Below are 226,746 nucleotides of genomic sequence, written 5' to 3'. Positions count from 1 at the left end.
GGGTAGGATAGATAGATGAGTGAGAGAGTGTCACGCCCTGACCTTAGAGATCCTTATTATTCTCTATGTTTGGTTAGGTCAGGGTGTGACTCGGGTAGGAAATTCTATGTCTTCTGTTTCTTTGTTTTTGGCCGAGTGTGGTTCCCAATAAGAGGCAGCTGTCTATCGTTGTCTCTGATTGGGGATCATACTTAGGCAGCCCTTTTCCCCACCATTAGGTTGTGGGATCTTGTTTTCTGTTTAGTGTCTTAGCCTGACAGAACTGTGCGCTTTCGTTTGAGTGTTTTTGAATAAAATAATCATGAACACTTTCCACGCTGCACCATCCAACCTGGAACTGAGTGAAAAATGTTTAGTCTGAAGCTATATTTTATTTCCAAAAGCCAAGAAGAAAAATACATTGCATTACTTTATAAGGACTGAATGCTAAATTAAGGCTGCCAAGCTTGATACAACTTCAATTAGCACTGACGTGAGAGGTGTCAAATACCTTTAGCCCAACAATGGCAGGAGAGTCGCACAGTCTACTCCAAACAAGGGGTGGAAACTCAGGACACTAGACAACAAGGACTCTGAGTCAGCTAATATAAATCTATATAAGTCTGGAACAGTATTGGTTCAGGGCAACCCCAGTTTCAGCTGACTTTCACCTAATCAAAGAATTAGCCCAGCAGGAGAAGCTCTCCCTTGAGAAAGACACCCCCACCCCAAGCGGGTCAGACCAGACCTCTTCATTATATAACCCTGCTGACAAGCAACCCCAAGTGGAAAGTCAATCTCCCAGCACAGAGTACTACCCCCTCATTGAAATGAAGGATACATTTACCCAGCTGGAGGTAAGTCAGGTGGAGCTGGAACAGCAGGTGATTACACTCCAGTCAGCACAGACCGTGACAACAGTCCAGCACAATAACACCCCCTTAACCAGTCCCGGAAAGCTGGAGGTGGAGAGAGACATATCTGGACTGTGGTGAGACAACTACAACAATATAAAAAGCAAGAGCAGGAGAAGAACAGAGCACTAGAGGAGAAGATCAGACTGTCGGAGGAGAGAGTGAGGAAATACATGCATTTTCATACAGAGCTAAAAAATAAAAAAACGGAGGGGAACACAAAACAGAGACAGACGTGGAGAAAACAATCACAGACAGCACCAGTAGCTAGTTCAAATGTTTGTCGCAAATTTGGGAAATCCCCTTTCCACAGATGGAAAGATTGCCCAGCAAAGGATGCTGAATGCAGGAAATGTCACAGGGGAGGACACTTTTCAGCTGTCTGTCGATTAAAGCAAATGCATGAGGTTTCAGAGGAGGTACAGCAGGACAGCATCTTGCTGGGAGAAGTAAAGGGAAACAATACTGGCTGGCATTCAGACATTAAACTCAATGGGGAGATTGTGTCATTTAAACTAGACACTGGGGCAGCAGTGACAGCTATCCCAACTAGGCTGTATAGCTATAGCAGAGATGGCCCTTTGCTCTCTACAAACAAAAAACTGTACGGGCCCAGTAATAAAATTTTACCAGTGGTAGGGCACTTGGTGATCAAACTGGAGAGTAAAGACAAAAGTGCCATCCAGCCTGTCTTTGTCATTGACTCTCTAGCCAGACCGTTGCTGGGACTGCCAGCAATTGAAGCATTGATACTCATTGAGAGAGTGAGCGAACTGGAGGACCCAGGTGAGGTTTTCAAAAAGAAATTCCCAAAAGTGTTTTCTGGTCTAGGAAGGATAGAAGGTGACTACAAAATCCGCCTGAAAGAGGATGCTGTCCCCTGTGCCCTTACCACCCCCCGCCGGGTGCCTATCCCTTTATTGGCCAGAGTAAAGGAAGAGTTGGGGAGGATGGAAGAAATTGGGGCGGTGTCTAAAATAGAGAGTCCCACAGACTGGTGTGCAGGGATGGTGGTGGTCCCAAAAGCCAATGGGGAAATAAGGATCTGTGTGGACATGACTAAATTTAATGAGGCACTCTGCAGAGAGAGACACATCTTACCATCAGTGGAGCAGTCACTGGCTCAGTTGGATGGCTCACAAGTCTTCACAAAGCTGGATGCCCGCTCAGGTTTCTGGCAGATACCGCTGTCATCAGAGAGTAGGGCACTCACAACGTTTATAACACCGTTTGGCCGGTACTGTTTTAACGTTTTGCCATTTGGAATTGCTTCCGGTCCTGAGCATTTCCAAAGACGCATGTCCCAGCTGTTGGAGGGGCTGAGTGGCGTCATAGTCCACGCGGACGATGTGCTCGTGTGCGGAAGGGACAGAGCAGATGTAAGGCTCACAGCTCACAGCAGTTCTGACCCGACTCCAGGAGACTGGCCTGACACTCAATGAAAAATGCACTTTTGCACAATCAGAAGTCTTGTTCTTGGGACACAAAATCAGTGCAGCTGGAATAGAGCCGGACCCAGAGAAGATCAGCGCCATCACAGATATGCCCAGACCCCAGAATGTGGCTGAAGTCAGGACCTTCTTAGGCATGGCCACATATGTGGGTAAGTTCCTCCCACAGTTCTCAGTTACAACCAAACCTCTGAGAGACTTACTAGCCAAAGAGAATGACTGGTCATGGGGTCACATGCAACAGGTAGCGGTTGACAAAATCAAAGGAGATCTGGCCTCACAGAGAGTGCTGGCCCAGTACCGTCCCCACGCTAAGACAAAAGTATCAGCAGATGCATCATCCTTTGGGCTAGGGGCGGTCCTCACACAGATGCAGGACAACATGGAGTGGCGTCCAATAGCATACATCTCCCGAAGCTTATCCGACACAGAGCAAAGATATGCTCAAGTGGAGAAGGAGGCGTTGGCTATCACATGGGCATGTGAAAGGCTCAGCCAATACCTTATTGGCCTGCAGTTTACAGCAGAGACTGACCACAAACCACTGTTGGCTCTGTTAGGGACAAAAGCACTGGACGACTTGCCTCCCAGAGTTCTGCGCTTCCGCCTCAGATTACTGAGGTTCACCTACAAGATGGTGTATGTGCCAGGGAAGGCACTGATCACAGCAGATGCACTCTCCAGGGCCCCAATTAAACGTCCATTATCAGAGGAGGAGCAATGTCTAGAGGGTGAGGTACAGGTGTCAATTAATGCAATAAGGGACAGTCTACCTGAATCTCAGACCAAACTGCAGCAGATTGCAGAGGAGCAACAACGAGACCACATCTGCCAACAGATAGTTCAGCAGTGCAAAAAGGGATGGCCCAGGCAGGAGGAACTGCCTCAGCTGCTGAAGCCCTATTGGGTGCACCAAAGTGACTTCCACTGTAATGGAGACCTTCTCATGAAAGGACTATGGATAGTTATCCCAGAGACTCTACAACCAGAAATGCTAGACAGAGTGCATGATGGACACATGGGGATAACCAAATGCAGACTGAGGGCTCAACAGTCAGTGTGGTGGCTTGGTCTGAGTACTCAGATTGCCAAGCTAGTGGCCCAGTGTGAGGTCTGTACAAAATGTCAACCTTGTCATCCGGAGCTAATGATGGCAACGGAGCTGCCAAAACGGCCATGGCAAACGGTAGGGGCGGATATGTTCTATTGGGAAAATGACACTTATCTGCTAGTGGTAGATTACTACTCAAGATACATTGAAATAGCAAAGACACCCATAACCACATCAGCTGGTGTTATCAATGGATTAAAGTCTATTTTTTCCAGGCAAGGGGTCGCTGAGGTCCTGGTTACAGATAACGCTCCCCAGTTCTCTGCGAGCTCCTTTTCTGCTTTTGCCGCAGAATATGACTTCATACATGTGACCAGTAGCCCCTACCATGCACAGAGTAATGGTGAGGCAGAGAGAGCTGTGAAAACAGTCAATGGACTGCTGAAAAAGAACAAGGATCCATTCAGGGCTCTGTTAGCTTACAGAGTTACACCACTGCATCATGGGCCGTCGCCTGCCGAGCTCCTGATGGGCAGGAGGCTGCGTTCCCCATTGCCTGTCTCGCCGGCTCAGCTCAAACCCAGATGGCCTTACAGAAAGGCCTTCGCTGAGAGGGACAAACGTCTGAAACAAACGCAAACTGGAGACTTTAATCAGAGACACCGTGCTAAGGAGAGGCCAGAGCTGACCGAAGGTCAACGCGTTTTGATTACAAGCTCAAAGACACCAGCAATAGTGCTGAGGAAAGCGGATGCCCCACGCTCCTATGTGGTGGACACAGGCTCAGAAGAGGTACGAAGGAACAAAACACACCTCAGAGCTCTTCCAGATCTACCAGCCACACAGACCGAGGCCAGAAAATGCACAAAAGGAGAGTGAAGGAGAGAGAATGCTCACAGAGCCACAAGCACGCCCAAAAAGGGATGTGAAGCCACCAGAGTGGCTGAAAGACTATGTTACGTGAAGAGATAACATACTGCTGAGGAACATACCCAGCAAAAAGAGACTGTACCTAAGTTAATGTTCATACTGTGTGATTTAATGCTTTCATACTGTTTCAGGATGGGAAGTAGCATGTTAGAGAATAATACTGGTTTCCAAATTGCATTTCAGTTATGCTTCAGTGGTTATGCATGTTGAGTTCTTGTTCATGGGAGAGGGGAAGATGTAGTAGGATGTCCCTTGGGGGCATCCGTACCTATGTAGGACATGCAAGGGTTAGGTTAATAAACAGGCTGGAGCTAGAACCTCGTGGTCGCGCATCTTTATTTTAGTTCATACTACAGTGGCCACCCCCGCAGAGAAGCCAGCTGAACAGCCCACCTCAGCTCCTGACAAAAGTCTCAACACCACAGCAGAACAGTCCACACCAGACCCTGACCATAGCGTCGACATCACAGCAGAACAGACAAACGAAGAACCCCAAGCCCAGGGGATCTCACCCCTGTCAGCCGCCCTCCTGACAACCCCCCCCACACACACACCCACTGAGGACATACACATAGCACAGATTGTACTCCTTATGGACTCAAATGGGAAATATATACAAGAGAAAAACTTTTTCCCAAACGCAGTGTGTCTAAACTCTGGTGTCCAAACACCTAGCGCGCCCTACACCTTCTGTCTGAGGACCAACTAGGTTCACAAGGTCACATAATACACACAGGCACAAATGACCTGAGAACACAGCAGGAAAGGGTGGCCACAGCACTGAAGGGAGTGATTGAAAAAGCTTATTCTACTTTCCCCAATGCAAAAGTGGTTATCTCCACCCTGCTACCATACAGTGGGTAAACGCAAGTATTTCCCATGACTGTGCCTCAAAACCAAATGTTTTCCTGGCCCACCACTCCATCCTGGACTTGAACAGCCTCTATGACCAGGTCCACCTATACAAGGCAGCAGTGCCTACCTTCACCCGGACTCTAAAGGACATCGCTCTCAAACGCAGTCCCAACACTTCACACAGGCGCAACAGATCAATAGACACCCCGCCCAGACCAGCGAGACACTCTCCCAGACCTGCGGGACCCCTCCCCCTGGACCTACACATAGAGGACCCACGCCGAGAGGACCTACATCCAGACAACAACACCACCAGCCACATACACACCCCCACCCCAACCAATCAACACCCCCTCAAGTCAACCCATTTAGGCCCCCTCAGATCAGACCTATGCCCCTCCCCGGCAAAGAGGGCCTCAACATGGAAGTCACACACAGTTGAAGTCGGAAGTTTACCTACACTGTAGCCAAATACATTTAAACTCAGTTTTTCACAATTCCTGACATTTAATCCTAGTAAAATTTCTCTGTTTTAGGTCAGTTAGGATCACCACTTATTTTAAGAATGTGAAATGTCAGAATAATAGTAGATAATTATTTATTTCAGCTTTTTTTTCTTTCATGACATTCCCAGTGGATCAGAAGTTTACATACACTCAATTAGTATTTGGTAGCATTGCCTTTAAATTGGTTAACTTGGGTCAAACGTTTCGGGTGGCCTTCTACAAGCTTCCCACAATAAGCTTGGCCCATTCCTTCTGACAGAGCTGGTGTAACTGAGTCAGGTTTGTAGGTCTCCTTGGTCGCACACGCTTTTTCAGTTCTGCCCACAAATGTTCTATAGGATTGAGGTCAGTGCTTTGTGATGGCCACTCCAATACCTTGACGTTGTTGTCCTTAAGCCATCGTGCCACAACTTTGGAAGTATTCTTGGGGTCATTGTCCATTTGGAAGACCCATTAGCGACCAAGCTTTAACTTCTTGACTGATGTCTTGAAATGTTGCTTCAATATAGCAACATAATTGTCTGTCCTCATGAAGCCATCTATTTTGTGAAGTGCACCAGTCCCTCCTGCAGCAAAGCACCCCCACAACATGATGCTGCCACCCCCGTGCTTCATGGTTGGGATGGTGTTCTTCGGCTTGCAAGCGTCCCCCTTTTTCTTCCAAACACAATGATGGTCATTATTGCCAAACAGTTCTATTTTTGTTTCATCAGACCAGAGGACATTTCTCCAAAAAGGACAATCTTTGTCCCCATGTGCAGTTGCAAACCGTAGTCTGGCTTTTTAATGACTGTTTTGGAGCAGTGGCTTCTTCCTTGCTGAGCGGCCTTTCAGGTTATGTCGATACAGGACTCGTTTTACTGTGGATATAGATACTTTTGTACCTGTTCCCTCCAGCATCTTCACAAGGTAATTTGCTGTTGTTCTGGGATTGATTTGCACTTTGCACCAAAGAACGTTCATCTCTAGGAGACAGAACTGAGCGGTTTGACGGCTGCGTGGTCCCATGGTGTTTATACTTGCGTACTATTGTTTGTACAGATGAATGTGGTATCTTCAGGTGTTTGGAAATTGCTCCCAAGGATGAACCAGACTTGTGGAGGTCTACAATATTTTTTCTGAGGTCTTGGTTGATTTCTTTTGATTTTCTCATGATGTCACGCAAAGAGGCACTGAGTTTGAAGGTTGGCCTTGAAATACATCCACAGGTAAACCTCCAATTGACTCAAATGATGTCAATTAGCCTATCAGAAGCTTCTAAAGCCATTACATAATTTTCTGGAACTTTCCAAACTGTTTAAAGTCACAGTCAACTTAGTGCATGTAAACTTTTGACCACTGGAATTGTGATACAGTGAATTATAAGTGAAATAATCTCTCTGTAAACAATTGTTGGGAAAATTACTTGTGTCATGAACAAAGTAGATGTCCTAACTGACTTGCCAAAACTATAGTTTGTTAACAAGAAATTTGTGGAGTGGTTTAAAAACAAGATTTAAGAAGAGAGGGAGAAGAGTCCCCACAGTGCACCAGAACATACCCCACAGCGCACCAGAACAGCAACACAATTAGACCCAGAACAATAGCCAAGGACCTTGTGAAGATGCTGGAAGAAACAGGTAGAGTCCTGTATCGACAAAGCCTGAAAGACCCAACCAAGTAATGAGAAAACCAAAAGATATTACTTAGACACTTTGGAAAGAATTAACAAAAAAAACAGAGGGAACTAGAATGCTACTTGGCCCTAAACAGAGAGTACACAGTGGCAGAATAACTGACCACTGTGACTGACCCAAACTTAAGGAAAGCTTTGACTATGTACAGACTCAGTGAGCATAGCCTTGCTATTGAGAAAGGCCACAGTGTGCACACTGCCCACAAAATGAGGTGGAAACTGAGCTGCACTTCCTACCCAATGTATGACCATATTAGAGACACATATTTCCCTCAGATTACACAGATCCACAAAGAATTTGAAAACAAACCTGATTTGGATACACTTCCATATCTACTGGGTGAAATACCACAGTGTGCCATCACAGCAGCAAGATTTGTGACCTGTTGCCACAAGGTCAACCAGTGAAAAACAAACACCATTGTAAATACAACCCATATTTATGTTTATTTATTTTCTCTTTTGTACTTTAACCATTTGTACGTCGTTACACTGTATATATACATAATATGACAGTTGTAATGTCTTCTTTTGGAACTTCTGTGAGTGTAATGTTTACTGTAAAAAAATAAAATAATTCTCCACTTTTGTATATTATCTACTTCACTTGCTTTGGCAATGTTAATATATGTTTCCCATGCCAATAAAGCCCCTTGAATTAAATTCAGAGACGTTATTGACTGTGCTTGTAATCATGATGCATGTTTTAGTATAGGAAATAGGAGAGAAAATATAAATATGACTTATTATGGGTTTAGTGGAGTATGCAGCTCATGTCATTTCGTATTTAAAGTAAAAACAGTCCTCAATATTTTCCATCAGAAAATATATATTGATTTCAGGATTCACAAACTATCAGAAAAGGCTAAATCTGGGCTATTTCCTGCTATTCAATGGTATTTTCAGTTGATGATATTGTTGTGACCTTTGTACAGCTAGCGACCTTGTCCAGATGTTTAGACCTCTTGGTGTAAAGGTTAAGGGGTTGGGCTGACAGCAGAAGTGGCCGGAGCTATCCCTGAACTTGTACATTGGTGTCGGAAGTGGGATGGCACCCTGGTGAGGCGAGTCTGTCCCAAAGGTATGGGAGCGAGTGTCTCAAGAGTGTGGAACGCACTCTCCGAAGCAAGCAAATAAAGTAGCGACCTTGGTACAAAACCTCATCAAGAGGGTAAGACCTCTTGGGTTAGCTGACAGCCACAGGAACATTTAACATATTGTATTGCAATTGTGCTACTATTTGTGCTGTGGCTACTTGGCAGGATTAAACTATGAGGAAAAAAGGAACTCCATTCCATTGTAACCCGATTCTTTATCCTTCAATTCCTATAAACCCTCCAGAAGAGGTGACTGATAAGTCTAGAAATTATGGATACACAACCTTAGATTTTGGTTTAGGAAAAGGTAACACATTCCTAATTTCTCCTTCCTCATAACAATCAATGGGTATACCATTAAATAAAATAACATTTTGTTTGTCACATGCGACAAATACAACAGGTGTAGTAGACCTTACCTTGAAATGCTTACTTACAAGCCCTTAACCAACAATGCAGTTTTAAGAAAATAAAAGTTAAGAAAATTTTTACTAAATAAAGTAAAGTAAAAAAAGAATAATTTAAATGAAATCTGCATTGACCCTTTTTGAACAAACTGTTTAAAAAAAAAATCATTACATACACTGCTGCTGCTGTTTATTATCTATCCCTTTGCCTAGTTATACACTGAGTGTACTAAACATTATGAACACCTGCTCTTTCCATGACATAGACTGACCGAGTGAGCTGAATATTAGGAAGGTATTCTTAATGTTTTATACACATCTACCTCAAATCTACCTCAATTACCTTGTACCCCTGCTCATCAACTCAACTCGGTACTGGTACCCCATGTATATAGCCAAGTTATTGTTACTCATTGCGTATTTGTTATTAATTGTATTATTACTTGTACATTATTTCTCTATTTTCTCTCTCTTTACATTGTTGTGAAGGGCCCGTAAGCATTTCACTGTTAGTCTAAACTTGTTGTTTACCAAGCATGTGACAAATAATATTTGATTTGAAATCAGCAGGAAATCTGTCAGATCAATCAAGTCCATTCTTGCAGAGATTGCAGGATAGTTGGGCAGGGATGCACTACCTCTGCTAAGGGAAACTGATATATCCTATAGCCTATTATGTCCATTTGACAAAGGCAACTCAATACCACAAGCTGAGAATATTCCTTTTGTTATACCCTGTTGTTCAGTGGACATTGGTGGCCACTAGATGGCCATCTATCTCTATCATCAACTAGTTGCTCAACAACATGATCTAATTGATGCACAGGAGCAGGTGAGTTTCCTTCTGTAACATATTTATTTTTATGTATCTTATTGAACCAGGAAAGTTGCATCAAGATTGACATCTCTTTAAGTGAACCCTTGTCAAGAAAAGCAGCATATACATACACAATATATTTAAAGTCCTCAGATTGTACTCCATTCTGTACATCGTAGAATGTGACCAATAATGACCTCACTTAAAGATATGACTACCTATCTCATTATTGAGATTTGAGTTAAGAGAAAATGATTATTTGATGGTTGAGCTGAGGGTGAGAAAGGTTTCCATTGAGACAGCACACATCTTTGATGTTTATGTTTGTTGGGGTGTGTAAAAAACATTGAGAGACACACTAACTGCCAGAGCGCCGGCGACACACACACACACACACACACACACACTTTCCTTTTTCAATGATTAAAATTACAATACCTATTCAAACTCTGCTCTTTCAGAGTATTCCTTCCCATGTGTTTTGTTTACCTTATATTTATGCTGTGACGATCACAACTACAATTTGGTAGACGGGTTCTGAACAACATTCCTACATACTGTAGAGAAGGCTTGTTTAATAAATGTATTGATCTGTTTTAGAGGGAGGTAATGTATCTGCAATGGGGTGTAGTTTCTAATTAGGTTTTACCTCTGGCAATGAGTTATTGGATGGGGTGAAACACAAAACCTAAAGACCCAGACATCAATGTGGTTTTACCATGGCTCAAAGCCATCTCATCACTAAAACAACAGTATCACAATTTGTTTAGGACCCCAGTAGGTTTGCTAAGATATTAGTAATTCATTATTCATTAAAAAAAAGGTTTTCAGTTGCAGATCTGTATGCTGTTTTCCTTTAAAAAAAATGTAAACCCCCCTGGTTGCCTTAAAGTCTATGGGCATCTAGTTAACAGCAAATAGGACAAAACAAACAATACCCAGCGTTGAGCGAGTGGTCCAATTCATTAACAGCTTCACTAATAGCTCTATGAATAACAAACACACTATCCTCTCCTCTCCAAGGAACCCATACACACGGTATCAGGAGCTCAGTATGGGCTGCATGTGTTCAGCTGAAATATAAATTATAGTATATTCAGTCTATGCACTTCTCACTGCCTCAGTCTATTTATTATCAAAGAACAAATTTACATTACTGAGAGGGAGGGAGAGAAGGGGGGGGGGGGTGTAGAAGGTAGATGATGGCATGCATTTATGAATTCATGAAAAGTGAGAATCATGCTTTCCCATTTTGTGTGGGGTAAAAATGTGACATGCAGAGCAATCTGTCCAGAAAGAAGTCGACACCTTCTGACAGACCATGTTTAATGTATACCCAACCCACTACACCACTGGTGCAACAACGGTGTCTTTGCGGCTTTACACAAACATAACTCGAGGATACCACACCCATTTCAATCAAATCAACCAATCACATTTATTTATAAAGCCATTTTTACATCAGCAGATGTCACAAAGTGCTGTATAGAAACCCAGCCTAAACCCCCAAACAGCAAGCAATGAAGATGTAGAAGCACGGTGGCAAAATTATAAAAGTATATGGCCGGGACAAGGTAGCACGTCAGGTGAACAGGTCAGGGTTCCATAGCAGCAGGCAGAACAGTTGACACGAGCAGCAGCACGACCAGGTGGATCGGTGACAGCCAGGAGTCACCAGGCCAGGTACTCCTGAGGCATGGTCCTAGGGCTAAGGTCCTCTGGGAGGGGAGGGAGAGAATTAGAGGGAGAATACTTAAATTCACACAGGACACCAGATAAGACAGGATAATTACACCAGATATAACAGTCTGACCCTAGCCCCCCAGCACATAGACTATTGCAGCATAGATACTGGAGGCTGAGACGGGGGGGGTCGGGTGACACTGTTCAACAATACCCCTGGACAGGGCCAACCAGGCAGGATATAACCCCACCAACTTTGCCAATGCATAGCCCCCACACCACTAGAGGGCTATCAACAGACCACCAACTTACTACCCTGAGACAAGGCTGAGTATATCCCACAAAGTTCTCCTCGTCAGTACGAGCCCGAGGGGGCACAAAACCCAGACAGGAAGATCATGTCAGTGACTCAACCCACTCAAGTGATGCACCTCTCCTAGGGATGGCATGGAAGAGCACTAGTAAGCCAGTGACTCAGCCCCCGTAATAGGGTCAGAGGCAGAGAATCCCAGTGGAGAGAGGGAAGCCAGTCAGGCAGAGAAAGCAAGGGTGGTTCGTTGCTCCAGTGCCTTGCCGTTCACCTTCGCACCCTTGGTCCAGACTACACGTAATCATAAGACCTACTGAAGAGATGATCTTCAGTAAAGAATTAAAGATTGAGACCGAGTCTGAGTATCTCACATGGATAGGTAGACATTCTATAAAAATGGAGCTCTATAGGAGCAAGCCCTGCCACCAGCTGCTCGCTTAGAAATTCTAGGGACAATAATGAGGCCTGCATCTTGTGACCGTAGAGTGCATGTTGGTATGTACAATAGGACCAAATCAGAAAGATAGGTTGGAGCAAGCCCATTTAATACTTTGTAGGTTTGTAGTAAAACCTTGAAATCAGCCCTAGCCTTAACAGGAACAGAGGCTAGCACTGGAGTAATATGATCAAATTTGATTCTAGCAGCCTAACTGAAGTTTATTTAGTGCTTTATCTGGGTAGCCAGAGAGTATAGCATTTCAAGCAGTCTAATATAGAAGTAACAAAAGAAGAAGTAACATTGATTAGCTTTTTTGCCTCATTTTTTGAAAAAAGTTTCACATTTTTGCAACGTTACGTAGATGGAAAAATGCTGTCCATTAAAAATTCTTGATATGTTCGTCAAAAGAGAGATCAGGGTCCAGAGTAACCCAGAGGTACTTCAGTTTTATTTGCGACAACTGTACAACCATCAAGATTAATTGTCAGATCCAACAGCAGATCTCTTTGTTTCTTGGGACCTACAACTTTTGTCCCAGTTTAAAAGTAAAATGTTTGCCGCCATCCACTTCCTTATGTCTGAAACACAGGCTTCCAGGGTAGACAATTTTGGGGCTTCACCATGTTTCATCGAAATGTACAGTTCTGTGTCGTCCCCATAGCAGTGAAAGTTGACATTGTGTTTCCGAATTACATCACCAAGAGGTAGAATATACAGTGGGGAGAACAAGTATTTGATACACTGCCGATTTTGCAGGTTTTCCTACTTACAAAGCATGTAGAGGTCTACACAGCATCATAGGTACACTTCAACTGTGAGAGACAGAATCTAAAACAAAAATCCAGAAAATCACATTGTATGATTTTTAAGTAATTAATTTGCATTTTATTGCATGACATAAGTATTTGATACATCAGAAAAGCAGAACTTAATATTTGGTACAGAACTTAATATTTGGTACATTTGTTTGCAATTACAGAGATCATACGTTTCCTGTAGTTCTTGACCAGGTTTGCACCCACTGCAGCAGGGATTTTGGCCCCCTCCTCCATACAGACCTTCTCCAGATCCTTCAGGTTTTGGGGCTGTCCCTGGGCATTACGGACTTTCAGCTCCCTCCAAAGATTTTCTATTGGGTTCAGGTCTGGAGACTGGCTAGGCCACTCCAGGATCTTGAGAGGCTTCTTACGGAGCCACTCCTTAGTTGCCGTGGCTGTGTGTTTCGGGTCGTTGTCATGCTGGAAGACCCAGCCACGACCCATCTTCAATGTTCTTACTGAGAGAAGGAGGTTCTTGGCCAAGATCTCACAATACATGGCCCCATTCATCCTCCCCTCAATACGGTGCAGTCGTCCTGTCTCCTTTGCAGAAAAGCATCCCCAAAGAATGATGTTTCCACCTCCATGCTTCACATTTGGGATGGTGTTCTTGGGGTTGTACTCATCCTTCTTCTTCCTCCAAACACGGCGAGTGGAGTTTAGACCAAAAAGCTCTATTTTTGTCTCATCAGACCACATGACCTTCTCCCATCCCTCCTCTGGATCATCCAGATGGTCATTGGCAAACTTCAGACAGGCCTGGACATACGCTGGCTTGAGCAGGGGGACCTTGCTTGCGCTGCAGGATTTTAATCCATGACGGCGTAATGTGTTACTAATGGTTTTCTTTGAGACTGTGGTCCCAGCTCTCTTCAGGTCATTGATCAGGTCCTGCCGTGTAGTTCTGGGCTGATCCCTCACCTTCCTCATGATCATTGATGCCCCACGAGGTGAGATCTTGCATGGAGCCCCAGACCGAGGGTGATTGACCGTCATCTTGAACTTCTTCCATTTTCTAATAATTGCGCCAACAGTTGTTGCCTTCTCACCAAGCTGCTTGCCTATTGTCCTGTAGCCCATCCCAGCCTTGTGCAGGTCTACAATTTTATCCCTGATGTCCTTACACCCTCTCTGGTCTTGGCCATTGTGGAGAGGTTGGAGTCTGTTTGATTGAGTGTGTGGACAGGTGTCTTTTATACAGGTAACGAGTTCAAACAGGTGCAGTAAATACAGGTAATGAGTGGAGAACAGGAGGGCTTCTTAAAGAAAAACTAACCGTGCCGGAATTCTTACTGGTTGATAGGTGATCAAATACTTATGTCATGCAATAAAATGCAAATTAATTACTTAAAAATCATACAATGTGATTTTCTGGATTTTTGTTTTAGATTCCGTCTCTCACAGTTGAAGTGTACCTATGATAAAAATGACAGACCTTTACATGCTTTGTAAGTAGGAAAACCTGCAAAATCGGCAGTGTATCAAATACTTGTTCTCCCCACTGTATAGTGAAAACTATAGTGGTCCTAAAAAGGAACCTTGAGGAACACCGAAAGTTACCATTGATTTGTTAGAGGACAAACCATTCACCTACTCTGCATCTCACAAAGACACGGCGGTAGGAACCAAAAATCTCAAATTTGGACTCATCAGACCAAAGGACAGATTTCCACAGGTCTAATGTCCATTGCTCGTGTTTCTTGGCCCAAGCAAGTCTCTTCTTCTTATTGGTGTCCTTTAGTAGTGGTTTCTTTGCAGAATTTCGGCCATGAAGGCCTGACTCACGCAGTCTCCTCGGTAAAGCTGATGTTGAGATATGTCTGTTACTTGAACTCTGTGAAGCATTTATTTGGGCTGCAATTTCTGAGGCTGGTAACTCTAATGAACCTATCCTCTAACTCTGGGTCTTCCTTTCCTGTGGCGGTTCTCATGAGAGCCAGTTTCATGATAGCACCTGATGGTTTTTGTGAATGCACTTGAAGAAACTTTCAATGTTCTTGAAATGTTGTCTTGAAGTAATAATGGACTGTCTTTCTATTTGCTTATTTGAGCTGTTCTTGCCATAATATGGACTTGGTCTTTTACCAAATAGGGCTATCTTCTGTATACCACCTCTACCTACTGATTGGCTCAAACACATTAAGAAGGAAATAAATTCCACAAATGAACTTTTAACAAGGCACACCTGTTAATTGAAATGCATTCTGGTTGACTACCTCATGAAGCTGGTTGAGAGAATGCCAAGAGTGTGCAAAGCTGTCATCAAGGCAAAGGGTGGCTTCTTTGAAGAATCTCAAATATTAAATATATTTTAATTTCCTTAACACTTTTTTGGTTACTACATGATTCCATGTGTGTTATTTCATAGTTTTGATGTCTTCACTATCTTCACTACAATGTAGAAAAAAGTAAAAAATAAAGAAAAACCCTTGAATGAGTTGGTGTATCCAAACTTTTGACTGGTATTGTACATTACCCGCCAATATCCTCTGCATTACCACATGAATGATCTCAGTTTAAACATTTAGGCTGTGGTTTCTATATTCAAGTTGTTCTTTGGAAAAGTGACATCAACGACAGTAACTATAGGAACTGTGCTCTAATCTGCATTTTAAATGGAAGAGGTTTGAAAAAGATGCCCACTCTTCCAACCTTGGCAAAGGTCACCTCCAGCACTGAAGTGGGACTATGGCTGTCAAAGTACATAGACAGCTTGGCCAAACCACTCATCCATCACGAGCAACCATGTCTACTTTGCACACCCAGATAACAGGGGAATTAAGAACAAGTCCAGAGATCAATACATTATTTAAGAGGCAGCATGCAGATTGGTGATAAAAATGTATGAGTGTCCTCCACCCCTCCCCATCCCCCCACCTCTCTCTCTCATTCTCTATCTCACTCTCTCTTACCCATCTCTCTTTCTGCCCCTCTCCCCCCTCTCTCTTTTCTTCCTCTCTCTTTCTCCCTCTCCCGGTCTCTCGAGTTCTCTCACACACACTTCTGTGTGCACATGGTGATTGCTTACAAAATTCACTAAAATGTAAAATCCCCCCCAGGCCTGAGAGATGCACCGTTCCCATCTATTATTGACGCAGACCTTGACAAGTCTTCCATGAAAGAGCAGAGGAAGGAAGAAGATCTCATCCCAGGCCCCTGTCAGCGGGGTCACGCTGTTTTATTTCAGGTGACAGGCCCTGTGATTCAATAAAAACGTATTGATGGTGAGCTACTATCCCATCCACATCTCTGCTCTGACCCCCAACACACACGAAGACACGCACGCAGACACGCACCCAGACACACGCACGCAGACACGCACACAGACACGCGTACGCAGACACGCACGCAGACAAGCACGCAGACAAGCACACAGACACGCACGCAGACACGCACGCACACAGACACGCTCACAGACACGCACACCTTTAAAATATAGCAATATTGTATAACAGTGCAGACAATTTTACAAGGTTTTAATTCCTCTGTTTGCTGGTCCATTCCCGATACTTTTCTTTGAGTATCGCTTCAGTCTGTATGACCTTTGACTGTGTACCCTTGAGGAAATGCAGTCTATCCTGGAACAAGAAGAACACATCCCTCATTACTGTAGTCTGCAGGAAGGACATGCAGCGACAGTCTCTCTGTGACCTTGGCCAAGCACACAGCAGTGGCCACGGTCCTAAACAGGCTTTTCTCCCAAGGTAAAGGAAAAGACAAAAGACAGTCTGCTTAAAGAGTGATTACATGGGATTTGATAGGGGAAGCTGTGCGGGTCCTTTCAGCGATGCAGGAGAAAGATGGAAGCAGTTGGACAGGGCCAGGGGAGTAACACATCTGCAATACATGGCGTTTAGACCAAGCCATGTGGAGCAGGACAGAGGCGTGGTGCTTAAAGCCACCTCTTTAACTTTCTGGCTCCTGATAAATAGAGGATAATGAAGACCTTGGAGAAGTGGCACCTCCAAGATCCATTATTTATCCATGTCCATATTACAAGCATAATGTACCGCTACACAAAGAACCATCTTACATCACACATCATTAAGATTGGTGCACTGGTAGAGCAGACTTATTTTAAGAGTGCTCGATGAGACAGGATCTGATGAGAGGTGAGGGATGTCTCTACAGTTGAGTAGGATGATGGAGACACTGATGCAATAAGGAATAAAGGAGCAATTTAGAGGCTGAAAAGCCATGGGTTTCTGTTGCTTGGTCAATTCTCTCAACAGTAGTTACTAAAACATAATCATAAATTAGTATACTACTTGGGACAACATACTTATGAAAGAACAGAGATATTTGAAGTGTATGCTACTTGCAGTAATGCCCAGGCTGACAAAGTGTGCATAGTCATAGTCATGGAATTCTATGAATTGGACACAATTTACTATTTTGGAAACCTTATTTTGAGTTTTATTATTATTATTATTATTATATATTATTTATTTTTTTACTCAAAGGATTATTTCCAGAGAAATGCTCAGGAATATTTCACAATATAATTGAAAATGTCCCAAACTACCTTTGGCGGTTTATAGCAGGAGTACTGATGGAAAAAAATATACAGTATTTGTATGATGTATCTTTAAAGAAAAACAGCTTGAAAGATATTCAAATAGATTTCCCATCAAAAGGAATTTCTAATATCCCTCCCTCATTGGAATGCATGGTATAGTGCGCTCTATTTTCTTTCTGCTTACATATTTAGTGGGAATATGACAGCTAGCATATCGTTCCCAAAGTAACGAGGAAAGCCAGGATAAATATTCACACATTAATAAAAGAATGATGAAGCATTTTCTTCTAAATGAATTTAGATGCAGTATGTTCTAACATAAACTAAAATAAACTGGGTGGTATCTGATTACAGAAATTAGCAGTGTTGACATTTCTTTCATCGCTGTAGTGTAAGTGGTTTCTTACCTCAAGGTATGAATTGGTAATGATTCAAAGTTATATACTTTTTTTGTAAGATTAAATTATTTTAAAGTAGTGCTTAATGAGGGGCATTAATCGAAGGCATTACATCTCAGTGCTAGAGGCTTCACTACTTTGATTTGATTTGATTTATTTCACCTTTATTTAACCAGGTAAGCTAGTTGAGAACAAGTTCTCATTTACAACTGCGACCTGGCCAAGATAAAGCAAAGCAGTGCGACACAAACAACAACTCAGACCCTGGTTCGATTTCAGGCTGTATCACAACCGGCCGTGATTGTGAGTCCCACAACTGGCCTAGCGCACAACTGGCCTAGCGTCGTCCGGGTTTGGGTTTGGCCAGGGTAAGTTGTCATTGTAAATAAGAATTTGTTCTTAACGGACTTGCCTAGATAAATAATGGTTAAATATATATATATTTTTAAATGATGCTCAAACCTTCAGGACATCAAAACTTCCTTGACAAATAGTATTCCACATTCCATGGTTATCTTGCTCCTCTTTGAATAGAGGTCAATTCACTTCCTTTGTGAACAAGCACATACATTAGGTTAGTATTCTGGTCATGCACTTCCCCCACTCTAAGTAGGGGCCTTCAAACAGCAGAGAAATCTAAAATCAAACGCATTGAGGAATCATTTAAGAATGGCCCCTGGAGTGATCTGCTCATCTCTAATGAAGGTTAGACTTTCATGCAAATTAAAGAAGCAATGCTCGTGTTAGAGAAGCTAGATCAGAAATAAATCTACACGTTTCCAGCTGAGTTCAAATTGTAGAATGCAACAGTGTAAAAGTGCACGTTTGTAATTGGTTGCCCATCTGTTGTATGGTAATTAGCTACCTCTTATTACTAACCCTCTGTGTATAATGACAGTATATACTGTAGTAAAATGAGAGTAATACAACAATGTTGAATGATAATTAACTGCTACATCCAAAAAAGGTGTGATCATGTGATTGTGCTTTACATTAGATTTGTTTCAGAAACAGAAAGCATTCGTTGATTGAAATTGTGTCTGTATTCCAAATTCAATAGCAAATAAAAAATGAATACTGCATATTACATCCCGGTATACAAGGTTTTATGAACAAACTTAATGTAATAATCGGTAGTCACCTCTTACTTGACGATATATGTCATCATTTTAATTTGCTTATAAATTAAACATTGCAATTTCTTGGTGAACATGCTCTCTTAGAAGTTGACACGAATCAAAGAGAAATCAAATCTCTGGTCTGTCACTGAGAAAAAAGATAATCCAACGAAAAAGTTATAGATTTTGATAATGAGCCTCAAATAAACATTAAATGCATTCTTTTTGAGTGAAGGTCATATGTGATCGTGCTCAACTAATACGATTTCATAAAGTATAATTATTTAATTCCATGAACTCTATCAGACCATTTAGCACTCCATCATATCCTTTCCATTAGGATGAGAGGGGGCAGAGTAGGGTAAAGCAGGGCTGCCATGCCCATTGAAGCTGTATACATTGGGTGCATGTTATCTTTGGAGTAGTACATTTGGATGAGAGGGGGCAGAGTAGGGTAAAGCAGGGCTGCCATGCCCATTGAAGCTGTATACATTGGGTGCATGTTATCTTTGGAGTAGTACATTTGGATGAGAGGGGGCAGAGTAGGGTAAAGCAGGGCTGCCATGCCCATTGAAGCTGTATACATTGGGTGCATGTTATCTTTGGAGTAGTACATTTGGATGAGAGGGGGCAGAGTAGGGTAAAGCAGGGCTGCCATGCCCATTGAAGCTGTATACATTGGGTGCATGTTATCTTTGGAGTAGTACATTAGGATGAGAGGGGGCAGAGTAGGGTAAAGCAGGGCTGCCATGCCCATTGAAGCTGTATACATTGGGTGCATGTTATCTTTGGAGTAGTACATTTGGATGAGAGGGGGCAGAGTAGGGTAAAGCAGGGCTGCCATGCCCATTGAAGCTGTATACATTGGGTGCATGTTATCTTTGGAGTAGTACATTTGGATGAGAGGGGGCAGAGTAGGGTAAAGCAGGGCTGCCATGCCCATTGAAGCTGTATACATTGGGTGCATGTTATCTTTGGAGTAGTACATTAGGATGAGAGGGGGCAGAGTAGGGTAAAGCAGGGCTGCCATGCCCATTGAAGCTGTATACATTGGGTGCATGTTATCTTTGGAGTAGTACATTTGGATGAGAGGGGGCAGAGTAGGGTAAAGCAGGGCTGCCATGCCCATTGAAGCTGTATACATTGGGTGCATGTTATCTTTGGAGTAGTACATTAGGATGAGAGGGGGCAGAGTAGGGTAAAGCAGGGCTGCCATGCCCATTGAAGCTGTATACATTGGGTGCATGTTATCTTTGGAGTAGTACATTTGGATGAGAGGGGGCAGAGTAGGGTAAAGCAGGGCTGCCATGCCCATTGAAGCTGTATACATTGGGTGCATGTTATCTTTGGAGTAGTACATTTGGATGAGAGGGGGCAGAGTAGGGTAAAGCAGGGCTGCCATGCCCATTGAAGCTGTATACATTGGGTGCATGTTATCTTTGGAGTAGTACATTTGGATGAGAGGGGGCAGAGTAGGGTAAAGCAGGGCTGCCATGCCCATTGAAGCTGTATACATTGGGTGCATGTTATCTTTGGAGTAGTACATTAGGATGAGAGGGGGCAGAGTAGGGTAAAGCAGGGCTGCCATGCCCATTGAAGCTGTATACATTGGGTGCATGTTATCTTTGGAGTAGTACATTAGGATGAGAGGGGGCAGAGTAGGGTAAAGCAGGGCTGCCATGCCCATTGAAGCTGTATACATTGGGTGCATGTTATCTTTGGAGTAGTACATTAGGATGAGAGGGGGCAGAGTAGGGTAAAGCAGGGCTGCCATGCCCATTGAAGCTGTATACATTGGGTGCATGTTATCTTTGGAGTAGTACATTTGGATGAGAGGGGGCAGAGTAGGGTAAAGCAGGGCTGCCATGCCCATTGAAGCTGTATACATTGGGTGCATGTTATCTTTGGAGTAGTACATTAGGATGAGAGGGGGCAGAGTAGGGTAAAGCAGGGCTGCCATGCCCATTGAAGCTGTATACATTGGGTGCATGTTATCTTTGGAGTAGTACATTTGGATGAGAGGGGGCAGAGTAGGGTAAAGCAGGGCTGCCATGCCCATTGAAGCTGTATACATTGGGTGCATGTTATCTTTGGAGTAGTACATTAGGATGAGAGGGGGCAGAGTAGGGTAAAGCAGGGCTGCCATGCCCATTGAAGCTGTATACATTGGGTGCATGTTATCTTTGGAGTAGTACATTAGGATGAGAGGGGGCAGAGTAGGGTAAAGCAGGGCTGCCATGCCCATTGAAGCTGTATACATTGGGTGCATGTTATCTTTGGAGTAGTACATTTGGATGAGAGGGGGCAGAGTAGGGTAAAGCAGGGCTGCCATGCCCATTGAAGCTGTATACATTGGGTGCATGTTATCTTTGGAGTAGTACATTTGGATGAGAGGGGGCAGAGTAGGGTAAAGCAGGGCTGCCATGCCCATTGAAGCTGTATACATTGGGTGCATGTTATCTTTGGAGTAGTACATTTGGATGAGAGGGGGCAGAGTAGGGTAAAGCAGGGCTGCCATGCCCATTGAAGCTGTATACATTGGGTGCATGTTATCTTTGGAGTAGTACATTTGGATGAGAGGGGGCAGAGTAGGGTAAAGCAGGGCTGCCATGCCCATTGAAGCTGTATACATTGGGTGCATGTTATCTTTGGAGTAGTACATTTGGATGAGAGGGGGCAGAGTAGGGTAAAGCAGGGCTGCCATGCCCATTGAAGCTGTATACATTGGGTGCATGTTATCTTTGGAGTAGTACATTTGCAAAAAATTCTAAAAAGCTGTTTTTACTTCATCATTATGTGGTACTATGTGTAGATTGAGGAGAAAAAATATAGATTTGATAAATTTTAGAATACATTTTAGAATAAGGTTGTAACGTAACAAAATGTGGAAAAAATGGAGGGGTCTGAATACTTTCCGAATGCACTGTATATGCAAACAATATATATATATATATTTTAGACTTTCAGTGTGCAAGTGGATACATTTGATAAAGCCTCGGCCCTCAGTTTCAAAAGACATCATGCCCCTGTGACAAGTCTATGTGCTATGGCGTAGGCATTGCATCTGTGGATCTCATCCCCAATCCACACAGATCTGATCTGAGAGTTTATATGTGGCAAGTTTAATGTGAGCTGATCTCCATCTTTTCTGCATGAATGTCTTTGTGTAGAAGAACAGGCTGACTCGACAGACGTTCTCTGCATGTGTTTGAAGAGTCTAACACCCCCCCGAGCCCTGCGAGATACAGATGGTCATAGGGATACAGATTAGTCCGGAATGTGGATTGAGCGGCCCTCTCTCCACAGCTATGATTTAATCCAACAGTGTTACACGATTTCCATTTAAAAAGACAAAGGACGTGTGCGGTATAGTTGCCTGGCAGCCAGCGCTGGTTCTTCCTCTGCTGTTTTTATTTAGGATCTTTCTCCAAGATTAATTCCTTGCCTTCCTTTTCCTGCCTGCCAGTTCAGGGATTAAAGTAAAACATTTTAACAAAGCTGTGCTTTCTTGGAGCAGGCCGCGCTGTGGAAAAGATTGAGTAACACCGTTCCTCTGAGAGTTTTAAGAAAGGACTAATGTATTGCCCCCAAACTATCAGCGCATGTCTGAGAGTAATGTGCTTGGCAAACCCAAAAGCACTTGAGAATAAATTTTTAATGCCACTGTCTACAGTATATCCCTTGATTTTGCAACATGTAATTTAGTGCCATGGTCAATTTTACCACATGGAAAGTGGTCAATAAAACCTGCTTGAAACCCTCAAATAATTTGTTAGTATCATGTATCTCGGATTATTTGATCAATTCAACTGTCTATAGTAAAACAAATGATTTACTTTGTTGGAATTGGAAAATTAAAACCTCAAAACCCTTTGAAGGAACAAAAATATAGGCTCGAAGTTGGAGGGTGGGTGACTGGGAGGTTTTGAACCTGGGTCCAGTTTCTCACGGCACTGCTAGCTTCCCAGGCTACAGCCGGCTGCAGCAAGCATTGATTGGCTGATAAAGCACAAATGTATTAGCCGGCCCTCATTAGCATCCTGTTAGCGATGACCTATACCTACTGAGCCCTACCACGATCTGACGGCAATGGATTAACAAGCAGCACAATTCTGCCAGGGACAGAAAATCAGTTAACACTTGTCAGAGAGCCCAACATCAATACAATTCACATCATTAACCCCCTACGGACCCCACAGTAGCACTTTCAAGATGCAACTCGGATACAAACATCTATTTTAATATTTACATTTAATTAAATATCAATCAGTCTTCTGACCTCAGTGATTTGCTAATCTCCAATCTAGATTTCAAGGTGTGTTTACCACTGGGGGCTGTAGCTGCCCTGACTGTGCTGCCTTTAATGCTCTGCCAGGCTATTGATACTGTAGCTGAATCCCCTTTAGTGGCTTCAACCAGCCAGGAAATGCTTGTTCCCAGAAGGAAGAGAATGGGGGGAATATATTGCACATTGATTATAGTACTTTTTCTATGCTATTCTAGTTTCCTTGTTTTGTTTAGTAGGAACAAGGGACAACAAATAGTATTCAATTATCACAATAGGGCCCGATTTCCAGTCCTCCAAATCTGTAAACCTATGTGTTTTTGCCGTAGTTTACTGAACTGATAGGGACTAATTTAAACACAATTATCAATGAATTAGAAGACTGCCGCCCGGTGCCCACTGAACGCTTCTAGGAATTACGCATTCTTTGAAGCAAATTCAATTCTGTCAAATATCACACTAAAGCACCATTTCCAAATAAAGAAACTGACATTAGAATGCTGTAATTCAGCATTATGAAAAGTTCAAGCACTTATTCATAACTGTACATTTGCATAGATATATAAAACTGACAGCATTGAAGGAACAATGCCCTGGAGATGATATTTGATTGGATGACTATAATGAATATTTTAATACGTGGGGTTCATCAGGGCAGTACATCTCTCACTGTGTCTTGCAACCTTATTCTGTGATTAGCCTGTCTAATCATGTCGTTGTGCTTTTCTTTTCTCTCGCCCAGCGCTACAACTTCATCATAGGCATTAACATTTACACAGAATAACGTTTAAGAACTTCATCATAAAACTATATACTGCATGTCTACCATTACAAACTCGTAATGGTGAGTTCCAACTACTGGATAATGTACCAACGGTATCAATGTTATGGCATGTACATTAGTGAATGTCATTTCATCTGTTTAGCCGCTCAGTAATAATTCCCACTGTTTTCCAGGGAATCCTGGATTCCATAGAATCAATAAAAACACACAATCACATACAAGTGAATGTGATTGTAAGACCACCTGCGGCCAACTGCTGGGCTAGATTTGCCACAGCAGAACTACTGTTGAGGAGCAAATCCTTCCCCTTTCTCCCTAATACTGTGCATCTTGTACTTGACTTTGGTTTCTCTCTATGAAAGTTTCACCATCTGTTATGGAATGGGATACAATTCTATTTCTGTCCAGGAGCCAGTAGAGCATCTGATTCAGAGAGCTTTCAGGGCTGGTGTATCACTAGCTTGGTGCCTGACTACTCCTCAGCCAAGAGCCCCCCCCCCCCCCCTCCCAACTGTCATTGAGTACAGTAGCATGCACACAATGTGATAATTGTGAATAGTCATATTAAAATAGTTAGATTTTAACATTTACATGCTTTGCAAGAAGAATGATTTCCCTAATAATCCTGTTTACATGGACATCTGAAATCAGGCTTCCTGATGAAAACATTCTACCTCAGTGACCACTTTATATTTGGGAAGCCTATTTGATTGAGTTTGGACATACAGTGCCTTCAGAAAGTATTCATACCCCTTGACTTATTCCACATTTTGTTGTGTTACAGCCTGAATTCAAAATAGATTAAGCAAAAATAAATATATCATTTACATAAGTATTCACACCCGAGTCAATACATCTTGGAATCACCTTTGGCAGCGATTACAGCTGTGAGTCTTTCTGGATAAGTCTCTAAGATCTTTGCACACCTGAATTGTACAATATTCGCACATTATTCTTTAAAAAATTCTTCAATCTCTGTCAAGTTGGTTGATGATCATTGCTATACTGCCATTATCAAGTGTTGCCATATATTTTCAAGACAATTTATGTCAGAACTGTAACTAGACCACTCAGGAAAATTCAATGTTGTCTTGGTAAGCAACTCCAGTGTATATTTGGCCTTGCGTTTTAGGTTATTGTCTTGCTAAAAGGTGAATTTGTCTCCCAGTGTCTGTTGGAAAGCAGACGGAGCCAGGTTCTCCTCTAGTATTGTGCCTGTGCTTAAATTCTATTCCATTTATTTTTATTCTAAAAAACTCCCTAGGCTTTGCCGATGACAAGCATACCCATAACACGATACAGCCACCGCCATGCTTGAAAATATGAAGCATGATACTCAGAGATGTGTTGTGTTTGCCCCAAAAATAAGACTTATTTGCTACATTTTTTGCAGATTTACTTTAGTGCCTTACTGCAAACAGGATGCATGTTGTGGAGTATTTTTTGTACAGTCTTCCTTCTTTTCACTCTGTAATTTAGATTAGTATTGTGGAGTAACTACAAAGTTCTTGATCCACCCCCAGCTTTCTCCTATCACAGCCTTTCAACTCAGCAACTGTTTTAAAATCACCATTGGCCTGATTGTAAAATCCCTGAGCGGCTTCCTTCCTCTCCTATTGCAACTGAGGTAGGAAGTTCGCCTGTATCTTTGTAGTGACTGGGTGTATTGATACATCATCAAAAGTGTAATGAATAACTTCCCCATGCCCAAAGGGATATTCAAATGTCTGCTTTAAAAAAATAGGTGCCCTTCATTGCGAAGCATTGTAAAACCTCCCTGGTCTTTGTGGTTGAATTAGTGTTTGAAATTCACTGCTCGACTGAGGGACCTTGCAAATATTTGTATGTGTGGGGTACAGAGATGAGGTAGTCATTCAAAAATCATGTTAAACACTCTAATTGCATACAGAGTGAGTCCATGCAACTTGTGACTTGTTCAGCACATTTTTACTCATTAACTTTTTTAGGCTTGCCATAACAAAGAGGTTGAATATTTGACTCAAGACATTTCAGCTTTTCATTTTTAAACATTTCTAAAAACATAATTCCACTTTGACATTATGGGGTATTGAGTGTTGGCCAATGACACAACATTTCAATTGAACCCATTTTAAATTCAGTCTGTAACACTACAAAATGTGGAAAAAGTCAAGGGGTGTGAATAGGGTTGCACATTTTGGGAAATATTCAGAGGTGGAAACTTTCCGTGGGAATTAACGGGACTATCTGGGAATTAACAGAAATATATGCAAATATGCAAATAATATTAAATCCATTTAAATGTAGATGTGTAGATGTTGTTTTAATTGGATATATTTACCATATCATATGGAGACAGAAACATAAACCTTTTACGTTATCATAAGTAGACATCATTGCAAATTACTAAATCCTTCCAATAGAAATTTTAAAAAACAATTTAGTTATGAATTGAACTTTAATTAAATGAGTTGACTCTTCACATGGGATGATTTAACTGAACAACAAAAGAAAGGGAATATTGAATGATCCCCAATGATCCATCGCATCTCCCAGAAAGGTTTTCAACATACATCTGTAAAATGATAGTCTAGAAACTAAAGTCTTGGTTGTCTTCTTCTCAGGCTACCATGTCTTCTCCCTGGACCTCCTCAAAGTCCACCTCTTGAACATCAGACTCTGAGGACTCATCTTCACTGTCACTTTCCAACCTTGTTGAGGATGGCTCATTGTCAAGCTCAAAAAGCCTCAAATTTGTCAACCCTTGTATTGGTCAGCCTGTTGCGTGCTTTGTTGTGCGTGTTCCTTACAAGGACCAGTTGCGCTCTGAGGCGGCTGATGTTGGTGGGATTTGGAGGATGATGGCGGCAACAGGGGAAAGAGCCTCAGATCCACAAAGTCCCTTCCACCAGGTGGGCGATGGGATATGTTGGCATGACTGCCATATTGCATCTCCATCCCAAAGCACTGTCTTGGAAGTGTACTTCACCAGACTGCCAAGAACCTTGCCCTCATCCAGGCCAAGGTGGCGAGACACGGTAGTGATGACACTATAGGCCTTGTTGATCTCTGCACCAGACAGGATGATCTTGCCAGCAAACCTGGGATCCAACATGTACGCTGTTTTTCAGAACTGCAGTTTCCTCTGCTTGGAGCAACAGTGAAGTGGGCAGGGCAGTACGGATTTCTTCTCTTACATCTGCAAGCAGAGTCTGAACATCAGTCAGAATGGCATTGTCTCCCTCAATCCGTGCAATGGCTACTACTATAGGTTTCCGGAGTTTCAGGCTGCTTACCACTCTCTCCCAAAATACATCATACAGGAGGATCCTCTTGATGGGGCTGTCCATATTGGCAGACTGTGATATGGCCATTTCTTGGAGAGACTCCTTCCCCTCCAGGAGACTGTCAAACATGATGACAACACCACCCCAATGGGTGTTGCTGGGCAGCTTCAATGTGGTGCTCTTATTCTTCTCACTTTGCTTGGTGAGGTAGATTGCTGCTATAACTTGATGACCCTTCACATACCTAAACATTTCCTTAGCTCTCTTGTAGTGTATCAATTGTTTTCAGTGCCATGATGTCCTTGAGGAGCAGCTTCAATGCATGAGCAGCACAGCCAATGGGTGTGAAGTGAGGGTAGGACTCCTCCACTTTAGACCAAGCAGCCTTCATGTTCGCAGCATTGTCTGTCACCATATCTTGGCCAGGTCGCAGTTGCAAATGATAACTTTTTCTCAACTAGCCTACCTGGTTAAATAAAGGTGAAATAAATAAATAAATCGTATGCCTCTCCCTAATAAAAACCAGTGCAAATACCTTCTGTGGTCCAAGGTCATTGATGACTGCCTTCAGCTCATCTGCAATATAGAGACCGGTGTGTCTGTTGTCCCTTGAGTCTGTGCTCTTGTAGAATACTGATTGAGGGGTGGAGATGATGTAGTTAGTTATTCTTTGCCCATAAACATTTGACCACCCATCAGAGATGATTGCAATACAGTCTTTCTCTATAAATTGTCTTGACCTTCACTTCACTTGAACCGTATCTACATGTACATACTACCTCAATAAGCCTGACTAACCAGTGTCTGTATGTAGCCTCGCTACTGCATACAGCCTCACTACTGTTTTTCGCTGTCTTTCTACTGTTGTTTTTATTTCTTTACTTACCTATTGTTCACCTAATACCTTTTTTTTGCACTATTGGTTAGAGCCTGTAAGTAAGCATTTCACTGTAAGGTGTATTCAGCGCATGTGACAAATAACCTTTGATTTGATTTGAACTCAATTGAACTCTGCATCCAGCAAATGAGTAGATAAATCATGTCTGGTTGGAGAGGTGTATGCTGGGCGAAGAACATTCAGAAATCTCTTCCAATACACATTGCCTGTGAGCATCAGAGGTGAACCAGTTGCATACACAGCTCGAGCAAGACATTCATCAGCACTTCTCTGACTACGTTCCTGCATTGAGTCAAAAAAACTTCTTATTCCATGAGGACCATGAGTTGTTGCTATCGATAAGGATTCATCATTTTCACCTCGAATAGAAGTAGAGGGACTTTTGTCAGAGGTTGGTTGTTGTCAGCGCTGAGGGAACTTTATGCACTTGGCCAGATGATTCTGCATCTTTGTTGCATTCTTCACATGTGATTTGGCACAGTATTTACAAATGTACACAGCTTTTCCTTCTACATTAGCTGCAGTGAAATGCCTCCACACGTCAGATAGTGCACGTGACATTGTCCTGTAAAGACTAGAAAAAAATGAGTAAAAGAAAAACTACAATTCCATGTACAGACAAATAGATAAGCAGTTAGATTAACCTTTCTGATCTCCCCATCCCGGATCCGGGTTCGTGAATACAGACTCAAGCTCATTACCATAACGCAACGTTAACTATTCATGAAAATCGCAAATGAAATGAAATAAATATGCTAGCTCTCAAGCTTAGCCTTTTGTTAACAACACTGTCATCTCAGATTTTCAAAATATGCTTCTCAACCATTGCAAAACAAGCATTTGTGTAACAGTATTGATGGCTAACGTAGCATTTAGCATTAGCATTCAGCTGGCAACATTTACACAAAAAAACAGAAAAGCATTCAAAAAAATCATTTACCTTTGAAGAACTTCAGATGTTTTCAATGAGGAGACTCTCAGATAGCAAATGTTCAGTTTTTCCTGAAAGATTATTTGTTTAGGACAAATCGCTCCGTTTTCTGCGTCACGTTTAGCTATGAAAAAAACCCTGTATCCAGGATTGTGTAAATCTATCAGCAAGCTCATTAGCATAACACAACGTTAACTATTTATGAAAATCGCAAATGAAATGAAATAAATATGCCATCTCTCAAGCTTAGCCTTTTGTAAACAACACTGTCATCTCAGATTTTCAAAATATGCTTCTCAACCATAGGAAAACAATCATTTGTGTAAAAGTAGCTAGCTAGAGTTAGCATTTCGCGTTAGCATTTAGCGTTAGCATTAGCGTTAGCATCCAGCACGCAACATTAACAAAAACATAAAAGCCTTCAAATAAAATCATTTACCTTTGAAGAACTTCTGATGTTTTCAATGAGGATACTCTCAGTTAGATAGCAGATGCTCAGTTTTTCCAAAAAGATTCCTTGTGTATTAGAAATAGCTCCGTTTTATACATCACATTTGGCTACCAAAACAAATCCATAAATTCAGTCCTCAAAACGCAAACTTTTTTCCAAATTAACTCCATAATATCGACTGAAAACATGGCAAACGTTGTTTAGAATCAATCCTCAAGGTGTTTTTCACATATCTCTTCATTGATACATCGTTCTTGGACACATGCTTTCTCTCCTGAATCCCAGGAGAAAATGCCCGCACCTGAAGATTACGCACAAATTTAGACAAAGGACACCGGGCGGACCTCTGGAAAATGTAGTCTCTTATGGCCAATCTTCCAATGATATGCCTACAAATACGTCACAATGCTGCTAAGACCTTGGGCGAACGACAGAAAGTGTAGGCTCATTCCTTGCGCAATCACAGCCATATAAGGAGAGAATGGAAAACAGAGCTTCAGAAATTCTGCTAATTCCTGGGTGATGCATCATCTTGGTTTCGCCTGTAGAATGAGTTCTGGGGCACTTACAGACAAAATCTTTGCAGATTCTGAAACTTCAGAGTGTTTTCTTTCCAAAACTGTCAAGATATGCATAGTCGAGCATCTTTTCGTGACAAAATATCGCGCTTAAAACGGGAACGTTTTTTATCCAAAAATGAAATAGCGCCCCTAGAGCTCTAAGAGGTTAAACAACTCCTTTGTAAGATAAATGTTTTAAAATGAAATGTATGGAAATAATTAACACTCCTCAGTTAGCAAGCTCAAGCAAGCTAAAACCCACAACGGTAGCAAAAACTAACTAGCAGAAATTGTTAACAAGTTAGAAATGATTTAAACACACTTTGCTGGAGGCTACTATTTACTAGTTAACAAAAAATCATGTTCGTCATATAAAATATATTCACCCCACCCAGTATTGTAATCAAAACTTACCAGAAAGCACGTAGTTCTTGGCTCAGACAGTGTAGTAATGTGGGCTCAATAGCATCTCATTAGTGTGCAAAATCTTGAGAATCAGCTGTACATGTGATGGAAGAATGCGCTGTGCATGCAGAGGATTGCAAATCCATTGAATTAGGGATAGTTTAACCAAGATATGCCACCAGACTTAGAATTGCCTTATGTGTAATTCCACAAAAAAAGGTTCACTGTTATAAGCTAACTTTTTTGATGAATTTAAGCAAAATTACCCAAATTCCCGGGCTTAAATTCCCATGGAAAATTTCCAGTATGATTCCGGAAATTTACCGGAAAGTTTCCGACCCTTTTGCAAACCTAGGTGTGAATACTTTCTGAAGGCACTGTATAAAGTTTGTATGTGAAAACCATTCGTAATTTTTTTCCAAACTCCAAACTTGAACTGCTGGTACATGTTATAAAATAATCCAAGATGGCATAGCAGTCAGACGTCTTTTGTCCCAGTCTTGTCGTGTCCCTTGTATATATCTTTAAAAAAACATTTTCTAAAGTATTATTCACCTCGTATTCGGAATCCCCCAACAGAAGCTAGCCAGCTCACTAGCTACTAATCAATTAACCACTGCTAGCGGTCATCAGCTAATCTTTAGCTCGGAAAGCTCTCGCCAGTTTGTACAACGCGACTCAAACCAGAGCATACCGGACATATTTTCTCTCCATATCCCCGGATTCCTACCGCAAGCTCTGGACATTTACACCTGGATCTTCACAGCTAGCTAGCTCGCTTCTATCTGAGTGCTGGCTAATGTCTATCCCGGAGCAAGCACCAATTAGCCTGGAGCTAGCCCATGCTAGGCCCTTTCTCCCGGCTAGCTAAAGAGGCCCATCAGCCACTCCTTGTCTACAATACCCGGACCCCTTCTACTGCCGGTACGGAACCCCGCCGGTACGGAACCCCGCCGATCCTTCACGACTGGACTACGACGTAATCTGCTCGAGGGGGTCCTCAACTGGCTTCTACATCGCGACCAACCCTGAATGCTCATCCGATCACCGCGTCCCGCTAGCTACTATTGGTCTAGAGCATATTGGACTGTTAGCTGTATAGATCCATCGGACAATTTCTTGGGCCACTATACCTATTTTGCCAATTGGACTTGGACCCCTCTACTACTCGGAACCCTACTAATCCATCACGACAGGTCTAACAACGTCACCGCACGCGGAGACCAAAACAGACTTTCCTCTGTTGAGACGTCCCTATAAGGCCCTTCTGCTAGCCCCGGTCTGCTAGCTTGTTAGCCCCGGCCTGCTAGCTGCCTGAATCACCGTGTCTCCAGCCAGCCAGACCACTCACTGGACCCCTATTGATCACCAGGCAACGTATGCCTCTCCCTAATATCAATATGCCTTGTCCATTACTGTCCTGGTTAGTGATTATTGTCTTATCTCACTGTAGAGCCTCTAGCCCTGCTCAATATGCCTTAACCTACAATTTAATTCCACCTCCCACATATGCGGTGACATCACCTGGTTTAAACGTCTCTAGAGACAATATCTCTCTCATCATTACTCAATGCCTAGGTTTACCTCCAATGTACTCACATCCTACCATACCTCTGTCTGTACATTATGCCTTGAATCTATTCTCTCACGCCCAGAAACCTGCTCCTTTTATTCTCTGCTCTGAACGCACTAAACGACCAGTCCTGATAGCCTAAAGCCATACCCTCATCCTACTCCTCTTCTGTTCCTCTGGTGATGTAGAGGTTAATCCAGGCCCTGCAGTGCCTAGCTCCTCCCCTACTCCCCAGGCACTCTCACTTTTTGACTTCTGTAACCGTAAAAGCCTTGGTTTCTTGCATGTTAACATTAGAAGCCTCCTCCCTAAGTTTGTTTTATTCACTGCTTTAGCACACTCTGCCAACCCGGATGTCCTAGCCGTGTCTGAATCCTGGCTTAGGAAGTCCACCAAAAACCCTGAAATTTCCATCCCTAACTATAACATTTTCCGACAAGATAGAACTGCCAAAGGGGGCGGTGTTGCAATCTATTGCAGAGATAGCCTGCAGAGTTCTGTCTTACTATCCAGGTCTGTGTCCAAACAATTTGAACTTCTACTTTTAAAAATCCATCTATTCAGAAACAAGTCTCTCACTGTTGCTGCTTGCTATAGACCTCCCTACCAACCTCTGCCCCAAGCTGTGCCCTGGACACCACATGTGAATTGATTGCCCCTCATCTATCTTCAGAGCTTGTGCTGCTAGGTGACCTAAGCTGTGACATGCTTAACACCCCGGCCATCCTACAATCTAAGCTTGATGCCCTCAATCTCACACAAATTATCAATGAACCCACCAGGTACAACCCCAAATCCGTAAACACGGGCACCCTCATAGATATTCCTAACCAACTTGCCCTCCAAATACACCTCTGCTGTTTTCAACCAAGATCTCAGCGATCACTGCCTCTTTGCCTGCATCCGTAATGGGTCTGCGGTCAATCGACCACCCCTCATCACTGTCAAACTCTCCCTAAAACACTTCAGCAAGCAGGCCTTTCTAATCGACCTGGCCCAGGTACCCTGGAAGGATACTGGCCCAGCTATCCTGGACATCCTGTAAGTAGAGGATGCCTGGTTATTCTTTAAAAGTGCATTCCTCACCATCTTAAAGAAGCATGCCCCATTCCAAAAATGTAGAACCAGGAACAGGTATAGCCCTTGGTTCTCTCCAGACCTGACTGCCCTTGACCAGCACAAAAACATCCTGTGGCGTTCTGCATTAGCAACTTTTCCGGGAAGTTAGGAACAAATATACACAGGCAGTTAGGAAAGCTAAGGCTAGCTTTTTCAAGCAGAAATTTGCATCCTGTAGCACAAACTCAAAAAAATTCTGGGACACTATAAAGTCCATGGAGAATAAGAGTACTTCCTCCCAGCTGCCCACTGCACTGAGGCTAGGAAACACTGTTACCACTGATAAATCCATTATAATTGAGAATTTCAATAAGCATTTTCTACGAATAGCCATGCTTTCCATCAGGCTACCCCTACCCCGGTCAACAGCCCTGCGATCCCCACAGTAACTCGCCCGAACCTCCCCAACTTCTCCTTCACCCAAATCCAGATAGCTGATCTGAAACAGCTGCAAAATCTGGTCCCTTACAAATCAGCCGGGCTAGACAATCTGGACCCTCTCTTTCTAAAATTATCTGCCGAAATTGCTGCAAATCCTATTACTAGCCTGTTCAACCTCTCTTTCATAACGTCTGAGATTCCCAAAGATTGGAAAGCTGCCGCGGTCATCCCCCTCTTCAAAGGGGGAGACACTCTAGACCCAAACTGCTACAGACCTAGATCTATTCTACCCTGCCTTTCTAAGGTCTTCGAAAGCCAAGTTAACAAACAGATCTCTGACCATTTCGAATCACACCGTACCTTCTCCGCTATGCAATCTGGTTTCAGAGCTGGTCATGGGTGCACCTCATCCACGCTCAAGGTCCTAAACGATATCATAACCGCCAACGATAAGAGAAATAACTGTACAGCCGTATTCATCGACCTGGCCAAGGCTTTCGACTCCATCAATCACAACATTCTTATTGGCAGACTCAACATCCTTGGCTTCTCAAATGACTGCCTCGCCTGGTTCACTAACTACTTCTCTGATAGAGTTCAGTGTGTCAAATCGGAGGTCCTGTTGTTCGGACCTGTGGCAGTCTCCATGGGGGGTGCCACAGGGTTTAATTATTGGGCCGACTCTCTTCCCTGTATACATCAATGATGTTACTCTTGCTGATGGTGATTCTTTTAACCAACCTCTATGCAGACGACACCATTCTGTATACCTCTGGCCCTTCTTTGGACACTGTGTTAACTAACCTCCAGATGAGCTTCAATGCCATACAACTCCCCTTCCGTGGCCTCCAACTGCTCTTAAATGCAAGTAAAATTAAATGCATGCTTTTCAACCGATCGCTGCCCGCACCTGCCCGCCCGTCCAGCATCACTACTCTGGATGGTTCTGACGTAGAATATGTGGACAACTACAAATACCTAGGTGTCTGGTTAGACTGTAAACTCTCCTTCCAGACTCACATTAAACATCTCCAATCCAAAATTAAATCTAGAATCGGCTTCCTATTTCGCAACAAAGCATCCTTCACTCATGCTGCCAAACGTACTCTCGTAAAACTGACCATCCGACCGATCCTCGACTTCGGCGATGTCATTTACAAAATAGCCTCCAACACTCTACTCAACAAATTGGATGCAGTCTGTCACAGTGCCATCCGTTTTGTCGACCTGTACACTCTCTTTGGCTGGCCCTCGCTTCATACTCATCGCCAAACCCACTGGCCCCAGGTCATCTACAAGTCTCTGCTAGGTAAAGCCCTGCCTTGTCTCAGCTCACTGGTCACCATAGCAGCACCCACCCGTAGCACGCGCTCCAGCAGGTATATCTTACTGGTCACCCCCAAAGCAATTTTTTTCTTTGGCTGCCTCTCCTTCCAGTTTTCTGCTGCCAATCACTGGAATGAACTGCAAAAATCACTGAAGCTGGAGACTCTTACCTCCCTCACTAGCTTTAAGCACCAACTGTCAGAGCAGCACACAGATCACTGCACCTGTACATCTGTAAAATAGCCCATCCAATCTACCTCATCCCCATACTGTATTTATTTATTTATCTTGCTCCTTTGAACCCCAGTATCTCTACTTGCACATTCATCTTCTGCACATTCTACCATTCCAGTGTTTAATTGCTATATTGTAATTACTTCGCCACCATGGCCTATTTATTGCCTTACCTCTCTTATCCTACCTCATTTTTTTCCTACTGTATTATTGATTGTATGCTTGTTTATTCCATGTGTAACTCTGTGTTGTTGTATGTGTCAAACTGCTTTGCTTTATCTTGGCCAGGTCGCAGTTGCAAATGAGAACTTGTTCTCAACTAGCCTACCTGGTTAAATAAAGTTAAAATAAAAAAATAAAATGTGCAGATCAAATACATCGCTGGAACTCTGATTAAGCTGTTTACATGTCTAATAATTCAAAAAAAAAATCTGAAAACCAGGTGTTTTAATCAGCGTATGCTTACTTCGATTACTACCTTATGCTGAAGATAAGCAGAGTAAGGTGTTGACATGACCAACATACTCCCATAATCAGTTTAATATCAAATTATTAGAAAGCATGTAAACATACGGAGGACCAATGATATGTACTACTTGCTTAGGTTCCTCACTTTGTTGCATCATCATTTTAAATGCCATTCAAATGTGTCACTGTATTTTTCTATTCAAACATGCAGATATGCAATCATTACTGTGGTGTGGTTTGGACAGGTTCACAGTTAATGACCTTTCCATGACCAGAGAGAAGGCAGGACTCACGTGGTGGAGTGCTGCTGATAACACAGTGCTAGTTTGAGATCTGGTGGTGGAGCCAAAGAACAGATGGGAGTTGGATGTGGCCTCCACTGCTGAGGCCGACCCCGGTGTACGCACCTCCTACATACGCCTAGGGCTGTGTGAATGGAGCCTGTCCAGGCTTCTCCTGGCATCGAGAGGAACTCATCACCATCTGCCTCTCGGGACAACGACTGACCTCCCTTACACAGACCTCCTTCCACCTCCCCTCTACTCGGTAATGCAGGCAGAATGGGAGTCCATGGTAAAAGAAGAAAAAAAAACACCTCCACTGTAATTAAGAAATGTCAGGGTGTCTGTTCAATAGGTTTTTGACAACCTTTGACATAGACTTAGCCACTCTTATTATGCTGTCAGTTTCCATTTTCATGACGAGGGGAAACTTGATAAAACAAGGAGGGAACACGTCTTGTCTTTGTAATAATGTCAACATTTTCTAACATAACACACATTATAGTGTGTATTTGGATAGTGAATCCTGTGAGGATAATTGAGTAGTCTTAACTACCAGTGTGTGCACTGAAAAGTGTGCTGAAAAAAGGCTTACGGCGCAGGGCACAGTTGGCTTTGTAGATACCAGTCATTCAGCAGCGTTGCTAGCTACACACCTTACACCCTGCTCTCTTGGTCTTCTTTCACACCTGAGGGGAGAGGAACACCAGCACTCATTATCAATCATAAGCAGTGTTGGGGAGCAATAATTAGGCATTCCAAGGGAGAATGTGTGTGAGGTGGGGTGAGGAGGGGGGCTGGGAGAGGGTGGGTATTTAGTCAGCCACCAATTGTGCAAGTTCTCCCACTTAAAAATATGAGAGAGGCCTGTAATTTTCATCATAGGTACATTTAAACTATGACAGACAAAATGAGAAAAGAAATCCAGAAAATCATATTGTAGGATTTTTAATGAATTTATTTGCAAATTTTGGTGGAAAATAAGTATTTGGTCAATAACAAAAGTTTATCTCAATACTTTGTTATATACCCTTTGTTGGCAATGACAGAGGTCAAACGTTTTCTGTAAGTCTTCACACACTGTTGCTGGTATTTTGGCCCATTCCTCCATGCAGATCTCCTCTAGAGCAGTGATGTTTTGGGGCTGTTGCTGGGCAACACGGATCTAACATCTAGTGGAAAGTCCAACTCCATATTAATAGCCATGATTTTGGAACGAGATGTTCGACGAGCAGGTGTCCACATACTTTAGGTCATGTAGTGTACATCGTTAGTTGTTAAGTTATTTAGCTAGTGAATTTTAGCCATATAATCATAGACATTGCGCAAGTAAAAACACCTCAAAACAAGAACTAAATAAACTACATTAAACTAGCAGGAATTGGCAGAGACGTTTGGATGCTCCTTCTTATTGTTCTATTAAAGGGAAACTTCACCGCTAGACACTATTTGGGGTGTTCTTCCAGTCTCCCTACATAATTCTGATTGATGATCGGGTGTTTCGGACATAATTATGCACTAAAGCTGTGTTATTTTATTTTTGCGCAGGGAGAGTTCAATCAATGACGTCATTGGTTGATTGAGCCTGCTGTCTGATATAAAATTAATGGAGTCATGTTTTGTAGCAATTGTTGTGGCCTTTGTGTTTTTGGCCGATTGCCCCCTCACGCTAGCAGAGAGTAGATATGGTTGTCCTTGTTCAATAGAGACACTGGACGTGTCTCATGGAAGTTCCCATAATTAGCTAAAATGGCTGCTTCTGAGGATTCCTCTTAGCAAGAAGAGCTGGATGACACCATTTAAAAAATACACTGCTCAAAAAAATAAAGGGAACACTAAAATAACACATCCTAGATCTGAATGAATGAAATATTCTTATTAAATACTTTTTTCTTTACATAGTTGAATGTGCTGACAACAAAATCACACAAAAATGATCAATAGAACACTCACACTCAAAATTAAAGTGGAAAACCACACTACAGGCTGATCCAACTTTGATGTAATGTCCTTAAAACAAGTCAAAATGAGGCTCAGTAGTGTGTGTGGCCTCCACGTGCCTGTATGACCTCCCTACAACGCCTAGGCATGCTCCTGATGAGGTGGCGGATGGTCTCCTGAGGGATCTCCTCCCAGACCTGGACTAAAGCATCCGCCAACTCCTGGACAGTCTGTGGTGCAGTCTGTTGGTGGATGGAGCGAGACATGATGTCCCAGATGCTGCTCAATTGGATTCAGGTCTGGGGAACGGGCGGGCCAGTCCATAGCATCAATGCCTTCCTCTTGCAGGAACTGCTGACACACTCCAGCCATATGAGGTTTAGCATTGTCTTGCATTAGGAGGAATCCAGGGCCAACCACACCAGCATATGGTCTCACAAGGGGTCTGAGGATCTCCTCTCGGGTACCTAATGGCAGTCCGGCTACCTCTGGCGAGCATATGGAGGGCTGTGCAGCCCCCCAAAGAAATGCCACCCCACACCATGACTGACCCACCGCCAAACCGGTCATGCTGGAGGATGTTGCAGGCAGCCGAACGTTCTCCACGGCGTCTCCATACTGTCACATCTGTCATATGTGCTCATTGTGAACCTGCTTTCATCTGTGAAGAGCACAGGGCGCCAGTGGCGAATTTGCCAATCTTGGTGTTCTCTGGCAAATGCCGAATGTCCTGCACGGTGTTGGGCTGTAAGCACAAACCCCAACCGGTGGACGTCGGGCCCTCATACCACCCTCATGGAGTCTGTTTCTGACCGTTTGAGCAGACACATGCACATTTGTGGCCTGCTGGAGGTCATTTTGTAGGGCTCTGGCAGTGCTCCTCCTGCTCCTCCTTGCACAAAGGCGGAGGTAGCGGTCCTGCTGCTGGGTTGTTGCCCTCCTACGGCCTCCTCCACGTCTCCTGACGTACTGGCCTGTCTCCTGGTAGCGCCTCCATGTTCTGGACACTACGCTGACAGACACAGCCAACCTTCTTGCCACATCTCACATTGATGTGCCATCCTGGATGAGCTGCACTACCTGAGCCACTTGTGTGGGTTGTAGACTCCGTCTCATGCTACCACTAGAGTGAAAGCACCGCCAGCATTCAAAAGTGACCAAAACATCAGCCAGGAAGCATTGGAACTGAGAAGTGGTCTGTGGTCCCCACCTGCAAGAACCACTACTTTATTGGGGGTGTCTTGCTAAATGCCTATAATTTCCACCTGTTGTCTATTCCATTTGCACAACAGGATGTGAAATGTATTGTCAATCAGTGTTGCTTCCTAAGTGGACAGTTTGATTTCACAGAAGTGTGATCGACTTGGAGTTACATTGAGTTGTTTAAGTGTTCCCTTTATTTTTTTGAGCAGTGTATATATTTTACACAGGAACATACAGCCATATTTATTTGAACCGTAATACACTGAAGAGGAGTTGAAACCGGACAGACAAAACAGATGGACAGACACACGGTCCTGTCCTATGGAGGAGACGGCACTAACAGTATGCTGTTATCACCATCATCATTATTCCTTTTATGCTTCATCTGAATAGCTCTTTCGATTTTTATTTTATTTTTATTTTACCTTTATTTAACCAGGCAAGTCAGTTAAGAACAAATTCTTATTTACAATGACGGCCTAGGAACAGTGGGTTAACTGCCTGTTCAGGGGCAGAACGACAGATTTGTACCTTGTCAGCTCGGGGGTTTGAACTCGCAACCTTCCGGTTACTAGTCCAACGCTCTAACCACTAGGCTACCCTGCCGCCCCAAGCGATGGCGGAATCTACATCGTAACATAAACAAAATCAATAATTCAGAGCTGGAAAGCCAGAAAGCGACATGTACAGAGGTGACAAAGTACAATGTCCGTACTGTATTGGGGAGGTTACGAAACAATGGCCCATTCTACTTTCACTCTTCATGCAATCTCAACCCCTCACATAAACTCAGTTTTTTCAAAACTGTGCAACAAAGTTTTTAGTTTGGAGAGTGTTGTGTGCTGTCTCTTTGTGACTTAAAATACCTTTAGTTCAGTATTTCAGTTTTGCATGTGGTGTAAAACATTTACACTACATTTGACTGTGAACTGTACGCTCTTTGAGAATGTGCCAAGGATCCTTGATAACTGCTGTTCACAGTCACAAAGAGCCCCATGAATGATGAAATGCATGCGTAATGTCTAATCTGAAAATTGATGAACAACATTGAAGACTAGAGATATTCAAAATGTGTTGTGAATTGACAAGACCCTTTCCTCCACCCTCCAGAAGATTGAGATAAGATGACAGACGGCTACAATTAAAACAATTCTGTACTTTATTTAGACAATGGTTATAAAAAAAAGACTATTTTGAAAATGTACAAAAAGGCAGGCGCCTAATTCTACAGATGTAGGATCTTCATTTGAGCCAGTTTGGTACAGCAAGAAAATAATCCTGCAGCAACAGGAAACTGAAATTATTATGTGGATTATAATTTATGGACATTTTATGTAGGGGTTGATACATTTTTTTGTAAGGGAAAATCAAGTCAAACTACTAAATGGAAATTACAAACTTTTAAAACCTCAAATAGACTACAAGTTAAACATTTCCTGCATTGCAGGAAAGTTCTCCTACAATAGGGTGATAAAATTAAGATATTACATCTGTACAGAATTAGCAATTCCCTTCGCTTGCCATCTAAATACATAAGGGTCATGACCTACTTTTTGAAGTTGACTTTTTAACAACCACCTCACAAAAAATACTTTTCCCTCCACATATCCAGCATAGATCAAGAAATATTAAACCCAGCTCTTGTATAAAAGTGACCAATTACAACACAATGTTAAAAAACGGCACAAGATTTGGGGCATGAATATGTTCGCTCAGCCTTTGATGCAAAACAACTTTTTCTTTTGTTATTTGGAGAGTTGTGTGGAACAGAAAAAAAGGTTCCCGCACAACCAGGGGACTGGAGTAGGAGCAATGAACAATTCTCTATAAGGCAAACATTTGGTCAGCTGTGTGAGATTAGGTTAAAGGTAGACTCATTAATATGACATCATCATACACAGTGGGGGAGAGGGGGACTTACAGACCTAAACAACATTCATGTCATGTTAATGATGGAAGAGTCAACGGTGGCAGTCTTGGCATTTTAATTTGGATGTTGACGTCTGTAAACTGGAATTCCCCCTACGTACTGGAGCCCTCTCTTCATCCCAGTCGGCTACCTGATGCCTATTCAACCAGGAAGTGGACTACCAGGCATGATAGTCTATATATCCCGGGGTTGTTGCTCTACATAGAGAGGTTGAAGAGAAGGTGAAGTCTTGCCATGCTCTCGTCTTATGATGAGATGAGCTGTCAGAGCAGTTTCCAATGGAACCTGTCCCCACCATTTCCTCATTGCCTGCACGTGTCGTGGAAGGCCTCCAGGGTACGAAAGTCTCTCCAGGTCGGGGGAAGTCCCTCTTGCAGAAACTTTCCACAGCGCTGACAAGGGGTCTGGAACAGCTTGATGTAGCTTCTTAGCCAGGTCTGCCGAGGAGAGCAAAAAGGGACATTCAGGCTGGTGGACAGTGATATATTTGTCAGGAGGATTCACCAATAGACTGATTCTAGTAAAACATGACATTTTTTATCAAAACTCAATGATGGCCACTACAATGAGCATATGTGCTGACAATGGCGAGAGAGACCCAATGTGGGGGCCTGCGGTTGATCCACCTAGGGGGGTGAAATGGAGCCTCTCCTCCTGCTTGGGCTCCCCCTGCTTTCTCTCCCAGCCAGTCAGTGGGCTCCAGCCAGCCACACCTCCTTCTCAGTCACACACCTGGCAGAACACATTCACCGGCACCATCAATCTAGAGGATTAAAGCCCTGCTCCAAGATTCATCACCAGCCAGGGTAATGTTCACCACTGTCACTGGGAAGCGTGAGAAAAGACCCATTACAACAATCTCAGGTTAGCTCTGCAACCAGAAGGCTACATACAGTTATGTGTAAGGAGAGAGAAATGTCTCTGCAAGCCTATGGAATAGCAACTGAGAAACAGGTGCAGAAAAGCCATATTTGTTTGACTGTTTTAGTAGCTATTTAAGACGGGACTTAGGCCAACTGTTCCCTTCAACAGGATTGATTGCAGACATACAGTACCTTCAGAAAGTACTCACACCTTTTACTTTTAGATCAGAGGACAGGACCGCCGAATGCTGAAGCGCGTAAAAATCGCCTGTCTTCGGTTGCAACACTCACTACCGAGTTCCAAACTGCCTCTGGAAGCAACATCAGCACAATAACTTTGTACATTTAGCTTCCTATCATGACCATCTATTTCTATGAATCTGTACATTTAGCTTCCTATCATGACCATCTATTTCTATGAATCTGTACATTTAGTTTCCTATCATGACCATCTATTTTATTTCAAACATTTTTTTGCCCCTTTTTTCTCCCAATTTCGTGGTATCCAATTGGTAGTTACAGTCTTGTCCCATCGTTGCAACTCCCGTACAGAACTCGGGAGAGGCGAAGGTCGAGAGCCGTGCATCTTCCGAAACACAACCCAACCAAGCCACACTGATTCTGGACACAACGCCCGCTTCACCCGGATGCCAGCCGCACCAATGTGTCGGAGGAAACACTGTACACCTGGCGTCGTGTCAGCCTGCATTACGCCCGGCCCGCCACAGGAGTCCCTAGTGCGCGATGGGACAAGAACATCCCTGCCAGCCAAACTCTCCCCTAACTCGGACGACGTTGGGCCAATTGTGAGCAGTCCCATGGGTCTCCCGGTTGTGGCCGGCTGCGACAGAGCCTGGAGTCTTGCCCATCTTTTCTATCTGAATATTTACATATATTGAGAAATAATCACATACTTAAATGTAATATTGTATTTCACGGTTCTTAGGTCCTACTCTAGCACATCAGAGGTATCCTGCAAGTGTTGAAGTGATCTGTTTTAAACAGATTTGTTTGTAAAGTTTGTGCTAGCAATGAGTAAGTGATTGACAAATCACTACAAGACAAACATGGAATCAATAAGTAAACAACTAAACCATATAAATACTATTTATAGTGCCTTGAAACGTCTCATTCATTCTAAGATTGTCTTCAAACGTATTGAGACAGTCTATAGATGCACCTTAAAGATGTCTTGACTTTTTAAGATGTCTTAAGACGTTTCAAAACATGGTGATGTCTGGGTATGTAGTGATCATGTCTTTCTGGACAGTGTCAAGCTGTAAATGAGGACAGGTCAGTAAAGGAGGTGCCCCGCTGTTGGCCCTGAAGCCGAGCCGTTGAGCTGACCGTTTGAAACCCCTCCCTAAAGGACGGCGGTGCTACCCAGCCCCCACACCCTGGCCAGGTCAGATCAAAATAGTATCTCATTGATTTTCAGCACCGGAGAGGAGCGGCTAATCAATCTCCCTCACTTCAGCACTAAGAGCATGGATCTACAGAGTGGACAGTCGGGCTATTTAAAGACTAAAACATCAAAACACTAATATATAACCCCGTCCTGCACTCCGGGAAGCCAGGAGTAAGAACATCCGATGGTACCTGATACATCACACAATAACAATGACAAGTATTTTCTATGCTTCCTGAGGTACCTCCTCTATTGGACTCTATGTGGTGACTGGCTACTAGCGTCAGTGAGAGATGGAAGCTTTGTCTGACTCAACCAGTAGTTATTCAGTAATAGCCTGACAATTTTCAACCCCCTCCTCACCTTATAAAAAATTAGTCTCTGAGCTTTAAATCAAATGAGGTACTGTTACAGTACTGTGTGATAAGATGCCTGGACTGACTAGCAATGGAAGTGCAATCCATCGGCTATGTGTACATGGTGAAGATATGGGACAAAAGACAGAGTGGATTATCAAGTAAAGGAGCTCAGACACAGGGTGGGAGAGGGTTATGTAGAGCGTTTGCTTTGTGAATGTGCTCACCATGAAGGACCGTACCACCACGTCGGGCATTTGTGGAAGTTGGTAGTGCAGCAGAGCAGTGGTGGCATGATCCGTAACCTTAAGAGAGAAAACGGGGCTTGTAAAAACCCATGAACATTTGAGAACATTCCAGGTGTCTCTGCTAAACCTGAAACAATAAAATAATATTAAGCCTGCCAGTTCATGTTCAATTCTATATGGTTTTATGAGCAAGCATTACATAGCATAATCAATTCAAGCGGTCAAGTAAAAACAAGATATTTTCAAAGACAGAGTACTTATTACTCAACTTTTAAAATAACTAAAAGAGTTCTGGTAGACTACTGCATGGTTGTCATTGGAGCAATACTAATCATAGCGTATACTGTATCCATCTCTCACTCCTACACATTCACTTGGCAGTGACTGGGTTTTTTATTCTTAATACTTTGATCAAAATCAAATATTCATCCCACATGCAATTATCTGCGGGCCATCTATTACGTAACTAAGTTCTTCTGTCGATATAGCTAGTATTGTTTTATTCTGTGTCCAGTCAATATGTCCATTGCTATTACATTTTTACCATCTGGCAAAGCATGAGGGACACGGCTATTAGCAGCACATGGCAGGCATATAGTACACTAAATGCACAGGGAAAACATATCAAAGCAGAAGGGGGGCTTTCTCCTCAAAGAAGATGTAAGGATATGACTGGGCGGTTAACAAAGAGGCTTTGGTGACAAGTCAGACCGTGGCAGTGCAGTGACAGATGGGAGGGGAAGCTGAGAGGTGCCATCCTCCCTTTCTCTCGCCTTCCTCACGGTCTGTTTGACTTAGCATTAGGATGAGATCAAGAAATAAACATACTGTGCTTTGAACAGCCAGGGGGCACAAGTGACAATGCTCTATGAAAAACACAATTGGGGGCTCTCTTTCTATTAATGCTGGCTCCATCCCAGTCGTTGGTGTGTGTGGCTTTCTGGCTGCCCATATGCTGCCATGGCGATGACTCCGCCTGATGAGATTTGGTGAGGGAGGATGAGAGGGAAGTGAGGACGACTCATAACCCCCATATGCTCGCCAGAAATGAGTTTGAAATTAAATCAGACCGGAAACAGAGTACATTTTGGTATGACAGGGCTTGACAAGTGGGAGAGAACACCCAGCAACAGCTGGCCCAATGGGAGAGAGACAGAGGGTTCCACAGAGGGTTGTGCATTGTATCTCCGTTTGGAGTAAACATAGAGATAGGGTCTCACCTTCTGAAATACCTGATAGTTTGACTTTGACCAGATATCCAGCTGAGGAGAGAAAATGATATTATTCTCATATCTATGTAATCAATCGTACATTTTCAAATCCACACACATCATTTTCTTCAGTTGTATACGATACAAATCACAGCAAGTGTTAATTTTGAGAATTTAGAACAATGAGATTGGAGTACACGTGTCGTCATCATCAAGACTGACCTCCCCCAAATTCAATTATGGACTTCGAAGCCAGTTCCACTGCATTTTTTCAATGTTCCCCTCTAATCAGGGACTGATTTAGACCTGGGACACCAGGTGTGTGCCATTCATTATCAGGTAGAACAGAAAAGTTGTAAATGAGAACTTGTTCCCAACTGGCCTACCTGGTTAAATAAAGAAATTTAAATAAATAAATAAATAAATAAATATAAAAAAAATTAAATACCTCGGGACTACACCATCAACATTCACTTAAGTCTATAATCTTTGTAATACCATTCATTAACATTGTATTGATAATTTGATCAGGTCTATATTTTAAATTCAAATGGCTCCTCTCTTCTGGATCCCCTGCTGTCCTGTGACTTGCATGGTCCTTCAGTGAACTGGGAGAGAAGGGCAGGAGATTGTGCGAAGGTCGTCCAAACATTTTCAAAGGCGATAACAAATCAAAACACTACCCTGAAACTAATATCAAACAGGCCTGGTGTCAGCATTTATTAGAGAAATCGGATTCAATCCCCCTCTGTCCCTTTACCCACTACCGACACACAGAGACCCTTTGAAGGGAAAATAATACAGGATCACAAATTACCCAAGAGATGCCTTCGATAGTCTTTGAAGCCCTCCTTTGATAGTGCAGTTTTCCTTCTCCTTTTCTCTCTCTCTCTGTATGCTAGAAGGTTCAGCTTGCTGCTCCTGCTGCTTCTTACCGTATGATAATTAGTGGAGAAAACGGCAGAAATAGGGATGTTGGAGCCTGAGGGGCGGGGGTGTGAGACATCCTAAACAAAACCCTGGCTGCTGTTGTGTCTGTCTAACTCATCCTAGGTGGAGCTTTGGGAATGTCTGGACTTCAAAACATTTTCCATGGAGCACATTATCTCTATAAAGTACCCTGGGAAGTTGTGGCAGTTACATATACACTACCGTTCAAAAGTTTGGGATCACTTAGAAATGTCCTTGTTTTGATCAGAAATACAGTGTAGACATTGTTAATGTTGTAAATGACTATTGTAGCTGGAATATCTATGGAATATCTACAGATGCCCATAATCAGCAACCATCACTTCTGCGTTCCAATGGCACGTTGTGTTAGCTAATCCAAGTTTTTAATTTTAAAAGGCTAATTGATCATTATAAAAGTATTTTGTGATTATGTTACCACAGCTGAAAACTGTTGTACTGATTAAAGAATCAATAAAACTGGCCTTCTTTAGACTAGTTGTGTATCTGGAGCATCAGCTTTTTTTGGTTCGATTTTACGGCTCAAAATGACCAGAAACAATGGACTTTCTTCCTAAACTCATCAGACAATTCTTGTTCTGAGAAATGAAGGCTATTCCATGTGAGAAATTGTCAAGATCTGGTACATTGCTGTGTACTACTGCTGTGTAAACTGGCTCTAACCACAATAGAAAGAGGAGTGGGAGGCCCCGGTGCACAACTGAGCAATAGGACAAGTACATTAGAGTGTCTAGTTTGAGAAACAGACACCCCACTAGAAGGCCAGCATCCCGGAGTCGAATCTTCACTGTTGACGTTGAGACTGGTGTTGTGCGGGTACTATTTAATGAAGCTGCCAGTTGAGGACTAGAAAATATTAATATTCATGAAATCACAAGTGCAACATAGGAATACACAGCTTAGCCTTTTGTTAATCCACCTGTCGTCTCAGATTTTGAAATTATGCTTTACAGCGAAAGCAATACAAGCGTTTGTGTAAGTTTATCGATTGCTCGACAAAACAATAAGTACACCTAGCATCAGGTAACTTGGTCACGAAAATCAGAAAAGCAATCAAATTAATCGATTACTTTTGATGATCTTCGGATGTTTTCACTCACGAGACTCCCAGTTAGACAACAAATGTTCCTTTTGTTCCATAAAGATATTTTTTATATCCAAATACCTCAGGTATTACCAGTAATCCACCGGAAAGAGCGGTCACGACAACGCAGACAAAAATTCCAAATTATATCCATAATGTCAACAGAAACATGTAAAAAGTTTTTTATAATCAATCCTCAGGGTGTTTTTCAAATATCTATTCGATAATATATCAACCGGGACAGTTGGCTTTTCACTAGGACTGGGAGTAACAATGGTCGCCTCTATCTTTTGCGCACAAATCACTCTGAGAGCCCCCACCTGTCCACTTACGCAATGTGGTCGTTCACGCTCATTCTTCAAAATAAAAGCCTGAAACTATGTCTAAAGGCTGTTGACACCTTAGGGAAGCCATAGAAAGAGGAATCTGGTTGATATCCCTTTCAATGAGCAATAGGGATGCATAGGAACACAGGGGTTTCAAAATAAGAGTCACTTCCTGATTGGATTTTTCTCAGGCTTTTGCCTGCAATATCAGTTCTGTTATACTCACAGACAATATTTTTACAGTTTTGGAACCTTTAGAGTGTTTTCTATCCTAATCTGTCAATTATATGCATATTCTAGCATCTGGTCCTGAGAAATAGGCCGTTTACTTTGGGAACGTTATTTTTCCAAACATAGAAATAGTGCCCCCTAGCTCCAAGAGGATAACAATGTCTACACTGTATTTCTGATCAATTTAGTGTTATTTTAATGGACAAAAAATGTGCTTTTCTTTCAAAAACAAGGACATTTCTAAGTGACCCTACATTTTTGAACGGTAGTGTATGTGAGAGCTCGATTTAAAACACTAAATCCATGTATGTGCTTGTGTGTGCGCACACATACACACACACACACACAGTTGAGTACATCAGACAGCATTGTTCTGGCAGGAGGTTCAGAAGTCTACCATTCATTGGCATAATTAATGGTGATCAAGGTTCTCTGTGGCTTTGATGGCCTCCTAATATTGATGTCAGTTCAAAGAGTCCTCACTCTCTGGCTGAGTGAGGGCGAAACACCAACACAGAGCCACATTCAAAATTAATTAGGGATTAATGTTGAATCTGATAGAGTGGAAATCGTAGAGGAAAGCCAATGTCACATATCCTTTACAAGTTTTTCATGTGAGTGTGCAAGAGAGGAAGTGGTCACCTAAATTATTCAGCCGTGCCAACAGAAAACTGACAATGAGGAATGGAGGTCCAGACCCTGGATTGCATCGTCTTACGTTAGCAGCTGGAGACCATCAACCCCCTTGTATAAAAGGCTATATGAGGTCCCTTTGAATACATAGCCCAGAGGGATCCTTCATTGTAGCCAGTACAGTCTCAAGAAGACTGAAGTAGAGGTCTTCACAGGTCCAATAGACCAGAAACTCTGAGATCTGACCCAGGACCAGAGTGGTTCCTAAATTCAGACTTCTGTCTTGGATCTGGGTCGAGTCTGATACACTACATGACCAAACGTATGTGGATCTCGACAAAGGTACTTCTGTATGGACCTCGCTTTGTGCACGGGGACATTGTCATGCTGAAACAGGAAAGGGCCTTCCCCAAACTGTTGCCACAAAGTTGGAAGCACAGAATTGTCTAGAATGTCATTGTATGTTGTAGCGTTAAGATTTCCCTTCACTGGGACTAATGGACCTAGCCTGAACCATGAAAAACAGCCCCAACCCCATTGTTCTTCCTCCACCAAACTTTACAGTTCGGGGAAGTAGCGTTCTCCTGGCATCTGCCAAACCCAGACCCGTCCGTCAGACAGCCAGATGGCGGAGCACAAATCATCACTCAAGAGAAAGCTCTTCATTTAGGCCATTCTACTGCCAATGTTTGTCCATGGAGATTGCATGGCTGTGTGCTCGATTTTATACACCTGTCAGCAACGGGGGTGGCTGAAATAGCCGAATCCCCTAATTTGAAGGTGTGCCCACATACTTTTGTATATTGGCCACAGGTCTCGGGTATGTGCAATTAAAATTGATTTACTGACTGGACCCAGCCTCTTAATTTAATGTGTGAGGTGATGACAATTGTGTGAACTTGCTTTCTATGTCAGCCAATAGCAACTCAATAAAACGTAAAGCTTATGTCCAGCTGAAACTGGTTCTGGCCACTCGCCTCACACGTGTCTGCGGCTGTTGATTGCAAAGATGGAGGACATTTTTAATGAAGTAAAAGGAAAGCTAGAGGAGAAAGTGTATAGTGAAAATAAACCGACAAGGGGAAAATCTGTGAGTGAACAAAGACGAGAAGGTTGGCGTGGCAAAATGGACTGTATGCAACTCGCTATTCAGGTTTGATGCAATTTTCTAACTTTTATTTATTTATTTTAATTTGGTTTCTCATCATTATTATTATTGGCCTATTTAAGAATCTAAGCCAGTTCTTTAAATATGCTCAAAGTGTTTTTGTTTTTGCTGCGACATTTTTGTTGGCTAAATTAAGTTCCATCTGTCTTTTTAATTTAAGATTAAAAGTAAGCCTGTTGTAAAATAAATAACTTATTGCAGTCATTTGTTGGGTAGGCCATCACTGAAGGCGGCAGTTATGTCGAAACATTGGTAAATACCCAATAAATTACTGGGAGTTTATATATGGAGAGTGCGACTCTATTTTGATAGTTTATAGTTTATTTTCCGTTAGTCAGCACCGCCACACAAACTCATTTTTCTGGATGTTCGCCAGTTCATGTTTTTAAGGCCTGCGGTAGGAACCCACCTTTGTTGGTAATTGCTGCAATATAGGCCTAAGCCTGTTAACTTTTGTGAAGGTTTAAACCAGTTTTTTAAATATGCAACAAATGTTTTGTTTCATTCTGTTGAGATATTTTCTTTGGCCAAATTGAGTTCCAACTCTAATGTTGTGTTGCCGGTAGGCTACTCGCACTCACACTAAAACCATGAAAAGGAGGTGCTTTAAAACTTTATTTAATGATGCAATAACCTGTTTGTATTTTCCGTATAAACAAAGATGCCTTACTTTTGATATTACCCTATATTACCCTAATACAGTTAAGAATCCTTCGTCAAGGTCTGGTGTGGTATGGCTATATATATATTTATTTTTTTTGTTTTTTATTCAAGCATTATTTAACAAGGCAAGTCAGTTAAGAACAAATTCTTATTTACAATGACGGCCTACTGGGGAACAGTGGGTTAACTGCCTTGTTCAGGGGCATAAAATATTTCTACCTTGTCAGCTCGGTGATTCGATCGAGGCAACCTTTCGGTTACTGACCCAACGTTCTAACCACTAGGTTACCTGCTGCCTATGAAGGCAGTGCACACCGGCACTCCAACTGGCTCCAACAGTTTAACTTGAGGAAGAATGTTTAAGGCCTACCAGAGTTACTCCTTTAATCTAACAATATTATGTTTATCTTTCCCAAAAATATTCTGATAAAAATGTGACAAATTAGCTTTATGTAGGCCTATCTGTATAGCAGTAGTAGCCTATCAGACAAGGATAAAGAATGCAAGTTGGTGTTGGGAACATGGCGCTGGCATATCTCGGTCTCTCTAGGGCTAGGACCAAACTTCTTTTAAAAAGATTTAGAAGAATATCATACAGTGGACTCCTAGGCCTATATGAATGCAATGTCTTGATGCATTTAGCGCAAACATTTCTGACAGCTGAACCGGGAGGTGGTCAATTATGGTTTTAAGAAAGTAAACACCATAAAACAATAGGCTATAAAGTTTTGAATATCCTACACATATAAACACAATAGTTTTTTAAATAATTTGTTATAGTTTACATACATGTAGGTTGGAGTCATTAAAACTTGTTTTTCAACCACTCCACAAATGTATTGTTAACAAATTATAGTTTTGGCAAGTAGGTTAGGACATCTACTTTGTGCCATGACAAGTCATTTTTCCAACAATTGTTTACAGACAGATTATTTCACTTATAATTCGCCGTATCACAATTCTAGTGGGTCATAAGTTTACATACACTAAGTTGACTGTGCCTTTAAACAGCTTGGAAAATTCCATAAAATGATGGCATGGCTTTAGAAGCTCCTGAAATGCTAATTGACATCATTTGATGGCGCTAGCAGGTTTCTCTCTCTCTTTTTCTACTCTCGGAAGTGAATGGGTCTCTCTAATCCGAACCGGCACAGGTCTGTTTTTCCACAGGCCTTTTTGGAACAAGTCTAACTGTCCTCGAGTACATTCAGAACGGGTCTCTCTTAAAAAAGTTTTTTTTAATGGACTTTCATTTTTTTATTTTACATATATATATATATATATATATTTTTACATTTGAGTTATTTAGCAGACACTCTTATTCAGAGTGACTTAAAGGAGCATTTAGGGTTACGTGCCCTTGCTCAAGGGCACATCGACAGGTTTTTTACCTAGTTGGCTCCGGGATGCATATTGGGTCATGTGGGAAAGCCACGGATCCATTACAGAATGGATCAACCTTTTTGGGACCCGTGAAGACCTTGCAACTGAAGTCTCCTGGGATGTGAACAGATAATATGCCTAGTATGACGTCTCTTGACCTGAGTGTAAAAGTAATACCTTTTGTAATGTAATACCTTATGTGAAGTAATACCGTATGCATATTTTTTCAATGGAGAGAGGGTCGCACCTCGCCATCTCATGCAGTACAACCCAATCCAGCTGTTTGGGCACTAACCTCCCTTTTAACCCTGAACACAATACCTTGCCATCCTCGGAATACACATTCTCGCTGAATCCCCTCACGATGGTCCGGTCTATGAACAAGCTTCTCATCACCACGATGGCTTTCAGCACCTTCCCCAACGTCACCTAAAGGAAGAGACAGCAGAGATGAAAAGACAACGACAAATGAAGCCTTGTTCAATCCTCTCCTAACCAACTGCCATGTCAAAGAAATGTGCATAGACTTCTTCCCCTTGTCTCTCCCCTTGAGGCGAAGGTTAACCTACAGTGCTCTCCACTGGATGGCCCAATAGGCTTATTGTACTTTCCCGTGAATTAACCTTGGAAAAGAGCAGACACCTCTTTTCATCTGACACACGCTTGACATACATAATTACTGAGTTGCAAAGTGTGCCCTGTTAGATATTGACCTTGATCTTTCAAGGCTGAGTAAAGCTTACAAAGGGCTTTGACTATCTCTGTGTAAGAGCAGGGGATAAGAAAGAAACAGCCGAAATGTACCTCTTTAGGTACCAGAGAGAGAGGGAGGGAGAGAGAGAGGGAAAGATGGAGAAAAAGGGAGAGAGAAAGAGAGAGGAGGGAGAGAAAGGGTTAGAGGGGGAGCATGATAAGAGGGAGAAAAAACCTTGCTTCATTTGTCAAAGCTGTTCCAACAGCAGCAGCGTCCCTAGAACAAAATAGCGGTGCTTATCGGCTGCTCTACCCAGTCAGAATTATTCCTCCAAGTCAGCGATCCGGCTCAGCTGGTGAATGGGAGGGAAGACCGTCCCAGACTGACAGGGAGAGCACAATATTTGGGAGGGCTTTCAGGACTCCACTCAAACATGAGAAAGAGGGGGTGACTGAGAAAACCTTTGTTTAAACAAGCCAGTTGGATTCAATGGCAGACTTAGCAGAACAACTTTGCATGTACTGAGCAACAGTTCAGGCAAAGTTGTTTCAAAAGAAAAGAAAGATGTTTCAAAAGATGTTGCATGTTACAAAATATACTAAGTAGGCCTACACATTTTGAAATTCATGTTTCAATAAATTAAAGACCTAAAGAGGCAGTCTTTTTTACGAATGTTACCAGCCATTTACCTCGACATTAGGCTGGCTATATCTACAAAAAAACTATTTTCATTAATATGGTGTTCACAACTAAATTGTCTTCATCAGGCTTCCTTCCCCAAGCTGAGAACATTGTGTTGACATTGTTTGAGTCTGTGAAAGCCTTATGGTAGGCTTACATGGTAACATGTTAATTACACAGTAATAAGCTAACCAATTAAATAATTAAACCGTTTCACGGGTACAATTTAGTACCAGTTACAGTAGTTACCAATTGTGTTGAATTCTAACATATCAATTTGTTGCCAGATAATTTCCTGTTAATATCATACAAACATTGTGGAAGCAGTACCGTAAAATGAAGTGCCCCCAAGACATCTGCAATGGTCATTTCAGATGGCTCATTAAATCGGTTCTTATTAAATATTCGACCAGTTGGATGTTTTTCTAGCTCTAAATAAAATGGAAACTGATCAGTGTTTCAGTTCAGTGGATTAGTAAGCTCTAAGCTATGAGAGAAAATGGTCATCTTACTGTGCTCGGTATTTGAATTTGTGCAGTGAGGAAAACACTTCAAAAGCATTTGACTTGATGTATTGTTCTGCACACCAAAATAAAAAACAAAAGGATACGTATTAAGTCCGGTGACAGAGAATCTAACAACCCTCCATGCATAAATGAATAAATGCATTAATGGAGAAAATATCACCATTGAAAATCATTTGTTTCTCCACAGAAGACGGCCTGTTAGAAGGCCTAAGAGGCTTCTGTAAAAGGCTGGTCACTTCCACAGCTCTTGTAACCAGCTAATTGGAGAGGTGATCAGCAAACAAATTTCAAGGAGCGCCTGAACCCATCGAGTGCACTTACAGTGTAGAAAGGAGAGAAACGTACTCCTGTTAAGTGTTAGCACAGATTAGTAAAAGACAGTGATGGTTCCAAAACAGTTCAAGGCTAACTAGGTAAATGCAGTATTTATGCAGTATGATGAGAGGAGGAAAGTCTTGCTGCATGGCCAGTCAAAGTAGGATAAACTGTAGATCAACCCAGAACCACTACTCAGAGAAGTACACACACGTCTCTCAAAAAGTCCTTCAGAGAGATGACAAACCAAAATACATTTTGAAACAATTGAATACTGCAGACCTGGAAGGCCCCTTTAAGTTCAACGTAGGAGCGTGGACTAGAAAATCCTCTAACGTGATTAAACATGTCTAGAAAACGCAGGAGCATCCATTCATATTTCATGAGGGTTCCTCAGCAACACACATTTTCCAGTCTTTAGCGGTTGGGCTGTGTCAGGGCGGCTCTAAGGCTGTCAAACCTCTCCGGCGGCCTGCTCGCTACTTGCCAAGACAGGTGCTCAAAGGGAGAATACATTACTGACGACAGGCCTTTTATAAAGGCAGGGCCCTGGCTCTCTGCTCTGCTTTACCCTGGCCAGGACCAGGACATGAGGCTCAAGTACACATTGACCGAATGACTGAGTACTGACTTCTCCCATGTCTGACAAACAGTCACCAACCTCACTTCAGCTACAGCAAATCCAAATCCTCCATTTTAAGAGCCTTTCTGTGGTTTTAGTAGCCTTTTCAGTATTTATTAATTATTCTGCAAGAAAGTTTGTAATGGACAACAAATCAATCATCATCATTACATGGACAATTCACACCGAATCAAAGTTGTCAGAAGTTTATGTACCTCACAAGTCAATATGGAGTCCCTGGCATGCTTCTACACCTGCATTGCCTGCTGTTTGGGGTTTGAGGCTGGGTTTCTGTACAGCACTTTGAGATATCAGCCGATGTAAGAAGGGCTTTATAAATACATTTGATTTGATATACAGTGCATTCAAAAAGTATTCAGACTCCTTCCCCTTTTCCACATTTTGTTATGTTAAAGCCTTATTCTAAAATGGATTAAATTACCTTTTCCCCCCTCATCTATCCACACACAATAACCAATAATGACAAAGCAAAAACAGGTTTAGACATTTTTGCAAATATATTTAAAATAAATAACAGAAATACCTTATTTACATACAGTACTAGTCAAAAGTTTGGACACCTACTCATTCCAGGTTTTTTTTTCTTCTCTTTTTTCTACAATAGTGAAGACATCAAAACTATGAAATAACACATACATCATGTAGTAAACAGAAAATAGTGTTAAACAATTTCAAGAACAATAAAACATTCTTCAAGTGCAGTTGCAAAAACCATCAAGCGCTATGGTGAAAATGGCTCTCATGAGGACCGCCACAAGAAAGGAAAACCCAGAGTTGTCTCTGCTGCAGACAATAATGTTATTAGCTGCAGACGATAATGTTATTAGAGTTAACTGCACTTCAGAGAGCAGCCCAAATAAAATGTTTCAAAGAGTTCAAGTAACAGACACATCAACATCAACTGATCAGAGGAGACCTTCATGGTCTGTTAGCTGCAAAGAAACCACTACTAAAGGACACCAATAATAAGAAGAGACTTGCTTGGGCCAAGAAACACAAGCAATGGATATTAGAATGGTGGAAATCTGTCCATTGGTCTGATGAGTCCAAATTTGAGATTTTTGGTTCCAGCAGCCATGTCTTTGTGAGATGCAGAGTAGGTGAACGGATCATCTCCGCATGCGTGGTTCCCACCGTGAAGCATGGAGGTGGTGGTGTGGGGGTGCATTGCTGGTGACACTTTCAGTGATTTATTTAGAATTTAAGGCACACTTAACCAGCATTGCTACCACAGTATTCCGCAGCGATACCCCATCCGGTCTAGTTTGCGCTTAGTGGGACTATCATTTGTTTTTCAACAGGACAATGACCCAACACACCTCCAGGTGTGTAAGGGCGATATGACCAAGAAGAAGAGTGATGGAGTGCTGCATCAGATGACCTGGCCTCCACAATCACCCAACCTCAACCCAATTGAGATGGTTTGGGATGAGTTGGACCGCAGAGTGAAGGAAAAGCAGCCAACAAGTGCTCAGAATATGTGGGAAATCCTTCAAGACTGTTGGAAAAGCATTCTAGGTGAAGCTGGTTGAGAGAATACATGTGCAAAGAATGCATGTGCAAAGCAAGAGTGCGCAAAGCTGTCATCAAGGCAGAGAGTGACTACTTTGAAGAATCTCAAATATAAAATATATTTGGATTTGTTTAACACTTTTGGTTACTACATGATTCCATATGTTATTTCATAGTTTTGATGTCTTCACCACTTCTCTACAATGTAGAAAATAGTAAAAATAAAAAACTCTTGAATGAGTAGGTGTGTCCAAACTATTGACTGGTACTGTACATAAAGTCCCACAGTTGATGCATGTCAGAGCAAAAACCAAGCCATGAGGTCGAAGGAATTGTCTCAGTAAAAGCCACATGACAGCCCACTTGGAGTTTGCCAACAGGCACCTCAAGGACTATCAGACCACGAGAAACAAGATTCTCTGGTCTGATGAAACCAAGATTGAACTCTTTGGCCTGAATGTCAAGCATCACGTCAGGAGGAAATCTGGCACCATCACTACAGTGAAGCATGATCTCCAATCCAAAATCAAATCTAGAATCAGCTTTCTATTTCGCAACAAAGCCTCCTTCACTCATGCCGCCAAACTTACCCTAGTAAAACTGACTATCCTACCGTTCCTCGAATTCGGCGATGTCATCTACAAAATAGCCTCCAATACTCTACTCAGCAAATTGGATGTAGTCTATCCCAGTGGCATCCGTTTTGTTACCAAAGCGCCTTATACCACCCACCACTGCGACCTGTATGCTCTAGTCGGCTGGCCCTCGCTACATATTCGTTGCCAGATCCACTGGCTCCAGGTCATTTAGAAGTCTATGCTAGGTAATGCTCCACCTTATCTCAGCTCACTGGTCACAATAACAACACCCACCCGTAGCACGCGCTCCAGCAGGTACAGTGGGGCAAAAAAGTATTTAGTCAGCCACCAATTGTGCAAGTTGTCCGACTTAAAAAGATGAGAGAGGCCTGTAATTTTCATCACAGGTACACTTCAACTATGACAGACAAAATGAGAAAAAAAATCCAGAAAATCACATTGTAGGATTTTTAATTTAATTTGCAAATTATGGTGGAAAATAAGTATTTGGTCAATAACAAAAGTTTCTCAATACTTTGTTATATACCCTTTGTCAAATGTTTTCTGTAAGTCTTCACAAGGTTTTAACACACTGTTGCTGGTATTTTGGCCCATTCCTCCATGCAGATCTCCTCTAGAGCAGTGATGCTTTGGGGCTGTTGCAGGGCAACACAGACTTTCAACTCCCTCCAAAGATTTTCCATGGGGTTGAGATCTGGAGACTGGCTAGGCCACTCCAGGACCTTGAAATGCTTCTTACGAAGCCGCTCCTTCGTTGCCCGGGCGGTGTGTTTGGGATCATTGTCATGCTGAAAGACCCAGCCACGTTTCATCTTCAATGCCCTTGCTGATGGAAGGAGGTTTTCACTCAAAATCTCACGATACATGGCCCCATTCATTCTTTCCTTTACACAGATCAGTCGTCCTGGTCCCTTTGCAGAAAAACAGCCCCAAAGCATGATGTTTCCACCCCCATGCTTCACAGTAGGTATGGTGTTCTTTGGATGCAACTCAGCATTCTTTGTCCTCCAAACACGACGTGTTGAGTTTTTACCAAAAAGTTATATTTTGGTTTCATCTGACCATATGACATTCTCCCAATCTTCTTCTGGATCATCCAAATGCTCTCTAACAAACTTCAGACGGGCCTGGACATGTACTGGCTTAAGCAGGGGGACACGTCTGGCACTGCAGGATTTGAGTCCCTGGCGGCGTAGTATGTTACTGATGGTAGGCTTTGTTACTTCGGTCCCAGCTCTCTGCAGGTCATTCACTAGGTCCCCCCGTGTGGTTCTGGGATTTTTGCTCACCGTTCTTGTGATCATTTTGACCCCACGGGTGAGATCTTGCGTGGAGCCCCAGATCGAGGGGGATGGTCAGTGGTCTTGTATGTCTTCCATTTCCTAATAATTGCTCCCACAGTTGATTTCTTCAAACCAAGCTGCTTACCTATTGCAGATTCAGTCTTCCCAGCCTGGTGCAGGTCTACAATTTTGTTTCTGGTGTCCTTTGACAGCTCTTTGGTCTTGGCCATAGTGGAGTTTGTAGTGTGACTGTTTGAGGTTGTGGACAGGTGTCTTTTATACTGATAACAAGTTCAAACAGGTGCCATTAATACAGGTAACGAGTGGAGGACAGAGGAGCCTCTTAAAGAAGAAGTTACAGGTCTGTGAGAGCCAGAAATCTTGCTTGTTTGTAGGTGACCAAATACTTATTTTCCACCATAATTTGCAAATAAATTCATTAAAAATCCTACAATGTGATTTTCTCAATTTTTTTTCTAATTTTGTCTGTCATAGTTGAAGTGTACCTATGATGAAAATTACAGGCCTCTCTCATCTTTTTAAGTGGGAGACATAGCACAATTGGTGGCTGACTAAATACTTTTTTGCCCCACTGTATATCTCACTGGTCATCCCCAAAACCAACACCTCCTTTGGCCGCTTTTCCTTCCAGTTCTCTGCTGCCAGTGACTGGAATGAATTGCAAAAATCGCTGAAGCTGGAGACTTACATTTCCCTAACTAACTTTAAACATCAGCTATCTGAGCAGCTAACCGATTGCTCCAGCTGTACATAGTCCATCTGTAAATAGCCCACCCAATCAACCTACCTCATCCCCATACTGTTTTTATTTACTTTTCTGCTCTTTTGCACACCAGTATCACTACTTACACACCATCATCTGCTCATCATCATCTGCTCATCTATCACTCCAGTGTTAATCTGCTAAATTGTAATTACTTTGCTACTATGGCCTATTTATTGCCTAACCTCATGTCATTTGCACACACTGTATATAGACTTTTTCCCCCCTATTGTGTCATTGACTGTACGCTTGTTTATCCCATGTGTATCTCTGTGTTGTTTGTGTCGCACTGCTTTGCTTTATCTTGGCCAGGTCGCAGTTGTAAATGAGAACTTGTTCTCAACTAGCCTACCTGGTTAAAAAAATGTGAAAATAATAATAATAAAATGATGGCGGCAGCATCATGCTGTGGGAATGTTTTTCAGAGGCAGGGACTGGGAGACTAGTCAGGATCGCGGACAAAGTACAGTGAGATCCTTGATGAAAACCTGCTCCAGAGCGCTCAGGACCTCGGACTGTGGCAAAAGTTCACCTTCCAACAGGAGAACGACCCCAAGCACACAGCCAAGACAATGCAGGAGTGGCTTCGGGACAAGTCTCTGAATGTCCTTGAATGGCCCAGCCAGAGCCCGCACTTTAACCTGATCGAAATTCCCTGCAGAGACCTGAAAACAGCTGTGCAGCGACGTTCCCCATCTAACCTGACAAAGATTGAGAGGATCTTCAGAGAATAATGTATACTCCCAAAATACAGGTGTGCTTGTAGCGTCATACCCAAGAAAGGGAAAGGGGGATACCTAGTCAGTTGTACAACTGAATGCCTTATGCATTTTTTTCCTTAACCTTTAACTACGCAAGTCAGTTAAGAACAAATTCTTATTTTCAACGATGGCCTAGTAACAGTGGGTTAACTGCTTTGTTCAGGGGCAGAACGACAGATTTGTACCTTGTCAGCTCGGGGATTCGATCTTGCAACTTACTATTCCAACGCTCTAACCACTAGGCTACCTGCCGCCCCATTTACCCCAACACCAAGACTCGAGGCTGTAATCACTGCCAAACGTGCTTCAACAAAGTACTGAGTAAAGGGTCTGAATACTTAAGCAAATGTGATATTTCCGTTTTTTTTTATTTTATACATTTGCAAAGTTGAAAAAACATTTTTGCTTTGTCATTATAGGGTATTGTGCGTAGATTGGTGAGGTGAAAAATATTAAATCAATTTTAGAATAAGGCTGTAACATAACAAAATGAGGAAAAGGTCAAGCTGTCTGAATACTTTCTGTGTGCACTGGAGATTGTACCGGTACTGTAAACAATTGGATTCCTCTCGGTTTTCTTTTCCAAGGCGGATTGACATCAACTATATTTAAATAAAGTACTAGGCTAAGTACTAGGCTACTTACGTTATATAATATATTAAAGTAATAAAGTAATCTTTCATTTGAGACCTGCAGATTTCTCCAGTCTCAAAGGAATATAACGGTATCAATAGAACATGTGGCTTGGAATGTAGACCCGGGCTCTACTTAAGACAATTTGTCATTCCTAAAAGCCTCAGTTGATACATTTGTGGGAGCAGATTGTGAATCACCTTGTTATAGTCCATGATGCCTTCTCTCTGTGGAGGTCCAAACAGAGTGAGTGTGTGGAGCTCCAAAGTACTACATAACCTACACGAACGAGGCGCTAAAATACAAACATCAACTAATGGCTCCGTCTATCCAAAAAAATGGGACAGACGAAAGCCTAGCAGTGCGCTCACACACAGACGCACAGGTGCACGTACGCTTACATGAGGAATTGATCTGGGTCTCCTTCCTGAACAAATGTTGACGGGAATATGTCCAACATAATCTAACTACAATAAGCACAAGCATAGAGTCTAAGACTTCTCTCTACACTCAGGTACTCTCTACTTAATATTTTCTGAATGTTTCAAAATGTGTTTGAAATGACTGACACACTACTATTACATATTATACAAATGAGACTAGCAGACTCCCTACCTAGGCAGCTATACTTCCTACGTTTACAAAGTGCTCTCCTGACACCAAGAATAAAAGTATGACTCAGTGGGCAGAACAGAGCTCCACTTTGGACCCCGATGAGCTGGCCTAGTGTGGTTAATTAGGAAAAGGAAAAGTGCATTTCTGTCCGTGGCTGCAGCATAGGCTCACAGATGGTGGGCCGTTTTATTTAGCGAGAGAGTGGGCAGCAGATCGCATACTGTAGAGAGCAGAGCACACAACAAATTGGAGACACGATTAAAAAAAGTAACAGTTTCCAAGCAACAAGTGGGTCTGGATGTGACTGACGTCCTCCATGGTCCCGAGAGGAAAAAAATAAATCTGACAAGTTGAGATGGAGAACAGAACAAGATAGTGAGAGAAAGAGGGAAGTCAGCCTCGCAATAAAATGCACTGCCATTTTCACATCATATAGCCTATTCACAGCAAACATGTCAAAGACACGTAGAGGCTCATAATTTAACATCCCAAACTATTAGCCCACTGATATGTCACCATAAGGAATGATGTCAAGTTTTTTGAGTTTGTGTGGCTCTGTGCAACAAATGGTAGAAAATACAATAACCTTTCCTCTTGACAGTTAATCATTTGGTCTGAAGAAAAAGTCAATTAAATCCAACAATGCTGCTGTGTGACACAAGGGGGAGTGAATTGCTGACAGTGAATCTGTTTCTTCTTTGAACTGGTTTTAAAAAAACAGTGGGAGGGATCACTGATTTATTTCATCACCAAAACAGGACTTATTTGCCCACTTGGCTGCCAGTCAGTCTGCTACCTGATCCTGCTTGTTGAGGGTTTGGTGAGGCTGGCTATATCTTTTGATGACGGCCATGTTTGTTGGTCTCCCTGTCCTGACCTCAGCGCCTGGAGGGTCTCTCCACCTCAGAATTAAGCCAGTCAGAGGATATCAGGTCAATATTCCACACATGGAGCGCTGCCTGCCTGCCTGCCCGCCCAGCTCCCCTTGGCCCAGGTGTTCACACCTTGATGTGGGATTTTTTATTTTTTTTATTTTTTAGATCGATACCCCAACAAGGTCACTTTAAAATTAAATGAATGACCCTCATGTACAGCACACCCCTGCTCCTCTCAAATGTTTCAAAAGAAGCAACAAACAACTAGGATCATCAAACATAACTATCAAGATGCAGTATTCATACCCCTGAGCCAATACAGGTTAGAATCACCTTTGGTAGCAATTACAGCTGTGAGTATTTCTGGGTAAGTCTAAAGAGATTTGCACCTCAATTGTTGGTCATTACTAGACTTTTTCAAATCTTGCCATAGATTTTCAAGCCGATTTAAGTCAAAACTTTAACTAGGCCACTCAGGACCATTCAATGGCATCTTGGTAAGCAGCTCCAGCATATATTTCGCCTTGTGTTTTACATTATTGTCCTGCTGAAAGGTGAATTTGTCTCCCAGTGTCTGTTGGAAAGCAGACTGAATCAGGTTTCCCTTTAAGATTGTGCATGTGCTTAGCTCTATTCCGTTTCTTTTCATCCTAAAAAACTCCCTAGTCCTTGCTGATGACAAGCATTCCCATAACATGATGCAGCCACCACCATTCTTGAAAATATGAAGTGGTACTCAGTGATGTGTTGTGTTGGTTTTGCCCAAAACATAATACTTTGCATTCAAAGTAGCCACATTCTTTGCAGTTTTCCGTTAGTGTCTTATTTCAAACAATATGCATGTTTTGGAACATCATTCAAAAAGTACTCGCACCCAAAAGCATGAAAAAGGAATTACCCAAGGAGGCCGCAATGGAAAAAAAAAATAGAATTAATTGAATCCATGCTCAAAATATTTAAAAAAGTGAAAATGCAAGGTGCTAAACAAAATGAAATAGGAACGGAGCACACGTTTCGGCCTTATGCCTACGACAGTGCTGTACAAAGAAATGTTTCGCCTACTTGAGTACTTCATATCTATTGCTTCTGATATTATATAGCCCAGACTGTTGTCTCTTTCCAGTTTTATGTGACATTTGAATGGTCAATTTTTGATACTCTTCTATATATCCCTTGTTAATATGCATTGACTTCCGATTCGCCAGTCTCTAATCAACTATCTGCCTGCGCCTGTTACGCACAGCAGGTGTGTCTTAAGTACTTGTGTTGTTAATTTGTTTCTACAGCACAGATGAAGACATAAGGCCGAAACGTATGCTCTGTTCCCTTTTCATTTTATTCAGCACCTTGCACTTTCACTTTATGTATTATTTCGAGCATGGATTTAACTAATGACATTATTTTTTACATCATCTCGGACTCCTTGGGTTATTCCTTTTCATGGTTTTGAGTGCGAGTACTTTTTGAACTCTACAGATATTTTCTCCTCCACGTACCGGCCACCTTTCATTCTAACCTAAGTGCAAACCCTCATACTGGCTATCTAAATACTATTATAGTCCATGCAACTTATGGGACTTGTTAAGCACATTTTTACTCCTAAAGTTATTTAGGCTTGTCATAAAGGGGTTGAATACTTATTGACTCAAGACATTTCAGCTTTTAATTGCTTATTAATGGGATAGGGGGCAGCATTTTCACTTTTGGATGAATAGCGTGCCCAGAGTGAACTGCCTCCTACTCTGTCCCACATGCTAATATATGCATATTATTATTAGTATTGGATAGAAAACACTCTGAAGTTTCTAAAACTGTTTGAATGATGTCTGAGTATAACATAACTCCTATGGCAGGCGAAAACCTGAGAAAAATCCAACCAGGAAGAGACATCTGAGTTTTGTAGTTTTTCAAAGATTGGCCTACCGAGTACACATTGAGATATGGATGAGGTTGCACTTCCTAGGGCTTCTTAGAATTCAACCGTCTTTTGACCGTCTACTATAAAGGAGGGGCTCATGAGACCTCTGAGTCAGTGGTCTGGCAGAGAGCCTTGGCCTCATGACGCACGGTACCGACAGAGTTACCTCGCGTTCCAGTGCTCTTTCTGAAGACAAAGGAATTCTCCGGTTGGAACATTATTGATGTTTTATGTTAAAAACATACATCGTTTGACATGTTTCTAAAGGACTGTAACGGAACTTTGAGTTTTTGTCTGGATGAAATGCTCGCGCCTCATGAAGATGGATTACTGGGCTGAACACGCTAATAACAAGTGGCTATTTGGACATAAATTATGGAACAAATCAGTCATTGTCGAACTGGGATTCCTGGGAGTGCCTTCTGATGAAGAACATCAAAGGTTAGGGGATTGTTATGGTGTTGTTTCTAACTTTGTTGATTCCAAAATGGCGGCTATTCCTCTGGCTGTTTTGGGCTCTGAGCGCCGTTCTCAGATTATGCTTTTTTGAAATCTGACACACTGTTGCATTAAGGAGAAGTCTATATTTAATTCTGTGAATAACACTAGTTTCTTTTATCAATATTTATTATTAGTATTTCTGCAAAATCACCAGATGTTTTGGAATCAAAACATTACTGCACGTAAGGCGCCAATGTAAACTGAGATTTTTGGATATAAATATGCACATTATCAAACAAAACATACATCTATTGTGTAACATGATGTCCTATGAGTGTCATCTGATGAAAATCAAAGGTTAGTAATTAATTTTAGCTATATTTCTGCTTTTTGTGACTCCTATCTTTGGCTGGAATCTTTTTCAGACTTGGCGGCGATCTAACATAATCATATGTTGTGCTTTAGCTGTAAAGCATTTTTGAAATCGGACACGATGGGTAGATTAACAAGATGTTTATCTTTAATTTGCTGTATTGGACTTGTTAATGTGTGAAAGTTACATATTTCCCCAAAATATTTTTGAATTGAACTGCCTTTTCAGAGGAATGTTGTTGAGGTTAAAGGTTAATTTGTAAAGATAAACATGAGTCCACTTTAACACTATGGGGTACTGAGTGTTAGGGCTGACCACATTTAGTCAATTGTTTTGTTGATGGTCGACCAACAGCCTAAGGTTTTTTTTAGTTGAGAAGTGGCACATTTATTTAAAGGAATTATGGCACTTGAGACACCTGTCTGATTCATGCCTGTCAGTGGACTAATCCATTGGTAGGCTGAGGGGAGGGCACACCAGTATCACCAGTAGTACATTTACCGTTGTTTCCCATCATTTCTAATCTACAATGTTTGTTTTGTTAAGGTAATTATGTTAATGCATTCAATATATTAATGTTACAGTTTTAAAGTTGTCATTGTAGGAGTGGACACGTTTGCAGAGCGCACAACCTAGACTACACTTGTCAGAAAAACGTGTAATTTCTTTCCTATTCCATTTACGAATTGTACATTTATTAATTGTCTTCTGTTCGGAGCGCTCCTGTCAATCTTGAGTAAGGACACGCACTTTAGTATGCATATAGAAGTAGTACTAGTCTACCTGGCCTGCGTGCAAATGTAGCCCTATAAAATGTGCCCATTTGGGTATCTGATACTATTTCTGATTGTCTTAACTCATCATCATTGTGGAGCTTCTCAAAGTAATTTTTTTCTTTACCTCAAACAGCAAGTAAACAAAGTCTGTTTTTACATCCATTGAGAATGACAATAGTTCCTCAATGTAATCTTTACAGCTCTCTCGCTTTCGATTACTACAGCATGAAAGTGGAAAAAATGTCAAGCTCTGATCTGGTGGAAACTTCATAAAATAGGCCTACCTTCTTATCCCTTGCGTAAACAGCCTACAGCAGTGACTTTCTGTCTGGAGCTCACTGGCACAGGAAACTGAGGGCCCAGAATATTTTATACAATGTTGTAAGTTTGCTAGCACAAGCTTCACACCAGACCAAGTTAATACAATGTTTCAAGTTCCTTGCAGATTGGCCACGCATAGCCAATGTGATGATTAGGATATTTTAAAATCAGGATATTTTATACTTGCGGGCTGTAATGTTTTTATTTGTTGGCTTTATGTAGGCTATTGTTAAATATTGGCAATGGCAACAGAAGTTACTTTTAGATTTGTAGAATTTCCATCACGAAAAAAGACAGCAGTCAGAGTGCAGTATAATTGCATTATAACTACAGTTAAAGTACAGCATAACTGCAGTATGCTGCAAATACTGCGCCTAAAATAACTGGCACGCAGGTCAGTAGAAATGGTACGATAACTTAGTAGAAATGGCACACCAAAAGGAAAACGTTGCCAACTGATGGTGTAGCCCATTACCCGCACCTTCTGGAGCTTAACGGCAGAATCTGTGAAGGCCAGCAGCAGCAAGCAAGGGGAAGAGGGTAGGGAACAGGATTTTTTCTTCTGGTTAGGCTATATTGATCTCTGGCTCCCCCTCTTTAGTAATTTGTGTCTTCATTTGTCGTCGCAGTGCTTAAAGCATCAAACAAGCTCAGTAGCCTACATGTAGTTGACTGTATTATAAAATGTCGACCAATTGATTGGGCGATGGAACAGACAACTCTCTGTCGACTAACATTTGTTGATGTTGTCGGGGACAGCCATATTGTGTGTAGGCGAGTGTCAGAAAATCTACATTTAATCAATTTCTAATTCAGGCTGTAACACAACAAAATGTGGAAAAGGTACTTTCTGAAGGTACTGCAACTAAGATATTCGGTGTAATATTTCTCAAGTGACAAAATGTCCAAGAAAACGAGTCGTCTATTGTTGAATGACAACACTATTGTAGAATCCCTACTGTTGACCAATTACTGACGAAGGGGCGTAGTCAAAAAATTGATGAATGAGCGAGAGAGAGAGAAAAGGGGGGCGAGAGAGAGAGAAAATGGGGGCGAGAGAGAGAGAAAATGGGGGCGAGAGAAGGGGAAAACGAAAGAAAGGGAGGATGGGGAGAGAGGAGAGAAAGAGAAAGGGAGAGAGCGAGTAACACAGCACAAGCAGGGCCTTTCATTTTCTATTACAGGTTACCAGACGAGACCCATGGTGGCCTGGTAGACTTTGTTCCTCTATGCTATTGATTTCCCTTAGCAGAACACACGCTTGCCAATTGTCAGTCATGTTCTACACTAAATTCCTTCAAGGACACGCGACACCAAAAGGCAAGATCTTCAGTTTTGTAAATCGTTAATTCGTACATTCTGGGCTTTTCGAAAGCTAACCTCTCTTTAAAAATCTGAATGTACAATGAAGTACATTATATTCTGATGGGGTGATGCAAAAATGATTGTCCATCCCTTAAAACCCACTTTAAGAGATGGACAAATTATTAACTTTAACAGTGGCCAAACACACACACACAGTGATTGTTACAAAACTAACAGTCCATTAACAAATCCACGAGCAAGAAACCGACATTTGGGTTGCTTGTATTTAAATGACTGTGTTCTTTCGAGCTCTGCTGTGACAGTGACGGTGATGGTGAGGTAATGAGGCCTGGGTGTACTATGGAGGACAGGGCTGGGAGTAGAACTGTATCTGGCTGGGCTGCTAGCCTGCCAACTGGGCCATCTGTGAGCCAGTGAACCCCTGTTGGTGGGGATGGAGCATGATTTATGTATACATTAGATGACTGAAAGGGGGCGCTGTTTTAAAGCAACCGCGACGCCATCTTGGCACTTCCACATAATTGTACAACAAATTATGGAAGCTTTTGAAATGCATTTATGTCTAGAATTGTTTTTGCAATGATCATTACAGACAATGCATACTATTAAATTATCTTGCACTAAACATTAAAAAGAAGAATAAATACAAAAATGTTCCTTAAAGTACACTTGTTTTAATCTTCTAATGTTACTGTCCCCACTACAACAAAAACCTCTTACATTTTGTGCTTTAATAATTTCATTGAATTCCATTCATTCCTATGGAGGACTGTTCCTACTGAGGAATGCCAATATGGCTGACTGGTGGCAGCATATTGGCAATCCAGGGTTTACAGTGGGGTAAAAAAGGATTTAGTCAGAAGATGAGAGAGGCCTGTAATTGTCATCATAGGTACACTTCAACTATGACAGACAAAATTAGAAGAAAAAAAATCCAGAAGATCACAGTGTAGGATTTTTAATGAATTTATTTGCAAATTCTGGTGGAAAATAAGTATTTGGTCAATAACAAAAGTTTCTCAATACTTTGTTATATACCCTTTGTTGGCAATGACAGAGGACAAACGTTTTCTGTAAGTCTTCACAAGGTTTTAACACACTGTTGCTGGAATTTTGGCCCATTCCTCCATGCAGATCTCCTCTGGAGCAGTGATGTTTTGGGGCTGTTGCTGGGCAACACAGACTTTCAACTCCCTCCAAAGATTTTCTATGAGGTTGAGATCTGGAGACTGGCTAGGCCACTCCAGGACCTTGAAATGCTTCTTACGAAGCCACTCCTTCGTTGCCCGGGCGGTGTGTTTGGGATCATTGTCATACTGAAAGACCCAGCCACGTTTCATCTTCAATGCCCAATGCCCTTGCTCAAAATTTCACGATACATGGCCCCATTCATTCTTTCCTTTACACGGATCAGTCGTCCTGGTCCCTTTGCAGAAAAACAGCCCCAAAGCATGATGTTTCCACCCCCATGCTTCACAGTAGGTATGGTGTTCTTTGGATGCAACTCAGCATTGAGTTACCACCAAAAAGTTATATTTTAGTTTCATCTGACCATATGACATTCTCCCAATCTTCTTCTGGATCATCCAAATGCTCTCTAGCAAACTTCAGACGGGCCTGGACATGTACTGGCTTAAGCAGGGGGACATGTCTGGCACTGCAGGATTTGAGTCCCTGGCGGCATAGTGTGTTACTGATGGTAGGCTTTGTTACTTCGGTCCCAGCTCTCTGCAGGTCATTCACTAGGTCCCCCCGTGTGGTTCTAGGATTTTTGCTCACCGTACTTGTGATCATTTTGACCCCACGGGGTGAGCCCCAGATCGAGGGAGATTATCAGTGGTCTTGTATGTCTTCCATTTCCTAATAATTGCTCCCACAATTGATTTCTTCAAACCAAGCTGCTTACCTATTGCAGATTCAGTCTTCCCAGCCTGGTGCAGGTCTACAATTTTGTTTCTGGTGTCCTTTGACAGCTCTTTGGTCTTGGCCATAGTGGAGTTTGGAGTGTGACTGTTTGAGGTTGTGGACAGGTGTCTTCTATACTGATAAGTTCAAACAGGTGCCATTAATACAGGTAACAAGTGGAGGACAGAGGAGCCTCTTAAAGAAGAAGTTACAGGTCTGTGAGAGCCAGAAATCTTGCTTGTTTGTAGGTGACCAAATACTTATTTTCCACCATAATTTGCAAATAAATTCATTAAAAATCCTACAATGTGATTTTCTGGATTTTTTTTCTCATTTTGTCTTTCATAGTTGAAGTGTACCGGTGATGAAAATTACAGGCCTCTCTCATCTTTTTAAGTGTGAGAACTTGCACAATCGGTGGCTGACTAAATACTTTTTTGCCCAACTGTATATACATCATTTGGATGGCGTATTTGTAATCTTCCCGTCTCTTTCTCTCCCGTCAGCCACTCTCTTTCTGCTTCTCTTACCCTCTCTATCCTCTAATTTCTGTCTTCGCACACCAAATGGATTAGAGTTGGACACAGTACTGGCGCATGAAGGGATCTTAGCATCATTGAGCAAAGACGCAGACAAATGGATGAAGCCACTGGTCAGCTAGATACAATGCTACACTGAACAAAAATATAACCGCAACATGCAACAACTTCAAAGATTTTACTGTTACTGTTCATATAAGGAAATCAGTCAATTTAAATAAATAAATTAGGCCCTAATCTATGGATTTCACACGACTGAGAATACAGGTATGCATCTGTTGGCCACAAAAACCTTTTAAAAAAATGTAGGGGCCAGTCAGTTTCTGGTGTGATCACCATTAGCCTCATGCAGCGTGACATCTCCATTGCGTAGTTGACCAGGCTGTTGATTGTGGCCTGTGGAATGTTGTCCCATTCCTCTTCAATGGCTGTGAGTGGTTGCTGGAAGTTGGTGGGAACTGAAACGCGCTGTCGTACACGCCAATCCAGAGCATCCCAAACCTGCTCAACGGCATATCTGGTGAGTATGCAGGCCATGGAAGAACTGCGACAGTTTCAGATTCCAGGAATTGTGTACAGATCCTGGAGACAGTGGGCTGCGCATTATCATGCTGAAACATAAGGTGATGGCAGTGAATGTATGGCATGTCAATGGGCCTCAGGATCTCTGTGCATTCAAATTGCCATAGCTTATGCCTGCCCATAACATAACCCCATCACACTGTTCACAACATTGACCTCAGCAAACTACTCGCCCAGACAACACCATGTCTGCCATCTGCCCGGTACAGCTGAAACCAGGATTCATCAGTGAAGAGCACACTTCTCCAGCATGCCAGTGAAGGTGAGCATTTTCCCACTGAAGATGGTTACAATGCTGAACTGCAGTTAGGTCAAGACCCTGGTGAGGACAACGGTCAAGCAGATGAGCTTCCCTGAGACGGTTTGACAGTTTGTGCAGAAATTATTTGGTTGGGCAAACCCACAGTTGCATCAACTGTCTGGGTGGCTGGTCTCAGACGATTCGGCAGGTGAAGAAGCCGGATGTGGAGGTCCTGGGCTGGCGTGGTTACACTTGGTCTAGGATTGTGAGGCCGGTTGGACGTACTGCCAAATTCTCTAAAACGACGTTGGAGGCAGTTTATAGTAGAAACATGAACATTAAATTATCTGGCAACAGCTCGTGGACATTCCTGCAGTTAGCATGCCAATTGCACACTCCTATAACATGTGACAAATCTATGGCATTGTGTTGTGTAACAAAACTGCACATTTTAGAGTGGCCTTTTATTGTCCCCAGCACAAGGTGCACCTGTGTGCTGATCATGCTGTTTACTAAGCTTCTTGATATGCCACACCTGTCAGGTGGATGGATTATCTTGGCAAAGGAGAAATGCTCACTAATGGATGTAAACTAACTTGTGCACAACATTTGAGCGAAATAAGCTGTTGTGCATATGGGACATGTCTGGGATCTATAATTTCAGGTCATGAAACATGGCACCAACTCTTTAAATGTTGTGTTTATATTTTTGTTCAGTGTATTTCACGGTAAACAAATTGACAGACTTTCAGCATGCTTATAGGGAAGGGCACTAAACATGTACGGCACTTACACAAATGACTGATGATTCGCTAAAAGAAATGGATAATAAGAAAATTGTGGGAGCTGTCTTGTTACACGTCAGTGTAGCTTTTGATATTATCGATCAAAATGTGCTGCTGGAAAAAAGTACTTCATGTGTTATGGTTAAATATTCCCTGCTATATCGTGGATGGAGAGTTACCTGTCCAACAGAACACAGAAGGGGTTCTTTAATGGAATCCTCTCCAACATAATCCAGGTAGAGTCATGCATTACCCAGGCCAGCTGTCTAGGCCCCTTACTTTTTTAAATGTTTACTTATGACCTGCCACTGGCACTGAGTAAAGCCTGTGTGTCTATGTATGCTGATGACTTAACACTATACACGTCAACCACAATAAGTAAAATCGCTGCAACACACTGTATTGTTGGATGCCCCGAAAACAACAGATGTAGACTTTCCAATGAAATAGTAACAATAAAAAAAAAGCCTATATACAAGGAGTACCAGTACCAGTACCGAGTCAATGTGCAGTGGTACGCGGTAGTTGAGGTAATTGAAGTAACACAGTATGTACATGTTGGTAGGGGTAAAAGTGTCTAGGCATATTTGCCACTTTCAATGCAAAATACCGAAACAAAATATTACATTGCGCACGACTCAGCCTGTACTCCACACAATATTCAAGTTTGAGCTCAGCAGACCTGAAATTTGCTCACTGTTGATATTTTTGAGGGAACATTGGCCACAAGGCTACTGTCTAAAACTGTAAGGGTATAGCCTCAGTGTTCACTGTAAATGCGCACCGGAAGTTACACAACATTTTCACACAAAAGACCTAAAATTTCCTGCATTTTTTGCAGTGTTACTTTAGTAAATGTGCTACAAACAGGATGCATCTTTTGGAATATGTTTATTCTGCACAGGCTCCCTTCTTTTCAGTCTGTCAATTAGGTTAGTCTTGTAGAATAACTACAATTTTGTTGATCCATCCTCAGTTCTCCTATCGCAGCCATTAAACGCTGTAAATATTTTAAAGTCGTCATTGGCCTCACTGAGAAATCCCTGAGCGTTTTCCTTCCTCTCCAGCAAATGAGTTAGAAAGGACGCTTGTATCTTTGTAGTGACTGGGTGTACTGATACACCATCCAAAGAGTCATTAATAACTTCATCATGCTCAAAGGGATATTCAAGGTCTTCTTTGTTTACATGTTTCAATCTCTATCAAAAGGTGCCCTTCTTTGCGAGGCATTGGAAAACCTCCCTGGTCTTTGTGGTTGAATCTGTGTTTGAAATTCACTGCTCAACTGAGGGACCTTACAGATAATTGTGTGTGTGTGGGGTACAGAGTTGAGGTAGTGATTAAAAAATTATGTTAAACACTATTATTGCACACTGAGTGAGTCCTTGCAACTTATTAAGCACATTTTTACTCTTGAATTTATTTAGGCTTGCCATAAATGGGGTTGAATACTTATTGACATTTCGGCTTGTCATTTTTTCTTAATTTCTGAAGGCACTGTAACTAATGCAAGAAAAAAAAGAAAAAAGAAAACTACACCTCATAAGGAAAACAGCGCGGACTGTGAAGACACGCTAACACACGCACTCTACACACACTTACATTGTAATATTGTTATATTACTGTATTATGGATTTGTATTGTAGATACAGATATGTTGTGGTAGAGTAGTGTGTAATAATGTGTTGTATTGTAGAGATGCTGTGGTTGAGTAGTGTGTAATAATGTGTTGTATTGTAGAGATGTTGTGGTAGAGTAGTAATAATATGTTGTATTGTAGAGATGCTGTGGTTGAGTAGTGTGTAATAATGTGTTGTATTGTAGAGATGCTGTGGTAGAGTAGTGTGTAATAATGTGTTGTATTGTAGATATGTTGTGGTAGAGTAGTAATAATGTGTTGTATTGTAGATATGTTGTGGTAGAGTAGTGTGTAATAATGTGTTGTATTGTAGATATGTTGTGGTAGAGTAGTGTGTTATAATGTGTTGTATTGTAGATATGTTGTGGTAGAGTAATGTGTAATAATGTGTTGTATTGAAGATATGTTGTGGTAGAGTAGTGTGTAATAATGTGTTGTATTGTAGATATGTTGTGGTAGAGTAGTGTGTTATAATGTGTTGTATTATAGATATGTTGTGGTAGAGTAGTGTGTTATAATGTGTTGTATTGTAGATATGTTGTGGTAGAGTAGTAATAATGTGTTGTATTGTAGATATGTTGTGGTAGAGTAGTGTGTAATAATGTGTTGTATTGTAGATATGTTGTGGTAGAGTAGTAATAATGTGTTGTATTGTAGAGCTGTTGTGGTAGAGTAGTGTGTAATAATGTGTTGTATTGTAGATATGTTGTGGTTGAGTAGTGTGTAATAATGTGTTGTATTGTAGATATGTTGTGGTAGAGTAGTGTGTAATAATGTGTTGTATTGTAGATATGTTGTGGTAGAGTAGTGTGTAATAATGTGTTGTATTGTAGATATGTTGTGGTAGAGTAGTGTGTAATAATGTGTTGTATTGTAGATATGTTGTGGTAGAGTAGTGTGTTATAATGTGTTGTATTATAGATATGTAGTGGTAGAGTAGTGTGTTATAATGTGTTGTATTGTAGATATGTTGTGGTTGAGTAGTGTGTAATAATGTGTTGTATTGTAGATATGTTGTGGTAGAGTAGTGTGTAATAATGTGTTGTATTGTAGATATGTAGTGGTAGAGTAGTGTGTTATAATGTGTTGTATTATAGATATGTTGTGGTAGAGTAGTGTGTAATAATGTGTTGTATTGTAGATATGTTGTGGTAGAGTAGTGTGTAATAATGTGTTGTATTGTAGAGATGCTGTGGTAGAGTAGTGTGTAATAATGTGTTGTATTGTAGATATGTTGTGGTAGAGTAATGTGTAATAATGTGTTGTATTGAAGATATGTTGTGGTAGAGTAGTGTGTAATAATGTGTTGTATTGTAGATATGTAGTGGTAGAGTAGTGTGTAATAATGTGTTGTATTGTAGATATGTTGTGGTAGAGTAATGTGTAATAATGTGTTGTATTGAAGATATGTTGTGGTAGAGTAGTGTGTAATAATGTGTTGTATTGTAGAGATGCTGTGGTAGAGTAGTGTGTAATAATGTGTTGTATTGTAGAGATGCTGTGGTTGATTATTGTGTTATAATGTGTTGTATTGAAGATATGTTGTGGTAGAGTAGTGTGTAATAATGTGTTGTATTGTAGAGATGCTGTGGTAGAGTAGTGTGTAATAATGTGTTGTATTGTAGATATGTTGTGGTAGAGTAGTGTGTAATAATGTGTTGTGTGATCTACTGTTTCATTTTGTATGCAATTGCATTAATCTTGTTTGGACCCCAGGAAGAGTAGCCTTGGCAACAGCTAATGGGGATCTGTAATAAAATACAAAAATACTTAAAGGGAAGGCCAAAGTGCTGAGTGCTGACGACCTGGCGGTCATGATTAAAATAGCAAGACTGACCAGAGTGCTATTCCTCACATCACTAAGTCAGGGGCACTGACTTTGTAGGGTCCTTTTTGTGGTAAGAGACGGTAAAGAACAGTAGCTGTGCCGTTCAGCAGTATGTATGCTGCTGTAGAGCAGAGCTCCACTACACATCCCAGGGAACCATGTTAATAATTACAGGTAGTATTAATATTTAACAGCTCAACTCTTCTTCGAATGCTTAAGCACATCATATAAATAAAACTCAGAGCAAAAGCAGAGCTGGGGAGAACCTAGTGTTGGTAGGAGGACTGAAGATGTTTCTCTATAATCTACCTCTTGCATGAACAGTGAGATGTGCAGTACCCTTTCAACTGCACATAATCATTAGTCAAGGAACTTAAGCAGTGTCCCTCTATCATGGATATCTTGTCACAGAATACACACACCATAATAGCTCCTTGGTTCTGTATTTTTGGACAGCAGTCATGGACAGGAAGCTGCACTCATCCTGGTATCCGATGAAGGAAAAAACTGAGGACAAGGTGCATAGCTTGCATGTTCTTTTGTGGATATTGCTGACACCATGCAAATATCATCTTGGTCAGCATTTTTATATATTTATATTGGGAGTGGCCTTCCAAACTTGAATAATTGGTCAGATGTTGAATGTGTGAGAAGCAGTTTTGGACCAGAGGAGTGTTGTATTCCCGGTGGTGAGGAGGAATCTTACCAGAAGTACTGCTGACGTCCCGTTGGGTCGGAAGAGTTCAATCGACATGTCTGGAAACATCCTGCCGATCCTAGATATCACGTCGTCCACATACCTGGAGGATGACAGAGTACATTTTTACCCTTAGAAAAAAATAGCAAATGTTTCAAACTACAAAACAGTGCCTTTGGAAAGTATTCAGACACCCTTGACTTTTTCTACATTTTGTTAGGTTACAGCCTTGTTCTAAAATTGATTAAATAAAACAATATATTCAACAATCTACACACGATACCCCATAATGACAAACTGAAAACAGGTTTTTATACATTTTTGCAAATGTATAAAAAAATAAACAGAAATAGCTTATTTATATGAGACTCGAAATTGAGCTCAGGTGCATCCTGTTTCCATTGATCATCCTTGAGATGTTTCTATAACTTGGAGTCCCCCTTTGGTAAATTCAATTGAATGGACATAACTTGGAAAGGCACACACCTGTCTACATAAGGTCCCACAGTTGACAGTGCATGTCAGAGCAAACCAAGCCATGAGGTCGAAGAAATTGTCCGTAGAGCTCCGAGACAGGATTCTGTCACAGTGGCTTCTTTCATTCTTAAATGGAAGAAGTTTGGAACCACCAAGACTCTTCCTAGTGCTGGCCGTCCGACCAAACTGAGCAATCCAGGGAGAAGGGACTCGGTCAGGGAGATGACCAAGAACCCGATGGTCACTCTGACAGAGCTCCTCTATGGAGATGGGAGAACATTCCAGAAGGACAACCTTCTCTGCAGCCCTCCACCAAATAGGCCTTTATGGTAGAGTGGCCAGACCGAAGCAAGTCCTCAGTAATGGCACATGACAGCCCGCTTGGAGTTTGCCAAAAGGCACCTAAAGACGATGTAATCACTGCTAAAGGTGCTTCAACAGAGTACTGAGTAAAGGGTCTGAATACTTATGTAAATGTGATGTCTGTTATTTTGTTTCATATAAACTATCACAAAAAAAAGTTATTGTTTTGTCGTCATGGGGTATTGTGTGTAGATGAACCTCAGGGTATGTGGGATGCTAGCATCCCAACTGGCCAACTACAAGTGAGATTGCAGAGCGCCAAATTCAAATACAGAAATACTCATTATAAAAATTCAGAATTTTTAATTATTTTACCTTAATTTAACTAGGCAAGGCAGTTAAGAACAAATTCTTATTTTCAATGACGGCCTAGGAACAGTGGGCAGGGGCAGAATGACAGATTTGTACCTTGTCAGCTCGGGGGTTGGAACTTGCAACCTTCCGGTTACTAGTCCAACGCTCTAACCACTAGGCTACCCTGCCGCCCCGGCAGGCCGCCCTGGTTTAAAGATGAACTTCTTGTGAATCCAACCACGGTGTCAGATTTTTTTAAATGCTTTACGGCGAAAGCATACCTTACGATTATTTGAGAACATAGCCCAGCAGACAAATCATTACAAACAGTAACCAGCCAAGTAGAAGAGTTACACAAGTCAGAAATAGAGATACAATGAATCCCTTACCTTTGATGATCTTCATATGGTTGCACTCAGAATACATTAATTTACTCAATAAATGTTCCTTTTGTTCGATAAAGTGTTTTTATATCCAAAAGCCTCAGTTTTGTTTGTGCGTTTTCTTCAGTAATCCACAGGTATTCAGAACCCTTCACTTTTTAAACATTGTTAGGTTACAGCCTTATTCTAAAATGTATGAAATTGTTTTATTCCTTGTTAATATAATGCGATTTACCCGCTTTTCTTTTGGGGTGGAGATAGAATAGATTGTGTGATGGGGGTGTGTCTACAGATATGCCTTGTTCTGACCTTGAGTTAATTCCCTAACAACTCCACTACCTTTACCCGAGATGAAACCCTGAATGAAGTAGAGCAAACCTGCTGGTTTCAAGTAAAAGTGGACAAAGTATATACTCTCTTTTTTCCGATAGAAATAACAGCATTCTCCATGCACTATAACTTACAACTTGATACGAGCTAGGTAAATGAGTAATCAGTTTGGATAAGGGAATTGTAAATATAAATGACCGTTGTTTTTGATCAATTCTACCTTATAATAGCTGGAGACAAATGTGAAACCAGTCATATGGCAGCAAACTGAAGCATATTAACATGACTTTTCCACAGTAAAGTTTATGAAATGCTGTGCCATTATGCAGAATTTAAATTGTAGAGCCTTTTAACTTGCAGGGAGGGGCAGTCTCGAATGTCTTATTTATCGGCCAACCCACCTCTTTTCTATCATGTTAAATATTAGCAACTATCAGTATCGACCCTCAGTAGGACTAATAACCACATACATTCAACTGTCAATTTACTGTTAGTTCCCTTCAGCTGGTTGTTGCTGAGGATCATTAGTAACTGAAAGATTAGTGGAATCTGTGTGGGTAGCTGGACAGGTAGGATGACTGACAGTGAAGGTGAACAGGTGGTCACGTGTCAGGTGACAGAGGAATGGATGAGACTGAGGCAGGAATTCCTTTAACCATAAAGTGGTATATTTACTGAGTAGTCTGTGCTGCATCACAAAGGAAACAAATAACATGTATCCAATCAAATTCATAATCAAAGATCAAATCAGATCATTCATTATTAACATAAGTTAGGGAGTTCAACAGTTCAGTTCATTAAGTCAATAGTAATCATCCGCGAGTCATTTAGGCTCGTAACTATTTATCATAAATCATGAAAGAATACAAACAGTGAATGGTTATACAATCTATAATCCCCATTATCAAAGTCAATCAGTTAGCAAACAATGACGTTTCTCATTTCACTGGCTTCATGTGTACATATAATTAATTAATTTCATATGAACCATATTGATTGCATAATTGGCCTATGAGGATCCGTAGGGCCGTGATCATTGACAATTCACATTACACAATATGTTTGAAGCTGCGCTCCAAGCCGCGCTCCGCTGTAATAACTATTAACAGTAACTGAATGGCCCACTCTCCCGATCGTCACAGATAATTCAGATGAAAGGTAACATAGTCGGTGGACTTACATGGATTCAGGGACGCACAGAACTTCTGGTTCAGATGGAGTTAAGGAAAGAAGCGAGATCAGAAGATGGCAATTTCCTCCTTTTATGGAGTTGAGATCTGTCGGACATTTCCACCTGACCTAATTAAAGCGCCCCTGGCCCAGCTGAGTAAATGGCAATGAATTAAAGGAGTATTCCACCAACTCCATGGGCCTTTTCTACAGCCACCCCAGAAATTTGTTAAATTCCACACTCCTCAAAAAAGGCTCATTGCTCCCCGTCCTCTGTCATCTCAGGGAGAGGAATTAGTCGGGCAAATGGCCGGATATATGTCCGGTTCTTCACCTGGATCTCCACTGATCTAACACGACCATCGGTCCCAGGCATGGTCTTAAATATACGGCCCACCGGCCAGGAGGCTCGAGGCAGCTGAGGGTCCACCATCATTACTACTTGGCCAGTTTCCAGGCTGGCCATTTCTCTCCTTGCTGTAGACTTGGTACAGTGCCTTGCGAAAGTATTTGGCCCCCTTGACCTTTTGCCACATTTCAGGCTTCAAACATAAAGATATAAAACTGTATTTTTTTGTGAAGAAACAACAACAAGTGGGACACAATCATGAAGTGGAACGACATTTATTGGATATTTCAAACTTTTTTAACAAATCAAAAACTGAAAAATTGGGCGTGCAAAATTATTCAGCCCCTTTACTTTCAGTGCAGCAAACTCTCCAGAAGTTCAGTGAGGATCTCTGAATGATCCAATGTTGACCTAAATGACTAATGATGATAAATACAATCCACCTGTGTGTAATCAAGTCTCCGTATAAATGCACCTGCACTGTGATAGTCCCAGAGGTCCGTTAAAAGCGCAGAGAGCATCATGAAGAACAAGGAACACACCAGGCAGGTCCGAGATACTGTTGTGAAGAAGTTTGAAGCTGTATTTGGATACAAAAATATTTCCCAAGCTTTAAACATCCCAAGGAGCACTGTGCAAGCGATAATATTGAAATGGAAGGATTATCAGACCACTGCAAATCTACCAAGACCTGGCCGTCCCTCTAAACTTTCAGCTCATACAAGGAGAAGACTGATCAGAGATGCAGCCAAGAGGCCCATGATCACTCTGGATGAACAGCAGAGATCTACAGCTGAGGTGGGAGACTCTGTCCATAGGACAACAATCAGTCGTATATTGCACAAATCTGGCCTTTATGGAAGAGTGGCAAGAAGAAAGACATTTCTTAAAGATATCCATAAAAAGTGTTGTTTAAAGTTTGCCACAAGCCACCTGGGAGACACACCAAACATGTGGAAGAAGGTGCTCTGGTCAGATGAAACCAAAATGTAACTTTTTGGCAACAATGCAAAACATTATGTTTGGCGTAAAAGCAACACAGCTCATCACCCTGAATACACCATCCCCACTGTCAAACATGGTGGTGGCAACATCATGGTTTGGGCCTGCTTTTCTTCAGCAGGGACAGGGAAGATGGTTAAAATTGATGGGAAGATGGATGGAGCCAAATACAGGACCATTCTGGAAGAAAACCTGATGGAGTCTGCAAAAGACCTGAGACTGGGACGGAGATTTGTCTTCCAACAAGACAATGATCCAAAACATAAAGCAAAATCTACAATGGAATGGTTCAAAAATAAACATATCCAGGTGTTAGAATGGCCAAGTCAAAGTCCAGACCTGAATCCAATCGAGAATCTGTGGAAAGAACTGAAAACTGCTGTTCACAAATGCTCTCCATCCAACCTCACTGAGCTCGAGCTGTTTTGCAAGGAGGAATGGGAAAAAATGTCAGACTCTCAATGTGCAAAACTGATAGAGACATACCCCAAGCGACTTACAGCTGTAATCGCAGCAAAAGGTGGCGCTACAAAGTATTAACTTAAGGGGGCTGAATAATTTTGCACGCCCAATTTTTCAGTTTTTGATTTATTAAAAAAAGTTTGAAATATCCAATAAATGTCGTTCCACTTCATGATTGTGTCCCACTTGTTGTTGATTCTTCACAAAAAAATACAGTTTTATATCTTTATGTTCAAAGCCTGAAATGTGGCAAAAGGTCGCAAAGTTCAAGGGGGCCGAATACTTTCGCAAGGCACTGTAGGTAATCCCGAATGAATCGGGCCCAAAAATGGTCAGCTAAGATTTGGATGTGTCGCCACCGGCGTCTGCCTACGAGGTTGGTATCAGAATACATGGCTTGAGGAAGTGACGCATCTCGGCGTCCCATCAAGAGCATATTCGGTGTAACCGGAACGGGGTCAGCGATGTCTGCAGAGAGATATCCCAAGGGTTTGGAGTTCAGAATCCCTTCCACCTCTATCAGGACGGTCCGCAAGACAGTTTCAGTGACAGTTTGATCCCCCAGGACGACTCGTAAGGCCGTCTTTACAGATTTGATCTCTCGCTCCCATGTTCCTCCAAAATGAGGAGCGCCCGGAGGGTTACATTTGAATGAAATTTGTTGGTCCATCAGCTGGTCCTGGAGGCTGGGTTCCATGGCTTGGAATGCTTCCTCCAACCTGGCTTCTCCTGCCTTGAAGTTCGTACCTCTGTCAGCCAGGATCTCGTGGGGTTTCCCCCGTCGGAAGATAAACCGCCGTAGGGCCATGAGGAAGGCTTCAGTATCCAAACTCTCCAGTAGGTCCAGGTGGACACATCTGGTTGTCAAACACTTGAATAGAATGCCCCAGCGCTTTTCCACATGACGACCTAACTTGATCATCAAGGGGCCAAAGCAATCTACTCCTGTTGACCAGAAGGGTGGTTTAAGGAGGCGCAAGCGAGCAGGGGGTAAATCTGCCATTTTGGGCACCGTAGCTCCGGTCCGCCATCTCTGACATTCTACGCAGGCGTATTGGTGTTGATAATATACACTACCGTTCAAAAGTTTGGGTCACTAAGAAATGTCCTTGTTTGTGAAAGAAAAACTATTTTTTTTGCCCATTAAAATAACATTGAATTGATCAGAAATACTGTGTAGACATTGTTAATGTTGTAAATGACTATTGTAGCTGGAAAGGGTATCATTTTTGTTATGGAATATCCACATAGGCGTACATGGAGAGGCCAATAATCAGCAAACATCACTCCTGTGTTCCAATGGCACGTTGTGTTAGCTAATCCAAGTTTATCATTTTAAAAGGCTAATTGATCATTAGAAAACCATTTTGCAATTATGTTAGCTCAGCTGAAAACTGCTTTGCTGATTAAAGAAGCAATAAAACTGGCCTTCCTTAGACTAGTTGAGTATCGGCATTTGTGGGTTTGATTACAGGCTCAAATGACCAGAAACAAAGACCTTTCTTCTGAAACTCGTCAGTCTATTCTTGTTCTGAGAAATGAAGGCAATTCCATGCGAGAAACTGTCAAGAAACTGAAGACCTCGTACAACGCTGTGTACTACACCCTTCACAGAACAGCACAAACTGGCCCTAACCAGAATAGAAAAGTGGGAGGCCCCGGTGCACAACTGAGCAAGAAGTCAAGTACATTAGAGTATCTAGTTTGAGAAACAGATGCCTCAAGTCCACAACTGGCAACTTCATTAAATAGTACCCGCAAAACACCCGTCTCAACGTCAACAGTGAAGATGCGACTCTGGGATGCTGGCTTTCTAGGCCCATCTTAATCCCATTTTAATCTTTCCCATCTTAATCATTTATTTTTATTGGCCAGTCTGAGATATGGCTTTTTCTTTGCCACTCTGCCTAGGCGGCCAGCATCCGGGAGTCGTCTCTTCATTGTTGACATTGAGACTGCTGTTTTGTGGGTATTATTTAATGAAGCTGCCAGGTGAGGACATGTGAGGCGTCTGTTTCTCAAACTAACACAACATGCCATTGGAACACAGGAGTGATGTTTGCTGATTATTGGCCTCTCTATGTACGCCTATGTAAATATTTCATTAAAAATCTGCCGTTTCCAGCTACAATAGTCATTTACAACATCAACAATGTCTACAATGTATTTCTGATCAATTTGATGTTATTTTAAATGGACCAACATTTTTTATTTTCTTTCAAAAACAGTGACCCCAAACTTTTGAACAGTAGTATATATTTTTTTTAAAAAGACATGTGGGCTAATTAAATTGTTATTTAGCGGAGCGCAGACCAAGCTGCAACAGTTTGATGGCACAATACTTGGCTGTGTTGTCACACAGTTCCATGGCTAGTGCAGGTAATAGACAAGGGTATAGCCTACTATTGTACACTATTCAACCTATTATAATTCTATGTACACTAATCTTCCAACATTACCACGGGTTGAAGAACTGAATGTTTTAAAAGGCTCTCCTAACTTGTTAAAATAAAAAATAAAATTCACAAATATTTTCCTAACCCTAAATAATCTACAAGATCAGAGTATTTTAAAATGTACCAATTGGTGCTGAAACAGAGACGAATATGCATATATTTAGATGGATTTCTTTCATTGATCCCTAATATTCTGAAACCATTCTCTCCATATATTCTACTGAGTCTGTGGACAAAATTCCAACTAAAAAAGAGACACAGTATTTAAAGGGATGACTTAAGAGAAATGTACTGAAAAGCCTATGGAATGAAAACTTCACGAGAAAATCTGTTGGCCAGTAAGTGGGAGTGTTTTCAGCAGTTGAATTACATTTATTTAGCGCGCACAAGGGAGCCATGCCTGCAAAGCCCGTTAAGCACCTGCACAAGGTAAGCCTGAATACCAACTTACTGAGAAGTGAGTAGGAAAGGCATGTGTAATAAAGGTGTAATATCCTAAGTTGGAATCAGGTCCTATGTGCATTGGGTTGAACAAAGGCAGTAGAGTTGCTTAAAAAAGATGCAGAACAATGTCAATTGGCAGCATTGTAGGGTGCAGTCTGCCAGACAGTTACAAGACAAGACTTGTTCTTACATCTAACTGCTTAATAATTCATCTACGGAGTGAAACTCATTTAACCAGAACACAACACATTTTCACTGACTTAAATCAGTATTGTAAATTAACATCTCCCTAGGCGTTGGATACTTGCCATTCTGGGCTAGGAGTTCCAAGTTCCACTTATAACTAAACCAAGTTATTTGAGCCTGACACCCCAAAAATTCCCCTGGTACATGTATGGTTCAACATTGAAAACTTCCGTACACCTTTTTAAAAAAAGAGGCCTGTTTTTCTTGCAAGTTTCTTCCAGTCTCCATGTAAAGTTGACTTCCCTAAAACGAAACCATGCACCATGGGGATACTCAATTAGCATAGCCCTAATTACTTGATATTGAGCTGCTCCCTAAATACAAAACGAGGATGGGTTTGAGAGAGTCAAATATTTACCTCTGTGTGTTGAAGTGGCTGCCATATCATCCTTTGTCCTAATGAGGGCTTGGAATTGCCAAGAACTATATTATCACAATACTTAGGTGCCAATACAATATGTATTTCAATTCTGCTGAAGAGAAACAAGAGAGAGCCAGGAGAAAACAAGTTTGAGATAAGTGCTCAAAAATGTTGGCACAACAAAAGATGGAGAACAAGCTATGGGATAAGAAATGCCAGTTTTGGCACAGGTACAACCGACTAACACTAGCTAATGTTTACTACCTAGCAAAAAAATAATATATATACACTACCAATCAAAAGTTTGGACACACCTACTTATTCAAGGGTTTTTCTTAAATTTTTACTATTTTCTACATTGTAGAATAATAGTGGAGACATCAAAACTATGAAATAACGCTTCCGTCCCTCTCCTCGTCCCAACCTGGGCTTGAACCAGGGACCTTCTGCACACATCAACAACTGACACCCACGAAGCATCGGTACCCATAACTCCACAAAGGCCGCGGCCCTTGCAGAGCAAGGGGAACCAATACTTCAAGGTCTCAGAGCGAGTCACATCACCGATCGAAACGCTATTAGCGCGCACCACCGCTAACTAGCTAGCCATTTCACATCGGTTACAACAGCTTTGCACAATCTTCAGAAACGTTGATCTCTGCCATGCCTGGTGTGCTCACAGCAAATGTGGCCCTGATGAGAGACAATAGTCTATAGATGGTTTGGAGGGTTAAAGATGAAAACACAATGGCGCAAAAACGTTCAGCTCGCTGTAGACTGACTAAATGTACTTTCATTTTCTTGTGGGGAGAGCACCCTTGTGCTCTGATTGGCTTCCCAATTTAAGCCTTCATCGACAGCCGAATATTGTTGAATTGGGAAAGTCAACCACCCCTTGCCACCAAGTCCTCCATGGTGCGGGCAGCAGGTGATTCTGGGACATCATCATGTAACCCTAACCTAATTCAAATGCTCCAAACAGGGAATTTAGGCCTAACTCTATGCAAATAGGACTTGACTAAAAGAAAACACATGAAGATTAGACTGTCTGTGTAGCAGCTAGTCTTTTTGAAGATACAGTATGAATGTAAGAACAAGTCTTGTCTTGTAACTGTCTGGCCACCGCCTGGCACCCTACAATGCTGCCAATTGACATTCTGCATCTTTATGAAGCAACTCTACTGCCTTTGTTCAACGCAATGCACATAGGGCCTGATTCCGACTTAGGATATTACACCTTTATTACACATGCCTTTCCTACTCACTTCTCAGTAAGTTGGTATTCAGACTTACCTTGTGCAGGTGCTTAACGGGCTTTGCAGGCATGGCTCCCTTGTGCGCGCTAAATAAATGTAATTCAACTGCTGAAAACACTCCCACTTACTGGCCAACAGATTTTCTCGTGAAGTTTTCATTCAATAGGCTTTTCAGTACATTTCTCTTAAGTCATCCCTTTAAATACTGTGTCTCTTTTTTAGTAGGAATTTTGTCCACAGACTCAGTAGAATATATGGAGAGAATGGTTTCAGAATATTAGGGATCAATGAAAGAAAATGGGAAGAACCATGCGATGGCCCAAACTTCATCGAGAAGACAAACCAAATGGAAATGATCACTCCAGTTACAATGTGATGTCACATTTAAGATCAATGTGAAAAAAAGCTTGTGTTTCAGAAATGTTCCTACTCTTGTTCTGTTACCGTGTTAATATGTGAGTGGACTTGTGTGTTTGTGTGATACTTGTGACAAGGCCAGACCTAAGAGAGCAGTGCAGTGGGGAAGGTGATGGGGTTGGCTCCCAATAGACCTGCTTAGCCTCTATGCTGATAGGAATAGACAAGTCCAAGGTGACAACTGCAATCTGAATTGATGTTCCAAGGACAAAGGTCTGTGTCCCAGGAGAGACAAAATTATCATCGTTGGCCAACAGACGACAACCCCACGACGAGTCCCACCAAAATGACATTGCACAGCTCACAGTACGCAGATGACCTTCCAGAAGCAGATGCAATATCACCATATTACTACACATTACAAACCATTAGGAACACCTTCCTACTATTGAGTTGCACCCCTTTTTGCCCTCAGAACAGCCTCAATTGGTTGGGGTGTGGACTCCACAAGATGTCAAAAGCGTTCCACAGGGATGCTGGCCCATGTTGCTGCCAATACTTCCCACTGGTGTGTTAAGTTGGCTGCATGTCCTTTGGGTGGTGAACCATTCTTGATACACAGGGAAACTGTTGAGCATGAAAAACCCAGCAGAATTACAGTTCTTGACACATTTCAAACCAGAGGGCCTGTCACCTACTACCATACCCCGTTCCAAGACACATTTTTTGTCTTGCCCATTCACTCTCAATGGCACACATACACAATCCATGTCTCAAGGCTTAAACATCCTTCTTTAACCTGTGTCCTCACCTTCATCTACACTGATTGAAGTGGTTTTAACAGGTGACATCAATAAGGTATCATAATTTTCACCCCTGGATTCACCTGGTCAGTCTATGTCACGGAAAGAGCAGGTGATCCTAATATTTTGTACACTCAGCGTGTAGTGGTACCCTTCCAGAGAAAAAATAGATCTGTATCAGTCAGTCAGGGGGGGGGGGGGGGCTAGCTAGCGGTCTAAGGGATGTTGGCTTATGCATGAGAGGAGTCAGTCAATATGTGCCAGTTTAGCTGATTACATTCAGCATGACTCCATTTAGAGGATTAACACATATGCATGACAGTGATCTGCCTCATTGATACAGTGATCTGACCGTTTGGTATTTTATTAGGATCCCCATTAGCTGTTGCGAAAGAAGCAGCTTCTCTTCTTGGCATCCACACAAAAAATTACATAATACAGAACATTAATAGACAATAACAGAACTAAATAAATTTTACAATGGCGCACATAGCTACATATCTAGACCCACTTCAGTTTGCATAGCACACCAACAGGTCCACAGACGATGCAATCACCACCACACTGCTCTATCCCATCTAGACAAGAGGAATGCCTATGTAAGAATGCTGTTCATTGACTACAGCTCAGCATTCGCCAACATAGTACCTTTCAAGCTCATCATTAAGCGGGCTGCCCCCAGGTGGGGAAGGTAGGAAACAACATCTCCACTTCGCTGATCCAATACACTGGGGCCCCACAAGGGTGCGTGCTCAGCCCTCTACTGTACACCCAAGACTGCGTGGCCATGCACACCTCCAACTCAATCATCAAGTTCGAAATGACACAACAGTAGTGGGCCTGATTACCAACAATGACGAGACAGCCTACAGGGAGGAAGTGAGGGCACTCGGAGTGTGGTGTCAGGAAAACAACCTCTCACTTTACGACAAAAAACAAAGGAGATGATCATGGACTTCAGGAAACAGCAGAGGGAGCACCCCCTTATCCACATCGACGGGACAGTAGTGGAGAAGGTGGAAAGTTTTAAAGTTCCTCGGCGTACACACCATGGACAAACTAAAGGACCAAATCACTAGCCATTTTAACAAATGGATTTAATAAAAAGGTATCACTAGTCACTTTAAATAATGCCTATTTAATAATGTTTACATATCCTACATTACTCATCTCATATGTATATACTGTATTTCATACCATCTATTGCATCTTGCCTATGCCGCACGGCCAACACTCATCCATATATTTATGTACATATTCTTATTCCATCTGTGTGTATAAGGTACAGTTGAAGTCGGATGTTTACATACACCTTAGCCAAATACATTTAAACTCCGTATTTATTTATTTTTTACAATATTTGACATTAATCCTAGTAAAAATTCCCTGTCTTAGGTCAGTTAGGATCACCACTTTATTTTAAGAACGTGAAATGTCAGAATAATATGAGAGAGACTGATTTATTTCAGCTTTTTTTTTTTTTTTTCATCACATTCCCAGTGGGTCAGAAGTTTACATACACTCAATTAGTTTTTGGTAGCATTGCCTTTAAATTGTTTAACTTGGGTCAAACGTTTCAGGTGGGTGAAACGTTTCGTTTTTTAATTTGTGGAGTGGTTGAAAAACTAGTTTTAATGACTCCAACCTAAGTGTATGTAAACTTCCGACTTCAACTGTAGTTGTTGTGAATTTGTTAGATATTACCGCACTGTCGGAACTAGAAGCACAAGCATTTCGCTACACTCACATTAACATCTGCTAACCATGCCTACGTGACAAACACAATTTGATCAATACATAAACACAAAATATCTAGGTCAAATAGGGGAGAGGCGTTGTGCCGTGAGGTGTTGCTTTATCTGTTTTTTAAAACCAGGTTTGCTGTTCAGGTATGACTATTTCGGCAAATTCAGCCAAATAGAATTTTGCCTCTTCGCTTCTCTCATATGCATCTGGAAACCCCCTTTCATACCAAAGCCACATCCCAGACAACGTCCTACCATGAGGCATGCTAGTTAGCAGTCAGATGTATTCTATTATTTGTTAATCTCTTCAGCATTCAGTCTTGACTCCTGCATGCCAAACTCTTCTTGTGACTTGTTGGACTAATAGGCTATTAGATTGTATAACCTGGTTTCTCCATACGTTGACCATGATTGTTTTCAAGGATTGGCTCACATGACATAGCAGATTCGATTTGAACCTTCACCCTGGCCAGTCTCTAATGGCCTGCCATTGATCTAATGTCCAACAGAAATGTGTCTGTTAAGGACTTGACTCCTTGGTAGCTAGTGTCTGCATAAACCCATTATTATATCACATCATTTTCACTACCATCAACATTTCTTTGGAATACTGTAATTACACAGTGCACTTTCTGGGGCATTTCTGTAGCTACATAGAGAAGAAAAATGCCGGAGGGTGGATGCAAAAAAAACTTAAAGGTTGTGCTGCATAATTCATGCGCTGGCTGCTCCTTTTAGAAACGGCAAATTCATCAGAACAATGACGTTTGACAGAGGAGCCGCTGGTTGGCTTCACCTTGACCCACTCTTCATCCACTCTCTTCCTGTGCTGTACGGAGCCATTAGACTTCCCCAAAGCTCAGTCACCCCAGCACAACGCAGGAATCGGACAGTGAGAAGCTGCTCAGGGAAGATGTACAGTGACAGCCGTGCCTTCACTGTTGCCCACTATTGATATTTCCTTTTACATCCAGAGTGCAGACACTTTACTGAGCAAAGACAGCCCTACCTCCCAAGCCAAAAACTGCTAAAGTGCCAGATGGGAAATATGGGGGGAAAATGTCACCCAAACCCAGTGAATCTGACATTTTGTGAGGATCTTTCTTTTGTTGACAAGGGGTGTGAGGGTGAACAGAAGAGAGCACCAGGTGCCATTTTCACACATTCTGCAAACCTGATCCACCAGAAAGCTGCATTGTAATAACATTATGAAAACCGAAGCCTATATCTATCAAAAGGCACATTGATGAAAAAAGGTGGGCGATTTCAAAGACCAGCGTACAAAGATGATTAAGGGTACAATGCCACACTGATCAAGGACTATCCATAAGAGCCCAACACACAATGGATTTCTGTTTTGTAGCAGCATTTCCAGCTGGGGACCACGCACTATGCCCGCGGGGGACCACTATTTTCGCTCTCCTTCAACCACTTTCATCTTCCACTGGGGACGTCGTCCCTCAGTCCCTCCAACCAGGCCTCCTGCATGCCCTTCCCCCACTCTCATCACTCTCCTATCAAAGCAAGAGGTCTAAGACAACAAAATAAGACAATGCACCATTTGTATTAGTCACATGATCCCTCTGGACTATGACAACTCTAAACAGAAAGACAAATAACTGGAGGGAGATCATTCATCTTGCAGTCATTCAGCCATTGCATTAGCAACTATCAGGGAAATGTTTAAGCAGGAAGAGGGGCTGTACTTACTGTGGCGGCAGAACCAGGGTACTGGGCTGGACTTTGGGTCTTCTCTTGGCAGATGCCCCCATTTGGTTAGCTGAGCGCTTCAATGACTGCTGGTTAAGAAGACTGGACGCCAAGCCAGCATGGTACTGCAACTGAATGGGGAGAAAAGAACAGAAAATAATAAAAACATGCCATGTTTTAATACAATAACTAGGCCTAACAGGAAACATGGGGCATTAGGGATTAAGACATATATGGCCAATGCTGAAATCCAAAATGCACCTTGCTTAAGCAACCCACAGAAACATTGGAACCATGTGGTAGGATATGTATCTACTGTGGTGAGAAGGACAAGACACTTCAGACGGTACTCTATTACAGGGTGGAGATCATCCTGAGCAGCTCTAAACCACATCACATCAAGCATACATAGTGAATACCCAAAAGCTGAGTTAGCCTGGGTCTGTTTTGTCACTAAACCTTGAGACACTTAAAATACAGCTCCAAGGCCAACGATATGACAGTAATGTGACAGGCGTCAGATTAAAGGCAATAAAAGGTAGAAATCTGACCTTGAGTTAAGTGACACATGACAAGTTGAAAGCGGTACTGTTATATATTATAATGTGTCCTCTGTTCTAGCCCGGAGCAGCCCACACAAAACCAGAAAATTCACAAGATAATATTGGCAGCAGAGTAGAGAAAAATAAGAAAAGAAGTGACTCATCATCAAGTTTAATTGAGACACTGTAGCCGACTGTTTTCCCAAAGCTAAAACCCAAGCCTGACAACAATCTGCTCACTTAAAAAGGAGAAATATTTGGTTTCGTAGCCCAACTATATCCTCCACTCCTGCCCACTCTGCCTCCCCCTCTCCTCCTGTTGTTGGTTTGGGAGCGACGAGTGGCAAGTAAAGCAGCTCTCACTTTGATGTAGAAGCGACAGAAGCCTATCGGCAGTGCCACTCCACGTCTGATGAAATGGCGTGAAAGAGATGGAAGCTATGCAGAACACACAGGTGTTAAAATCAGCGTCCATCCTACAGCCCAACGGCAGGTGTCAAATGTGACAGTAAAGCCTAAAGGGCCCAGCAATAAAAAATAAAAACAGGGTATGTACAGGCCTGATAAAGACATTACTAATTTGGTATGAATTTACAGGTATAATTAGCATAATGTTTAATAAGCATGTACACTGAATGTACAAAACATGAGGAGCACTTTCCTAATATTGAGTTGCACCCCCCTTTGCCCTCAGAACAGTCTCAATTCGTAGGGGCGTTCAACAGGGATTCTGGTCCATGTTGACTCATATGCTTCACACCAGTTGGCTGGTAGTGGATCTCTACTCCGAATAGCTTGTTCCATCTCATCCTACAGATGCTCAATTGGATTGAGATCTGGTGACTGGACAGGCCACTGCAGTAAGCGGAATTAACTGTCATATTCGTGGAACCATTCCCGGACAATCCTAGCCTTGTGGCATGGGGCATTATCCTGACGGAAAAAAATCTGATATCCTGTGGAATTTAAAGGTTGCAAGGGGCCCAATGTGTGTCAAGAAAAAACAACCCACAACATCACCACCAGCCTGCAATGTTGACACACGACAGGATGGATGCATGTGCTCATGGGGTTTTCTCCATACCCTAGTCCTCCCAAAAGCATGAAATAGCAGGAACTGGGATTAATCAGATTCTCCAAGGTCCAGTGTTTTCGTTCCTGAGCCCACTGCATCCGCAGTTTTTACATTTTTGTTGAAAGAAGTGGAACTCTGTCGTCGGCTGCCATACCCCATTCGTGTCAAGGTATAATGAGTTGTGCATTATTTTATGGGTCTTTGAGCACCAATGTTGTGCTGGACTGTCAGCTGACTAATTGTAGCCCATCTGTTGCTCTGCACAATTCGTGCCAGCCTCCTTTGTCCGCTTTCATCGATGACCCATTTTCGACCACAGCCCTGCCTTTGGCTGGATGCCCTCTGGGTGGTGGAGCATTCTGGATACACACGGGTAACTGTTGAGCGTGAAAAACCCAGCAGCATCGCAGTTCTTGACACACTCAAACAGGTGAGCCTGGCACCTACTACCATACCCCATTCAAAGGCAGACTTAAAAAAATTTGTCTTCACCCTCTGAATGGCATACATACACAATCCATGTCTCAATTGTCTCAAGGCTTAAAAATCCTTCTTAAACCGGTCTTCATCTACACTGACTGAAGTGGATTTAACAGGTGACATCAATAAGGGATCATAGCATTCACCTAGATTCACCTGGTCAGACAGTGTCATGGAAAGTGTTCATAATGTTTTTTTACACTCCGTGTATAATAAATGTTTTATTAGTCAACTTACACTGATCAAAAATATAAATTCAACATGTAAAAGTGTGGTCCCATATTTCATGAACTGAGATAAAGATCCCAAAAATGTTCCATTAACACAAAAAGCTTATTTCTCTCAAATTAAGCACAAAATTTGTTAACATCCCTGTTAGTGAGCATGTCATCTTTGGGAAGATAATTCATCCACCTGACAGGTGTGGCATATCAAGAAACTGAGTAAACAGCATGATCAGAACACAGGTGCAACTTGTGCTGGGGACAACGCAAGGCCATTAAAATGTGCAGTTTTGTCACACAACGCCACAGATGTCAATTTTTTAGGGAGCGTGCAATTGGCATGCTGACTGCAGGAATATCCACCAGAGCTGTTGCCAGGGAATTGAATGCTCATTTCTCTACCATAAGCTGCCTCGTTTTAGAGAATTTGGTAGTACGTCAAACCCGGCCTCACAACTCCAGACCACGTGACCTCGCCAGCCCAGGACCTCAACATCCGGCGTCTTCGGAGACCAGCCACCCGGACAGGCTGATGAAACTGTGGGTTTGCACAACTGAAGAATTTCAAACAAACTGTCAGAAACCGTCTCAGGGATGCTCATCTGCATGCTCATCGTCCTCACCAGGGTCTTGACATGACTGCCGTTGAGCATCGTAACCGACTTCATTGGGCAAATTCTCCCCTTCGATGGCCTCTGGCACGCTGGAGAACTATGCTCTTCACGGATGAATCCCGGTTTCAACTATACCCGGGCAGAAATCAGGCAATGTGTATGGCGTCGTGTGGCTGAGCTGTTTGCTGATGTCAATGTTGTGAACAGAGTGCCCCATGGTGAAAATCACATCGAAAACAATTGCATTTTATCAATGGCAATTTAAAGAGATACTGTGAGGAGATCCTGAGGCACATTGTCTTGCCATTCCTCCACCGCCATCACCTCATGTTTCAGCATGATAATACACGACCCTATGCCGCAAGGATCTATACACAATTCCTGGAAGCTGAACATGTCCCAGTTCTTCTATGGCCTGCATACTCACCAAGCATGTCACCCATTGAGCATGTTTGGGATGCTCTGGATCAACCTGTTTGACAGTATTTTCCCACCAATATCCAGCAAATCCACCATGTGAAGATGTGTCGCGCTGCATGAGGTAAAAATAGAGGTCACACTAGATACTGACTGGTTTTCTGAACCACAATTTTTTAAAGGTATCTGTGACCAATATATTCATATCTGAATTCCCTGTCATGTGAAATCCATAGATTAGGCCTAATGTTTTAATTTAAATTGACTAATTTCCTTATATCAACTGTAACTCAGTAAAACATTAGAAATTGTTGCATGTTGTGTATATTTTTGTTTAGTGTATAATGTTAAGGGTTTCTTTGCAGCAATTCTTCAACAGGTTGAAAATTACTGATATGATAAAGCCATGCTTCTGATCAGTTTTAATGTATCCTGTATCAAAATGCAGGAAGCCTATACCAGTATGTCACAAAGTATTACCACAACAGGAGACAACAGAAATAAAATCAACAAGTAGAGGACAACCTAGCACCATTCCTCAGGGTCTCCTGGCTGCAGTGCAAACAGGTAGCAGGTCTCATCTGGACTGATTCCGCCAGCTATCTTATGGTACATCACCTCACTTCTTTGTGGATTCGCCACAAGGCTCATCCACAGACAGAGCACTTAAATTGGGGCTCATATAATCCCACAGCTCATTAATTGCTATTCAAATATTCCTCCTCTTGAACTAATTAGCCAAGATGTGCGGCTATGGAGAGCCGTTTCAAATCAAATCAAGGCGAGAGGCAGACTACACAGCGCTCCCCTAGCTAAATTTAGCTGACCAAAGCAGCTGTGCTAACGGGGAATTATTTTAATTGACCAAGCCTCCTCTTCATGGCTAATGAGGCTACTTTGTTAGGCCTGGATTGTGAAGCAGCCCGATGCTGCAGGAGCCCAGTGAAGCTCAAACTGAATGCCAAACACCCTAAATCCAATGGATAGAAATAAACAAGCATAAAAGCTGCAGAGCAGATAATGTTGCTTTAGCCCAGGGCTGTTCAATTGCGGTCCTCGAGGGCCGAAACACTTCTGGTTTCTGTTTTGACATTTTTCTTTCAAATATGAAAACAAAACGCCCACTATGCAAAACATTCTCCAAGGTGATCAACATACTGCATGTCCTCCAAATTGTCAAATCTCTCAATTGTTTGTTTAACTTTATAATATACCATATCTAAAGGGATGTAACTAGATACTTATTTCCAATTGATACATTTCTCTGATATTGATCAGTAATATTTACATTTTCAAAAGACATAATCGTGAAGATGGATGAATATAAATTCCTAGACACAATGAAATGATACAAATATTATCCCAAAATAGTGTCAGTTTGACACAGGACCACAGAATATGTAATGCTTTTTGCATATCCAACAGATGTAATATGTCTGTGAACAAGTCCTATGAATTATGTTAAATTGCAGTAGTTTATGTCTTAGGTTGTAGGAACAAGTATGATGAGCATTTTCACATATCTGTGACCAATGGTTCTCCTCAATTTCTTCCTTTAGATCCTTTTCTCATTTTTTCCTTATAGGTTCTGAACTAGAGGTCGACCGATTAATCGGAATGGCCGATTAATTAGGGCCGATTTCAAGTTTTCATAACAATCGGAAATCGGTATTTTTGGGCGCCGATTTTCCGTAGTTTTTTTTTACACCTTTATTTAATCTTTATTTAACTAGGCAAGTCAGTTAAGAACACATTCTTATTTTCAATGACGGCCTAGGAATGGTGGGTTAACTGCCTTGTTCAAGGGCAGAAAGACAGATTTTCACCTTGCAAGATTGGATCCCCCGAGCTGACAACAGTTAACTAGTCCAACGCTCTAACGACCTGCCACTCTCTCATTGCACTCCACAAGGAGACTGACTGCCTGTTACGTGAATGCAGTAAGCCAGGGTAAGTTGCTAGCTAGCATTAAACTTCTTATAAAAAAAACAATTCATAATCACTAGTTAACTACACATGGTTGATGATATTACTAGATATTAGCTAGCGTGTACTGCGTTGCATATAATCTGACTGAGCATACAAGCATACAAGTATCTAAGTATCTGACTGAGCGGTGGTAGGCAGAAGCAGGCGTGTAAACATTCATTCAAACAGCACTTTCGTGCATTTTGCCAGCAGCTCTTTGTTGTGCGTCAAGCATTGCGCTGTTTATGACTTCAAGCCTATCAACTCCCGAGATAAGGCTGGTGTAACCGAAGTGAAATGGCTAGCTAGTTAGCGAGCACTAATAGCGTTTCAAACGTTCAAACGTTACACTGGCAATACTAAAGTGCCTATAAGAACATCCAATAGTCAAAGGTTAATTTAAAAAATATATATATATATTTTTTATATATAGAGGGAAATAGTATTAATAATTCCTATAATAACTACAACCACCAGCTTTCATACAGTGGGGCAAAAAAGTATTTAGTCAGCCACCAATTGTGCAAGTTCTCCCACTTAAAAAGAGAGAGGCTTGTAATGTTCATCATAGGTACACTTCAATTATGGCAGACAAAATGAGAAAAAAAAAATCCAGAAAACCATATTGTAGGATTTTTAATTAATGTATTTGCACATTTTGGTGGAAAATAAGTATTTGGTCAATAACAAAAGTTTCTCTCAATACTGTTATATACCCTTTGTTGGCAATGACAGAGGTCAAACGTTTTTTGTAAGTCTTCACAAGGTTTTCACACACTGTTGCTGGTATTTTGGCCCATTCCTCCATGTAGATCTCCTCTAGAGCAGTGATGTTTTGGGGCTGTTGCTGGGCAACACGGACTTTAAACTCCCTCCAAAGATTTTCTATGGAGTTGAGATCTGGAGACTGGCTAGGCCACTCCAGGACCTTGAAATGCTTTTTACGAAGCCACTCCTTCGTTGCCCGGGCGGTGTGTTTGGGATCATTGTCATGCTGAAAGACCCAGCCACGTTTCATCTTCAATGCCCTTGCTGATGGAAGGAGATTTTCACTCAAAATCTCACGATACATGGCCCCATTCATTCTTTCCTTTACACAGATCAGTCGTCCCTTTGCAGAAAAACAGCCCCAAAGCATGATGTTTCCACCCCCATGCTTCACAGTAGGTATGGTGTTCTTTGGATGCAACTCAGCATTCTTTGTCCTCCAAACACAACGAGTTGAGTTTTTATCAAAAAGTTATATTTTGGTTTCATCTGACCATATGACATTCTCCCAATCTTCTTCTGGATCATCCAAATGCTCTCTAGCAAACTTCAGACGGGCCTGGACATGTACTGGCTTAAGCAGGGGGACACGTCTGGCACTGCAGGATTTGAGTCCCTGGCGGCGTAGTGTGTTACTGATGGTAGGCTTTGTTACTTTGGTCCCAGCTCTCTGCAGGTCATTCAATTGGTCACCCCGTGTGGTTCTGGGATTTTTGCTCACCGTTCTTGTGATCATTTTGAACCCACGGGGTGAGATCTTGCGTGGAGCCCCAGATCGAGGGAGATTATCAGTGGTCTTGTATGTCTCCCATTTCCTAATAATTGCTCCCACAGTTGATTTCTTCAAACCAAGCTGCTTACCTATTGCAGATTCAGTCTTCCCAGCCTGGTGCAGGTCTACAATTTTGTTTCTGGTGTCCTTTGACAGCTCTTTGGTCTTGGCCATAGTGGAGTTTGGAGTGTGACTGTTTGAGGTTGTGGACAGGTGTCTTTTATACTGATAACAAGTTCAAACAGGTGCCATTAATACAGGTAACGAGTGGAGGACAGAGGAGCCTCTTAAAGAAGAAGTTACAGGTCTGTGAGAGCCAGCAATCTTGCTTGTTTGTAGGTGACCAAATACTTATTTTCCACCATAATTTGCAAATAAATTCATAAAAAATCCTACAATGTGATTTTCTGGATTTTTTTTCTCCTTTTGTCTGTCATAGTTGAAGTGTACCTATGATGAAAATTACAGGCCGCTCTCATCTTTTTAAGTAGGAGAACTTGCACAATTGGTGGCTGACTAAATACTTTATTGCCCCACAATGTTCTCATGTTCTGAGCAAGGAACTTAAACGTTAGCTTTCTTACATAGCACATATTGCACTTTTACTTTTTTCTCCAACACTTTGTTTTTCATTATTTAAACCAAATTGAATATGTTTCATTATTTACTTGAGGCTAAATAGATTTTATTGATGTATTATATTAAGTTAAAATAAGTGTTCATTCAGTATTCTTGTAATTGTCATTATTACAAATACATTAAAAAAATTAAAAACAGATTAATCGATATCGGCATTTTTGGTCCTCCAATAATCGGTATCGGTGTTGAAAAATCATATTCGGTCGACCTCTATTCTGAACCATCAGGTACAGTTTCAATCAACCCTTGATATAACTTGGCAACCAACTTCTTTGGCGTAGCAGCTTCTTTCAGATTTTTTTCTGCACTAGATGCCTTAGGTTCATCCAGATTCTGTTGAAGCAATTGAATACAATTTCTGAGTTGGAAGAACTCGACCTTGGATATTCCTAATCTTTCCTGTAATTAATTGAATGACAGTTGAGATCCATCATAGTACACGTTCAAAAAGCATGATACCACTTTGGAACCAGGACTTAAAGGACACTGGAGGAAAGGTGGGGTTATTCCAAACAGGGGTGCCTGATGATATAGGTTTTTCGACCTCATGAATGCATGTACATTTCCCCCAAATACAAATGGAATTGGGAATCATTGGAATGTCTGTTTTTTTTCATCGATGCCTTGGACCCGAAGTAGTGAATATATTTTACATCACAATGTATTACTTTTGTGGCTTTGATACTCCTAAATGCACAAGGATAGTCTGCTGTTCATTGTTTAAGTGAATGCAATTGTGCATCTCAGTAATACATCTTCATAAGGTAGTCCAAAAATTCTAGCTTTATAGGGTAAGTGTAAAACAGTCAATTTGACTCAAGGTCTTTCCATTCCAAATAAAGTTGAGAGCAGGCCATTTATTTTATTTAAAAATGTACATGGAATTAAAACTGGCAGGGCCAGGAATAAATACATCAACCATGGTAATATATTCATTTTGATTATGCTGACCATATCTAACAGAGGTGACCGGAAACATGACCGAATACAAATAGTGTATCTATTCCCTCCGCAAGGCAATCAAACAAGCTAAGCGTCAGTATAGAGACAAAGTAGAGTCGCAATTCAACGGCTCAGACAAAAGAGGTATGTGGCAAGGTCTACAGTCAATCACGGATTACAAAAAGAAAACCAGCCCGGTCGCGGACCACGATGTCTTGCTCCCAGACAAATTAAACAACTTCTTTCCTCGCTTTGAGGTCAATACAGTGCCACTGACACGTCCCGCTACCAAAACCTGTGGACTCTCCTTCACTGCAGCCGACGTGAGTAAAACATTTAAACGTGTTAACCCTCGCAAGACTTGCAGGCCCAGACGGCATCCACAGCCGCGTCCTCAGAGCATGCGCAGACCAGCAGGCTGGTGTGTTTACGGACATATTCAATCAATCCTTATCTCAGTATGCTGTTCCCACATGCTTCAAGAGGGCCACCATTGTTCCTGTTCCCAAGAAAGCTAAGGTAACTGAGCTAAACGACTACCGCCCCCGTAGCACTCACTTCCGTCATCATGAAGTGCTTTGAGAGACTAGTCAAGGACCATATCACCTCCACCTGACACCCTAGACCCACTCCAATTTGCTTACCGCCCCAATAGGTCCACAGACAACGCAATCGCAACCACACTGCACTCTGCCCTAACCCATATGGACAAGAGGAATACCTATGTGATAATGCTGTTCATCGACTACAGCTCAGCATTTAACACCATAGTACCCTCCAAACTCATCATCAAGCTCGAGACCAAGGGTCTCGACCCCGCCCGGTGCAACTGGGTACTGGACTTCCTGACGGGCCGCCCCCAGGTGGGGAGGGTAGGTAACAACATCTCCACCCTGTTGATCCTCAACAGTGGGGCCCCACAAGGGTGCGATCTGAGCCCTCTCCTGTTTTCCCTGTTCAACCATGACTGCGTGGCCATGCACGCCTCCAACTCAATCATCAAGTTTGCAGACGACACTACAGTGGTAGGCTTGATTACCAACAACGACAAGACAGCCTACAGGGAGGAGGTGAGGGCCCCTAGAGTGTGGTGTCAGGAAAATAACCTCACACAATGTTAACAAAACAAAGGAGATGATCGTGGACTTCAGGAAACAGCAGAGGGTGCACCCCCCTATCCACATCGACGGGACAGTAGTGGAGAGGGTAGTAAGGGTAGTAAGTTTTAAGTTCCTCGGCGTACACATCACGGACAAACTGAATTGGTCCACCCACACAGACATCGTGGTGAAGAAGGCACAGCAGCGCCTCTTCAACCTCAGGAGGCTGAAGAAATCCGGCTTGTCACCAAAAGCGCACTCAAACTTTTACAGATGCACAATCGAGAGCATCCTGTCGGGCTGTATCAACGCCGTGTACGGCAACTGCTCTGCCCACAACCGTAAGGCTATCCAGAGGGTAGTGAGGTCAGCACAACGCATCACTGGGGGCAAACTACCTGCCCTCCAGGACACCTACCCCACCCGATGTCACTGGAAGGCCATATAGATCATCAAGGACAACAACCACCCGAGCCACTGCCTGTTCACCCCATTATCATCCAGAAGGCGAGGTCCGTACAGGTGCATCAAAGCAGGGACCGGGAGATTGAAAAACAGCTTCTATCGCAAGGCCACTAACATTGAGTGGATGCTGCCAACATGCTGACTCAACTCCAGCCACTTTAATAATGTAAAATTGATGTAATAAATGTATCATTAGCCACTTTAAACAATGCCACTTAATATAATGTTTACATACCCTACATTACTCATCTCATATGTATATACTGTACTCTATACCATCTACTGCATCTTGCCCATGCCGTTCTGTACCATCACTCATTCATATATCTTTATGTACATATTCTTCATCTCTTTACACTTGTGTGTATAAGGTAGTTGTTGTGAAATTGTTAGGTTAGATTACTCGTTGGTTATTACTGCATTGTCGGAACTAGAAGCACAAGCATTTCGCTACACTCGCATTAACATCTGCTAACCATGTGTATGTGACAAATAAAAATTGATTTTAAATAGAGCAAGATTTCTGAAGACATCCTGTTCCATATAAATCCTGTTTAATCTGAATGAATTAACTATGCATTACCGTTTCTATGCTAAAAGCAAATACCTTACCAATAATTTTATAATCCACATTCAAGAGTGATACTGGGCAGACGGATCCGCATTACAATGGATCCGCATTACAATGGATCCTCATTTATTTTTAAGTAGGGTGATTGTAGCCAAACATAGTGACTGGGGAAGTTCATTTCTCTTTAGAGCTGCTGTGAGCATAAGTAACATGGGCTTTAGCAATTTGAGACAAAGTGTCTTAAATTCCACTGGGATTCCCCATTTTGTAAATTATTGATGGCCAACAATTCATCTGGGGTAATGTTTCTATCCATATTCATCTTCTGTGGTTCACATACAGTGCCTTCGGAAAGTATTCACACCTCTTGACTTTTTCCACATTTGTTGTTGTTAAAGCCTGAATTTAATATGGATTCAATTGAGATATGTTGTCACTGGCCTACCTACAAAACCCCATAATGTCAAAGCAAAATTATGTTAAGAAATTTGTACAAATTAATAAAAAATGAAAATCTGAAATGTCTTGAGTCAATAAGAATTCAACCCCTTTGTCATGGCAAGCATAAGTAAGTTCAAGAGTTTCTTAAAAAGTAACATAATAAGGACTCACCCATGTTTAACATGATCTCTGCAATGTCCCTCTGTCGAGCAGTGAATTACAAACATAGTCTTTGTGGTTGAATCTATGGGAGGTTTTCCAATGCTGGATTGGTAATAATAAAAATGCTGGGTCAATTACGATGCTGGGCCAATTTTGAGCCGCCCTATGGGACTCCCAATCACGGCCAGATGTGATACAGCCTGGATTCGAACCAGATACTATGGTGATACCGTTTGCCCTGAGATGCAGTGCCTTGGACCGCTGCGCCACTCGGGAGCCCAGAAACAGACTTACCCAGAAAGACTCACAGCTGTAATTGCTGTCAAAGATGCTTCTACAAAGTAATGACTCAGGGGTGTGAATGTAAATTAGATATTTCTGCATTTCATTTTCATTAATTAGCAAACGTTTCTAAAAACATGTTCTCACATTATCATCATTGAGTATTGTGACCAGATGGGGGAAAAAAAAAAAAAATGGATACATTTTGAATTCAGGCTGTAACACTAAAATGTGGAGTAAGTCAACGGGTATGAATACTTTCTGAAGGCACTGAATAATTGGTAAGATGGCCTTAAGGAGAATGTCTATATCGTCCGTTTAACTTTTGTTTTCGGACTGATACAGTTGTAATAAATGTTTTAAAGACTGGATCCTTCTGAAATCAATTAATTGTTACGCTACCAACTGCAATTTCACCTTGCTCAACATATTGTTGCTTGGATTTCATGGCAGCAGTCTCAGCAGGTGTTCGTGTAATATTTGAGCTTCAAAGTGTTCAACTGTTGAAGGGTGTCAGCATTTCTATCTAAACTGTTTTCTTTCTAAGTCGTGGATTTATGGTTCTAGTATTTCTAATTCTTTATGAATTAGAAATAATGTGAAGAGTAAGACATGATACACCATCTCATATATGTGTTGAGAGCTTCCCAGACAACAGTTGGTCAAACTTCATTATCTACAGTTATTTACCCAAATATGTCTGTGTTGAGATATGAGGTAAATTCCTTATCTCCAAGGAACATTGTGTTGAATCACCATGTCTTTGTTATTGGCATAGGAGGTTTGAGCTTATTTAATGTTAAGGAAAATGGGCTATAGTCTGTAATTATTCAAAGGTATTTACACTCAGAAACAGTCAAATGAAGAAAGGTTTACAAATTTGTTTAAAGTGAATACTTGAATATGAGTTGTGGACATGGGCGTAAAAGGAGTATTGTCTTTCAGTTTGATGTTAATATCTCCACAGTTCACATATCAACGAGATGGATCTGTTGTGGTTTAATACCTTAGACATGTTAGGAATAGTATACAGTTTAGTTGATGATTTGTCTAGATCTGCATCCCCGCACACAAATAAACCCCCCCCCCCCATATAATATTGCCTCACATTGAGATAGTTTCATAATAAGGTCATTAATGAACTTTGGGTCATCTTCACTTGCGCAATAATAATTCAGTAAAGTGACTTTTTCTTGTGCCAGATTTCCTTTAACCATTATAAAACATCCATTTGGGCGTTTTTCTGTAGTAAAAAAATGTATGAGAATTGATACTTTTCTGGATCTTGAGGAGTAGGTGGAGGACAACGTCAACCTCTCTCAAGGTCGCCAAAAACTTCCCCTTTCACTGCTAAAAAAGTGAGTTTCTTGTTAAAAAAAATTTTCAAATAAGAAAATACCTTAATTCGTGTAGCTGGTTGAACAATTCCATGGACATTCCATCTTACGTATTATCCACAACACGTGATACTGAGAAGGGTCTTCACATATTTTTGTGTCTCATATTGACTCCATTCATTATGAAAGGTGCTGATACACTACTTAACGGCTACAATGAGAAAAGTGTTGATCAATTTTCAAGCTTCTTAGTGGGCATGTATTCACAAGACATAATTATTATTATTTTTTAACAATAGATCCTTCATGTTTCTCTTTCCACTCCTCCCCGTTGATGATTTCTGCATGAATCCATCGTGTACTGTTGCAGAGGTGAGAGAGCAACCGTATTGGTGCCTCGGTAGTGGCTATTCCTTTTAATGCAGGTTACTGCTTAATGACCATGTCTCTATGCAATACATTTTTTTTATAATAATATTATACACTGAACAAAACTATAGTGTTGATTTCATGAGCTGAAATAAAAGATCCCAGAAATGTTCCATACACACATAAAGCTTATTTCTCTCAAATTGTGTGCACAAATTTGTTTACATCCATGTTAGTGAGCATTTCTCCTTTGCCAAGATAATCCATCCATCTGACAGGTGTGGCATATCAAGAAGCTAATTAAACAGCATGGTCATTACACAGGTGAACCTTGTGCTGGGGACAATAAAAGGCCACTAAAATGTGCAGTTTTGTCACACAACACAATGCCATAGATGTCTCAAGTGTTGAGGGAGAATGCAATTGGCATGGTGACTGCAGGAATGTCCACCAGAGCTGTTGCCAGAGAAGTGCATGTTCATTTCTCTACCATAAACCACCTCCAACGTCATTTTAGAGAATTTGGCAGTGTGCACAACCGGCATCACAACCGCAGAACACGTGTATGGCATTGTGTGGGTGAGTGGATTGATAGTGTCAATGTTGTGAACAGAGTGCCACATGGTGGAGGTGGGGTTATGGTATGGGCAGGCATAAGCTACGGACAATGAACACAATTGCATTATATCAGTGGTAATGAGAATGCACAAAAATAGCGTGACTAGATTCTTAGGTCCATTGCGAGGCCAATTTTTTATTTAAGGTATCTATGACCAACAGATGCATATCTGTATTCACAGTTATGTGAAATCCATAGATTAGGGCCTAAGGAAGTTATTTAAATTGACTGATTTCCTCATTTGAACTGTAACTCCTTAAAAATTAATGAAATTGTTGCATGTTGCGTTTATATTTATGTTCAGTATATATACACACACACTACATGACCAAAAGTATGTGAACAACAGCTCATTCGAACATCACATTCCAAAATCATGGGCATAAATATGGAATATGCCACCCCCTTGCTGCTATAATAGCCTCCAATCTTCTGGGAAGGCTTTCCACTAGATGTTGGAACACCGCTGCTGGGACTTGCTTCCATTCAGCCACAAGAGCATTAGTGAGGTCGGGCACTGATGTGGGGCGATCAGGCCTGACTTGCAGTCGGCGTTCCAATTCATCCCAAAGGTGTTGTGGTCAGGGCTCTGTGCAGGCCAGTCAAGTTCTGCCACACTGATCTCGACAAACCATTTCTGTATGGACATCACTTTGTGCACAGGGGCATGGTCATGCTGAAACAGGAAAGGGCCTTCCCCAAACTGTTGCCACAACGTTGAAAGCACAGAATTGCCTAGAATGTCATTGTATGCTGTAGTGTCAAGATTACCCTTCACTGAAACTAAGTGACCTAGCCCAAACCATGAGACCATTAATTCCACCTCCACCAAACTTTACAGTTGGCACTATGCATTCGGGCAGGTAGTGTTCTCATGGCATTCGCCAACGCAGATTTGCCTGTCAGACTGCCAAATGGTGAAGCGAGATTCATCACTCCAGAGAACGCGTTTCCACTGCTCCAGAGTCCAATTGCGGGGGGCTTTACACCACTCCAGCTGACGCTTGGCATTGCGCATGGGGATCTAAGGCTTGTGTGCGGCTGCTCGGTCATGGAAACTCATTTTATGACGCTCCCGCCGAATAGTTCTTGTGCCGACGTTGCTTCCAGAGGCAGTTTGGAACTCAGTAGTGAGTGTTGCAACTGAGGACAGATGATTTGTACATGCTACAGTACTCTGCGGTCCCGTTCTGTGAGCTTGTATGGCTTACCACTGTGTGGCTGAGCCATTGTTGCTCCTAGACCTTTCCACTTCACAATAAGAGCACTTACAGTTGACCGGGGCAGCTCTATCAGGGCAGAAATTTGACAAACTGACTTGTTGGAAAGGAGGCATCCTACAGTGGTGTAAAGTAGTTAAGAAAAATACAAGTACTACTTAAGTAGTTTTTTGGGGTATCTGTACTTTTCTATTAATATTTTTGACAACTTTTACTTCACTACATTCATAAAGAAAATGATGTACTTTTTACTCCATACATTTTCCCTGACACCCAAAAGTACAAGCTACATTTTGAATGCTTAGGACAGGAATAAGAGAACATCCCTGGTCATCCCTACTGCCTCTGATCTGGCAGACTCACTAAACAAAATGCTTCGTTTGTAAATTATGTCCAAGTTGGAGCGTGTCCCTGGCTCTCTGTAAATAAATAAACTAGAACATGTGGCCAGCTGCTTTGCTTAATATAAGGAATTTGAAACAATATTTTTATTTTGATACTTGAGTATATTTAAACCCAAATACTATTTTACAGGGTGACTTTCACTTTTACCTGAGTCATTTTCTATTAAAAAGGTATCTATACTTTTACTCAAGTCTGACAATTGGGTACTTTTTCCCGCCACTGGCATCCTATGACGGTGTCACGTTGAAAGTCACTGAGCTCGTAAGACCATTCTACCGTCAATTTTTTTCTATGGAGATTTCATGGCTGTGTGCTCTATATTTTTTTTTACACCTGTCAGTAAAGGGTGTGGTTGAAATGGCAAAATCCACTAATTTGAAGGTGTGTCCACATACGTGTGTGTATATATACAGTACCTATCAAAAGTTGGCACTCACGTACTCATTCCAGGTTTTTTCTTTATTTTTACTATTTTCTACATTGTAGAATAATAGTGAAGACATCAACACTATGAAATAACACACATGGAATCATGTAGTAACCAAAAAAAGTGTTAAATCAATATAAACGTTGCAATGATGCCCCTGCTCCCCTTTGCTGCTCGTGTCCCCTCGCGGGCCACCTGTTTGATTTGCTTGTTCAATTGTGGGAGCCCGTGTGAAGTTCTACTGGCCCAATAGTTTTGGTATGACCTTTTCCAGGAATTCGTCCATTCCGTTTGTTCTACAGCTTTAGGGAAATTTACAAAAAGAAGATTTGAACGGTGACTGAAGACCTCCATCCCGTTTAATCTTTCAGTAAGACCCGTAATTATGTATTTTGTTCGGTTTCGGCCTTCTCTACATGTTTACCCAGCTCAGCCATATCAGTTTAGATTTTTTTAACATCAGATATTTTATTCATCTGCTTAGACAGTTTCTCATTGCCAGTGCGAATTTGTCAGTAGCGTCTCTAAACTCACTTCGTCAGCTACTCAGTCCATGGTCACATTGTTTAGCTGTGCTTGTTTGTCTCCATTTCTAGATGTAGTATTTGCCATAACATGTCGTTGCCAAGATAACGTTTCAGTTATTTCTTGAAATCACCTTCACCTTATGTCGACACATATCGAAAATTGTATAGCTAAAAGCTGGTTTCTGTTTCTAACTGGTAATTAAATTGCACTTACCTGGTGTCCCTGTTTAAAGAAGAGGATGAAAACCAGAAGTGTTTTGACCCTCCAGGACTGGAATTGAACAGTCCTGCGTTAAGCCCATATGTCAGATGATGGTAGTAGCTAGCCACGGCAGAAGTCAACTGCAGCAGCGACGTAGCACAGTGTATACAGTAAGGCCTACATATTATTCAATACTAGTGGCTCTACTCCCACTTCAGAATATTGTTTGGGAACTCTTTCACAAAGAAGATAATAATGAATAAACATGTCATTTCCGAAAGTTCTGACAGCATTTCTTCCCCCTTTTCAGTCAAGTTACAGAGCGCTCCCAAAAGCCTCATGTGGGAGAGAGCGGGAACAGCAGGGTGCTGTGTGAACGTAACCGGTTATTATCTCCATTCAGCTCTGACACAAGCTCTGGTTACCTGCTACCCATTCCATTCAATTAGAGCCATCTGTCTCCTTGCCTGCCCAGGTCCCCAACCTCCACAACTCCCTGCATCTCCTCCCAATGGCGAACCGTGACTATTGGACCTAGTCCTTCAGTTGGAGAAAACATTTCCAATACATCAAATCAAATTCAAAACTAAAGAAAATAACAAACAGAGTATCACTGAAAGCACCCAACATTCTATTGTGTAGTCGGACCATACTAGCGCACGCAAGTGCAGGAGAAGCAATGCTTTTACGACACAATCAAAACAGGACACAGCTCACAGAGAGACAGCACACGGACACAAGAGCGGCACAACAGTATCGGTGTGTGTTAATCACCAGGGAACCAAGCCAACCAAGCCATCAATATTACAACCTGTTGTGATAATTGCATTGTTTAGGCTAATCTAATCTCTTAGAAATGCATTCATACGCCACCGTGATATAAGGACAAAAATACATACATAGTTTCAAAGAAACAGTTTCCACAGACAACAGTCAAATATAGGATTAACTACTGATTCAGGACCATGGAGAGTTACTGCAACTCAGAGCAAAGAAAACAGGTGCCCTGACTCCACTATTTCAGCATGCTGAAAGAGAGTGCTGATAGAAACAGCAGTCACACACAGCATAAAATAATGTGAAAGAATTAGCTGCCCATTCACTCAAATAAGCCAGTAGACCTCAATCATAATAATAGAAAAACAACCATTTAGTAGTTCCAACACAAAATTAACAAGCCAGCTATTACTTCCCATTGCAAACATATTTTAAATCACTTTCGACACACCAAATAACCAGCGATCTAAAGTTCAAACGCAAATGAGATTGGACATATTCCTCACAGGAAACTAATTTGGGTTTAAACAAGTTTCTACTGACTCTGATTAAAAAGAAGAAGAAGAAGAAGCGGTGTGACAATGCAGTCCTAACCGCCAATGACCGCTGCCAGAATGACTGAACAAATGCTCCCGTTTTATTTTTTTTTATCAGTAATTTATCAGGGCATACACTACACGTAAATTTAAAATCTTATCTTGGACGTGCTCACATTGTGCGATTTCTTTGTCCCACATGTTTCATTCCTCAACCCCAGGACGTGGGCGCTCTTATTACACAATGATTTTCGGTTGTCATAGGAATTTTGTTTTGCACATTATTAAGTGCAGAAACATTAAAAAAAAGAAGAAAAGAAATGGAGGCGCAGAATATGGACTTGATATGAAATAATGACAATATTAAATGATCTTTTTGTTTCTGTCATGGTAGGACGCACGCGGATGTAATATTGATGGAATTCGTTTTGCATGGCCTGGTGCCTCGTATGATGCATTTTGCATTATATGATGCAAAACGCATCATCATAAGATAAAAACTTTGCAAAATACATCATACTTGGATGATTTCCGTATCTTTAAAGTTACATTTCGCTCAAACCACGCGAGTCCCAACGTACTGATTGATCATTGCCCAAGTTCCTAGGATTTCACCCCGATCATGAAAATGTGTCTAGGATGGCAAAACGTGACGAATGTGGCAAAATCATGTAGTGTATGCCTGGTATTAATTACACCCCGCCAACTCTTTTACGCTGCTGCTACTCTCCGTTTATCATATATGCAGTCACTTTAACCATATCTACATGTACATACTACCTCAATCAGCCTGACTAACCGGTGTCTGTATGTAGCCTCGCTACTTTTATAGCCTCACTACTGTGTATAGCCTCGCTACTTTTATAGCCTTGCTACTGTATACAGCCTCGCTACTGTTTTTCACTGTCTTTTTACTGTTGTTTTTATTTCTTTACTGACCTATTGTTCACCTAATACCTTTTTTTGCACTATTGGTTAGAGCCTTTAAGTAAGCAGTAAGGTCTACTACACCTGATGTATTCGGCACACGTGACAAATAAACTTTGATTTGAGCAACCTCTTACAAACAGCATAGAATCATTTTAGAATACACTTAGATCTCAGAAACAACATGGGGTCGTGCACATTGGTGAGGCAACCGCTACAGGCATAGGCTAATGCAATTGACAAAGTGTACTGTGAAAGATTATGGAATATTCCAATTCTTGGATTGCTCAAAGAGGATTGGCTGAAAAATCATCATGTCCACAGGGTTCAACACAACGTGTTGGCTAGTTTTGGAAGAAAATACACTGCAAATAATGAAAGAAATCCAAGATGAAAAGGTCCTTCTGAAAGCATCAGACATGAGCAGTTACAGATGAATCTGTGGTATTCAGAAAACAAATATTTGGAAAATATTATCAAAAGGTCCCCTGCAGTCCTGAACTTTTTTAATGAGGAATTAGCAGGCGAAAGCAAACACAGGCGACTGTTCTCTAAGCTTTATAGTCCCGTGTCTGAGAACTAATAAGGGATCCATGCCAGCAAAGTTTGAACATCAAACATCTTTTCTCTGAGCAGCATATTTTCAAAAGGTCTCTGCTTTTTAAAAGTTGATTCCCCCTCCCCCCTCACAGTCCAGATCTTCCAAACTGACCAGCCATTAGTTGTGCCTTTTGCAGCAATCTGCAGACATGTGCTCCATCATTACTGGCAGAGCAGAGCCGTGTTGTGTGGTGTGGAGGCAAGCGTTCTGCTCTCTGATCATAACTTGGGTAAGGGGCTGAGCCCCGTCATTCGTCTGTTTTGACAGCCTTGTTCAACAGATGATTAAGACTTACAACCTGTTGGTGGAATATCGGGACTGTGCAGAGAAAATAATTATCAGCTTATTCTATTGCTATCAGGGTTTTTGATTAGACTAGTTTACCAAGAAAGATAGAGACATAAGTAATGACATTGGATGAGAAATGCTGTACACGATACCAGTCAGAAGGATTTTTACCAGTAGCAAGTGAGGTCATTCAAAAGCCACATTAATGCATTCTAGCATTGAATTCTAATGCATGAAACTGTATATTGAATTTCACACCGGCATTACGGAAAAGCAAGATGTGAACCTTCTCACTAATTAAATTGAATGCAAGTGAATGGAGTAATGTAGATCTAGCGAGGTATTTTTAAAGATAATATCGATGCATAATTTGCTATTAGACCAATTTTCAGAAAGATAGGACTAATAGTGGCTTCTTAATCTCTGAGATCATTAGCTGTCTGGATTTGTGGCCGCTGGCCTCTTGCTTTTTAAGTGGGGAATGTAAGACTGCCGCTGGCAATGTGACCTTGAAGAAGCAAACAGGGCTGAAAGGGTTGAGGGGAAATGTAGCAATGCAGTCCGGAGGATACAGCTTAGCACTGTACATCAGTAGCCGCGCCACATCTGCAGTGCCTTCAGAAAGTATTTGCAGTCCTTGACTTATTCCACATTTTGTTGTGTTACAGCCTGAATTCAAAATGGATTAAAAATGGTTTTTTTCTCACCCATCTACACACAACACCCCATAATGAAAGAGTGAAAACATGTTTTCAGACCTTTTTGCTAATTTATTGAAAGTGAAATACAGAAATATCTAATTGACCTATGTATTCACACCCCTGAGTCAATACATGTTAAAATCACATTTGGCAGCGATTACAGCTGTGAGTTTTCTGGGCTAATATTCTAATATTGCACACCTGGATTGTACAATATTTGCACACTTTTTTATTTTCTTCAAGCTCTGTCAAGTTGGTTCTTGATCATTGCTAGACAGCCATTTTCATGTCTTGCCATAGATTTTCAAGACGATTTAAATCGAAACTGTAATAAGCCACTCAAGAACATTCTATGTCTTCTTAGTAAGCAACTCGTGTAGATTTGGCCTTGTGTTTTAGGTTATTGTCCTGCTAAAAAGTGAATTTGTTTCCCAGTGTCTGTTGGAAAGCAGACAACCAGGTTTTCCTCTAGGATTTTGCCTGTGCTTAGCACTATGCCGTTTATTGTTATCCTAAACATAACATGATGCAGCCACCACCATGCTTGAAAATATGAAGAGTGGTACTCAGTGATGTGTTGTATTTTCCCCAAACATAACATTTTTGTATTCAGCACAAAAAGTTAATTTGCCACATTTTTTGCAGTTTTACTTTAGTGCCTTACTGCAAAAAGGATGCATGTTTTGGAATATTTTTATTCTCTACATGTTTCCTTCTTCTCACTCTGTCATTTAGGTTAGTATTGTGGGGTAACTACAATGTCGTTGATCTATCTTGAGTCCTATCACAGCCATTAATGCAACCGCTGTATCTGATTTCAAAAGAACTTTACGGAATAAGCAAACCATGCAATAATCTGAGACGGCGCTCAGAAGAAATAGTCACAATAGCCGCTGTGTTGGAGTCAACATAAACAAATTATATGATAATTTAGATTTATAGATTTGGATAGAAAACACTCAAACGTTTCCAAAACGGTTAAAATAATGTCTGTGAGTATAATAGAACTGATATGGCAGGCAAAAACCTGAAGAAAATCCATCCAGGAAGTGGGATTTCTTTTTATGTGGCTATTTTCAATTGAATGCCTATAGAGTATCTAATGGGTTAGGACCCAGATTGCAGTTCCTATGGCTTCCACTAGATGTCAACAGTCGTTAGACATTGTTTCAGGCTTGTTTTCTGAAAAATGAAGAATAATGAGACCTTTCTGCCTGTGGAAGAATGCAGGGCTGGTTTGCACACCCTTCGTTGTTTTTCCTTTCTATCGAAAACGCTATTGTCCGGTTGAAATATTATCGATTATTTAGACAATTGACAACCTGACGATTATTTATAAACATTGTTTGACATGTTTCAACGAACTTTACCTTTACTATAAGGATGTATTCGTCTGCATCTTTGACTACCTTTGAGCCAGTGGATTACTGAACAAAACGCGCCAACAAAAGAGAGTTTTGGGGATATAAAGAGGGGCTTTATCGAACAAAACTAACATTAATTGTGTAGCTGGGACTTTTGTGACTGCAACCATATGAAGATCTTCAAAGGTTAGTGATTAATTTTATCGCCATTTCTGACTTTTGTAATTCCTTTTACTCGGTTGTAAAATGTTTATATGCTTTTGTAAGCGGGGCGCTGCCCTCAGATAATCACATGGTATGCTTTTGCCGTAAAGCCTTTTTGAAATCTGACAAAGCGGCTGGATTAACAAGAAGTTCATCTTTAAGCCGATGTATAACACTTGTATTTTTTATGAATGTTTATTATGACTATTTCTGTATTTTGAATTTGGCGGTCTGCAATTTCACCGGATGTTGACGAGGTGGATCGCTAGCGGAACGCCTGTGCCAGAAAGGTTAAAGCACCTTTGACAGAAATTACAGCCTAAAGTCTTCTTGGGTATGACGCTACAAGCTTGTCACACCCGTATTTGGGGAGTTTCTCCCATTCTTCTCTGCATATCCACTCAAGCTGTCAGGTTGGATGGGGAGCGTCGCTGCACAGCTATTTTCAGGTCTCTCCAGAGATGTTAGAACGGGTTCAAGTCCGCGCTCTGGCTGGGCCACTCAAGCACATTCAAAGACTTGTCCCAAAGCTACTCCTGTGTTGTTTTGACTGTGTGCTTAGGGTTGTTGTCCTGTTGGAAGGTGAACCTTCGCCCCAGTCGGAGGTCCTGAGTGCTCTGGAGCATGTTTTAATCAAGGATCTCTCTGAGATAAGCTGGACAGGTGAAAATGGCGGCGACAGATAGGGTTGCCGTGCTTCTAGCTCTTAGGAAACTTAATATACATGTTTTTTTGCTGTGTTATTTCTTACATTATTAGCCCAGAACATTTAGTGTGTTATTACATACAACAGGGAAGAACTTTTGGATATCAGAGTGGAGGTAACTCCCAGCATGACCAACATTACGACAAGGAATACAATTTACCCTAATCGGATCCTTTGTTCATACCCCACAGGGCAATTTAACTGATTCCAGAGGCTGATCCAAAACACCGCCGGCGGAGGAGAGGTACTCGGAGTGGACTTCTAGTCCGACCCAGGAAGCGCACACGACCCACCGCTTCTGAGTATATTACTGGCTAATGTTCAGTCTCTGGATAATAAAGTTGACGAGCTCAGGGCGAGGATTTCCTTCCAGAGACATCAGGGACTGTAACATAATCTGTTTCACGGAAACATGGCTCTCTCGTGATATACTGTCTGAGTAAGTACAGCCAGTTGGGTTCTCAATTCATCGCACAGACAGGTATAAATATCAGGTGAAACCCGACGTCTTGCTTCCGGACAAGCCAAACACCTTCTTCGCCTGCTTTGATGATAACACAGCGCCACCGACGCGACCAAGGACTGTGGGCTCTTCTTCTCTGTGACCGACGTGAGTAAAACACTCACAAGGCTGCCGACCCAGACGGCATTCCAAGCCGGGTCCTCAGAGCACACGCAGACCAGCTGGCTGGAGTGTTTACGGACATATTCAATCTCTCCAGTTCCCAGTCTGCTGTCCTCAACATGCTTCAAGATGCCCACCATTGTTCCTGTACCCAAGAAAGCAAAGGTAACTGAACTAAATGACGATAGCCCCATAGCACTCACTTCTGTCAGCATGAAGTGCTTTAAGAGGCCAGTCAAGGATCCTATCACCTTACCTGACACCCTAGACCCACTTCAATTTGCTTATTGCCTAGATAGATGCAATGCAATCGCCATCACACTGCACACTGCCCTATCCTATCTGTGCAACTGGGTCCTGGACTTCCTGACGGGACCGCCCACAGATTTTGAAGGTAGGAAACAACACCTCCACTTCACTGATCCTCAACACTGGGGCCCCAGAAGGATGCGTGCTCAGCCCCCTCCCATACTCTCTGTTCACCCATGACCGCGTGGTCACGCACGCCTCCATCGCAACCATCAAGTTTGTAGACAACAACCGTAGTCGGCCTGATTACCAGCAATGACGAGACAGCCTACAGGGAGGTGAGCGCCCTGGGAGTGTGGTGCCAGGAAAAAAACATCTCACCCAGAGTCAACAAAACAAAAGAGCTGATTGTGGACTTCAGCAAACAGCAGTGGGAGCAACCTATCCACTGGACTGCAGTGGAGAAGGTGGAAAGCTTCAAGTTCCTCTGTGTACACATCACTGACAATCTGAAATGGTCACACCACACAGACAGTGTGGTGAAGAAGGCGCAACGACGTCTCTTCAACCTCCGGAGGCTGAATAAATTTGGCTTGGCATTTAAAACCCTCACAAACTTTGACAGATGCACAATTGAGAGCATCCTGTCGTGCTGTAACACCGTCTGCTACGACAACTGCACAGCACGCAACCACAAGACACTCCAGAGGTGCGGTCTGCACAACGCATCACTGGGGGAAAACTACCTACCCTCCAGGCCACAGCACCTGATGTCACAGGAATGCCAAAAAGAACATCAAGGACAACTAGAGCCACTGCATGTTCATCCCGCTATCATCCAGAAGGCAAGGTCAGTACTGGTGCATCAAAGCTGGGACAGAGAGACGGAAAAACAGCTTCCAATTCAAGGCCATCAGACTGTTAAATAGCCATCACTAGCACCTTAGAGGCTGCTGCCCTATATACATAGACTTAAAATCACTAGTCACTTTTAATGTTTACATATTTTGCATTACTCATCTAATACAGTGGCAATAAAAAATATTTGAACCCTTTGGAATTATCTGGATTTCTGAATGAATTGGTAATTTAAGTCACAACAATAAACAGAGTGTGCTTAAACCAATAACACAAATGATTGTAGTTTTCTTGTCGATTTTGAATAGATCATTTAAACATTCACAGTGGAGGTTGGGAAAAGTATGTGATAATGACTTTTCCTAAAGCTAATTGGAGTAAGGAGTCACCTAACCTGGAGTCCAATCAATGAGACAAGATTGGAGATGTTGGTTAGAGCTAGCTTGCCCTTTACAAAAAAACTCACAAAATTTGAGTTTGCTATTCACAAGAAGCATTGCCTGATGTGAACCATGCCTCGAACGAAATAGATCTCAGAAGACCTTTGATTAAGAATTGTTCACTTACATTAAGCTGGAAAGGGTTACAAAAGTATCTCTAAAAGCCTTGATGTTCATCAGTCCATGGTAAGACAAATTGTCTATCAATGGAGAAAGTTCAGCACTGTTGCTATTCTCCCTAGGAGTGCCATCCAGTACAGATGACTAAGCTCACAGCGCAGAATGCTCAACGAAGTTAAGAAGAATCCTAGAGAGTCAGCTAAATACTTACAGAAATCTCTGGAACATGCTAACATCTCTGTTGACGAGTCTACAATACGTAAAACACTAAACAAGAATGGTGTTCATGGAAACATACCACTGTAGAAGCCACTACTGTCCTAAGAAAACATTGCTGCACGTCTGAAGTTTGCAAAAGTGCACCTGGAGGTTCCACAGCGCTACCAGCAAAATATTCTGTGGACAGATTAAACTAAAGTTGAGTTGTTTGGAAGGAACACACAACACTATGTGCAGAGAAAAAAAAGGCACAGCAACAACAAAACCTCATCCCATCTGTAAAAGCATGGTGGAGGGAGCATCATGGTTTGGGGCTGATGTGCTGCCTCAGGGCCTGGACAGCTTGCAATTGTCAATACATTCCCAATTTATCAAGAAATTTTGCAGGAGAATATTAGGCTAACTGCCGCCAATTGAAGCTCAACAGAAGTTGGGTGATGCAACAGGACAACAACCCAAAACATAGAAGTAATTACGCCTTCTGGGAGTGGCCCAGTCAGAATCCTGACCTCAACCCGAATGATATGCTGTGGCATGACCTCAAGAGAGCAGTTCACACCAGACATTCAAATAATATTGCTGACTTGAAACAGTTTCGTAAAGAGGAATGGTCCAAAATTCCTCCTGACCGTTGTGCAGGTCTGAACCACAGAAAACTGCTGCCAAAGGAGGGTCAACCAGATATTAAATCCAAGGGTTCACATACTTTTCCACTCTGCACTGTGAATGGTTAGACGGTGTGCTCAATAAAGACATGAAAAAGTATAATTGTTTGAGTATTATTAGTTTAAGCAGACTGTCTATTGATGTGACCTAGATTTTTATTTCAACCTTATTTAACCAGGTAGGCTAGTTGAGAACAAGTTCTAATTTGCAACTGCGACCTGACCAAGATAAAGCACAGCAATTCGACACATACAACAACAGAGTTACACATGGAATAAACAAAACATACAGACAATAATAAAGTAGAAAAAAAACAAATAGTCTATATACAGTGAGTGCAAATGAGGTAAGATAAGGGAGTTAAGGTTAATAAACAGGCCATGGTGGCGAAGTAATTACAATATAGCAATTAAACACTGGAATGGTAGATGTGCAGAAGATGAATGTGCAAGTAGAGATACTGGGGTGCAAAGGAGCAAGATAGATAAATAAATACAGTATAGGGATGAGGTAGGTAGATAGATGGGCTGATTACAGATGGGCTATGGACAGGTGCAGTGATCTGTGAGCTGCTCTGACAGCTGGTGCTTAAAGCTAGTGAGGGAGATACGAATCTCCAGCTTCAGAGATTTTTGCAGTTCATTCCAGTCATTGGCAGCAGAGAACTGTAAGGAAAGATGACCAAAGGAGGAATTGGCTTTGGGGGTGAACGTTGAGATATACCTGCTGGAGCGCGTGCTACAAGTGGGTGCTGCTATGGTGACCAGTGAGCTGAGATAAGGTGGGGCTTTACCAAGCAGAGACTTGAAGATAAGACTTGCCAGTGGATTTGGCGATGAGTAAGAAGCAAGGGCCAACCAACGAGAGCACATAAGTCGCAATGGTGGGTAGTATATGGGGCTTTGGTGACAAAACGGATGGCACTGTGATAACAAACTGGATGCAGTCTGAGTAGAGTGTTGGAGGCTATTTTATAGATGACATCACCGAAGTCGAGGATCGGTAGGATGGTCAGTTTTACGAGGGTATGTTTGGCAGCATGAGTGAAGGATGCTTTGTTACGATGTAGGAAGCCGATTCTAGATTTGGAGATGCTTAATGTGAGTCTGGAAGGAGAGTTGACGGTCTAACCAGACGCCTAGGTATTTGTAGTTGTCCACATATTCTAAGTCAGAGCCGTCCAGAGTAGTGATGCTGGACGGGCGAGCAGGTGCGGGCAGTGATCAGTTGAATAGCATGCATTTAGTTTTACTTGTGTTTAAGAGCAGGTAGAGGCCACGGAAGGAGAGTTGTATGGCATTGAAGCTTGTCTGGAGGTTAGTTAACACCGTGTCCAAAGACGGGCCAGAAGTATACAGAATGGTGTCGTCTGCGTAGAGGTGTACCAGAGAATCACCAGCAGCAAGAGCAACATCATTGATGTATACAGAGAAGAGAGTCGGCCGAGGATTGAACCCTGTGGCACCCCCATAGAGACTGCCAGAGGTCCAGACAACAGGCCCTCCGATTTGACACACTGAACTCTATCAGAGAAGTAGTTGGGAAACCAGGCGAGGCAATAATTTGAGAAACCAAGGCTGTCGAGTCTTCCAATAATGTGGTGATCGACGGAGTCGAAAGCCTTGGCCATGTCGATGAATACGGCTGCACAGTAATGTCTCTTATCGATGGTGGTTATGATGTCATTTAGGACCTTGAGCGTGGTTGAGGTGCACCCATGACCAGCTCTGAAACCAGATTGCATAGTGGAGAAGGTACGGTGGGATTCGAAATGGTGGGTGATCTGTTTGTTAACTTGGCTTTCGAAGACCTTAGAAAGACGGGGTAGGATAGATATAGGTCTGTAGCAGTTTGGGTCTAGAGTGTCACCCCCTTTGAAGAGTGGATGACCGCGGTAGCTTTCCAATCTTTGGGAATCTCAGACGATACGAAAGAGAGGTTTAACAAGCTAGTAATAGGATTTGCAACAATTTCGGCAGATAATTTTAGAAAGAAAGGGTCCAGATTGTCTAGCCCGGCTGATTTGTAGGGTTCCAGATTAAGCAGCTCTTTCAGAACATCAGCTATCTGGATTTGTGTGAAGGAGAAATGGTAGGAGCTTTGGCGGGTTGCTGTGGAGGGTGCCGGGCAGTTGACGGGGGTAGGGGTAGCCAGGTGGAAAGCATGGCCAGCCGTAGAGAAATGCTTATTGAAATTCTCAAATGGTGGATATACAGTGGATTTAAAATCGGTGGTGATAGTGTTTCCTAGCCTCAGAGCAGTGGGCAGCTGGGAGGAGGTGCTCTTATTCTCCATGGACTTTACAGTGCCCCAGAACTTTTTTAAGTTAGTACTACAGGATGCACATTTCTGTTTGAAAAATCTAGTTCTGTGTCCTAGAGATGAACGTACTTTGGTGTGAAAAGTGCAAATCAATCCCAGAACAGCAGCAAAGGACCTTGTGAAGATGCTGGAGGAAACAGTTACAAAAGTGTCTATATCCACAGTAAAACGAGTCCTATATCGACATAACCTGAAAGGCAGCTCAGCAAGGAACAAGCCACTGCTCCAAAACCGCCATAAAAAAGCCAGACTATGGTTTGCAGCTGCACATGGGGACAAAGATCGTACTTTTTGGAGAAATGTCCTCTGATCTGAGGAAACAAAAAAATAACTGTTTGGCAATAATAACCATCGTTGTGTTTGGAGGAAAAAGGGGGTGCTTGCAAGCCGAAGAACACCATCCCAACGGTGAAGCATGGGGGTGGCAGCATCATGTTGTGGGGGTGCTTTGCTGCAGGAGGGACTGTAGCACTTCACAAAATAGATGGCGTCATGAGGCAGGAAAATTATGCGGATATATTGAAGCAACATCTCAAGACATCAGTCAGGAAGTTAAAGTTTGGTTGCAAATGGGTCTTCCAAATGGACAATGACCGCAAGCATACTTCCAAAGTTGTGGCAAAATGGCTTAAGGACAACAAAGACAATGTATTGGAGTGGCCATCACAAAGCCCTAACCTCAAACCCATAGAAAATGTGTGGGCAGAACTGAAAAAGCGTGTGCGACCAAGGAGGCCTACAAACCTGACTCAGTTACACCAGCTCTGTCAGCAGGAATGGGCCAAAATTCACCCAATTTATTGTGGGAAGCTTGTGGAAGGCTACCCGAAACGTTTGACCCAAGTTAAACAATTTAAAGGCAATGCTACCAAATACTAATTGAGTGTATGTAAACTTCTGACTCACTGGGAATGTGATCAAAGAAATAAAAGCGGAAATTAATCACTCTACAATTATTCTGACATTTCACATTTTTAAAATAAAGTGGTGATCCTAACTGACCGAATACAGGGAATTGTTACTAGGATTAAATGTCAGGAATTGTGAAAAACTGAGTTTAAATGTAGTAGGCCAAGGTGTATGTAAACTTCCGACTTCAACTGTATGTAAATAATATATTTGCAAAAATCTCTAAAAACCTGTTTTGCTTAGTCATCATGGGGTATTGTGCATTGATTGATGAGGAAAATAATTGATTTCATCAATTTTAGAATAACGCAGTAAAGTAACAAAAAGTGGAAAAAGTCCAGAGGTCTGAATACTTTCATTGTACATCAAACAATGAGTGTACATGATACTACGACTTAAATCTTCCCAAACAGCCTAATTCATACTCTTCAGTGGAACAATGAACCTTACAGTGTCCTGCTATTAAAATAATGTATATTACACTGAGTTTACAAAACACGCCCTTCCTATGACAGACTGACCAGGTGAATCCAGGTGAAAGCTATGATCACTTATTGATGTCACCTGTTGAGGGAAACGCAAAATAAATTCAAGCCCTTTTGAGGACAATAGCGGCAATATATGATATTCAGCACCACGGATAGCAGTCGGATCAAATTACCATGAAATCTGACGTTGATGGCCACAGAGCAGTGGACAGAATGGCTGTCTGGTGAAGTTGCAGGGATACTCAATACTTGTGAACATACTTTTTGGATTTAAAAACCTACCAACAAAAGGAAATATTGTACTCCAGTGATTAATTGAAATACCCACATCAAGCCACACACGAAATTGAATAATAAAGCACAGATACAAGTATTATAATACAAACAGGTTTGATTGTAATCAATATTTATTATACTGTTTTAAATAAAAACAAAAATCACGGGATGCCGACCTCTGACCTAAGAGAATGAGGTGTGATGGAACCACTATTCAATTATCAGAATGCTGCTTATAATACTAATGCTGCTTATTATCTATCCTGTTGCTTAGTCACTGTACCCCTACCTATATGTACATATCTACCTCAATTACCTTGTACCCCTGTACATGTGTATCCACTGAGTGTACAAAACATTAAGAACACATACTCTATCCATGATAGATTGACCAGGTGAAAGCTATGATCCTTTTTGAGGTCACTTGTTAAATCCACTTCAGTCAGTGTAGATGAAGGGGAGGAGACAGGTTAAAGAAGGATTTTTAAGCATTGAAACAATTGAGACATGGATTGTGTACGTGTGCCATTCAGAGGGTGAATGGGCAAGACAAAAGTACCTTTGAACTGGCTATGGTAGTAGGTGCCAAGCACACCGGTTTATGTCAAGAACTGCAACGCTGCTGGGATTTTCACACTCAACACTTTCCCGTGTGCATTAAAAATAGCCCACAAACCAAAGGACATCCAGCCAACTTGACATAACTGTGGGTAGCATTGGAGTCAACATGGGCCAGCCTCCCTGTGGAACACTTTCGACATCTTGTAGATTGTTCATGCCCTGACAAATTTAAGCTGTTCTGAGGGCAAAGGGGAGGGGGGTGAAACTCAATATTAGGAAGGTGGTCCTAATGTTTGGTATACTCAGTGTATACCCAAGTTATCGTTACTCATTGTGTATTTATTCCTCATGATGTCATCTTTCTATTATTTTTCTCTCTGCATTGTTGGGGCCCGCAAGTAAGCATTTCCCTGTTAATCTACACCTGTGACAAATACAATTAGATTTCAATGTAATAGGTTTAGAAAACGTATTATGTATCAGTGTTTCACACAGTGAAACAGCAGTCAGAGGAGTTGGCTAATATATAATTCACCTTGCTTAAGGCCAAAAAGAACATGACAGGGCAAACAGGCTACCAAGTGAACTACACGGTCACCTTAAATTAGAGCAATAGGAAGAAAAATGTGTTTTTATTAAACATAATAGTCTAGGCCTAAGGACAAAATGGACCTTGAGCTTTCTCAAACTGAACATATCTTAGGTTGGGCTATGGTGAGTGACAAGTAGTAGCCGTGGGCTGAACATGTTTCCCTTTAATGAAATGTTTGTTTACTCATTCTTGCATATATCCCGTCTTGAAATCTGGTTGTATTTCTAAAACAGGCTGTATCATTTTTACACTTTGTTATCATTTTATGCGAACTACAATCCATGTTTTTGAATATCCTGGAAAGCAATTCATGGAGAAAAAGAACCTGAGATGAATGGCAATTCCAGAAGCATCATGTACCCTTGTTAATGACCTTGGTTTACCACCAGCTTGTGTATAGCCTACCATTTGTGCACACATGAGTCACAGCACAACTGTGCAAACTTTTTTTGTTTGTTGCTTCTATATTTGCGGAACTGGTAATTCTCTAATCAATTGTGTTTACATTAACATAAAGACTGCAGGAGAAAGGGTCAGTGCTGTAGTCTTTGGCCAAGTGCAAGGGGAGCGTCGATACTCCTGCACCAGAGCCCCGGCCCTTCTGTGGACCCCTCTGGAGGCGTGGGGGAGACGGAGATAATCTCCCTCCAACTCTGCTTCACGCCTGGGCTGTGGGCTGGGGAAAAACACCAGAGGGTGGAGGTGGGGAGAAGATGGACAAAGACACCTCCCTCCCTTCACCAACCACTGTGCAAGCCTTTCTCATTTACACAGAATATCGTACTTTAAGGAAATAATGCAACAGCACTCACCCGTGACTTTAACACAGCAAAACACAAAACAACAACATTGAAAAGCCTGCACAATCTAGGAAGAGTTTTTGGTACGTAAACTCAGAGGTGCTACACAGAAAGACAAACCCCAAGGAAAACACTTATACCTGAGTGGATCTAAAATGAACCAAAAAATATCAAACGCAACATGTAAAGTGTTGGTCCCATGTTGCATCAGCTGAAATAAAAGATCCCAAAAAGAGCTTACTTCTCTCAAATGTTTTTACATCCCTGTTAGTGAGCATTTCTTCTTTTCCAAGACAATCCATCCACCTGACAGGTGTGGCACAGCAAGAAGCTGATTAAACAGCATTATTGTTACACAGGTGCACCTTGTGCAGGGGACACTAAAAGGCCACTCTAAAATGTGCAGTTTTGTCACACAGTACAATGCCACAGATGTCTTAAGTCTTGAGGGAGCGTGAAACTGGCATGCTGACTGAAGGAAAGCCCACCAGAGCTGTTTTCAGAGAACGTAAATGTTAATTTCTCTACCATAAGCCCCCAACGTAATTGTAGAGAATTTGGCAGTACGTCCAACCACGTGTAACCATGCCAGCCGATGACCTATCCACATCACCTCAGGTTTTAGCATGATAATGCATGCAATGATCAGTACACAATTCCTGGAACCTGAAAATGTCCTAGATCTTCCATGGCCTGCATACTCACCAGACATGTCACCCATAGAGCATGTTTGGGATGCTCTGGATAAACGTATACGACAGAGCATTCCAGTTCCCCCCAATATCCAGCAACTTCGCACAGTAATTGAAGAGGAGTGGGACAACATTCCACAATCAACAGCCTGACCACCTCTATGCGAAGGAGATGTGTGGCGCTGCATGATGCAAATGGACAACAGATGGATATCTGTATTCCCAGTCATGTAAAACCGATAGATTTAATACATTTATTTCCTTATATGAATTGTAACACAGTAAAATCTTTGAAATTGTTGCATGTTGAATTTATATTTTTGTTCAGCATACATCCAAAAAGCAGTTCAACAACATCCGGAGTTCCATATGCACTGGTATTGACGAATGAAAGTACCGTTGACGGGAGGCAAACTACCATAAGAAGTGAAACTTCAGTGTATTTGGGTAGGTGCCCTCTGCCCATGACCGTGAGGAATCAAGTTGGCGAGCAAGTCAGATAGAGACATGGGAAAAGACAGCAGAGGTATGCAGCCTTAGCCGACTGATCAATAGCTGGAAAACTGCTATTGATCAACTGTTTTTATCCTCCCTTTGGGCAAAAAAAGCAACACGCTGGAATGGGAGACAGTTCCGTGTATATTTTAAATTTCTTTAGCCGACAATAACCGTTGATCAAGTTCGGGTGGTCTTGGACCTAAAAAGAGGCAACATCTCAGATTATGTATGCAAAGTAGTTTTAAAATATATACAGTGGGGCAAAAAAGTATTTAGTCAGCCACCAACTGTGCAAGTTCTCCCACTTAAAAAGATGAGAGGCCTGTAATTTTCATCATAGGTACACTTCAACTATGACAGACAAAATGAGAAAAAAAATCCAGAAAATCACATTGTAGGAATTTTAATGAAGTTATTTGCAAATTATGGTGGAAAATAAGTATTTGGTCAATAACAAAAGTTTCTCAATACTTTGTTATATACCCTTTGTTGGCAATGACAGAGGTCAAACGTTTTCTGTAAGTCTTCACAAGGTTCACACACTGTTGCTGGTATTTTGGCCCATTCCTCCATGCAGATCTCCTCTAGAGCAGTGATGTTTTGGGGCTGTTGCTGGGCAACACAGACTTTCAACTCCCTCCAAAGATTTTCTATGGGGTTGAGATCTGGAGACTGGCTAGGCCACTCCAGGACCTTGAAATGCTTCTTACGAAGCCACTCCTTCGTTGCCCGGGCGGTGTGTTTGGGATCATTGTCATGCTGAAAGACCCAGCCACGTTTCATCTTCAATGCCCTTGCTGGTGGAAGGAGGTTTTCACTCAAAATCTCACGATACATGACCCCATTCATTCTTTCCTTTACACGTATCAGTCGTCCTGGTCCCTTTGCAGAAAAACAGCCCCAAAGCATGATGTTTCCACCCCCATGCTCCACAGTAGGTATGGTGTTCTTTGGATGCAACTCAGCATTCTTTGTCCTCCAAACACGACGAGTTGAGTTTTTACCAAAAAGTTCTATTTTGGTTTCATCTGACCATATGACATTCTCCCAACCTTCTTCTGGATCATCCAAATGCTCTCTAGCAAACTTCAGACGGGCCTGGACATGTACTGGCTTAAGCGGGGGGGGGGGCACGTCTGGCACTGCAGGATTTGAGTCCCTGGCGGCATAGTGTGTTACTGATGGTAGGATTTGTTACTTTGGTCCCAGCTCTCTGCAGGTCATTCACTACGTCCCCCCCGTGTGGTTCTGGGATTTTTGCTCACCGTTCTTGTGATCATTTTGACCCCACGGGGTGAGATCTTGCGTGGAGCCCCAGATCGAGGGAGATTATCAGTGGTCTTGTATGATTTCCATTTCCTAATAATTGCTCCCACAGTTGATTTCTTCAAACCAAGCTGCTTACCTATTGCAGATTCAGTCTTCCCAGCCTGGTGCAGGTCTACAATTTTGTTTCTGGTGTCCTTTGACAGCTCTTTGGTCTTGGCCATAGTGGAGTTTGGAGTGTGACTGTTTGAGGTTCAAACAGAAGTTCAAACAGGTGCCATTAATACAGGTAACGAGTGGAGGACAGAGGAGCCTCTTAAAGAAGAAGTTACAGGTCTGTGAGAGCCAGAAATCTTGCTTGTTTGTAGGTGACCAAATACTTATTTTCCACCATAATTTGCAAATAAATTCATTAAAAATCCTACAATGTGATTTTCTGGATTTTTTACTCTCATTTTGTCTGTCAGAGTTGAAGTGTACCTATGATGAAAATTATAGGCCTCTCATCTTAAGTGGGAGAACTTGCACAATTGGTGACTAAATACTTTTTTGCCCCACTGTATCAATAACTGTATTTCTTGATTTCAATATCATTTTCAATATCAACAATTTGAATGTTTATATCAGTAATTCTATTTTTTTTATATCAAAATGTAATTATCAATAACATATTCCAAAAATATATATTAAACACTGAATAATTAGAATTATTGATATCAAACATTACAATTATTGAAAGATATAATATGATAGATAAAAGATTGTTATAAAAATAGATTTATTTATATCGATACATCTATTTTTTTAATATCAGAATTGCATAATTCCACACTGACCACATTTTCCCTTAAATTAAATAACTTGCAAGTGGCAGAAGCCATTCATTTGTTTATGTCCCTGTTAGTGAGCATTTCTCCTTTGCCAAGTTAATCCATCCACAGATGTAGCATATCAAGAAGCTGATTGAACAGCATGATCATTACACAGGTGCACCATGTGAATGTTCAATTCTCTACTGTAAGCCATCTTAGAGAATTTGGCAGGACGTAGAAACGGACTAAAAACCTCAGACCACTTGTAACCACGCCAGCCAAGTACTCCACATCCGGCTTCTTCACCTGCGGGATCGTCTAGGACCAGCCACCCGGACAGCTGATGAAATTGAGGAGCATTTCTGTCTGTAATAAACAGCCTTTTGTGGGGAAAATCCCATTCTGATTGGCTGGGCCTGGCTCCCAAGTGGCTCTCCCAGACCCACCCATGGCTGCGCCCCTGCCCAGCCATGTGATATCTATAGATTAGGGCCTAATTTATTTACTTAAATTGACTGATTTCCTTAAATGAACTATAACTCAGAATCTTGAAATTGTTGCATGTTGCGTTTATATTTTTGTTCAGTATAAATCAGCAAAAACGTGGCAAAGCAGCTTACTTTTTGTCTTGGATACAAAGTGTTATGTTTGGGGCAAATCCAATACATTACAGAGAATCACTCTCCATATTTTCAAAAATAGTGGTGGCTGCATCATGTTATGTAATCGCTTGTAATCGTTAAGGACGGGGGAGTTTTTCAGGGAGAAAAAATAAGCTGAATGGAGCTAAGCACAGGCAAAATCCTAGCCGGAAATCTGGTTCAGTCAGACACTGGGAGATGAATTCACCTTTCACCAGGACAATAACCTAAAACAGGCCAAATCTACACTGGAGTTGCTTACCAATACAACATTGAATGTCCCTGAGCGGTCTAGTTACTCGACTTAAATCGGCTTAAAAATCTATGGCAAGACTTGAAAATGGCTGTGTAGCAATGATCAACAACCAATTCAACCGAGCTTAAAGACTTTGAAAATAATAAAATGGGCAAATATTGTACAATCCAAGGTGTAGAAAGCTCTACAGACTTAGGCAGAAAGACTCTCAGCTGTAATTGCTGCCAAAGGTGATTGCAACATGTATTGACTCAGGGGTGTGAATACTTATTTAAATGAGATATTTCTGTATTTCATTTTCAATATATTTGAAAAAAAAAATCTAAAAACATGTTTTCACTTTGTCATTATGGGGTATTATGTGTAGATGGGTGAAAAACAGTTATTTAATACATTTTGAATTCAGGCTATAACAACAAAATGAGGAATAAGTCAAGGGGTATGAATACTTGATGAAGGCAATGCATCTTCCTTAATGAAGATACGCTACATTGCGTTCTCTTATCTATATAAGAGCACTAGGAGGGAGTCGTGTGTAAGGGAAATAACGTTCATTGAGTTATTTTCTTGTGAAAGCCAAGTGATCAAAGGAAGCCAAAGTACCCCAATGAAAATGGACATTGAAAATGGGGACATGGGGTTCAAGATCACTTCATGCACAAGTGTATCAGATACTGGAGTGGGAGACATCTGTGCATTCTCAACAGGAAAGCCCTGGACTTTTATATTAGGCTACATCAAACATTGTGACTGGCTCCATCACAAGAACTCCAGAACATGGTCAGAAAACTGTCACAGTGATACATAAAAATCGTATTTCTAAAACAATATTAGTCCACAATGGTGACTTAGTGAGCACCCTTTCCAGTGCGAAATAAAGGCAACAGTCACCCTGAAATAAAAATAAGCTAGATACACTACCGTTCAAAAGTTTGGGGTAACTTAGAAATGTCCTTGTTTTCCATTTATTTATTTCACCTTTATTTAATCAGGTAGACCAGTCGAGAACAAGTTCACATTTACAACTACGACCTGGCCAAGATAAAGCAAATCAGTGCGACAAAAACAAGAGTTACATAATAAAGTTACATATAAACAAACATACAGTCAATATCACATTAGAAAAATCTACGTACAATGTCTGCAAATGTAGTAAGATTAGGTAGGTAAGGCAATAAATTGGTCATAGAGGCAAAATAATTACAATTTGGATTAACACGAGTGATAGCTGTGCAGATGATGATGATGTGCAAGTAGAGATACTGGGGTGCAAAAGAGCAAAAAAATAACAATATGGGGATGAGGTAGTTGGGTCTCCGGCTTCAGTGATTTTTGAAATTCGTTCCAGTCATTGGCAGCAGAGAACTGGAAGGAAAGGTGGCCAAAGGCTTTGGGGATGACCAGTGAAATATACCTGCTGGAGCGCATGCTACGGTTGGGTGTTGCTATGGTGACCAGTGAGCTGAGATAAGGCGGGGCTTTACCTAGCAAAGACTAAAAGATAACCTGGAGCCAGTGGGTTTGGCAATGAATATGTAGCGAGGGCCAGCCAACGAGAGCATACAGGTCGCAGTGGTGGATAGTATTTAGGATGCTTTGGTGACGAAATGGATGGCACTGTGATAGACTGCTTCCAATTTGTTGAGTAGTGTTGGAGGCTATTTTGTAAAAGACATTGCCGAAGTCAAGGATCGGTAGGATAGTCCGTTTTAAAAGGGTATGTTTGGCAGCATGAGTGAAGGAGGCTTTGTTACAAAATTGGAAGCCGATTCTAGATTACATTTTTGATTGTAGATGCTTAATGCGAGTCTGGAAGGAGAGTTTACAGTCTAACCAGACACCTAGGTATTTGTAGTTATCTACATATTCTAAGTCAGAACCGTCAAGAGTAGTGATGTTAGGCGGGCGGGCACGGGCAGCAATCGGTTGAAGAGCATGCATTTAGTTTTACTAGCATTTAAAAGCAGTTGGAGACCAGGGAAGGAGTGATGTATGGTATTGAAGCTCGTTTGGAGGTTTGTTAACACAGTGTCCAAAGAAGGGCCAGATGTATACAGAATGGTGTTGTCTGCGTAGAGGTGGATCAGAGAATCACCAGCAGCAAGAGCGACATCATTAATATATACAGAGAAAAGAGTTGGCCCGAGATTTGAACCCTGTGGCACCCCCATAGAGACTGCCAGAGGTCCGAACAACAGGCCCTCCGATTTGACACATGAAAACATACATGAAAATATTTGCAAAATGAATAGGAAATATAGTCAAGACATTGACAAGGTTATAAATAATTATTTTTTAATTTAAATAGTAATTGTGTCCTTCAAACTTTGCTATCGTCAATGAATCCTCCATTGCAGCAATTAAAGCCTTGCAGACCTTTGGCATTCTAATTGTCAATTTCTTGAGGAAATCTGAAGGGATTTCACCCCATGCTTCCTGAAGCAACTCCCACAAGTTGGATTGGCTTGATGGGCACTTCTTACGTACGGTCAAGCTGCTCCCACAACAGCTGAATAGGGTTGAGATCTGGTGACTGTGCTGACCACTCCATTATAGACAGAATACCAGCTGACTTCTTTCCTAAATAGTTATTGCATAGTTTGGAGCTGTGCTTTGGGTCATTGTCCTGTTGTAGGAGGAAATTGGCTCCAATTAAGAGCCGTCCACAGGGTATGGCATGGTGTTGCAAAATGGAGTGACAGCCTTCCTTCTTCAAGATCCCTTCTACCCCTGTACAAATCTCCCACTTTACCACCAACAAAGCACCCCCAGACCATCACATTGCCTCCACCATGCTTGACTGATGGCGTCAAGCACTCCTCTAGCATCTTTTCATTTTTTCTGCTTCTCACAAATGTTCTTCTTTGTGATCTGAACACCTCAAACTTAGTCTATCCATAACACTTCTTTCCAGTCTTCCTCTGTCCAGTGTCCGTGTTCTTTTTCCCATCTTAATCTTTTCTTTTTATTGGACAGTCTGAGATATGGCTTTTTCTTTGTGTAACGGATGTGAAACGGCTAGCTTAGTTAGCGTGGGCGCTAAATAGCGTTTCAATGCGGCTTTTGTGGAGCGATGGGTAACGATGCTTCGAGGGTGACTGTTGATGTGTGCAGAAGGTCCCTAGTTCGCGCCCGGGTATGGGCGAGGGGACGGTTTAAATTTGTACTGTTACATTTGCAACTCTGCCTAGAAGGCCAGCATCTCAGAGTCGCATCTTCACTGTTGACGTTGAGACTGGTGTTTTGCGGGTACTATTTAATGAAGTTGCCAGGTGAGGATATGTGAGGTGTCTGATTCTCAAACTAGACACTAATATACTTGTTTTCTTGCTCAGTTGTGCCCCGGGGCTGCTTTTCTGTGAAGAGTAGTAGACAGCGTTGTACGAGATCTTCAGTTTCTTGGCAATTTCTCGCATGGAATAGCCTTCATTTCTCAGAACAAGAATAGACTGATGAGTTTCAGAAGAAAGTTCTTTGTTACAACCTTACTGTGAAATGCTTACTTACAAGCCCTTAACCAACAATGCCGTTCAATAAATAGAGTTAATAAAATATTTACTAAATAAACTAAAGTAAAAAATAAATCTAATCAATCAAAAAGTAACAACAAATGTACATTATAACGAGGCTATATACAGGGGGAACCGGTACCGAGTCAATGTGTGGGGACACAGGTTAGCCAAGATAATTTGTAAGGTGACTATGCATAAATAATAAACAGCGAGAACCAGCAGCCTATGCTTTAAAAACGTAACAATTTCGCAACAATAGGGTGGTCAGGTGTTTTTGTGGCTAACAGAGATGCTAGCATGTCATTGTAGGTCTTTAGCTAATGCACAGGAAGCGTATCACAGAGGAAACGGGAGCTACTTTATCAATGAGTTTACAGTGTCTAAAATTGGGATAATAGATGGGATACAAACAAATATTTTTAAGGATGGAGGGGCTTCACATTGACATCCGAGGAAATAGTCCACAAGATTCCAATATTTCACACAGCATGAAAGAAACTGCATTGCAGAAAATCCAGTACGCACTACGACTGAATACAGGCCTTATATTTTGTAGCCCAGTAGAAAAGCTTAGCCTACCTTGTTAGACCACTTGTAAGCCTGAAGGAGCTGACTGTACAGCGGAGTCTTGTCCTGAACTGGGTCCAGACTCAGCAGGCCACTGTTGTGAAGGGGATGACTCTCTGAAGGTCTGCCAACCAGCGTACTGAGGCGTTCCAATTCACTACGCAAGTACATAGAATAGCAGCTGTTAGAATAGGCTTGTTGTTCCCTTTAACACATCAATAAAAAGACAACAGTATAGATTCACCACAATGGAGCCAAGAAATAATTTATATTAATCATCTAAGATTTACAAGACTATCCAAAGAAAACAGCGCACATAGCAAATGCCCAATATTTTCAATTAAAAGTGCTTTCCTGTTAATATTTTACAAATCTAATGTAATTTATACTTTTGCAACAGTTTGTTTTTTTAAATATGTTATTTTTTTGGGGGGGGGGGGGGGGGGGGGGGTGCATGGTTCTACAGCATTGCTAAATATGCAAAGTGGTCCACAAAAAAAAATCTTGATTTTTCAGCATATTCCTTTTTGGGAGAATAACATTTACAGTGAGGAAAACAAATATTTAGTCAGCCACCAATTGTGCAAGTTCTCCCAATTAAAAAGATGAGAGAGGCCTGTAATTTTCATCATAGGTACACTTCAACTATGACAGACAAAATGAGAAAAGGAAATCCAGAAAATCACATTGTAGGATTTTTAATGAATCTTTTTGCAAATTATGGTGGAAAATAAGTATTTGGTCACCTACAAACAAGCAAGATTTCTGGCTCTCACAGACCTTTAAGAGGCTCCTCTGTCCTCCACTCGTTACCTGTATTAATGGCACCTGTTTGAACTTGTTATCAGTATAAAAGACACCTGTCCACAACCTCAAACAGTCACACTCCAAACTCCACTATGGCCAAGACCAAAGAGCTGTCTAAGGACACCAGAAACAAAATTGTAGACCTGCACCAGGCTGGGAAGACTGAATCTGCAATAGGTAAGCAGCTTGGTTTAAAGAAATCAACTGTGGGAGCAATTATTAGGAAATGGATGACATACAAGACCACTAATAATCTCCCTCGATCTGGGGCTCCACGCAAGATCTCACCCCATGGGGTCAAAATGATCACAAGAACGGTGAGCAAAAATCCCAGAACCACATGGGGGGACCTAGTGAATGACCTGCAGAGAGCTGGGACCAAAGTAACAAAGCCTCCCATCAGTAACACACTATGCCGCCAGGGACTCAAATCCTGCAGTGCCAGACGTGCCCCCCCCCCCGCTTAAGCCAGTACATGTCCAGGCCCGTCTGAAGTTTGCTAGAGAGCATTTGGATGATCCAGAAGAAGATTGGGAGAATGTCATATGGTCAGATGAAACCAAAATAGAACTTTTTGGTAAAAACTCAACTCGTCGTGTTTGGAGGTCAAAGAATGCTGAGTTGCATGCAAAGAACACCATACCAACTGTGAAGCATGGGGGTGGAAACATCATGCTTTGGGGCTGTTTTTCTGCAAAGGGACCAGGACAACTGATCTGTGTAAAGGAAAGAATGGGGCCATGTATCGTGAGATTTTGAGTGAAAACCTCCTTCCATCAGTAAGGGCATTGAAGATGAAACGTGGCTGGGTCTTTCAGCATGACAATGATCCCAAACACACCGCCCGGGCAACGAAGGAGTGGCTTCATAAGAAGCATTTCAAGGTCCTGGAGTGGCCTTAGCCAGTCTCCAGATCTCAACCCCATAGAAAATCTTTGGAGGGAGTTGAAAGTCTGTGCTGCCCAACAACAGCCCCAAAACATCACTGCTCTAGAGGAGATCTGCATGGAGGAATGGGCCAAAATACCAGAAACAGTGTGTGAAAACCTTGTGAAGACTTACAGAAAACATTTGACCTCTGTCACTGCCAACAAAGGGTATATAACAAAGTATTGAGATAAAGTTTTGTTATTGACCAAATACTTATTTTCCACCACAATGTGCAAATAAATTCATTAAAAATCCTACAGTGATTTTCTGGATTTTTTTCTCTCATTTTGTGTCAAAGTTGAAGTGTACCTATGATGAAAATTACAGGCCTCTCATCTTTTTAAGTGGGAGAACTTGCACAATTGGGAGCTGACTAAATACTTTTTTGCCCCACTGTATGTTAGAGTCCTTCACGTCAACAGTATCTAGCGAGCGCAACAAATGTTTTACATTCAACCAGGTTTCCATCCAACCTTTTTATGTGAGTAAAGTAAGTCAGATACAAAATGTCATGACAGGCATGATGGAAACAGAATTTTTGTTGGTAAACTTTCCAAATGTCTACAAAACAGAATATGCTAGACAGGGTGAGATCTTTCTGTGTCTGTAAAATTAATTATGTGAGAAATGTTGCTGGAAAGCTTATGCGCAAATATTGATAATAACCATCATAACAAAGTAAACTTGGAGTCACACGATGACATGTTGTGTGGTCCTCCCACTAGACTCGTTGGGAAAGCATGCAGTTTATTAGGCTACAGATTAAATAAATTGTGATGAACTTCAGTGTGGTGAAAGTGCACAGTGATGAGCTTGATGCTCCTTTCCAATAAACATTGGGGGTCTTATTCAGATGACACCATTCTGTATACTTCTGGCCCTTCTTTGGACACTGTGTTAACTAACCTCCAGATGAGCTTCAATGCCATACAACTCTCCTTCCGTGGCCTCCAACTGCTCTTAAATGCAAGCAAAACTAAATAACTGCACTACTCTGGACGGTCCTGAATATGTGGACTACTACAAATACCTAGGTGTCTGGTTAGACTGTAAACTCTCCTTCCAGACTCACATAAAGCATCTCCAAACCAAAATTAAATCTAGAATCGGCTTCCTATTTCGCAACGAAGCCTCCTTCACTCATGCTGCCAAACATACCCTAGTAAAACTAACTATCCTACCGATCCTTGACTCAGCAATGTCATTTACAAAATAGCCTCCAACACTCTACTCAGCAAACTGGATACAGTCTATCACAGTGCCATCCGTTTTGTCACCAAAGCCCCATATACTACCCACCACTGTGACCTGTATGCTCTCGTTGGCTGACCCACTGGCTCCAGGTCATCTATAAGTAGTTGCCATGTAAAGCCCCACCTTATCTCAGCTCACTGGTCACGAAAGTCATTGCCTCACCCCCCTTATCCTACCTCCTTTTGCACACACTGTATATAGACTTTCTCTATTGTATTATTGACTGTATGTTTGTTTATTCCATGTGTAACTCTGTGTTGTTGTTTGTGTCGCACTGCTTTGCTTTATCTTGGCCAGGTCGCAGTTGTAAATGAGAACTTGTTCTCAACTAGCCTACCTGTTAAATAAAGGTGAAAAAAACAACATGATGATCGTTGCTTGCTGCCATTTGACAAATAAAAATAAATCTCACTCTTTTGTCCATAATAATTTCATCTCATCATGTAGGCTATATGGCGCTGTTGGCCACAGCGCACGTGCCAATTGCAGAGTGGGCACTCGCTATATAATGGAACATTCATCAGTAGAGTTGAAAACGTGATGGAAACCCATTTAATTTTATTTGCAAAAAAAGTCTAAAAACATGTTTTCATTTTGTAATTATGGGGTATTGTGTGTAGACGAATTCAGGCTGGTTAAATGGAAACCCATTTAACTTGTGTTTTTTTTAATCAGTAGATGGGAATATAACCCCAATAGTTTTTTTTATGTTAACTACATCATCACACACAGCCTTTTATCTGCAACAAGTCAATTTGATGCAAACACATCTCTGGTGGGAAAATACGCATATTATTTTTATGCTGATTTTAGAATATTTGCATAAAAAAATGTCGCCAATTGAATGGAAACATAGCAATTGACAATCACCATGTAATGGAAAGCACTTGAGGTGTGCATGCAAGACTTGCCAGTGTGCTGGGGTTAGTTAGCTAGCTAGTTGCTATTATGCGTTTTTGAGAATTTTTGTAACGAAAAGCGCTATATAAAATACATTATTATTAATAGCTCTTGAGCACACACACAAGCTAACGTTACATATATACACGCACACCATTTCTACTTCAACAGTACATTCCTCACGGACTATAACTAAACAGCTCGCTGTCTGTTAACAGCAAATATTTCGCATTTTCTTGTGTTTACAGCTCGCTACGGCTAACGTTACTCACTTCAAGTCGCGATTCACAGACTGCAGGTTATCTTGAAACTCGGTAATAAAAACCTTTTCGCGTCCTTCAAGGGTTTCTTTGTTTTTCATCCCATCTTTCAGAGAGTCAAAAACCCTTGTTACACTCGAACGAAGTGCCTGAATAGCATTTATTGCTTGAGAAAATGCTTCTAAATTCACACCGACGTTCATTGCGTCCGCCATTTTTTCCACACGCTGGGACTGTACGTCGCATAAACAACGTCATTGATTTGGAATGCATGTAGCAAGGGAATTGTAGTTCTCTCTTCCCATATGCCCACACTTTTGCTCTCATTTGCCAACAACAGGTATAACATTTCCCCCTTAATCAATGTTTTGTTAATCATTGCTAAGTTTTCTGTCTACAAACATTGTGTTTCTGCCTGCCTGTGACAATAATTTGGCTTCATGTGAAATGTAGAAATGTGTAGGCTCTCATTGCTTTCCTCTGCTCCCAAGTGGCGCAGCGGTCTGAGGCGCTGCATCTCAGTCCCTGGTTCGAATCCAGGCTGTATCACATCCAGCCGTGATTGGGAGCCCCATAGGGCGGTGCACAATTGGTCCAGCGTCGGCCAGGGTAGGCTGTCATTGTAAATAAGACGTTGTTTTTAAACTGACTTGCCTAGTTAAATCAAGGTTAAATTTACAGCAACAAATAAAGAGTGTGTGACCATCAGGACCATGGACAGCTCAACTTAGTGTTCCTTAATAAGTAAGAAGCTCCCCTTTGCTTGATGCTATTACTTGAATTACACCTATATCCTAAAGTCGCACCTTTAGGGTTAAGCTACTTTTTCGTTTTACTGTCCATCTTAATTATTCATTAATGCAATTGTCAACAATAAAAAAGCATAAGCTAGCCTACATATTCCTCTAGAGTTTTAGGCTACAGGCCTAGACTGTTTAGAATGCATAGACTATACTTTTCAAGAGCCATAAAGGAACTTCAAGTTGTTTAAATGTAAAACAATTTGCGTTAGTCTATTGCTGAGTGAAAACTAGATATCCATATCTGCCTTGAGTGACTCGTTTGAGCTGTTCCTTTAAGCAGGACAGGTAGCCCGATCGACTCATGGGATGGTTATATTACTGGGCGGTAGATGAAGTTGCGCACCCTCTTCACAAACACGTAGTTTGCAGATCAGATTCTGATAGCCAAATATGGAGACGAAAAGAGCGCAGGGGAACAAGAGCAGTAGGGATTTTTGAAATAAGATAGTGTGTTAATGCATGGGGAAAGTGAGGTCGAGAGAGAGAGAGAGAGAAATTAAGCTATTTCCTTCTGCCCTTGAGCGCGTAGGACAAAACTGATATCGTAAAAAGTAGGGGAACATGAACAGACGCAATGCCATTCCTGAAAAAGTATTGAAATATGATATATTTAGAAGTAATCTATTGCGCGTACGGGATGTAGTCGGTATCATCATAACAACGCACTGCTTTCCTCAAAAGTATCAAACAGAAGAGAAACAAACAGAAGGGGAGAGCATCTCATCTAATCCTCTTACTGAAGGGAATACAGTTAAATACAGTGACGTTAAGCTGCTTTTTAACGACGAACCAAGGTGCAACGGCAGGCTTCCGAATGCTGACAACACTTTTGCAAAGGGTTGCACCCATGGCAGAATATGAACATTCCTACCTTCTCGGAACAATTTGGTAAGTGCCGTGCTATTCGAGTTCTACCTAGAACACGAGGAATTGATGGTGCTTATTTATGTTTCTATTAAAAACGAATTACGCCGTCAAAATGAACAATGCTTGCAATCATGCAGTAATGACTAGCCACATATTTCGTATTTCATATTACCTTTATACATTTGGAATCATAAATACACTTCAGAGAGCTTTAGAGGTTTGACATAGGCTGTAGTGTCAAAGTTGAGAACATCCGTCCCCCACCTATGGGAGTCCAAACATTTTCAAAGTTTATAGAATTAGTCACAATGCGACATTTCTAGCGTGTTTATTTGCAAAGTGTAGCCTAGGTATGTCTCCATTTGCCTGGGAGAAATGGTCGACAGTTCCGTTACCTCTAATGGCAGAGTATATGAGTTCAACAGTCATCCTTCTGTGGGGACGTTGGATAACTTTTTGAACTTGCATTTGAGTTAGGAAAATGCATCAATTATGGTCGTCTTATGAATATGAATTGGTTGTGAAAACAAAGTGAAAGGCTACAATATTTCAGATTTAGGTCTACACCGATATGTATTATAAAGGGTTTCAAATATGTTCAAGTTTATCTAATTAAAGATTGATGGTTGTTAGTTGTCGTAAAAATAAATAATAATAACAATAATAACAATAAAGAAGTAGCAGTAGCCTACAGTAGAGTTTTAGTGTGCCTTATTTTGTTGAAAATGTGAGTGGCAATTCTCCCCCCAATAAGCTGCCCACTGGGCACATACATCAATTCAACATCTATTTCACGTGGAAACCACGTTTATCGTCCAGTGTGTGTTAAACAAATTGTCTTTTCTCCTTCTCAATATAGCCAAAAATGGAGCATGTAAACCCATCATTTGAATGACATTAAACTCACCAAGAGGGAGCTTCTGAGTGGACCGCGGGGATATTCTAAATGGTATAGGCTACTCATGGACATGCGACTGCTTTTACTGTGACTTGCCTGGAGTGCCAAAGTTGTTTGATCTGAGCAAGATTTGCATGTCACCAATATCAAACACAACAGGCTCATTTTAAAGTGCAACTAACTATACTTTAAAGGAATGCTTTCATTGATGTAATTTCAACGTAGGACAACACATATTTCGAAACTGAAGTACATGTAGTTTATTTGGGAAGGCATAGGCCTAGATTTGTATAGACATCCAGCAGAGTTAAGTTGTATCCTACAAGCGGCAGGTGTCTCAACATGAAAACAAAACGGATTCGAAGCTGATCCTCTCTGTGTGTGGACCGACGGTGGCACATCTTGCCTCCCTCCGGACACTCGGTCTTGGACGATGGATGTGGTCTCTACGAGTGCCATGCTCTCACAGGTGGTCTTTCTTCTGCACTTTGTGACTTTGACACTTGGCCAGTATGACATATGCAAGAGTCTGGTTAGTATGGATAATGGACAGACATGGGAGTTTTACGCATGCCAGCCCAAACCCACGGCTATGAAGGAGTTCATGCAAATTACGGTGGATCCCCTTGGCATCACTTGCGGCAATCCCCCGGAGAGGTTCTGTACTCTGGTAAGTTTCAGGTTCATGATTTTTACAATAAGCCTAAACTTTGAAGTGTTGTCTCAATAACAGAAAATTGACATGGAAGGAGTTGTTCATTGGGATGTGGGTAGGGTATCTGATCCTTTTACCTCGAGCTAATGGTAGGACAATGATGGCATGACAATGTACCTTTTCTATGAGACAACTCAGGACAGAAGAGTTGAAACCGACTTTTAGTACTTTTTATTATAGTGAAAAATGTAAACAAGACTTAAAAACAGTTAATTGTGTGGAATCACCGTCTCCATAAATGCACCAATAGAATATAATAACTTCATTATATCAAAAATCATTTTATATAAATATGAAATATATTAATTTAATATTACTATATTTATTTATTTTTAGCAGCAGAAATACACTGAAACAAATCAGAAAATACTTTATCCTCAAAATCATCAGGTAATTGATCATTCGTACATTGGACAATGTTTCACAGGTTTCTGCATCAATACAGTTATTTATTACCTAACGGTTGCATACTAAAACCCACTAAGTCTATCTCTGGTTATTTAACTAAATAAAAATGTGTTTGATTTTCAAACAATATTATTAGATTACATTTGTATTGTGTTTGTGGAAGAGATACTAGGTACTGATATTAATTACTATTCTATGTATTGCAATTGGATACTGTGGTTTAATTGGGATTTGATGTTCCAAACAAATTGCTCACTATACTGTATGTCTGCTGCAGAGGGACAGGAGATAGCATGAGAACATGAGTTGTGATCAGTCATGGAAATAAGTGCTGAAAACATGTTGGCAATTTAAAAAGAAGATGGAGAAGCTATGGGATGCAAAATACCAGATTTTTGGCGCAGGTACAGCCGACTAGGTAGACTTTAAAAAAATAAATATTTTTACAAATCGATACTTGGAGTCAAGCATTATCTTCCCAAAATATTTACATACTGTATGCAACTAACGATTTCCCACGCCCCATCACTAACTTATAACCAACATTGTTTAAACGGACACACTAGACTATGGGGCTATGCGAGGTGCACTATCATGAGCGCATGTGAATGGTATAGGGCTACATTCACATTTCTTTGTAGTATTTTGTATCCTGTAAAGTTATAAGCTTGTTTTATTTATTTATTTATTTTATGTGTTTATGTGTAAGCTCAGTTTTTTGGGGGGGTGGTGCTGACAAGGGTCTAAGAGAGGCTGGCAATGTTGCTGTGGGCAACCAGCTGGCTTGATTGTAGAATAAACAGATGTATAATTTGTCCAGCTGGGCTGTACTACATGGGGACAGAAACTGTGAACTGTAGAACTGCAACAAAATGGCAAATAATATTTTGGAACCCATGGAGAACTTCACAGGTCAAATAATGATCACAAAGCATACTATGTACATTTTGAAACTGTGTTATCTGCAACTTCTGCTGATCAATTGTCATATAGCCATAGACTTACTCACTGATTTGAGCATCTGTCTTTGTGTTTAGTGACAAGTCACTTAACATCCTAAATATCACCAATGGTAATTATGATCATCACATTTACAACTAAACATGCAGCAATATGTAGCATCCACCTGGGTAATGCTCACCGCAGCTTTCTTTGTGCCAGATTGCAAACCTCACATTGGCTGTGGTAGTGGAGAGGTTAGGATGGATTTTGGCAAATTGAAAGGGGGATAATTAGAGATAGCATGAGCCAGGTTGCGACATCGAGCCTAACACTCTGTCTCTCACAATGATTGATAAGGGATCTTTAGAGGCCACAGGGAGTCCAGACAGGCAGTCAGATTTTAAGTGTCATCCAATGGAAGGTGATAGGAAATTAGCATTGTACATGTGTGCTACTTCAGAGACAACATCAGTGTGAATGAGCAAATCTTATATGGGTCACATGTAAAACTGAGTGTGGAAAGTCAGAAAAAAATATTGGATATACACTGAACAAAAATATAAACGCAACATGTAAAGTGTTGGTCCCATGTTTCATGAGCTGAAATAAGATCCCAAGAATTTTCCATATGCACAAAAATCTTATTTCTATAGCATTTTGTGCATGTCCCCATTATTGAGTATTTCTTCTTTGCCAAGATAATTCACCTACCTGACAGGTGTGGCATAACAAAAAGCTAATTGAACAGTATGATCATTACATGGGTGCACCTTGTGCTGGGGACAAAAGACCACTAAAGTGTGCAGTTTGAGGGAGCGTGTAATTGGCATACTGACTGCAGGAATGTCCACCAGAGCTGTTGCCAGGAAATTAAATGTTAATTTCTCTACCATAAGCCACCTCCAACGTCATTTTAGAGAATTTGGCAGTATGACCAACCGGCCTCACAAACGCAGACCACGTGTAACCACGCCAGCCCAGGACCTCCACATCCGGCTTATTCCCCTGCAGGATCGTCAGAGACCAGCCACCCGGACAGCCAATAAAACTGTGGATTTGCGCAACTGAAGAATTTCTGTACAACTTTCAGAAACCATCTCAGGGATGCTCATTTGCATGCTCGTTGTCCTCACCAGGGTCTTGAACTGACTGCAGTTCGGCATCATAACCGACTTCAGTGGGCAAATGCTCCCCTTCAATGGCCACTGGCACGCTTGAAGTGTGCTCTTCACAGATGAATCCCGGTTTCAACTGTACTGGGCAGATAGAAGACAGCTCGTATGGCAGCGAGTGGTTAGCTGAAGTCAACATTGTGAACAGACTGCCCCATGGTGGGGTTATGGTATGGGCAGGCATAAGCTATGGACAACGAACACAATTGCGTTTTATCGAGCAATTTGAATGCACAGAGATCCCGTCATGAGATCCTGAGGCCCATTGTCACGCCATTCATCTGCCGCCATCACCTCACAGCATTATAATGTACGGCCCCCATGTCGCAAGGATCTGTACACAATTCTTGGAAGCTGAAAATATCCCAGTTCTTCCATGGCCTTCATACTCACCAGACATGTCACCCATTGAGCATGTTTGGGATGCTCTGGATCGACGTGTACGACAGCGTGTTCCAGTTCCCCCCCAATATCCAGCAACATCGCACAGCCTTTGAAGAGGAGTGGGACAAGATTCCACAGGCCACAATCAACAGCCTGATCAACTCTATGCGAAGGAGATGTGTGGTGGTCACACAGGTCACACCTGTTTTTTTTAAATCCACGCCTCTACTTAATTTTTTTTTTAAATAAAAATGGTTAAAGCAGGTTGCCTATTCTGAATGCACTGGGTGAGGTAGGTGCTGATACAGAAGCAGGTGTCCCAGATAGACGACAACGATAGGGAGAGCGACGTCAGGTTGCATTTTAGAGTCTATGCCCCCGTTCATTTTCTTCTTTCAGTCATAATCCATTCAATGTCTATTATTGACTTGTGTGTGGCTGGATACTGTGATGCACAGATAACAGAAATAAAAGGATAAATGCAGGAGAGTTCTTCACAACTGCATGGCTTGTTTGGCACTGAACTAAAAGACAAAGGAAAGCAGGTATTTAATGAGGGAAATTGGTTGCAGGTGCTCTCAGAGCATAGAGATGTATAGAGATCGCTAACGCTCAATAGCCTGTATAACACAGGAAGCTCCATTTGAGGACTGATACGTAGCGATCTCTACACGTCTCTGTGGCTCAGAGGTGCCTGCAATTATAGTGAGAGTTAACAAAAGGGAGAGTCAACAAAAAAAGTTACATTAAAGGGACAGTTAACTAAAAAGCAACTTCATTGCTTAGAATAAGCCATCCCCCTATTGAGTATGTTGACTTTCCTTGGAAAAGCTTTCCTGCTCATGAATGATTTAGAGCAAATACTGTATCTGTCAATGTAGGCCCACAGGAGATGCCATTGCATTTTTATTCAGTGCTGGGAGCAGAGCAGACTCTGTATGTACCATTGCTGGGAACAGGGCAGACTGCATGGAGCATTACTAAATGAGAGGAGGGAACAGGGAGTCAAAGGTAAACAAATAATTTGATTGCTTTTCTGATTTTCGTGACCAAGCTTCCTGCTGCTAGATGGACATAATGCTATTCTAGGCTATCGATAAACTTACACAAACGCTTGTCTTGCTTTGGCTGTATAGCATAATTTCAAAATCTGAGATGACAGGGTGATTAACAAAAGGCTAAGCTGTGTTTCACTATATTTCACTTGTGATTTCATGAAGATTAATATTTTCTAGTAATATTCTTTGACCGTTGCGCTATGCTAATTAGTGTAGTTGATGACAATTCTCCCGGATCCAGGATGGGTAGTTCCAAGAGATTTTAACCTGAGTGGAGAGAATGAGGGAGAGAATGAGGGAGTGAGGGAGGGAGGGAGGGAGCTAAGCAAAACAACAAAACTCAGACCCACTTCTGATGTAATTATACACAGTTTGAAAGACAAAGAGAGGAGACAGACAGTGTCCATATGTGAAGTGAGGCATCACTGCCACTCTCAATGCTATGAGCACAAATGATTATTTACCAGTACTATTTTTCAACAGAAATGCCCTACATTACAATGTAAAAACATCCAAAACTAAAAATAGCACTGCAGGTTACAACACAGCAGTGGAGTACATTACAGAAAGGGCTTAAATTTGGTACATTGTTTGCAGTGTGTTATGAGAACTGTTTAGATTAGATATGTCACCATGGTGTATTTATCCTACCGGTGTAGAGGTACTGTGATGTCACAAATGTGCAGCTTTGGCCAGTTTTGTCCTGTGTCATGAATTATACATAAGTCCTGGTAGCTTCAGCCCCCCTCCTGTGCTCCCAAAGGGGAAAGATTTCATCCCATTTGGCTATGACCACAAGCAATAATCTCCATCTGCCTGTTGTCATGCCACTGGAGGTCTTGGGGAATTCTTCAAATTAAGTTGTTAGTGTGGTAATCGTCTACGTCACCTTTCAGGGAATTACAAGATTTTTAGGAAACCAACATGAAAAAATAAGGTTTTTGATTGATACAGCCCTTTTACAGTGCTATGAACATCATAGTGTGTGTGTGTGTGCGTGCAGATTAAAAGACAGTAGGCTGTGGTCCATGCTGGGAAAGGTGAGGCTCTTGTGAGGCTTGTTTTCTCTCTGGTATAATTAGGCTGCTGTTTCCCAGCTGTTATATCAGCAGCCCTCCCACGGGAGCTTCTTTCACTGTAATTAAGTCAAGCAAGAGAGCCAGAGAGGAGAGGAGACACATCTCTCCAGGTGGGTAAATAGCAGCGCTAAACACTAGCTTCCCATACAGTACATGGCTCTCCATCCACACCAATGCAGTTGGGAATGTGTGTGGACTGTGGTCCTGTCAAAATCTGTGGGCTCTCTTCTCTTCACTTATCCTCTCCTCTCCTCTGACATGTCTCTTCCTTTTTCCTATTTCGGTCAGTGCAGTTCCACAGATTGGATCTGATTGGATTTAAAGACAATGTCTTAACAATGTTGACTGGCTGACTATGATTGGGATTAATAATGTCGACTGGCCTCTGACTGTGTGAAGGAACTGGTGAGGTCATCTTCAGGGTAGGTCAGAGGTAGGGTTGCAAAGGGTCGGAAACTTTCCGGTAAATTTTTTCTGAAATTTTCCAGGGGAAGTTAAGCCCGGGAATGTTGCTTAAATGTATTTTAAAAAGTTAGCTTATAACAGTAAACATTTTTTTTGTGGGATACACAAGGCAATTCTAGATCTTGTGGCATATTTTGGTTAAACTATCCCCAATTCAATGGAATTGCAACCCTCTGCATGCACAGTGCATTCTTCCATCACATATGCAGTGCACTCTTCCATCACATGTACAGTCGTGGCCATAAGTTTTGAAAATGACACAAATATTAATTTCCACAAAGTTTGCTGCTTCAGTGTCTTTAGATATTTTTGTCAGTGTCAAAGGCTTTTATTGACAATTACATGAAGTTGATGCAAACAGTCAATATTTGCAGTGTTGACCCTTCTTTTTCAAGACCTCTGAAATCCGCTCTGGCATGCTGTCAAATAACTTCTGATGGCAACCCATTCGGATGGCAACCCATTCGGATGGCAACCCATTCTGATGGCAACCCATTCTGATGGCAACCCATTCTGATGGCAACCCATTCTGATGGCAACCCATTCTTGCATAATCAATGCTTGGAGTTTGTCAGAATTTGTGGGTTTTCAATGGGATTAAGGTCTGGGGAGTTTCCTGGCCATGGACCCAAAATATCGATGTTTTGATCCCCAAGCCACTGAGTTATCACTTTTGTCTTATGGCAAGGTGCTCCATCATGCTGGAAAAGGCATTGTTCATCACTAAACTGTTCCTGGACGGTTGGGAGAAGTTTCTCTCGGAGGATGTGTTGGTACCATTCTTTATTCATGGCTGTGTTCTTAGGCAAAATTGTGAGTGAGCCCACTCACTTGGCTGAGAAGCAACCCCACACATGAATGGTCTCAGGATGCTTTGATGTTGGCATGACACAGGACTGATGGTAGCGCTCACCTTGTCTTCTCCGGACAAGCTTTTTTCCGGATGCCCCAAACAATCAGAAAGGGGATTCATCAGAGAAAATGACTTTACCCTAGTCCTCAGCAGTCCAATCCCTGTACCTTTTAAATAATACCAGTCTATCCCTGATGTTTTTCCTGGAGAGAAGTGGCTTCTTTGCTGCCCTTCTTGACTCCAGGCCATCCTCCAAAAGTCTTTGCCTCACTGTGCGTGCAGATGCACTCACAACTGCCTGCTGCCATACCTGGTGGTGCCCCGATCCCGCAGCTGAATCAACTTTGGGAGATGGTCCTGGCGCTTGCTGGACTTTCTTGGGTGCTCTGAAGCTTTTTTCACAACAATTGAACAGCTCTCCTTGAAGTTCTTGATGATCCGATAAATGGTTGATTTAGATGCAATCTTACTGGCAGCAATATCCTTGCCTGTGAAGCCCTTTTTGTGCAAAGCAATGATGACGGCACGTGTTTCCTTGGAGGTAACCATGGTTGACAGAGGAAGAACAATGATTCCAAGCACCACCCTCCTTTTGAAGCTTCCAGTCTGTTATTCGAACTCAATCAGCATGACAGGGTGATCTCCAGCCTTGTCCTCCTCAACACTCACACCTGTATTAACGAGAGAACCACTGACATGTCAGCTGGTCCTTTTGTGGCAGGGCTGAAATACAGTTGTCACGGGCGTCGTAAGAAGTGGACCAAAGTACAGTGTGGTGAGCATACATATTCCTTTTATTTATAGAAATGTAGCCAACAAAACAAGGAAACAACCGTGAAGCTTAACTTCGGCAATAATGCCTCTAACAAAGTCAACTACCCACACTGAAAGGAGGGAAAAAGGGCTACCTAAGTATGATTCCCAATCAGAGACAAAAAAAAAGCTGTCCCTGATTGAGAACCATACCCGGCCAACACATAGAAACACAAATCATAGAAATAAAGGACATAGAATGCCCACCCAAATCACACCCTGACCAAACCAAAAAGAGAAAAAAGCTCTCTAAGGTCAGGGCGTGACATCAGTGGAAAGGTTTTTTGGGGATTCAGTTCATTCGCATGTCAAAGAGGGACTTAGCAAATAATTGCAATTAATCTGATCACGCCCAGTATCTAGGATGACCACCATTTGCCCCATGCAAAGTGACACATTTCCTTCGCAGGCTGTTTGATTGCGGCCTGTGGAATGTTGTCCCACTCCTCTTCAATGGCTGTGTAAAGTTCTTGGATATTGGTGGGAACTGGAACATGCTGTCGTACACGTCGACCCAGAGCATCTCAAACATGCTCAATGGGTGACATGTTTGGTGAGTAGGCAGGCCATGGAAGAACTGGGACATTTTCAGCTTCCAATAATTGTGTACAGATATTTGCGACATGGGGATTCATCCGTGAAGAGCACACTTCTCCAGCGTGCCAGTGGCCATCAAAGGTGAGCATTTTCCCACTAAGTCTGTTATGACGCCAAACTGCAGTCAGGTCAAGACTCTGGTGAGGATGACAAGAACGTAGATGCGCATCCCTGAGACGGTTTCTGTCAGTTTGTGCAGAAATTCTTCAGTTTGCAAAACCACTGTTTCATCAGCTGTCCGGGTGGCTCGTCTCAGACGATCCCGCAGGTGAAGAAACGGATGTGGAGGTCCTGGGCTGGCGTGGTGTGACGGCCCTGAATTATTCTGAACCGTCTCAGTACTTCTCCTTCCAATAGGGTGCTTTCCCTTTAATTCCCAATTAAATAGCCAGCATCAGCTGCGCAAAAGGGGGGTTTGTGATGGAGACGTGACTGAGGATGTGTTCCCGAAGCTTCTCTATTCCGGTTGTTTTGTTGCTGTTAAACGTGTGTTTTGTAGCCTGAGAGAGTTTACCCAGGATCGGATCCACTCTTTGCGTCCGTGGACTACTCCTCTCCATTCTTCGTGGCCTTTCTCCGCTGGAGATCTGTTGGCGGATTGGATTGTCTGACTGACCGAATGACTACCACCTTTTTTGTATACGGTATTTCATTTGTTTTGATATGATGTATACGGTGATGATTTATGTAGTTAGATGTAGTTGAGGAATTAGTAAGAGCTGATACGCTTTAAAGTTCTGTGGTAAAATTGTTATATTGATTGTATGATTTAATACTGGGTTTACGCTACACGGAATGAACGGACAAACATTGCGTGACAAAAGTCACTTGAGTTCACTGAACTCCTTTACCGGGCTGGACTCTTTTTAGGCCCGAGGTACAGGACATTTCTGGAGGAACCAGAACTCATTGTGTTATATTATTATGTGTGTGTAATCCATTGATGTTGCTAATACAACCCACGCAAAAGAATAGTTGTTTTTGAAGTTCTTTTCAATGTTTTAAGGGTTTATGAAAAGTTGATTTCCCTTCTGACGTTTTACATAAGTCCTTTGTATTGGTGTAGACTTGACGGACCAGATGGGACTCATTCCCTCCCAAACTAAAAGGAGAAACCAATGTTTTCTCTGGTAGGCACAACCTACCTGGCACCCCTATAAAAAATAACCTCAAGTCTAAACCGTTACATAAAAAATGGCACCCCAGATGGGACAGCTCAACATTGAGAACTAACCAAAGCAAATATTTTGTGTGGAATTAAAACAATGGATTCACCCCAAGATAATGTGCTCATCCATTTCATACCTGTCAATGGGAATACACAGGGCCATTCTGACCATCAAGCTGACAACACAAATCATAATGGGAATGGAGATAATGGAGTTGATTTGGGCCAGAGCCCTGGGAATCTGAATGCTCGGTCTGGACCACAGGCCACAGGAGGTCTAACCAGTTACTCACTTATTGACATGGATCTGTGTGAAAGTACTGAGCCAGCCCTCCATCTGACACCCAACCTTCCTCCATTGTCTGGTTTATCTCCAGAGGTTGTAGTTTTACAACTTCAAGGTGACATCCTTGATATTCGTCGGACTCAACAACATCTCCAAACTCTTATCCATGATAAATTCAAATGTCTGAGGGAAGAGCAACAACAGAGTGCCATGGAATTCAGAAACTCACTGAGCACTCTAACCCACACACTGACAGAGCTCAGTGAGAGTGGAAGACGGGAAATTACTGGTGCCATGGACAGGCAGTTTGACTACCAACGAAACCAACTCACTGCCACTCTCCAATGGCGCCTGCAACATCATCACACTGAGGTCCTCAAGGACGTTAATTCTGTTTTTTCTCCCATGGTTAACACTGTAGACCACTTGCAAACAGAGCTCTCTAATTGTGTTAAAATGTTGGATGACGTGTCTGTGGACATGGCCTCCATTAGGCACAACTCCTTACACAGAGTTTCTCTAGTGTCCACTTCTGTTCAGACCACTGAGGGCCAAGCTGGCACCTCTGAAGAGCCAAGACAAGGCCATGCTACAGCCACCCCTTGCAGGATGCAATCCACCATGCATCCTGGTGTTCATTTTCATTGTCCGATAACGCCCTCCCCCTCTACTTCCTCAATCCCTCCTAGCTCGTTTGTTCATGGTGAATTGAGTAGACGTCATGTGGGGGCGATGCCCATTAAATTGCAATTTCCCACCTTTGGGAAAAAAGATGACAGTCCGGATCCGCTAATGTACCTAGAAAGATGTCGTGACTTTCTTGCCCTCAATCCCCTGGCTGACGAAGAACTCCTTGCCACATTGAGGAATGTGTTGCATGGGACAGCTCGAGACTGGTGGGATGTGGCACGTCTCACCACTACCTCCTGGGCTGACTTTGAGGCCAAGTTTTCCTCTGCATTTCTGTCTGAGGACAGAGTCAGGAATCGAGTGCAAAGCGAGAAAGAGGGTATCCGTGACTTTGCATACGGTTACCACTCCCTGTGCAGAAGGTGGAAACCTGGCATTGAGGAGGAAGAGGTCATTAAATTGATTTTGAAGCACATCAACCCACTACTAGCCAGTCAACTCTGAGAACGAGTCACCACTGTCGATGGACTGGTTCGCTTGGGACAGCAGTTTGAGAAGGACAGAGAATGCCAACAGCAATATGACCAGAGAAAGAAACAGACACCCAAACAGTTACCCAAGACAGACCATCAACAACAGCCAGAGTCTCCAGCCAAGACCCCTCTCATGTTCTGTTGGAGATGTAGCCAAAAGGGACATTCTTCAGCTACATGTCCAAGACCGTATCAAGAAAACCCTTCCAGAAACCACAAATCACAACAGGCCAACACACCTAACTCTCTTCGCAGGAATGACCATCCTTCTCTGGGTGCTTTAACCAGAGCTGAAACCCCAAGAGTCACTGCCTACGCCCCCCCATCGACATCCCCTTCCTTTCAGTTCATACCGCACCAACTGGTGTTACCCCTGTCCATAGGCCCATGGACAGGAAGAGCCATCCTGGACACCGGGTCATCCTACACACTGCTCAATGAGAAACTGTGGAAGGAGGTTAAAGGTCCACAATACAACTTGAAGCCGTGGACTGAAGGTCCACTCTATCTGGCTGATGGTGAGGCTAAACGACCACTTGGATGGAGTGAGGTAGAGTTCCGCCTGTGTAACCGCTCCTATATGATTCCTTCGGTTATCCTACAAACCAAGAACCTTGCTTTTCCTGTCGTGTTGGGAATTGATTTCATGTACTTCAGTGGTGTCCAGATTGATATCGCACACAATTGCTACTGGTTTCCATACAATCCGAGCAAGAAGCATTTCTTCCAATCAGAAGCTACGAAGTTACATGATTGGGGTTCAAATGTAGCAGTCTTCTCTGCCGTTGCTCCGTTACCACTAACCCTTGATAATCCTTCTGACGATCTCCTTTTACAGGCTGTAAGAAGAGCTCAGCTGGAACATCCAGAGGAGTTAAGGCTGTTGGAACAGCTGCAGAATAATGCTGATGTATGTACTTCAAGGCTAGGACGCACCGGGCTCCTGAAGCACAAAATATTCCTTACACAGGAAATGCCGATCAAGCAAAAGCCATATCGTTTGTCCCCAGCGAAGCTAATCATCCAAAAGGGACTCATTAATGATATGTTAACACAAGATATAATAGAACGTTCCTCCTCTCCTTGGGCTGCTCCTGTTGTCCTCATCCCAAAAAGGACTGGTGGTCTTAGATTTTGTGTGGACTATAGGAAGACCAACAATGTTTCCCAGACTGATGCCTATCCTCTTCCTACCATCCACGAGATCCTGGAGTCCTTGTCTGACGCTGTTGTGTTCACAACCCTTGACCTCAATAGTGGTTATTGGCAAGTTGAGATGGACCAGGAAAGCAAGGACAAGACTGCTTTTGTCTGTGCTGAGGGCTTGTTTTCCTTTAAGGTGATGCCTTTTGGATTAAAGAATGCACCTGCCACTTTCCAAAGACTGATGGAGATTGCGTTAGGTGAGCTCAAAGGGAAGATCTGTTTTGTCTACCTGGACGATATAACTATCTACTCCCAGAACAGAGAACAACACTTTCAAGATCTTCAAGCAGTGTTGGACAAGCTAAGAGAAGCTGGTCTGACCGTGAATATGAAGAAGAGCAACTTCTGCCAAACTTCCCTGAAGTTCCTTGGCCATATTGTGTCTTTCGACGGCATTCATGTGGATCCTGAAAAGACCAAGGCGGTACAAGATTTTCCTGTGCCAACCACACTCAAGGCCCTTCAACGGTTCCTTGGGATGGCTGGATGGTACCATCGGTTTGTGTCGAACTTCTCCCAGGTGGCAGAACCCCTCAACGCGTTGAAGCGAAAAGGAGTGAAATTCCTATGGACGGCAGAGTGCCAGACATCCTTTGAAACCCTGAAACGACACCTCGTCACACCTCCCATTTTAGGTCATCCCAACTTTGATTCCCCTTTTGTTGTTTACACTGATGCAAGTGATGTTGGACTTGGTGCTGTCCTAGTCCAACAGACTGGACTTGGCACTGAAGAAGTGCTAGCGTTCGCCAGTCGGACATTGAATGGAGCAGAACGGAACTACTCCACAACCGAGCAAGAGTGCCTTGCAGTTGTCTGGGCTTTGGAAAAGTGGAGGTACTACCAGGAGGGAAGACACTTCACTGTGGTCACTGACCATTCCTCCCTTGTGTGGGTGTTCAAGACCAACAAACCAAGCACCAGACTCATAAGATGGGCTCTACGGTTGCAAGAGTTCACCTTTGCAGTAGAATACAGGAACGGAAAATACAACACTGTTCCAGATGCCTTATCCAGGGCTCCTGCTTGTGATAACTGTGGCCCTCATTTTACATGTGCTACTGTCCTGTCAAGCAGTCGAGACTCGCCCAAAACAGACTTTCCCATCTCTGATGAGACCATATGGAAAGCCCAACAGGATGATCCAGAAGTACAGGCTTTGTACCAGACTATCCTGGAAGATGGAGAAAAGATGGTCAATCCTACCACAAAGCTGACCATCATAGAAGACAAAGTCTACCGTGTTGTACAACTACCTCACAGAACCCTCTACCAATTGTACATACCTGAAACTCTACGCCTACAACTGCTTCAACATTTCCATGAAGACCCATTAGCTGGTCATTTGGGCAGGTTCAAAACCTACAAGCGGTTGCAAGCGTTACTGTACTGGCCACATCTGAGCATGGATGTGAAGTCACACATCTGAAACTGTCAGGTTTGTCAAATGTACAAACCAGAAGGTAGAAAGCCTGCTGGCAAGTTGCAGCAAACGGTGGTTACCCGACCTTGGGAAATGCTAGGAGTGGATTTGATGGGTCCATTTCCTAGAAGCTCCAATCAGAATGTGTACATGCTTGTGTTTGTTGATTATTATTCAAAGTGGGTGGAACTCTTTTCCCTGCGTCAGGCCACAGCAAGGACCGTCTCTAACATCCTTACGAAAGAGATCCTGACTCGCTGGGGAGTGCCTGATTACATCCTGTCTGATCGAGGTTCCCAATTTGTCTCAATTTGCTCTTGTCTCAAAGAACATGATCCAGGCTCGACTCAAGCAGAAGAGAAATTATGATAAGAACAGACGAGACATGCAGTTTCAGCTTCGTGATCGGGTGTGGCTTCGCTCTCATCCTTACTCGAAAGCTGAACAATTCTTCTCTGCCAAGCTCGCTCCTAAATGGCAAGGACCATATAGGATTGTGGAGCAGATGGGCCCTTTGAACTACCGAGTGGTGAAAGAGGACACAGGTGAAGATATGCGCGTTGTCCATGTCTCACGCCTTAAGGCCTGTTACCCCTCGGCTGAGGAATTGGAGGCGATTGAGTGCCGCAAGATCTTGGATATCTTTGAAGAGGAAAGTGAGGAGACTTTTCTCTGATTCCCAGACCCAGAAGTCTCACACCTTAAGGCCTGTGACCCCTCAGCTGAGGAGCGTGAGCTCCAAAAAGTCATGAGAATTTTTGTAGAGGAAAGTGATGAGGAGACCTTTCTCGGTTTCCCCGAACAAGATGTGCCTTCCAGGGCAATGGTCGGCTTTTTCCAGGGGAGGGGGTGTGTGACGGCCCTGAATTATTCTGAACCGTCTCAGTACTTCTCCTTCCAATAGGGTGCTTTCCCTTTAATTCCCAATTAAATAGCCAGCATCAGCTGCGCAAAAGGGGGGTTTGTGATGGAGACGTGACTGAGGATGTGTTCCCGAAGCTTCTCTATTCCGGTTGTTTTGTTGCTGTTAAATGTGTGTTTTGTAGCCTGAGAGAGTTTACCCAGGATCGGATCCACTCTTTGCGTCCGTGGACTACTCCTCTCCATTCTTCGTGGCCTTTCTCCGCTGGAGATCTGTTGGCGGATTGGATTGTCTGACTGACCGAATGACTACCACCTTTTTTGTATACGGTATTTCATTTGTTTTGATATGATGTATACGGTGATGATTTATGTAGTTAGATGTAGTTGAGGAATTAGTAAGAGCTGATACGCTTTAAAGTTCTGTGGTAAAATTGTTATATTGATTGTATGATTTAATACTGGGTTTACGCTACACGGAATGAACGGACAAACATTGCGTGACAAAAGTCACTTGAGTTCACTGAACTCCTTTACCGGGCTGGACTCTTTTTAGGCCCGAGGTACAGGACATTTCTGGAGGAACCAGAACTCATTGTGTTATATTATTATGTGTGTGTAATCCATTGATGTTGCTAATACAACCCACGCAAAAGAATAGTTGTTTTTGAAGTTCTTTTCAATGTTTTAAGGGTTTATGAAAAGTTGATTTCCCTTCTGACGTTTACATAAGTCCTTTGTATTGGTGTAGACTTGACGGACCAGATGGGACTCATTCCCTCCCAAACTAAAAGGAGAAACCAATGTTTTCTCTGGTAGGCACAACCTACCTGGCACCCCTATAAAAAATAACCTCAAGTCTAAACCGTTACAGTGGTTACACGTGTTCTGCGGTTGTGAAGCTGATTCGACTTACTGGCAAATTCTCTAAAGCGACATTGGAGGCGGCTTATGGTAGAGAACTGAACATTAAATTCTCTGGCAACAGCTCTCGTGGACATTCCTGCAGTCAGCATACCAATTGCACGCTCCCCCAAAACTTGAGACATCTGTGGCATTGTGTTGTGTGATGAAACTGCATATTTTAGTGGCCTTTATTTTCCCTAGCACAAGGTGCACCTGGGTAATGATCATGCTGTGTAATCAGCTTCTTGATATGCCACACCTGTCAGGTGGATGGATTATCTTGGCAAAGGAGAAATGCTCACTAACAGGGATATAACATTTTGGGGATATTTGATTTCAGCTCATGTAACATGGGACCAACACTTTACATGTTGTGTTTATATTTTTGTTCAGTATATTTGAAATGTATCTAATGCCTGTCCGTCTGGAGTTCCAGGAAGCTGGGGTTTAAGACATTTTGTATAATCGTGTATTGGTTCAATTGCAACAAGCAAGCTCAATCAAGCACAAATACAGTATTTGAGATGATTTGCACACACTTAATGTATTGTGAAACCTGTTGTAAAATGTATTTTAATGTTACCTTTTTTTATTACAATGTACAGTGCCTTGCGAAAGTATTCGGCCCCCTTGAACTTTGCGACCTTTTGTCACATTTCAGGCTTCAAACATAAAGGTATAAAACTGTATTTTTTTGTGAAGAATCAACAACAAGTGGGACACAATCATGAAGTGGAACGATATTTATTGGATATTTCAAACTTTTTTAACAAATCAAAAACTGAAAAATTGGGCGTGCAAAATTATTCAGCCCCCTTAAGTTAATACTTTGTAGCGTCACCTTTTGCTGCGATTACAGCTGTAAGTCGCTTGGGGTATGTCTCTATCAGTTTTGCACATCGAGAGACTGACATTTTTTCCCATTCCTCCTTGCAAAACAGCTCGAGCTCAGTGAGGTTGGATGGAGAGCATTTGTGAACAGCAGTTTTCAGTTCTTTCCACAGATTCTCGATTGGATTCAGGTCTGGACTTTGACTTGGCCATTCTAACACCTGGATATGTTTGTTTTTGAACCATTCCATTGTAGATTTTGCTTTATGTTTTGGATCATTGTCTTGTTGGAAGACAAATCTCCGTCCCAGTCTCAGGTCTTTTGCAGACTCCATCAGGTTCTTACAGAATGGTCCTGTATTTGGCTACATCCATCTTCCCATCAATTTTAACCATCTTCCCTGTCCCTGCTGAAGAAAAGCAGGCCCAAACCATGATGCTGCCACCACCATGTTTGACAGTGGGGATGGTGTGTTCAGCTGTGTTGCTTTTATGCCAAACATAACGTCTTGCATTGTTGCCAAAAAGTTCAATTTTGGTTTCATCTGACCAGAGCACCTTCTTCCACATGTTTGGTGTGTCTCCCAGGTGGCTTGTGGCAAACTTTAACCGACACTTTTTATGGATATCTTTTAAGAAATGGCTTTCTTCTTGCCACTCTTCCATAAAGGCCAGATTTGTGCAATATACGACTGATTGTTGTCCTATGGACAGAGTCTCCCACCTCAGCTGTAGATCTCTGCAGTTCATCCAGAGTGATCATGGGCCTCTTGGCTGCATCTCTGATCAGTCTTCTCCTTGTATGAGCTGAAAGTTTAGAGGGACGGCCAGGTCTTGGTAGATTTGCAGTGGTCTGATACTCCTTCCATTTCAATATTATCGCTTGCACAGTGCTCCTTGGGATGTTTAAAGCTTGGGAAATCTTTTTGTATCCAAATCCGGCTTTAAACTTCTTCACAACAGTATCTCGGACCTGCCTGGTGTGTTCCTTGTTCTTCATGATGCTCTCTGCGCTTTTAACGGACCTCTGAGACTATCACAGTGCAGGTGCATTTATACGGAGACTTGATTACACACAGGTGGATTGTATTTATCATCATTAGTCATTTAGGTCAACATTGGATCATTCAGAGATCCTCACTGAACTTCTGGAGAGAGTTTGCTGCACTGAAAGTAAAGGGGCTGAATAATTTTGCACGCCCAATTTTTCATTTTTTGATTTGTTAAAAAAGTTTGAAATATCCAATAAATGTCATTCCACTTCATGATTGTGTCCCACTTGTTGTTGATTCTTCACAAAAAAATACAGTTTTATATCTTTATGTTTGAAGCCTGAAATGTGGCAAAAGGTCGCAAAGTTCAAGGGGGCCGAATACTTTCGCAAGGCACTGTATATTACTGCCTTAATTTTTGCTGGACCACAGGAAGAGTTGCTTCTGCCTTGGCAGCAGCTAATAGGGATCCTTAATAAATACAAATACAAATTCAAATAGTATTTGAACCCAGGCCTGGAAGCTGTGTGGGTGAGTATGACTGTTGGTGACGAGTGTGACATTTTGCACTCAGGCAGACCAATGTGACGTATTGACACTGGGATTTAGAGGTCAGGGATGACCACATAGCAGGCAACCCCCCTTGTTGATCCATTCCGTGTGTAATCCATCTGTGTCAGTAGAGTAGTGTTACACCTCAACACTGTTGAAGCTATCTATTTTGAGACTTAGGTATGCAACCCATCTCATTAGTCTTTCTGATGTTTTTGTTGAGAGATGTCATTTGATTAAATGGAAACACTAATTCACAATGTGCATTAAATGAGTGTTGATTATAACCAGAGGCAATGATTCCTGCATACAGGGCAATTCCCAGATGGATATCCACCAAACACAGCCTACAAAGTGTTTAATGGAGACATATGCTGAGTGTGTTAACATGTTGGGACAAACACACAAACATGGTCCCAGGGGGACCCATTAAAAAGGTTGGCCAGATTGTTTTGGAAAATCTGTTTCCAGGTTGTTTCAGGTTTCTTTGTTAGGGTGGGGAAGTAGCCTATATAAGATAAAATTAAAGTAACATTTGCATTATCTGACTTGTTTCTCATAAGCAAAGGCTTCCAAAGAACCAATAAATACTACAAAAACATCAGTTGCGTACTTTGTGAGCTTGTGGGAACCTTAAAGGGGTCATTCCTACACTTAAAAAAAGGTGCTATCTAGAACCTAAAAGGGTTCTTTGGCTATCCCCATAGGAGAACCATTTAAAGAACTGTATTTGGTTCTAGGTAGAACCATTTTGGTTCTAGGTAGAACCCTTTTCGGCTCCATGTAGAAGCCTTTCCACAGGCGGTTCTACATAGAACCCAAAAGGATTCTACTTGGAACCAAAAAGGGTTGTCTTATGGGAACAGCCTAAAGACGCTTTTGGAACCCTTTTTTCTCAGATTGTATAATTCATAGACACTATGCTAGATGAAATAAAAACTCAGTATGGATTTAGATTGTATAATTCATAGACACTATGCTAGATGAAATAAAAACTCAGTATGGATTTAGAATGTTATAAAATGGTGAGATAGTAAATGTGTACTATATTCTAAAGGGAAGGGAGTAGAACAGTGTTTTCCAACACTGACCAGTTGTCTTTCCCTCTTTCAGGAGAACCCGTACCTGTGTAGTGACGAATGTGACGCCTCCAACCCGGACCTGGCTCACCCTCCCCAGCTGATGCAGGACCGTGAGAGCAGTGGCCTCATCACCTACTGGCAGACGGTGACGTGGAGCCGCTACCCGGAGCCCCTGCTGGCCAACATCTCCCTGGCCTGGAACAAGAGCTTGGAGCTGACCGATGACATCCAGGTCACTTTCGAGTATGGCCGCCCCACCATCATGGTGCTGGACAAGTCCCTGGACAAAGGGCGCACCTGGCAGCCTTACCAGTTTTACGCCGACGACTGCATGGACGCCTTCGACATGCCCGCCAAGCGGGTGCAGGACCTGTCGGCGACAAACGTGACTCGGGTAATCTGTACCGAGCAGTACTCTCGCTGGGTGGGCTCCAAGAACGAGAAGGTGCTGCGCTTTGAGGTGATGGCGCGCTTTGCTATCTTCGCAGGGCCCAAACTGCTCAATATGGACAGTCTGTACACACGCATGGAGAGTATGAAGGGCCTGAGGGACTTCTTCACCTTCACCAACCTGAGACTGAGGTTGCTGAAGCCGGCCTTGGGGGGAACCTACGTCCAGAGAGACAACCTCCTCAAATACTTCTACGCCATCTCCAACATAGATGTACCAGCCAGGTAAATACACACACCCTTACCTTTCTTTGTCTCATTGGACAATATCTCTTGCAAAGATATTTGAGTAAGGGTCTTTTTTTGTAGCCAAATGGAAAAATGCACAGTCCTAATGTTATACCGTACAGTATACACTGTATACAATAGTCCAGAAGGAAAGAGTGGCCACGGTCTTGGTTTCTGATGAGGAGCTGTGCAGGAAATTGTCTGAAACACAAACCGGCTTGATACTGTCAAAGAAACGGTCGCTCTTTCTACTGACAGTGAAATCTATAGCAATCCAATCTTAGCGCTAAATCAGTAACCTTTGCTAATATAAATATTGATAAAAATGTATGAATTAGCCCCTCCGGGCATCATCGCATTGCCCAAACCTCCTGTAATACAAGCTGTCAGTCAATAGTTATTCCTGTACGTCAAAGAGCAAATTGTTTTTAGAGGGGGTTGAGGATGGGGGTAGGGGAAGTTGAGCGGTCAAATGGACACAGAGAGATAAGGTAAAGAGCCCATGACTGATGTTCACTGGTTTATAATGATCAGGGAATAGGGACATGTTAAGCTAATAACCACCAGGAACAGGCCTCCCTTATGGCCTGTGTGTGTGTGCCTCCCTAAATGGACTGCACACACAGATGGAGGAGGCCCAGGGCTCTGTAATGACATCAGGCCCAGGGATCAGCACAGGGATGGAACTGACTCCTTCTCCTACTCCCCCTTTTCTCTCCTCGCCTCCCTCTTCATTTCTTCCTACTCCTCCTTTTCTCTCCTCATCTCCCTCTTCGCCTCCTCCTCTACCTCCTCTTCCCCTCCTCTCCCTCCTCCTTCTCCAACCCCCCCTACTCCTCCACCTCACATTCCCCATTCCTCCTCTCCTCCCACTGCTCCTTCTCCTCCCTCCCTCCTTCCTCCTCCCTCCTTCCTCAAAGTGCTAGTTTGAAGTGGCCTCAAGGAGGAAGGACCGTAGCTTGCCTGTCCTTAGATGGTACATATTATTTTGAGAAACAGCGTACTAGAGCAAACCAGATATATCTGTTTCTCCCATTCTGTCCGTGTGCCTGTTAAAAGAAGGATAGAACAAGAAGAAAAGAAGGAAACCATTCTCAGACCTCCACTCTGGTCACTCAGCATGCACTGGATCATTACTATCCTACAGTCTGAAATTAATCTGTCTGCTTAGAAAACGACTAAACCGCACACACACACAAGCCTGATACGGCAATATCTAAATAATCACCAGCTGGTGTGGATGAAGTTGAGCTGGCCGGGTAGTCTACAAATAGAACATTACAAAATATTTATGGTGTGAAGCTTATTTGTGTCCAGAAGGCATTTGAAAACCCTTGGTTTGTATTATACAAACACATATCTAAATTAATCATATTGTGACAATCAGGAAACTATTAAATAAAGGGTGGAAATAGGGACACTGTCATTGATAGGTGGATTGGGGTGAGAGTCCAGTCCCCAACAACCAGATGTTCCAGTTTTGAGGGGAAATGGAAAGAGAGCCTGTGATGCGACTTCCACTTTTGGATGTTAACAAGGCGACACTCCATCTTAACTCCTCCTCCACATTTACTGGATTGGTTGAACAGCACAGAAGATAAAACTGTCGGGAGGTTTTTATTTATTTTTCTTCTTGTCAAGACCAATAAGTAGGGGATCTAGTTTCAGGTGTATCTTTTACGCCTGCTACGTTAGGTTAGTGTGAGAGTGACCCTGGTGCATACAGTATTATCTTGTTTCAGGAGACAGATGGCTCCAGTTGTTGGGTGTAATATATTGGCATAGCCATCATCTGTCTGACCTCCTCGCCCACCTTCCTCTAATACACAATGATAGGAGACGTCAAGCTGTCAGCAGAAACCCAAGTGTCAGACAGACAGAGGCCCCACTAATGCTGTCTTTATCTGCCTGGGCTCTGTGAGGTGGTCTGTGCAAATTTTGGTCCTGTTTCGGCACCTGTTACAGTGGGGAAAAGGACTTTGACACTAACAACTGTTTATAATTAATAATTTTCCACGAAAGCTTGAAGTTCACAGGCTTGTCTCAAGTTAGGGTTCCAGGGGCTAACTTTTGCCTGTTGGGTTTCTGTGATTTTTTTCCTTCTCCAAAACCTAGGTAGTGAGAATGTAATACTGTATAATGTTAGGCCTGATCCTCCTTCCACACAGTCTAACTAAGGGACTGTGGAACAGGGGATTTCCTTGGGCTGGGACTAGGGAGACACATGGGCAACCTGATTATGTAAGTGTGGAGGAATACCTCTGCATGCTAACATGATTTATTTTTTTCCACAAGGATCCTGTAGGCAGAGCTGACAGTGACATTTTAACCTCTCGCACTTTAATCTCCTGCTTCCTCTCCCGTTGGAAAACAGCTCCATGTAAAAAATTATCATAATAACATGTATCCAGACGGTAAACTCTTAGAAAGTAATTGGATTATGGGAGAGACCAATAGGACAGACACTATATTTCTCTCCAGATCCTCCCAATCCAACCACCTCTAAACATGCACCACCCCAGCCCACAATGGCTGTTAATAATATAGTAATATACAGAACACAGGCATTACTTTGTTAACTGTGCTTAGCAGTGTTGGAATGAGAACTCTACCATTGGAGAGAGTTTTCCAGCCTATCATTTATATCCACACAGACAGTCCAGTCGGCATGGCATCCAGATAGTTGTCAAATGGTGTCCTCTCAGGCTTGTGCACAGCATGGAGGGAGCTCTGAGTGGCTTTTCTCCATTGCTTGTGTTGCTGCGCTGTGTTGTGACTGTGGAGAGATTTGAGCTGTGAAGAAGACCGGGTGGCTGATATTACGAGGAGCCCAGAGAGAGTGTCTCCCTAAGATGACAGTCTGTCACACCTGACAGTGACAGCAGTGACACTCTCAGCCTTATGGGCCTGTCCAATCACAGATGTGAAAAGTATTATGGGATATATCCTTAACTGTCACTATGACAAAGGGCTGGTCTCTGACACCATTATTTTACCTGCCTATGTCCTTGTAAGGTCATTATTTGAGTGGGGGTAAAAAGGACACGTGTATCTGGAACTGACTCAACTGAAGGCACAGAAGAACAAATGTCAGTGTAGAGCACAGAAGAACAAATGTCAGTGTAGAGCACAGAAGAACAAATGTCAGTGTGACCTCAGCACAACTTTCTTGTCTTGGGTAAGGCAAGGGTGGGGATGAAGTTAGTGCGCAGCTGCTACTGTGTCTATAGGCTACAGTCTTTCTGTACATTTTTTGCTTTGGTCTGCAATCGGTTGTGCATGATGCAGGACTTGGCCTAGTTTTGGGAGCAGCTTCTGTTTCTAGAGCGGAGTCGTGTGCTGTGGAGCAGTAGTATGAGGAAAAACATTATGAATGTAATGATTGCAGGTTGGGAGTGAGGGGAGAGGGCACTTAAACAACGTTCATGAGACTTGTGAGTTTGCTTCTAAAAAAATCCTTATGCCATCACAATCAGTGCTGTCTGTCAAACATCCAGCAATGGGCCTTCAGTGAGGGCGAGGTCAAATGCTCAGTCACGCCCTGTCTGGAGTCGGCAAGCCACAAGGGAATGGATGCCTGCCCTTCCATTGTACAAGTAATTATATACGGTACATATATCATTACTGGTATGTAACTGACATAACTGTTAATTGAGTGTGAAGTCCTCTTCATCAGATTCTTCTGTTTTCTGGTCTTCCTCATCTTTCTGCTATGTCCTTCAGCAGTTAATGAGGGGATGAGTATAGCCAGTAGTGATATATGTATGATAGATATATTACATTGAGTGTAAAAAACATTGTCATAGACTGACCAGTTGAATCCAGGTTAAAACTATGATCCCTTATTGATGTCACTTGTTAAATCCACTTCAATCAGCGTAGATGAAGGGGAGGAGACAGGTTAAAGAAGGATTTTAAAGCATTTGCTTGCCATCGAGAGGGTGAATTGGCAAGAAAAGATTTAAGGGATACTTCGGGCAATGAGACCCTTTATCTACTTCCAGTCAGATGAACTGGTGGATACCATTTTTATGTCTGTTGACAGTATGAAGGAAGTTAGAGTAGTTTTGCAAGCCAATGCTAACTAGTGTTAGCGTAATGACTGGAAGTCTATGGGTATCTGCTAGCATGTAGAGACCTCAAAATGGTATCATCAAGTTCACCTGACTCTGGGGAAATAGATAAAATAACTATTTGCCAAAATCCCAAAGTATCCCTTTAAGTGCCTTTGAACAGGGTACGATAGTAGGTGCCAGGCACAACGGTTTGAGTGTGTCAAGAACTGCAACGCTGCTGGGGTTTTCACGCTCAACTTTTTCAACACCCAAAGGTCCACCACCCAAAGGACATCCAGCTAACTTGACACAACTGTGGGAAGCATTGGAGTCAACATGGGTCAACATCCATGTGGAACGCTGTCGACACCTTGTAGAGTCCATGCCTCAGCGAATTAAGGCTGTTCTGTGGGGCAAAAGGGGGTGCAACTCAATATTAAGAAGGTGTTCTTAATGTTTTGTACACTCAGTGTAAATACTGTGGCGGACTGCAATAGCATCAAATAGTCCCCGCGATATGCAACTGTTCAGGGAAGTCAGGAACCAATACACGCAGTCAGTCAGGAAAGCAAAGGCCAGCTTCTTCAGGCAGAAATTTGCATCATGTAGCTCTAACTCCAAAAAGTTCTGGGACACTATAAAGTCCATGGAGAACAAGAGCACCTCCTCCCAGCTGCCCACTGCACTGAGGGTAGGTAACACGGTCACCACCGATAAATCCATGATTATCGAAAAAACTTCAACAAGCATCTCAACGGCTGGCCGTGCCTTCCTCCTGGCTACTCCAACCTCGGCCAACAGCTCCGCCCCCCCCCCCCCACCCCCCCCCGCCGCAGCTACTCGCCCAAGCCTCTCCAGGTTCTCCTTTACCCAAATCCAGATAACAGATGTTCTGAAAGAGCTGCAAAACCTGGACCCGTACAAATCAGCTGGGCTTGACAATCTGGACCCTCTATTTCTGAAACTATCCGCCGCCATTGTCGCAACCCCTATTACCAGCCTGTTCTTTCATATCGTCTGAGATCCCCAAGGATTGGAAAGCTGCCGCAGTCATCCCCCTCTTCAAAGGGGGAGACACCCTGGACCCAAACTGTTACAGACCTATATCCATCCTGCCCTGCCTATCTAAGGTCTTCGAAAGCCAAGTCAACAAACAGGTCACCGACCATCTCGAATCCCACCGTACCTTCTCCGCTGTGCAATCTGGTTTCCGAGCCGGTCACCGGTGCACCTCAGCCACGCTCAAGGTACTAAACGATATCATAACCGCCATCGATAAAAGACAGTACTGTGCAGCCGTCTTCATCGACCTGGCCAAGGCTTTCGACTCTGTCAATCACCATATTCTTATCGGCAGACTCAGTAGCCTCGGTTTTTCTAATGACTGCCTTGCCTGATTCACCAACTACTTTGCAGACAGAGTTCAGTGTGTCAAATCGGAGGGCATGTTGTCCGGTCCTCTGGCAGTCTCTATGGGGGTACCACAGGATTCAATTCTCGGGCCGACTCTTTTCTCTGTACATATCAATGATGTTGCTCTTGCTGAGGGCGATTCCCTGATCCACCTCTACGCAGACGACACCATTCTGTATACTTCCGGCCCTTCCTTGGACACTGTGCTATCTAACCTCCAAACGAGCTTCAATGTCATACAACACTCCTTCAGTGGCCTCCAACTGCTCTTAAACGCTAGTAAAACCAAATGCATGCTTTTCAACCGTTCACTGCCTGCACCCGCACGCCCGACTAGCACCACCACCCTGGATGGTTCCGACCTAGAATATGTGGACATCTATAAGTACCTAGGTGTCTGGCTAGACTGTAAACTCTCCTTCCAGACTCATATCAAACATCTCCAATCTAAAATCAAATCTAGAGTCGGCTTTCTATTCCGCAAAAAAAAGCCTCCTTCACTCACGCCACCAAACTTACCCTAGTAAAACTGACTATCCTACCGATCCTCGACTTCGGCGATGTCATCTACAAAATAGCTTCCAATACTCTACTCAGCAAACTGGATGCAGTTTATCACAGTGCCATCCGTTTTGTTACTAAAGCACCTTATACCACCCACCACTGCGACCTGTATGCTCTAGTCGGCTGGCCCTCGCTACATATTCATCACCAGACCCACTGGCTCCAGGTCAGTCCATGCTAGGTAAAGCTCCGCCTTATCTCAGTTCACTGGTCACGATGGCAACACCCACCCGTAGCACGCGCTCCAGCAGGTGTATCTCACTGATCATCCCTAAAACCAACACCCTCATTTGGCCGCCTTTCGTTCCAGTTCTCTGCTGCCTGTGATTGGAACGAATTGCAAAAATCACTGAAGTTGGAGACTTTTATCTCCCTCACCAACTTCAAACATCTGCTATCTGAGCAGCTAACCGATCGCTGCAGCTGTACATAGTCCATCGGTAAATAGCCCACACAATTTATCTACCTCATTCCCATACTGTTTATATTTATTTACTTTTCTGCTCTTTTGCACACCAGTATCTCTACCTGTACCTGTACATGACCATCTGATCATTTATCACTCCAGTGTTAATCTGCAAAATTGTAATTATTTGCCTACCTCCTCATGCCTTTTGCACACAATGTATATAGACTCTCTTTTTTTTTCTTTTTTTTTCTTTTTTCTACTGTGTTATTGACTTGTTAATTGTTTACTCCATGTGTAACTCTGCGTTGTCTGTTCACACTGGTATGCTTTATCTTGGCCAGGTCGCAGTTGTAAATGAGAACTTGTTCTCAACTAGCCTACCTGGTTAAATAAAGGTGAAATAAAAATTAAAAATTAAAAAATAAATAAAACATCATATCACATCATTAGTGGTATGTTCAGTGTGTTTTGTCAGAAGCACTGAATCAAAACCCAAAGGACTGTAATTGAATGGGAAGTCCTCTTCCTCAGATTCTGATTCTGTTTTCTGGTCTTCCTCATCTTTCTGCTATGTCCTTCAGCAGTTAAGAGGGGATGAGTGTAGTCAGTACTCAGCCAGTACATTTAATTACTTTTAAAGATGTTCTGATTCAGCTCTTTCTTTCTCTCTCGACAGCATCCTCTTCTACCTGCCATCGAATCCTGTACCTGTATGTTGAGAAAAGGTTCATTTTGAAAAGATTATCAATAATGATATGCTTCTGGAGGAAACTGCAAGGCGTCACTTAGTTAGTGCACATACAGTTTGTTTGTCTGAGGGATTCTGCCGATAGAGCAGAAACCTGGCTGGCATGATGACACCTGTGCACGGCATGAAATAGCACACACACACACACTCACACAGTGGCATGGAGTGTAGTAACATTTTGTGGAATCACGCTGACTCAGCACTTGATTTTGTGATTCTGTGAACTTTGTGTTGCTTTGTCGAGGCACATTAAAAAAAGTATATTTTTATTGAACCTTTATTTAACTAGGCAAGTCGGTTAAGAACAAATTCTTATTTACAATGACGGCCTACCCCGGCCAAACCCGGACGACATTGGGCCAATTGCGCGCCGCCCTATGGGACACCCAATCACAGCCGGTTGTGATACAACCACTTGGGTTGTATTCCCAACATTTTCAAGACTGTCTGCAGAAACGGACCGTTCTAGAAAATGTATGTGAAATGCATTGTGTTATTATGTCTGTTTATAACTTTCATTTGAAAGCCTTTTAAGGAATTGCTGTCACTGAATGTATAGTAGGCCTACAATATATCAGTACAGTATGCCTGTTCACAAGACATACTGTACTGAACCATAGTTTTCCAACAGTTATTTTCTCTCTGTGTTTCCCTGTAGGGGAGTAGCTTATTGTATGACTAATGATGCTCAGCCCAGGCTTAGGATGATAAAAGAGTTAACCAGTCCATGCTTTCTGCCCTGTCGTTGTCAGCTTTGGGTTGCAGATGAATTATGAAAATAGAAAACACTGCTCGCCGTCTGGTACTCCAACACTTACAGTTCAACCCTAAAGCGGCTAATGAAATTAACATTTCAGGGGGTTGGAACATGAGGATGCTGTCATCTCAGGAAGTAAGCTCTGTATGAGTGGAGAACAGCACACTCTCTCCCACGCTTGCTCTCCCCAGTCCGCCTGCTCTGCTATCCGGTGTATGTGACAATAAAACAGACTTTTTGGGGGGTTGGTTACTGTTGGAGCATCATTACCCAATGAGATGAAACAGCCATTTGACACTATGAGCTTCTAGTGTGTCAATTTGTGAATAAAAAAGTAATCTTCTGATTAGCTTTGCATTGCAATAAAGGTTAAAAAAAATCAAATTGAATTGTCACTCAGCAGGATCATTTTGGGTCTTTTATCATTATAGTTTATTGTCAAAAACTCTATCTTCCAGATTGCTGAAGAAAGATGTTAAGCAAGAGGTGGATAAAGGTTTCTATTTGTAGAGGGAAATATTGAAATGTAAATTTACAAAGGTTTAATTGAGGGAGTAAAGCATCATTTGAAGTGAAGATTGGTTTGTTTCCCCAATGATGCCAGTTTTTTCAAAGGTTATTCTGCGGACAATTTGTCTCTTAGGAAAAGGCTGGAAATGTCTGGTTTGTATGCAGCAAGCAACGTTTGCAGATATGGGATCTTTGAAAGGCTGCTAAGTGTGGGATCCTACTTGTACACCAGCAGCACCTCAGGCGTAAATATCATGGCAGCCTACATGGATCCCATGCCCCCAGGGGCCCAAACAAAAGAGGGTGTCCTTATGAAGGCAAACAGAATATTTCAGCAGCACGCTGTCCCTCATCAAATTTTCATCTGCCCAATTCTATGATGAGGAGGACTATTTTTGGTGCAGCTCCATCACAGTAGGAGATCCCTGGCCAGCCAACCTGTCCATCCGTCCTCTAATGATCGAGAGCATACGGTTCATTATCATTACCCAGCTAGCACATTTGGTTCTTTGGAAGTTGTGGGAGCGCAAGTTTTTGGTTTCCCATTGGTTCTGGGAACAAAGCCATACATACCTGACCGTTTTTAAAAATGTTCCGTTTAACCGTTCTGAGAATGTAAGTGAACATTTCACCTGTTCTGGGAACATACATTTTTAGGTTGCAGGGAGGTTCTGGGAACATTTTACTATTGTAACTTACTATTTAACTTTTTACTGGGAGTTTATTTTATTTGTTATGCTTTGAGAATGGAAATTATAGGTTATTTGAGGTTTCTGAATAATGTTTCAATAAGACTTTTGATAACACTGCTAGATTAGGTTAAATGTTTTGAACTCATGAGCTGTGTTCAAATACTCATACTAACCATACTATTTGTGATGTAAATTGAGTATTCTCAGAACCTCTCTGCATCCTAAAAATGTTTGTTCCCAGAACAGGTGAACAGGTGCTTGGTCATATTATGGATATAGTGAGTATGCCAAAAGTTCCCGGATGTTGTACTACATTCGCCAAAATACGGAGTATACAATCAGTGGACACTATTTCTGTGCTTTTAGGTCCCATAATGCAATTCTTCAGAAAATGGGCGTGGCTTCACATCGTTTTCAGATTTGAAGAAAATGGCAGAAAATATGCAGCCGAAGTCCGACGAGAGCAGATACAAATTCATTGCTTTAACTAATTATGACAAATGTTAAGAAAATGTTGAGCAATGTAATAAAGTAATGACTTTTCAAGTAAGTTAGCTTACACGTTATGTTGGCTGACAATTTGTTAGCTACGCTATCCTTATGAACCACATAGCAGATCATTGCAGCAGTATGTACCGGTATGTTAGCTAGCTACCTGACGTTAGTTGGCTTATAATATATCAAACTTACCAGTATATTGACTATATGCTATCTAACTAATTACCCAACGTTTATTGACTTGATTATTCCCGTCATTCTTAGCTTAGCTAAGTGGTATAGTCGTTGTGCATTCTCAATGGACATTCGGGTGCTTTCGTAAATTCGCTCTGGCGATCTACTCCAATTTCAGAGAATTCTCCTCTGAGTGTACCAGAGCGCAGAATAACTGATGAATTTACGAACACTCAACACAGTTATTCACCAACGTTCTGGATAACATGAAAACCGTCTAACCAGCTCTGCTAGGTTGAGTAAAATGGTCAGTGAGGTGTTCTTTCATTTGTGTCTGGAAGTAGCTAGCCAGTTAGCTTGGGTGCTTGACTGCCTTTATAAGGCCAGAAAGCTCGGGTTAACCCTACTCCTCGGCCAGAGCATCCAGTGTGCGCTCTTAACACCCTGAACTTGCAAATGGACAATCTGACAATGCTCTGAATTTATGAACACACTCTGAGTGCCCTCTGGCGCTCCAGATTGAATTTAAGAACACACCTGAAGTCGTAAAATAAACAAGCTAGCAAGAGGTTGCATAGCAACAGCATCAACTTCCGGTAGACAAGCAAAGCTCTAGTACGCTCAACTGAAAGGATACCGTTCGTTTACAGCAGTGGTTTCCAAACTTTTTATAGTCCCGTACCCCTTCAAACATTCAACCTCCAGCTGCGTACCCCCTCTAGCACCAGAGTCAGCGCACTGTCAAATGTTGTTTTTTGCCATCATTGTAAGCCTGCCACACACACACTATACTATACATTTATTAAACATAAGAATGAGTGGGAGTTTTTGTCTTAACCTGGCTCGTGGGAAGTGACAAAGAGCTCTTATAGGACCAGGGCACAAATAAGAATATAATAATAATCAATAATTTAGCTTAGTTTTTAACCATATTACATATAAAACCTTATTTGTTCATCGAAAAAATGGTGAATAACTCACCACAGGTTAATGAGAAGGGTGTGCTTGAAAGGATGCACATAACTCTGCAATGTTGGGTTGTATTGGAGAGAGTCTCAGTCTTAAATAATTTTCCACACACAGTTTGTGCCTGTATTTAGTTTTCATGCTAGTGAGGGCCGAGAATCTACTCTCACATAGGTACTTGGTTGTAAAGGGCATCAGTGTCTTAACAGCGCAATTTGCTCTGAGCGCATTCCATTCCATAAATCAGGCAGTGGCTTCTGATTTAAATTCCACTTTCACAGAAACACTTGTTGCAATTTTGATGAGGCTCTTGTTCAGAAATCGGTAAGAAGACTGGAGGCAGGGCATGAAAAGGATAGCGAATCCAGTTGTTTGTGTCATCTGTTTTGGGAAAGTACCTGCGTAATTGAGCACCCTCCCTCAGGTGCTTCGCTATATCAGATTTGACATTGTCCGTAAGCTTGAGTTCATTTGCACACAAAACATCATACAGCGATGGAAAGAATTGTGTGTTGTCCTTGTTAATACAGACAGAGAAGAGCGGCAACTTCTTAATCATAGCCTCAATTTTGTCCCGCACATTGAATATAGTTGGGGAGATTGTCTGTAATCCTAGATTCAGATCATTCAGGCGAGGAAAAACATCACGCAGATAGGCCAGTCGTGTGAGAAAGTGGTCAGACAAGTGAAAACTATGGCCAGGAAAGAAAACCTTAAGCTCGTCTCTCAATTCAAATGGTGTCAATACTTTGCCCATTGATAACCAGCGCACTTCTGCGTTGTAAAAGCATTACATGGCCACTGCCCATATCATTGCATAGTGCTGTAAATACACAAGATTTCAGGGGCCTTGCTTTAACAAAGTTAACTATTTTTACTGTAGTGTCCAAAACGTCTTTCAAGCTGTCAGGCATTCCCTTGGCAGAAAGAGCCTCTCGGTGGATGCTGCAGTGTACCCAAGTGGCGTCGGAAGCAACTGCTTGCACGCACATTACCACTCCACTATGTCTCCCTGTCATGGCTTTTGCGCCATCAGTACAGATACCAACACATCTTGACCACCAAAGTCCATTTGATGTCACAAAGATGTCCAGAACTTAAAAATATCCTCTCCTGCTGTCCTGGTTTCCAGTGGTTTGTAGAAGAGGATGTCTTCTTTAATTGACCCCACATAAACGTAACGGACATATACCAGGAGTTGTGCCAGGCCTGCCATGTCTGTTGACTCATCCAGCTGTAACATATAGAATTCACTGGCTTGTATGTGAAGCAGTAATTGTTTCAAAACATCTCCTGCCATGTCACTGATGCGTTGTGAAACAGTGTTGTTTGTTGAAGGCATTGTCTGTATAGTTTTTTGGGCCTTTTCCCCCAGCATTGTCCTAGCCATATTCGCGGCAGCAGGAAGAATTAAGTCCTCCACAATAGCTTGCCTGGTCTAGCCACGCTTCTAGCCCCTTATTAATGGTATCTGTTGCTTTTAAACATGTCTTACTACTCGAAAGTCGTCTTAATTCTCGCTCAAAAAACCCCCGTGGCTTATAACTGGACTGTTTGAAAATGTGATTCAATTATTTTTTATTTTTTTAAATACGCGTATGCCAGTTTGTACAGTGCCTTGCAAAAGTATTCATCCCCCTTGGCGGTTTTCCTATTTTGTTGGATTACAACCTGTAATTTAAATGTATTTTTATTTGGATTTCATGTAATGGACATACACAAAATAGTTCAAATTGGTGAAGTGAAATTAAAAAAATAACTTGTTGTAAAAAATAAAAAATGGAAAAGTGGTGCGTGCATGTGTTCACCTCCTTTGCTATGAAACCCTAAATACGATCTGGTGCAACCAATTACCTTCATAAGTCACATAATTAGTTAAATAAAGTCCATATGTGTGCAATATAAGTATCACATGATCTGTCACATGATCTCAGTATATATACACCTGTTCTGAAAGGCCCCAGAGTCTGCAACACCACTAACCAAGGGACACCACCAAGCAAGTGGCACCATGAAGATCAAGGAGCTCTCCAAACAGGTCTGGGGAAAAGTTGTGGAGAAGCACAGATCAGAGTTGGGATATAAGAAAATATCAGAAACTTTGAACATCCCACAGAACACCATTAAATCCATTATTAAACAAACCTGCCAAGAGAGGGCAGTCCACCAAAAATCACGGACCAGGCAAGGAGGGCATTAATCAGAGAGGCAACAAAGTGACCAAAGATAACCCTGAAGGAGCTGCAAAGCTCCACAGCGGAGATTGGAGTATTTGTCCATAGGACCACTTTAAGCCGTACACTCCACAGAGCTGGGCTTTACAGAAGAGTGGCCAGAAAAAAGGCATTGCTTAAAAAAAAAGCAAACATGTTTGGTGTTCACCAAAAGGCATGTGGGACACTCCCCAAACATATGGAAGAATGTACTCTGGTCAGATGAGACTAAAATTTAGCTTTTTGGCCATCAAGGAAAACGCTATGTCTGGCGCAAACCCAACACCTCACATCACCCCAAGAACTCCATCCCCACCATGAAGCATGGTGATGGCAGCATCATGCATTGGGGATGTTTTTCATTGGAAGGGACTGGGAAACTGATGGATGGCGCTAAATACAGGGAAATTCTTGAGGGAAACTTGTTTCAGTGTTCTAGAGATTTGAGACTGGGATGGAAGTTCCCTTTCCAGCAGGACAATGACCCGAAGCATACTGCTAAAGCAACACTCGAGTGGTTAAGGGGAAACATTTGAATGTCTTGGAATGGCCTAGTCGAAGCCCAGACCTCAATCCAATTAAAAATTTGTGGTATGACTTAAAGATTGCTGTACACCAGCGGAACCCATCCAACTTGAAGGAGCTGAAGCAGTTTTGCCTTGAAGAATGGGCAAAAATCAGAGTGGCTAGATGTGCCAAGCTTATAGAGACATACCCCAAGAGACTTGAAGCTGTTATTGCTGCAAAAGGTGGCTCTACAAAGTATTGACTTTGGGGGGGGTGAATAGTTATGTTTTGTTTTTTTTGTCTTATTTCTTGTTTGTTTGACAATAAAACATATTTTGCATCTTCAAAGTGATAGGCATGTTGTGTAAATCAAATGATCCAACCCCCAAAAAATATATTTGTGTTCAGGCTAACACACCAGAACACAACCTCTTTATCCTACCCCCTCCTTTTTCGAACATTCTGTTAAAAATCGCGCAACATTTCAGCGTCCTGCTACTCATGCCAGGAATATAGTATATGCATATGATTAGTATGTGTGGATAGAAAACACTCTGAAGTTTCTAAAACTGGTTAAATCACGGCTGTGACTATAACAGAGCGTGTGTTTAATCGAAAAGCGCAAGAAAAACTGGTCACTGAAATCTGAAAAAAGTATCCATGCGCCCCTTTCATGGATTATTTAAAGGAAACCAAATTTAATATGGAGACGGATGCAATTCCTACAGCTTCCACACGATGTCGCCAAAAACGTCCTTTTCATTGACAAAAATCCTTTGAGACATTACAAATAGATCCATGATTCCATCCAGCCTACCTCAATCGATTTTGGAAGATTGAAAAATGGACACTGTTTTCTTTTGTAGCTGCTATTGAATACAGATCGCCCAGTGATCAATTTGATCGCTTATTAACGTTTACAAATACCTAAAGTTGGGTTATAAAAGTAGGTTGAAGTGTTTTGTCAAAGAATATAGGCAACTTATATAATTTTTAAACATGACGTTGCGTGTTGGAAGAGAGCTTTTTTCGTGATGCAGACAGGCTATACAAATGGATATTTTGGGCATTCATGGACGGATTTAATCGGGAAAAATACCAATTTGTGATGTTTATGGGACATATAGGAGTGCCAACAAAGAATATCATCAAAGGTAATGAATGTTTTATATTTTATTTCTGCGTTTTTGTGTAGCGCCGGCTACGCTAATTCTTTTGTTTACGTCGCCTTCAGGCATTTTGGGGTGTTGCATGCTATCAGATAATAGCTTCTCATGCTTTCGCCGAAAAGCATTTTAAAAATCTGACTTGTTGGCTAGATTCACAACGAGTGTAGCTTTAATTCAATACCCTGTATGTGTGTTTTAATGAACGTTTGAGTTTTAACGAGTACATTTAGCATTTAGCGTAGCACATTTGCATTTCCAGGTGCCTACTTGAGACGTCTGCGTCTCAAGTAGGAGCAAGAATTTAACAAGATAGAGGATAGAGAGAATTTTCTTGATGCTGAGAATGGAATGTACATGTATATGTTTATAAATAACATTCTTAGAGGATTCTTTGAAGAATGTTGTTCCTTAATGGTCTCTGGATGTTCTGAGAACATGCCTTTAATTAAAACCATGAAGAAACCTCATGGAGACGTTATGCTGAAATACTGAAATTCACGCTTGGCACACCTGTATTTGGGGAGTTTCTCCCATTCTTCTCTGCAGATCCTGTCACGCTCTGTCAGGTTGGATGGGGAGCGTCACTGCACAGCTATTTTCAGGTTTTTCCAGCGATGTTCGATCGGGTTCAAGTCCGGGCTCTGGCTGGGCCACTCAAGGACATTCAGAGATTTGTCCTGAAGCCACTCCTGCATTGTCTTGGCTGTGTGCTTAGGGTAATTGTCCTGTTGGAACGTCTTGACCTTTAATCTTTGCCTCTATCCTGACTAGTCTCTCAGTCCCTGCCGCTGAAAAACATTCCTACAGCATGATGCTGCCACCACCATGCTTCACTGTAGGGATGATGCCAGGTTTCCTCTAGAAGTAACACTTGGCATTCAGGCCAAAGAGTTCAATCTTGGTTTCATCAGACCAGAGAATTTTGTTTCTCATGGTCTGAAAGTCTTTAAATGCTTTTTGGCCAACTCTAAGCGGGCTGTCATGTGCCTTTTACTGAGGAGTGGCTTCAGTCTGGCCACTCTACCATGGTGGCGTGATTGGTGGAGTGCTGTGGAGATGGTTGTCCTTCTTGAAGTTTCCCCCATTTCCACAGGGGAACTCTAGAGCTCTGTCAGAGTGACAATCGGGTTCTTGGTCACCTCCCTGACCGAGGCCCTTCTCCCCTGATTGCTCAGTTTGGCTGGGCAGCCAGCTCTAGGAAGAGTCTTGGTGGTCCAAACTTCTTCCATTTAAGAATGATGGAGGCCACTGTGTTCTTGGGGACCTTCAATGCTGTAGAACGTTTTTGGTACCCTTCCCCAGATCAGTGCCTCAACACAATCCTGTCTCGGAGCTCTACGGACAATTCCTTCGACCTCATGGCTTGGTTTTTGCTCTGACATGCACTTTCAACTTTGGGATCTTATATAGACAGGTGTGTGCCTTTCTAAATCATGTCTAAACAATTGCATTTACCACAGGTGGACTCCAATCAAGTTGTAGAAATATCTCAAGGATGATCAATGGAAACAGGATGCACCTGAGCCCAATTTAGAGTCTCATAGCAAAGGGTCTGAATACTTATGTAAATAAATTGTAAAAAATTATTTAGAATTGAATGTAATACCTTATGTTGTTCTTGTCTATATCTGTTCTGTACTTTGTCATGTATTAGTATGTTATATGTGTACCCCAGGAAGAGTAACTGCTGCATGTGCAATAGCTAATGGGGGTCCTAATAAACTAAACTTAACCATTCCCAGAAAGTTGTGGAAAGGTTGTATGCAAAATAACCATAGGACAATCACGCTCTCACCCAGCTCTAAGAAACATATGGTTCTCAGAATATTATCTCAGACAGTGTGTGTCAAATCATTTACAATGACAATAATTACTTTGTCGTATAGCTTTTTACTCTCTTCATTTGCTGTAGATATAAATTGCACAGATACAGATACACAGGGTCAGAAGCGTCTCTGCCTATATGCAGACTACGCATTGTGCATAGGGCCCCGTGGCCGCTAGGAGTTTAGGAACTCAACTTACCGTTGAGAGTTTAAAATGTACACAATATGCAATTTCAAAATTTGGCAGCGCATCAGCAGTTTTCCCACTGACAGTTACCCAATTAACCCATGTCAGCTAAACATTTTTAGATAGCTGGCTAGACTACCTTACCAAGCAATCTAAATCTTGTAGTAATCATCACCAAATTACTGACCAGGCATGCAGGGCATGTGCTCAGTAGCCCTGATATCATATAAATATGGTGTAAGTATTGACAAAATCTGTAGAATTGCAGGAAATTAGCTTCAAAACTGCAATATTTTCAATACAAATTTTGCCCACACGGTGGGGAACCCCCAAACCAAATGTTGCTTTTTGGCCCCCAAAAAGCTAGATGTGCTTCTACACACGGTGTGTCAGTGGTGGTCAGTGCTGTTTTAAGATGAGGGAGGATGATATTTTTTTGTCATGAGCATGGCCTTATTTCTATAACAGCATATTGGATGACCCTCATTCATATTCCATTCACCCAGTTCAATGTAACAGCGATAGGTTTAGACTACCACATGATAGTAAAGTTTTCCTTATACCCATCATGAGGTTGCTACGACAGAGCCTATGAAAATACAATTTACAACATAGGTGAACACAAATTTGAGTTTTCTTCCGTTTAAGAAACGTTTTTCAACAGAATCGGCAGAATGAATACACCCCTGATCCCACGTAAACAGTTCACTCTCATAACAGCCAAGCCAAACCTCTACAAACAGCCTACATCTTTGTCACCATATTATCTAAAGTAACGTCATAGTCAGCATAGCTAATAGAACCTGCGTGTTTGTAAACCCGCTACAATCATGCAGTAACGTTAGTGTACAGTCAGTAAGCAGTTACACCGGTGGGCCCCGGGTGCAATAAATTAGTAATACCAAAAGCTAATCTTGAATTGGAAGAATTCCAGTTTTGTGTTGGAATGTCATAGCCAGCTAGCTAACATAGCACCCCTCTGTTTGAGCAGGGTGTTTCAGTAGGCTTCTCCTTTATTTTGGAATAAATTAATTTGTTCAAAACTGTTCAACTACTGTCTTTCACTCTCTTTTGAGACAGCTACTCACCACATTTTATTGCAGTGCTAGTTAGCTGTAGTTTATGCTTTCAGTACTAGATTAATTATCATATCCTTTGATTGGGTGGACAACATGTCAGTTCATGCTGCAAGAGCTCTGATAGGCTGGAGGACGTCCTCCGGAAGTTGTCTTAATTACTGTGTAAGTCTATGGAAGGGGGTGAGAACCACGAGCCTCCTAGGTTTTGTATTGAAGTCAATGTACGCAAAGAAAGACAAAAGCTATCTGTCCTCTGGCTACACCATGGTACTTACTACCTTACAGAGTGCTGTTGAGGCTACTGTAGACCTTCTTTGCAAAATAGTGAGTTCAGTTATTTGGTGACGTGACTATATTTAGTATAGTTTTATCTAAAGAGGATAACTTAACTTTTTTACAATGTACATTTTTAGGAAATTCACTGAGGAGGATGGTCCTCCCCTTCCTCCTCTGAGGAGCCTCCACTACAGTGTATAGTGGGAGAAGTGCAGGGGATCCAGTCCCTAACTGTCCCTGCTGTGGACAGTTGCACTGCGGGTGCTTTCAAAACACTCATAATTGGCAGAATCCCACTGAGACTCAACCCACGGAGCCCACAAATTAATTATGCAAGGACGGACATTTTTTATTTTCCCCATGTGCTATTTTGGTGTGCTCTTGGAAATTTGAAGCCGTCTCCCTTTCTAAAGCTCCCCTTTGTCTACACTTCTCACTTACACTAATGTATCTACAGTATATCTCTGCCTATCTGCATATCCCTTCAGGAAAAGGAGCTGCGCTTTGCATTTGACTTCCGCCCTTGCTGGTTGGGAGTGCAGTATAAGTTTTTTTTTGCATCCTGTGTGAATAATTTAAAGGAGCTGTCCATGCCAAAGCTTTCAAGGTCGTTGGCAATTGGTAGTAAAAGAGCCAGCAGCTTGATGTTGTAGAAAGGCTGCTGCTCCCTTCATGAGGTGGTGTCTCCCTGGTCCGTGCTGGCACTCACCAACACTTAAATCGCAAAATTCTCCAGAAGGGGCAAGGGTGAAAAATATGGAGAAAAAGTATCCTGTAGATGTCCATCCCTCCGGGTTGCGTTGGGATCCAGTGCTCTCACGGGTATTAGCTGGAAACAGCAGAGATTTGTTTTCTTCTCATATCAGACGTTCCTCAGAGCACAGTGAAAGAGAAAAGAGAGAAAATTCAAAAAGCATGTGGAGCAATGAACTCTGTATGACTGCCTCTCTCAGACATTTTCCCTGGCAAGGGGCTAGCAGCATTCTAAAGCAGCTGTGCCTCAGAACCTCTATAAGAATGTACAGGGGCTGTTAGTTTCACTGTTAGTCAGGTGAAATGTTACCTCCAGTGGAGAGCTGTTGTGAAAACCCTGAGCAGGTTATCATTAGTGGAGGTCAGAGTCCTTCTGGTCCCAGGCACAGATCTGAACCAAAGCAGAAAAGCCTGTTTAACCCTCCTATTGTGTTTGTTTCATGTTAATTAATTCTGTGTTCCCGGTCCAAAATGACCACCCCATTATAGCTGATTATAAATCCATAATAATACATAAATTATCACCTAATGTTGTGTTAGATCACTTTATCAACTTAAGTTCTTGTGAACATTACAGGTTTTGAACTTCTATTTGCTATTTATGGCCTGTAGGCCTCATTAACCTGAGCTCATACAACTTGTTTTTGAGTAAAAAAACATAATGTATGGATTATTTTGATTATAACAAACACTCAGATGAAACATATTCTGCAATTTATCACAGACAACTTTGTGTCAAATGACTCTCTCCTCCTCACCAGTATCATGATCAAAGATATGATCAAGAGCCTGACATATAGTATATTGTATGGTCATTGTGCTGCCACTGAATGAATTGTGAGCAAGGCCTCAAAAAAGAGCTGTGAGAAAAGTTTTATATATTATTGAAACAATGTTGCGATTGTTGGTGAGAATGCCAACAGGTGTGGTTCCCATGGGGGAAAGATTCTACTGAGGAAAGATTCCTGTGGGGGTTGCCATGGAAGCCAAGACGGGGAGTGAGGTGTGTGTGTGTGTGGGGGGGTGTGTGTGTGTGTGTGTGTGTGTGTGTGTGTGTGTGTTCAAACACACATGCATGTATGGGTCTGGGAGAGGACGTGTGTCCAACTGATGAATGGGCATGTGCCTGAACTCAATTTTGTACACAAATTTTAGTCTCACCCATTAATTTCTAATCACTGGTCAAATTTTATGAAAATAATCCAAATGTATTTGATGTGTTCAGATGCCCTGTGTGGACAAAGTCATGGAACCTTATGACAATCAGATCAAATGAACTACATTTTTCAGAGAGAACTTGTAAATCGGTCCAATTCGACCAGAACACACCAGGAGGGTTAAAGCCAATTCTACATATCCTCTTCAAGGCCCATGGAGACAACCTGTATTCCTGAAAATCAATATGAGTAGCAGTACAATGTTCCTCCTAAACAACCAATACTGGTATACAGAATGAAGTCATGCAATTACTTTTATCCTCTCAGATTCATCAACCATCACAATAGTCAAGTGTTGCCCACTCTATAAATGCATCATGGTGGTTATGAGCCTAGTTGTGCCGGCTGAGTAGCAGGTTATCTTTAACTCTGCATTGTTGAAAAAGGACCCGTAAGTAAGCATTTAACTGTTGTTTAAGAAGCATGTGACAAATACAATTTGATTTGATTTGAAAAAGTGATTGTACATTTATACGTTTTAGTGTTTCTGTCCTTCTCTATTGTACTCGTCTTTCTATGCATGGACAGCCCCACTAGGGAAAGAAGTGAGTGCTAACAGCTGTAATAATGATGGTTGTGGCCCCCTCTGTGCAGGAGGGTGAATCGGAAGGCACCATTTGTCCCTGTGTCCTCGCTATCCATTCTTATTTGGGATTAAGCAAGTCATCATGAGGCAGTGGGAGTGGACGCCCGGCAATTCTCCCGAGAGAAGTTGAGGAATTAAATAAAGCTCCCATTAACGGCAGCTCCCAGCGTGAGCGAGCGGGGCACCTGACTCTACGCCAGCCTTTGATCTGCCTATCCATATTTGTTTAGCACTTGCTGTTATTTACTCACCTAAATGCGGAATTTCTCATTTCCGGCAAATGCAAACCTCTTTTTGCGTGTTTCTTATTGAAAGGTGGAGCTGGCGTCTCTGGCTCACCAACGGTAATAAACATTCAGCTGTTTACAGGCTGTGATTGTCTTTATATTAGGTGGATTAAAAACACTGTTTCTAAGTCTGTGTTTGAAATTGCAACTGACTTCATATGACTTCAACCCATGCATAGTAGCAGTAGTGTGGCCTGGCCGGGGCCACCTCTCCCCTCCCATCTCACTCCCTCTTCCCATCCTACCAACCACCTTCCCATCCCGGCCCCCCCCTCCCCACCCCCTTTGGAGAAGGAGAAGGATGATTTATGAGGAGCTGACGGATGCTTCGGTTATCGATCCTGCATCCCAGGGCTGCTGCTGTCGTAGTGCATCTGGGATCAAATTACATCAAAAAGGGTCAATCAGAGCGAATGAAACAGGACTTTATTGGGCTGATCAACACTCTGAAAGGCTCTGAAAATCAGCCTATTATCTCTGGTCCCGTGCTGTCGCTGGATTGTGGTAATGAAAGGTTCTGCAGCACTTCATATCTGGCTTAAAGATTACTGCCACTCAGTTGGCATAACTGTTATTGACAATTTCTGCACTTTTTGGAAACAAAAGATGCTCTACAGAGATATTGGACTCCACCCAAACCATCTAGGAGCCTGAACCCTCTCTTCACCTTTTCAAGGCCGCGTTAAGATATTGACGCAGTGACAGACCAAACCCGCTCAGGTAATACTTCCCATCCTCTCTAAGCGTTATCGTCATACTGTTGTCTATACTGCCAGGGGTGTCGTCAGTTGTAATCTTGTACCTATTAGTTTGAACTACACTCTTAGATCTGCTATTGTTAGCTCAAAATAGGAGCCCACTGTGGCCTGCTCACCCAGTGCTTTTAGTCCAAATGTGAATTCCATCAACTTTAATTCTCCATCGGTTTCCAAATCACATAGAGGCCGTGGGCTGTTGCACAATAGCAGCCAAAGCCCATGTAAGTCAGTTCATAACATTCTATCATTGGTTACTCTGAGAGTTCCTCATATTGACATTGGCTGGGGCCTCAGGCCCTTTGGTGCTAACTTTAGAAAAGTCATTAAAATGTATTTTCCTTCCTCTAATACTAATAGGGATAGATATACCAAATGGTGTAGTTCTATGCAATCTTATAGCCATACCAACTATATCAATATCAACCATCAAACAGGGTCAACCGCCTATTGAACGTACAGTGGCTTGATTGAGTTGGAGACTCCATGTGACTTTTAAAAAAATTGTTAAGGACTTGGGTTGATGCATCTGAACATCAGGATTTTACTTCCTAAACTGGATTACATCAAGATTTGGGCTATGCAGACGAATCCAGACACTCTGGTACTGACGGAAACTTGGACCTCTGGGGACATTCTGGATTCTGATATTAATATTGAGGGTTATAATGTGTTTTAGAGCAGACAGACAGGGTAGACTGATTATTCTTCAAAAAAAATATTTTGCTGTCTCTTTACTGAAATGTTTTGCTACCATATTTTTAAGCCTTTTGTCTGGAGAAAACGTATCCATAACTGTTGTAGTGGTTGACCAACCTCCCTCTGCTAATCTTTGTGTACTCGAGGAGTTAACTAGTTGTCTTATTTTACTAAATCAGAAATGATCCTGGGTGACTTAAATTATGAAGAAATGCATTCTTCAGACAATCTAAAATACATTTGTAATGAACTAAACCAAACCCAGATGATGACTAAGCATACACAGCCCAACCCTAAAGATCCTTCAAAGTAAACCCTGAGCTTGTGTTAATGAATACACCAAAGAAATATGTTTCAACTGGTGTCTTCGTCCAAGACATTAGTGACCTTTTCCCAGTTGTTTGTGTTAGAGATTGTCACGATCGTTATAAGGAGTGGACCAAGATGCAGCGTGGTGTTTCCATCCTTTCATTTAGAAGAGAAACTTAAAGCACAAAAATAATGAAGCGGAAAAACGAAACGTGAAGCTACATGCAGTGCAGAAAGCAACTACACACAAACATAGTCAAGATCCCACAAATCACAATGGGGGAAATGGCTACCTAAATATGATCCCCAATCAGAGACAACGATAAACAGCTGCCTCTGATTAGGAACCATATCAGGCCACCATAGAAATACAATTCCCCTAGATAACCCACCCTAAATCACACCCGACCCAACCAACATAGAGAATAAACAGCTCTCTATGGTCAGGGCGTGACAGTACCCCCTCCCCAAATGTCTGGACGCAAAACCTGACTCAATAGGGGAGGGTCCGGATGGGCATCTACCATCGGGGGCGGCTCCGGTGCGGGGCGCGTCGCCGGATGCTCCGGACCGTGGATCGCCGCCGGGGGCCCCGGACAGTGGATGCGAGGATGGATGCGAATGCGAGGAGCTGGTACAGGACATACTGGTTTGTGAAGGTGCATTGGAGACCTGGTGTGTATTGCTGGCATCAATTGTTCCAGAACTTTAACAAACTTCTCAGGACGAGTACGGGGAGCTGACTCAGGTGGCACCAAACTGACAACATGTTCCTTAATTCCGTGCACCCTCCACCAACTCAACAACTCTCCCATTTCTCTCTCCTCCAAATTCTTCTTCTTCTCCCAGACTGGCTCTGGTTCACTCCTCGGCTCCGTCGACTGCTCCATGTGCCTCCCCCAATTTTTTTTATTGGGGTTTCTGTGGCCTTCCTCCCTGACTTCGTCGCTGTCCCTCCTTCGCTGCTTCCACCTACTTCCATGGCAGGCTCTTGTCTCCTGCCATTATTTCTTCCCAAGTCCAGGCTATTCTCTCCCTCATCTCCTTCAAAGACCAGGATGCCATCTCCTCCCGAGCGCACTGCTTGGTCCTGTTGTGGTGGGACCCAACCAACATAGAGAATAAACAGCTCTCTATGGTCAGGGTGTGACAGAGATGTGAGAATATAAAAAATGTAAGCCTCGTGTCATCACAAACAGGAACTTTAAAACGTAAGTGGACAAGCTTTTTTTCACATTATCTTTATTTTAGTGACCTTGATTGTAATTCAGCGAACCCTGAACTTGATTTAGTTTTGAGCCTGATTTAGCTTTGTCTTCAATACTATTGTTAATAATCATGCTCCCTTCATAAAAGTAAGGTTTGAAGGTAGATCGAATGCCTGGTACACTCCGGAATTATCAGAAGTCATTCATAAAAGAGATGATGCTTGGGTCAAGGCCAGGAACATAGACTTAGGCACAGACTGGCAATTGTTTAAGCAACTGAGGAATCATTGTGTAAGACAAAGCAGAAAGGCTAAATCTGATTATTATGTTTTATTTATTTATTTAATCTTTATTCAACTAGGCAAGTCAGCTAAGAAGAAATTCTTATTTTCAATGACGGCCTACCCCGGCTAAACCCAGACAATGCTGGGCAAATTGTGTGCCGCCCAATCACAGCCGGATATGATACAGCCTGGATTTGAACCTCTTGCACTGAGATGCAGTTCCTTAGAATGTTGCGCCACTTGGGAGCATTATGTAACCACTCTTTTGGATTGTAATGGGAACCTGGCGAAATTCTGGAAAACTGTCACATCCCTGACGGGTCTGCTTCCTCTCTGCCACAAAAAAAATATTCAGACATTGGCCTCATTAAGGGAAAAAATGACATCATTGATGCATTTAATTACCATTTTATTTCAGCGGACTGTCTCTTTGAAATAACTTCTAAGCCTATTCACAATGATATTGTGCTGGATACTGATAGGGGAAATTTGGTGAATGTTCAGAGAAATGATAGTCAAAGCTTTTCTTTTAGGCTATTTACAGAAGAAAAAAAGTCCTGGATGCTTTACTAGCAATAGACAACAAGAAAGGGGCTGACCAATTGGATCCTGGTCTGCTTAAGTACCTAGATTTTTTTATTTAACATTGTTATCAGGAAATATTCCAAAAGTACAGAAATCAGTTCTTGTTCTACCACTCCATAAGGACGGGGATAGTAGTGATCTTAATCATTATCTACCTATTCCAAGGCTTCCTTGTCTAGCTAAGATTCTTGAATCGTTGGTAAATGTACTGTTGTGGAAATTCTTACACAGGGACACTCGAAGTCAATCTTAAATGAATCTTTGTTTATTGTCAGCACGCTGGAGATGTTCCAAGAAGCTTGATGAACATCTGTCAGGAGCTCTAATGGGGCAGTCCCGTTAGTTCGATTATATACTGACAAGTCATATTTGCATGAATTAGCTTATTCATTATGAATTAATCATTAATATTTGCTTCATTCATGTGACCTCACAAGGCTTCTTCTCTCTAAGCTGAGACCTTGAAACTGAGATGTCTTTCGTTCTCCAAACAAGGTCTGGGCGTACTACTAAATTGCAGATACTGATAAGTGAGGATTCGTTCAATCAGTCACTTGCATGAAAACAGAAATTGGTTATTAGAACAGCACATGAATAGAACACAGAAATTAGTTATTAGAAAAGCACAAGTATAACATTTCCATCACAGTTCTTTGCTATTTTTTATTTTAGAAATGTATTTTGAATGTAAACTAATCAGGGTTTATGCCTGGGCATAGCACTACTACAGCAACCAGTTAATGATCTTGTCCATACTTTAGACACTAAAATTAAATGTTCTGCTTTATTTGTGGACCTGTCAAAAGCTTTTGATACTGATCAGGTTATTTTATTGAATAAGTTGTCCTCGATAGGCCTGAGCTCTGACACCTGTTTATGGTTTTATGATTATCTTAGTGATTGAACTCAAGCCATCATGATTGATGAATTTAAATCTGCTTTTTTTTAAAGTACATAAAGATGTACCACGGATCGATTTTGGAACCTGTTCTCTTCACTAGTTATATAAACACCATCTGTTAAAAATGGTAAACTAAATCTACATGTGGCTGATACTATTATTGTAACGCTCGTCGTTGGAATGAGGTGAGGACCAAAGCACAGCGTGGTAAGTGTTCATCATTATATTTATTAAACAGAGAACACTAAACAGAATAACAAAAGGAAAGCGAAACGAAACAGTTCTGTAAGGTGACATACACATAACTGAAAACAATCACCCACCCTACACAGGTGGAAAAAGGCTACCTAAGTATGATTCTCAATCAGAGACGACACCTGCCTCTGATTGAGAACCACACCAGGCCAAACACAAAACCACAACATAGAAAAACAAACATAGACTGCCCACCCAACTCACGCCCTGACCATACTAAAACAAAGACATAGCAAAAGAACTAAGGTCAGAACGTGACAGTACCCCCCCAAAAGTGCGGACTCCGGCCGCAAAACCTGAACCTATAGGGGAGGGTCTGGGTGGGCGTCTGTCCGCGGCTCTGGCTCTGGCGTGGGACGTGGACCCCACTCCACCATAGTCTTTGCACGCTTCTTTCCCCGCCTCAGTGGCGCCTTTAGAGCGGCGACCCTCACCGCCGACCTCGGACTGGGGACCCTAGCAGCGGGCTCCGAATGGACGGGAGATTCCGGCAGCGCCAGACAGGCGGGAGACTTCAGCAGCGCCGGCGTGAAGGGTGACTACGACACCGTGCCATGCCAAGATCCGTTCTGTGTCAAAACTACTGTCAGATTTTATAGCTATGCAGGAATCCCTTGCTGATTTAAAACTTGTGCTTAATAGGGGCAAAACCAAATACAGTGCCTTGCGAAAGTATTTGGCCCCCTTGAACTTTGCGACCTTTTGCCACATTTCAGGCTTCAAACATAAAGATATAAAACTGTATTTTTTTGTGAAGAATCAACAACAAGTGGGACACAATCATGAAGTGGAATGACATTTATTGGATATTTCAAACTTTTTTAACAAATCAAAAACTGAAGAATTGGGCGTGCAAAATTATTCAGCCCCTTTACTTTCAGTGCAGCAAACTCTCTCCAGAAGTTCAGTGAGGATCTCTGAATGATCCAATGTTGACCGAAATGAATAATAATGATAAATACAATCCACCTGTGTGTAATCAAGTCTCCGTATAAATGGACCTGCACTGTGATAGTCTCAGAGGTCCGTTAAAAGCGCAGAGAGCATCATGAAGAACAAGGAACACACCAGGTAGGTCCGAGATACTGTTGTGAAGAAGTTTAAAGCCGGATTTGGATACAAAAAGATTTCCCAAGCTTTAAACATCCCAAGGAGCACTGTGCAGCGATAATATTGAAATGGAAGGAGTATCAGACCACTGCAAATCTACCAAGACCTGGCCGTCCCTCTAAACTTTCAGCTCATACAAGGAGAAGACTGATCAGAGATGCAGCCAAGAGGCCCATGATCACTCTGGATGAACTGCAGAGATCTACAGCTGAGGTGGGAGACTCTGTCCATAGGACAACAATCAGTCGTATATTGCACAAATCTGGCCTTTATGGAAGAGTGGCAAGAAGAAAGCCATTTCTTAAAGATATCCATAAAAAGTGTTGTTTAAAGTTTGCCACAAGCCACCTGGGAGACACACCAAACATGTGGAAGAAGGTGCTCTGCTCAGATGAAACCAAAATTGAACTTTTTGGCAACAATGCAAAACGTTATGTTTGGCGTAAAAGCAACACAGCTGAACACACCATCCCCACTGTCAAACATGGTGGTGGCAGCATCATGGTTTGGGCCTGCTTTTCTTCAGCAGGGACAGGGAATATGGTTAAAATTGATGGGAAGATGGATGGAGCCAAATACAGGACCATTCTGGAAGAAAACCTGATGGAGTCTGCAAAAGACCTGAGACTGGGACGGAGATTTGTCTTCCAACAAGACAATGATCCAAAACATAAAGCAAAATCTACAATGGAATGGTTCAAAAATAAACATATCCAGGTGTTAGAATGGCCAAGTCAAAGTCCAGACCTGAATCCAATCGAGAATCTGTGGAAAGAACTGAAAACTGCTGTTCACAAATGCTCTCCATCCAACCTCACTGAGCTCGAGCTGTTTTGCAAGGAGGAATGGGAAAAAATGTCAGTCTCTCGATGTGCAAAACTGATAGAGACATACCCCAAGCGACTTACAGCTGTAATCACAGCAAAAGGTGGCGCTACAAAGTATTAACTTAAGGGGGCTGAATAATTTTGCACGCCCAATTTTTCAGTTTTTGATTTGTTAAAAAAGTTTGAAATATCCAATAAATGTCGTTCCACTTCATGATTGTGTCCCACTTGTTGTTGATTCTTCACAAAAAAATACAGTTTTATATCTTTATGTTTGAAGCCTGAAATGTGGCAAAAGGTCGCAAAGTTCAAGGGGGCCGAATACTTTCGCAAGGCACTGTACACGTTGTTTTTAAACTCTTGTAAGAATGTTTCAGATTGTCTACATGTTCACTCATTAGATGGTTCTCCAATTTAATGTGTTCCCGCATATAAATACTTATGCATTTCGATTTATATGGATTTGACGTTTAAAAAATTATATAGATGAGCTGGTTAAAGAAGCTAAGATTTAAAGTTGACTTTTTCTACAGAAACAGAGCGTGCCTTTCTCTAAGTAGTAGGAATCACATTCTCAGTCAACCTTTTTATTTGTTCATGATTATGGTGATATTATTTAAGTGCAGCTGCTACTATTCTTAATCCCTTGGATGCCATCTACAGGACCATATGCTCTTAGTATGCTATATGCTCATATGCTCTTAGTATGGTCACAGTTTTGATACTCATTACTGCATCCTGTATCAAAAGGTTGGCTGGACTTCGCTAAAAGACCCACAGATCTCTGCATTACTTCCTTCGTGTTTACAAGCCCCTACTTCATAAACTTCTGTCTTATCTAACTTTGCTGTTGAAGTATATACACCTGAGTTGCCTAACCTGTTCATAGGATTGGTTAACTCTTGAGCTTCCTAAGGTCTCCACCGAGCTAGGTAAATCTGCTTTTAGTTTTAATGAACCATATTGCTGGAACAAAATACCAAATACATTTCATCTTGATGTTCTGGTGCCGTTTGGGCAATTTAAAGTATTGATTGGGGACTTATGTGTGGAGGAATGCTGTATTTCCAGGTGGTTTGTAATGTTTTATTTGTGCTTCCCATGACTGGATTTTTCTATTTTAATGTGTGTGTAAATATGCATATATACAGTATTTTGTGTATAATGTGTATAGTTATGTTGTATTATACAGGGCCCATTTGAAAAAGAGACCTAGGTCTCAATATGTCTTCCCTGTTAAAAAATATGTAGAATGTACGGTCCTGTTTCTTCTTCCTCTCCAGATGGCCGGATGGGGGTTTGATCCTGGCCCAATAGCAGGGCCTGGCTGGCGCTGGCCCTTAACATGAGCTCATGAGCCCAGGCAGCGGGGGTGTTGCCCTGCAGCAGCCGGATATAGCTGCCCTGGTTCTGGGAAGGAAGGAGAGCATTTTCCTCCGAGAGCACAGGAGTGAGGCTCCTTCCACAATCATAACGGGGGTTTCTAAATTTTCCGCACACTGTTTTTGCGCTTGAAAATCTAACGTGGTCTCAGTAATGAATGACAGTGTGTGCGTGCGTGCTTGTGTGTGTACATGTGTGACTGTGTACGTGTGTGTGTGACAGCCACTGCGTGAAGGCAGGATACTTCCTGAATGTAGAGCGTAGTGTGAGCAGAGCCATTAATATATAGTATACGGCTTGTTGTGAGGGTCTGTTCTCTATTCCGCAGCCACCCCCATGCTTCAGTGACTTCTCAAAGGAGAAGGGAAAACATTATGTTTTTGTCAAAGACAGAGCGACCTTGTCCATATTGTCCTTTACAGTGTAGCAAATGATTCATCCTGTCCTTGGCTCACTCTCCATGTTTAATCATGGGGCTTTTACTGTCCACTTTGCACTTTTGTGAGGTGTCAATAATTTGTAATATTCATGTTGATGGTGATGCATACCAGTCTGCCTACTAGTGTGTGCACATTGCATAGTGTTTCACAGTCCATAACTAAGCACATTTAGAATATGCCAGCAGGCATTTCTTCTGCCATCAGACAAGACAGATCTATTTTGCATCAGATGTTTTTTAGAGCTTGCACTTTCTCCTGGAAGCATTACAATCAGGGATAGGGCTTGGGTTGGGTCTCTGTCATTAAATAAGGCACAGTGGCTTTGTTACAGTAATAAGGGACCATCCAGTGGATGCAAATGTTCATGCAGTATTTGTAAGCATAAATGGTGGAGGAGGATGGAAAATGTTCCTATGAAAGCCAGAAATAGTTTGGGAAAGACTGTATTTATTCAATGTTTAGAGCTTTCTTGCAAAATAGTTGATGAGCAACTTCCATGAGCATGTTAAGGAGTGAATAAGATTATCTTTGTTCATAGATGTTTGGTGGGAGATCGCTAACTACCCAAATAGTTCTGTAATTGATTAATAGTGTAGCTAAAGTGGAGGACCTAGTGATAAGCTGGAGCGCCGGGGGTTTTCACAGAAGGCACTGAGACGAAGTGGGCTGCTGATTTATTTGTAATGAAGAGGCACTTGATGGGAGTTCTGTCTCCAGGAGCCCTGGGATGAAAAAGCCCTGCGATTGTCGCCAAGTTTTTAATTATGGCTTACAGGTCTCAAGAGGGTGGGAGAAACTCCAACAGTTTCCAGAGGGGCTTTTGAAAACAGACTTAATTGAAGTCAATCGGTTTGGAATGAAACCAGGCTGTCTGTCAATTATCCTCCTCATTGTGTTCTCTACGGGATTGGTGTCCCTATGCCGGGACGGTTGATGCTAACGTGCGCTAATTTGACTCATTTGTTATTTTTATTAGGATCTCCATTAGCTAACACCGTAACGCTAGCTAATCTTCCTGGGGTCCAACACCAATTAACAAGACATTACAAAGAACCACAAATCAAGACTTCACAAACATTCAACAAGTAGACAATACAGACAATTAAAATACCTGACAGGAAACACATTTAACATTCAGTTGATGCTTTCTATTTCCTGTCCAGTGATATGGTATATAGCATTATATGTTATTTTAGTTTTTTCTTGAAGGTGGATTTACTTTTTGCCTGAGAAATATGGATTGGTAAAGAGTTGCATTCAGCTATGGTTCTATATAAAACTGTACATTTATAGTGATTTGTCCTTGCCTGTCTGGTTTGGTGGTTATCGTGTTGCTCGGATGTACTAACTGGCCAGAAAAAAAACGGTGTTTTCTAAAAAATATATAACATTCCTAAAACAAAATCTGAAGACTGGATAGTAATTTGTTTTCAACGTGAAGCCATGAGAGATTCTGATGCATTTGGAAAATATTCATACAGATAGAGTAATGAAGAGCTAATCTGGAGTTTGGAGTTTTTTTTATATCTTTCTTTGCTGCAGATGACAACATAACTGGACAGTGTGATAGGACAAGGGATTTATTCACCTGATTCAGAGTCATAGATGTTACATACTCTGAACATTTTCTTGTAACAGCAATTCCCTTACCCATCTTAATAATAATAGTGTCTATGTGTTCTGACCATGATTAAGCTGCGTCAAACATGATGCCCAGTAGTTTAGTTTTTTCACTTGCTCTACATGCGTTCTATTCATCGACAAATTCAATTGGGGATCATCAGCAAGCATATATCTTGAACCAAATACAATACATTTAGTTTTAGAAATGTTCAAAACCAATTTGTTCATATCAACCCACTCAGACACCAATCTTAGTTCACTGATCAGTACATATGTTAGCTCATTACATTCTGATGCTAGAGTCATCAGCATACATGACCACTCTTGCTTTATTCATTACTGAATGTAAATCATCAGTAAAGATAGAGTAGAGAAGTGGGCCTAGGCAACTTCCTTGAGGAACACCACAGTGTATATCTTTACTGTTTGAAAAGCTACCATTAAAGAACACTTTTTGCCATCTCCAGGATAGATAGCTTTACATCCAGGATAGAGCTGCAGACTTAAAACCATAACATTTGAGTTGACCTAGTAACAGTTCATGATCAATTACATCAAAAGCAGCACTGAAATCTAGCAACAGTACACCAACTAACTTCCTGTCATCCATACTCTTTAACCAATCATCTGTTGTTTATGCTAAGACCGTACTGTGACGGCCCTGAATTTTTCTGAACCGTCTCAGTGCTTCTCCTTCCAATAGGGTGCTTTCCCTTTAATTCCCAATTAAATAGCCAGCATCAGCTGCGCAAAAGTGGGGTTGTGATGGAGACGTGAATGAGGATGTGTTCAACCCTCAGTTCCGAAGCTTCTCTATTCCATTTGTTTTGTTGCTGTTAAACGTGTGTTTTGTAGCCTAATAGAGTTTACCCAGGATCGGATCCACTCTTTGCGTCCGTGGACTACACCTCTCTGTTCTTCGTGGCCTTTCTCCGCTGGAGATCTGTTGGCGGATTGGATTGTCTGACTGACCGACTGACTACAACCTTTTTGTATACGGTATTTCATTTGTTTTGATGTCATGTATACGGTGATGATTTATGTAGTTAGTTGTAGTTGAGGACTTAATACGAGTTGATACGCTTTAAAGTTCTGTGGTAAAATAATTGTTATATTGATTGTATGATTAATACTGGGTTTACGCTACACTGAATAAACGGACAAACATTGCGTGACAAAAGTCACTTGAGTTCCCTGAACTCCTTTACCGGGCTGGACTCTTTTTAGGCCCGAGGTACAGGACATTTCTGGAGGAACCAGAACTCATTGTGATATTATTATATGTGTGTGTAATCATTGATGTTGCTAATACAACCCACGCAAAATAATATAGTTGTTTTGGAAGTTCTTTCCAATGTTTTAAGGGTTTATGAAAAGTTTATTTCCATCCTGACTTTTACAGAAGTCCTTTGTATTGGTGTAGACTTGATGGACCAGATGGGACTCATTCCCTCCCAAACCAAAAGGAGAAACCAATGTTTTCTCTGGTAGGCACAACCTACCTGTCACCCCTATAAATAATAACCTCAAGTCAAAACCGTTACAGTACTCGTAAAATGCCCTTCTTTGTATGCATGCTGGAAACCCATTATCAGAATGACATTGTAAGTAACAGCAAACTTTCCAGGACATAGACATGTCTTAAATGGGCAGAAAACTTACATTCTTGTTAATCTATCTACGCTGTCCAATTTACAGTAGCTATTACAGTGAACAAAATACTATGCTATTGTTTGAGGAGAGTGCACAACAAAAGATAACTTATCACAGCAACTGGTTTGATACATTGACCTCTGAAGGTAAATAATGTACTTTTCAGTAATCTTGCTCTGATTTGTCATCCTGAGAGTCCAAGAGATAAAATGTAGCATAGTTTTGTTTGATAAAATACATTTTATATTCAAATGTAGGAACTGGGTTCAACAGTTTGAACCCCTGCTGTTTCTGGCTCCATACCTACCCCTCCCGGCCATCTAGATGTGTGAAAATTAGTGTATAAGCTAATGATCCATCATGTATGACATTCCTGGGAGTGTGTAAACTTAAATTTTGTATTAGCATATCAGTTTTGTATGTTCTCTATTGTTATGTACTTGAATATGTATCAATTGACCAATTCGGCACATTTGTGCAGACTTGATACAAAATACTGTACAGTATTGCAACTCTTCACTGGATCAATCTGAAACTTTGCAGACACACTGCTGCCATCTAGTGTCCAAAATCTAAATTGCGCCTTAACTGAAACATTATATTATGGCCTTTCTCTTGCATTTCCAAGATAATGGAACAGAAGAAAATACGAAATCGCATGTATTTTTTGTTTGCATTATCTTTTACCAGATCAAATGTGTCATTCTCCTTCATTCATTTCTAATTTCCACAAACTTCAAAGTTTATCCTTTCAAATGGTATATATAATATGCATATCCTTGCTTCAGGTCCTGAGCTACAGGCAGTTAAATTTGGGTATGTCATTTTAGGCAAATGTTGAAGACAGTGTGATGACATATTCACTGATTAAAACGCACCCGAAAAGGTCCAAACACCACCCTCCTTTTGAAGCTTCCAGTCTGTTATTCGAACTCAATCAGCATTACAGAGTGATCTCCAGCCTTGTCCTCGTCAACACTCACACCTGTGTTAACGAGAGAATCACTGACATGATGTCAGCTGGTCCTTTTGTGGCAGGGCTGAAATGCAGTGGAAATGTTTTTTTGGGGGATACGGTTCATTTGCATGGCAAAGAGGGACTATGCAATGAATTGCAATTCATCTGATCACTCTTCATAACATTCTGGAGTACATGCAAATTGCCATCATACAAACTGAGGCAGCAGACTGTGAAAATTAATATTTGTCTCATTCTCAAAACTTTTGGCCACGACTGTACATCTTCATGGTATCAAAGTGGCGAGGAGATGAGATATCTGCGACCCAAGAATAGTAAACCACCCTTTACTGGCTCAAACTGCCAACCAATCAGCCTGTTACCAACCCAATCAGCCTGTTACCGACAGAAGCAGCACGGCTGGCCCTTAAATGTTCATGGAGAGCTAACATCATTAATAACATGCATGTCAATCTTTCCTGCATCACTACTTGTCTTGCGGTTTAAACTACTAGCACACTGCTCAGACACCCATGCATAACCCACAAGACATGCCACCAGAGGTCTCTACACAGTCCCAAAGTCCAGACCATGGGGAACGCACAGTACTTACACAGAGCCATGACTATATGGAACTCTATTCCACATCAAGTAACTCATGTAAGCAGTAAAATCAGAGACCAAAAAAACATATAAAACTACACCTTATGGAACAGTGCATCATGTGAAGAGGCACACACACAGTCACAGACACATGCACTCTACACATTGTAATATTGTTATATTGCTGTATTATGGATGTTGTCTTGCAGAGATGCTGTGGTAGAGTAGTGTGTAATAATGTGTTGTATTGTAGATATGTAGTGGTAGAGTATTATGTAATAATGTGTTGTATTGAAGATATGTTGTGGTAGAGTAGTGTATTATAATGTGTTGTATTATAGATATGTAGTGGTAGAGTATTATGTAATAATGTGTTGTATTGAAGATATGTTGTGGTAGTAGTGTGTAATAATGTGTTGTATTGAAGATATGTTGTGGTAGAGTAGTGTGTAATAATGTGTTGTATTATAGATATGTAGTGGTAGAGTATTATGTAATAATGTGTTGTATTGAAGATATGTTGTGGTAGAGTATTATGTAATAATGTGTTGTATTGTAGATATGTAGTGGTAGAGTATTATGTAATAATGTGTTGTATTGAAGATATGTTGTGGTAGAGTAGTGTATTATAATGTGTTGTATTATAGATATGTTGTGGTAGAGTAGTGTGTAATAATGTGTTGTATTGAAGATATGTAGTGGTAGAGTATTATGTAATAATGTGTTGTATTGTAGATATGTTGTGGTAGTAGTGTGTAATAATGTGTTGTATTGAAGATATGTTGTGGTAGAGTATTATGTAATAATGTGTTGTATTGAAGATATGTTGTGGTAGAGTAGTGTATTATAATGTGTTGTATTATAGATATGTTGTGGTAGAGTAGTGTGTAATAATGTGTTGTATTGTAGATACAGATATGTTGTGGTAGAGTATTATGTAATAATGTGTTGTATTGTAGATATGTTGTGGTAGAGTAGTGTATTATAATGTGTTGTATTATAGATATGTTGTGGTAGAGTAGTGTGTTATAATGTGTTGTATTGTAGATATGTTGTGGTAGAGTAGTAATAATGTGTTGTATTGTAGATATGTTGTGGTAGAGTATTATGTAATAATGTGTTGTATTGTAGATATGTTGTGGTAGAGTAGTGTATTATAATGTGTTGTATTGTAGATATGTAGTGGTAGAGTATTATGTAATAATGTGTTGTATTATAGATATGTTGTGGTAGTAGTGTGTAATAATGTGTTGTATTTTAGATATGTTGTTGTAGAGTATTATGTAATAATGTGTTGTATTGTAGATATGTTGTGGTAGAGTAGTAATAATGTGTTGTATTGTAGATATGTTGTGGTAGTAGTGTGTAATAATGTGTTGTATTGTAGATATGTTGTGGTAGAGTAGTAATAATGTGTTGTATTGTAGATATGTTGTTGTAGAGTAGTGTGTAATAATGTGTTGTATTGTAGGTATGTTGTGGTAGTAGTGTGTAATAATGTGTTGTATTGTAGATATGTTGTGGTAGAGTAGTAATAATGTGTTGTATTGTAGATATGTTGTGGTAGAGTAGTGTGTAATAATGTGTTGTATTGTAGATATGTTGTTGTAGAGTATTATGTAATAATGTGTTGTATTATAGATATGTTGTGGTAGTAGTGTGTAATAATGTGTTGTATTTTAGATATGTTGTTGTAGAGTATTATGTAATAATGTGTTGTATTGTAGATATGTTGTGGTAGAGTAGTAATAATGTGTTGTATTGTAGATATGTTGTGGTAGTAGTGTGTAATAATGTGTTGTATTGTAGATATGTTGTGGTAGAGTAGTAATAATGTGTTGTATTGTAGATATGTTGTTGTAGAGTAGTGTGTAATAATGTGTTGTATTGTAGGTATGTTGTGGTAGTAGTGTGTAATAATGTGTTGTATTGTAGATATGTTGTGGTAGAGTAGTAATAATGTGTTGTATTGTAGATATGTTGTTGTAGAGTATTATGTAATAATGTGTTGTATTGTAGATATGCTGTGGTAGAGTAGTAATAATGTGTTGTATTGTAGATATGCTGTGGTAGAGTAGTAATAATGTGTTGTATTGTAGATATGTTGTGGTAGAGTAGTAATAATGTGTTGTATTGTAGATATGTTGTGGTAGAGTAGTAATAATGTGTTGTATTGTAGATATGTTGTGGTAGAGTAGTGTGTAATAATGTGTTGTATTGTAGGTATGTTGTGGTAGTAGTGTGTAATAATGTGTTGTATTTTAGATATGTTGTGGTAGAGTAGTGTGTTATAATGTGTTGTATTGTAGATATGTTGTGGTAGAGTAGTAATAATGTGTTGTATTGTAGATATGTTGTGGTAGTAGTGTGTAATAATGTGTTGTATTGTAGATATGTTGTGGTAGAGTAGTAATAATGTGTTGTATTGTAGATATGTTGTGGTAGTAGTGTGTAATAATGTGTTGTATTGTAGATATGTTGTGGTAGAGTATTATGTAATAATGTGTTGTATTGTAGATATGTTGTGGTAGAGTAGTGTATTATAATGTGTTGTATTGTAGATATGTTGTGGTAGTAGTGTGTTATAATGTGTTGTATTGTAGATATGTTGTGGTAGAGTAGTGTGTAATAATGTGTTGTATTGTAGATATGTAGTGGTGTTATAATGTGTTGTATTGAAGATATGTTGTGGTAGAGTAGTGTGTTATAATGTGTTGTATTGTAGATATGTTGTGGTAGAGTAGTGTGTAATAATGTGTTGTATTGTAGATATGTAGTGGTGTTATAATGTGTTGTATTGTAGATATGTTGTGGTAGAGTATTATGTAATAATGTGTTGTATTGTAGATATGTTGTGGTAGAGTAGTGTATTATAATGTGTTGTATTGTAGATATGTTGTGGTAGTAGTGTGTTATAATGTGTTGTATTGTAGATATGTTGTGGTAGAGTAGTGTGTAATAATGTGTTGTATTGTAGATATGTAGTGGTGTTATAATGTGTTGTATTGTAGATATGTTGTGGTTGAGTAGTGTGTAATAATGTGTTGTATTGAAGATATGTTGTGGTAGAGTAGTGTGTAATAATGTGTTGTATTGTAGATATGTTGTGGTAGAGTAGTGTGTAATAATGTGTTGTATTGTAGATATGTAGTGGTAGAGTAGTGTGTAATAATGTGTTGTATTGTAGATATGTTGTGGTAGAGTAGTGTGTAATAATGTGTTGTATTGTAGATATGTTGTGGTAGAGTAGTGTGTAATAATGTGTTGTATTGTAGATATGTTGTGGTAGAGTAGTGTGTAATAATGTGTTGTATTGTAGATATGTTGTGGTAGAGTAGTGTGTAATAATGTGTTGTATTGTAGATATGTTGTGGTAGAGTAGTGTATTATAATGTGTTGTATTGTAGATATGTTGTGGTAGAGTAGTGTGTAATAATGTGTTGTATTGTAGATATGTTGTGGTAGAGTAGTGTGTAATAATGTGTTGTATTGTAGATATGTTGTGGTAGAGTAGTGTGTAATAATGTGTTGTATTGTAGATATGTAGTGGTAGAGTATTATGTAATAATGTGTTGTATTGTAGATATGTTGTGGTAGAGTAGTGTGTAATAATGTGTTGTATTGTAGAGCTGTTGTGGTAGAGTAGTGTGTAATAATGTGTTGTATTGTAGATATGTTGTGGTAGAGTAGTGTGTAATAATGTGTTGTATTGTAGAGCTGTTGTGGTAGAGTAGTGTGTAATAATGTGTTGTATTGTAGATATGTAGTGGTAGTAGTGTGTAATAATGTGTTGTATTGTAGATATGTTGTGGTAGAGTAGTGTGTAATAATGTGTTGTATTGTAGATATGTTGTGGTAGAGTAGTGTGTAATAATGTGTTGTATTGTAGATATGTAGTGGTAGAGTAGTGTGTAATAATGTGTTGTATTGTAGATATGTTGTGGTAGTAGTGTGTAATAATGTGTTGTATTGTAGATATGTTGTGGTAGAGTAGTGTGTAATAATGTGTTGTATTGTAGATATGTTGTGGTAGAGTAGTGTGTAATAATGTGTTGTATTGTAGAGCTGTTGTGGTAGAGTAGTGTGTAATAATGTGTTGTATTGTAGATATGTTGTGGTAGTGTGTAATAATGTGTTGTATTGTAGATATGTTGTGGTAGAGTAGTGTGTAATAATGTGTTGTATTGTAGATATGTTGTGGTAGTAGTGTGTAATAATGTGTTGTATTGTAGATATGTAGTGGTAGAGTAGTGTGTAATAATGTGTTGTATTGAAGATATGTTGTGGTAGTAGTGTGTAATAATGTGTTGTATTGTAGATATGTAGTGGTAGAGTAGTGTGTAATAATGTGTTGTATTGTAGATATGTTGTGGTAGTAGTGTGTAATAATGTGTTGTATTGTAGATATGTAGTGGTAGAGTAGTGTGTTATAATGTGTTGTATTGTAGATATGTTGTGGTAGAGTAGTGTGTTATAATGTGTTGTATTGTAGAGATGTGGTAGATTATTGTGTTATAATATGTTGTATTGTAGAGATGCTGTGGTTGAGTAGTGTGTAATAATGTGTTGTATTGTAGATATGTTGTGGTAGAGTAGTGTGTAATAATGTGTTGTATTGTAGATATGTTGTGGTAGAGTAGTGTGTAATAATGTGTTGTATTGTAGATATGTTGTGGTAGAGTAGTGTGTTATAATGTGTTGTATTGTAGAGATGTGGTAGATTATTGTGTTATAATATGTTGTATTGTAGAGATGCTGTGGTTGAGTAGTGTGTAATAATGTGTTATGTGATGTACTGTTTTATTTTGTATGTAATTGCCTTAATCTTGTTTGGAACACAGGAAGAGTCGCTCGCTGCAGGGCAGCAGCTAATGGTGAACCGTAATAAAATACAAAAATACAAATCCTTGTGGAGGTGTGGAGGTCCGTCCTATGAATATTTCATGCAAATGAAGGGTGGTCGGCTCACCAGAGTGGAACACTTTATATTGGAAGTGACTCCCTCATCTGATTATTATTGTTATTCAAATGTCACCATTACCATGCTATCCTGCTTGCCACCTCTCTCGCCATCTCAATCTTACCCCTTCAAAAAATGATTTGGATGTAAATGGCCTGGTAATTTCTCGAGATCAGGAAATGTTGTTTGACCTGGTACTTTTTATTTTCTTATCTATTTATTTGATTCTGTTTCCCTGAAAGATTTAGCTCTTGCCACTTATAAAACATGCAAATGCATACTCTCTCTCTCTCATATCATACTCATCTTTGAGCCCACAATAAATTAACAATGTGCTATAAATCATACTCTCTAGGCTTACTCTTTAACACCACAATTTATCCAGGAATGCAATTTCTAAAAAAGAATATTGCTCAAAAACTGTGTCAATAACCGCAAGGTGTACTTGATCATGCATGATTAATTAGCGCAGGAGTTGTTCAAGTGAGGCCATCACAGTGTTGTGGATTGACGTTGCTTCTACCCCCCCCCCATCTTGCAATAGGTGTAAGTGTAACCTCCATGCTGGCCAGTGCACCTTTCGGGAGGGCAGCCTGCAGTGTGACTGTGAGCACAATACGACGGGCCAGGACTGCACTCGCTGTGAGAGGGGCTTCAAAGCCAAGTCATGGAAACCTGGATCCTACCTACCCACCCCCAACGGATCCCCCAATACCTGTACGTAGCCGACAGCTGTACACTTCAAACATCATATTATACCAAAAATACTGTACCAGGCACGTTACTTGATGGATGAAGTAAAGGCTGAAATGATTTGGGCCATCTGCTCTATACAGCCACAGAGTGGTGCAGCCGACGCTGTCACATTTCACAAGAGAAGTCCTTTTTCTTGAGGAATTCTACAGATGTACACTGACACTGTATGCAGAAGCACCCTATTCTTTACTCACAAACTACAGCGGGAAAGGGGGCTTGCCGCTTCCAATGACAGATTTGGTGCCTGATGTTCTGTACATTAAGCACTGAAAGCTGAAAAGCCTTCATCTCTTTAAAAATAAAAATATATAAATAAAGACACTTATTCTCAAAAATAAATGAGTAAATCTCCATTTGTTTCTCTCACTCTCTCTCTTTCTCTGTCTGTCTGTCTGTCTGTCAGGTGAGGCTGCTGGGACTCTTGGCAGTAAGTAACAATCCTAATCAAACGGGATAGAGCTTGTTATAATTTCTTTTTCATTCTCTGTTCGTATGCCATACTTTTAAAAAATCATATTTATTGTCTATCATATTATATAATTTATGTCCCTCCCCTCTGGTGTTGTGGTGGGTCCCTTCATGGCGATCATGATGATCACACTCCCAACACATTTTTCCACAGTTTTATATCCCTCAGTGCCGGTCTATAATTCAAATGGGGGGGAGGGGCTTCAAAGTGTTTCAGTGTAACAGGTTTTGTAGATGAGGGCTAGCCAAGGACATGGTGTGAGAGGGACTGTGAGTGCATGTGGGTTCTGTGCAGACCTAACGATGTAAGATATTAATTTAAACCAGTTTGCCACAGCAGGACAATAATGCTGCAGCAACAGGAAATGTAAATTATTATATGGATCATAATTAATGGACATTTTTGTAGGGATTGATACATTTTTTGTAAGGGGAAAATCAAGTCTGAAATTTCAAAGTGGAAATGTAACTTCAGAAGCCTTTTTAAACCTCAGATGTACTATAAGTTTTATATTTCCTGTGTTGCAGGAAAGTTTTTCCAAATTAAGATCGTACATCTGTATAAGAGATGCTGTGCAGCCACAGCTGTGGTGGAATAACCATATTGTTGAAAGCAAGTGGTTCTCCACAACGGCCAAACAAGTGATGTACATGTGTCTGTGGCAAGCGCAATCACATAATGGGTTGATTTGATGGTATATCCATGATCCGGATATTCCCGTGTTAGTGCATTTGTTGATATAATTTGATTTTCTCTCTACCTTCTTGGTGTTGTGCCCTCTCAGCCCCCACAACAGTCCAGCCCCCGCCAACAACCACACCTGCGTTGGCAACTACAGCCAATCCACCCACAGACCAACTGCCCACATTAACCACTAGTATAGAAGGTGGGAGAGCAACTATGGTTGGAGTGTCTGACAGCCAGGCAGAGTGCCTGTCTAAAAGGAACATAGGCTGCATCCGAAATGGCACCCTATTCCCTATATTGCCTATATAGTGCACTACTACTACAGAACCATATGGGCCCTGGTAAAAAGTAGTGCACTATGGGCCTGATTCAGACTTAGGAAATGTACGGCTTTTCTACGCACTTCTCAGAAGTTGGTCTTCAGACGTACCTTTTTTAGCTGCGTAACAGGCTCTGCAGGCGTGGTTCCCTTGCGTGCTCTGAATGAATTTAATTAAACTGCTGAAAACCTCCCAATATAATTTCTAGTGGAGTTTTCATTCAATAAGGTTTTCAGTACATTTATCTAAATCCATCCATTTAATATGGGGTAGTCTACCTTAGTTAGAAAATATACAGGAAAACATTTCAGAATATTACGGATCAATAAGAGGAAACCATGTAGGACTAAATGCATATTCCTCTCTTTTCAGCACCGATTGGTACATTTCAAAATATTATTATTATGTATAAAATAATATTTATATTATTTAGGGTTAGCAAAGTATTTATGAATTAAAAATAAATACATTTGGAGAGCCTTTATGCACTAAATATATTGGTAAATCAAAAATAGTGGTTTGATTCATCCTGAAAGCTGCCATATTCAATTGTTCAGTCCATGAATTATTGGACGGGGAAAAAGCATACAATAGGGGTTGAATGGTAGTCCTATAAATCTACCCTAATAATCCTCACTAATCATGGAACTGTGATGACAACGGTCCAGTCGTTGTGAGCCGTGCACCAGGATCCATGTTTAAACTGCAATGTATGGTCTGCGTTCCATAATGACTCAAATAGGTTAGCATGTTTCATATTATTGCACAACTTGTAATATGTTAGCCACTATTGCTAGCGATCCTCAGGAACAACCACACAAATGTGACAGAGGAAAGAAAGGTAAACTAACCATGTAATAGAATGATGCAAAATGTAAGGAAACTAACACTAAGTCAGTGACAGTTATAAATGTACGTTGGTATAACTGATGGTGGCTACTGATAATGGCTAGTATTTTTTTTTAAATACAGTGAAAAGTCTGGTGATTTTATAAAAAATCATGAATCAACTTGGTAGGTTTGGTGCTATACTGTCATTTGCGATAGGCTACAGAAGCCTATTGCTTGAGTTTCCACATTTCACATTTCATAAATTATAAGGCCAGAATTTTATAACCTTCACTGTGGAAATGGTGACATGTTGATATGCTTCAGTTTGCCACCATGTGACTGGTTTCACAGGGACTAATCTCCAGTGATCATATGGTCAAATAGATCTAAAACAACTGTCACTAAATTTTCAATCCTCTTATCCAAACAGATTACTCATTTACCTAGGTCTTATTAATAGCTCTTATCAAGTTGTAAAATACAGTGCATGGAGAATGGTGTTATTTCTATCTGAAAAAATAATGTAGATGATGTTCCACTTGGAACCAACAGGTTGCTCGACCTTATTCATAATTTCATTGTGTGTAAAGGTGCTGGAGCTGTGAGGGAATTTAAGTCAAGGTCAGAATACGGTGTATCTGTAGACACACCTTCATTTCTTTGATCTCCTCCCCCAACGAATAGTGAGGTGAGTAGCATGCTATTCTCATGCTTGTTCAAGATCAGACTACGCGTTGAGAGAAAATCGCATTAAAAAAGCAATTACGTTCCATTTAAGCGCACTTATTATAACTCGGGTATATGACAGACACAAGGTGCCATTTCAGACGCAGACAGCCTGAGAGCTCATCAACCTCCTGCCTCCTATTGACTTTTAAACCAGAGTAGATTTTCTAAAGCAGCACATACAGTAGAATGTGTCCGCGGTGCATTCCTGATGACCAGGAAATGTGTAGTACTGCAAAGCTGAAAGGGAAGTATACTATAGTGTTGGCGTAGCACAAAGGCAAAGGAGAAGAGAGGAGTTGATGAATCTTGGTCATTTAGTTTGTAGTAGTAAAGTGGCTGGCTGAGTATGAGTGTTGTATATCTCACGCATAGTTTTTACCAACCCCACTACAGTAGTTTGTGATGCATAGCATACTGGAAAGAATAGAACATATTCATATCTGCATGTGTGTTGTGTTATCAGAGGAGTAAAGATGTCATTATTTGTAATAAACATTTTCTGTGCGTGTCTGTATGTGTGTGTTTGTGTGTGTGATGGTTTGCATTCATGCACATTTCTGTTTGTATTTGTATGCATTCATTTCTGTGTGTGCGTGGGAGAATTTGTGCTGAATTATACTTCCATAGAACTGGATCTCCCATAATGTCAGGCTGGATACAGGCCTAGTGATTTCTGATGTGTGTGTGCGTGTGCGTGCAGCTCAGTAGATTGGAACCACCTCATGGCTCTGTCTACTGCCGTGAAGTGACAAAATCTCACAGGCGCTGAGCGTGAGAGTTTTTACAGAAAATACAATTACTTGAAAAACACACAGTTTGGTGTTTTGGGGCTCTAAAAAAAACAAAGCCTTGTGGTCCAAAGATTTCTTAATCCGGCCCTGGTCATGTCTCCCCCCATCTGTCCTGATGAATTATGGAATATGCTCAATATCAATACTCAAGAGGAAAGGTAATCCATGTTTATTTTTAAGCACCTTGCTCTGATACCTTTCTCTGTGGTGACACAAATCAAATCAAACTTGATTTGTCACATGCGCCGATTACAACAAGTGTAGACTTTACCGTGAAATGCTTACTTACAAGCCCTTAACCAACAGTGCAGTTCAAGAAGAAGAACATATTTACCAAGTAGGCTAAAATAAAAAGTAATAATAAAAAGGAACACAATAACGAGGCTATATACAGGGGGCACCGGTACCGAGTCAGAGTGCAGGGGTACAGGCTAGTTGAGGTAATCTGTACATGTAGGTGGGGTGACTATGCATAGGTAACAAACAAACAGTGAGTAGCAGCAGTGTACAAGAGGGGGAGGGGGGTGTCAATGTAAATTGTCCCTTGGCGATTTTTATGAATTGTTCAGCAGTCTAATGGCTTGGGGGTAGAAGCTGTTGAGGAGCCTTTTGTTCCACGACTTGGCGCTCCGGTACCACTTGCCATGCGGTAGCAGAGAAAACAGTCTGGAGTCTCTGACATTTTATGGGCTTTCCTCTGACACCGCCTATTATATAGGTCCTGGATGGCAGGAAGCTTGGTCCCAGTGATGTACTGGGCCGTTCGCGCTACCCTCTGTATCGACTTACGGTCAGATGCCGAGCAGTTGCCATACCAGGCGGGGATGCAACCGGTCAGGATGCTCTCAATGGTGCAGCTGTAGAACCTTTGGAGGATCTGGGGGCCTATGCCAAGTCTTTACAGTCTCCTGAGGGGCAAAAGGTTTTTTCGTACCCTCTTCATGACTGTCTTGGTATGTTTGGACCATGATAGTTCGTGGTGATGTGGACAGCAAGGAACTTGAACCCGACCCGCTCCACTACAGCCCCGTCAATGTATTGGGGGCCTGTTCGGTCCGGCTTTTCGATCATCTCCTTTGTCTTGCTTACATTGAGGGAGAGGTTGTTGTCCTGGCACCACACTGCCAGTTCTCTGACCTCCTCCCTATAGGCCGTCTCTATGTTGTCGGTGATCAGGCCTACCACTGTTGTGTCATCAGCAAACTTAATGATGGTGTTGGAGTCATGTTTGGCCACGCAGTCGTGGGTGAAACAGGGAATACAGGAGTGGACTAAGTACACACCCCTGAGAGGCCCCCTACTCTTACCACCTGGGGGTAGCCCATCAGGAAGTCCAGGATCCAGTTGCAATTGGTGTGGGTCTAGGGTGTCAAGGAGGATGCTGTTGATGTGAGCCATGACCAGTCTCTCAAAGCACTTCATGGCCACCGACATGAGTGCCATGGGGCGGTAATCATTTAGGCAGGTTACCTTCGCTTCCTTGGGCACAGGGACTATGGCTTCGCTTCCTTGGGCACAAGGACTATGGTGGTCTGCTTGAAACATGTAGGCATTACAGACTCGGTCAAGAAGAGGTTGAAAATGTCAGTGAAGACACTTGACAGTTGGTCCGCGCATGCTTTGAGTACACGTCCTGGTAATCCGTGTGGCCCAGTGGCTTTGTGAATGTTGACCTGTTTAAAGGTTTTGTTCACATCGGCTACCGAGATCGTTATCACACAGTCATCCAGAACAGCTGGTGCTCTTGTGCATGCTTCAGTGTTGCTTGCCTCGAAGCAAACATTAAAGGCATTTAGCTCATCTAGTGGGCTCGCGTCACTGGGCAGCTCATGTCTGGGTTTCCCTTTGTAGTCCGTAATAGTTTTCAAGCCCTGCCACATCCGACGAGCGTCAGAGCTGGTGTAGTAGGATTCAATCTTAATCCTGTATTGACGCTTTTTGCTTGCTTGATGGTATGTCTGAGGGAATAGCGGGATTTCTTATAAGCGCCCGGATTAGTCTCCCGCTCCTTGAAAGCGGCAGCTCTAGCCTTTAGCTTGATGTGGATGTTGCCTGTAATCCATGGCTTCTGTTTGGGGTATGTACATACAGTCACTGTGGGGAATTATGGTCAGATTTGAAGAAGAAGATTTTCTTCTTCTTCCCTGGTTGCACAAGTGACATGCTGGTAAAAGATGAGAACTCTCTTGGTAGATAGTGTGGTCTACAGCTTATCATAAGGTACTCTACCTCAGGCGAGCAATACCTTGAGACTTCTTTAATATTAGACATCGTGCACCAGCTGTTATTGACAAATAGACACACACCCCCGCCCCTCGTCTTACCAGAGGTAGCATCTCTGTTCTGCCGGTGCATGGAAAATCCAGCCAGCTCCATATTGTCCATTTCTTCGTTCAGCCACGTCACGGTGAAACATAAGATGTTACAGTTTCACGCAAAAGGCGTGGATCTGGGCCTGTTCCAGTGAAAGCAAGATATCCTTCTCGTCAGACTCGTTATCATCGACGGTATCCTTATGTAATACATGTATCACTAGCCACTTTATACTATACTATGCCACTTTGTTTACATACTCATCTCATTGTACATACTGTACCCGATACCATCTACTGTATCTTGCCTATGCTGCTCTGTACCATCACTCATTCATATATCCTTATGTACATATTCTTTATCCCCTTACACTGTGTACAAGACAGTAGTTTTGGAATTGTTAGTTAGATTACTTGTTATTACTGCATTGTCGGAACTAGAAGCACAAGCATTTCGCTACACTCGCATTAACATCTGCTAACCATGTGTATGTGACAAATAAAATTTGATTTGATTTGATTTGAAGAAAACGATTCTTCCAGTCCGCGGTGAGTAATCGCTTTTCTGATGTCCAGAAGTTATTTTCGGTCATAAGAGACAGTAGCAGCAACATTATGTACACAATAAGTTAAAGGATCTGAGGGAGATTTCATATGGTTTGAGCCAGTTTGCTACAGCAGAAAACGTATCCTGCAACAACAGGAAATTTAGATTTTTATGTGGATTATAATGGACATTTTTTGTAGAGGTTGATAAATAGACTACAAGTTTGCATTTCCTGCTCTGCAGGAAAATTATCAGCAACAAAACAGTGATCAAATTAAGAGACTACATCTGTACCCAGTAGACGATTATGAATTTGCTCAAAATTAATGGCATGAGAGTAGATTCTACTCTACATCCACCTACGATGCTTGGCAGTCATATTTTTTTCTCCAAATTAATTCGACGTGCTTGTTCATTAGACAATTCTCACTTGTTTGTTAAAATACAAAGGCAGTGTTTTCTTGACTTGGAGTGCTGATCTATGAACAGTTTGGATTATTTGTATTATAAAATCTAAAGTCAATTGCGTGTAAGTAACATAATAAAAAAAGTCCCCGTTAAAATCTGTCAGTTTGAACTAGAGAGACCTGTTTTGTTTTTAATAGGATGGGTCTAAATTCACAGCATCCGCCAAAATCTCACTTCCGCATCTGCGGTGAATGGTGGCAGAGCTAGAGATGTTTTGTCATTCCATGAGACATCCCGAAAATCCGACCTTCTCACGAAAACGTATGTAGAGTCCGTATGGTTTCACCTACAAACTATTATGACCACTCTATGGAAAGGGGAGACTCTCACGATGTTGGTATCCGTTTTCCACAAGTGTCACGGGAGTCGTCTGAAGGTAACCGGAACCAGTTTTAAAGGATGAAGGTGTCACGTCCTGATCTGTTTCACCTGTCCTTGTGCTTGTCTCCACCCCCCTCCAGGTGTGGCCCATCTTCCTCACTTATTCCCTGGGTATTTATACTTTTCCCTAGTCTCTCTTCTCGCCCTTCTGGTTTTGACCATTGCCTGTCCTAACTCTGAGCCAGCCTGCCTGACCTCTCTGCCTGCCCCTGAGCCTTCCTGCCGTCAGGTGCCTTTACCAACCCCTGCCTGCCTTGACCTGTCGTTTGCCTGCCCCTGTTGTAATAAACATTGTTTCTTCAACACAGTCTGCACTTGGGTCTTACCTGAAACGTGATAGAAGGTAGTTTTGTGCCTACCCAAAAAAGGGTTTAAATATGTGTAAAAAATATACAGTATACATGTGTGTATATCACTTAGAAATGTCCTTGTTTTTGAAAGAAAAATAATAATTTGTCCTTTAAAATAACATCAAATTGATCAGAAATGCGGTGTAGACATTGTTAATGTTGTAAATAACTATTGTAGCTGGAAACGGCAATTTTTTTTCATGGAATATCTGCATAGGGGTACAGAGGCCCATTATCAGCAACCATCACTCCTGTGTTCCAATGCCACGTTGTGTTAGCTAATCCAAGTTTATAATTTTAAAAGACTAATTGAATAGAAAACCCTTTTGCAATTATGTTAGCACAGCTGAAAACTGTTATTCTGATTAAAGAAGCAATAAAACTGGCCTTCTTTAGACTAGTTGAGTATCTCTGGAGCATCAGCATTTGTGGGTTCGATTACAGGCTCAAAATGTCCAGAAACAAATAACTTTCTTCTGAAACTCGTCAGTCTATACTTGTTCTGAGACATGAAGACTATTCCATGTGAGAAATTGCCAAGAAACTGAAGATCTCGTACAACGCTGTGTACTTCTCCCTTCACAGAACAGCGCAAACTGGCACTAACCACAATAGAAAGAGGAGTGGGAGGCACAACTGAGCAAGAGGACAAGTACATTAGAGTGTCTAGTTTGAGAAACAGACGCCTCACAAGTCCTCAACTGGCAGCTTCATTAAATAGTACCCGTAAAACACCAGTCTCAACGTCAACAGTGAAGGGGCGACTCCGGGATGCTGGCCTTCTAGACAGAGTCCTCTGTCCAGTGTCTGTGTTCTTTTGCCCATCTTAATCTTTTGTTTTTATTGGCCAGTCTGAGATATGGCTTTTTCTTTGCAAATCTTACCTTGAAGGCCAGCATCCCAGAGTCGCCTCTTCACTGTTGACATTGAGACTTTTAAAATTATAAACTTGGATTAGCTAACACGACGTGCCATTGGAACACAGGAGTGATGGTTGCTGATAATGGGCCTCTGCACGTCTACGTAGATATTCCATAAAGAATCTGCCGTTTCCAGCTACAATAGTTATTTACAACATTAACAATGTCTACACGGTATTTCTGATGAATTTGATGTTATTTTAAATGGACAAAAAAATTGCTTTCCTTTCAAAAACAAGGACATTTCGAAGTGGCTCCAAACTTTTGAACGGGAGTGTAAATATTTCCTGAGCTGTCTTATATCTCCTAGATATAGGACAAACACTTCAAAACCTTGTTTCTTATTTATTTTTTGACTGTTATGAATGTTTTATTCAAAGCGTTTCTCTGGGCTATAGTAGTAAAGGCCAAATTCAATATATATATTTTATACCTAAAGAGGCCCTAAAATTTAAATCAAATAGCTAAATGATCCATAGTATGACCACCCCCAACAGCTTAGACTTTAAAAAAATAATGAATAAGATTATGAACAGGGGAGGTCCTGATCCTAGATCAGCAGTCCTGCTCTGAGACGCTTTATGAATACAGATCTTGGTGGGGTTCCTATCAATTCCAGGTGTGTAGTCAGTCCCAACCATAGGATTAAAGGTGATTAAAGATTGGGTATAACAGAGGATGGCTGTATCATTCTATATCATATTAATTCCACACATGATCCCTGTATCACAGCGGCGTTGTTCTCCAAGGTGAGATTCCTCACGATGACAGAATCTTTCCCTGTCTCCGGGAGGGAGAAAGGTTGGAATGATGGAGGGATGAGTGATTGAATATTTATATCCCTCCATTCTCACCACAAATAGTGCACACTGTACAATACATTCCCCACCAAGGACAATCTTTTTAGATATTAATACTATAAAACAATCACAAGACGGTTGTGATAGGATTTACTATACAATACAGTGCCTTTTGGAAAGTATTCAGACCACTTGACTTTTCCCACATTTTGTTACATTACAGCCTTATTCTAAAACTACACAGAATACCCCATAATGACAAAGCAAAAACAGGTTTTTAGAAATGTTTACTAATTTATTAAAAATAAAAAAACGATAATATAACATTTGCACAAGTATTCAGACCGTTTACTCAGTACTTTGTTGAAGCACCTTTGGCAGCGATTACAGCATTGAGTCTTCTTGAGTATGACGCTACAAGCTTGGCACACATGTATTTGGGGAGTTTCTACCATTCTTCTCTGCAGATCCTCTCAAGCTCTGTCAGGTTAGATGGGGAGTGTTGCTTGCTGCACAGCTATTATCAGGTCTCTCCAGAGATGATCGATCGGGTTCAAGTCTGGGCTCTGGCTGGGCCACTCAAGGACATTGAGACTTGTCCCGAAGCCACTCCTGCGTTGTCTTGGCTGTGTGCTTAGGGTCCTTGTCCAGTTGGAAGGTGATCCTTCTCCCCAGTCTGAGGTCCTGAGTGCTCTTGAGCAGGATTTCATCAAGGATCTCTCTGTACTTTGCTCTGTTAATCTTTCCCTCGATCCTGACTAGTCTCCCAGTCCCTGCTGCTGAAAAACATCCCCACAGCATGACGCTGCCACTACCATGCTTCACTGTAGGGATGGTGCCAGGCTCCAGACGTGACACTTGGCATTCAAGCCAAAGAGTTCAATATTGTTTCATCAGACCAGAGAATCTTGTTTCTCATGTTCTGAGAGTCTTTAGATGCCTTTTGGCAAACTCCAAGCAGTTCTATCATTTGCATTTTACTGAGGAGTGGCTTCCATCTGGCCACTCTACCATAAATGCCTGAATGGTGGAGTGCTGCGGAGATTGTTGTCCTTCTGGAAGATTCTCCCATCTCCACAGAGGAACTCTAGAACTCTGTCAGAGTGACCATCGGGTTCTTGGTCACCTCCCTGACCAAGGCCCTTCTCCCCCGATTGCTCAGTTTGGCCAGGTGGCCAGCTCAATGGAAACAGGATGCACCTGAGCTCAATTTCGAGTCTCATAGCAAAGGGTCTGAAAACTTATGTAAATAAGGTATTTCTGTTTTTAATTTTGAATTAATATGCAAACATTTCTAAAACCCTGTTTCCACTTCGTCATTATTGGGTACTGTGTGTAGATTGCAGAGGAATTGTTTTTCTCACTTTTAGAATAAGGCTGGTAAATGTCAAGGGGTCTGAATACTTTCCGAATGCACTGTATGTACAAGGTGAAATTCATTGCATTTATGGATGACCGATGACAAATTCAACCAATGGCACATTGTAGTGGTGTTCATTTGGGGATCATATTTAGGCAGCCTTTTCCCACCTGTTGTTTGTGGGATCTTGATTTTGTATTGTTGCTTTTAAGCCCTACAAAGCTGCACATGTGTTTTGTTACTCTTTATTTGTTTTGCTGCTGGTTCACATTAATAAATAGGATGAACGCCTTCCACGCTGCACCTTGGTCCAATCCTTCCAACAACTAACTTTAGTTAGTAGTATTCAGATATGTAAATACAGATCATAAGAAAGCGGAACAGAATTGAATTCCCCACATGGATGCTATTAAGATATGCTCCAGCAGTTGTCCCAAAGTACATGCACAAACATTTCCTTAATGATATGCGCTTGTGCCTGGTGCCCAGTGTGTATTAACTCTTCCCGGCTGATAATTGGGCCTCTTTTTAAGTAAAGATTGAATTGAGAGTGTGTCCTTTTGGCCATGTGCTAATGATCAACCACTGGGGAGGGATTCTGTGTTAATAAAACATCAGCATGCCAGACAGCAGGAATGCTCCCACTGTTCCAAGTGCGCCCCACTGAATCCCAATGCGCCCATCTACAGGAGGAGGGCGAGTCGCTCCTCTCTGCCACGTCTCACTACACTACAGGGAGACTCCACGCTTAGTGCTATACCTGAACCATGTTGACGTTGACGCATAATATTAGTATGATTTGAAATATCGGACATAGGGGATAATCAAAACATGATTTGGTTATAGGCCAAGGGCAAAGAAACCAATATTGTGTGTGTAGGCATGCTTGCATGCATGTACGTGTGTGTTTTAAATGTGCGTTCATTAATTTGTGTGTGTGCTTGTATTTCTGTCTCTCAGCCAATGTACCTTTAGTTAGAAGCATAGCGTTCATTGTTAGAATACTTCAAAATGTCAGACCCTTACGAGACACTGTATGACCCCCATCATCTTCTGTGCCAAATAGACACCAGCAGCATCACTGACACAGTGACAACTGTGGTGGGTCCCACATCCAGCACGCAGCTCAGGGACTCCCTCGCTGACACAACAGGTGGGAAACTAGTGAGATGAACACACGTCTCGTAGTAGTAGTAGTAGTAGTAGTAGTAGTATAGAGTATGATCACCTCAAACTGTATATGAATTCAAAATATTTTAGTCGGGATACTTTTAGTCTCACTAGGCAAACACTAGGATTGCAGCTGTAATATGATGTTAGACAACATCTGGAGAGCATTGGTGTGTGGCTGTTGAAGTTAATGAAAGAATACCTGCCTCATGAATACACAATAAACCTCTCAACCTAACTACCTCATTACTGGCTCAGTAAATGCTCTCCAATTACTCCCTCAAGTGTTGCTTGTGGCAACTGACCAAACCTCCACTATACCAGCCACTGTGCCAGTCTCTGCCAGTCCCGACCAGACAGATAGTCCATCCTTAAACACAGTGACCTCGCCACCCCTGGAGGTAACACCCCCCACAACCACAGTGAATGCGCAGCCGAAAGGTAAGTACCCAGATACACCGGAGGAATCCCTGACCTCTGACCTTGCACCCTTACACTACATTAGCTTTGACACCTTTTTTCTGTAAATGTCTTTTTGATATTGTTTATAGATCCAAAAGTGTGAATATTGGTTAGACTATTCTTGCAATGCATCCACCTTGGACCTACTGATAGTCACAGATTTTTCTATGACCTATCATTTAGTACATTTTACAAATGTTTGGGACTATAAGGATAGCGAAACACGCCTCACTTGAAACAGATGTGTAAGAGTGACAGGCAAGAGGATCAAAAATCCTCACTGTTTGTCAGAGAAAACTCAAAGAAGCCTGTAGACCCCCTATTTACACCCATTAACCTCTTTCAGTGTGGATCACGACTGCTGGAGGCCATAGAGTGCCTTAATCTCCCCGTAGGTTGCACTGGGGTAAAGAGATTAAACATGATTACTGGGCTAAAGTAGTCCTTAAGGCACGATACGGTATGTGGGCCATGATGCTGCTCTGTTAACATCTCCATGTGCTAGGGTATTTACACTTCAGGGGTTCCTGTCTTGTGTCAGCTACTAGCTTACACTTAGTTGTGTCCCTCAGATGCTGAGTGAGTATTAGAACAGAGGCTTGTTTTTTTACTCACTGTACAGAGCCCACATTTGTAACCCCCAGATATAAAGAGACAGTGGGAGGGAATAGGGGAGTTTGGAGAGTATGGAATGCATACTTTGACAGGACCAATGATGATAAGGTAACTCTATCATTCTATGCTGTTTTTTGTCTATTTTGACAGTGACAGTTTGTAAATACTGAAGGTGAGAAGTTGGCCAGGTGTTTTCTACTCTCTTGTTTGGAAGATTAAATACCCAGCAGGCTCACTATTTCTCAGGAACTGGCAGCATGTTGATCTTATCCCAGGGATTTCTAGAACACAGATGAATGTAGCTACTTTGATTCCCTTGGGAATGTTTGATAGGAAAGAGAATGCAACAGAACGTTTCCAATCACCTGCAATAAAAACAACACCAAAGTGCTTTGTGGCATTTTACTTTTAAATCAAATGGCCATTCTGTTTGTTGCCCCCTTAGCACCTACCTCCTGCTTAGCAAGGGTCTGATTATATCCACCGGTGCATTGTGTGCATCCACCGGTGCATTGTGTGCATCCACCGGTGCATTGTGTGCATCCACCGGTTGTGTGCATCCACCGGTGCATTGTGTGCATCCACCGGTGCGTTGTGTGCATCCACCGGTGCATTGTGTGCATCCACCAGGGCGTTGTGTGCATCCACCGGTGCATTGTGTGCATCCACCGGTGCATTGTGTGCATCCACCGGTGCATTGTGTGCATCCACCGGTGCATTGTGTGCATCCACCAGGGCGTTGTGTGCATCCACCGGTGCATTGTGTGCATCCACCGGTGCATTGTGTGCATCCACCGGTGCATTGTGTGCATCCACCGGTGCATTGTGTGCACCCACCGGTGCATTGTTTGCTGCCCGCCCAGCCGGTGCTATACCTCACACCGTACAGGGAAAGTGCTGCCACTGGACACAATCAACAGCCAGGGGCGATAAATCATGAAATACGCTATCATTGTGTAACATCATCTCTTTCTGGAGCACAAGGTTGAGCCAGCATTACTGTGCTGGGGGTCAAAGCTCAAGCATTTCTGATCTATTTCTGAATAACAATTGAATGAACAGCTGCTAAATATTTCACAAGCCGAGAGAAGACCGGTCATGGTAAGGGAGACCAAAACAGGCAAAATTATGGAGCCCGTGGAGATAGATACATACATGAAACCATAACAGGATGGAGGCACAGAACACTGTGCCTGAGGTTGGGCCACAGGGCAGATGCAATGGAGTGATGATATCAGGGCATGGGGTATTCCATTTCTACTGATACTGACTGAAATGGGGGAACAGTTGGTAATGTCACTGGACAATGCCAGCGAGCCAACATCAATATATTATAGATATAGTGGTTAGTATGCCGTCTTGACAACTCATGATTTTTCTGTACACAATTGCAGTTACTCAATCATCTGAAGCAGCTGACGTCACATTTGATGCAACCATTCCAACATCAGATGGATTTACTCAAACATTAGACAGCACAATGACAACTTCTTACACAGTGACTTCTGACACCAGTCCCACAACATCTGACACCAGTACTACAATATTTTACACAGTGACTCCAACATCTGACATATTTACCACAACTTCTGGCACCATTACTTCAGCATCTGATGAATTCACTTCGACATCTGGTGTGCCCTTTCTGACATCGGACACAGTTACTCCAGTATTTGATATAGTAACACCACTAAAAAATGGATTTACCTCTGCACCTGATGCTGATACCTCAGTATCTGCTACATTTATTCCAGCATCTAATGGAGATACACTCACCTCTGACGTGGCTACTTCAGCATCTGATGGACTTATCTCAACATCTGTTGGAGCTATTTCAATACCAGGAGCAGTTCCTCCACCTCCCTACACCGTTACTTCAGCACCTGAACCTCTTTCCCGGGCACTGGTTGATGCAGCTGTTCCATCCCCTGACACAGATACCTTAACATCTGATGATCCTATCCAGGCCCCTGATGTAGTTACTACAGCTCCAGACTCATCTTCAGCAACCCCATTTCCTGACACAATTGATCAAGCTCCTGACTCAGTTGATCCAGCTCCTGATTCAGGTGATCCAGCTCCAGATTCAGGTGATCCAGCTCCTGATACTGGGGATAGTGAGAAAGGGGAAAATAAATAAGAAAATGTTAAACAGGAAACAGGTACATTGTGATATATATTTTTTCTTCCATTTATAAGTTTATACATATTCCATCAGTAAACTATGGTAACACTGCAAATATTGAAGGAACCACATTTAGAATGAAGAAAATGATACTCTAATATGCAGTTGTGCATGCAGTCTATATGCTGCTAATATGCAGTCGTGTCAGTAAGGTGTTATGACCTTCATACAGGGTGTTGCCTTAATGGCTTCATCAAATAGTTGGGGGGATAATACCTAAAGGTTCATTCGACACTAATAAAGAATGAGTAAACAGTTTGAAGTTGCTATTTATTCTGATCTCTCACAATCTCTCTGGTGTACATAGTTACCCCCAAAACTGAAGCCAAATGGGAAAGCAAAGGGAAGGTGAAAAAGAAAGAGACAAAGAAAGGTATATTGATCAACAGTAGTCTAGTAGTGTTTGTACTGTATGCTAATTCTGCTATCATTAGCCTGTCAGTTTGTAGCGGTGTCGGTAACCATCCATTTTGAATTCCCTGAACCCACTCACGGTGACTCAGCAATGGGGTTGAAGTTGACGTGTTAGTCGCCTGGTTGCTATAGGAAAACATCCCCACTGGGGGGTCAGAGTGCAAATAGATAATTGATGGACAAAATAGGAGTAGAAAAGCATTGAGACATTTTTTGGGCTGAGCCCATGTCCCAGTAAGATACCTGATCCATGGTTTCATGAGGCTATTGACTCAAAGCACCAGGCTGCTAACATGCATTAGGAGTTGTGTGTGTGTGTGTGTGTGTGTGTGTGTGTGTGTGTGTGTGTGTGTGTGTGTGTGTGTGTGTGTGTGTGTGTGTGTGTGTGTGTGTGTGTGTGTGTGTGTGTGTGTGTATGAAACCTAATGTATTTTTGTTGTTGACATGTTACAGAATGGGCCACATAGTATTGTGTGGGTGATTCTGTCACCACTTAGACTCCACTCATCAGCCGTAGATGAACCAGTATTGAAAACTAACTTTGGACTGTGATTACTATCACTTCAGGGTGGTGTTCATTAGGCACTAAAACTGAAGAAAACAGACTGAAGCTAATTTTTGTTTTCAGTTGTATAGAAACATTACCGGTACACTTTTTTTCCATTGCGTTCCCTAATATACACATCCCTAGTAAGGCCTCTTACTGCTGGTGAGGTGGATTGTCTGTTTGGGAATGAGATGTTGTTCTGGTAGAGCAGTAAATAGCTATACTTTGTTAATTACTGAACGCTGTAATGCACAATGCTTTGTGTTAATGGGTAGATTTACATGGTTGATAACTATTTATGGATTGTATGCTGTCTTTGTCTGTGAATCCTGTGAGATGTCTGACAGTGACTCACTATTAGCAAGTCGTAACCTCTTGTGTTTGGCAGACATTTTGATTTTAGTGGTCATTATATTTCAGCGACTACGTAGTAGAGGCGTGTTCACATGGGCATGTTAGTATTAGCTATAACTCAGTTAAATATATGCTTTATTTCTCAAGCGGTTGTCAAACTGTTGATTCCTGGTGGGTCCAAATACAGCCAGTCTGAGGTTGCATACATCCAGTTTCAAGGTAAGAAATCATTTCCCGCATTAGATCTGTTTGGACAAGACAACTGTGGAAAAATGGCCAAAGTTTGCCAATTATTTTCCTTCATTCATTCATCTTTTGTTGTTTCCATGCGTTTCTTTGTTGCATTTTGGTGTTCTGTTTGTTTCATAAGGTAAGCAACTAATTTCCGTTCCATTTTAGTAATACTGTCGTTCCTTTTTATTGTGAACTTAAGGAAATCTCACAACCTATAGCGTCTATGTTTCCACTGATTGCGTAATGTGATTAGTGTGGATGTCTGTTTAACTGTGGATTAATTTGTGAGACAGTGGCCATTCTTTCAACAAACTGTAGGGTAATTGGCCCATTCATATTTGATAAGCTGTTCTTGCCCCCCCCCCCCCCCCGTCCCCCCGTCCCCCCGTCCCACTGCTCTACTCTGTGGCACAGCAGGTCTTCATATTGCACCAGCAGCATCTTCAAAATAACATGTCAATAATGAATCCCCTCTAAACAAAGAGATGTAACATGATGCCTGATTAAACAACTAAACCATAATCTAAATCTCCTTGTAAATGTAGCATTATTTAGCTTCTTGTAGTATAATGGAACAAACTGGTAATGCATAATAAGCTCCATTATGACGATCAATTGATCAAGACTGTAATGCAGACAAAATTGAAACAACTTATTTGGTGTATTTGCGCTACCATTAATTACGTTACACCTCTGTAAATCAATGTACAGTATTGAGGCCGGATCGTTAGCTGGTTAAATAATGCAGATTTGGACTTATTGAGGTCAATGGATTTCCCATGGGGCCACAAAGTCAGGAAGTGGTTTCTGAACCACTGAAGCATAATTCAGGCCTATGGATCCTGCTATGTCTTATCCATTTGGCTTTTGAATAATGAGTGAAACAGTTAAGTTGTGCACTTAGAAATACATTTGCTATCTAGAATCTTGAAGGGTTCTTCGGCTGTCCCTATAGGTGAACCCTTTGAATAACCTTTTTTTAGTTGCAGGTCTAACCCTTTTGGGTTGAATATAGAACCCTTTCCACAGTGGGTTCTACATGGAACCCAAAAGGGTTCTACATGGAACCAAAAAGGGTTCTCCTATGGGGACAGCCAAATAACCCGTTTGGAAACATTTTTCTAAGAGTGTAGAGTGAATAACTTTGAGTGCTACCTCTGAGTTTGAATTGTTTGAATTGGACCATTCCTCCTCCTCCTCCTCCTCCACTAACCCTACTCCGCTCTTTCCCCTTGTCAGACTGTGAGTGCTATGGCCACTCGAACCGCTGCAGTTATATTGACTTTATCAACATCGTGACTTGTGTCAGCTGCAAACACAACACTAGGGGGCAGAACTGTCAGCACTGTCGACTGGGATACTTCCGGAATATCTCTGCCGAGCTGGACGATGACAACGTTTGTATAGGTCAGGACCTCTCATCAGTTCCTTAATGTACATTACACAATGATATGCACAGTGGAAAATGTTTGATAAAGGCAAAACAAGACATTGTGTATTACCTTCAATCCCTACGAATCACCTGCAAATCTGTGATGTCTCCTGTATTAAAGCATGATCCTTTGAGCCTATAACAGCTAAATAGAATCATTATAGCTAGCTAATCATTTATTCAGAAAAGGTTGAAAACATTGCGATTCATACCATAGTAGCCTAAAATGCTAAGGAATTACAATTACACCTGCTGGCTCTAAATGAATCAGCATACAATGTTTGTAAAACAGCATATGTAACAATACATGAAGGTACCCTGTCTAAAGTTGTTAACTGTTACGTTGTTAAGTATACTTTAAATGCTCTTTTCACATCTATATTAGAATTGTGTTGGTGGAGCCCATTGTCATGCATCCCATTCGACTCCCCATTTATCATAGATAAGATGAAAAAAATGACTGTAACTAAAGAATACAGCCAGTGTCTAAATTAAATGTAACTGTCGACAATTTTAAACAGCATGCAACATTCAGGTGTATTTATAAACAAATGATTTGTAAACCAAGAAAATTACAATTACACAAATTCAACCAATGAGGTTTAATGATTTATTACTGATTTATATATATACTCATGATAAATAGTCTATGAAAGTATACACTTTTCAGCCCCTTTATAAACCCTTGATTAACATTTTACTACATAAATACAGTATCACTACACAAAGTACTGCACAGTGCCGAGCAAGAATGACACAATGGCACACTGACACCTACTGGAGGATCTATCATACACAACAGCAATACTGTTAGTACTGTTGTGATCTATTGGACATTCTACATTTTGCAATGGAATCAAAATCAGGCACTTTTCTTACTTGACAAATTCCCCCGTTTCAGTCCATTTCCTTCTGTTTGGTAGTGAATGAAGACGACCCTGTCCTACCTTGTACTAAAGTAATATGTACTAAAGTAATAATACATGTACTGAGGTAATATACTGTAATATTACAGAGAAATGGTAAAGCAATGCCTCAGGCTGTCAAAGTTTCCTCAGGCTGTCAAAGTTTCCTCAGGCTGTCAACGTTTCCTCAGACTGAGAGATGTGTCAGGAAGTAAACACAATGTTCCTTCATGTAAAATGATTTAACGTGCATAGAATGGTCAGTATAATACCACTGACATGTTTATGTTGATGTAGGTCTATGTGACCGGGGCTAGTGACACTGCTGTTTCAACTAGATTGATGAGCACTTGGCTTATTTAGATGTGCTGTGCTGTATTTCTACCCTCACTAAAACAGCAATGTCTTGTTAATCCCTTTGTGCAGAGTGTAACTGTAACCAGCTGGGGTCCTTCCACGCCCGCTGCAACGAGACAGGGTACTGCCAGTGTAGGGATGGCTCCACTGGGACAAAGTGCGATGACTGCCTGCCTGGATACAGCTGGAGACAAGGCTGCTCCCGTAAGGAGTGTGTGTGTGTGTGTGTGTGAGCACCATGTGAGCGCCATTAGCCATGAGTCCTTTGCAAGGTTGTGTAACAATCTAGCAAGCTTTACTGTATAATCGCTAATTCAAGATAACATTTGAACTGTACAGGTAAGGTCAGAACAGGTGTCTTGTTAATGTACAGTAATTGTTGCCAGAACCAGAGTATCCTGTATTGTTTCTAGGCATGAGGCATTCAGCAGGCCACTTAGTTTCCTCCCTCCTTATTGTCCATCTCCTCCCTGTCTCCCCTCGTAGCCAACGTCTGTGACGACGACATGCTGCTGTGCCAGAATGGAGGCACCTGCTTCCAGAACCAGAAGTGTCTGTGTCTGCCAGAGTACAAGGGCCTGCTGTGTGAGCAGCTGCTCTGTGAGGGAGAGAGGGGCTGCAGCGGTGCCTCTGCCTCCTACCTCAGCCTGGTTGCCATGCTGAGTTGCCTTCTAGCCAACGCCCTGCTTAGACAAGTCACTGCTTGCTGAGCTACACCCGGGACAGCTGGAGTACACCTGGCTACATTTTTGTGATCCGCCATTCGCAGTGCTTAGCTCAGTCTAACTGTGCTGTTGCATTCTGGGAGAGTGTTTGAGGGCTCCAGCCCCCCTGTCACCTTCGCCACGATGAGACAGAGAGAGTTCCTCTCTCTCTATGAATGCCAGTGCTGAAAGAACTTATACCAAAAAAACAAAATCACTATCTTAGAAAAGTTTAGAGCGAATTGTATTGTCGTACATCTAAGTTTGTTCTCACTGAAATACTGCACTTACCCAATTTGCTTTCTGAACAGAGATGGCTGTAATCACTGCTGAGGCCTACTAATGCCAAGTTTATCTTACTCTCAAATTCACGTTTCCTTACTTTGCTGCATAGTTTATTTGTTTCCTGGAACAATCATTGAACTGAAAAGTGGAGAAAAAGTTAACTTTTTTTTTTTTTTTACCAGAGTTGATGTTTCAGTAGCTTGTGGTGGAGAATCAATTGTCGCATGGAAATCATGAAGCAAAGAGAGAGAGAGTATAACCTATCCAAATCAAGCAAATCTATGTATGAATATTTTTTTGTAGAAATTGTTATTTTTGTTCCAAGTAAACGTTATCATTCTGAAGAAAATGACCCATGATGAGCTTTTTATTATTGTAAAGATTCCTGAGAATGTGACTGTTAGATGACGTTCCTGATGCCATTACAGGAATAAAGCCTGAAGGTCTGAAAGTTGAAGAATTCAGTCCAAGGTTTTATCCAGCACACACACACACACACACACACACACACACACACACACACTTGCGCTCTCTCTAATAGGTGAATATAATACTTCTAGAGGAACACATTTCTGGAACCTAGCTTTAGATATTTATTTTTACTTGTTATTACATTACACGTTGAGATCACAAACGGGCATTATCACGTATGTCTCTAACAAAACATGTACAATGCTAGAGCTGCAATTAGGTGATTGATTTAGGTCACACAATATGAAACCATGACATTGATACTACAGTATTATGATATGACACCATGACATTGATACTACAGTATTATGATATGAAGCCATGACATTGATACTACAGTATTATGATATGAAACCACGACATTGATACTACAGTATTATGATTTTCTATGTATCCTTATCCTGAGCATCAGAAACCTGGTATGCAAGGGACATCATATCTGGATATGTGTCATGAAATTCTGTTTTGAAACTGTATATGAAATGTGAGAGCCTATATCCAAAATGAACAAGATCCCAGGTCTGGATTTTAGCAGCCAATGATTTGTTGGATGACAGTTGTAAAGAACAAAATAAGATTGAGACACTACAAATCCTCAATGGAAGAAGAGCACCGCAGTCAGAAAATAAGGTGTGCAAAATCTTCTATTTTGGGTTTGTGATTTTTTTATATTTTGTGTTTGTGACCTATTATAGAATATTAGCTCAAGTATTGTGGAGCTCCTGTTCGTCTTATAGAATATTAGCTCGAAAGTATTGTGGAGCTCCTGTTCGGCTTATAGAATATTAGCTCAAGTATTGTGGAGCTCCTGTTCGTCTTATAGAATATTAGCTCAAGTATTGTGGAGCTCCTGTTCGTCTTATAGAATATTAGCTTGAAAGTATTGTGGAGCTCCTGTTCGTCTTATAGAATATTAGCTCGAAAGTATTGTGGAGCTCCTGTTCGTCTTATAGAATATTAGCTTGAAAGTATTGTGGAGCTCCTGTTCGTCTTATAGAATATTAGCTCGAAAGTATTGTGGAGCTCCTGTTCGGCTTATAGAATATTCGCTCTAAAGTATTGTGGAGCTCCTGTTCGGCTTATAGAATATTCTCTCTAAAGTATTGTGGAGCTCCTGCACCTAAATATAAACAGTAGCGGTACCCAAAATGAGTACCGGCACCTACAGTATTTCAGTCAACGTCAAGCACATGCTATTAACTCTGGGTGTCCAGTTCCCTTCTTGACTTTCTCTTCCACTAAATGATATGTTTAATATTCAAGCACTATGCCTATTATTGACATTTCAGAGTCAGGGATCAATCGATCATTGGGCAAGGAAAGAAAATGGATGTCAAAGAAACCTGGAGACAAATAAAAGTAGAGGTCACCTCTCCTGACAGGTGAGTCATTCAATGTAATTTCAGTAATGTAAAACCTCATTTCCATTCTTGGAATTAAATAAAATTGTTGTTGTTTTTAGACGTGTCTACACACAGCACAAATGTGTGAATCCAAGGTAACAGTTCATTCACTGTGTTTGCAAACGTAAAATTATGAATTGCTGAAATCTAATAGAAAAAGAAAAGCAATATGCCAAATGTAGAAGATAGAAAATACTATGATAATGATCTGACTTCCTCAGACACTGCAGAACTGAAGAGCAGGTGTTCTGACAGCGACGTCGTGGTTGGCACCCATCATCTGGGAGTGCACCTTCAATTTAGACATCATTGACAACATGTATCAAAAACGTTACTATAGCAACTACGATTTTTGCTGTTGGAAAGTAAATACATATTAAGGAATTAAACCAAATGAGTTGAGTTGTTTTCAATGTTTTTCTGAATTATAATACCTGTTATTATTTGAACTTAATTGACATTTTATTTGATGTGATTGGCAGGTACATTCGCTTCCTTGGGACATTTTTGGTGACGGCAGAGCATAACTATTTGTTTGGGTTTAGAGTCCACTATTATATATTCAGTGACCGAACCCAGGAGGTTCCAGCCATACCCATGGCCTCTGGGATGTCCCTTACCCTGATCCTGGTACCCAGGTTTACACACTGGCAGGAGGATGGAATTCATCAAGAAAACCATGTAAGAAGTGGTACATTTCCCAATGATCTCAAAACAGCTTGGTTGGTTCCGCTCCACAAGAAGAGCAGTAAAACAAATGTAGAAAACTACAGGCCTGTGTCACCTTATCCAAAGTTGTAGAGATTTGTTTTTAATCAACTTGAGGGATACCTTCTCGAGCACAAACTTCTTTATGAACTACAATCTGGCTTTGGAACAGCTCACTCTACTGATTCTTGCCTTATCCACCTTTTTGACTACATTAAGCAGAAAGGTGAGAAGGGGAACTACACAGGTATGGTCATGTTAGACTTACAGAAAGCTTTTAACACTGTGGACCATGATATTCTCCTGATGAAACTGAAATGCATGGGTCTAAATGACGTAGCAGGGAATTGGTTTAGGTCTTATCTGATCAACAAAACACAAGTATTGTAACATCTGCGTCCAACTCACACTCCCAAACACTTAGATCCCCGGAACGCAGCCCACTTTCCAGCTCACTCTTTCCAGCTCACTCTGCAGATCCCAATCATCGTAATTCTAATCACCTGTTCACACACCTACATGTCATCATCCCACAGTATTTAGTTCAGTTTCTTGCACCCCATCACTGTGAGGTATTGTTCGTTTTGAGACACACTTTTTCGGAGCGCTGTGTTTTTCACGTCCTTCTCTCCTCCCGTGTATGATAGTCTGCCTCACGATGCCTTTTGCCTATTCCCTGCCTGTACTGTTGCCATTTTTGGACCTACCGTGTATGACCTTCTGCCTGCCCCTGGACCCAGCTACCTGCCTCCTCCTATGGTCCCTTTCACTAAACACCTGTTGCGCTCTGCGCTTGAAACCAGCTCTCTGTTTCCCTTGTGTTTATTGCAAGTATGTAATGTTGGTGATGTTCTGTCAGAGGCCAAAGAAAAACCCTGTGGAGTACCGCATAGATTCCATTTTTTTTCTTTATATAAGAAATTGTAGTTCTTATATACGTTAATGATATGCCAGATACAGTAAAGAGCAAACTCCTGCTTTATGCTGATGATTCAACCATACTTAAACTCAGCAAAAAAAGCAATGTCCTCTCACTGTCAACTGTATTAATTTTCAGCAAACTGGACATATGTAAATATTTGTATGAACATAAGATTCAACAACTGAGACATAAACTGAACAAGTTCCACAGACATGTGACTGACAGAAATGGAATGTGTCACTGAACAAAGGTGGGGTCAAAATCAAAAGTAACAGCCAGTCAGTTGCAGGTGATGTCTGGTGAGGACTTGCCTTTACAACAGGCCTACAAGCCCTCAGTCCAGCCTCTCTCAGCCTATTGCGGACAGTCTGAGCACCGATGGAGGGATTGTGCGTTCCTGGTGTAACTCAGACAGTTGTTGTTGCCATCCTTTACCTGTCCCGCAGGTGTGATGTTCGGATGTACCAATCTTGTGCAAGTGTTGTTACACGTGGTCTGCCACTGTGAGGATGATCAGCTGTCCGTCCTGTCTCTCTGTAGTGCTGTCTTAGGCGTCTCACAGTACGGACATTGTAATTTATTGCCCTGGCCACATCTGCAGTCCTCATGCCTCCTTGCAGTATGCCTATGGCACGTTCACGCAGATGAGCAGGGACCCTGGGCATCTTTTTTTGTGTGTTTTTCAGAGTCAGTAGAAAGGCCTATTTAGTGTCCTAAGTTTTCATAACTGTGACCTTAATTGCCTACCGTCTGTAAGCTGTTAGTGTCTTAACAACCATTCCACAGGTGCATGTTCATTAATTGTTTATGGTTCATTGAACAAGCATGGGAAACAGTGTTTAAACCCTTTACAATGAAGATCTGTGAAGTTATTTGGGTTTTTACGAATTATCTTTGAAAGACAGGGTCCTGAAAAAGGGACATTTCTTTTTTTGCTGAGTTTAGTATCAGGGAAGGATACATTTTACATAGAGGAGACCCTGAGTAAGGAATTGGTTGACTGACAACAAATTGTCGCACATTTGGGAAAAACTTAATAGATTTTGTTTGGAACAAAACGTAGATTGCTTAGGGCTGACAAGATAAAGGTAAACTGTGCAGGCAAAGAGATTGAATCTAAAACAAGTGTAACTTATCTTGGTGTGTCCTTAGATCAATCCCTTTCCGGAGACCTGATTTCTGCTAAAATTCTTCCTAAAATGGCAAACAAATTGAAATATTGTAACACTATATATTTTAACATTAAAGTTAAGAAACTGCTCATCTCAACCTTGATTCAGTGTAATTTTGTTTATGCCTGCTCTGCTTGGTATAGTGGGCTATAAATAAGCTGAAAAGAAGAATGCATGTCATGCAAAATAATGTTGTCAGGTATATGCTGAATGTCCCCCCCTAGGACCCACATAGGGGTACAGAAGTTATGGGAGGTGGCCTTGTTGCTTTTGGAGTCCAGTGTGGACCAACTTAAACTTAATATTTTTTACATCTTAAATCTTGCCTCAGGTTATATGAAAAACCACATTGATATGGTATATAACCAGCACAGATTCAATACCAGACCTGGTGTTATGTCTTGTAAACTCCTAAGAGTAAACAGTACTGCGAGGAGCACGTTTTTCCATACAGGCATTTGTCTATGGAATAGCCTCCCCTTAGAGATCCAAGTAAAGAAAAAGTCAAAATAGCTTTAAAAAGCAGGCAAAGGTTTTCATTTGGACAAGATTGTCTAAGTAAGAGAAACCACTCCACTGCCTCTTGTGACCACCTACTGCTGGTCAGGTGTATTTATTTTGAAGGATTGGTATGATGTTCAATGAATAGATTGTTTTAATGTGAAATGAATATGGTTGATTTTTAAGGTTAGGGAAAAGTGCAGTGAATAGTGTCACTTTTTAGGATGTCAATATAAATGAATGTATTTATAGTTGGTTGTCATTTTGTCTTGCCTTTTAATCATTATATGTATTGTTTTAACCACTGAGAACCAATTTGGAAACAAGCGTTTTAATGAATACTTTCAAGTGATATCCTCTGGGTCCACATTGTTAATTTTGTTGTATATGTCTGTTACCCAAAATAATTCCAATTAAATTCAAGAAAGGATTCGAAAAGAGGCCCACTTCCTGTTTTGTCTGGATGTGGACATGAAGTTTTACCAGCGCTGGGAGGCTGAGGTGCTCAGCCAGCTTGTAGCTGCAGTTCACCTATCTTACTACTATGAGAGCTGGGACAAGTTCCCCTACGAATGCAGACCTGCCTCATTATCCTTTGTGCCCCTGAATGAGGGGGACTTCTACTATGCCAGAGCAGTGTTTGGAGGGACTGTGGAGGAGGTCCACAAGCTGACTAGGACATGCCAGGAGCATCTGGACAGAGACAGGGTTAATGTTATAGAGGCAGCGTGGCAAGAGGCGAAACATCTCAACTGCTACCTTATCTACAACAAACCCACCCGGCTGCTCTCCCCTGAGTACATATAAGGAGTCATGATGCACCTGAGATCAAGGTCATAAAGCTGGCCTCTGTCATTAAGAATAACGTAGAAATACGACAATGTAAAAATGTAGAGGGTCAATAACCTCAGTTTCAGATGAAAAACAAAAACGTGAAATACAAATTATTTTAAACAGAGGTTGATCTGCTTTGCTCTTATACTCAATATTATTAGGAACTTTGTTTTGTAAGTTCGCTTTTTTCATTCATATTTTGTTGTATTAAGGCCACAAAAGACAACAGTCAGAAATGTTATAATGACTGAATTGATTAATTAAAGATGATCTACCACCACCAATGTATTTTGTCAAACTGAATGCGTTGGTCACATGTTGTTGGTATAGTCAGAGCCATACAATTGTACAGTGCTTTCCGAATGTATTCATACCCCTTGACTTATTCCACATTTTGTTGTGTTATAGCCTGAATTCAAAATTGATAACATGTAATTGTTTTCTCACCCATGTATACACACAATACCCCATAATGACAAAGTGAAAACATGTTTTTAGAAATGTTTCCAAATGTATTGAAAATAAATACAGAAATATCTAATTTACACAAGTATTCACACCCCATTTCTATGACACTCCAAATTGAGTTTAAGTGTATCGAATTCCCTTTGATCAACCTTGAGGCGTCACTACAACTTGATTGGAGTCCACTTGTGGCCAATTCAATTGTTTGGACATGATGTAGAAAATCTGTGGAAAGACTTGAAGTTTGCTGTTTACCGCCACTCCCCATCAAATTTAACAGAGCTTGAGAACATATGCAAGGAAGAATGGGAGAAGATCCCAAATTCCAGTGCTAAGCTGATACAAACATACCCAAGATGACTCAAAGCTGTAATCACCGCCAAATGTGTAGTATTGACTCAGGGGTCTGAATACTTATGCAAATGTGATGTTTAATTTTCAATAAATTTGCTAAAATGTATAAACATTTTCACTTTGTCATTAAGGGGTATTGTGTGTAGATGGGTGAGGAAAACAAATATTTGTAATCCATTTTGAGTTCAGGCTGTAACAACAAAATGTGAAATACATCAAGGGGTATAAATACTTTCTGAAGGCACCGTAGTTTACGCTGTACTAGAGCCTACTAAATTGTGTATTGTACCTTTAAGACGCAGCTACTGAAAGCGTCATATCCATGCGCCCATTCCATAACAGCAAGTATTGAAAAAGAAACGAGCATGTGGAAATGTGTGATATGAAATTAACTTTTTATGTAGCTGATTGTTGAAAAAGCGGTAACGACTTGGTAATAGTTTGTGGTAATTATTCCGGTGCATAAAATGTATCGTGTTATCTGTTCTAAGTGGTTTATCTCCGGCGTGTCCTTGACTGTGGGAGCGGCTATTGGTGCGTCTCTGAATGGAGATTCGACGAATAGATGCATAAATCCGAGCCAAGGATTACTCAATCGAGTACCCGTTATTCCTATTCCAAGTGTGGACGCAGCAACCGACCTTACCACGTACCAAGGAGGCGGTCAAATGGTAGGGTCCCGATCAACAGCTGCAATGAAGTACGGCTTCCCATCTCTCGCCAATATCAAGACGAGGGAGTCCTACGTGACATCTTATGATCCCAGAAACAGGACTGCTGCATGGGTTATAGAGCAACTCAGTCCTGATGGCTTGACAGGACCTTCAGATAGGAAATTTTGCGACTTTAAAGAGGATGATACGGTGCACGTATACCACAGGGCTACCAATGCAGACTACAGAGGCAGTGGATTTGACAGGGGGCATTTGGCAGCAGCTGCCAATCACAAATGGAATCAAAAGGCAATGGATGACACGTTCTATCTCAGTAATGTCTCACCACAGGCAAGTCATGTATTGTGGGGAAACATGGCATATTAGGCAATGTGAAGATGAATAAGTGTTACACAGTGTGCGAGTGGTAAAGGTGGCAATATAAGTGTGCAGTTTAAAACACTAATGATGAGTCAAAAAGGCTTCTGAATTCCATGTAGCTACACTTCCGGAGCAAAGTGCATGAATCAATGAATGGCTGTTCAAGAAAATCAAGTTTATTTTATTCACCTCGTCTTCCCCTAGAACCCAAATTTAAATCAAAATGCATGGAACAACTTGGAGCAGTACTGCCGTTCACTTACCAAGCACTACATGAATGTGTTTGTGTGCACGGGACCACTTTATCTGCCCAGGTGAGTGTCATTTGAAACAGACTTCCATAACAAACATAATGGTATTTTTCAGTGTTGCCATCTTAAACGCCATTCACACAGTGATCTGCTTTTGCAAACAGGCATTATGCAAGCATCATGATCTGTGTGAATGGGGTTCATAACTGTTCCTTCTCTCTGCTTATAGACAGGAACCAGATGGGAAAATGTATGTGAAGTACCAGGTGATGGGGAGGAACCATGTGGCGGTCCCCACCCATTTCTTCAAGGTGGTGATCCTGGAGAAGCAGAGGGGAGAGGTGGAGCTGCGCTCGTATGTGATGCCCAACACACCTGTGGATAACAAGATTCCTCTGGAGCGCTTCCTGGTGCCCATCGAGAGCATTGAGAGAGCCTCAGGACTGCTCTTTGTACCCAACATTATGAAGAGGACAAACAGCCTGCTGGCTATCACTGCTGGAGGCAAATGAGTCTGGTCAGCTCTGTGTAGTGTGGTGGGTCTGGTTCATTAGGGCACACTGTAGCAAAAATGTTAGAATTGAAAACAAACATTTTCATTGGACAGTACTGACCCGTTTCACTCTATTTTTAAGTTTACTTTCATTTTTGTCTGCTGAACACAACCATGGTCATTCAGCTCTGTGTCGTGTGATGACCATCCTCAGTAAGGTTTACATGTGACTGCACCAAACCCATCTGCTTTATCAATGTAGTGCTTATCTTGCATTGAATTAAACAATAAGGGAAACAATCCAATTATTGTCCAGTAGGATGTGATGCTAATAAATATTTAGGAGCATTAGACTAGTTCTGAATGATTCTTGCTTATTATTTTTGACTATCCAAAGGGGACACACATCTTCACATTAAATAAGCTGTTCCATCTTTGAAAAGAGTGGGGGCTGGCCCTGATACTGGAAAAGGACCAAGCAGAAATGCTGAAGGCAGGGCTTACACTTTCTAAAGTACTGTTTTGTTCTACTAGTCTTGGTCTTATTACTGTACCATTCTAGTGATGGAAACATGTCAACCCCTTGATAAAAAGAAAACATCCATATTTCTGTGCATTTTGGTGTGGCAGAGCCACAGAACATACAGATACAGGCAAAGAACCAATATGTTTAATAGGGAATCATATCAGCCCTACTTGTAACATATATGCACCATTCTGGATGCTTAAATTAATATCAGGTGTTCTTCACTCCTCTCCTTCCTACACACATTGAACTACAGAAAATACTATGCACAGAGACTTCACCATGTCTGCAGTCCACATTGCCCATGGCTTCTGTAAGATTCTATAAAAAGTTTACAATGGGTTCATGTAAGTCAATGTATGTATGTAAGTCCCTGTATGTAAGTTCCTAAACATGTACAGTAAATCCCCTCCACCTTCCACTGTATTACGGTAACAAAATTAGTGAGACTAAAATGTATGCCAAACAGAAACCATTGATTTCAAAGTTTAACAAACCATACAATACCACTTAACAATTTACACAGTGAAAAAAAAAACACTTACTGGAAAACCTGTGGAGATGGAAAGGTAGGTAACATAATTACAGTAAAATCTCCCTCACTTTTATTCTGTTACCAAACTTTGAATCCGCACAGTTCTTCCTGTAAATTTGTTTTTTGGAAAAACTGTTGAAAGTAGTCAGTGCGCATGAAGTTAGTTCTATGGTTTGTTAAACTTTGAAATCAATGTTTTTTGTTTGGTATGCATTTTAAAGTGAAAAATCGGAGTATCTGAGAGTAATTCCGTTATCATGGAATTGCCCTTGAGCTGCTATTGTCATGCCGGGTTAAGTTCTGTGTACCTGGCTCAGACTGGCTTCAGACCCCTTGGGACTGTAGTGTCTTTTAGAAGGGACAGAACTGGAATGCTCCAGAAAATCACAAGGATGAACTTAAAAACAAAACAGATAAATATGCAAAACATGCTTAGGAGCACAAGGAGTGCAGCAAAACGCAACCTGAAGGTACACTTTATGTTGATGTTTTCCGTTTAGAGAATGACTGACCTGCAGTGACACATTATCATGGTAATCAAGGTGGGTGGCAGCATACAGGCATATTTAGCTAAGGGAACTGAATGAAATATGACATTCTTCAGAATACAGCAAGGATTGTTGTTTAACAAAAGTCCTGTGGACATGCACACGGTGAGATACTGTTACTGTTTTCATATTTTCCTGTCTGAACACTTTTACAACAGATGAATTAGCTCTAATATACAGTTAGAATGGATTTGACTTCACAACCTATTTGTCTCATGTATCATTTCTCCTTAGGGAAACTGAACATCTGAACAAAATACATAT

The 226,746-nt window shown here is 41.7% G+C and overlaps 5 protein-coding genes across 6 annotated transcripts; 4 read left to right on the top strand and 1 right to left on the bottom strand.

The window, feature by feature from the left end:
• Positions 1-40,214: 40,214 nt before the first annotated feature.
• On the bottom strand, positions 40,215-133,504 carry med27 (mediator complex subunit 27). Of its 2 annotated transcripts, XM_021605362.2 has the most exons (8): positions 133,252-133,500; positions 129,101-129,245; positions 89,048-89,178; positions 74,849-74,942; positions 51,868-51,975; positions 45,099-45,140; positions 43,858-43,935; positions 40,215-41,440 (listed from the first exon to the last, which is right to left on the bottom strand). In XM_021605362.2, exons 1-8 carry the CDS (start codon positions 133,452-133,454, stop codon positions 41,306-41,308), a joined length of 936 nt encoding a protein of 311 aa, XP_021461037.1. In that variant the 5' UTR covers positions 133,455-133,500; the 3' UTR covers positions 40,215-41,305. The 2 variants fall into 2 exon arrangements, with proteins under 2 accessions (XP_021461037.1, XP_021461038.1); XM_021605363.2 differs by lacking the exon at positions 45,099-45,140 and having other exon boundaries at positions 133,252-133,504.
• An 884-nt stretch (positions 133,505-134,388) lies between these two features.
• ntng2a (netrin g2a) lies at positions 134,389-216,722 on the top strand. Its single transcript, XM_021605360.2, has 8 exons — positions 134,389-134,930; positions 135,769-136,477; positions 154,795-155,438; positions 195,425-195,597; positions 196,040-196,063; positions 213,822-213,989; positions 215,346-215,480; positions 215,763-216,722. The coding sequence occupies exons 2-8, from the start codon at positions 136,241-136,243 to the stop codon at positions 215,984-215,986; spliced, it is 1,605 nt and encodes a 534-aa protein (XP_021461035.1). The 5' UTR covers positions 134,389-134,930; positions 135,769-136,240; the 3' UTR covers positions 215,987-216,722.
• On the top strand, positions 206,622-213,823 carry LOC110525333 (cell wall protein DAN4). Its single transcript, XM_036979472.1, has 3 exons — positions 206,622-207,754; positions 208,057-208,212; positions 210,243-213,823. Exons 1-3 carry the CDS (start codon positions 207,613-207,615, stop codon positions 210,986-210,988), a joined length of 1,044 nt encoding a protein of 347 aa, XP_036835367.1. The 5' UTR covers positions 206,622-207,612; the 3' UTR covers positions 210,989-213,823.
• Positions 216,723-221,762: 5,040 nt separating the features above from the next.
• Positions 221,763-222,648, top strand: LOC110525108 (histo-blood group ABO system transferase 1-like). Its single transcript, XM_021605055.2, has one exon. The coding sequence runs from the start codon at positions 221,914-221,916 to the stop codon at positions 222,247-222,249; it is 336 nt and encodes a 111-aa protein (XP_021460730.2). The 5' UTR covers positions 221,763-221,913; the 3' UTR covers positions 222,250-222,648.
• Positions 222,649-223,396: 748 nt separating this feature from the next.
• On the top strand, positions 223,397-225,229 carry endog (endonuclease G). The gene is made up of 3 exons (XM_021605359.2): positions 223,397-224,099; positions 224,334-224,443; positions 224,610-225,229. The coding sequence occupies exons 1-3, from the start codon at positions 223,563-223,565 to the stop codon at positions 224,890-224,892; spliced, it is 930 nt and encodes a 309-aa protein (XP_021461034.2). The 5' UTR covers positions 223,397-223,562; the 3' UTR covers positions 224,893-225,229.
• The last annotated feature ends 1,517 nt before the right edge of the window (positions 225,230-226,746 follow it).

The sequence above is a fragment of the Oncorhynchus mykiss genome, chromosome 6 (genome assembly GCF_013265735.2).
Source record: "Oncorhynchus mykiss isolate Arlee chromosome 6, USDA_OmykA_1.1, whole genome shotgun sequence".
In the NCBI taxonomy this organism is placed as follows: Eukaryota; Metazoa; Chordata; class Actinopteri; order Salmoniformes; family Salmonidae; genus Oncorhynchus; species Oncorhynchus mykiss.
Note: the sequence above shows the minus strand (reverse complement) of the source record. Positions and strands in the feature narration are given on the sequence as shown.

What these genes read in the sequence shown, in the direction of transcription:
- med27 (XM_021605362.2), bottom strand. Translation starts at nt 133,454, where the DNA reads ATGGCGGACGCAATGAACGTCGGTGTGAATTTAGAAGCATTTTCTCAA. An exon ending in ACCCTGGTTCTGCCGCCACA is followed by an intron (nt 74,943 to 89,047) that starts GTAAGTACAGCC and finishes GTCATCCTCCAG; the next exon opens with GTATGTGGACGACGTGATAT. An exon ending in ACTATCAGGTATTTCAGAAG is followed by an intron (nt 43,936 to 45,098) that starts GTGAGACCCTAT and finishes TTCTCTCTTAAG; the next exon opens with GTTACGGATCATGCCACCAC.
- ntng2a (XM_021605360.2), top strand. Translation starts at nt 136,241, where the DNA reads ATGGATGTGGTCTCTACGAGTGCCATGCTCTCACAGGTGGTCTTTCTT. An exon ending in CGGAGAGGTTCTGTACTCTG is followed by an intron (nt 136,478 to 154,794) that starts GTAAGTTTCAGG and finishes TCCCTCTTTCAG; the next exon opens with GAGAACCCGTACCTGTGTAG. An exon ending in CAACGGATCCCCCAATACCT is followed by an intron (nt 195,598 to 196,039) that starts GTACGTAGCCGA and finishes TCTGTCTGTCAG; the next exon opens with GTGAGGCTGCTGGGACTCTT.
- LOC110525333 (XM_036979472.1), top strand. Translation starts at nt 207,613, where the DNA reads ATGTCAGACCCTTACGAGACACTGTATGACCCCCATCATCTTCTGTGC. An exon ending in CTCCCTCGCTGACACAACAG is followed by an intron (nt 207,755 to 208,056) that starts GTGGGAAACTAG and finishes TACTCCCTCAAG; the next exon opens with TGTTGCTTGTGGCAACTGAC. An exon ending in AGTGAATGCGCAGCCGAAAG is followed by an intron (nt 208,213 to 210,242) that starts GTAAGTACCCAG and finishes ACACAATTGCAG; the next exon opens with TTACTCAATCATCTGAAGCA.
- LOC110525108 (XM_021605055.2), top strand. Translation starts at nt 221,914, where the DNA reads ATGAAGTTTTACCAGCGCTGGGAGGCTGAGGTGCTCAGCCAGCTTGTA.
- endog (XM_021605359.2), top strand. Translation starts at nt 223,563, where the DNA reads ATGTATCGTGTTATCTGTTCTAAGTGGTTTATCTCCGGCGTGTCCTTG. An exon ending in TCAGTAATGTCTCACCACAG is followed by an intron (nt 224,100 to 224,333) that starts GCAAGTCATGTA and finishes GTCTTCCCCTAG; the next exon opens with AACCCAAATTTAAATCAAAA. An exon ending in GGACCACTTTATCTGCCCAG is followed by an intron (nt 224,444 to 224,609) that starts GTGAGTGTCATT and finishes CTCTGCTTATAG; the next exon opens with ACAGGAACCAGATGGGAAAA.